Below are 284,222 nucleotides of genomic sequence, written 5' to 3' on the forward strand. Positions count from 1 at the left end.
GGCCTTTCACAACTGATAAGTACTTATAGGGCAAATTCAAGAGACCAAATTAACCCAAGACAATAATATGAGTGATATGACTGATCAATGACTGATAAAACAAGTAGAATAAATAAAAAAGATGAGGTGAAAATAAATGCACACAAATACTAAATTAGCTACTGTTTTTAATTTCAGATTACCCAATTTACTGTAATTTGCTGTTACACATGGAATCCAAACATATTTACTAATAGGAATCCAACACAGGCCTAAAGGAGCCAATTTTCCCATTTACAGCTCCCCAGTCATTGTATTTCCTGTATTCTCCAGGTTTCAGGAGGTACTGTCTTCCTTTGTAGTTGGACTCCTCATAGAAGATCCAGTTTCCTTGGACAACGTTGCAAGAGTGGATATCATTATACGTGAAATGCTCGTGGATGTTGGAACAATCCTGTGAGAATTCCATCATCTGACCTTTGAAGTCCTCCTTTTCATATATCTTAATCTGCTGGGAACCCTTGTGCTGTAAAAATATAGTCAGACATATTTTTTGCAAATCTGAAAATGCTTTGATTCGGCAAAATCCCTATATTGTGTAAAACCCAGAATTAATCTAATGTAACTCTAAATATCCTGAGAAGAAACAACATGTACTTTGCAGGTTGGAGTACTACCCCTTTGAAGTAGTGGACATAAAGTAAACACTCCATGGGTATAAAATTGCTTCTAATTATATAAAAAAACATATTTTTTCACTTGAAGTGCAGCCATAATTTCTCAGGGTATGCTACACACTGGGGCAAAACTAGTTGTGCATGGGTGGCGGCTAACTGCATGTGGGGTGGGGCTAGCTGCATGTGGGGTGGGGCTAGCTGTGTGTGGCAGGTCTAGCCTTAATCAGCCCTAAGTATGGGGGAAGTGGGCATGACTAAACACAACTCCCCTTCCCAGAGAGTTCCCTGGTATGGTGCTTTAGATTTGTTTAAATATATTATTGTAACTAATAAAAAATGGTAGCCTTAATGCCCAGATATATGTTAAAACCGAGTCAAGATGACTGTTAGGACGTTTTTATACATCCAGCCTTTTGGCTCTCTGCTACTACGCCAAGTAAAAAAATTATTTTAAAAAAATTGCTATTTTCAAACCCATTAAGCCAGAAGTATTTAAAAAAAATACAATATAGAATAATATGTAAGGGATGTGTCCTGTAGACCATACAAAAGACTATGTATGTGGCATAATACTGTAAGCAGGGGATGTTACAAGACATAAATTGGGTTATTGCTCAGCAGTGGTACCTACTCTGTAGAGGAAATCCTGAGAGAAAAAGTTAGTATTTTCTATTTTAGTATGGGCTTTTTTTACATGTAACACGTTTTGCATTGTATATTTTTACAGGTACTGAAAACAAGCCCTTGCATGGGGTGTACGCCGTGTACTTACTGGCTGGATCATGCGGCAAGATCTGACACAGTTGTTGAAACCCATCCATCTCTGATACTCAGGATATTCACCCTTTTTCAAAAAATACTGATATCCCATGTAATTTGGACACTCATAAATCATCCAGCAGCCATTTTCAACACGAATGGAGTTGCACTGGCCGACATGGGCGTGCAGATCAGAAGTGTCTGAGCTGCACTCGTAAGAGCGGCCCTGGAAGTTCTTGTCTTCGTAGAAGATGATCTACAAAAAAGGGCAAATCTCTACATTTAGTACATAACAAAAACATAAAATGCTCTAATGATGACTACTGCTTTTTGCTTTTTAGTGCGTGAAGGTGAACGAGGATTAACATATTTAGAGTTATGAATTATTGCAATTTTATTCTTGCAATAAAATCCCAGGGGAGGATCATGGTCCAAAATCCGGCTGAGGTTTAGGGCAAATAATAATTATTACTATTATGATCAAAAAAAATTATAATGTAATGATAAACTATTTATATGGAGAAGTTGTCTGTAGAACTAGAAGTACAGGGAGTCGAATACTGATTTGCTAGAGGTCTATAGCCTTGATGATAAACTATGTGGCAAATTCAATTATATGATCTGGAAGTATAACAAATGTGTAAGTTTTGGTGAAAATATGGGAAAGTAATAGAGACTCAGTTCATGTAATATCTAAACAGACTGTGAAGGAGGCTGGGGGGGGTTTCATACTGACTTTTAGATGTAAGTTTGTAAAGTTTTGGACCAGGCAATTATCAACACTTCAAGCAGAAAAGTGGGGTGCCACTGCTGTAAAGTGGGATGGTGCCAGAGGCATTTTGGTCCTGAGGAGGGATGCTTACGAAGTATGCTCTACATTGACTCTCAGAGGTTAGAAATGGTAAAATAGCCAACATAGACTGTTGGGCTGATCAAGGTGGTATAGTGAGTGGAAGGCAATGACACATAGTAAATGTCATTTTGTTAAAACTTTGTATTTATTTTACACAATTAAGGCACTCCTCTTGGACTGTTCAATGTGTTGTATCATAGAAAAACAAATGGAAATGGTAGGACATGATGATTTCATCTGATGTCCACAGCATACAACAAGTGGACTCAAAAAAGGTTCACATATGGTGGCTTCAAAGAGCAACAAGATTTCCATGAGAACACAAAGGCATGCCCTTGTTGGAAGTTTGAATGTTATTTATATTGATAGACAATTTAGTATGTTAGATAGTATTGATGATATGATACAAGATTACTCTTGGCTTTTCCAAGGAGGAAGGGTAATAAAAAGCACTTTCTAGGGCTGCTTCTGGATGCTGAGTGTGTGTGTGGGGGGGGGGCAACAAATTAAATAAACCTTTTGTGTTAACTGAACTCCCTTTTTAAAATAGAAAAATAAAATCAGTAATCATGACTTGTGCAAATATATAAAACATGCAACTCACCACGGATCCAACCCACGGTGAGTCCTGCACTAAGCTACGAGTGCCACCTAAACTAGCTGCACCTCAGCTAAGTTCTGCACTGATGGGACCCTCAGGGACCCCTGCACCGATCCTGACCTAAAGATTAATTTGGGAGGGAAACAAATCCACCTATTGTAAATGCATTAAAAATACCTTTGGGGATTTCTGTGAGCTAGCTCCTTATTTAGGTTACTAAATTGATACTTGAGTGCTTATTGAAGATATACATAATTTCTTTCTATAAATATGACAATACATGAAGCTTATTTCAAATTATATATTAATGCATAAATCTAGTTTAAATGATTAAGACTGCTAACATAAACTGTACATATTTTGTACTGTTAATTAAAATACAATGCTTTCTTGGACTGATGGATTTATTTATTTCCTGCCCACTGCAAATCTAATAATTAAACAGTTATGGGAAGGAACCTTGTATGAAAGCAGATCTATCTTTTTTACTAAACATTCAGTATATACCTTCGTAATATTGGAAGAGAAAGAGAGAGAACATCAGAGAGAAAAACTAGATCCATTGGTGTTCCTTTTCTGCCATACCCCATGCCTTGGATAGGGCTAACATTTTGTACTCTCTAGAAAAACTGGGGACAGCCATGGTTGAATCTGCAAACCTTTGTCACAAAATGCAGCTTCATTAAAATATACTATAAATACCCCCTTACTTTAATGTACAAGTTAACCAGTGAGAAACACTTTTTAAATCTTCCTTTTTGCATTTATTTAAATTAAATTGCATAAATTGCAGATTCAGAAGTTTTTATTTATCTGTCCATTTTCTATTTTTTAATTAATCCACTGGAATAGCAATAATAGCACATATTGTAAAGGGAAATAAATAATGTTACCTTTCCCATCCTGAAACGAGTCGTACAAATTAAAACTCCAGAAGCCACTGGAAAAATAGCTTCATTCAGTTTAAATACTCACATTAGAAACCCCACAGCTTGCATATCGCATTGTATTTTTTAATCTGGGATATTTTTTTTTTTTAGTTTGGTTAATGCAGATAGACATGCTGTATTACATTTTTTTCTCCCAATCTTTATGTAATCTGCTGAATTTGTGGTTCTGTTTTTAAAGCTGATTAATCTGGCTGATGGAAAGGAACGTCCAGTCAGCAAATTCTCTGGTCATTTGAAAAGTGTTGACATGTGATAGACCAGTGTCTATGCGATGAGAGTGATAGAGAGAAAAAGCATGATAAAATACTTACAGTTCTGCAAGATTTATTATGTCTTTTTTTCTTTTCCTAAAGAGGAAATGTCACAGCTTCTACTAAATTTATGTATTAAAACATCTATAGTTTGTGCATTGACAAAAAAAAAATCATCAAAATCTAGGGCAAAAGAGACACCAAAAGCATTTGAAAAATTGCCAACAAACCTAGGGAAGGAACTCTAGCAAAAACATTACCATGTGTGCAAGGAAGAGAGGAAAGAGTCAAATGTGTAGCATTCATCCTGATAACGATACGGGCAAAAACGTGAAAAGGTAGAAGGAAAATTATCATGTGTTCCCGTTACATTCATGGTTGTGATGATCCATCTAGAAAGGTAGGAAGAGCGTCTTTGAATTCTTTGGGCGGTGGACTTTCGGGGAATAAATAGTGTATGGGGGTTATTTTGATGTTTTGGGGTAGTTTCACCCCCAAATTCTTGAGTTGTAAACTATAAAAAGGTGAAACCACTTTGCACATGAGTTGGGGCCTCCTGTGACCATGTAACACTGACATACCCACATACGGTGTTTATGTGCTCGACAGAAGCGACAAAAAGAGATGTTTTTGTGTTTTCTTTCTTGTTACAGGGAGCCAAGCATGCAGCAACCACCCCAAAAGGTGCCTGCTTTGAAAAGGTTAGAGTTGTGTTTGTTATGGGCCACATAGAACGGTGAGTGCTTACAGGAAATAAATAGTATGTATGGGTTATGCTGAGGGGCATTTTACCCCAAGAGCATGAGGTGTGGCTTCCTGGTTTAACTGCAGAGAGAAGAGGGAGATTCATTTTTGTGTTCCAGGTAACCTAACGTGAAAACATCCATCCTAACGTGAAACATTAGAACAAAACAACCCAAACTCCTGTGTTCCCATTAGATTTGTGGTTGTAGTAGTCCATTTAGAAAGGTAAGAGGGGTGTCTTTGAAATCTTCAAGGTGTGTGATTTCAGGGAATATACAGTATAGTTTTGAAATATGGGACCTTTGTTTAAAATGAGACATGGGCCCAGTGAAGTGATGTGTCAAATTTCCAATGGAATGCACAAGTTCCAATTTTGACCCCAAAGTGTCTTACAAATACACTGTGCTTGAGAGGGATTGCTAAATACAAATCAAGATCTTTGGGTTGAAAAATACATTGCATTGTAAGCTTTCAAAAAATATATACTTTTAGTCTGCACTTTTGTTTTTTTCTAGTTGCTATTGAGGCCCAACTAGACTTGTGCATTCATATTCGCGAGAACATGAAAATGAACACGAATGTTGCGTTTTCTTGGTCAAACTGAATAACGAACAAACAAATATGGCAGTGGATAAATGTACACGAAGACGCACAACACGAAGAATCTTCATGTTCGTGTTTGTATAAATACTAGGCTAGCCTATTAGTTAAGACAAAATCCCTAAATATATCCTAGCTAATCTCCCTGGTCCCCCCCATACAAGTCACTGCACTGGCTATGTATAGATTTGATAGGTGAAACTGTGAAAAATGTGGTGTTTTTTAAATAATTTTTCATAACTGATGATTTATTTATTTAGGTATGGTTTTAAAAGAGTCCCTAAAAATATATAAGGGGGGGTTATGATAGAAAAAAACTTTCAGTCCTTAAGGAGGGAGATAAATGAATGGGATAGCTCCTGAATAGATGAAGTTATACATATGATAGCTGCAAGGCCATTTTACATTTCTGTTGTGTCTCTTTTAAAAATAAAATACTCGTATGGATTTCCTCACCCCTAAACTATTTTTCATGCAGGAGATGTGTTTGGTCGAAGGTAGGCCGCTGCAGCTTGTACCCCAGGTAAGAACTTTATTTATTGTTATAGATTGATCGAGACAGTAACCCATCCCACATGACAATTTGTTCCTAATCAGATTCCCTATGCGGTAAGGACTGTTTTTAATTTTAAAAAAAATTACTTATCTTAATCTGCAGACACCATTCTATAGATGTAACATATAGGCCCATAAAATAAAGAGTTTGGGAAAAGTAAAAGAGTTGTTTGAAAAGAAATGATATCCTCTCAATAAGGTTACTTAATTATCTTAGCAAAACATATTGGTTTCTTCCAATAACCTTTTGCTGTGTGAGTATGATATTTTCCCATAAATGCATACCTGGTAGCATCCAGGCTCCAGCTACCCGTTTGGCTCCATTCATACCTCTCAAGTGTCCCAGGTTTTGTAGGAAAGTCTGAATTTTTCACCACCCAAAGATCTGGGCAGCTGACTTATTGTCTTACTTTTGGGGGCAGTAGGGATCATTGGCTGGTTGGGAAAATTCTCTGATCACCATAGACCAGCCCAGTGAGCTGGAAAGTGACACTATTTGGGTAAAGCAGGTGAATGGCCATGCCTTTGGTTGCATGACACTATTGGGGCCAGTCCCACTCCTCTCTACCTGTCTACATCCCCCAACATAGGTTTCCCAAGTTGCACACCTGAAACTTGGGGCGTTTGCCCAATCCCCATCAACAAGAGGCTGTCTAGGACTGGCCCTGCTTCTGCATGCAACTAGCACCATCCCTTCATAAAGCCACTGCCTCAGAATTGGTCTCCCTAGCATTCTCTCAATTGGCAATTGATGTCTCAGGTACTGTCAAGAGAAGCCATAAGGAAGAGGAAGGATCCATTTGAAAGGGTAGGACTGGGATCTCATGATGTGCTGCATGAGAAAGAGGAGTCCCTGCTTAAGCCATGTTCTGGAATGGGTAGGCATCATCCCACAGTAAACCCAGTTAGTAGCTTCAGCCATAGAAACTCTCTGGAGTTCTCCATGTCAACACACGAATCCTCCGTGTCGCAGGAATGGGGTGCTGACATGCCACACTCCCTGCCCACTTCCCCTTTAAATGGGGGTGTTTCCCGCAAAGTCAGCAGCAACGCCCACTGACATCAGCAGGAACGCCACTGTTGTCAGCGGGACCGTCCATCAATTTCATGGTGGACATGAAAAGGGCTGGACATAGCAGGGCTGGTGGGGACGATACAGCTGTTGGTGGGGACATGGCAGGGGCTGATGGGGACAGTATAGAGGCTGGTGGTGACATAGCAGGGGTTGTAAAAATATGGTGGTCAAAAAGAGATAACAAAGAGCCTAACAATAAAGATTCTTACCCAAGGTCAGATTAAGAAGCTTTGGGCCCTGGAGAATTAAACAGGATGGGCCCCTTCTCTGGATTTCCTGCCTTTAGCAACCTGTCCCTCACCTTTTCTGACTTTTTTTTTACTTTTTTCCACCTCACTTCTGAAATTTTTTTGCTGACTTTTCAATATCTTCTTTACTGTTTTCTTTTATTTTGATTGCCTGTCTTTTACAATTTTCTAACTTCATTTCTCCCCAACGCCACACATACATATACACATACACATATATATGTTAAACCTGAAGGAAAATGACTTTATTAGGTAGACAGTAATCAGTTTAAGCAATTGGAAAAAAATCATAATTTTAGTACAGGTCAGTGATGCGTCTAAAGGATCCAACTCTGGAATTCATGGCACCCCAGTCAGTGAATCTTCTGTATTCCCCAGGTTTCAGGTAATACTGACGTCCTCTGTAGTTGGGTAGTTCATAGAAGATCCAGTGACCTTCAAGCACATTGCAGGAGTGGATGTCATGATAGTTGAATTCCTCATTCACTTGTGGACAGTCTTCAGTAAACTCCATCATTTGTCCTCTGAAGTCCTCCCTTTCATAGATCCTGATTCTAAATGAACCATGATGCTATCGGAGTGAACATAGGACATATTAGGTATTTAGCATATTTCAGTGTTCCATGTTTCACATCGCCATGTATTCAAACATATTGCCAGCAAAATGTAAACGTCGTAATAATTGCAGGCAACTTTTATGCCACTGTATAGTTTTTATTAAAAGCTGATTAACACACATTTTTATGTGAAAGTACTAATTTAAAGACATGGCGTTTAGCTGAAATGGGGTGGGGCTTCTAGTGGTCAGTGCAAAATGTGGGAGTAAAATTGTGTATGGGCTCCAAAGCTAAACTCTAAAAGCTAAAATGATATATATGCTAGAAATGTTATCAATACATATGAAAGCCTATGAGGATAGTTTTACCTGGGGGATCAAACGGCAGGACCTGATTGAATCAGTAAGACCAGACCAGCGTTGGCAGTCAGGATATTCTCCTCTTTTCACAAAGTACTGGTGTCCAGTGTAGTTTGGACGCTCATAAAGCATCCAATTTCCATTCTCCACTCGGATGGAGTTGCAGCGACTGAAGAATACATTCAGTTCAGAACAGTCAGAGCTGCACTCATAGGAACGGCCCTGAAAGTTCCTGTCTTCGTAGAAGATAATCTGAAATTAAAACAATGCTCAAAACATTATCTTTGTTATTCTTTTTAATAATGCCTTCATGTATGTACAGATTATGACGATGTAACGTCAATGTGGCGCTTATACTGACTGTAACCGTAGACTAAGGAAGACAACAATTCAATAACAACTCAAACATCCTTAACAGAGATTCCAATAAACTATTGCTGGTTCGGTCCCAGTTATACTTGATCTTGACAGAAAACACAATACGCAGGTGGAGACCTACGGGACAATAATACGTAGAACATCTGACACTAAATTTTGTTAGTGGGTAGAAAACTGTCCAAGAGAACTCCTTATTTTACTCTGCATCAAGTCTTCAGAACTGACCAGCAGTGGTGTTAGATACCTACAACACTGCATTCCTCACATTTATATACATTATAAATTCAGGAATTGCTTAGAAGACGCAAGATGACGAACCAGCTCATAGTCAATGTATAATGATATCAATTTACATCTGTCATAATTTGTAATCTAGACCAAGATTTACAAATTAGAGACCAAATGAATGTCAATCAATCACTTTACTATTATATCATCCATACATGGTAATTAGAATAAATGTATTAACAAAACACATAATTTAAACATTCTGCAAAAAGAACTCGCTTTTAAATAGTCAACTTTGAAATAACCAAACACTTCTTATGAGTTTTTTTTTAAAGTAAGCATTTCTTTTTATCAGGAAATATTGCTAATCCGCCCATTTAATCCCATTATGAAAAGAGCACTATATTTACTAATTCTATTTATCATTTCACTTGAACTGGTAAACTAGTAGAAATTTTCAGATCTGGATTTACATATCTGCTAACCAAGTGAGAATTACCGAAATATTATAATATAAAATATTATTATTATCATTATTATTATTACTATATAATTATTACCTTTGCCATCTTCAGTGTGTACTGCGGGTGCTGAAAGACTGATACCAGAGTAAATACATTTCACAGAATATATATACTAACTGGTATAAGCTTAATTTGCAGAATAATTATGGGCATCAGACTGATAATGTCAGCACTGTCTTTATCATGAGACTGAAACACAACAAAATCCCAAACTCGTGCAACTTGTTCTATTTACCTCTGAGTTAATGAATAGAATCATCCATACAATAGCTTTTGTTAAACTCGCTGGTAGTTAAGAGGCTACCTGAGAAATCAGCATTTTACATGGACAGCTTACTACAAAATTGAACGGCTATGCCAGAGCAGAAACTCTATTACAATTTTCTGACATTTACCTATTAGTATAAGCAGGACTGGAAAAATCCTATCTTCTGTCATGAGTAACGGAATTAGTGGATGAGCAAGACATTTACCCGCCATGTTAAGTTACTTCCTTTAATTGGGTTTCTTTGCTACTGTTGCTTCCCTTAAACTTTGGCAGTCTGATAGATTTCAACATAATTATTTTAGCACCGCGTTAACGGATACTTTCTAACTAAACTGTTACTTTTTAGCAACTGTTGTGTTTTAGAGCTCTTAGTAAATGTTACCATTGACATAAACAAATTCCTATCTATGGATACATACATTTAGGAAATATGTTACTAATACAGGACCTTTTTCTTTTAATTATATATTAATAATTTGTAAAGTGATTAAAAGGGTAGCAATATATAATTTTGAGTGTTTCTGGTGGTGATAATGGAGCGTTATGGTTCATACTTACGTAGTGTGCTTCAGACATAAAACAATGTTTTGCTTGCATGACGGGTAATCCTGATATTTTATATTGGACCACATGCAACTCAAACAAATGGCACTACTTGAATGTTGTCCACAGCCCTCATCTCAACTTGTCCACACCTCAGATAGAATGTTAAGCAGTTCATGTATAGTTATTGTATTTCTTGGTGGCTTATGGATTTGCACTTCTTCCCTTGGACTGGAAAACATCTAATACTAATACCCAGCCACTGACTTCTCATTTCGCATGTATACAAAGTATACAACTCCAACCATAAACTTTTTACTCATATATTCTAAAAATATAGTGCTTTTCTGTTGAAAAGATGAGTTTTCACAAAATACAATGTGTGTAAGGTCTACTTGGTATATGTTTATGTTGGCTGTCTTAGCCCAGTCTATTAGGCACTGATTGCAGGATGAGATCTAATAAGATCTATAGGTGGAATGCTCAGGCTCATGCATTCTAATCATATGCTGAGCTCTGAAGCTGTATTTAAAACAGAAGGCATATTTAGAATAAGAAAGCCCTTGCAACCATGAGAAGAAAGAACTAATACACCTTGTTCTGTTGTGTGGCCTAGTCTTAAATCTGTTCATGTTGGCATAAGTGTATTTTATTTTGCTTGACATATTAATTCTATGTTATAAAAAGTGACTTTCGGCAACTAATTGCAGTTTGCCAAAGTCTCTCACTGTTAAGCTTTCCACAAGGCATCAGTGATCTGTTTATGGGGGTCTGCCATGCGACCGGCCCAGAGCAGTGCCCCTATTTGCACAACCAAGGCCTACTTTATGAGGATTGTCTTATACTGTTGCTGTGCGTTTGAAGGATGTGTAGGAAAAGAGATACTATGGATTCTGTGCTGGCAAGAAAAATATCTGATTTCCCCCAACCACCCATTGAGCAGTGGCGCCAAATGTCCCCTCAATCTGTATCTGGTGCCTTAAATCTAGTCTAGGCCGCAATATTCTGCTCTATGACCTACAAAGCAATATGTTTTTACGGTTATATTACACCATGATGATTTAGGTTGAAAACGGATGCAAGTTTATTAAGTTTCTTCTTATCTGATTTGTTATTAGATTAACAAACTATACGTCATTTTAAAAGACAAATATAATAAAAAGGATTCTACCCTGATACAAACATACTAGGTGTAAGCAGAAGAAACAATTTACAGTGTCATAGGCTATAGGAAACTAGAGGACCTATTGAGTGCACCATTGAGGAAATTGAGTAAGTCATTGATAAAAGTATCAAATTTACCAAATTTGCTTTAAGGAAAGGTGTATTCACTTGTTTCTGAAGGAAACGGGAATCCCATTATATTAGGGACCAACGCATCTCAGGAATATATGGTAAAATTAATATATATATAAAAGACATTAGAGAATTTTTAGATTTATAGTATATATGCTTAAACCTTTTAGCAATACCTAACAGGCAAAGTTTAGATAAGTTATCAGACTCAAACATTTTGTGAAATAGTTATTAATCTCAATAACAAGGGGATTGTGTTAAGGGCACTGTAAGAACAATATTTTAAAATTGTATGACTTTTGGGAACTGAAAAATAAACCACAAGCCATATAAGTTATTTCTATACAATCACACTCTACTGGAGATGCAGGGTGTCTGAAAAAAACACGTTTAGCCATTTGACCCCTGGAAATTATGCGTCACCATCCAACTTCTGCATTATGCTACATAGGGCCCATCCCGGAGACAACTTGTCTGCATACAGTTATGATGGTCTCTGGCAACGTGACCTGTTTAAATATTATCCAATAAACACTGATATTGTTTTGAGATTACCCAAGACTTCTGAATGATCTTCAGGTTTACCTTAACACGTTCTCTTATAGCGTTTCCTCCTTTAACACAGTTGTTGAATACTACATTCAGGGACAAATTTCAGATGAATTATATGTCATGTTTAAACGTATAACATGTATATGTGAGAAACCTCAGGAATAAGTTTAAAAATATGAAACTTCAATTGATGATCAAAACCACCCAATTTCATATTTTATTTTATATGGCAGCTAGTAATGACGCCTTTGTCATCCCATTGTTTCACTGTCATGTGTAACATTTACTGTATATCCAATATTCTTCTGAAAGAGCCCACTCTGGCATCTGAAGCACCCCAATCATTGAATCTCCTGTACTCTCCGGGTTTCAGGTAGTACTGTTTGCCCTTGTAGGAAGGCTGTTCATAGAATATCCAGTATCCTAACAATATGTTGCAGGAATAGATATTTTGATAAAGAAAACGATCATAAACAGAGGGACAATCTTCGGTGAACTCCATCATCTGGCCTCGAAATTCATCTCTTTCATAGACTTTTAGCCGATGGGGTCCACTGAACTATAAAAGTACAAAAAGAAACATTAGACCAATGTGAATAATTATTATTGCCTGGTGGAACTAGCCCATACTGAATTATGGTGCTTTTATAAAGGGTTTAAAAAATATAAAACTGATGTTGACATTAATGTGTAGCTATATATGTGTATGGTGTTAAAAGTGCTATCCAACATTTTCTATAGAGTTGATGGGACAGAATCTGTGAATTGTGTAGATTGATGCTGAGCACATCTCCACTTATAGGTCCATTTATACCTACTTGTTGAAAACCTTTCTGCCCAAAATGTTTAAAAATCAATCATATCAAGGACAGCCCCCTCCTCCCTCAAAGCCATCCTCAATAGCCATGCCATTTAATTCTCAGTTCTCATAGGCACCTACAGCTGTAATAGACAATAATTATATCCATAGATACTGTAAGTACTAGTTCTAGTATACATAAGTACTAGTTTTCAATGGCTAAAAAGGTGCCTTCGAATGTATACTATTGTATTGATATATATTTAAACAATAAAAATCATACAATAATAAGAGAGAACTCACGTGAGGTACCATATGACATGATCTAATGAAGTCCATGTGACCAGTTGAACATTGGAAGTCAGGATATTCACCATTCTCCAGGAAGTACTGCTCTCCCCTGTAACCAGGGAGTTCATAGACAATCCAACATCCATTGTCTACTTTAATGGATTTACAGTGACTGAAGTGAGAAGGGAGATCAGGTTGGTCTGAAGTGCACTCAAAGGATTGACCTTTGAAGTGCTTATCTTCATAGAAGATGATCTGTGATACACCAAGTAAATGAAATAAAATTATATTTTTAACACAATAGAGGGTCTTGGTAAAACTGAAAGATCTACTATATAATAAATTATTTTCCTGGCAAGTGACTTCAGTTTGAAATAACTGTTTATTAGAATTTGCAGGATTTTTTATGAATTCTACAAATAGATAGTAGACATATTTAAAAAGCATTAGTCTATAAAAACTACATTGGTCTGTGGTTTCAGCCTCCTGTTAGTGGGTATCAATGAACCATTGATAGCACAACTAGGGCATGCAGCATGGAGCCACCATCTTTTTTGTTTAATATTTGTTCATTTAGTGAAATATGCCTTAAGTGGGCCAGTTTAATATACCTGAAAGCCCTTTTAAGGAAGAATGTATGTAAAAGTATATAAAAAGTGATTCTGGTCCAACATCTGAAAAGTGGCCATACCACCATAGCAACTAATGCAATGTTTCTACTGATAAACCCCCAATATTCAACTTTTCTTTAGAAGGTACCTTGGTCATATAAAAGGGAATGCAATGCATCAATAGATTAGAAAGGAGTAACACGGAAAAGTAGGATTAGCATTTCCTGTGAAGAGCACCCATTAAGATGCACATTGTTTTGTTTTCCAAATTGCAATCTATACAAGTGTTTTTGCACAAGATGCATATCTGGGAATCCTAAATGATATAGAGTTATTTCTTATACTGCCCATGAGTTTTTGATCTTACTATTGTTTTTAATTTAATTTTATGACTTAAAATCATCCTTACCTTTCCCATTTTGGTTGCAATATAAGATCCCATTGGTGTATCTAGGCTCTGCAGCCTTTATATATGTTGAAGAGTGCTGTGTCTGTAGAAACAGAACAAATGGATTTTATTAGGGAGAATACATGGCTTTCCTTTAATCATTGTGCCTTATTTGTAGTGCAATCCCTGGCTTTTGCTACGAAGTGGAGAGATTTAAAAGCTGTGACTAATGCATAGCCTTAGTTACTGAACATGTCAGCACGACCCATATGAACACTGGACATGAATTTGTATAAGAGCTTGTTTTTGTGGTTTGAATGTTTATTTTGTATCACACCATTATGCAGTTGAGTTTGCAAAGTTATTCCCATCCATTAATGTAGGGTTAACTCATTAATAAGCATCAGAAATGTAAACATTATAATGTAGACATTTTAAAAATTCCAGTTTGACAAAAAACAACAAAAATGTTGTTGCACAGTCTTTGCCCTTTTGCCCATTATTTTCTCCATCAAATAGGTGGCAATTCAACCCCAACCCCCCCCCCCCAAAGTTTATATTCATCAACACTTGTGCTTAAAACTTTGCATACCCTGGAAGAAATTGTGAAATGTTGGCATTGATTTAGAAAACATGACTAATTGTGGAAAAAACAGCCTTTTATTTAAGGCTAGTGATCATTTGAAGCCATTTATTAGCACATATGACCCAAATGGCCCTGGTCAAAAGTTTAACTACCCTTGAAGGTTAAAATGGCAATTAAAGGTTAATTTCCCACACCTGTGGCTTTTTCAATTAAAATTAGTGTCTGTATATAAATGGTCAATGAGTTTGTTGGCTCTCATGTGGATGCACTGAGCAGGCTAGAAACTGAGCCATGAGGAGCAGGAAAAAAGACATGCTTAACAAGGTGATGGAACTTTATAGAGATGGAAAAATGGAAATGCCAGAGAGTACTGTTCAATCACTTATTAAGAAGTGGAAAATTCAGAGATCTCTTGATACCGAGCCAAGGTCAGGTAGACCAAGAAAGATTTCAGCCTCAACTGCCAGAAGATTTTTTTGGGATACAAAGAAAAACCCACAGTTAACCTCAGGAGAAATACAGGCTGCTCTGGAAAAGACAGTGTGGTTGTTTCAAGGAGCACAGTACTACAAAACTTGAACAAAAATGAGTTGATTTGCCAGAAAGAAGCCTTTACTGCGCCGATGCCACGAGAAAAGCCTGATTACAATATGCCCGACAACACCTTCACACACCTCACAGCTTCTGGCACACTATAATTTTAAGTGATACCAAAATACAGCTTTATGGTCACAACCATAAGTGCTATGTTTGGAGAGGGGCCAACAAGGCTTATAGCGAAAAGAATACAATCCCCACTGTGAAGCAGTGGTGGCTCACTGATGTTTTGGGGGTGTATGAGATCTAAAGGCACAGGGAATCTTGTGCAAATCATGTTATCAGAAAATGCTGGCAGATAATTTGCATTCTTCCGCACGGAAGTTGTGCATGGGACGCTCTTGGACTTTCCACCATGACAATTACCCTAAGCACAAGGCCAAGTTGATCCTTCAGTGGTTACAGCAGAAAATGGTGAAGGTTCTGGATTGGTCATCACAGTCTCCTGACCTTAATATCATCAAGCCACTCAGGGGAGATCTAGATGATGAATGGGCAGTTTTACCACCTGCAAGAATTTGGGGCCCTTATAGACAACTATTACAAAAGACAACACACTGTCATTGATGCTTAAGGGGGCAATACACAGTATTAATACCAGGGGTATGCATACTTTTAAACAGGGTTCATTACTTTTTATTTGTTGCCATGCCATTTTTGTTTAAAGATGATGTCATTCTGTTATAACCTACAGTTAAATATAAATCTCATAAGAAATCAAAGAAATGTTTTGCCGGCTTACTCATCTAAAAATGGTACATCCGTATATTACCAATTCTCCAAGGGTATGCAAACTTTTGATCACAACTGTAGTATAAATCCATATACATAGATTTTTTAAATGTTTTTTCTTATAGGAAGTAAAGGGCCAAAATACTCCCTTATATGCTACATCATAATATTTTTTTTATATGATGTATTATGTTTATTAAACATTTGGGTTGCTTGGCAATAACAGTTATATAAAAGTGTATTTATATATTTCTACTAGGAGGGGGAGTAGGTGTTTTAAGAGTTTTTAACATGTTTTCTATTGTGGTTTGCACTACTTTCCCCAGAGAGCAGCACAACATGACTAGAGATCATCTTGTCTTTTAATTTAAGGGTACTACCGATGACTTTTAACACACACCCAGACACTCAACACTAACACACATGCACACATACTAACACACACATCAATAAACACTCACACAAACATACCCTGGCATATTTACCTTGTTTCATGGGGAGTTATTTGGTAATACTTAATAAGCAGCGCCTGTTTAATTTATTGTACTCAAGTGTACCCACTTTGAACCTTAAGCACAATTTCTGTGAACATTGCCAAAATGACAGCTTGTTGAAGTTGGTCTGACCCCAACAAACATAACATCTTCTAATTCCCTGGCAACCATCCCCGAAAATGTTTGAGAGGGGCACTGATGCTGATGGTATATTATTTTGTTTTTACAGATTGGTAGCCAATCTGAGCATAACATTTAATTCAACTAATTGCATATAAATATCGGAGAATTAAAACGTTATTGTCCAAAAAAAACACTATATACCACATGATACGTACCAAATGATATTTGGAAATTTGTTTTATAAAACTGATAAAAAAAATGGACTGGATGCAATATATATTTGTATATTTTTTATTGTCTGCTATGAGAGGGTCACAATGTGATCATTCAATAGCTGTCCAGGACACGTCTCAGGGACCCAACTTTGCCATTTTGAGCCCCCCAGTCAGTGAATCTCCTGTACTCTCCTTGTTTCAAGAAATATTGCCTTCCTCTGTAGTTTGGAAGCTCATAGAAGATCCAAGAACCCTCCTGGATATTACAGGAGTTGACGTCATGATAATTGAATTGCTCAAACAGAGTTGGGCAGTCTTCAGTTAACTCCAACATCTCGCCTCTGAAATCTTCTCTCTCATACAAACGGATCTTGTGGGTACCTCTGTACTACGATATCAAAAAAGAAGAGAATATGACATTAATATTTTTCTAAACTATGTGTGCTTTATTATAATATGTATCTATGAAGTTAACTTTATTTATTGTCTATTTCTCAGCATATTTTGAGATTTTCTGGTACCATCATCCTAAGAAATAACTCTAAGGAAATTTCTAAGGCATAATCGTTGAAGTCTTAGACATTTTGCTACAAATAAATATTAGAGATTATTAAGCTTAACGGAAAGGGAACACAAATACAACTTGGTAAAGCTGACAAACATGTAATGCATAAACTGATTGCATAATTTGAGAAAAACATTTAATGTTCTAATACAAGGCAGTATTTCCAGGGGTTACCTGCTCTCACATGTGTTCAACATATTTTCAATGAAGAAAGGACTTCTGAGATGTCAGAAGCTTATTTTACTCTATGTCTTACTCTAGAAATATCGGTTGACAACAAAAAAGTATTACAAACTTAAGTAGACCATTGAGACCTGCCAACTGCCAGTGTGTTTGGGGGCGCTTATGATATGAAAGTAGCTTTGTGTATGAGATAACATCACCTAATATTTTTCCTGTTCTACTCTTATTTCATGATTTATAAGCAACCCGTCAAATAATGTAAGGACACAAAATAAGTTAATAAAATGCTGCCGCTGCAACAACAGACTTCTAATATTCATATGGATAGTATTTAATTAAAATCTTAGATTTTTTAGTCACTTACTGATGAGATCAGTCTGCATGATCTGATAGAATCATTGAATCCCAACCATTGCTGAAAATCAGGGTATTCTCCTTTTCTGAGGAAATACTGGTGTCCAGTGTAGTTCGGGCGTTCATAGAGCATCCAGTTACCATTTTCAACACGGATGGAGTTGCAGCGGCTGAAGAACGAGTGCAGGTCAGAACAGTCAGAGCTGCACTCGTAGGAGCGGCCCTGGAAGTTCTTGTCTTCGTAAAAAATGATCTACAGTGCAAAACAAGATAAAGCAATTATCTGCAAACGAACACCGGTCTCCACCAAACTGTGACTTACTGTGCTGATTTTAGAGAGCTGATTTTATGGACTTTTAGCTTCAAGAAATCTTTTTAAACATATTTCTCTTTTTACAGAAGAGAATCTCAAACGTTATCATGAATTTTAACCCCTTAAGGACAATGGGCGGTCCCTTAACCCATTGAAAACATGTACGGGCTTTGTCATTAAGGGGTTAAAAAAGTAACATTAGTTAGGAATAATTAAGGAGACTTAGCAATATTGAAAAACCTAATTTTAATGGTATGGATCAATTCAATTTAAAATATTATTTGTGAACTATACATGTTTCTCTGGAATAAAAGTTGCCTAAAAAATTACCTCCTTTTAAGACATTCATGACAACTCTAGTTACTAGAACGAAATATATAAACTGCAGTTAACCATATAATTTTTGTTGCGTAAAATGACTTGTTAAAATATATGCATTGTGAGCATTTGCTATTATACTGTTTTTATGTCTAACATTTTAAAGTATATGAATTCTTTTTTTACGAAATTAGTTTGTGGAAATCCCACCAAGAAGTGTTTGTCAAACCTGCGTAAAATGAATGAATTTAATTTGGTTGTTGGTGTGCAGTCCTCTTACCTTTCCCATTTTGTCTGCCCTGGATGGAATACCTCAGCTTTGACACGAACACCAATGCTATTTATACATCTCCATCATGCTGTATCTGTACTACTGAAACAAAAGACGCATTTCTGTTTGTCTGTTGAAATTAATCCAGTATTGTTTGTTATATGGTGGTTGCCAATAGCATTGTACTTTATCACTGTACATGCCTTTTGTAGGGATGGGGATTTTAATTGAAGCGACCAATGAAATCTCCAGTGCACGGATTGTCAGCATATGCTTTATTTCAATTAAAACAATGTATTCAGAGTGAAATAAAGAATGTTCTAGGGTTAGATATAACAGAAGTTATATCAATTACTTTATCTATTAACAACACACTATTGATTCATAGATATGTTCAATGTACAAGAATTATGTGAGGCTTGTAGTATAATCTTTACAATGATAAGTAGGACCAATAGTTGTGATATGCAACAATGTACCAGTTAAAGAAGCTCTAGTTTCTATTAAAATCATCGCATTAGCCTACATTTAGCCGTAGTTTCCACAGGGAATGTCTACTGAAAATGGAAGATCTGATGGTCCAACCTGTCAGTAGCAAGATTCTAACTATAAGGTATCAGGTCTCTTTAATCTGGGTTGTTGCGTGTTGTTGACCCTTTGACCTGTCTTTTGAAACAAGGTGTTTATAGTTCCACAGACATTTCATTAATGGTGATGGCCATGCTAATGATCTGTGCACAAGACAGTATGTACACAAAAAGGCAATGATGCCATCTAACCGCTACCACCGCCCAGCTGTTTCTACAAGAAACTAAGGGGGCAGCAGAACTAGACTCGCTGTTTCCACAGAAATCGAAATCTTCTGGTGTTGTGACCACTGCAAGGGATTCTGGATAGGACGGCATTTAAACACAGCCAGAGGTGCAAAAGCAAGATCACTGCTCATGGACAGCTACTTAGTCCTTGGTGGGACTCATCAACGTGAAGTTGGATACTGGCTTATTGCCTAAGGCTTAGAGCAATACCTGGAGGGTACACAAAATAAGTTGTGGTGGGGTAAAGGTGATGGAAAATTAGGTCATAGATGCCACATGGAGGTGATAAAAACCTCAAATACAACATGCCCATTGTGTTGGGTATGGAAGAGACATGATTCGGACAGAGAACAAAATACTTTTTAATTATTTGCTGACCAGTTCACATGCAAGGGGTAGGAATTTGCCTCTGTGAAAGCTGAAGATCCATTGTAGACATTTTCTTGTTATGCTTCCTTCCTGCCTCTCTTCTACTCAGTACAAGCAAACATATTCTTCTAGTATGATGTATTAGATGAAGGAAGAACACTCACAGATGTCTTGAGTTAACCCCTACACGACCATGGACCCGAAGAACTGGTTGTTCAGGACCAAGGATCTATCCCCTTTGTCATGGCCGTTACATTCAGCTCGGTTTTAAATGCTCAAATGGAACTTTCCTTAAAGAAGTTTAATAGCTGACATCGCCTGTGAATATCCTTGATGCAGCAGGGACAAGCAGGGTCTGTAGAAACCCCAATCATGTCTCCTGCCTAAGTATATTACTGATTTAATCTCGTAGGATTCCCCTGATTCTCCACCGGGGAAACCTCTGCTGTATAGGAGAACCCTATAGGGGAACCCCCTGCTAGTAGAAATCCCTGGGGTGATAAAAGACCCCAAAGTGGACCTCTGTACATTGTGTACTGCTACCCCTATAATACATTTTAAAAGTCTGTTTACTGCCCCGCCACAACAGCCCTCCCCATAATAAAAGAAATGCAAAAAGATATGCTGGGTTGACCACTATTTATATATTGTATGTATGAAGTAATTTAATTAGGAGGTAATAAACTAACTTCCCGAACATAAGTTTTTTTTGCAGTTGCCCATTTTCTGAGCAACAAGAATACAAATGTGTGAAAACTGAAACAAAAAAATAAAGTTACCACCAGTTTTGGAAGACATTGCTCATAATATAGCTGTATAAAAAGTGTCAAAGTGATTAGTGTTTTGCAAACTGCAATATTCAACCTACAACTGCATATAGATGAATATATATTCATAGATGAATATACCAAACAATGATTTTATTATGGGTATTTTTCCCATTGGCTCTAGCTGTGTACAATTTATATATACATATATGTAAAATGGTAGAATATATTTCTTTTCATTTTTTGACATTTATTTTAATTTCATTCTTACAAAATAATGTCTTTCAATAGTGAAATCATGAACATTGCATCAGTCTCGTAGAGTAGAAAAACCCCTGGTACTGGGGTTAATCTTATTGTCAAATTTCATATTATCGATTTTTAAGTTATTGTTAATTTTCAGTTCTCCTATTGTAATAGCACTGTGGAATCTGCAGGTATTATATTATTAAGCAAAATTTAATGTGAATTTAATGTAATTCACTTGAAATCACCAAAAGTATTATAGGAATACAATTCTATTCTAGGGGCGCGGCCAGCCTGAGACCATGCGGACAGATATATACCGGTTCGTCCTACATTAAAATGTTGCGGCATTCTTCAGTACAATGCTATTTGCCAGGGCTCAGTGGCAGAGGTTGCCTTGGACCAGCCCCAAGACTCCCCTGCTGCTCCGTTGCTCTGTGAGAGCGATTGTGCAGCGTTAATCCCTTCAATGGTTAATGTTCTGCATTTTAAGGTTCCATGCTCTGCTCTCATGTACTAGCATTGAAAGAGAAAAACAATGTCTTCAGCAGCAATGATCTGGAAGCAGGAGTGTAACTAGAAACCACTGGGTCCTGATATGTAAATTCACCCTGGGCCCACCAACTTCAACAACTAGTCTGTGCCTTCTTTTCCCCTTGCCCATCTCCTTCCAACATAAAACATATGTAAACACACAAATTACACACACTTACTCATACTCACTAACACACACTCCATCTCATCCCATTTACACATCCATGCTCACACACAAAAATACATATCCATGGCCTCACACACACACAAGTACACACCCATGCTTAACTCTCTCTCCGTCTCCTTCTCTCTTTCTGCTCTTTACTCTGTGTTGTAACCCAGGGAACATCCATACTTAGGCCATTACCTTTTTTTCATAAATCTCAGTTTATTAAACACAAATAAAAGGCATACAGTGTGTTGCACTTGCATAAACAGGACAAGATGTACAGAGTACAAAATGCGCAATGAATACAAAACATCACATCGTAACATAGTTGGAGAACAACATACACATTCCGGCAAGATATACAAGATACAGCGTCAAAGAGTATCATGGGTATATGGCCAGCAGCATATAGGTGACATTGGGGTAGATACATGGAGAAAACATGCGAAATCTCCGTAGCAATCACCGTCGCCATGTAGTAAAACTGAGAGGCACAACAGGTACGTTAAACCTATATGGCACAAGAGGAACAAAACAAAGAAAAGAAAACAGAAAGCGAGGATTTTGAAACTAGTCCGGTGGAGTAGCAGCACAATCCGGGGGGTAGGAGATGCACTGTTGTTAAGTATCGGGAAAGGAGTGATACAACGCTCAGGGGGATCGATAAGCTGTCTAAATCGTCCCGGTATCCCCTGACAAAAGGACAGGAAATGTCGGGGAGGTTATGAAGGACTGCCATGGGAGCCACTTCAGGTCGTGTTTATAATCCAAACCCTTGGAGGACATGACTAGTTCCTCCATCTGGTGAATGAAATTGACCCGAGCCAGCCAAGCAGAAATGGGCGGGGTTTCTGCTTGCCTCCAGAACCTGGGTATAACCGCCTTGGCAGCATTAAGTAGTTGCATGGTAAGAGAGCATTTATAGGTGCCAATAGGGGCTTCATGAACATGGAGTAGAACACTGGCCGAATTGAAGGAAATATCGGGGTCATCTACATGGCGTATTATACGAAGAATGACGGACCAGTATGGTTTAATCAGCGGACAGTCCCACCAAATATGCCGAAAAGTACCCCTATCCAATCCACATCTCCAGCACAAGGGGGAGACGTGAGCTGCAAAGTGATGGATTGTGATGGGGACTCTATACCAGCGTGTAAGAAGTTTATAGGCAGACTCCTGGAGTCTGCTGGAGATTGAACAGCTGTGCGTGAGGGCAATGGCGCAATCCCAGGCCTCTGGATCCACAGTGATGCCCAACTCCCCCTCCCACATAGCCAAAAAGTAGGGCCTCGTAGAGGTGCGGCTGTCAATGTATAGCTTGTAAATGATGGAGAGCAGGTGAGAAATCGCGGTCAGGTTGGTGCAGAGCGACTCAAAGGGAGTTAGGGGTCTGTCTAACAAAGGAAGCGGGGAGCGGGACATAATAAAATGCTTAATTTGATGATGGAGGAATTTCTGGCTGAAGGTGGGAGCAGTGCCTGTCAGCACACCTTAGGCCATTATCTAACATTTCTGCAGGAGCTTGTATAGGTGATTTGGAAAGGTTGTTGCAATAAGCATTTGCAGTGGCAGTAAAGCTCTATATAAGTCATTGCATTAAAATGTATTGATCCAGGATAAGGAGAGTCTTTAATTAAAGTTGATATATATATATATATAAACATACACTCTTCAGGATTCATATGAGTATTGGCCATAATGATGTTGATGTGCAAAACCTCAAAACTCTCAAAACATTGAGAGAGGACTTCAAATAGTTAATAAATAACAATTCATTGTTAATAAACAAAATTATCGATTTATGATATATATATATATATATATATATATATATATATATATATATATATATATATAGTGAATACTAATGTTCATTTATGTTTTTTTAATAATAATGAGTATGTTTTACTATTTTTGGTGACTTGCTCCTTAATATTCTTGAAGGATGGTAATGCTGGGATGTTTTTAAATAAAAATTGATGTCAATAAATTAAGCAATAAACTAGTAGATCCTATACAAAAATGTGTGCCAGTGTTCCTCTCATTACGATAAAAAACCTTCACTTTGATCTCTCCTTTCTCCCTCCTTTTCAGCATCCATTATGTGTGCCCGCAAGTAAGTCGCAAGTAAATCCAATTATTAGCAAGAATTTTGTAATGTGTTTTAGTCTTGAATTTCATGTCTATTTTATTATATAAATGTTTTGTTTATTTGAATGCAAATTGCAAGATTCACCACAGTAATGTTTATCAATAATTTTATTAACATGGGAAATCTTTAACTTGGAAACTTTAATAAGGTTCCAAAACACGGCGGAAGGAGCCAACTTTAGCGCTCTGAGTACCCCAGTCAGTGAATCTCCTATATTCACCAGGTTTCAAAAGGTATTGCTTCCCCCTGTAGTTGGGAAGCTCATAGAAGATCCAGTGACCCTCAATCACATTGCAAGAATGGATATCATGGGAGCAGAAACGATCGTAGACATTTGGGCAATCTTCCATAAACTCCATCATTTCTCCTTTGTAGTCATCTCTTTCGTAAACTCTTATTTTATGAACACCAGATCCAAGATGCTGTAAAGGCAAGAAAGGAATTATAATCACATCCCATTCCACCAAGGCTTTTACAATTTGAAATCGGTCAATAAACTATGATGTAATATAAATAGTCTCACTGTCTTTTAATAACCATAACACGTTTTTCTCTAAATCTAAGGTGAATTACTAGCCCTTTATACCAACACAATAAGGTTTACTTACGGAAAATTATTCTGGTACAAAATTTAAAAAGTGGTCTTATTACTGTGATAAGATCTCTTTCCAAAATTTGCACCCGAATATAACACCAATGAGTTATGTTCACACACTTTATTCCTATTGGGTCCACTTGTAATACAATTGTATTAGCAGGCAATACCTGCTGAGTTCATCTAAATACATTATTTTTTGAATTGCATCTTTAGATTATCTATGTAAAGATATTTATGTTCTTTGTATATTTATGCTAGAACAGATAGAACATCTTCTTTATTAAAATTTGTATGCCTAAAATGAAGGATTAATGCACATTTATATCTAAGTGCAACATAAAAATAAGCCAGATGAAATTATACCTCGACCGCCAGCACATGTGTAAAAAATGTGTAAAAAAGCACAAATGCACACAATCTATATATTTTTTGCATAAATTAATTTGTGCATCGTGATTTTTATGTCATGAAGTTTAATCTGGTTAATGCGATTTTGATTTGTCTGATTTTTTTTTTTTTAAAAATAGCACTTAACACTAATTATATTAAACATAGTGTACTGAGTAAAAATGCATTATAAAATGCCACTGGTTTGTTTGAAAATAGAACTAATATTCTTATTACCCATTGTTAAATAAAAATTGATTTTACTTACGTCCAAGATCAGCCTGCATGATCTGATGGAATCATTGAGCCCCTGCCATTGCTGATAATCTGGGTATTCCCCCCTTTTTAGGAAGTACTGGTTCCCCATGTAATTGGGGCGCTCATAGAGCATCCAGCATCCATTCTCTACCCGGACAGAGTTACAAGCATTGAAGTGAGGCTGAAGGTCTGGGTTGTCATTACTGCACTCATAGGATCGACCCTGGAAGTTTCTGTCCTCGTAGAAAATGATCTAAAATTGGAAGAAATTATAGGATAAAGATAAGAAGTATTTATGTTGTGTCTTCTTCTAGGTGCACCCACACAAAAACTTTGGTAGAGAACTGTGTATTGAAAAGTTTTTAAGTGCCCTTTTAGAATTTTTTTTATTTATCAGTTTTTACAAATATTTTTGTTAATCAAATAGGAATTGGAATTTGACATCGATATAGCACACTGATACATTAGTGCTATCAGGTACAGACAATTTTAATATTTTGCATTATGTAACACATACAACTATATAATGCCGAACACAAAACCATATCTACCAAATAACTGCATAGCGCTGCCTAAAGATAGTAATGCTACAGCAAATAAATTATAACAGGTGTGTTGTTCATTACAACTATGTGGTCTCATAGAAAACACAACACATATGTCATGGTCCCACAGAGTATAAAAATCAGCACAAGGTTAAGGCAGCGCCTACTATATAAATGATATAAATGTGCGTTACGTGAATGTGCATTAATGTCTATGGTTCTAGTCATCTTTTACCCTTATAGGTGCTCACCTTCCCCATTCTTGCAGATGAAGCTGAAAGTAGCTCCTCAGATCGGCGGCTAGAAAGGAAGCCTTTTTATGGGTAACTCCTATGCTGTATCTGCAGAAAAAAATAACAAAAGAAGGATTACTTTGTTCTTTTCTCTTTTAACGAGACTGTCAGTTTCAGTAAATGTTTAGTCAACTTGACATTGCATCCGCATTAGTACGATTTTCGACTGTCACATTAGTTGTTGGCTGAATCAAAAACATTTCCTGTTTTGGAAGTTTGACAAGGATTCTCATCAGTTTGTATTTTAACCAAATGGTAACTGGTTGCTAGCTGCCATCTCGGTCATTTAAAATACTCTTAGCAGAAGTAATAATAAGTCAAACAGCACAGGCTAATACAGCCTTGTTGGTTGGTTACTTGAAACAATAGCCACTCTCCAAACCTTTGCCAAAGGAAAGTAATTGTTTTCTGCAAAAGAAGCTGAATGTGGTATAAATATGCACATGGTATTGAGAAGTGGTATTGGGAAATACAACAGCATGTACTGGATAACCTGTGTGATTAGCACTTGAGCTGTATGTGGCCCTGTGTAGTTCTGATTAGTGTTTGTATATGCCTGAGAAGTTGTGGGCACACACAGCCTGCTTGAGCCCTTGATGCTCTTGTGAAGTTTACATACAAAGCTATGTTCCTTCTCAAACCCTAGTGGCTGTTTCATGTAGACATCCTCCTTAATGCTTCCGTATAGGAAATCGTTTTTTTTTTTTGTTTTTTTTTATTTTTTTTATTTTAATATACAAAATACAAAAGATAAGACTTAACAATGGTTGTTAATTTAACATGTATATCATAAGTTATAACAATCATTTAGAGTGCAGATCTGGCTAGTGAAAGTTTCTAAAAGAGAGATCAGGAATTGTATTTCAATTATATGTTCAGGGATGTCTCAAGAGATTTTGATACAGCATTAGATATATCCTTCCACATTTTTTTTATTTTCATGGATGAATTTAAAATCCAGCTAATTTTTTCTTCCATTAATATTTGGTATTTTACCTGTGAAACCAATATGGTTCTAGACAAGTCTACATCTTGTTTCCAGTGTTTAGCAATTATCTTTTTGGCTGCTAAAAAACAATGTATCGTAAATGTTTTTTGGATCAAAGTAAGAGAAGGCCAACTTTGGTGTATCAATGCTGTTGTTGGATCTCTTTTAATTATGATATTCATTGTGTGTTTTAAGAAATCAAAGGCTATATCCCAAAAATGTCTAATTTTTTTACAATACCACCACATGTGTAAATAGTTTCCTTCTTCTGCTCCACATCTCCAACATATAGTAGGATGTTGAGGATATATATAGGATAATCTTTTAGGGGTTAGATACCAATTGTTACAAAGCTTAAACTGTAATTCAAATAACGATAGATCTCTTACTGCCTTAGAGACGTTTCTGAAAGCCTTATACCAATCGTCTGGATTGATCTGGATTTTTAGTAGGTTTTCCCATTTTTTTATAGTTTTATATTTTTCTATCGGATGCTTTTCTGCTTGGAGGACCTCCAAAAATCTAGATGCGCCTCTTTTAATTTTCCTTTGGTCTAATATCTGAACCATTTTTGTGTTTACTAATTCATTATCTAGGATACAATGATTTTTTAAGAAGTTTTTAACCCTTAAGTATTTAAATATGTCATCGTTTGGTAAGTTGAATTCAGTCTTTAATTGCTCAAAGGATTTCACATTATTGTTAGGTACTAAATCTCTAATGCAATTAATTCCTCTTTCTTTCCACTCCGTAATAGTTAAGTCGGCCATACAGTGTTCTACAATTTTAATATCTACATGTCTAGTGATCTTGTTCCAGAGGCCTAATTTAGTTTTTAATTTTATCCAGCTGGGTATTAATTGGTTCAAAATCATATTGTCAGTGGGTGTAGGTATTTTTTTGTGTCTACTTCCTTTTTGTATCCCCCAGACAATATAGTTTAAATCCCCTTTGGTACAAGAGTTTTCTTCGATTTTATACCAAATTTCTTGGTTAGCTTCCTCAAGCTGCATCCTAAAAATATGAAGGAGAACATACGTTTGCTGATACATTTTTAGAATTGGGGCTCCTGTACCTGCCTGCGAGGTCTTTTTTGCCAATATCTCCATACTAATTCTAGGAATTTTCCCTTTCCAGATAAAATTATTAAAACTAGATTGAACCATATCTAACCAACTACTTGGGATTACCAGAGGAATTAATCTAAATAGGTATGTCCATTTAGGTAGGAGATAGGACTTTAAGGCATTGATCCTTCCCCACCAAGATAGACCCACTTGACTCCACTCTTTTAGTGTTTTGTTGGTGAATTTAATTAGTTTTAGTACATTAACTTCCATAATCTTATCTATATTCTTAGGGATCTTTATTCCTAGATAGGTTATTTCTTTTTCAGAGTCATTAAATTGATGTTCTTTTTTTATTAAGTTTTTTATTACTTTATCTATATTTCTGTATTGTATCATAGATTTATGGGAATTTAACTTGTAATTAGAGACTTTACTATATTTTGTTAATTCAAACATTAAACTATTTAAAGATGTTAAGGGATCTGTTACAGTTAGTATAACATCATCAGCATATAAAGAAATTTTTGCTTCTTGATCTTTAATGGGATAACCTTTAATCTCTATATTATTTCTTATATTAATTGCCAGAGGTTCTATCGATAAGATGTATAATAATGGTGACAAGGGACATCCTTGTCTTGTACCGTTTTTTAGATAGAAATATTCAGAGCAAATGTCTGAGCCTACTATCCTCGCAGAAGGATTTACATATAGCATTTTTATGGCGTTCGATATCCACCCTGTAATCCCAAAGAATTTTATTGTTTGTTCCATATACTTCCAATTTACCCTGTCAAACGCCTTTTCGGCATCCAGAGACAGGGTAATAAGAGGTAAGTTTTTTTTATTGGATCCGTCTATTATATCTATAAGACGTCTTGTGTTATTTTCAATATCCCTATGTGGAACAAAACCAACCTGATCGCGATGAATTATAGTTGGTAATATTTTCTGGAGTCTATTGGCCAAAATTGAGGAATAGAGTTTAATGTCTACATTAATCAATGAGATGGGTCAGTAATTAGCAATATCTGTAGATGGTTTATCTTGCTTTAAGATAGGCAGTATGTTAGCCGATAGCATCTCATCAGGGCACTTCCCTTCAAAAACCATTTGGTTAAATGTTTTTGTTAAGTGAATGGCTAATTCTGATTTAAATGTTTTATAGAAAAAATTTCCGAAGCCATCAGGCCATCAGGCCCTGGAGGCCCTGGAGGCCCTGGAGTTTTGTATTTTTGTATTTTGAAATCGGTTTTGACGTCCAGGTGCTTCACTTGCATTCCCTCTCCGGCTGCAATGCTAAGGGGTGCTCTGATGGTAGAGTGCTTTACAACTGGGGCAAATGTTTCATCATAATCTCCAAATTTCTGGGAGTATCCCTTGGCAACTAGACTTGCCTTTTATCTGTGGATATTTCTTTCTGCATCATATTTTAGTTACCCCTTAAGGACAATGGGCGGTCCCTAAACTCATTGAAAATAATGCATTTTGAGCCTGTACATGTACAAGCGTTGTCATTAAGGGGTTGAAAGTTCATTTGCTTCCTATAGCTTTGCGACGGGCGGGGGGGGATATCTCAGTGAGGAACTAGTTTTTTTTTTCTTAAGTGATTTTATTTCTTCTTAGGCTGGTCATCTCCATTGATTGGCTTCCCTTTTTGGCATTTTTTCTATGTCTTCCCAGGATGTTGATTCCTGTGCCCCGTGCGTCTTGGCAATGTATGCCAGCCTGCAGGGTGGTATCCTTTTCATCACCCGAGTGTATCTTCTGATTTCTGGTTGTTCAGCGGGTTCTACTGGAAGCCCCGGCAGAAGTGGCAGCAGCGGAGGTTGTCTAAGTGCATCGTGCAGACATCCACCGGCCGGCCTTGCTAGACACCGGGGAGTCTGGGGGTGCATTGGTAAGTCTGAGGGGGGTGGCATATCTACGGAGCAGAGTGGCATACCCGGGGGCAGAGTGGCATACCTGGGGGGCAGAGTGGCATTTCTAGGGGCAGAAAACATATCTGGGAGGGCAGAGTGACATATTAGGGGAGCATGTCAGGGGAGCAGAGGGAAATATCTATAAGTAAGGTGCATTATGAATTAAGGGGGGACCTTAAAATGGCTATTGGTTTTCCAAATTTCTGTTTGTATATAATGTATGCTGACTAACTGCATCATTCATTAGATAAAATACTGCTTTACCATTAATGTGTATTTTTTCTTTAAAAATAAATTTTTCTTTAAAATAGCACCAAACTTTTAGGGTGCGGCCTATAATTGGGTGCGGCCTATATTCGAGCCAGTATGCTATTTCATTTGGCCCCAATGAGCCTCTTTTATCTACACACCTGGAGGCTGCAATTGTAGCCAGTCAGGATTCTTTGGCCGACTTTCCCTGCCCAGACACCACACTGAGGTAACTGTTTGTGCAATGCTGAAGAAGTCCTTTTTATCCAATGAAACCCTTTCCTGTTTAGGACTTCATTAGTATCCAGCTGATTAATTAAGAGTCATTCTATTGTCAGATAACACAACTATAATACTAGTATTAAGCTATTTGAAAATATAATATTAGATACAAACTAAAGGTTCCTCAGAAAATATCTATTTTTGAAAGAAAAAAACTATTTGAATGAGATACCAGCAATAAAAGTGGTGGAGTTCCCCTTAAAGTGTTGTTATTCGCCTGTTTACTTAATTTAGACTTATAATTAGTAGTTGTAGTAGTAGTAGCAGTTACAGTTGTCACTATAAATATTAACAAACTGCCTTTCCCCCCCACATTTGGTTTGTAATGGTTTAGAGCAACAGAAAATCCATTATTGACTCTTCCAGAATTTAATTCAGGACAAAAGCTGCATCTGAAAGGATTTAACAAAATAAAAACACAGACTGGACAAATGATTTCAGCAGGCACATGATGGTGAACCAGAAGCCAGCATTAGAGGAAACAATAGATGTTAATGTCAGAGATTTATAGTGAGTGCAACAGACTGATTTGACACAAACAGTAACTTTGCAATCCCAATATTGGTATAAGATATTTTAACAAATAATAAATAATGTTAGCATGAGTAACATAAATTAATTCCGCATTTATCTGTATCATTAAAGAATCCTTAAAGGGACTCAGTTTCATAACTCATTGGCTGGTTTCATAACTCAGTTTCATAGAGTTTCATAACTCATTGGCTGGTTGCTGGTAGGGAAGCGATCCAATTAAACTCAAAATTCCCATTGAAATACCGTATTTGCTCGATTATAAGACGAGGTTTTTTTCAGAGCAAATGCTCTGAAAAATACCCCTCGTCTTCTAATCGGGGTCGTCTTGTAATCAGACCTCAAATAGAGGTCTGATTAGGAGACTAAGATCCAGATCCCCCGCACCGCTGCAGGGGGCCTGGATCCTCCTGTCTCACCCCCCCATCATACACACACTTACCGGTGCTTCCTGCTGTGTTGCCGGGGCAGCGGGTTGACGTCTACGCGATCCGCGTAGACAACGTCCGCTGCAGCCGGAAGGAGGTGTGGCTAGCAGCGGGAGTTGTCTGCGTCCGTCGCGTAGACCTTCCCCCGACTGTCAGAGATCTCTGACAGCCGGGGAAAGTATACGCGACGGACGCATACAAACCCCCGCTGCCAACTCCACCTCCTTCCGGCTGCAGCAGAAGGCGACGTCAACCCGCTGCCCCGGCTGGAAGCACCGGTAAGAGAGGGCTGAGGGGGGTGAGAGGGGTGAGAGGGGTGAGAGGGGAGAGAGGGGTGAGAGAGGGGTGGGAGAGAGAGAGTGTGTGTGTGTGTGTTAGTTAAATGGGGGTATAGGGTGTGTGTGTGTGTTAAATGGGGGCATAGGGCATTTCTGAAGTGGCGTTAAGGGGGCATTTAATAGAGCACTCAGCCTCCTGAAATGCCTTATACCTCCCTATATGGCACTCTGCCCCTTAATATGCCTTTTAACCAGGGGGCGGGCTGGGCCGGGGGGCAGGGGGGCAATTGCCCCCCAGGCCGCCCTAAATCCAGGCCGGTGGGCCAGACGGACGACCGGCAGACGAGAATTCAATGCGGCTGCGGCCGCAAAGTTAAAAACTAAGCGGCCGCGAGCTGGATTGAATGCGGCCGTCAAACGTATCTGGGGGGGGGCGGCCCGCTCCAGCTGCCGCTCATCTGAGGGCTGCCACCATGCCGGCACGCCTTCAGAAACGGTGCGCGCGGCAACTGTGTCTGTGCGCCGGGACTTGATGTCAAATCCCGGCGCACAACACTGGAGCCACGCCCACCGTCTTCAGCGTTCAGTACACCGGAAGGACAGGAAGAAGAAGAAGAAGAAGAGGACGAAGAGGAAAAGTGAGAGTGAAAGAAGAAAAGGTAGGAGAGAGTGGATTAGTAAGTGTGTGAGAGTGATGGGTGTTATGCTGAATGTAAGTGTGTGAGAGTGATGGGTGTTATGCTAAATGTAAGTGTGTGAGAGTGATGGTGTTATGCTGAATGTAAGTGTGTGAGAGTGATGGGTGTTATGCTGAATGTAAGTGTGTGAGAGTGATGGGTGTTATGCTGAATTTAAGTGTGTGAAAGTGATGGGTGTTATGCTGAATGTAAGTGTGTGAGAGTGATGGGTGTTATGCTAAATGTAAGTGGGTGAGAGTGATGGGTGTTATGCTGAATTTAAGTGTGTGAGAGTGGTGGGTGTTATGCTGAATGTAAGTGTGTGAGAGTGATGGGTGTTATGCTGAATGTAAGTGTGTGAGAGTGATGGGTGTTATGCTGAATGTAAGTGTGTGAGAGTGATGGGTGTTATGCTGAATGTAAGTGTGTGAGAGTGATGGGTGTTATGCTGAATGTAAGTGTGTGAGAGTGATGGGTGTTATGCTGAATGTTTGTGAATGAGGGTTTCAGATAGCATGGATGTGTAAGTGTTGGGGGATAGCTTGGCATAGGGAGTCCGTAATCACATTCCTTTCATGCCCAGATTCCATCATGTAGTGGCTGCCTAGGCATGATAGGAGTTGCTGTTATAAATTATTTTTTGGTCCAACTTCGGTGTGTTAACACTTTTATTGGACAGAATAATTCAGTATTCACACTCCTATCATGCTAAGTCAGCCAGCACATGCTAGAACCTGGGCATGATAGGATTGTGATTGTTGTTATATATATATGTATATATATATATATATATATATATATATATGTTAATATTGTTGTTGATTTTTTTGTTTTATTTTTTGTGTTACTTTTAATAAAGTATTTAAAAGTTTTTTTTTTTTTTTTTTTCAGTTTTGGCCAAGTGAATGCTGAATTTTCAGTTTCAGTACAGAATGTTCATTTCGGTGCATCCCTACTATATACTATGCCAGTCACTAAAGTGGTAAGCCTACACCACATCAATGTTTGGCTTAGTATATAGTGATAGGGGTTGTCGGTGTCTGGCTCAATGTATAGGCACACATTGACGGTGGTACAGCGTAATCCCTAAGCATATAATGATAACAGTTATGCTGTACCCCTGTCAATGTTTGCCTAACCATAGAAACTATGCAGTTTTAAAGTGTGTGTGTGTGGGGGGGGGATGCCACATACAGGGTCTGCCACAGGTGCCAAATACTCTAGGTACGCCCCTGCATCATGCGGCTGTCAGACCCAATGGCCATGCCTCAGCTCCTCTTCCCACGTCTTAAAAGGGGTGTGATGAAGAGCTGAGGCATGCGGTGTGTGCACGCCGGCCACTTTAATTTCATTAGGCGCTGGTGGAGTGACTGCCGCACGAAGGCCGCTTTCAATGTCGCTCGCAGCCGCTTTAATGGTGCAATGGGCCAGTTGACTAGACTTGCCCCCCAGGCCTTAGGCTGCCAGCCCTCCCCTGCTTTTAACCCCCTAAATGCCAGAGTGGCATATAGGGGTATAAGGCATTTCTGGAGGCAGAGTGCTCTATACAATGCCTTTTAACTCCCTTAATGCCACTCTGCCTCCTGAAATGCCTTATACCTCCCTATATGCCACTCTGCCCCATAATATGCATTTTAACCCCCTAAATGCCAGAATGGGAGATAGGGGTATAAGGCATTTCTGGAGGCAGAGTGGCACATAGGGGGTCAAAAGGCATACCATGGGGCACAGTGGCATATAGAGGGTTAAAGGCATATCATGGGCCACAGTGCCATATTGGAGTGGCAAGCCTGGGGGCAGATGTGCGTAACTGGGGGACAGGTTGGAAAATACAAGAAATAAAAACAAAAAAAATATTTTTCTCAATCATAGCTTTTATTAAAAAAATAGTTTACATGAATTAACATTTACTGGTAAAACTCTTTTCCTTTGGGGTCGTCTTATATTCAGGCTTTTTCTTTTTTTCCTAAGTTAATATTCAGATTTTGGGGGGTCATCTTATAATCAGGGTCGTCTTATAATCGAGCAAATACGGTATAACGTTTACAGAGCTAGCCATATCTTTATTGTATGCCAGGAGATGTATTTGGCAGACCAGCTGGGGGGTTTGGGCATTTGGGAACGTAGCGAGTGCACATGGGGGATTCTGCTGAATCTCACAGTGCATTTGCAGTGGAAACTCTAATAGATGTCCTCATCTTATGTATATGCTTTTTTAAACAGTTGTTGTGAATCAACAAAGGTATGCGACCTGCGCCAGTTGGTACCGGCCCACTGAGCATTTGCTTGGTTTGCCAGATGGGCCTGTAACTTTTTATATAATTAAATATAATTTAACTAGCTTAAATATGTTGAAAATCCTTAATCAATTATATGGTGCTGTGTCCATTAAAATAATTTTCTTTGGGTAATATAAAAACCTTCTATAAGATGACCCTACCATTTTCCTTTACTAAATCTAATGGTAAAATGTATATTTGTAATTCCAGTTTTGCTTAATGTAAGAAAGAAATAAAACATTGGGGATTAGTTTCACCTTCAACCAATACCAGAAATGGAGCACCCTACCCCGTTCCACTGTTTCCCCTCTTTTGGTATGTTGTGTATATGCTACACTGGGGAATAAAAGTTAAATGTGTTCCATTATCTGATTGGACATCCTGGGGCAAACCATAATATTTGGTAAGCAATTGTAGCAGTTTGAAAGTTGTGGTTTGATTGGAATGCTTTGTTGGACACATCACTAACACCCATAAATTTGAGTCTTGATCCTTCCCTAAGCCTTTATAATTTATTGTATACACATTTAAATACATTCAAATACAATATACATTTCATTTCATCACCAATTGGTTGATGCCAGAGGAGGCCCCTGCAGGCGACCAATAGAGTTGCTCACATGACCCTTTAACTCCTGGGATTTCCGCTCCCGTTTCCCCGTAGATTAGTAAACAAAGACGAACACAAAGATTCTTTGTGTTGTGTGTCTTCGTATAAGTTTTGCCGCCGCCATGTTAGTCTCTTCGGTATTCAGGCTGAACAACAAAAATGCACCCTTCGTGTTCGTTTTCATGTTCGCCCGAATACGAATGCACAAGTCTAATAATTATTACATCCATGGGCTATGGGTGTCCAGGGTCCAGAACTATACACCCACCTTGGGAGTGGTCGGGACTTCCCGGTACTCATTCCCCCCTTCCAACACTTCTGAAACTTCATAAACATACTTGGGTATTAAACTATTTTGGGATCCCACTGCTCACACCAAATGTAAGCTGATAGAAAACACCTTGCATGAGCAAACTTGTTTATGAGGTTGTAAGGGACATAAACCAATAAATGAAAGCCATTATTAAATAAAAACATACACACTGATATGGATGAATCAGGCCCTGGCTTTTATTTAGTTTAACAAATATAACAACAACCATAAACTGTAACTTCTCAAACTCTGTCACCAATGTAATCTGAATAAACACAAGTCCTTGGCACAAGCCCAGAGCACCATATAAAACACTTCAACCTTGCCAACCGCCCTGAAAGCCAGCCAGCATATCAATATTCACAGTTCACCCCATAATAAATAGGGCAACTTTACCCCGATAAAAGCCACGACAAATATCAATATATAAATTAACATAAGGGTGGGTGGGAGGTTGCATCTTCATCAATTCTTCCATGTTGATTCTTTGGCTCACCACTTCGCTACCGCTCACCAGACTCTACGGTCAGTGCAGTAATCGCTTAGCGGATCGCCAGGTAAGTGACAAAACCCTTCAGAACGCACCTATTTATAGGTGCAATTCCCGCCCTTTAGCGCAGCGCGAGGCACCCGCGCGGGCACCCAAAAGGCAACACGAGCCACTCTAAAAGCCACGCTAGCGCAAGCGCAGAAGTTTTTTTTTTTTTTTATATAACAGCTAACCTGACCTTTATATGACCTGTCTAGCCTAACCTGCAATACATTATATTAACCCTAACTCGTCCCCACAACCTCATGTCAGCCTGCCCTATTCGTTCAGGCTTTATCATTTCCCGAAATAACATAATACCAATGAATTTTATTATATCAATAACCCGAGGTTCGAAAGCACTATATGTGTGTGTTAGCTTGTGTTGTCTGCATGTGGCTATGAACGATATTCCAATCTTAGCACATGTGTGACTATTGTACAGTACAAAGCCAAATAGTAAGGAGGAAGAGAAATAACAGCCAAAAGGATAAGATGGAACAAGACCGCACAGATAAAGAATAGCTACATGAGCACTTAGGATCCATAGAAAAACAACTTCCATCACAAAAGGTACTACTCATCAATCATAGGCATTGAAGTGACTGAGGACTCGACTGTACCTTTCACTGTTTCACATCCAGGCCACATGTCCCTACCCTACCTGACACTTTTTATCTGATTATGTCTACATACATGCTCTCTGTGAACATTGTGAATTTGATATAATTTCAAATTTTGATATTGGGACAAGAGCATGTAATTTGAATGCTAGTTATATGGAAATAATTTACCACTTTCTAATGAGAATATGAGTTCTTTTTTTTTACAAAAGGTAGTCTTCATAAAAAGTTTGAAGATCACAGTTTCATTCTGTATGATTGCTTGGCTTTACAATTTACAGTATACATTAAATTACTTTTAAATAATTACTTGCCTGCACATTTTGTACTGTACATCACCACAAAGAGCAGTAAAGTGACTAGCAATACAATTCAGAACAAACGAACATTCTCCAACATGCACTATATAGAATGAAAAGAGCTATTAAGCTTGCAGCCCTTTGTTAAACTGTTGCAGAACAAGCTATGGGCAATGTATATAAATACCGGAGCTTGTGCGATACCGATGGACTGAAGGACAGGATCTAAAGAAGAGCCGAAATGGGAAAGGTACTTAGAAACCAGAAAAACTAAACACTTCCCAAATACTGTATTTTGTGAAGGATGAGATATGGTATACTGTTTAATTAGTAATACATTTGCAAACTTCTAAAGAGAGAATATGTAAAACTATTTGGATATGTTTGCAATAATTTCGATGCTGATGCAAATAGATGTAGAGTGAACCAATCCATGAACCATCTATAGCTGAGACATGCAGTTATACTGGTTATACATTGACAAATTGTTTTATTTTTTATAACAAAAGTCTGCTAAACACAATGTGCTATCTAGAATATGCTTGTGATTGAGGAAATGTAATTGTCTTACTATTACTAGAGTTGTATAAACTACTTCTTTGCATGGCTCCGTGTCTTAGATCATTTTCTACGAGGACAAGAATTTCCAGGGACGCTCCTTTGAATGCAGTTCTGATAACTCAGACTTACATTCACACTTTACCCGCTGCAACTCAATCAAGGTAGAGAATGGAAACTGGATGGTATATGAACGTGCAAACAACCAGGGGCACCAATACTTCCTGAAGAGAGGAGAATACCCTGATTTACAACACTGGATGGGTTTCAATGGTTCCATTAATTCCTGCCGCATTATTCCACAGGTGTGTAAAGGCTTTCGTATTCTTCAAGACAAACAACCTGCTGGGTAGGGTTGAAGAAAGACAATAATGTCCAGATTTTTTATGGATTAGTTGAGGAATATAAAAAACACTCTGTTTTGCTTTATTGTTTTTGAGTTCTCAATGAGTTGAAGACCACACAGAAAGATGCTTGTTTAGGCACTGGGAGTGTGGATTCACATTTTCTCACTGCATTCTACTCCAGTGGCACAATTACGATTGAAAACTTCTGGCATCTGTATGACATGATAGCACCCTAGCGTGCTAGGTTTAGATAAATGGAACAACCTCCCAGAAGAAGTGGTAGAGGCTACTACAGTGGTAATTTAAACATGCACGGGATAGGCATAAAGCAATCCTGAATCAAAACAAGACCAAGAACTGATTAATGTATGAGTCTTTACAGCAGGAAAAATGGGCAGATTTCCATGGGCCAAATTATTCTATCTATGCTGAAAGCTCAGGTGCCTTCCAGAGCAGCTTACTGTGAAATACCCCTATACACCCTTATGCGTATGTGAGCAGGTGATGAATAATCTCCTCGCTACTTCAGTAAGCCATAAGAAAGTGAATTTCCCAAGGCATTCACCCTTACAAGAGGGGTAAACTTAAGAGGCTCAAGAGTGATAAGGAGAACCCCATAGAAGAAGGCTTCCACCACCCCATTTATGCTCCTGGTGCCTTTGTTGGATTGCAAATCTAGGCCTGTGAATTTTTAAGGTACTTGAGAGTATTTAGTCAAAGATGATACATTTTATTTGGACAACACAGAAAAAAATAAAGTCTTTTTTAAAGCCAAATAAACTTTTGGTACCTCATGTGTGTCTTTAAACAGATCATTAACAGGACAAATAATTTAATCTTAAATTAAATAATTTATATTTAGCAAATGCTTGTTTATATAGCTTTATATTAAATGTATGTTATATTTATTATATTTATTTATATTATTTTCTATTTTTTTTGCAGTATCTTGGAACATTCCGTACTAAAATCTATGAAAGGGAAGAATTCAGGGGCCATACAAAGGAGTATACTGATGATTGCACCAACGTCCTGGAGGAATTCAGTTATCATGATATCTACTCATGCAATGTGCTTGAAGGACACTGGATCTTCTATGAGCTGCCCAAATACAGGGGACGGCAGTATTACCTGAGGCCTGGAGAGTACAAGAGATACAATGACTGGGGTGCCTCAACTCCAAGGGTTGGCTCTTTCCGAAGAGTTCAAGATCTGTTTTAAATTAATTGTTTTTCACTTGAAATAACTTCCTTTTTTGACTCAATAAAACCTCTTTATTATAACAGTTTATTAGTTCATTATTAACCGTTTAAAGCTGTTTGGTTGATTTATTCACAGTTAATATACAAGCCGTATAAAGATATATAATGCCTTTCAACATTTAAAATGGTCATAGAGAGACATGTGTTTACAATGTATGCATACAAACATACTCTCTCTTCCAGGGGCCAGCCTCTTTCACTTCTTCTCCATCTATTATTTTTTTCCTCCTCTAAATCTCCCTTTTATATATTTTATACACGGGAAGTGATGTCACGTGACTCTGCTGTGTTCCTGGGCGGAGCAAGAGAAGAGACCTCTACTGTATGGTCACTATTGTATTGGTACACACTGGGGACATCGCTTATCGGTATAGCTTTATCCCTTTATATATTATGCATGACTCAAGCCACTCTCAGAACACCTGTAACAAGTAACAAGTGCTGTCTGCTCAACCTAACATACACGTTTCATGTCCCCCAACTGTCCCGATATGGACGGGGCTGTCCCGACTAGTCCTACCTCTGTCCCACTTTGCAGGGACAGAGGAACTGTGAGAGCGGTACTCACCTCGGGTGCAGCTATGAGGGGGCGCACAGCTGCTCAGCAGCCTGCAGAACTATTTGGGAGATAACAATCTCACTCTAGTCAGCTCAACATTAGGGAGACAATGTACCTGTGGGTCCAGTAATGCCGCAGACTCTCGCAAGGCTGCCTTCGCATTGCTCGCACACAGCGTCTCTTCTCTTTTTGCGGGACAAGAGAAGAGACGCTGTGTGTGAGCAACGTGAAGGCAGCCTTGTGGGAGTGCGCAGGAAATCTGCAGTTCAGTTAAGGGGTTGGGGGAGTTTTATGAACGTGCATGCGTGATTGAGGGAATGAATAAATATCTGTGAATGAAATTCTTCACTATCTCTAAAATCTGTGACAGAATGTTTACAGGAGCAGGCAGGATTGGGATATGTTGTGGGAGCGGAACACACACATTGTTAATTTTCTTTGTGTTAATCACCTTTTAGCATGTTGTTGTTTAGCTATTTTGTTATGTGTGCTGATTCCACAATGGTCCCTGCCACTATGAATCAATCACGTTAATCTAGCCCTAACAAATGTGCCCAGATATCCTATATATGATGGAAAAAGAAATAGATAAACATTATCATGGCTTTTAACATCTTCCAGCATTGGAAGGGTTAGTTGTTATACCATTTTTACTGTGTTAGTACTCTTTTAATTTTAGCTCAGATGAGTCTATTCATTAAAAAGCAGTGTGGTAAATTAAGTAAAGGGTTAGCTCAACAGACCACAATAAACGGGTTGAGATAAAACTAAACTGAATATTGCTTACAACTTTGCCTTTTTCAGGAATAAAAAGGCATGGAGGAGGACTTCTCCTAAAACCTCCAAAAGGAGGTTTTGTATTCAGCAACATCCAAAAATTATGCATTTTTCACAAGCATTTGCATTTTCACAATTTTTTTCTGACTGGATATGTTCATGTACAAATCTGACAATTTGTTTTGAGCAAAATCCCCTGAATATGGCAATGCCTAACATTCATGGGTTCTGCATCAACACTGCCGGGGTCTAAATTGTAAAATGTTAATTTCTAAATCTAGAGATTCATCTACCTTTTTTGGGAGGGATGGGGATTTAAGCAAATTTGGGTTGAAAATAATTGGCAAAGGAGGTTACATTTATTTATCATAAACTATGGTCTTCTTTGGGCAAACATGCCACCCACCTAATCACCCACCAAATAATCTTACTGAATAAAATCACTTTATGAAAAAGCCTGCAGAAGTTAACTCCTGGACAAAACACACAAACCAGAATTATCTTATAAAGCAGATCATTCTAATATAATAATCACACACTGCCCAACATCTCTCTGGGCATAAAAGACCTGCTGATTTTAATCCTAAAGACCATTGCTCTATGTGTCATTTATTCCTGTCCATTGTTGAAAAATATTAATTCTGATATACTATATGTTGTCAATGTTTCTCTACTACTGACTACCATAACACAATTAGCATTTGCTATATTTTTAAGGAGGGCATATTAAAAAGACAGACACGTGGAATATAATTGCACTTTAATATGCTTTATTAAGTTTACTGATAGGGTTCACGGTTCACATTCATTTCAAAACAATTCTTGAACTCTTCTGAAAGAGCCAACTCTGGGAGTGACAGCACCCCACTCAGTGTATCTCCTGTACTCTCCAGGTCTCAGGTAGTACTGACGACCTCGGTAATTGGGTAGTTCATAGAAGATCCAGTGGCCTTCAAGCACGTTGCAAGAATGAATGTCATGGTAATTGAATTCCTCATAGACTTGAGGACAATCTTCAGTAAATTCCATCATCTGGCCTCTAAAATCTTCCCTCTCATAGATCCTGACTCTAAAGGAGCCACGATGCTGTGGAAAACAAAATCATGTGAGCTGAAGGAAACCTAGTATTAGTTGACGAAATTATTTGTCCACTGACAAAAGGGTCATCTTGGTCAAACATATTATTGCATTTCTCACTGCAAACTATTATATAATGCCATATCCACACCCTTGAGGATCATTTATATGCGATGAATTCCAATTAGTGTATCTATTTAATATACCAGAATTTTAACTTTGTATGAAAATGTATAAAAAATTATTTCATCAGTTAAATCAAGTTGAAAGTCAATATTACTATCAAATCATTTTAAAAACATATCACAAGAAATCTACTATTCTCATTAAATGAAAATTCCAGTGTAAATTGTGTCACCTGAGGGATTATCCGACAGGACCTAATGGAATCGTTAAATCCCATCCATTGCTGAAAGTCAGGGTATTCTCCCCTTCTCAGGAAGTACTGGTGCCCTGTGTAGTTGGGCCGTTCATACAGCATCCAGTTTCCATTCTCGACACGGATGGAGTTGCAACGGTTGAAATAGGAGTGAAGGTCAGAACAGTCAGAGCTGCACTCGTAGGAGCGGCCCTGGAAGTTCCTGTCCTCGTAGAAGATGATCTGCAGTTGGAAGTATAAAGATGGACATAATGAATTAACAGGGCACATTATATTATTTTAGTGGATCATGTATCAAAGATTTGTTGTTTTTTTTTTTACTGAACAGAAAATTGATGGGAGAGAAAAGACTTTATTTAATCATACAAAGATAACTCAGCCTTTCCTGCAGCATAGATGAACATTAATCATTAAGGTGCTGAGTTGGTGCTACAACACAAATAACCTTCAGCTCATAGTTTACTGAATACCTGAAGCTTGGACTCTTGTGGTTGCTAAAGCGAGATATAATACCTACGGCAAAATGTGTTAAATGCTTGATGTGGAAGCTTGTGGAATATATATTCAATATATATTCCATAATACATGTTTTTCATTTTATCTTACAATCACAATTTTTTATTGAACACCTCCATTTTGTTAGACATAGTGTTTTCGGATATTTTATGTGAGGATTGTACATATTTTTTTTTTATGCAGAATGCTATTTGGCATTTGCACTGACTAGTTATTGCATGTATTGTACATAATTAAAAAATAATCCAATAGTATTGTGTATCAATGGCGTATATTATTCCCCTGTGTAAAATATTTATGATTGTATGGAAACTGATAATAATGCATACTAATATATTATATAATTCAAAGGCTTCACTGTTTTTATATCTATAAGGTTAGCAATGCAATAATACCTAAAATGGCATTGCTGCTATATTGACATATTATTTTTTTTTCTGTATATCAGGATCTAAAGGCACTATAAAAAATAGTTACAAACACCAAAAAATTATTCTGTTCAACTCCAAAAATAAAATATTGCTCTTACCTTTCCCATTTTGTGTCACTGGTGAGGCCTCTGTACTGGGAAATGACAAACACAGTTGTCCTTATATATGAGGACCACTGCTGGATCTGCATTACTTACACAATAGAACTCCTCTGCTTAGTACAAAGAATGTATAGTATGTCTCTTTTCATTCTATATTGAAGCCGAGAATGTTCAGTCTTTGTACACCTCTCTAGTCAGCTTTTGATTATCACAGGCCCATGTTTAACTGCTGGTGTCAGTAACTAAATGTTCAGCACAGTTAATAGCTTGCGTCCATCTACCTCTGCCTTTCAAAATATGATGGAAGTTGGATTTTACTGGAAATTAAAGTCAGATGTTCTAATTCAGGGTTGGTGATTTTAAGAAAGTATCAGTTTAATTTTTTTTTTAATTTTTTTTTACAATTTATTTAAAAGTAGGATTATGAATATAGTTGTAATAACCTAAATATCAGACATTTAAATGAGATTTCACAGACCTAGTATAACAATAATAATCAGAATATTAAATGTGTTACTTATTTATTCTATAAGGTAACACAATTGTATTAAAAGGTGCAGTTCATTGTAGTAGTGACAGGTTTAGTAAGTTACAACCTATCAAATGTATTCTTTGTTATTCAAGACTTACTGATGTAAGGAAATACTAAAGGGTAAAATTAAGTTATATGGTAACTAAATCACATTTAATTTGCATTTTATAGAGTATTTTTACATCAAACTGAAAAATATGGTAAGCATTGTTGAATACACTAAAATGTGGGTTGTTCTGTGTGGATCAAGTGTAATTAATACATTATAAAATTGTTGCTTGATCCCCTTTGAAATGAAATACATTATTAGATTATTGTTTGGGATCTAGTTATCTAATCTATCTATCTCAAGCACAGTGAATGCTATTATCGAGGTCATCTACAAACCATTTCTCATAATCCCTGGCTAATGTTGGTTTTATTACAAACTGAAAACAAAAGTTTTATTTGAAAGATATACTAATGCTTTCACAGTTTAATTCGATTTTACACATTTATAGCAGCTTTAAATAAGAAGGGATGGCAATATAGAAATGCATTGCGGTATAAAGGGAAAACATATGTCTTCATACCGCAGACATAGTTTTACCTATTGGAACATCAATTATTGGACAAGTGGATTATTATTGGTTCAGTTTTACATTGAATATCCATACAAATTGTCATGCAAGAATAAAAAAAGCTTTCCTGAAACACCCCAAGCCCTTTGCAGACCATCTGAAACCAAGCACTAAGAGAGTCCCTTGCAAGAATCAAAAATATATTTATTTATTTTGACATTTGGACTTTGCCAGATCTGCAATCAAGTTTACTTAGTCATAGTTTTGTATTATATGCATGTTTTCCTGTATATGTACCAAATATATATTTTGGAGACATTGTTTCTTTTTTTTGGCCAAATGTTATTTACCTTGGGAAGGTACATTCTTTTGTCTTGATTACGTTTCCTCTCTGGCCTCCTACAGCCATAACCTCACCCCTTTTTCTAACTTAAAAGCGATCTTCTGTTATTCATCTCTTTCCCCTCTTGCAACTTTCCTGAAACATCCCAACCCCTCTGCAAACCATCATATGAAACAAAGCACTCTTTTTCCACAGCTCCTCTTCTTCTCCTTCTTCGTCTTTTCTGTGTCTCTCTTTCTTCTCTGGTGATTTCCTGGAGCATGTCCGCATTAGGATGGAGCCCATGACACGCTACACAGGGACAACCTCTAATCAACAAAGGGATTGTCCCCGTGGTGTGCAGTGAGGCCCCAACCTGGCGAAAAAGTGTTTCAGGAGGCCAAGGTAACACAGTGGATCACTTGGAGAAGCAAATTACTGAATAAAAAGACAACAAAGGAGCTGAGAACTGGAAGAAAAAGAAAGAGATGAAAAGGTAAAACAAAAAGCGGAGCTGTGATGGCACAGAGAAGGTAGGGAGACATTGACAGAGTGTGAGATAGAGTGAGCAGAAGTGCTTTTCAGGAAAAAATATATTCAGTTTCCTATATTGGGAAGTATACCATTGTATCATGTAATGTAATACACTGTTTGCATTAAAGTAGGTATGAAAAAACACTCATGTGAAGTGCAAGCTGCTTATAAGTCTGTCACCTAAATATAACTATAGAAAACTGGTTTGGCATCCGAGGAGAATACATGTGTCCAAACCCCTGGCATTCATGGGATTAAATGACAAAGCAATTGTGTTTACTTTTGATTGATATGGAATCTAGACCTTTGACATTTGAATGTCAGTTGTGTGACACAGTTACTTGCTGAATGGGCACCCTTTGAGAAACAATAGCAGGTTCTATTGTCAACAGCCCAGTGCTTACCTAAATTGAGGTTGTTATTCATAGTGTGGCAACACTGGACATGCTTTCCAAGACACACATACTTTTCACATAATGCTGGTGGATGTGGCCACCTTAGTTATGCAGGAATAGCATGAAGAAAAGTAATCAAGAGCTTTGTTTTTTGACACTGTCCTGTTTTATTTGAGTGTGGGTCAATTTATAATAAAATATTTAAGACTGAATGTTGTGTTGTGGTTAGTATTTTTAAGAAATAGAATCTTAGAATAATCTTAGTAAACCATGTACATAAAGTCAATTGGCAGTGGACATAATTCATAAACCGTACCCAAATGTACTGCCTTGGTGCTATATGAATACAAGGAGTGGTTTGTGCAACATTTCTGGTTAAACTCCATACCATTAAAACAGTTTGCTTATAGAAAAAGTCCTCATCGACATATAAATATGTTAATATAAATTAAGTTGTTTAAATAAACAACACAAGTAAATGGTGATTTTTCATGTTTCTATGATTTTAGGATGCCATGGTAGTGTTAATGTTGTATGTTGAATCTATTAGCCTTTAAGGTATAATCTCAAAGAACTAAAATTGAGTTTGCCCCATCGCATATGTGAATGGAGTTTGGCTTCTGGTATGTTATCGAAGATTTGTATGCTGCCATGGGTCTTATTCCTCTTATGTGTGCTGGCATTCACTTCTGATGCTTTGACATTGTTGCTAGTGACCACTGTGCTATTACTTCCTGTTTCCTGTGTGCTCTGCCAGTCCTGTATTTTCCAACATGGCTGCTGTACACAGCTTGTAGCGTCATCATTTATACCACATAAACATGGTTCTTTTTTCCAGAAACCAATTACCTTTACAAACCACCTGTTAGCCATCCATATTAACCTCTGATGGCATCAACACTATGTAGAAAGCCACTTTACCATAACCAAACTACCCAAAACCCTGTAGCTCTCTCTCACATACACATTTATAACTATTTTCCCCTACCCACTACTTTACTGCATATGTAATTTAGTTAATAAAAGTAATGTGGAATAAAGCTTTATTTGTGTTTATGTTTCCCCTTTAACCTTCTCTTACCTTTTCTCTATATGTATTTCTCTCCATAATAATACAAATGATATATATATATATATATATATATATATCTACTGAAACTTTAATGTCCTATCTACATTTTCTGTTTGTTTTAGAGTCTGACCTTTTATTCTTTGTCTTAATGTTTAGAATACATATTCTTTCTATCTCTGAATTACTGTATATTTGTTAACCACATAGATCACGGGGAAAAAAAACCCAGAAAAACAATTAAAAACCATCATATTATTAATTGGGTTATTATAAGCAATTGAGTCATTGGAATATGGAATATGAGATTGATCTTTTAAAATTAACATTATAATTCTATTTTTGGAACATTGGATACTTTTCTTTTTTAATAAAGAGACATTTAGTTTCACTAGGAGCTTTATTATTTAGAGATAAAACATTAAAAGTAAGTTTAATCATCTTGATTTAATTCTTGCACTCTTCTGAGAGAACCAACTCTTGGTGTTAGAGCTCCCCAGTCTGTGCATCTTTTATATTCTTTAGGTTTTAAGTAATATTGGCGTCCTCTAAAATCTTGTTGTTCATAGAAAATCCAATGCCCTTCAAGAACATTGCAGGAATGGATATCACGGAAGTGGAATAATATGAAGACATTGGGACAGTCATCAGTAAATTCCATCGTTTTACCTCGGAAATTTTCTCTTTCATAGATCCTGATCCTGAATTTGTCCTGGTACTGTGTTGTACAAACAATTAAAAAGAGAAAAAACAATCGATTAGCACATAACAACTAGGCTAAATTCTTTTTTTTTTATAGAACTAAAATAGTTTCTCAAAGTGAAAGGAAAACATGTTTTTAGTGCTGGAATCAACATTTGAAAAATAACAACTTTACCTGCACTTTAGATTACATTGGTAATTGGGGTCAATCTTTAGTTGAAAAGTGCTGCTAAATTATTAAAAGTAAGCTTAATTTTAATGAATGCATTTGTGATTTGCCACATTTATACATGGCCAAAAATGGTTAGACTTAGTCATACTAGGGATTTCTTACAAACTACAGTTCGGCTACCTGATTGATCACTCGACAAGAGCGGATTTGATCGTTGTATCCAAACCATCTCTGGAAATCAGGGTATTCCCCTTTTCGTAGAAAGTATTGATGTCCTGTGTAGTTAGGGTGCTCATAAAGAATCCAGTCGCCATTCTCAACACGAACAGAGTTGCAGTAATTGAAGTAACAGTGAAGATCTGAGCAGTCGGAGTTACACTCATATGAACGTCCCTGGAAGTCCCTGTCCTCATAAAAAATTATCTAGCAAAAAACGCATTAAAACAAAAATTACATTAATTAATATTTGTATAGGAGATTTGGTAAATTGTGTGCTATCACAAAACACCAATCACCCATCTTACATTCAGATGATTCAATTATTTCCTTAAATTTTATTTTAGTAGTCTAGCAAAGCATCTGTTTTAATCTCACCTTTCCCATTTTAGCTAGGTTGTTCATGAACTGATTACAGCGATTTACAGAATAACAGACCTAGTAGGCTTTTATACCCCTGCCAATGCTGGCTTTGCATGTACTCAACAAAGGTTGAGTGCTCTTTGTTCCCCATAACTACGGATATGTAATTTATATGTCTTTTTATTCTAGATTGTGTAGATGGAATGTTCTTTGCCTATTAATCAGCCCATATGACCATGTTTTGTTACAGCTGACATTGATAAGTTAAATAACTGCTGCAAAACAATGGGGCTAATCAGGAAACAGCTTCACCTTTGCCTTAAATAATTATTTGAAAGGAGTGGAACAGAATTTAGCGTTATATATATGATTTGTCTTTACAATCCATTTTGTTCTAGTAAGTTTCCATTTTTTTAATACATTTTGCAAGTTAAAAGCTAACCAAAAACACCAGCCTTAAGCTAGGGTAGTCTTATATTCAGGCTTCCACCATTTCTATATGAGGGAAATGTTACTTCTGTCCAATGCTAGATCACAGCATGTTCTGATGCCCCCTTATCAAGACACAACACAGCTGTGATGGATGGCTGAACTTGAAAAGATTGTGATAGCCCAGGCTCATGGTTTGATATTTGGGATTGTATCCTTTCACGGGTAGATGCAGTGCTAATACTCAGCAGGGAATGCGAGGGCATGGTGCTGCCCTCACATGGTGGTATGAGTGGCAAAAACATTAGTTGGAGAACATCAGTGCGTAATAGTGTTAATAGCATCTAATTATTTTTTTAGAGTATCATGAATAAATGCTATAGCCATTAGTAGCCACATTTTCTGTCCGAGTAGTTAAGTGCATAAATGAATGGAGGGAGTTTTGTGGGGAGTTTGGCCTTAAGGCAGAAAGGAACTTGAAGGTTCCTCTAGTCAAAAACTAAAGGCAAAAGCTAACTGGGAAGAACCTTAAAGGAACTGTCACTGTCACTGCAATTGAATTCAGCACTGAAAACCACCACTTGTGTTGTTTTTATTGTAATTCCAAATTCCTTTTTAAAATTATTCATAAATATGTTTTTCACATTTGATACCACTTTTATTTCTACTAAGACAGAAAACAGGATATTAAGATGAAACTTTCCTTTATTCTCCATGATCCCTTAACAAAGACAATTGCTTAAGACTCCTACTTTCAGTTCAAATAGGAAGTTGTAAAACATTGCTTAAACAGAGATGAGACAACCATATGGCTCTTCTCACACTAACAAAAAACAGGTAGTTTTTTTTAATAGTACTTATTGTACCTCATATTGTGCATTCTAAGCACAAGATGAAGCCATGGACCAATCAAGCATTGATGTGTTGCAGCAGGTAGAATTCCGAGATGGGATAAAAAGAACAATTTGGTGAGTTTCTCTTTCTCAATGCTAAATAATGAAACATTCTCGGCTTTTTAGTTGTAATAATAAATTTATACCAGCTGATGGCAGAAGAGGACACGTTATGAACATATACACAGAGAGAAATGAGTGCTTGCTTGATTATTCTGAATTTAGTTGGGATAGATACATCAGTTTAAATAGGTCTATCTGTCTGTATAGAGCTATCTATCTATCTATCTATCTATCTATCTATCTATCTATCTATCTATCTATCTATCTATCTATCAATCTATATATACACTGATCAGCATACTTGGGAACATCTGTGCTCCGGCTACCCGGAGCCTTCCCTTGCGGGACACGGCCAGGACTGCACACTGACTTCAGTGGGCGTTCCCGCTGACGCCAGGGGCGTTCCTGCTAACGGCAGCAGGAAACACCCCTATTTAATGGAAAAAATGGGCGGGGAGTGGGGCGTGTCAAGACCCCGCGACCCGGAGGATTCGGGTCTTGACCTGGAGAACCGGAGGATCAGCACTCACCTGGCAATTTCTGGGTCAAACCCAGAGAGTTCCCAGGTATGCTGATCAGCCATAACATTATGACCTCTGACAGGTGAAGTGAATAACATGGATAATCTAGTTATCATAGCACCTGTCAGTGGGTGGGATATATTAAGCAGCAAGTTAACATTTCATCCTCAAAGTTAATGTGTTAAAAGCAGGAAAAGAGCGTACGTCTGAGGTCAAATTGTGATGGGTAGGCGGTTGGGTCAGAGCATCTCAAAAACTGCAGCTTTTTTGTGGAGTTTTTCAGGTCTGCAGTGGTCAGTACCTATCAAAAGTAGCCTAATGAAGGAAAAGCAGTGAATCGGTGACAGGGTCATGGGCAGCCAACACTCATTGAAACACTTGGGATGTGAAGGCTGGCCTGTGTGGTCAACTCGAACAGACAAGCTTCTGTAGCTCAAATTGCTGAAAAAGTTAATGTTGGTTCTGATAGAAAGATGTCAGAACACACAGTGCTCCCAGCTTGTTGCGCATGGGGCTGCCTAGTCGCAGTCCAGTCAGGGTGCCAATGCTGACCCCTGTCCACTGCCAAAAGCTCCTACAATGGGCACGTGAGCATAAGAACTGGACCACGGAGCAATGGGAGAAGATGGCTTGGCCTGATGAATCATGTTTTCTTTTACATCACGTGGATAGCTGGGTGTGTGTGGAGAACACATGGCACCAGGATGCATCCATGGAGGCCCTACCTTGTAACTTACAGGGCTTAAAGAATCTGCTGCTAACGTATTGATGCCAAGTACAACAATATACCTTCAGAGGTCTAGTGAAGTCCATGCGTCGATGGGTCAAGGCTGTTTTGGCGGCAACAGGGGGACCTACACAATATTAGGCAGGTGGTCATAGCGTTATGGCTGGGTCAAATCTCGGCAGACATTCATAATGGACGATCTATGTCCCCAAATGTCATCCCTTAGGGTTATATGTGGGAGAAACTAATTTGACCCTAAGGAATCACAACTCAGAGAGCCTTCAGTACATGTCCTTGAGCTATCCCTCACAGACATCAATCCAGACACACCTTCCTCCAGCAACTCAACTCAGAGAGACTGTACCACATGTATCACATTCAAAGTTTTTAGATTTGTAATCATCTGTCTGTGTATTACCTCTGTTAATTACCTACTTTTAATTATGTATGTCTCCTTCCTTTTCTTAAAACCCCACTTTCACAAATGGATATTATGTATTTCTTTCTTACAGCTATCCCTCATAGACATCAATCCAGACACACCCGATTGTGGTTAAATTCCACAAAAAATAATAAATTTTTAAAAAAAAATTTTTAAAGACAATATTAGAAAAATAGCCAACCTCAATCCACTTTTATTGGCCTTTGCTGACATGTTAGGTTGAAATGGGACCAGTGTGTCTATCTGTATCACTTATAAAAACATCCCATTATAAATATATCCGAACAGGAAATTCACATTGTTATGTGATGGACAATGGTAGGAGAGTAGAAGAGACGCTGAAAGTCTGCAACTGACTTTTGGACTGGTGGAATCTCTGCACAAAGGGCTGGACCTTGTTGCTAATATTGTTATTTTACCAGTGTCATAAAGTAGACACTGCGAGTATATTATTTACTGATGCCACAACATTTGGTTTTTGATTCTATTCCGATATCTACTTTGTCTTGTGCTGAATGTGCTTAGCTTTTTGCATTTTTAGATTTTTTAGGCACTTGCAGTTGGGGAATATTTGTGCCTGGAGGGCCCAGCATGCAAATCGTTTACATTTTTGTGGTGTGAGCTGATGTTCTTGTGAGTAGACTTTTCATGGAAAATTAGGTGTTGTACCTCAAGGTCTTATTTAGGAACTCATAATTGTGTTAAATGGATCTATCATTTTCAGTATGGTAGCTAAACCATAAACTCTTTTTCATAAGGACAATAAAAATTATTTTTATGATGCCACATGAATGTCAATCTGCAACAATTCATGGCAAGGGCATATATTTGGGGCATTTGCTACAGAAACTAATGGAATGTTTCTTCGGATTGCCCTTATTTACTCCAGTTTTGCCTTAAAAAATATGGTTGTGTTCCAGTGAATCAAGACATCATGACATCTGTATGTTTCTGATTTTCCTCTACTAAAAACCATTATGGTGGAAAAAAAACAATATTAATAATAGAATGCAGTTACGATCAATAATGAATCAAAATAGGAAGATATTATTATATTTTAATTTTCATGAGTTATACAGATCTGTGCATTTTATATTTCTAGTAAAAATCTTGAACTCTTTTCATGGATCCAACTCTAGCATTAGAGGCTCCCCAATCGCTGAATTTCTTGTACTCTCCAGGTCTCAGGTAGAACTGACGTCCTCTGTAGTTGGGTTCCTCATAAAATATCCAGTGGCCTTCAAGAACGTTGCAGGAGTGAATATCATGGTAATTGAAATCCTTGTAGACATGTGGACAGTCTTCATTGAATTCGACCATCTCACCTCTGAAGTCTTCTTTTTCGTACAGTCTGATCACAAATGATCCAGTATGCTATTGAAAAATAACCATAAATTAAAAATTTCCATGCTTTCCACAACCTCATAACAAATTATATAAACAGCAATAGTGTGAAAAACATTAAGGAATTAGAAAAATAGTTAATACACACTAAATGTGTATGGCTCCCCTCATCCTCACAGAAACCTTAATAGGTCCCATGTTTAGAATACTACTCATACTCCTTGCCCCCCTTCACATATCCTTTCAGAAATGCATTTTTTGTATTTCTGGACCTAGATTGTATGACATCTACCACTTAATGAACTATGGAATTAGACAATCTTTTTCTATTTTTTTACTGACCAGAGGGATCATGTGGCAAGAACTGATGGTGTCATTAAATCCCATCCAGTGTTGGTAGTCAGGGTATTCTCCTTTCTTAAGAAAATACTGGTGGCCCTTGTTGTTTGCCTGCTCATAAATCATCCAAGAGCCATTGTCCACTTTGATGGAGTTGCAACGACTGAAGTGGGAGTGTAGGTCATTGTTGTCACTGCTGCACTCGTAAGAGCGGCCTTTGAAGTTCTTGTCTTCATAAAATGTGATCTGTTGAGAAGTAAACATCAAATTCATTACTGTTTTTTCTTTTGATTTCTTTTGATTTACGTTGTCCTTTTACAATTTGTGGCTAACCAAGTCTACTTAGTGCAACTAGCTATCCCCTGTTTCTGAGGAACACTGTGCAAACACTGTGTGTCTGTAGTCAATGGCATTACAAAATTTCCAACGAGGCAATTAATATAGTAAATATCACCCTTTATAATAGCAACAATGATACTTAATGTATGAAAAAATATATATATTTATAGCTCTTACAACATAAGCTTATTTAATGATTACATATCCTTTATTATTGATACATTTCAACTTAATTTGACTAAATACAAAATATACTGTGCTTCCTGCTCCTTTACATGCACCTTGCGGGAATCACATAAATAAAATAGTTAAAGTGTTCCCCAACCTAATTTTAAAGATCTGGTCACCTTAGCAATGAGGAAAACACATATATAATTAAACCATAGCAGAATATGAAGGTCAAGCTCAAGGCTGTATAAAACAGGAAACTTTGCTTTTCATCTTCAGACCCTGAAACGTATGGTCAGATGTAGAGAGTTCCCTGGTATGATTTTAATGTGCTATTTAACCCATAAAAAAACTTTACCTTCCACTCTTTATAATTATATCATACATTGTCTAATTAAGATTTACACAAAGCAATACCCAAACAGTAAAAGAAACACATGAACTAAGAGTTCTTACCTTTCCCATTTTGACTTTATGAGAGGCAACAGTGAGCAGTGAATATCCGGCACATCATCTGCTATATAGAGTCTACCATTGCTTCATCAGCAGATATAAAACAAAAGTATTCAAATAGTATTCTGTTTATTTAAGCCTCTTTTATCCAGATCATTCTCTTTTTTGTGTAGAGCTTAGAGAAAGCTAATGTTTCCCAGATTCCTGGCATTGCCCCTGATTTTAACAGCTTCTTTCCTCTAAATAGTATGAGTGGTGGCTAAACATTATTTGAACTACAAAGCTACTGATGAAATGCAGGACAGTTATATATTACTAAGAAAAGTATATCATTTACTCAGTATGAACTATTTGTTAATAGATCAGCAAATAGATACAAAAAATGTACATATTAGCAACTATATTTGATTTTCCTGATGGAAAATAACATTAATGTTTTTTTTAATTAATGTAAGCTGAAAGCAGTTGTCCAAAGAAGGTTTGGAAGAAAGTTAGCTCTACATGTTTTTTCCCAGTAAATTAAGGTCTGTGGTTATTAAATAGGTAAAGCCACTGCATCAATTACACCTGAAGAAAAACATTTCAACGTAAGACTCTATTAGCCCATAATTCAGATCTTTATATGATCATCTCTAGTACTTTCTGTGCGCTTTCCAGTACAGCATTGTTTGGTGTTTTCCAATGTTTTTTTTTGCAAAATTAGTGAAATAGATTTATGTTTTTGGTAGTTTGTTTGGTACAGATTATTTTTGGGCTGTATGTTAACTTGTCCATTAGAAAACAGTGCCACTCTGATCCTGCCTGTACAACTGTTTTTATCCAGTGGCTTCAGATATTTTGCTGTTTGCTTTGCTAATCATTTTTTAACATAAAGCACAAATATCTGTGAAGATATGGATTGATGAGTATTGATGATTTGTTATAATAACAATGCACATTTAGATGTGAATGGTTTGAATGATCATCTAATGCAGTTCTAAAAGTTTTGATCTCCTTTTCAGACTGCATGTTTGGTCAAAATATGATGGTATGAATTGATTTATTGGCCCATTCATTCATTTGGACTAGACAACACACTAAATAGAACTGCTATACAATGACACTTAAGAGCACCGTGCTCTTCATTCTGTATACCTTATAGGTAAATGAAAATACTGCTGAACTTTTAATGTATATTTTATCTGTTAAGACAATTAAAGGTGGCCATATTGCCCAAGTTCAAGTGAGGAAAAAGTGAAGGTACTTGCTGTGATGTCCTCTCCCCTGATTGGAGTAACGTGAAGAGGAAGTCACCCCAAGCTTTGTCATATTGCCCAGAGGGAAAAATGATGGTGCTTTAGGTGACGTCCTCTCTCCCGATTGGAGACCAATATATCTTCCCAAATTCAAGTTATGTCCGCGGACGAGTATAGAAGATAGCAGATTGAAGATAGAAGATAAAGAAGATGCGGACGCAGAAGTATTCACCAGAAATTCATGTCGTCGGCAGAGAAGGTAGGGAAACATTTAGAGAGTGTGAGAGTGAACCAGAAATAGAGTGTGAGAGAGTGAGAGTGTGAGTGAATGTGGGCTCACGAACTTCAGATGACAATTCAGAGCTTTTTGCTTCAATTGTAAGTGGACTGGTCTTGGTTTTGGGGCTTTGTACAAAGCACAGAGTTTACCAAAATTTGGTACATTTGCAATTCGTACAAATTCGAAAGCACAAGTCTAATAAAGAATCACATCCTGCACAGCCTCTATATTATGCTGTTCCCCAGGTGTTGCTTGTCTTTATTCAGAGGAAAGTTGGGATATGAAATAGCATATGTCAGCACTCAGCAGTAAGGATGGCAATTTTGGAAGGGGCCACTAGGGGAGTTTTCCTGGGTCAAGCCTAGGGCAGTGCCGAAGATAAATATGTCACTGAATAGCACACTGCTGCATAGATTCTAAAATTAAGGAAAGCTCCACAGAAACCATTGGGATGGTTTGATAATTGTCTACTTATTTAGAAGTGGTTTTGGTAAATGTGTCCTGGTTATGACTAATGCAGTATGGTATGCCATTTTGGAATGCTTTACTGAAATGCTAAAATCAATTAAACCAGTAAGAATAACATGAACAATTATTTATTTTGTTCAGCAGAATTTTAATGAGGGACTGCTACACATTGCATCTAGATTATTCAGTATAGATGCTGAACACGTCTGAAGGATCCAACTCTGGCATTCATGGCACCCCAGTTGGTGTATCTCCTGTACTCTCCAGGTTTCAGGTAATACTGACGGCCTTTGTAATTTGGCTCCTCATAGAACATCCAATGGCCATCAAGCACATGGCAGGACTGGATGTCATGGAAACGGAACTTCTCAAAGACACATGGGCAATCTTCAGTAAACTCCATCATTTGGCCTTTGAAGTCTTCTTTCTCATAAACCTTGATTATAAAAGGTCCACGGTGCTGTGACAAAAAAAAGAACAACTATCACATACCTCTACTCATTGGACCTAGAGTAACACAGTAGCTGTTTCCTATAAAAGACCATTCTCCCTTGCAATTAAAAGTACCCAAAAGTACTTACAGGGGTTACAAGCCCCTTAGTAATCTAGTTAAGCACCTTCTATAATTATCAACTATATTAGCTGCCCTTCAGCTGATTTAAATGTATACCCATGTATTGTGTTATAAATTAACTCATGTAATTGTGGGTGACTCTGAATATCCACTATATTAGAAACAACCCTGTAGTTCAGAACAGTCCATGATTACATTATTTAAAATGGAAAAATTAATGTTGTCCAATGTTCCTTTACTTAACATGCAAATATGAATTTTAAAGATGTGATAAAAAGTAGCACAGTATAAGTCATTATTGGGTAACTGAAACACCGTCCTAGATCTTCCTCCACGAGACAATAGTCTGTATGTTTATGTTGCTATATAGACAAGATATACATCAGCTGACCTAATTCACACATTGTGTGTACCCTTAAAAGCTGTTGGCAGTAGCTGATATTCAACTAGAAAAAATATAAACCTAATCTAAACCTTTTGTGGTGTATTTCATGCTCATATATTTAGTTTAAATTTGCACGAGTATATATTTTATTTCATTAAGGTACATGGAAACCTACTTGAGTGGTTAAATGACAGGATCTGATAGAGTCATTAAAGCCAAGCCATTGTTGAAAATCAGGATATTCTCCTCTCCTAAGGTAATACTGGTAACCTTTGTAGTTGGGTTGCTCATAGAGTATCCAGTTTCCATTTTCCACTCGGATGGAATTGCAACGGCTGAAGTAGGAGGACAGATCAGAACAGTCAGAGCTGCACTCATAAGAGCGGCCCTGGAAGTTTTTGTCCTCGTAGAAGATGATCTGCAGGACACCAAACACAGTTAAAGGAGTAGATCAATGAAACTGGATTGAACCAAGAAGCACTGTTAAGTGAAATTAGGGTAAATGCACCTAAAAATCAAAGGGATAAATAACGATTTTTAGCTGACCATTAAATATGGTATTATATACATTAATGGAGTTCAATATTGAAAAAAACCTTGATTTTATATAGTTTTGTTTTAATAATGCCCTGGCAGTCATGTGGCATTTTGGATGACTTCCCTGCGCAAATAACACGCTGGCATGATAATTTATGGTAATGCTAATGAAGTTATGCTTGTGTAATGAAACCCTTTCCTTCATAGACGTTCATTAGTCTTGATGCTTAAGACTGAGCCATTATATTTTCTACCACAAGGCAGTATAATAAGAAGTCAGAGTGTTTGTCTAGTTGATTCGATTAGACAGCAGAGCTAAATACATACAAATAATAATTTCTAGAACATTGAAGAATTCTTAAATATATTCATTATTAACTAGCAACATTAAAATATCCAAATGCCTATGTGGTCAATTTATTGGATATGTCATTGCTTAAACAAGATGTCTCGTATTTAGAATCATACCTTTCCCATGGTGTATGGAGAAGTGTCGGAAGAGCTTGTGCTGGTAACCGAGAGAGGTCACAGTTTTTATATATGTGTCCTACTGCTGGTTTCAGCAATTGTTGAATGAACTCCAGTCATTGCCTGTTTTCTCTTTGTGAGCAACCATTGTTAATGTATGCTTACTGGAAGCAGCCACGTGAGCATTGAATGCTACTTTTTTAAATGCTTGCATTAAACAACCCGTTATAACAATGTACTAACAATTACAAAAGAGAATGTTCTACCAATGCACTTGAATTTTGTTTCAGCTTTTAATAGACTATACAATGGTGTACAAAAAATGTTTAGAGTAATACTTCCTAGTATACATACGTCAATGCCATAGTAACGCCAAGCAATCAGTTCTCAGAAGTATGCCTAATATACATAAGATTAGCATTAGCAGTCAAGATTAACACCAAGAACAGATGTTGAATTATTAGACGAGTAATAGGATAATCAGTGGATTTGATATTAATAATGCCAAGTAAAATGAAAATATGTAGTCTTTACAAAGATTTGAGTATAGGAGTCACATACAAAGTATTAACAAGGACATTTGGGTAGTCATATTAAAAGGTTAACCTGAGTATTGGCAAGTCAAACTTAACATTAGAAACTTACATTTATAGAGTAGTCATTAATTAGGTAATGGTTGGGTTCTGGAGTTTGCAGTGCAAAGACCAAAATAATACGTTGTAAAACAAATATCTAGGCATAATATGGTATATGTATAGTGATTTGGAGTTGGTTGTTTTAGTTCTTTACAAATCAACATTTTTGTTGTCACAAACCAACATTTTGACATAATTTTGAAAATATGTAAAGCAAAATGTGTTGAAAAGCAGAGTCTATTTGAGGGAAGAGTGCTGATCATTGATGGTCTCCTGGCAGCATTTAGCAAAAGGAAGAAATGTGGTCACAAGCCTGGATACTTGCAAGAACGCAACGAGAGAGGCGATGGACATGCAGTAAAATCCCCGCACGCTGTATACACTGAAACCATGGGAACATGGGATATAGGCAACTGGATTTGCCATGGTTTCATACAAGCGCATATAGTGATTTATTCCACTAATTCAATATGTATCCTTTTTAAATTATTTTACTTCCCATTGAATTGACCAGAAGCAATAATGCTAAAGAGTTTGTTTCTGTAAGCATAGCCAGGGGTGGAAATGACTATTTATTTATGCCATTTATGTTGTGTAGATGGGCAGAACCACCTCTTTGTTTTACATCCAACATGCATAAGTTTAGATTTATCAACATTTAACTGCAGAAGCCACACTCTTAACCATTCTTCTAATTCACTTAAACCACTTGCCATTTGCTAGTTCCACCAGGAATGTCTACCCTTTCCAGACCTTTGTATAGTCTGTAAAAAGACATTCCTTGCCTTTAAGAACTTTTGTAATATCACTCATAAAAACATTAAAAAGAATGGGTTCCAATACAAATCCTTGATGATTACAAAATATGTGTCAAGCAAAGGGTGTTTGTGAAGATCAAATGTGTTCATGTTACATGTGTTTAATCACAAGTGATCTGTCACTTTTCTCAAACATCACTTTTTGATGATAAAAACCAAAGATATTTGCAGTTATTAAAATTCCACCTTATGTGTATACAACAGCACGCAGCTATCTTAGGTTACTGTGTTTTAGGATTTGTATTATTATTTTCCCCATAAAGTAATGGCTCATTATTTTATAAGAGACAACCGATTGGTTTGGACAGCCTTTGGCATGGAGGACAGTGCTCCACTCCCTGGCCACTTACCAATTGAAAATAGGGTGTGTCTTGTGACATCAGCGGTACTGCCCACTGACATCAGAAGGACCACTCACCAATGTCAGACATCCTACCCGCATTCCACGCGAGGGGGGAGTTTGGCCTGAGTCAGAAAGTTCCCAGGTAATCTTTGAGACCCTAAAATCATTGGGAAGTGGGTTTAGTGTCTTGAGATTAAATGAGTAGTCAATATAACTAGTAGCTAGCAGACCAGCCGTTTATGAAATCCAATATTACAAAACTATCTGCAAGGGTAACTAAAGGCCAACATCTACATACATGCTGAGTGAATGTAATGGTCTCCCCTCCACTCCTCTCCTTTGGGGAAAGGAATGCCAGGTTTTCAGAGGGTAGGCCAATGGAAGAACTCACTTTATACCCCTTTAGTGCAGGAGGAGCTTACTTTATAGTTTAACAGCAACAGCGGTCAGAGGTCTAATTAAGAAGGCTCCCCTGGTAGGTGTGGTCTGCTATGGTACAGAGTTGAATTTGGACACTCAGTTCAGTCTTCACCAGACAACAAGGAGTGCTAGTGCTGGGGGAGTAATCCCCATGGGCTGTGTCCCTTGTGGTGCCCTGGTTGAACATTACTGTGCAAGGACAAATAATACAGGTGCAAGAGCAAAGGTGTGGCCAGAACAGACCTCCCAGGTGTTAAGCTTACATTTTAGCTTGAGTTGACAGTGGTATTTGATGTATGATATTATTATTATTATTATTACTATAATTATGTGTTGATTTACAGTATCTGACAAAAGTGAGTACACCCCTCACGGTGGGCAAGACCATACAGCGGTTTCACGGGACAGGTTCCACTCAGAACAGGCCTCGCCATGGTCGATCCAAAGAAGTTGAGTGCACATGCTGGGAAATAGACATATGAGTGCTGCCAGCGTTGCTGCAGAAGCTGAAGGGGTGGGGGGTCAGCCTGTCAGTGCTCAGACCATACGCCGCACACTGCATCAAATTGGTCTGCATGGCTGTCATCCCAGAAGGAAGCCTCTTCTAAAGATGATGCACGAGAAAGCCCATAAACAGTTTGCTGAAGACAAGCAAACTAAGGACATAGATTACTGGAACCATGTCCTTTGGTCCGATGAGACCAAGATAAACTTATTTGGTTTAGATCGTGTCAAGTGTGTGTGGTGGCAACCAGGTGAGGAGTACAAAGACAAGTGTGTCTTGCCTACAGCCAAGCATGGTGGTGGGAGTGTCATGGCCTGGGCCTGCATGAGTGCTACAGAGCTACAGTTCATTGAGGGAACCATGAATGCCAACGGGTACTGTAACATACTGAAGCAGCGCATAATCCCCTCCCTTCGGAGACTGGGCCGCAGGGCATAACGACACCAAACACACCTCCAAGACGACCACTGCCTTGCTAAAGAAGCTGAGGGTAATAGTGATAGACTGGTCGTCTCCAGACCTATTGAGCATCTGTGGGGCATCCTCAAACAGAAGGTGAGGAAGCTCAAGGTATCTAACATCCACCAGCTCGGTGATGTCGTCATGGAGTAGTGGAAGAGGACTCCTGTGGCAACCTGTGAAGCTCTGGTGAACTCCATGCACGAGATGGTTAAGGCAGTGCTGGAAAATAATGGTGGCCACACAAAATATTGACACTTTGGGCCCAATTGGACATTTCCACTTAGGGGTGTAGGTTTAGACATTAATGGGAAAATCAAATTTACACTGTTATACAGGCTGTACACTCACTACTTTACATTGTAGCAGAGTGTCATTTCTTCAGTGTTGTCACATGAAAAGATATAATAAAATATTTACAACAAAAATGTGAGGGGTGTACTCACTTTTGTGAGATACTGTATATAGCACCATCACATGTATATCAGTAAGTTATAATGTTCATTCAAACACTATGACCCTTAAACTCCCTCTTTCTCTTTGTGTGGTTCATTGGGATTTGTTTGTGGAGGATTATCGAATTTGGCAGTCCCTTGTCATGAGGAGTATTATAACATATTGAATTTGATATATTTCTGAGTGTGCACTTCAGATATTTCAATATATGCCTTGCCAAGAAGGAAGCAAAGTGAAAGTTAATAAAACACAGATCTATTCCATAACGTTACAATATACTATAGTCAATATAGACATGGACCCAATGATTTGGACAAGATTAAAATAGTAGGGGAGGTTATTAATTATATCCAATTTGTCAAACTAGCATGTTAATGATTCTCGTTGACCCAAAGGCAAAGCAGTGCTGCTTGAGGTAATTCGATGGACACAAACATATATATATATATAAATATAACGTTAAGCAGAATGTAAGTCAGCATCTTCTTTTTATTGTGATGATGGAAAATAAAACATAGATGCAGCATATTTGTAAGTTGCTTAATAGACGTGCTGAACTCGTCTAAATGAGCCAACTCTAGAGTTAGCAGCTCCCCATTCGTTGTATCTCCTGTACTCTCCAGGTCTCAGGTAGTATTGGCGTCCTCTGTAGTTGGGTTCCTCATAAAACACCCACTGGCCATCAAGCACATTGCAAGAGTGGATGTCATGGTAATGGAACTGCTCAAACACATGGGGACAGTCTTCAGTAAACTCCATCATCTGACCTTTGAAATCTTCCTTCTCATAAACTCTAATGATGAATGGGCCACGGTGCTTTGAACGAAATAGAGAACACTTAATATTTAAGATATCACATATAAAGAAAATATCTTACACAACAATAACTCATTCCTCAGACAAGCATTGCAACATTTTTAAATGTAACCTTGCTAAATTAATACACATATACATGTATATGTATGTGTTTCTGTGGTGGAATTGTCTATATAACATTTGAAGAACAAATAAAAAATTACCATTTTTTGTGTTAGAAACGCTTCTCAGAAATACCCGTACAGCTAAATTTATAGGACTACCCTTTTGTTTTTTGCAAACTAGTTTGAGTTAAACTGCTTTTGGGCTAAATCATGTGAAAGCGTGGACAGGGTAAAGGTGCAGAAATTCCATGTTTTTGCTCACTAATGTCACATCACATTTCACAGGAGGTCACATGATGTGTACATTTTCAGAAATGGAGATGCGGAAATTAGGTTTTCGTACAAGAATTCTCTCAGGATGGAAAGTGCTACTTTCTGCACTTTTTCCTAAGACGTATTGGCTGGCTTTACAAATCACTATATTTTGTATACAAACAAGATGTATTTTGTTTTTTTGCCTAATCTGGAAAGAAAATATTGCATGCTTGCACCAACACACGGAATATTGTCTAATTGCATTAAATTATTGCTTAAACATCACAGGGCTGCTAACAAATAGTGAAAAAATAACATAATATTCAGTACTGCAACTCATTACTTACTTGAGGTGTTAAGTGACAAGACCTGATAGAGTCATTGAAACCCATCCATTGCTGGAAGTCAGGGTATTCTCCTCTCCTAAGATAGTATTGGTGGCCCTTGTAGTTGGGGTGCTCATAGAGTACCCAGTTTCCATTTTCTACACGGATGGAGTTGCAACGGTTGAAGTATGAAGACAGGTCAGTGCAGTCAGCACTGCACTCATAAGAGCGACCCTGGAAACCTTTGTCTTCATAAAAGATGATCTGCAATGAGTTTGTTAAAAAAAACGCATTATGTAAAATTCCCTTATAACCCTTGCCTTACTATTTAAGCCGTCTAAAAAGCATCACAGCTCTAAATATATATATATACAAGGGTGCCAGCATCAGCAAAGGAGGAGAGTTTACTTACTAAACACTACTTAGTTACGTTACCTCTTTCTTAGGGAAAGAATTAAACTCACAGACAAGAATTCCTTGCCACAGACATCGATGATGCCTACAAGGTCCAAACTTGATCATGTCTGTTGTTATACATTATGTATAAGAAGTATAATAAGTATTTCAAACATCTGCAGAAGTTTACTATTCCTAAATACATTGTAGTAAGGTATAGAGACTTTTAGACATTTAGGTATTTCATTGCCATAACTAATATGCTGTAGTTTGCCATGACCTGTGCTTTCGCTGATAAATACCTATGCCACAGTGGTTTTACTCACCTTCCCCATTTTGGATTGAGTTTAGGACTGAGACCTGGAAGCTATATGAACTCTGCGCAAATGGCTTTTTATATACATGATACCGTTCTGGAATGTGCATACATTGAAGGTGGCTTTGACCCTATTTCTGTCCAGTAATGCAAATGTATAGCCTATTCATCCCTATTATGGGTAGAAATGTTATTTCAGTGTACACTCTATTGTTAAGCCCTGTTTGCTGAATGCTGCATTCCAGTGCTGTTATCCAGAGAACACGGCAGTGAATTGGGCTATTGAATTTGTCAGTGCCCAGACGCCAAAGAGCACAAGAATTTCCCATTGTTTCTAACATGAAATACACTGATGATGTGTCTGTCTACAGTGTTCAACAGAATGCTTACCTGGTTAATTTTCTGCATCAGTAAATTTACTGTCTGGTCAGATGAAAATCCTAGTTTAGGTAAAGGCATGCCCTAATTATGTTCTATCTTGTTTAGAAATGTAGGACAAGAAAAGGGGAAAAAAATCAAAATGTTTCTAATAATTTAAATAGAAATGTAATAGATTAGTATGAAATTATTTATTAGCTTAGGATGGAGGAGTTGAGGTAGAAATGAAGGTAACTAGTATACAATATTTAATTTTGGAATATACATCTTTAATCTGGGGGCATAACTAGAAACCACAGGTCCCTGGTGTAAAAATTGCCCCAGGGCCCCTCAACTTCACCAAGCAACACAAGCAACATGTACCACAGTGCCACCTTTGCCCTAAACAGCTTGAGTGACTTTGCCCCAAGCAGCTTATCACTGCCATCCTAACCCCCAAACAGCCTGGCTGTGCCATATTTGCACCCAGCTTTTTGTTCCCCCCCAAACAGCTTATCTGTGCCATCTTTGCCCCAAACAACTAGTATGTGCCATCATTGCCCCTAATCAACTTGTCTGTTCATTATTTGCCCCGTGCCCCCCCATTCTAACATACACTCACACGCATATCTACACACACTTACACAAATTGCACACACTTACTCATACTTAAACTCACTCAACACACATACATATTCCTTCTAACACACACTCCATCGCACCCCAGTTAAACATCCATGCTCACCCACAATTATACATCCACGCTCACACACACAATTACACATCCATGCTCACACACACACACACACACACACACTTACACATCCATGCTCTCACACACACCATTACACATCCATGCTCACACACACACCATTACACATCCATGCTTACAAATGCACAATTACACATCCATGCTTGCACACACGTACACAATTTAACATCCATGCTCACGCTCTCTCTCACACACACAATTACACATCCATGCTCAAACACACACAATTAGACGTCCATGCTCACACGCATAATTACACATACATGCTCGCACACACAATTACACATACATGCTCACACACATACACTTACAGGTTGATGGGTCCCTTTCTAAACTATTTTGAACCGGTATGTATTTTGAACCTATGTATTTAATCTATGTATTATCAAGATTTTTACGTCTTACTCAGGACTTTGTTTATCTTGGGACTTTTTAATTATTTATTAGATAGCATATCTATATTTATATTATTTATTATCTTGCCAAGTCAGATACAGTGATACCACCCATGCATGCGTTAGTCAGGTTGTTTGGGAGATAAAACGCCACATTTAGGAAGTGTGCATTTTTTTACTTGGAATTTACCTCATCAAACCATATATTTTTGAAAACTAGACAGCCCAAAGTATTTCAAATGCTAGTATTTTAACCCTTTCCATGCATGAGATTCTACCACCAGCCTTTGCCAAAGTTTATGGTAGTCATTTTTTTTTGTTTCACACAAATTGTACTTGGGGGTATAAATTTATAGCTCCAGTTATACGTCACTATCAAACAACACCCCAATATGTGTTCAGCAGCATCTCCTGAGTACAGTGATACCACCCATGGTTGTTTGGGGGCTAAAAGGCCACATTGAGGAAGTGTGCTTTTTTCCCTCATTTTGGTCAGTCCGTGCCTGGCCACTGCAATTTACCCCATCAAACTATTTATTTTGTAAAAATTAGACACCCCTTCGGTATTTGAAATGCTTTTACTTTAACTATTTCCATGTCAACATTTTTGGGAAGATACAGTGCTTGCTCATAATTATAGACTTAATTTTTTTTATTTATTTTATTCTTTTTGGACTTTTTTTTACATTTTGCTGGAACTGGATGCATAATTATTTTTACATTTTACCACTATTATTTTTTTTGGTGTTTTTTTTTTTTTTAAAGGACACGCCGCCATCTTGCGAGTGGCAAAATCACTAGCAGTGGCGGTTGTGACCGCTCTCCGGAGCGATCACAGTGCGTCCTGGGGTGAGTGTTCAGTGTCGCTGAAATGCCTAGTTCACAACGCATTCAGCGTTGATCACCTCCAAAACTCTTTTAAAACAGATGTCTGGTGCCATACAGTGTATGGCAGATGTTGACACCCCGGGAAGGGGCCAGACATGGCCCCTGATGCCGATCTCGACATCGAGGCATTACAGCAACATGTTTAAGGTATGAAAGTGATTGTAGATCACTTTCTAAGCTTGTTTAATGAAATGACGTGCCAGGCAGGACGTTAAGGGGTTAAGCTTGTCTGGCAAAATTCATTATAGAGACATAATATTTGTTTATATACTTATTTATGATTTTGATTTTAGTATGAATTATTTATTTTTATACACCCTTGATGACATTTACTATATTTACCTCACCTTAAATACATTTATGTGACAGCATAGGTAACTTAACATTCATCAATTTAACCCCTTAACGACAATTGCCGGTCCTGGCACGACATGGAAAAGCATGTGCTTTACGACAATTGACGTGCCAGGACCGGCACGTCTTTAAACGGGTGCAGAAAGCGATCTACTTTCGCTTTCTGCACCCAAAAAGCGTTGCTGAATGCCTCGACCTCGAGGCATTCAGCAACGCCGCGATCGGCACGAAGGGGCCATCTCTGGCCCCTCCACGGGGCGTCAACATCCACTATACTTTGTATGGCGGCGGACGCCCGTTTTAAAAGCGTTTAGGAGGCAATCAACGATCGCCTCCTAAACTTAAATGGTGTCGCTGGAATGCCTCGATCAGGAGGCATCCAGCGACACCAAACACTTACCTTTCGATGGGCTGTGACCGCTCCGGAGAGCGGTCACAGCCGCAGCTGCCGGTGATCTTCGCCATCAAGCATGATGGCTGCCGCCCTGTAACAGAAACAAACAAGTTTTAAAAGTCCGCTAGATGGTCTCCAGACCATCTAGAGAACTCTGGCTCCACTTGCAGGTTGAATACAGGTACTGCATTCACCATGCAAGTCAATGGAGCCCAGCTTTCTAATCACAGTGTGATTAGTAAAAATAAATTAAAAAATAAAATAAAATTAATAATAATTAGAAAAAAAAAGTAAAAAAACAGTAAAATGTAAAAATCATTTCCCACGGATGTCACTATCAGGGGAACCTTTAAGTTGAAAAAAAATGTTAAAAAAAATTTAAAAAAAGGCAAAAAAAAATAAAATATATATATAAAAAATATATTTTTGTGAGCAAGTCCTAAAATTAGCATATTAGCTTAAAACAATTCTCGCATGGAAAGAGTTAGAATACTGGCATACTAAATGCCCGTGGGGTGTCTACTTTTAAAAAATGAATGATTTGATGGGGTAAATTGAATTGGCCGGGTTCAACAACGTCCCAATTAACACCGGGGGAAGGATGGCCACATATCTTATTTCCAATTAGAAAAATGCACACGTACCAAATGTGGCCTTTTAGTTCCCCCAAAAAATGACAAACCCATGCATGTGGGGTATCACTGCACTCAGAAGATGTTGCTGAACACATTATGGGGTGTCGTGTGACAGCGGCATATACCAGGAGCTGTAAATTCATACATAAAGTAGGTGTGTGTGGGAAAAATACACACACAAAAATACTACTGCAAACTTTGAAAAAATGCTGGTGGTAAAATGTGTGCATGCAAAGAGTTAAAATACCAGCATTTAAAATACCCTGTGGTGTCTAGTTTTCAAAAATATATGGTTTTGTTGGGCACACTGAAATGGCCCGGCTCAAAGATGTACCAAATAGGGCATGGGCAGTGGATCCCCAAATGCCAAAGTTCAACATTGAAAAATGTGCATGCCCCAAATGTGGCCCTTTTGCCCCCAAACAGCCAGGCAAAATCATTCATGTGGGGTATCACTGCGCTCAGGAGATGTTGCTGAACACATATTGTGGTGTTTTGTGATAGTGACATAAACGAGAACATTTTAATTCATACCTGAAGTAAAATGTGTGTGGCAAAACAAATGCAAAAAAATTACTACCACAAAGTTTGACAAAGACTGGTGGTAGATATGGTGCATGGAAAGAGTTAAAATACTAGCATTTGAAATACCCTGGGGTGTCTAGTTTTCAAAAATATATGACTTGATGGGGTAAATTGCATTGGCGGGTTCAAAGATACCCGAAATGGCACATGGGGGGAAGAATTACCAGATTTGGAAAAAAAAGGCTTTGAAATAGCAAAACGCTACCTGTACTTATTGCCCCATAATGGGTAGAAAAAAGCAAAAAAACATAAAAACATTGGGTATTTCTAAACTCAGGACAAATAGTAGAATCTATTTAGCAGGTTTTTTCATTACCTTTTATAGATGAGTAAAAGATTTTTCAACTAAAAGTTAGAAACAGTCATTTTTTTCTAAATTTTTCACAATATTTTATACTTTTTTTAATAGTATATAATATGATACAATCAAAACAATGTCATCTAAAGAAAGCCCTTCTTGTCCTGAAAAAAACAATATCTAATGTGTGTGGATTCAGTAAATGGGAAAGAAGAAAATTACAGCTAAACACGAGCAGCGCAGAAATGTTAAAAAGGCCATTGTCACAAAGGGTACAAAAAGTAAAATCAGCCTTTGTCACGAAGGGGTTAAACAGTGATTTATCACTTTGATAAAATCTTACTTCCTCTTTGTTATATGTATTTTTAATGGTTATAGCTGTCTTCATATTTCACTCCACTATACAGTATACGTATCATATACTTACATTTCAGACGCATATTTTCTTTTATACACATGATCATAGTCACTGGTACTTAGTGCTCTTAACTGTGTTGTTAAATTGTCTTTAATTAATGATTTATTAAGCCACAAAAGCAAGTTATTGGAAAATAGTAGTATTAAATTTAGGTAGATGAGACATGGATAAAGATTAACTGATCAGCAGATGGATCATTTAGTGAATTTATTAGCAGATAAGACATGAAAAGTGGTTTGATTTGTAAAGAGATTTGTATATAAAGATGTGAAAGGACTGACAGGAAGAGGGATTAGAGTAACGGATAGTTTTAAGGTTTGTTGTAGTAGTTGAAAATAGGAATGATAAGCTTGTATGCTAGAGATTTAGTGATATATTGGTTAAGGAAACTTAGACAGACAGGTAAATTCACCAAATTGGCTAAAAATACAATGCTTGGATGGACCACATCCTTGCATACCAGGGGATAAAATACAAAACATGATCAGGGTAAAATTAAAAAGAAAAAACCTTGGGGAGCATATTTTACCCTACCCTATCTCCACACTCATTGTCCATTGGAGTTAAAGGGATTCAAAATAAAATACCATGTGCTCCAGTTGGAATGGGGTAGGACAAAGATGCCCCCAAAGGTATTTCCTTTTTTTTTACTTTTTACAACTAACCAACCGGGAATAGGATGGATGATAAGAGGGGGGGCACATCTTAGATCCATGTCTCCTATAGGTTTTTTAATAATGTTATTTGAACCCTATTTCCATAGAGGGAGATAATATACCCCCTGCATGGTCCCTTAAATACTGCCCTGGCTGGAGGAGGAAAGCTCAGTCTCCCTTCCATAATAGTGAGTCCTAGGGCTAGCCATTACTTTTTTAAAAATGTATTTTATTTTTCCATGTAGCTGGGGCATATTTTGAGGGTTTCAGGTGAGGACATGCAAGTTCAGCCCCTTGCCTATAAGTTCCGCAGTTTAAAGTATCGTGTTCTTGCAGCCATCATGCAGTTTAGGGAATTGGCAAGTTGATTTGAAGATGTTAACGTGCAAGAGTATGCGACTGGAATCAAGTCTAGTAAGCCGAGTTAATTATTTACATAACTGACTTAGTGAATTTTCCTGCAGCTAGTAGTTTTGCCATCATGTGCTACATGAAACACTGGTTTTATGAAGCGGTACAGTAAATCCTCATGGAAAATACTCCCATATTTCCTTTATATTAGGAAACTTAGGAAGAGGAAATATGTTAAGCACATTTACAAAGGAACATTACTTGTATGTACGCTTTTCCAGTATTCAATTGCTGGGTCTATTATACATAAGTGCATAGTGTAGTGTAATCTTCCTCAACTATAGAACCTAACTTAAAACAATCAGTCACGAGAGTAAAAAAAACTAAACAAAAACCAAACTGTTTTACTAACAATAAGAAACAAAAGAGCTTTATATTTTCTGTAGTTGACGGGAAAAAAAGTGAGCGTCGCGTTCAATGTATGTAAACCTCAGCAACAGACAGAGTATAAATAGGGTACTCTAGCTACCATAAAACATTACTGAGCTGAGCTGTCCCAGAACATTTCCAACCAACATGGTCAAGGTAAGGCACTATGATGGCACCAGTTAAATGATAATAATAATAATAAATAATATTCCAATAGTCAGAAAAATATAGGTCATAATCACAATTTTTGATGGTCAATGGGATTACCAATACATATGTACTCAACCAACTGACTTAAATAATAAACTCTATCTTGCAGATCACCTTCTACGAGGATCGGAACTTCCAGGGTCGTTCCTATGAGTGCAACTCTGACAATCCAGACATCTCTACCTATCTGAGTCGCTGCAATTCCATTAGAGTAGAAAATGGGAATTGGATTCTCTATGAACATCCCAATTACAGAGGAAACCAGTACTTCCTTAGGAAAGGAGAATATCCCAACTTTCAACAATGGATGGGATTTAACGACTCCATAAGATCTTGTCGTCTTACTCCACAGGTGAGAAAAGTGATTTTTAATCGTAAATTATTTTTATTTTGCCTTGCTTCATTGGAACCTCCCCCTTTGCGTGTTTCAAATCTTGTCTATAATTTAAGATGCTTTTTATTTGCTGAATTCCTCCAAATTAGTTGTAGGAATAATGTCTCACCAATACCCTAACACCCTTGAGAATGTAAACTCTTGCAAACTGCATTGTTTTTAGGTCCAATTATGTTGTACAGTAATCAGAAACTTGTTAAAAGTAGTAACAAATATGACTGTGTTATCTATTGTTATCTATTGCTGTTTCAAATTTGAAATTCAACTCACAATAAAAACACATTTGACAAATATTATTTTTTTTCTTGTGGAAGCATCGTGGTCCATTCCAGTTGAGGATCTATGAAAGACAAGATTTCCGAGGTCAGATGATGGAGTTCACTGAAGACTGTCCTAATGTCTATGAGCAATTCCGTTACCATGACATCCATTCATGCCATGTGCTTGATGGCCATTGGGTTTTCTATGAAGAGCCCAACTACAGAGGACGTCAGTATTACCTGAGACCAGGAGAGTACAGGAAATACACTGACTGGGGAGCTATGAACCCCAGAATTGGATCCTTCAAAAGAGTTCAGTATTATTAGAGAAAGTACAAACTACAGATTTGTTTCCTTCATGAAATAAAATGAAAAATCTTATCCAGTCTCTGTTTTATTACTTTATATAAAAAGATACGTGTATGTGTATATGCGCCTGCCTCTCAAACCTCCATGAACATGGCCATGTGATTTTCCAGAGGGTTCTAATATCTTAAAATGTATAAAATACTTATAATATAAGCAAGTAAATGGGGGAATATTTGCAAAATTAAAGCTGGAAAAGCTCCAAATAATGCAGATATGGCTGTCGGAAATGGGACAATGGCCAGGGGGCTTTTTACTTGGCTCCCTCTACTGCTTTTTTGTACTATGCAGCCACTAAAGCAAAGGAGATTTTGTCTAGTTGAGGCTCTTTAATTGCATCAACTGGCACGCTAGGTTGCTTAGTCTCCACTGATTTGATTGCTCCTTAGTAGTTCTAATTGGCTTATTGGAAAAGGAAGCTAAAGAACGAAGAGAGGTACATATGTCATTTCATACAAATAAATGTTATAGTTTATATCGATTCTAGAGGTTTTTCTTAATTGACAGAGACCCAAGATATATAAATATGTAAAATACAAAAGTATTGGTATCACTGAAACATGGTGGGATGATACGCACCACTGGTCAGTTAATTTTCAAGGTTACTTGCTTTTTAGAAGGGACAGAGTAAATAGAAAAAGGGGAGGGATTTGTTTATATGTAAACACTAAACTTAAGCCCAGTGTTAAGGCAGCTGTGTATGATGACCATACCTGGGAACTTCTGGGCTCCGGCTACCCACAGCCTTCCCTTGCAGGACGTGGCCAGGACTGCCCACTGACGTCAGCGGGCGGTCCCGTTACGTTGGTCCGAGTTCCCTCTGACGTCAGCGGGAGGTCCGGCTGTCGTTGGGGGGGGCAGTGGGAAACACCCCCATTTAAAGGGAAAATGGGCGGGGAGCAAGGCTTGTCAAGACCCCGCTCCTGCGACTTGGGTCTTGAACCGGAGAAGCCGTGGTCAGACCCAGAGAGTTCCTAGGTATGATGATGACACTAGTAGTAATGTGGAGGCACTGTGGTGGAGATTCACCTAGATAGTAAAAAGAGTCGCACACTAATTACCCAGATTGGAATAGCAAAACTAGTTCCACTTAAGGCTGCAAGTTTCCGAACCTGCTTAATGACCAATTTATGTCACAATTAGTACATACCCCAAACAGAATGGATGCCTGTCTGGATCTGGTAATAACTAACAATGATGAACTTATCTCAAACATCAAAGTAAGAGAACACTTTGGGAATAATGACCAGAGCATGGCTTAATTTGAGATTAATTCTAAAAAGCAAATGGGTAATTACTCTACAAAAATACTCAATTTCAGAAGGGCAAACTTTGACAGGCTAAGGTCAACGATGGAATGTATAGACTGGGATGGATTGTTCTCTGGACGAAACACAGAGGACAAATAGAATACCTTTAAGCACAAATTGCAAAAATACACATCACAGAATATACCTATGGGAAACAAATACAAAAGAAGCAAATCAAAAGAAATTTGGCTTACCAGGAAAGTGAAACAAGAAATGCGAAAAAAACAAATGTCATTTAAGCATTATAAAAGCAAGGGATCAGCCGTATCATTTATGGCAAATAAAGATGCTAGCAAAGCCTGCAAAAAGGCGATTAAAATGGCTAAATTGGAAAATGAGAAATGTGTTGCCAAGGAGAGTAAAACTAATTCCCAATATATCTAAATTGAAAAAAGTTAAAGGTAGAGAATGTTGCCTTTAGTACAGTTTGGGCTATCATGATCTTATATTTCTGTTTTCTGACTCGTGATGCCTGCCTACATCATCTGTCCAGAGCAGCACCTTTGTTCAGCCTTTAGGTGAACAATCTTTGGTGACCATTGGTGGAAATTGTATTCCACAGGTTCAGTCTGGGATTAAAGTGTTAATGTGTTTTTTCTACCATCGGGAATAGAAAAGCAAACCTAAGAGTGCTAGACAAACTATCCTGCTTTTCTTCTTTATTTTATTCAGTTAATTTCCAACATGTCTAGTTAGTTTTTTGTTTAATAACTGTTTTTGTTTAGAAGCAACCTGCACTTTTAGTCTCCACTTGTCTATAGGCCTTTATTATCTGAAACAGGAAACTTGGTAAGGGAAGACAGAGAGAAAACTGACATCTTAAATATTTTTTTCTTCTGTATATACCAAGGATTGCATAGACAACAAAGGAAGGTATTCTTTACAGTAAGGTATGGAATTCACTGCCAAGGGAGGTGGTGTTATCAAATACATTGGATGCCTTCAAAAGGGGTCTGGATATTTTTTTTAGAAAGGCATGGCATACATGGCTATAAATAGAATTAATATTTCTGAGCTTCTTGATCCATGGAAAACTGATTGCCCTTTGGAGTCAAGAAGGATTTTTTCCTCCTAAATGCAGAATTCGAAGTAGCTTAATCAGGGCTTTGTTTGCCTTCTTTTGGATTAAGAGTAGGAAGGTTAGGCCGAAGGGTTCAACTTCATGGACTTTAGTCTTTTTTTTCAACATTATTTACTATGTAACTATATAACCATGTATCAAACAAAGCTCTCCATACATTTGATAACCCTAAGAATAAATATAAAATAAAATATTGCTAAAATAGTTAAATCCAAAAAAACCCGGAATGTTTTGAAACAGGAAAAGTACGAAAACAAATGCTCAAGTTATCCACTTACATCTTAAACCTCAATAATACTAAAGCTTTCTAAATGAGCCAATTGTTGGGCTCATAGCACCCCAGTTGGTGTATCTCCATATATTCTTTAGGTCTCAGGTAATAGTGACCAGTGACCATCAAGCACATGGCAGGAGTGGATAGGATGCTGCTCTAGCGCAACATGAGATTTTGATTAAGGCACCACACATTTTAAATTTACGTACATAGACACGCAGGCACATTTGCACATACAAATGTATCTTTTTATATAAAGTAATACAACAGAGACTGGATAAGATTTTTCATTTTATTTAGTGAATTAAACAAATCTGTAATTTGTGATTTCTCTAATAATACTGAACTCTCCTGAAGGATCCAATTCTGGGGTTCATAGCTCCCCAGTCAGTGTATTTCCTGTAATCTCCTGGTCTCAGGTAATACTGACGTCCCCTGTAGTTGGGTTCTTCATAGAAAACCCAATGGCCATCAAGCACGCGGCATGAATGGATGTCATGGTAACGGAATTGCTCATGGACACTAGGACAATCTTCAGTGAACTCCATCATCTGACCTTGGAAATCTTCTCTCTCATAGATCCTCAACTGGAATGGCCCCCGATGCTTTAATAAAGTAAATTAACATACTAGGTTAACAAAATACAAATCATTAAATCATGTCACAAGATACAGTTAATAGTAAAGTTAAATGTGATGTGATTATATGATATATAATGTCATATTAAATCATATATCAGTCGCTTCCAGACAGAACATTATAAGCATATTTTAGCTTTACCAGTGGTGGATCTCTATATTGGAACTGTACTATGTGAGCTGGTTGGAGAACTTAGAGACTCAAACATTGCATTTGGACCAAAGAGATTTGTGATTAGTCAATGTCTCTTTCTACACCTTTGCAGCTGGGGCACAGGAAGAAAGTGTCATATCAAGGCACTAAAAAGGTTCACTGGACCAGAAAAGGGAACTCCCTTGCCAAGGTAGGGTCAAGAGTACAGTTATTCCCCTCACAAATACATCACTCCAAGGCATAACCGTTCTGCTACCATTAGAAGCTACAGCTATGTGATGTCTAAAACTCAATAATCATTTAGTTAACGAAGAGGAATTAATAGGTAAAGTAGTTTTACGGTTCACACCTGTGGAGTCAGGCGACAGGATCTGATAGAGTCATTAAATCCCATCCATTGTTGAAAGTTGGGATATTCTCCTTTTCTAAGGAAGTATTGGTGTCCTCTGTAATTGGGTTGTTCATAAAGAATCCAATTCCCATTTTCCACTCTGATGGAATTGCAGCGACTCAGATATGATGAGATGTCTGGATTGTCAGAGTTGCACTCATAGGAGCGGCCCTGGAAACCTCTGTCCTCGAAGAAGGTGATCTAAAGGAAAATGAAAATAATAAAGAATAGTACATCATAGGCACATCATACACACAATTTAATGATTAATATATTAACATAGAGAGCAATTTCCTAAAATAACTTTTCATGGATCTAGGTTTTCTTGTTACCTTAACCATGTTGAAGGCAGTAGTCCTATTGGATCTCAGTCCTGTTCAACATTAACTAGAGAGGCCTTTTTATACCCTGTAAACTGCTGATGCCTGCATACATTGAAAGGGATGCTTACACTTCCCTGTCAACTATAGAAAATGTATAGTTTCTTTGTTCTTCATTGTTTTTGATTGTTCTCTTTAGTTTAGAAATGCTTGCTTAAAGCATTATTGTCTATTATGTGAGTCACGCTAGTCTAAATATACATTTTTCAAGAGTAGATGGAACCATGAATTGAGGCTTGTCACAATGTAACTTCCAGTCGATTTGTAATCTGCTATGTAATGAAAATTATTTTAATGGAAATTATAAAAAAAAAAACTTTACTTTTGGCAGGGAACAATGGAAGCATTAACAGTTAAAACTGCATTACACCTATATTTCAAAACCATGGGCAGAAGTGTGTCTCTGGAAGTTTGCACCCATTAAGCCTATCTTTGTTTCTCTATTTGTATGCTGACGCATTAACAATTCCCTTCAGTTTGAACTAAGGGGCCTTGTCCAAGCCCTGTAAAACAGCCCCAGACCACTGCCACTTCTCCATCAAACTGTACAGTAGGTACTATGTATTTAGGTAAATAGTGTTCTCCTGGCATTCGCCAAATTCAGATTTCTCCATCAGACATCCAAATAGTGAAGAGTTATTCATCACTCCAGAGAAAAGGTTTCCACTGCTCCAGCTTCACCACTCCAGTCGACTCTTTGCATTGTGATTAATGATCTTGATGATCAGCTTGTACTGATGCTTTGGGAATTTTAGAATTATGTAGTGGTGTCACCATCAAGGAAACCATCCAGTTCCCTAAATACTTGCATTTCAAATGCCCAAGAGATGTCTAGTTTAAAGATTTATGGTTTGATTGGCCAAATTAAATTGGCCAGGTTCAAATATGTCACTTATAGGTCATAGGCGCAGACTGACCAGATGTCAAAAACAAAAGAAAAAAGCGTACCTCCCAAATGTGGCCTTTTAGCCCCCAAACAACCTGACAAATCCATGCATGGGTAGTATCACTCTACTCAGGGGATGTTGCTAAACACATATTGGGGTGTTGTTTGACAGTGACATATACCAGGAACTATAATTTCATACCTAAAGTAGAATGTGTGTGAAAAAAACAAACTTTATCAAAGGCTGTTGGAAGAATTGCACGTAAAGAATTAAAAAGCTGGGATTTTAAATACCCTGGGGTGTTTAGTTTTCAAAAATATAAGGTTTGATGCGGTAAATCTAGCGTTTTACCTCCAAAACAACCAGGCAAACCCATGAATGAGTGGTATCACTATACTCTGGATATGTTGCTGAACACACATTGAGCTGTTGTTTGACAGTGACATCTACCAGGTACTATAATTTCATACCTGAAACTGAGCGTGGAAGGCGGTGGACGTGGTTTCAGTGTTCTGCACCGGGATATGACATCAAATCCTGATGCACAGCATCCGTTGCCACGTGTATCACAAGGGAGCAGGATCGGAGGTCTGCATTAACAGATCTCCCTTGACTGATTTTAAGCCAGTTAGAGCAATAGCTTTGATCTCCCCAATGAGCTTGCTACTCTAGAGGCGGACATTATAGTCTGTCTTTGGAGGGGTGTGTACACAACGCTAGCTTGGTGGCACCCCTCTGATGAGTGGCACCCAGGGCAGACCACCCCCCAGGCCCCACCTAGATAAGCTACTGTTGCCTCCCTTACTGCTATAACAGCCTCTGGTCTTCTAGGGTGGCTTCCTACAAGATTTGGGAGTGTGTCTGTGGGAATTTGTGCCCATTCAGCTAAAAGAGCATTTATGAGGTCAGGCACTGGTGGTGTACTAGAAGTCATAGCTTGCAATTGGTGTTCCAATTCAATCCAAGGCATTCAATGGGGTTAAGGTCAGGGCTGTGTGCAGACCACTTGCGTTCTTCAACACCAAACTGTATGAATGAACTGGATAACTAGCCTACAAGATATAAACTATATAAAGAACATAACAAAAAAATATTTCAATGATAACATCAACTGCGGAGTATAAGCTTGACTAGTTTGTCGTGCCTATAAATCTTTTTTAAGAGGAACACTTTTATTAGGAACACTATTGAAACATCCTGTGGACATTCCTACAGTGCCTGAGACAGTGCCTGGTGCATTTTGGCTATAGTGAAGTGTATGTATCTGATATTCTGTTGCTGTCCCCACCTTGTCCTGACTTGTCTGTATATCATATTGCTGACTTCGGCTTGTCCTAACTATGATTTGTCTGTGGATTCCGTTGCTGAGCCTGGCTAGTCCTGACTTGAATTACTCCTGCAACCTACCTTCCCGGGCGTCCAGGTACCTGGTTTGCGGATCCACCCAGAGTGTCAGATCCTCCCAGGGTGACACTGACTAGAGAACAGATAGTCCCATCACAGAGGAAAAAGTTAAAAATGTTATACAGTAAATACATTGGAAAAACATTACACCCCAGATGGTTACTCAATTTTTTTTGATACAGAGGAATTTATAAAATTCAATGAGATTATGAAGCCAAAATTACTGCAACATAAGTAGATGATATTCTAATATTATCCCAATATTAAAAAATGCAAGTCTCTGCGCTTTGCAAAAAATTATTGTCCCATCTCCCTACTGAACACAGATATTAAAATCTATGTAGGACTGGATGTATGATACAATAATGGAACTGTGTATCTCCTTTAGGGCAAGGGATCATTCCCTGTCTGGTTTAATGACACCCGACAGGGATGTCCTTTATCTTCTTTGCTATACATACTTGAGACAGGATCTCTGGCTTTTGACATTAGTAAAAAAATTAAAAAAAATAAAAGAAAGGTGTGAGAGTAAAGCAATGGAAGCACAAGATTAGTTATCTGCAGATGACTTAGTAATTACATTGGAGGATCCAAATACGTTCTTGAAGGAATTCATTAGAGTTATGAACATTTATTAAATTATAAATTAAATGTAGATAAGACAATAATATCTGGGAAAAACTTAAAGGCAGAAGAGAAAAGTTTAATTCAATTTTACTTGGACCATGCACAGTTTAGACAGTTTATATTTTTAGGAATAAAGTAGATTTGGGTGCCAACAGAAAGTTCATGTTTCTTTTCGTATTTGTTATCGGGAAAAACATTTTCTTCTGATTCGATGAAATGTGTCGTCTCCGTCTTCGGTTTGGACAAAATTCTTCCAATATTTTTGTTTTCGGAAATCCCATTTGTCCATCCGGTTGCCATTAAAACAAGAAATAATAAAATAAACGTTAAAAGAGTTGAATTAAAGGACAACTGTAGTGGGGGGGAAAGTTTCTTTAAACTCTAATGACATCCGAGCTGCTGTAAAACTCATCCGCTCAGCTATTCACATGTAACAAAGAAACCTTAACATAATTAGCATGAAGCAGCAGCAGCCAGGAAATGTTTGTATAACGTATTCAACAGAGAAATTATTCCTGCACATATTTATAATATTAAATAAATAAAACAAGCCCTTTAGGTGCAACATGGGCGCAGTCTATCATTGTGCAATACGGGTGCAATAGAAAATTCAGTGGGTGCAAAGTGGGTGCAATGGCAAGTCATTTTTGTTTTCCATTTTTTGTTTCCTTCTTTTCTTCTGTTTTTGCCCTGTGTCGTGGACATACCTGGGAACTTCTTCACTCCGGGTACCCCGAGGCTTCCCTGGACTGATGTCAGCGGGCTGTCCCACGACATCTGTGGGCGGTCCCGCTGATGTCGGGGGCGTTCATGCTGATGTCAGGGACGTTCCCACTGACACCCCCATTTAAAGGGAAAATGGGCGTGTCAAGAACCTTGAACCGTGACCAGGAGGATTCGGTTCTTCACCCAGAGAGTTCCCAGATATGGTCATGGAAGAATTTACTACTTTTATATGTAGAATTAGAAATAAAAGGTTAAATAGTTTTTAATGTTATAAGTGACCTCTCTCACTATTCTTAAGAGTTACAATATATCCTAAGCCTGGTATTTTTGTTTCCTTTTTTTGTTTGAATTAAATGACAGCTTGAGGCATCATACTCAGAAGGCAGCAATAACTATTTTAGTGGAGTTGCTATACTTTATGGTACATATTTAGAAATCTCTCCAAGGAAGCTAAAACCGTAATAAAAATAATGCACATGTGAATTAATAAATAGATGTTTACATCTTATCCGCGCACAGATATAGATTTTTAGTGCTTAAAATTTGGAAAGAAGATCTTCATTTAACGACAGAACAAAGCACATGTAATACATTTATAAATCTTGTTCATAAAGCTATTCACTGTTTAAATTTTATAGAACACACATTATAAAGCAATAAGCTATTGGTATTATGTTCTCATGAGCCTCTCAAATATGTACAGCTCAATAATTCCATCTTGCTGCAGATGTGAAGGCAATAGAGCAGACTCCCTCTATATGTGGTGGACTTGCAGGCCAATTAATAATAATTCTTCATGTCAATATAATTCTTCATATTGAGAGATACAACTCCTTCCTCCATTCCTAAAACAATACAAACCAAACATTGGAATAAAGATTTCGGCTGCACAAAAAACGTCTTTACATAAGCGAGTAATTTTCTAAATAGTATTTATCATTGAACTTATGAATTTATAAAGAAATGACTGTACTTGTTTGTCTGTTTATGTTTAACTCTAATAATGAACCTTGATTTGTGCACTGGGGCACAATCATGCTGAAACAGGAAAAGGTGTTCCCCAAACTTCTTCCACAAAGGTGGAAGTATTTAATTGTCTAAAATGCCATTGCATGCCGTAGCATTAACATCACTCTTCACTTGAGCTAAGTGGCTGTCACGCTTGGAGGTAGTACCTTGTGGTTTTGGGATATGGAACCCAATAGCAAGGACCAACTACAGGTACAGAAAGACTGGAACGTCTAAAACAGGAGTAGGCAATCTGTAGTCAGGAACAGTTCCAGTCACAGTTCCAAGGTCGAGGCAGGCAGCAGGTAACAAGGTCCGAAGGAGAGCCAAGAGTCTGATTACTGGGAAGTCTGGTAGAAGATCAAGGGAACAGGAGCAGGAACCGGCACAAAAACAGGAATAAGAACGCTGGGATATCTTCTGCATAAAGGCTCAAAATAACCTAGCACTGAAGGCATGGTGTCATGGATTTTTATGTTTCCTGATATTTCCCATCTTGCCTCCGTTGCCAGGGAAGCGGAGGATGGAGCAGCAGCATACGGAATATTATTGGAGAAATAGATTTCTGGACAATGTGATGTCAGAGGAAGCATGCCATCCTCAGGTGTCTCATTTTGTGCGGTAGAATGCATCATGGAACACGCGGTGAAACGCATGGTGGAATGCTCATGTCTGCCATCTTGGAAGACTGATCGCACACCATCTGGCCAGGCGGCATGGGAGAGTGGACGTGCCAGGTAAGATCTGACCTCGGGTGTTGTGGGCCCAAGGTCAGCGAAAGGGGCCCAGCCCAAACCCTGAAAACAGCCCAGACCATTTTCCCTCTTCCACCAAGCTTTGAAGTAGGCACTATGCATTTTGGTAGGTGGCATTTTTCATCTGGCTTAAGATAGTGAAGCTTGATTCATCACTCTAGATAGCATGTTTCCACTGCTCCGGAGTCCGGCATGCTTTGCACCACTCAAGCAGACGATTGCCATTAATCATAGTGATATTCCACATCTGCTTGTAGCTGCTTGGCCATGGAAATTCATTACACACAGCTCCAGAAGCACGGTGCTTGTGACTGTTCACGATTATTCACGATAATAACATGTCTGGTATATCCTCTTTACTTCTAGTCACACACCTAACACCGGGTGTCTTGATGTGGACCAAGTTTTCCAGAACACATATAATTTTTACATATTGCTGACTAGTCCAGATAAAGTTCTGCCCTCCAGTATGGAAGATGTATAACTAACTGGTTCCCTTCCATGAGTCTATACGGGATGTATATCTTTGCTGTGCATTAATATGCAAAACTCATACGTGTCATAAAAAACATGGCTGATGTGGTCACCCTTATGGACACCCGAAATGTAAAGGTAATAAATGTAATTTGCACTATTAATGCAAATTTCTTATCAGAAATCTGAATAAATCAACTCTGGGTTTTGTCGGTGGTTGGGGATACAGTAAACCGTTTATTTTAAAGCATGACAGAAAATAAAATGCATGGCAATAAAATTAATACAAAATTAAAATTCTGTTTTTAATTATATTGTGCACAATAAGCAACAACTGTAATACATGATAATTAATTAATAGTATAATTAATAGTATTGCACTCTCCTAAAAGAGCCAACTCTGGGTGTTGTGGCAACCCAGTCTGTATATCTCCTGTACTTTCCAGGTCTTAGGTAATACTGATGTCCTCTGTAGTTGGGCTCCTCATAAAAAATCCAGTCACCATTAAGCACATGGCAGGAGTGGATGTCATGAAAACAGAATTGGTCGTAGACATAAGGGCAATCTTCAGTGAATTCCATTGTATGACCTCGGAAATCTTCATTCTCATAGATCCTTAGAAGAAAAGGACCCCGGTGCTTGGAAAAAAGAACACATTACATGAAAATAGGTAACTTCATAGGTAACCTCCACAGCAAAAGCCTGGTTCTTGTGAATTATTTTCCACAAGCATTTTTATGACACAAGCATTGTGATGTACAGTATACGTAACTACTCATGACATCAGTATAAGACAATTCAGGAAAAAGGAGAGGTTTCAGCCCACGTCAATGCATATGGATTTGTTTATGCTTTCAACTTGAATATTATGGTTATGCTTGAGATAAGTATAAAAAATGGTTCCATGGAAGTTACTACCATGTTGGCTTGATTATAAGATGACACCCCCCAAAGAAATTTCAATATTAATTTAGGAAAAAAGAAAAATCCTGAATATAAGACTACTCTATAGGAAAAATGTTTTACTAGTAAATGTTAATTCACATGTAAACTATTTTTCACATTTAATAAAAAAATAGATTTTTTTTGTTTGTATTACCTTTTATTTGCCAACCTGCCCCTCCAGTTATGCACATCTGCCCACAGGCTTGCCACTCTGCCCACCAGATATGCCTTATACCCCCTTATATGCCATTCTGCCTCCCTGATATGTCACTCTGCCCCAGACATGCCTTATACCCCCTATATGCCATTCTGCCTCCCTGATATATCACTCTGCCCCAGAAATGCCTTATACCCCTATATGCCACTCTGCCTCCCTGATATGCCACTGTGCCTCCAGAAATGCCTTATACCCGCTATATGCCACTCTGCCTCCAGAAATGCCATATACCCCCTATATGACACTCTGCCCCCCAGATATGCTTTATACCCTCTAAATGCCACTCTGCCTCTCTGATATGACACTCTGCCTCCCTGAAATGCCTTATACCTCCATGAGGAGGTCATATCATGCCGGTGCTCCGTCATAGAAGCGCCGGCGGAATTGCCGGCAGCAGCGGAGGTTGTCTGCATGCCTCGCGCAGACGTTCACCGGCTGCCAGGGAGAAGGAAGCAGATGCACATAGACAATGGCACTTCCGCTGGGGCTTGTATGATGGAGCACCGCAAGGTCATGTCACGGCGGCACACTGTCATAGAAGACCCCAGAGGAAGTGCCGGCAGCAGCAGAGGCTGCCAGAGAGGAAGATCCAGGCCCCCTCTATTTGAGCAAATAAGGTATTTTTGTATAATTGGCACAACTTTTAACCATCAAGTTCTGGTCTTAATTCAGGTAGCATGTAACAATCAATTTAATATGAACCATCTAATTTCTATTTAAAGTAAATGTCATTATATAACTGGATTTTTTCTGCCACCAAAAGCTGTAAATGTGTGTCTCACCTGTGGAGTCAGGTGACAGGATCTGACAGAGTCGTTAAATCCCATCCATTGTTGAAAGTTGGGATATTCCCCTTTTCTAAGGAAGTACTGGTGTCCTCTGTAATTGGGATGTTCATAGAGTATCCAGTTCCCATTCTCAACCTTGATAGAATTACAACGGCTCAGATATGAAGAGATGTCAGGATTGTCAGAGTTGCACTCATAGGAGCGGCCCTGGAAGTTTCGGTCTTCGTAGAAGGTGATCTACAACAATAATTATATTAGCAAATTATCTATGCCCAAATATAATTCTGATGAAATTGCCACTGATGTCATTGCCATCAAATCTAGTGCAAAAACCATACGGCATACTATTATGTCCTTGGTCATCTAGATCATGTTGTATAAGACGAAGGGGTTAAGTGTATGGATGTCGTCACTGTCCTACCTTGAGGAAAACTTACAATACAATGGCTCTTAATCATCGAGCCAGATGAACTACAAATATATATGTAGGAAGGGACTTCATTAGCATGCAACAAAGAATCAGATCAGCGTGGTATTTGAGGAAAGAAAGTCACTGAAATACCACCAAAAGGAGACCAGGGCCCATTGAGCTGTGAAATCGGTTGAGGTTTGTGACTTTGCAGCATTGAACTGAAGCTCCCATGTGGCAACATTGCAGTTTATTGATCCAGGATGCAGCAATATGACATCATATCCAGGCATGCTGTTTTAATATATTGTAAAGAAGATGGGTAGTAAAATGTGTGATGAGCCTGACAATGGCCTCTTTCCAAACCCTCCCCTGGCTCTAACCATGCCATCAATTAAAGTGTCCTCCTTTGGAAACCTGTGAATTGTTGGGGAATATGCTGCCTGGTACTCTGCTCCTATTACCTATCTCTGCTTACCGCAAAAATAGTTGTCCTAAGTAGAACTTTTGGTAATATTATATGTTTCCTTGCATGGGAACATAATAAATCACTGATTTACTAAACTAGACAGTATATAAAATAAAAAAATGGTGCTCATTTAATCATTTAAAATATATATACAGTATTTGATATAAAACACACAGGAAATTAAATAATTAAATAATTTACCTTAACCATGGTGAGTGGAGCTATTCTGTAGGAAGTGAGAGTTGTTGTCCAAAGCTAAAGGTAGAACCTTTTTTATACTCTGCTCACTGCTGATGTCTGCATACATTCCCAATGAGTTTTTCTGTTTACTAAAGGAAATGTATAGCTCATTTGTTTTTTTATTGTTGTGTAGATTATTCTTTCCTTGTTGCTTTTGTTTAAAACCCAACTTTTTGAAAGTCTTATTGTATGCTGTGGGAGACTAGAAAAGTAATTTAATCAAAACTGTCACAGTCACGAACTGTTGGCAGTCACGTGATACAGATGTTTGGTGTATAAAAGCCACTTTAAACAACTGAGAGTTCCATGGCTTATATGTATGTAAATCTTTCTATATGATTATTTAATATTTACTGTAATGGCTATTATGGTATTTTGTTTTTTTTATATATAAATGTATACAAAAAGAAACATACATACAAGTAAAAAAGACAAACAAGTTCTATACCACATTCATACAAAAAAACCATAAGAGATCAAATGCATGTGTGTGTGTACAGGCTGGATTCCCTGGGGACCTAGAATATAACGTTGTTTTTAATCTATACATAATCCGTTTGCTCAAAGGCTCTACAGAGTCAGAGTAAAAATAAAAGCTAATGGTTTAGTGTTTCCAGATCTGTCGAGAAAGCGTCCCAAATCGACCAAATTTCAATATATTGTGAATGTTTTTTATTTAATCTATATAATCCTTCTTCCATATCTCTTTGATTGTTTATTTGGATTTTAATATCTGTCCAATTGATGTTGCTAGGGGATTTCCATTGTCTAGCAATGGTTAATTTTGAAGCCATAAATACATGTACTAGAAAACATTTTTGTTCCCATGAACAGCAAGGTAGATCCAAATGAAATAAAAAGGATTGGGGTGTCAGTACCACATCTGGTGGGAAGATTTTTCGATAGATTTGTGAGATTGAGTTTTTTATTTGCAGCAATCCGAAACATTCCCACCAGATGTGGTACATAGTGCCTTCTGCCTTAGCACATCTCCAGCAACAACTGGGCATATGTCGGTTAAACTTTGAGATTCTGGAGGGGGTAAGGTAAATTAAGATTATGTGTGATTTTTTTAAATTCGCTGTTAACTCTTCCCCACTCCTCTAGTGAGAAAGATTTCCCAACATCACTTTCCCATTTTATCAGGGCGTTTGGTTTTTCATAATCTTCAAGGCTAGATATAACCTTAGACCATCTAGACGCTAAACTCTATGGTATTTGGATAAAAATTACACCACATCCCTACAAGATCCTATTTTTGATTTTTCTAAAAATCCTGTAAATCCAAAAATGAGCAGACTCTATCCATTCGTATTATCTGGGAGATTTCGTTGATGTTGTTCTCTTTCCATTTTTTTAGATTGATGTTATGTATATTTAATTGGAGAACTTCAATAGGAGTAGATGGGAGGAGAATATTGTTTATTCTTAACTTTTTCTTTAATTGTTTAAGGGAGAGTAAAACATCTCTTACAATAGCGTTAGATATTTTATAGATGTTTTCTTGACCCAGGATTGCCCAAAACAGACTAAATAAATCTAGCGATGGAATAGATTTCTGTTCCACTGCTCTCCAGAACGTATTTTCTTTTGCTCTTTTGTCCCATCTCAAAAAGTTGGTAAGCATTATTGTATCATAATTAGAGATCACATCCGGTACAGATAGACCACATCTGCTTGGATTCCTAACCAGGTTTTTGAATGAGATTCTGTATTTTTTCTCACCCCAAATATATTTCATAAACAGATTTTCGAATTTTGATGGCAGCCTTATCGGTACCTTCAGTGGAATAGATCTAAATAAATATGTCAGTTTTGGCATCAAGTATGCATTTACGCAGTTTACTCTACCTAACCAAGAGATTTCCAATCCCTTCCAGCTTTGAGTATTCTCCCTTAAAAGTGATAAAGCATTGTTATAATTCTCCTCGATTAATACCTTCAAATTCATCTTAATCCTAACTCCTAAATAGTCTATGAATTTCATTGACCAGTCCCAATTATATGATTTTTTAAATCTGTCTATTTGTTCCGCAGTGAGATTTGCAGTTAAAGTTTGAGTCTTCTGTATATTTAATTTATAACCTGAGAAACTGCCAAACTCTGTTATTACTTCTAGCACTCTATTAATTGAATCTTCCGGTTTAGTTAATATTAATAAAATCGTCTGCGTAAAGCGATATCTTGCTTTCTCCACCCCCGAACTTGATGCCATGGATCTTATTGTCCCACCGTATCAGAGAAGCTAAGGGTTCAATAGTTAGAATATATAATAGGGGAGCTAATGGGCATCCCTGTCTTGTTCCGTTTCGGATTTCAAACCAGTCACTCTGGCCTGCGGGAGTGTGTATAAAGTCATTGTGTTATTTTTGAAATGGCCAATTGTACCAAATGCTCCCAAAAAGGTCCAGCTCACTCTGTCGAATGCTTTCCCTGCATCTAATGGTCTTTACCAATTATGTCTATCAAGTTAATTACATTTTCGAGTGTTATCCCCTATATTCCTGTTCTTCACAAAGCCCGTTTGATTTTTATTTATGAGCTAGGGGATAATTATTTTTAACCTATTCGCCAACATCTTTGAATATATCTTAATATCTAAATTAATTAATGATATAGGGCGATAGTTCAACAGAGTCGCTGGGTTCTTGTCTGGCTTTGGGATTGGAATCAGATCCGCTTGTAAAAATTCTGTCGGAATTATGTTATTTGTTGTAAATTCATCAAAAACCTTCAGGAGCTTTGGAGAAATAATTCTTTCAAATAATTTATAAAATGCTACGAAAAGCTATCTGGGCCCGGTGCTTTCCCATTTTGCATTCATAGGAAATGCATTTCCTATTTGTCTAGGAGATAACTATGTATGACACAGAACATATTATTACTCTTTCAGAGTCTTCACCTCATGCATTTTAAGAAGGGGTTACCATATAGTCATTCCCTTTGGAAAATAACTATAATCAGAGCTTGAGTCAATTTTGGAATGCTTAGATGACATGACTTTGAAGTGATCAAACAACCAGTACACCTATAGCCTGGGTGGAGTATTTCTTCAGCTCCTTACCCCTGTAACTAAAACATCTGCACAAAGTGACACTAGAAACAAGACACGCACAATATCTCCCTCCTCTTCCTCACACTACTAACCCTAGGCTCACTCTTCACACTCTAAACCCTATGCTGACACACATAGATGCTAACACCATATACTAGCACGCCCGCACACACATGCTGATGCTAAATACTAACACACACTAATGAAAACACCATACGAACATCATATGCTGACACACAATCATGCTAACACCCACCTGGTCAGGGTTGTGGCCTACCTGCAATGCTTGCCTCATGGTTTCTGTTTGTTAGGGCACACCCATTTTCATTTATAGCCTCTGAATACAGCTAACCCCGCCTCCTCCTCCAGGCTGTAGCTATAATTACTGAGCTGATTCAGTTGCTAATTGCCCTTTTGTGGTACACCATCTGATTTGCACATCTAATTCCTGTGTATGACCCAGTCTGGCTGATATTCCTGATTCCTGTATACGGACTCCTGCCTGTTCCTGACTAAGAGTACCTCTCCATTCCTGATCTTGACGTGTATGACTACCAGTGACAGGGTCACGGGATATAACCTGACCCCAATAAGCCTCTTGTCTCCCTGTGCCAGTTCAAAATAGTTTAGAAAGGGCCCTCGGTGCGGTCCAGGTCGGAAGGGCCCTTTCTAAACTATTTTGAACCTGTACAAGGAGACAGGAAGAAGGGGTTGCAGGGGTCGCACTGGGCCCCGGGCGATTGCTGTAGTTACACAAGTGACTTTAGGACACCAAAATACATAAAACATAATAATTATTGATGCCAATATGTAAAAAAAATATTCTAAAAATCTCAGATTTTTGCAGTTTCACTCAGGATTTCTTCTTTTTTATGCTTTAGTCATCCATCCCTCACATATCTCATGTGCCTTTTGTAGTACTTCTGGATTCAGGGGTTTGGGGATAGTGAAAGTTTTGCTTTATAATGTTTTACTTAATGTTTGGACTAAAGAGCAATCAGAGTTCTCAGCAGGATCTGGACAGACCCTTCTGGTTCTGTTCTCTTCCCCTGAGATGTTTTGTTGAGTGTCCACATTCACACCTATTATAAGGAAATGCCTGTTCATGTGATCAAGCGTTCATGTAGTTGTAATGTGCCAGTACTTGCTCTGAGTGCTGCTACACCCGATTTATCAGTGAACGGTCAGAGTAACTGGCTTCTGCTAACAGTCCAGGCTGTCTATTAACCACTGCAAAAGTATTGGATGTAAATAATTGTCCTAAGGGTCATCTTTACCTTGTATTTGGGGATGTATATACAGCATGTTTGTGCACTATTTCGTCTTTAGTGTTTACAGATCACTAAAACAATGCATTGCAAACTTAGAATGTATCCACTAAAGGGAGAGTTGACAGGAGACTTTTGGTTTTGGCTGATAATTTTGCTGATTTAACTATAGATTTGACAAGGCCACCCACGCTGTGAAGCTAACTGGGGTTGGACCTTCAAAACACAAAGATAAGTCATGGAGTTAAAAATAGAACTTTTAATGTCTTTATGAATAACATGGTTCTTTTATAATAGACCCAATATTTCCAAACACCTTAAACAGATCAAAAAGAACTCTATATTGGCAGTTTATTAATCTCTTAATGACAAGACTGTTTCTTACTTGTAGTACATTTTGGGACAAAGGCTCTTAACATTTTTCAGTGTTGCTGTTTAGCTGTAATTTTCTTCTTTCACAAACAAACATGGCTTTCTTTAGATTCCATTATTTTTATCATATCATCTAATTTACTATAAAAAAAGATAAAATATTTTAACTCTTTCCATGAATTGTAGGACTTGCTCATTATTTTTTTCTTTACGGATTAGTAAAACTAATCACTGATTAGTGAGCTGGCCTCCAGTACCTGCATTCAACCTGCAGGAGGAACTCGAGAGTTCTCAAGAGACCCTGTGAACACATTCATTTTTCAGTTGGCGGCAACGTAATTTACTTGATGGCACTTGTGGTTGCTCTACGGAGCAATCACAAGGCGATCAGGGCAGGGGGGTTGTGTTGATACATGCCTCGATATACGAACACAGAAAGTGAGTGCTGAACCATTTTTTCTTTTTTATCAATATCGAGGAATGTCATCAACACCTATCACTTCCAAGGAAAGATATATTCCAAGGAAAGATATATGAGTCCAGGTAGAGGGGCATTAAATATGTTTAATGTTAGTGGGTAACAAAAAGGAAGAATCAGAAAATAAATGAAAGTGGCCTTCTCCTTATTTTCATAAAATGTGCCATTCCTTTATAACACATGCCATTAAGATTGAGACACATTTAAAATTTAACTGATGTTTATTGTGTGCAATACAAATTCAATTTAATTCATATTATTGATAGTACTGTACTCTTTTGAATGATCCAACCCTGGGAGTCATGGCACCCCAGTCGGTGTATCTCCTATATTCTTCAGGTCTCAGATAATACTGACGTCCTCTGTAGTTGGGCTCCTCATAGAACACCCAGTGGCCATCAAGCACATGGCAGGAGTGGATGTCATGGTAGCGGAATTGCTCATAGACTTGAGGACAATCTTCAGTAAACTCCATCATCTGACCTCGGAAATCTTCTTTTTCATAGATCCTCAACTGGAATGGACCTCTGTGCTACAATGAAAAGAAAAAAAATAGTCACAACCACAAAATATAAAATCTTAATGCAGGTAAAATGTTTCTGATTTCACACGTTAAAAAACATTTAATAATTAAATACTAATATGAATTACTTCCAAAAAGTAACAACACTAGTAAGTAACAAGTAAAATTACAAAGGAATTGTACAAAAATTAACTGCTGTACTTTTTACAGAAGGAAGAAGAGTATTAGAAGAGATTAGTGGCTGCATAAAAAGTGGTAGAAGGGATGCAGGTGGTGAACACCGTTTATTCTTGAAATACCAAAGAATACCAAAGAGTCAACAAGCATAGTAAAGATGCTTTAAATGTTTTAGTGCTAGTGCTTAAGCCTTTAAAATAGATACAAAGGCGGCAACAACATATCAGGTTTCTCACCTGTGGAGTCAGGCGGCAGGATCGGATAGAGTCATTAAATCCCATCCATTGTTGAAAGTTGGGATATTCTCCTTTCCTAAGGAAGTACTGGTTTCCTCTGTAATTGGGTTGTTCATAGAGAATCCAGTTCCCATTTTCCACTCTGATGGAATTGCAGCGACTCAGATTTGAGGAGATATCTGGATTGTCCGAGCTGCACTCATAAGAGCGGCCCTGAAAGTTTCGGTCCTCGTAGAAGGTAATCTACGATTAGAGATAAAAAGATAATAGCACCAATAACGTCCGTTTATATAGTAATACAAATTACCATTAACAAACATCCGGCTTTATGTCTATGTCTGCAGATACCCTTCTTTAATCTGCAGACCTGGAGGCTGTCATTGTTCATGTGTCATGTGATAATTTTGTTTACTTTCCCTACACAATCACCACACCAAGCTGATCCTTTATGGTAATGACATGTAGCCCCATCCTACATAGACTTTCATTAGACAGAATGTCTGTCTGGGTTATTAATAATAAGCCATGCTATTTCTTACCACAAAGCAATATGATCGGTCACGTCACGGTGAATTGGGCTAGGAAAACTGAAATAAACCACATGGCTAATATGGCTGCCTGAAATATATTATGCAAAACCTAGAGCTGTTCTAAAAGAAAACAGCACCATATTTTTTTAGATGTTATATTAATCGGATACTAATAATAACAAACATGGTGGAAGTTCTTCTTCAAAACATCTATTTATACCTACTTAACTGCATGCCTCAGAAGTACAATCCATAAAAAAGTAGTTCAGTTGTCTATGTCTACTTCATTTTTAATATATGTTAAACATTTTACTAAAAACTCATATTGCCATGTTAATACTTATAGAATTGACATGTCTATTAAAGCAGCACATTACCTTAACCATGGTGAATGAAGTGGTCCTGTTGGAGTTTAGAGCTGTCCAAAACCAGTTAGGGAGGTGTTTTATACCCTGTTCGCTGCTGAGGTCTGCATACGCATCAAAAGATGCTGACCTGTTTTCTGCTTAATGCTTTGTACGGAAGCTTTGTGCTTTATTGCTCTGTTTTGTTAGATTGTTCTTTTTTGTTACTGTTGCCTATAGCTTTTAGATCCCTTATTCTATGGTGTGTGAAAACACAAACCAATACTTTTTAGAAAAACTCAAAAACATATGATGTCAAATGGTTAGCTGCATGATATACATTGTGTGTGTTGTATGTACATTTTCTGCAGATTACATATTTTTTCTGTTTGCTCTATTTACAAAAAACAACAAAAGGCTTTTTACAATACAAGCTTGTTGTATTGCAAGTTTTTATTTTATTTTGTTTGGTTTCTCATTTGCATCCGGTCACCAAGAAGTCAAGCTGTAAGTTTAGTGTTCACTCAAACTGTAAAGAGCTATGGGAAAATTACAGTTTAGGGTTCATCTACTGATGATTTGTGAAACCATGAACCATAATTTTGGAGAGGTCATCCAAATAATAATATTATTTGGAACAAAATGGTAGAAAATTAAAGAAATTTCTCTGATGCAGCAGATGACATGAGTGGGCCCCATAGACTTCAGTAGAGGATTACATTTATTTTAAAATCACAATCACACCTGGAACAAAGTAGGATGTGTGGGCTATTACGGTATTTAATTACCCCGGCCCATTATGCATAGGGTGGGAGTAGGATGCACAGTCGTTCATCTTCTCCCCTCTTTTGTTATTGGAGGGTCCTAGGGAAGTCAATTTTGTTGTTAAAAAAAACCTTTATTTGATTATTTTCCCCCAAAAATGTGTTTAATCATATGTTAATAAAATAAGTGTTAACGTCTAATAGCATATCATATATTTATTTAGCTAAAATTGATAGATGACATTAAACAGACTTAATATAGAAACATGTACTGCATATAGACTACATTAAATTGTAGAAAACTCTACGTTCATAAAACAATACCATTTGACCTCTCATACCTTTCTTTCTCAGGCTTTAGGCTTAGCTGTTAGGGCTGTTGGCAAGTGGCAACTAGTACATTGCTATAAATACATGTGGGTAGGTGCAATTCCAGGAAAGGGGCAGCATGACTGGGGCTAGATAGGACCCACAAGGGTTAGGGGTCAGAAGCTGAAAGGGTCTGGCCAAGTAAAACTAGGTGAGCTAGGCTCACTAAATGCTGTAAAAACGCTGTATTTATAAAAGGGGTCAATTGGCGCCCTTCCTTGTCAGAAATTATGGGACAGAAATGTGTACTTACAGGATAGAAGCATCGATGGACACAGAGACTGTGTGTCCAACAACAAGGTCCGAAGCTTTTGGGAGGCTCCGGACCTTGAATAAAGATTTTAGGTGGAAGCAGAAGAATATTGCCTTGTGGCTCTAAAATATGACACCTGGGTGTCAGGGGGCAGTTCTTTCAGAGGTCTGTGTGAACTTGCAGTTCAAGTGGAGGATGGCAAAACTTGCAGAAGGGGTTTTGCTGGAAATGTCATGTGGGACTGTGTAGGTAGGGTCCAAATGTCTGTTTAAGCATGAGTGCATGAGATGTAGAAAAAAAAGAATCAGGATAAAGAAGGTACAACTCGGAGAAAAGGGAGTGATGCCAGTACAGGTGGAGAGGATGCATCCATAACTGACTAGACATCTGGATGCACGGGCTGCTGCTTTGCTGCTAAAGGAATTTATTTAAGGATTTAGGATACCTTTTTAAAAAGACACGTCTAGATTGGGGGTTAGGGGTCATGGCACACCCTAAAGTTATATCAAAAGAAATAAAGGCTGATCTGAGAGTTTGGGCCACATTTTTATAAGAGTATAATGGCAAGTCTTGATGGAGCCTTCTGTAGATAATGGGGAATTGAGTTGGTGGATGGATGTTTTTGGTACCTTTTACCAAGGTAGTTGGTGCACGGGTCTGTGGCCTTATGCTTGGACAGTGGCTGGTTTAACTAAAAATATGACTTTCCTTGAATGATTTCCCATGGTCATGGCAGTAAACATTTTGGCGAAGCTTTGCCAAGAAGAGTGTTAATTTTCAATGCGACAAGATGTGTGGTACAAGAGTACAAGCCTCTTCCCAGGTGCATGAACTGCTAAGGCACCTGGTGTTGAACTGTTTGCAATTAAATGTTTGTTTTATGTGTTCTCATGTGTCTGGTGTAGTTTATACAGTGGCTGATGCACTTGGCAGCAGTGGAGTCGCTTCTACAAGTCTGCTCCGATGGTGGACCGGGAGAGAGTTCTGTGTCTGGAAGCGCTGTGGCAGCTGGGAATATTGCAATTGGGCAGCTGTTGAGTAGCTCCCTGGTCCCAGAGTAGGCATCCTTCTATGAGAAGATTTGCAAGGAATGGGTCACACTTACGCACATGCCAGGGCAGATACGAGATCCTGACGTGTTGGCGGAGGTCATGCTTTGGCATGTTGGCTTCATGTACTCTTAAGAAGTGCCAGTAGCTGGGATATGTAGTCCCATGCTCTGTTCTTGTGGAGCAAGTTATATGGTCACTAAAGGACCTCCTTCCTTCAGTCCTGCCAGTGGGCTTCCTGCCGTCAGTCCTGCCAGTGGGCTTCCTGCCGTGCGCCCTGCCAGTGGGCTTCCTGCCGTGCGCCCTGCCATCGAGCTTCCAGCCGTGCGCTGCCATTCTCCCTAACCTCTACGCGCCGGGATATGATGTCACCCCGGCGCGCTGCATCAATAGCCGGCGCATAGTGATGAGGCAGCACTAAAGCAGAGGCCTGGCGTGACAGACCTCGCTCTCCCACTACATGATGGAAGATAGATGATGATGGAAGACAGAAGATGATGGAAGATAGAAGATGATGGAAGATGATAAAAGTAAGAGATGGGGAGAAAGGGGTGTAAGGGCTGTGTTGTGTTTGTAAGCTGGTGTGTGTGTAAGGGCTGTGTATATCTCTGTGTTTGTAAGCGGGTGTGTGTGTAAGGGCTGTGTATATGTGTGTTTGTAAGCTGGTGTGTGTGTAAGGGCTGTGTATATGTGTGTTTGTAAGCTGGTGTGTGTGTATGGGCAGTTTGTGTGTGTATGGGCAATATGTGTGTATGGGCAATGTGTGTGTATGGGCAGCGTGTGTGTATGGGCAGTCTGTGTGTGTATGGACAGTCTGTGTGTGTGTGTGGGCAGTGTAGGTATTTGTGTGTTTGTAAGCTGGTGTGTGTGTGTAAAGGCAGGGGAGTGTGAGGGCAGTGTATGTATATGTACATGTTAATGGGCAGGTGTGTATAAGGGCAGTGTATGTGTATATATGTGTGTGTTTGTAAGCTGGTGTATGTATGGGCAGTTTGTGTGTGTGTAAGGGCAGTGTTGGTATTTGTATGTTCGTAAGCTGGTGTGTGTATATGTGCATAAAGGCAGTCATGTGTAAGAGTAGTGTATGTGTATATGCATATTAAAAGGCAGGTGTGTGTAGGGGCAGTTATGTGTGAGGGCAGTGTATGTGTATATGTGTGTTTATGGGAAGTTGTGTGAAAGGGCAGTCTATGCGTATATGCGTGTTAATGGGCAGGCGTGTGTAAAGGCAGCATGTTTGTGTGTTTATGGACAGGTGTGTGTAAAGGCAGTGTGTGTATATATGTGAGTGTTTGTAAGCTGATATGTGTATGGACTGTGTGTGTGTAAGGGCAGTGCAGGTATTTGTATGTTTGTAAGCTGGTGTGTGTGTGTGTATGTGTGTAAACGCAGTCGTGTGTAAGGGCAGCGTATGTGTATATGCGTATTAATGGGCAGGTGTGTGTAATGGCAGTCATGTGTAAGGGATGTGTATGCATATATGCGTGTTAATAGACAGGTATGTGTAAAGACAATGTGTATGTGTATATGTGTGTTTATGGACAGGTGTATATAAGTGCAGTGTAAGTAAAACAACCTCTGTAAAAAAAAAATAGCTGGGGGGCACAATTTTCCATTCTTACCTCGGGTGTAAAAGGAGCTAGCTACGGCTTGGATCTGGAGACTGAAATTGCTGTCAGTCATGATATTTTGATTTAGGATTGGTTTAACAAAGACACTGATTCTAGTTAGTTTTTTTAAATCCTATGCCATTTAGGAAAAATATATTGTATGCACCAGAAATAAGTGAACAGATGTTTCTAGGTCTTTCCATGAAATATTTTTCCCCAGAGATCTGTTAAGCAAAAATTTGCTTTGTTAGCCCAATTTTAATGAAATCAAAAAAACACTATACTGAGTCATTCACACGCAAATATTTTGTAAGTAGTATTCCCCTTGGAATTTACTTAAACCAATTGCGGAAATGTTTATTATACACTCTTTGTTACTACTTCCTAAAGCTAGGTTCAACTCCTTTAAAAACAGCTGGTTTTTCTCTAATCTTAAAATGCTATTATATTATAGTGTGTTCTATACTTGGAGGAAAAACAAGGATGACAAGGAACTAATCTAAGTAGTGCAATCTTATACGAAAAAAAAGAAACAACCACATCATATGAAATATTGATATTTTACTGTATATCATAAAGTTCAAACATATTTGAAGGTTTGTTGAATTATTAGTTTAATAAAGATATTGAACTCGTCTGAAGGACCCAATCCTGGAGTTCACGGCACCCCAGTCAGTGTATCTTCGATACTCTCCAGGTCTCAGATAATATTGACGCCCTCTGTAGTTGGGTTCCTCATAGAATATCCAGTGGCCATCAAGTACATTGCAGGAACAGATGTCATTGTAACGGAATTGATCAAACACTTGGGGACAGTCTTCAGTAAACTCCATCATTTGACCTTTAAAGCCCTCTCGCTCATAGATCCTTATACGGAATGGGCCACGATGCTTTGAACAAACAAACAATACAATGTTTAATATTATAAGTTTACACATTTAAAAATGCATAATAACCTATAAAGTCTAAAAGATATTATCGACAGAAGACAAGTCGTCATATGGACATAGGTCCATCAATGTACTACAACATTATTGGACTGTACATCTTAAATGGGGACGCAGTCACTTAAAAGGCCTATTTTACACAGTATAATACTTAAGAACAGAATGAAAATGGCATACATGATGAATACATTTGAAGGTGTGTAACTATATCAGCAGCTGCCAACAGTTCCCTTTTGCATGTTTCTTTACCAATAGTACAAGTCATAAAAATGTAAGACAGGAATAGAAGAGGTAGAATAAGGCAAAATGTGATGAAGGGTGTACAGTAGGGGCATAACTAGAAGCCTCAGGGCCCTGGTGCGAGAATCTGTTACGGGCCCTGGTGCAAGAATCTGTTACGGGCCACCCCCAACCCAAAAAAACATGATTTTGTTTCTCACACTACCCCTCTCCCCCTTTTCACACTATCTACCCCCTTCTCAGGCTATCTACCCTCTCCCTAACCCCCTCCCTTCTCACTATCTACCCTCTCCCTACCCCCCTTTGTAGGTCACTTACCGTTCAGTCCTGTGGTAGGAGCGCAAGGCTTCTATCTCGCTGCTCTGCTGCGGTGCATGTGACTTCACTGCTGAGTGCCGGCATATGATGTCATATGCCAGCGCTCAGCGTGAAGTGCCGGCACCGAGATAGACGCCTCACGCTCCCACCACTGCAGCCGGGGCAGCGCTAAGGCAGGTGGCGGCAGGGAGCAGAGGAGACAGAAGGAGGCCGAGCGGTTGCTGAAAACGACCGATCGGCACCCCTTGGGCCCCCCTGACTGGCAGAACTCCAGGGCCCGTTGCAGTCGCTACCCCTGTGACCCTGGATGTTCCACCACTGGTGTACAGGTTAGAGAATTAGTAGATGGTGGTCAGTATGGCTATGGAGATATCAATGAGGAAATTAATAAATCTGACTTGTATGTAGTGCTAGATTATTTTATCTTACTTGTGGGGTTAGACGACAAGACCTGATGGAATCGTTAAAACCCATCCATTGCTGGAAATCAGGGTAATCGCCTTTTCTTAGGTAGTATTGATATCCTCTATAGTTGGGCTGTTCATAGAGTATCCAGTTTCCATTCTCAACTCGGATGGAGTTACAACGGTTGAAATATGAAGACAGGTCTGAACATTCTGAGCTGCACTCGTAGGAGCGGCCCTGGAAGTTCTTGTCTTCGTAGAAGATAATCTGTAAAATGGCAAAATGTTTTTAATATTCAGCATGATTACAACACGCATATATACTTAATCATATTAAGCCCATGTAACTGACAATGATTGATTAACATGTACATAGTTTTTAAAATAGAAAGAGGAAAACCCCATGAACCAATCTTGCAACTTTGCGGCATTTCAAATATTTCATTACCTTCACCATTTTGCTTAGGTTCTGTATGGTACCCTCAGTGGTATTTAAAGCAGAATAGAGTTGCCCTTTTATACTTGTCCTCCTGCTGATGTTTGCATACATTGAAATGACGGCAACATTTTTCTGTCTACTGTGAAAAATGTATAGCTCCTTTGTTCTTAATTGTCGCTGAGAATGTTCTGTATGTTTTTTGAATCCAGCATTCACGTGTGCTGTCTGGGGCTCTCATAGTTTGCTTAACAATCCAGTTAGAAAAATGGAATGAACAGTTTTAAAGTGTTTTCCTCATATAAAAAGCACATATATATATATATAAGAATCATTTTCTATTGAATTACAATTGTAATTAAATCATGTAAGTTAGTTAAAAAGTTCAACAAGTAGCTTTCAGTATGCTATGACGACACCATCACCATTTAAGTCCTTTTCTGGAGACCTTTATCAAGAGTAAATAAAAATCCACACTTTGATGGCATGTTAAAGATTCCAGAAGCATCTTTTGGATATATACAACTACTGAGCAAACATAAATGTAGGTAACAGCTCCAATTGTGGTAGGGGAAAATGAGTAGGAATGGAGAGGACAAGGACATATCAATATAGGAAGAAAGTTGGTCTGAGGTGTGCCAAAACCAACATGTAAGGTAGGCCTAGAAGAGGGCCCTGTGAGTGAAGAAAGAAAAGGTAAGAGACAGATAAAAAATGGGAGAACCAAGGGAGGTAAACATGAAGACACTGCAGCGCTGTTGTGGAAGAAAGAGGTGTTGGTTATAAAGCCAATGCCCTTCCTGCAACTACAGGCCAAGTTATCATCTATTCATTGTAAAATCTCTTAAACGAACAGTTTAGTGCCCCTTACAGTCTTACTAAACAACATTGTGTTAAACTAATCATTATTCAGAAACAAAAACTTCACACTCTTGGTAGAAACAATCCCTGCCTTATTTGATGGTCTGATGATTCTTTCTGCTCGAAGCAGCCAACGAGTGGCAGGAAAGATACTTAGCTGGCCATCTGAACTCACTATCTCTATACATAGCTTATACTCTAGTGGTTATGAAGGTGATGAAGGCCCTGCTCAAACAAGCTTACAATCTAAAGAAATGTATAGTTTCAATAATGTGACAGCAATACTGTGTCCATATTTAATCCATTATTTTTGGAGTTGAACTGGTTAATACCCCTCGAGCCACAGAAGGACAAATATCTGTGAGGACATCCTGTAAAAGGGAGTACTTTACCGTCCTGATGCAACGTGTGAAAGGAAACAACAATGTTGACAGCAATGACTATGGCAGGCCTTCTCTTAAATGTATTTGCTATGCAGTTAGTTTAAGGTGCTTGGGCACCTACATCGACAGTTTCTTATGCTGAGACCAGATGATTATTACTATGGGTGTCCAGAGGGGGACAAGACGGGGCACTTGCCATCTCCATGATGGAGTTGTGGACTTTGTATTTGAGTTGGGCAATATAAAAACTTTGATTTCCTCCTGAAGATGCTGGGCAGGACCCAGTGAAACTCGTAGAGTTTCCTGAACTTTGATGATTCTTGTTGGTCCTTGTATGAAATCATTTAAGTGATTGGTTGCTATGTTGCTAGGCCTATGCTTTGCACTGGAGTTTTGAAATCTTCTTAACAAGACCTAAAGCTTAGATATTTTTCACGTCTTAATCTTAGTAACTTCTTCTTGCAGTATTTCCAGGCAGTATTTATCATAACCCCAAAAGTACTTAACTGGTTTTATGGTTACCTCTACTTCTATTGATTTTCAAGGAACTATCTGTTTTTCTTTGTTTGGTTTCCAAACAAACATGGTTTATTTTTGTCATAAAGCACAAAAAAATGACATAGGATCCTATTTTAACCATTTACCCATTGAACAAGTATTCTTTAGTTTTTTCCATGCGCTTGCTAGGTGATATAGAAATGATATTGTTGATAATAGTGTTTTCATAATGTCACTAACTTCCTGATATTCAGGATTATTTGGGTGAAACGACACAGTTAAATTAAGGATGCAAAATGTGTTTAATAAGTAGCACAAACATTTACTGACCTAGTACGTTCTTAATGACTTAGAATTCCTAGTTATTTATTGCAAAACAGCTAGTGTGGAAATATATAATTTTAGGTGTTATGTGAAAATAAAGAGATATTATTGTGCTCTGCAGCTTTTTTATGGAAACTAGAGAAATAGAAACATGGATTTTAATGACAAATATGAACTATTCGGCCCATCTGGTCTGCCCATATTTCCTGATGTAAAAGCTCAGACATTAAAGATCTTAAAAAGTACTCGGTCTCGTCTTCAAGATAGGTTTGCGTGTTTAAATTCTCTATATTAGCCCTTACCATTTTTTTCTGGGGGGCTGTTTCACTTATCTACCACCCCCTACTAGTAAAGTAAAACTTCCTCATAGTCCATCTATGACTATGATTCTCCAGTTTTAGATTGTAAACTCTTGTTCTATATTTTTTCTACTTTATAATAAATTTTGTACGTTTGCCCACTGACAAAGACATGATCGGTCTATTTTAATGGAAGGTTTATTGAAAATGAGAGATAGAATAACAACAAAACAATCCAGAATAACACAGAATAACACATTTCAAATCAGTTATAAATTAATTTGCATTTTACTGTAAAATAAGTATTTGATCCCCCTATCAATAAGCAAGATGTCTGGCTCCCAGGTGTCTTTTATACAGGTAACGAGTTTAGATTAAGAGCACTCTCTTAAAGGGAGTGCTTCTAATCTCATTTTATTACCTGTATAAAAGACCAAAGAGCTGTCCAAGGATGTGAGGGACAAGATTGTAGACCTACACAAGGCTAGAATGGGCTACAAGACCATCGCCAAGCAGCTTGGTGAGAAGGTGACAACAGTCGGTGCGATTATTCGCAAATGGAAGAAACACAAAATAACTGTCAATCTCCCTTGGTCTGGGGCTCCATGCAAGATCTCACCTCTTTCAATGATCATGAGAACGGTGTGGAATCAGCCCAAAACTACACGGGAGGATCTGGTCAATGCAGCTGGGACCATAGTCACCAAGAAAACAATTGGTAACACACTACGCCATGAAGGACTGAAATCCTGCAGCGCCCGCAAGGTCCCCCTGCTCAAGAAAGCACATGTACAGCCCGTCTGAAGTTTGCCAATGTACATCTGAATGATTCAGAGGAGAACTGGGTGAAAGTGTTGTGGTCAGATGAGACTAATATCGAGCTATTTGGCATCAACTCAACTAGCTGTGTTTGGAGGAGGAGAAATGCTGCCTATGATGCCAAGAACACTATCCCCACCGTCAAATATGGAGGTGAAAACATAATGCTTTGGGGTGTTTTCCTGCTAAAGGGACAGGAGAACTTCACTGCATCAAAGGGACGATGGATGGGGCCATGTACCTTCAAATCTTGGGGGAGAACCTCCTTCCCTTAGCCAGGGCATTGAAAATGGGTCATGGACAGGCAATTGAGAATGACAATGACCCAAAACACACTTATTTGAAATGCATTATTCTGTCTCTTACTGTTCAAATAAACCTACCATTAAAATTATAGACTGATCATGTCTTTGTTAGTGGGCAAACATACAAAATCAGCAGGGGATCAAATAATTATTTCTTTCACTGTATTTTTTTAATGTTAGTGTTAGGACTTTTGTGATCTGAAGTACTATGACGTGGTGGCAGGTCACATGGTAACTAAACCTTTACTTGTTTGCATTAGTGTTAGGTCCTAGGCCTAGCCTGTATATTTCTTTGTCATATTTGTTTTGTATCTCTGCTCCTGTGTACCACTCCTGCTTTGTCATCCCTTAGTCTTTGGTGATCATTTTTTTCATCCTGTGAACCATTCACCATTTGAATGCATTTAAATTTTGAGTTGTTGCATAATATAGGAAAATGGAAACATGTTGGAAGTTATCGAATTATTTTATTGAAAATGAAAGATTGTATTATCGGTTAGATTAGTAAGGAAGCTGGAGTCGTCTGAAGGAGCCAATTCTGGAGTTCATGGCACCCCAGTCAGTGTATCTCCTGTACTCTCCAGGTCTCAGGTAATACTGACGTCCTCTGTAGTTGGGTTCCTCATAGAACATCCAATATCCATCAAGAACATTGCAGGAGTGGATGTCATGGTAACGGAACCTTTCATAGACTTGTGGACAATCTTCAGTAAATTCCATCATCTGACCTTTAAAGTCCTCTCTTTCATAGATCTTCATTCTGAATGATCCATTATACTGTTAATAAAAAACAAACATTTAGTATTAAATGATACATAATTTCAAATGCATAATAAAAATAAATGTTGGTTAAGTCTCATGAGTTTACCTAATTAGCATAATTATAATATTTCAAACATGTTTTAGTTTTTCTTTTAATCATCTGTAAAACTAAATATGTATTTTTGTCTTTATCATACATCATACCATCAATAAACATTATCTAGTGGCTGAATATTTTTCCACCTCTATATTACAATGAGTTTCTGATATTCCTTATAAAAGTTAATACGTAAAAAATAATAATGAATAAATACAACAAGGAAAAATACAGGATTTTTTGTTTATGTTTAAACCATATTTACCTGAGGGGTCAAACGGCATGATTTGATGGAGTCATTGAATCCCAGCCAGTGCTGAAAATCAGGATACTCTCCCCTTTTAAGATAGTATTGATATCCCTTGTAGTTGGGGAACTCATAGAGAATCCAGTTTCCATTTTCTACTCGGATTGAGTTACAACGACTAAAATAAGAGGACAGGTCCGAACATTCTGCGATGCATTCGTAGCAGCGACCTTGGAAGTTCCTGTCCTCGTAGAAGATGATCTGTAGAAGATAGGAATGTTAACTCACTGGTTAACATTTCTCTTATATTTACTGAAAAATGTCTAGCATCATGCAATTAATATTTTTTTTATAACATTAGATTGGAATCTTGCCAACATACATTTCTCACAGGCAAAGTTAAAAGGACAGAGGTGTTTTTTGATACACAGCTGCTCCACATGAGATAAAAATGTAAAGTTTAGACATTGTTGCTTCTGCCTTGGATGCTTTATCATTGGAGCAACAGTTAGGGATTCAGGGTTCTAAACATCTGATATGTTGGCTATAGATATTTCACCTGTGGTCTAATGGAATTGGAGCTATGTAGAACCAATACCAATATTAAAAATTGTCTCAACAGCCACAACAGATTGCAACTATATTTTTTAATAAACATTGTTATCTCGTGGTGCTATTATATATTTTTAAATTTAAAGGGGTCGTATTACACTTAACAAATAAACCATCTAAAATACTCACTATTAGATTATATAAGTGTTCTTAGAACTTGTAATGTTATATCGAACCCTGTGAAAGGTTGCAGTGCACAAAATCCCTAATGTGCATGTCATATTATTTTATTTAGGTGTATATTATGTGCCACATCCAAGTTTCCAAACAAGTTAAAAATTGTGAGTACCGGTATTATGTATCAGGTTAGATAGCTTGTGTTGCACCTCTATAAAAGTTTTGCATATTGGACATCACAAAAGCAGGTTGCTAAGATCATAAGATTAATTTTCAAAATTTTCATGAGACAAGTTTTATGCGTATTTATCCAAAGTAAATATGGTAGATCTACGGTAGAAGTAATGAGCCCAATACACATTTCTGATATTCATCTTTGTGTTATTTTCTAAAACAGTTATTTTTTATAATAGTTTGAGAATTTAGTTTACTAAATTTGTGTCAAAAACACACCACCTGCTTAATGTATTCTCTTACCTTAACCATTCTTGATGTAGAGGCGATCTGACAAACCGGGAATGCCAAAGTACAAGAGAGAAGCGCTTATATACAAAGCTCATTGTGCTGAGATCGGCATACATTGAAGGTAAAGTTAATCTTTCTTTTCTGTTTAATCCGGGCAACATATAGTTCTTTTGTTTTGTTATTGCTGTTGAGTCATTTTCAATTTCTATAGTACTATTGTTCAAGCATGCTTAAAAAGGGGAAAAGCCAGTCAATGGTGTAGATACAAATTGCCTAGGAAAGTATTGCTGCATATATATATATATATATATATATATATATATATATATAGTCCTGGGAAAAATAAAGTACAACTTCTTTGAATTTTTTGTTTTCACAAATCAGGGCATTATAACAATTGTCTGTTTCTTAGCAGGTCTAAACATTAGGTAAATATAACCTCAGATGAACAACAATACATGACATATTACACTGTGTCATGATTTATTCAACAAAAATAAAGCCAAAATGGAGAAGCCATGTCTGAAAAGCTAAGTACACCTTATGATTCACCTTAGCTTGTAAAACCACCTTTAGCAGCAACAACTTGAAGTAATCATTTTCTGTATGGCTATATCAGTCTCTTACATCGTCGTGGAGGAATTTTGGCACGCTCATTAAGGTTTAAAGACATTTGTTTATGCACAGCTCTCCCAAGGCCCCATAACAGCATTTCAATCAAGTTGAGGGCAATTTTAACACCTCAATTTTTTTTTCTTTTTTCAGCCATTTTGTTGTAGATCTGCTTGGGATCATTGTTTTGTTCCGATTTTGGCCCAGTTTTAGCGGTCGGGCAGATGGCCTCACATTTGACTCTAGAACACTTTGGTATACAGAGGAGTTCATGATTGAGTCAATGACTGTAATGTTCCTAGGTTATGTGGCTGCAGAACAAGTCCGAATCATCACCCTCATCTACCGTGCTTGACAGTTGGTATGAGGTATTTGTCCAAACACTGAACTGTGCATTATGGCCAAACACCTCCACTTTGATCTTGTCTGCCCAAAGGACATTGTTCCAGTAGTCATGTAGTTTGTTCAGATGCAACTTTGCAAACCTAAGCCATGCTGCCATGTTCTGTTTGGAGAGAAGAGGCTTTCTTCTGGCAACCTTTCTAAACCAACCACACTTCTTCAGTGTTTTTCTAATTGTACTTTGAAGAGCTTCAACATTTAACATGCTAACCGAGTCTGAGATGCATGCCTTGGATTTTTTGCAATTTCACTGAGCATTGCACGGTCTGACTTTGAGGCGAACTTCCACTCCTGGGAAGATTGGCAACTGTCTTGAATGTTTTCCACTTTTAAATAATCTTTCTTACTGTAAAATGATGGACTTTAAAATATTTGGAAATGGCCTTATAACCCTTCCCAGATTCATGGGCAGCAACATTTGCTTCTCTAAGATCAGTGATGATGTCTTTCCTCCTTGGCATTGTGTTAACACCCACCTGAATGCTCCAGACCAGCAAACAGCTAAAACTTTGATTTTTATAGAGGTAGTCCTACTTGCTGATGATCAATGAACCAATGGCATTTGATTAGCAGCACATCTCTGCTACTTAGCATCTTAATTCCTATGGCGGTAGTAAGGATGTGCTTAGATTTTCACACACCGCTCCTCCACTTAGGCTTTATTTTGTTGAATAAATCATGACATGGTGTAATATGTCATGTTCATCTGAGGTTGTATTTACCTAATTTTTAGAAATGCTAAGAAACAGATGAGTGTTATTATGTCCTGATGATGTAAAACCATGGAATTCAAAGAGGGTGTGCGTTCTTTTTCACATGACTGTATGTGACTATAGTGGGCATTCCACTAAGTTAAGAGATATTCCTCTTCTTAATATGTTTTTTGCTACTACAGTCCCTATCTATATGGGATATGCTGTGATACCATAGATGCTTACGACAATCTTTCATTTTGTCAAGGTATAGGGTGAGAAGTCAGCATATCATTGAATGGTAGCAAATTTTTCAGACAGCATATGTTTCAGCCAAGGACCAGTTTTAGGCAATGACATCCTTCACATTGCAAAGCTGAAATGGCTTTCACCAGTACATCTCTCAGAGCTGATCTTTGGCTTGGGCACTCCACGAGTGGATCTCTTTCTGTGACTGTGAATGAAAGTGTGGAACAGGCTTTTGAGATACCCTGTGAGGTTGCAGGCACCTCTAAGTCTTAATTTCTTTCTGCTGGCCCAGTCCTCAAGGTCTGCCATTTTGTCCATCAAGGAATCTACATTATTGTCTAGATGCTCATAACTGTCAAGGTGTGTGAGCCTGTGAGCTCCTCCTTCGTGTGTGAGCCTGTGAGCTCCTCCATCTTGGTCTATAGGTATGCTTTTTTTATTCCTCGGTCAAATGGATAAAGTCTTTGTGTAGAAATTTCTTTACGTTTTGAAGCATGTTTTGAATTCATTTTCATTCTCCAGAATCTTCATTGTGTCATATGCATCATCCTCCAGCTCTTGCTCGGACTGGGTTTAGAATTCACATTGTCATTTGGTAGGTCATCCTTCCTTGTCTGTTTGGAATGAAAAAACTGTGACGCATTTTTGGAATTCTTTTACGGGCTGACTTTGCTTAAATCGTCTTGCAAGTTGTAATTGTTATGGTCCAAAACGTCCGCTTATGGGCTTCACACATCCATTTGCATCGGATACCAAGCCATGTCCCTGGGTAGAGAAATTATTTCAAGAGTAATTGACAGTAAAACGTTGTGGAGTTAAGGTGATTGATTATAAGGGAAAGACAGAGTTGGATTTGTTGGTAGGAGCTGAGATGATTGGTTGGGAGAGAAACTGGTCAGAAGGAAAGCTGAGAGGGATAAGGTTGTGAAAGGAGATAGAGTAAAGGGGACCTGGCATGGAGAAGATTAGAAGTTGGAGAGGGGATGATTGAGGGAGGGGGATATGAAGATAAGGGAAATGTACATAGTGCTTAAACTATGGTTGGAAAATTTAGCAGCTAATATTGAAGAGGTATGGCCACAAGAGTGCGCATGCTATTTTGGCACAATCTCCAACCCAGGTATTTCCTGATTCATGAAATGCAATCAATTTAATGTACATGCCAGTTAGTGGAAGGTGTGTGATCCCGTGCTGCAATGCGAAAGTGCAAATCATCTCTAAAATGAAGTAGACTTGAATCTCTGTTGATGTAAAATGAGAACTGTTTTTACTCTTTTCCTACTGAAGACCCATATACATGTTCACATACACATATAGACTTGGAAGGTCTGCAACAAAACTCCTTGGTTCAATTACTTCCTGTTTAGATGTAGAAACATATGCTACATATACAACCTTTCTGCAGGAGAAGGAATTCTACAAATGCATTTTAATGCCACCTATCCATCATCTTTTCAATGTTTCAGTAAAGATATTTTATTCAACACACCATAAATATTCAGATTGGCTTGAGGTATTGTTTTTAAAGTTTGATAGGAATAAAATCTAAACTTTCTTAAATATACACTATTATCTATCTGTCTATTTATGGATACGCTGTATATAGTTCACTTTTGTAAAAATATATTATTTTAATAATTTTATTGGTGGGATGGTAGCCATCAATTTCTCTTTTTTAAAGAATTTTATTACATACTTTTTTATAGTCTGTTAAATAACTGTGTTATGAACATTATTAAAATCATGCTAGTGTGAAAAGTGCAAAAGACACAAATTAGTTTCCAAAATATTTTAATGAATGCATATAGAATACACATTCAAAATGCATCATTTATTGGAAATGATGGACTCGTCTGAATGAGCCAATTTTGGGGCTCATGGCACCCCAGTCGGTGTATCTTCTATACTCTCCAGGTTTCAGATAATACTGACGTCCTCTGTAGTTGGGCTCCTCATAGAACATCCAGTAACCATCAAGAACGTTGCAGGAATGGATGTCATGGTAACGGAATCTTTCATAAACATGTTGACAATCTTCAGTAAATTCCATCATCTGGCCTTGGAAATCTTCCCTCTCGTAGATTCTCATTCTAAACGAACCATGGTGCTTTAAAATAAAAATATTACTATTAATCAGAAGCACCCCCGAAGATCAGTATTAGGTGCAACATATTATCTTTTTAAAAGGAACACTTCATGTATTTTACTTAAATCGTTTTTTGGTTTTATTGGCAACAGATTTGCATTAAATCTGTCAACTACAGTAAAATGTTGGAAAAAACACAATCCTTTGCTCACCGTGTGCTACTTTATGATGGTTTAGCAGTAAGGCTTTTTGAAGAGTATCACGTATGTACTGGTACTGTATTGGACTGCGTAGACTTGTGCACAAAGATAGTTATTTAACGGGTCAACCTTATAATTCATTGACTTTGCTATGCATTATGAGCTCAGGTGAGCTTTATCTAAAGAAATGGCTACACTGGCTATGCAGAATTATCCCATTATACAGCGCACATACAACAACAAATAATAATAATAATATATGAGTAAGGTGATTGCCAAAATCACCAATATTATCTATGCCTTATGCAGTTCCAACTTCATGCAGAATTAGTTTACTAGATTTTGCCTTTTATAATGCATCAAGCTAAAATGGTTAACTAAATTGCAAACTGACAATTTAGTGACTATACCCCTATATCAATATTATTCTAGGAAACCCTGACAGAACATGTCTAATTACCTGGGGGCTCAGGCGACAGGATCTGATGGAATCATTGAAGCCCATCCACTGTTGAAAATCAGGGTATTCTCCTCTGCTAAGAAAATACTGGTGTCCCCGAAAGTGAGGATGCTCATAAAGTATCCAGTTTCCACTTTCTACACGAACTGAATTACAGCGGCGAAAGTTAGAGGATAAGTCAGAACACTCCGAAGTGCACTCATAGGAGCGGCCCTGGAAGTTCTTGTCCTCATAAAAGATGATCTGTAGAAAAGGAAAGAAATTTCAAAAGTGATATACAGCTTACTTTAAATGTATTACAGTCTCTAGGCTGCCATTTTGAAACTACACATGAAAACCAACCAAGGCTGTTTCTTGATCAAATGGTGCCCCAGGCAAGAATACACTTTGTCCTCCTCCCTCATTGGATCCCCATTTTAAATAGAATTATATTTTTTTTTTACACAATTATTAATTTATAAACACATTTCTCACTTAGACCTGCTGGGAGCACCTTTTAAATTTGAATTCAAGAAACATCAATAATGACTAAAAAAAACATATATAAAAAAGAAAAAAACATAGATAAAAGATGTAAACGTTCCAGAATAACCATGCTATGTATAGTCTCTAATTAATACATGTTTAAAAATATAATTAGATCATATCAATGACCTTACCTTTCCCATTTTGTGTGATGCTCTCTTGTGCTCAACACAGACTGCTAAATGACAGAAAGAAAGAGCTTTTATATACATCCCGCTCTGCATACATTGCGTGCAGTGCTGATTTTTACTTTTTCTTGTCCACTAAGCATGTTAGGACGTTTAGCGATTTCAACCATTATTATGCTGAAGAATATTCTGTATGACAAATAACTATTGTTTTAGTAACTTTGCTTGGCCTTTTTTAAATTAGTTAAAACCGAATTGCTCTTTAAACTATCTATCTGTCTTTTGGAATACAATTAATGAACAATTATAGAATTAACTTCAACTGGAGAAAGCAAAACAGAAAAATATTCTATGTTATTTTCTTCCCAGCCAAATATATACTATATTGACAAAACAATTGGGACACCTGACCATTACATCAACAGGGGCTTTTACGACGTTGCATTCTAAACACATAGAGATTAATATGTAGTTAGTCCTCCATTGCAGCTATAACAGCTTCCACTGTCGTTCTACAAGAATTTGGAGCTTTTCTGTAGGAATTTTACAGATTCATCCAGTAACGCATTTGTGAGGTCAGACACTGATGTTGGATGAGAAGGCCAGGCTCGCAATCTGAATCCCAGTTCATCTCAAATGTATTCGATGGGGTTGAGGTCAGGACTTTGTGCGGGCCACACCAACCTTATATAATCATGTGTTTATGGACCTTGCTTTGTATACTGGGACAGGATCATGCTGGAATATGAAAGGGCTTCCCCAAACTGTCCCTACAAAGTTGGAAACATACAGTACAATTGTCTAAAAATGTCCTTGTATGATGTAGCCTATAAAGCCCTGAAAAACATCCCTAGACCATTATCCGTCCTCCACCAAAGTTTGCAGTAGGCACTATGCATTCCATTTGGTAGCATTCTCCTGGCATCAGCCAAACCCAGACTTCCAGATGGTGAAGCTTTATTGATCACTACAGAGAACATACTGCTCCAGAGTCCACTGGTGGTGGGCTTTATACAACTCCATGCGACTCTTGGTATTGGGCATAGTGATCTTCGGCAGCACTGTTCTGCATGAGTGTGGTCTGTGACTTTGTGGCTCAGCTGCTGCTACTTCCAGGCATCTCCACATCACAATAATAGCACTTACAGTGCCCTGGGGCCGATCTAGGAGGCCAGAAATTTCACAAACTGACTTGTGGCAAAGGTAGCATCCTATGACACTGTCATGTTTAAAGTCACTGAGGTCTTCAGTATGACCCATTCTACTGAGAATTTTTCCTAATTTCAATAATTAGAAGGGGTGTCCCAATACTTTTGACAATATAGTGTATGTATTAGACTTGTACATCCGAATTTGTACGAATTGCAAATTTAATGAAATTTAATCTCAGAAAAGAGGCAAACCCACCAAACCTTTTTCTTTCAAATTTCACCCTCACTCTCACATTCTCTCACACTCTCATTCACTCTCCCTCTCTCATGCTTCCATATCTTGCAGCTCTGCTTCTTTGCGACATCTTCTTCAACTTTTTGTTCTTCTCTCTTCTGTCTTCCTTGTTCTTCATTGTCTGCATCTCCATGAACTTCCACAAAAATGGCAAAGCTTCCAGTGACATCCTCTTCCCCGACTGGAGCATCAGTGGAAAGGGTGTGTCTGGAAGCTCCGCCACTTCCAGTGAATGTCTGTAAAAATTGGCTCCAATTAGGGAGGGATGTCAGAGGAAGATCTAAAAATTTTGCATAAGTTCATGGGGGGTTATCATTGGGCAAAATGGTGGAGCTTCTTGGCGGAGGATGTCACTGGAAGGTCTGCTGTTTTTCCGGGAAGTTCATGGAGATGTCATGTCTGTGGAGAAGTTCACAAAGAGGTCATTTGTGAGGAGATGAGGATGAAGAAAGAATAGAGTAGAACAAGATGCTAGGATATACTAGAGAAGAAGCGGAGCTGCAAGACACAGAATAGGAAGGATTCAGCAGAGAAGGTAGGGAGACACTGACAGAGTGTGAGAGAGATCTGAAACAAACGACCAGGATAGTAGTAAATTAGGGATAACAACAAATGAGAAGGTTTTGGGATTTGTTATAGACAACAAACTAGGAAACAATGTGCAATGTCAGTCAGCAATTGCTAGGGCCAGTAAGGTATTTTCATGCATAAAAAGGGGCATCAATTCGCGGGATGAAAATATAATCTTCCCTCTTTATAAACCAATGGTAACACCACACCTTGAATATGCTGTGCAATTTTGGGCACCTATTCTAAAGAAGGATATTATAGCACTGGAAAAGGTGCAGAGGCAGGCTACAAAATTACTAAAAGGTATTGAACACTTTAGTTATGAAGAAAGGTTAACTAATTTAAATCTATTTAGTTTAGAAAAACAGCACTTCAGGGGATATGATAGCATTATATAAATATATTCAGGGTCAATACAAACCATTGTGTGGAAACCTATTCCTAAACAGGACATAGGACACGTGGTCATGCATTTACACTGGGGGAAGGCAAAGGAAAGGGGTTTTTTTACAGTAAGGACAATAAGGATGTGGAATTCTCTGCCTGCAGAGGTAGTTTTATCAGTCTGTACAGACGTTTATACAGCAAACTGGATGAATACTTGCAAAAACAAAATATTCAGGAATATAATTTTTTAATTATGGGGAAATCGCTTCTTGAGCCAAGCAGAGATCTGAATTGTATTTCCCTAGTTTGTTGCAAAATTGGAAGAGCCACAAACTTTTTTTGCCTTCTTTTGGATCAACAGCAATTACCAGATATCGGAAAAGCTGAACTTGTCTTTTTTCAGCCTATATAACTATGTAACTAAAAGATTAGTCACTGACCTACCTATGAGTGAATATAATTTGAAAATGTTGGCAGGTGTCTGATCTTCAGTTAAATCAATGTTCTACTATAAATTTGTTATAAATTGATTATATATTAAATAATTGATGAAGCAGGTTCAACAAGTTATGTAGGAGGGCTTGGGTGCTGTTTCTTTGATTCCTGGAAGAAGCCTTGCATTTTAAGAAAGGAGTGGCAGCAGGGCCGGACTGGGAACCAAAAGCAGCCCTGGAAACATTTGGAGATCAGCCCCATATACCGTATTTGCTCGATTATAAGACGAGGTTTTTTTCAGAGCAAATGCTCTGAAAAATACCCCTCGTCTTCTAATCGGGGTCGTCTTCTAATCAGACCTCAAATAGAGGTCTGATTAGGAGAATAAGATCCAGATCCACCGCACCGCTGCAGGGGACCTGGATCCTCCTGTCTCCCCCCCATACACACACTTACCGGTGCTTCCTGCTGTATTGCCGGGGCAGCGATCCGCGTAGACAACGTCCGCTGCAGCCGGAAGGAGGTGTGGCTAGCAGCGGGGGTTGTCTGCGTCCGTCGCGTATACCTTCCCCGGCTGTCAGAGATCAGAGTTCTGACAGCCGGGGAAGGTATACGCGACGGACGCAGACAAACCCCCGCTGCCAACTCCACCTCCTTCCGGCTGCAGCGGAAGGAGACGTCAACCCGCTGCCCCGGCAAAACAGCAGGAAATTGGAAGCACCGGTAAGTGTGTGTGTGTTAGTGTGTTAAATGGGGGCATAGGGCATTTCTGGAATGCCTTATACCCCTATATGCCACTCTGGCACTTAGGGGGTTAAAAAGCATATTATGGGGCAGAGTGGCATATAGGGAGGTATAAGGCATTTCACCTCCCTATATGCCACTCTGCCCCATACTATGCCTTTTAACCCCCTAAATGCCAGAGTGGCATATAGGGGTATAAGGCATTTCTGGAGGCAGAGTGCTCTATACAATGCCTTTTAACTCCCTTAATGCCACTCTGCCTCTTGGAATGCCTTATACCTCCCTATATGCCACTCTGCCCCATAGTATGCATTTTAACCCCCTAAATGCCAGAATGGGATATAGGGGTATAAGGCATTTCTGGAGGCAGAGTGGCACATAGGGGGTCAAAAGGCATACCATGGGGCACAGTGGCATATAGAGGGTTAAAAGGCATATCATGGGCCACAGTGCCATATTGGAGTGGCAAGCCTGGGGGCAGTTGTGCGTAACTGGGGGACAGGTTGGAAAATACAAGAGATAAAAACAAAAAAAATATTTTTCTCAATCATAGCTTTTATTAAAAAAAATAGTTTACATGAATTAACATTTTCTGGTAAAACTTTTTTCCTTTAGGGTTGTCTTATATTCAGGCTTTTTCTTTTTTTCCTAAGTTAATATTCAGATTTTGGGGGGTCGTCTTATAATCAGGGTCGTCTTATAATCGAGCAAATACGGTAGCTTATCTCACGGTCGAGCTCTAGTACCCACACGCACCCCTTATACATACCCGAGTCACACTGTTTGCCATACAAATAACTATAAAACATTCTTTTTGTCACATTATTTGTATTTAAATGCCAGAAAGCAAAAGTGTTAAAGGCCCTACTAAATTAAATACATTAGACATAATTGAATCAAAACATTTGCTACTGAAATTTTTTTTACATTAAAAAGTTCAATTTTATTCAGTGGAACAAAACAGTGATCACATTATTCTTCATGATATTCTTGTAAGAAACGTTTATTTCTTTATTAATTCATGTAAATTATTTAAGAAAAGCTGTGATTGAGAAAAATATTTTTTTTGTTTTTATTTCCTTTTATTTGCCCCCCCAGTTATGCACATCTACCCCCAGGCTTGCCAATCTGCCCCCAGAAATGCCTTATACCCCTCCTATATGCCACTCTGCCTCGTGATATGCCTTTTAACCCCCTATATGCCACTCTGCCGTATGACATGCCTTTTAACCCCCTTTATGCCACTCCAGAAATGCCTTTTGACCCCCTATATACCACTCTGCCTCCAAAAATGCCTTATACCCCTAAATGCCTCTTAAAATGTAACAGCTTTCCGGCTTTCATGCCGGAAGCTGTTATATCAGATCAGACAGCAGAAAGCCGGTTTCTACCCGGTTTCTACCCGTGCAGTGGCAGGGATGTGTCCCTGCCGCTGCTAGAAGGGTGACGTACCGGTACGTCCATAGGGGATTCTTGGGATGCCTTTTTTGGACGTACCGGTACGTCCATTGGGGACTGAAGGGGTTAATTGTATTCCCAAAGACAGATAGATAGTTTAAAGAGCAATTCAGTTTTAACTAACTTAAGACCAAGCAAAGTTACTAAAACAACAGTTATTTGTTGTACAGAATATTCTTCAGTATAATAATGATTGAAATCGCTACACGTCCTAACATGCTTAGTGGAGAAGAAGAAGTAAAAATCAGCACTGCACGCAATGTATGCAGAGCAGGATGTATATAAAAGCTCTTCCTTTCTGTCATTTAGCAGTCTGTGTTGAGCACAAGAGAGCATCACACAAAATGGGAAAGGTAAGGTCATTGATATGATCTAATTATATTTTTAAACGTATTAATTAGGGACTATTCATAGCATAGTTATTCTGGAACTTTTACATCTTTTATCTATGTTTTTTTTCTTTTTTTTATATGTTTTTTTAGTCATTATTGATGTTTCTTGAATTCAAATTTAAAAGGTGCTTCTAGCAGGTCTAAGTGAGAAATGGGTTTATAAATTAATAACTGTGTAAAAATATAATTCTATTTAAAATGGAGATCCAATGAGGGAGGAGGACAAAGTGTATTCTTGCCTGAGCACCATTTGATCAAGAAACAGCCTTGATTGGTTTTCATGTGTAGGCCTAAGCAAGAAATGTGTTTATAAATTAAGTTGTGTTAACACATAATAATTGTGTAAACATACAATTCTATTTAAAATGGGGATCCATGAGGGCAAATTACATATATTATATGGGCTAAACTAGAAAATGAGAGGGTGATTGCCAAAGAGAGCAAAACTAACCCCAAAAAATTCTTTAAGTACATAAATTATAAAAAAACAAAAAATGAAAACGTAGGTTCATTAAAAACAGAGAGGGGAGTGCTGGTTAAGGAGGACCAGGAAAAAGCAGAAACTTTAAATTACTATTTTTCCACAGTATATATTAAGGAGGAACCTATGGCAATGGGTATACATAGGACTATCCTGGGCCTGACGGTATTCACCCACGAGTATTTTCTTTCAGGAATTATACCAGAGGATTGGAGGAAGGCAGATGTGGTTCCTATTTTCAAAAAGGGTTCAAACTCTGTGCCTGGAAATTATAGACCTGTGAGCTTAACTTCTGTGGTTGGGAAAGTATTTGAAGGGCTGTTTAGGGATAATATTCAAGAATTCATTGGGAAGAACAGTATTATTAGCAAAAATCAGCATGGTTTTATGAAACATAGGTCCTTTCAAACTAATTTAATTGCATTCTACGAAGAAGTAAGTAGAAGTGTAGATCAGGGTGTTGCAGTGGATGTAATCTACTTGGATTTTGCCAAGGCGTTTGACACAGTTCCACACAATAGGTTATTATTCAAACTAAAGGAAATTGGTCTAGATGCAAATTCTTGTGCTTGGGTAGAACACTGGCTTAGAGATAGAGAACAGAGAGTTGTTATAAATGGTACATTTTCAAGCTGGTCAAAAGTGGTAAGTGGTGTCCCTCAGGGTTCTGTTCTGGGACCAATTTTATTCAACATATTTATAAATGACCTGGCAGTAGGCGATAAAAGTTATGTTTCTGTGTTTGCAGATGACACTAAACTTTGTAAAGCAATACAGTGCGAGCAGGATATTACTGTGCTGCAGAGGGATCTAGGGGGAGTGGGCACACAAATGGCAGATGAAATTCAATGTAGATAAATGTAAAGTTATGCACTTCGGGGTACGGAACGCACAAGCAACCTACACCCTAAACAGTAGTGAATTAGGGGTAATGACAAATGAGGGAATTGTTATAGACAACAAACTAGGCAACAATGTGCAATGTCAGTCAGCAGTTGCTAAGGCCAGTAAGGTATTGTCGTGTATAAAAAGGGGCATCAATTCGCGGGATAAAGATATAATTTTGCCTCTGTATAAACCAATGGTAACACCACACCTTGAATATGCTGTGCAATTTTGGGCACCTATTCTAAAGAAGGATATCACAGAACTAGAAAGGGTGCAGAGGCGCGCTACAAAATTAAGAAAAGGAATGGAGCACCATAGTTATGAAGAAAGGTTAACAAATGTAAATCTGTTTAGTTTAGAAAAACGTCGCCTCAGAGGGGATATGACAACATTATATAAATATATTCTGGGCCAATACAAACCATTGTGTGGAAATCTGTTTATAAACAGGACTATGCATAGGACACGTGGTCATGTGTTCAGACTGGAAGAAAGGAGATTTAGTCTAAGGCAGTCTAAGGCAGAGGAAAGGGTTTCTTACAGTAAGGACAATAAGGATGTGGGATTCTCTGCCTGCAGAGGTAGTTTTATCAGAGTCTGTACAGAAGTTTAAACTGCAACTGGATGGATACTTGGAAAAACATAATATTCAGGGATATAATCTGTAATTATGGGGAAACGGCTTATTGATCCAAGGAGAAATCTGACTGCCATTTTGGGGTCTAGAAAGAATTTTTTCCCTGGTTAGTGCAAGATTGGAAAGAGCCAAACTGGCTTCTTTTGAATCAACAGCAACAAATTAACAGATATAGGAAAGGCTGAACTTGATGGACGCATGTCCTTTTTCAGCCTATATAACTATGTAGTATTCTTGCCTGGGGCACCATTTGATCAAGAAACAGCCTTGGTTGGTTTTCATGTGTAGTTTCAAAATGGCAGCCTAGAGACTGTAATACATTTAAAGTAAGCTGTATATCACTTTTGAAATTTCTTTTCTTTTCTACAGATCATCTTTTATGAGGACAAGAACTTCCAGGGCTCCTATGAGTGCACTTCGGAGTCTTCTGACTTATCCTCTAACTTTCGCCGCTGTAATTCAGTTCGTGTAGAAAGCGGAAACTGGATACTTTATGAGCATCCTCACTTTCGGGGACACCAGTATTTTCTTAGCAAAGGAGAATACCCTGATTTTCAACAGTGGATGGGCTTCAATGATTCCATCAGATCCTGTCGCCTGAGCCCCCAGGTAATTAGACATGTTTGTTCTGTCAGGGTTTCCTAGAATAATATTGATATAGGGGTATATTCACTAAATTGTCAGTTTGCAATTTAGTTAACCATTTTAGCTTGATGCATTATAAAAGGCAAAATCTAGTAAACTAATTCTGCATGAAGTTGGAACTGCATAAGGCATAGATAATATTGGTGATTTTTTTGGCAATCACCTTACTGATATATTATGATTATTATTTATTGTTTTATATGGCGCCATCAAATTCCGTAGCGCTGTACAAAGGGATAATTCTGCATAGCCAATGTAGCCATTTCTTTAGATAAAGCTCACCTGAGTTCATAATGCATAGCAAAGTCAATGAATTATAAGGTTGACCCGTTAAATAAATATCTTTGTGCACAAGTCTAAGCAGTCCAATACAGTACCGGTACATACGTGTTACTCTTCAAAAAGCTTGTCAGATAAACCATCATAAAGTAGCACACGGTGAGCAAAGGATTGTGTTTTTTCCAAAAACAGGTAATACATTTTACTGTAGTTGACAGATTTAATGCAAAGTGGTCTGCTGCCAATACAACAAAAAACGATTTTAGTAAAATACATGAAGTGTTCCTTTCAAAAAGACAATATGTTGCAACTAATACAGATCTTCGGGGGTGTGTCTGATTAATAGTAATATTTTTATTTTAAAGCACCATGGTTCATTTAGAATGAGAATCTACGAGACGGAAGATTTCCAAGGCCAGATGATGGAATTCACTGAAGATTGTCAAAATGTTCATAAAAAATTACGTTTCCATGACATCCATTCCTGCAACGTTCTTGATGGTTACTGGATGTTCTATGAGAAGCCGAACTACAGAGGACGTCAGTATTATCTGAAACCTGGAGAGTATAAAACATGCACTGACTGGGGTGCCATGAGCCCCAAAACTGGCTCATTCAGACGAGTCCAATAAATGATGCATTTTGAATGTGTATTCTATATACATTCATTAAAATATTTTGAAAACTAATTTGTGTCTTTTGCACTTTTCACACTAGCATTATGTAAGGACCCGGGTCTGTGGTCAGACGGCAACCATGACCCAGAGCGCCCAAAGAAGGTGTTCAGGAGTTACTGTGCAGTAGCGGAGTTGGACAGGGCCAGGTGCAGGGCGACAGCACTCTCCAGAGTGTGGAGCACCTCGGGTTGTGCAGCCACATACCAGCACCCTGACATATCAGCAGAAGTTGTCCAGTTCAAAACAAAGTAATAACAGCAGGTATGAGACATAGCTCTACAGAGGAATGTGCAGGATGCTGCAGGCTGGGAGTAGGGAAGCTAAGCAGAGTACAGGAGAAACAGCAAGCAAGGGGGACAGAGCAAGCAAGGGACAGGGGGACAGAGCAAGAAACATAACCAGACAAGACATACATGGTACAGGACATAACAAAGGACAGGGAACAAGGCAAGGAACACAGGGGATGGAGTAAGGAGCCGAAATCCCCAGACGCTTTTCCTTTAAGCAAGGATAGGATATCTTACACTGGGACATGGGGAGAGGAGAGAGGAACCGAAATCCTCAGATGATACAGGGTAAGAGAGGGCAAAGGCACATAAAAGACTGACACACATAAACACAGGACTAGCTTGATAATCTGATAATAATTGGAGATTCCGTCACATCATATGGCCATAGTATGCTTAGCCCACCACTACGCCAAAGTACTACAATATTCAGTGGGTCCTAGCACTGAACCCTGCCTACTGAATAACTAAAGCTGAAACTGAACATTGAATCTATACACAAAACCAAGAAGGACATACCTTTAGACTGCTGACTGAGACAAACATAACAAACGGGTGGGACACACCTTATAAAGGAAACAGAGCTGAAGCAAAGAGCAAGACTGGAATCAAGGAATCAGAGGTACAGGACAGAGCATAGGGAAATCCAGGAATGGATTACTGCAAAGGGAGAACTGTAGCAAGGACTAGTGAAACTGTAGCAAGGACTAGGGAAACTGTAGCAAGGACTAGGGAAACTGTAGCAAGGACTAGGGAAACTGTAGCAAGGACTAGGGAAACTGTAGCAAGGACTAGGGAAACTGTAGCAAGGCAAGGGAAACTAAAGACATGCAGCTCTGCAGTCCGGATGAGGCCTGACAGATAGGAATACAGTTTAAACTTTCTTAAACACTATTATCTATCAAACTTTAATAACAATACCTCAAGCCAATCTGAATATTTATAAGAAGTAAATATTATGGTGTCTTGAATAAAATAACTTTACTAAAACATTGAAAAGATAATGGATAGGTGGCATTAAAATGCATTTGTAGAATTACTTCTCCAGCAGAAAGGTTGTATATGTATCATATGTTTCTACATCTAAACAGAACCAAGGAGTTTTGTTGCAGACCTTCCAAGTCTATATTTGTGTGTGAACATGTATATGGGTCTTCAGTAGGAACAGAGTAGAAACAGTTCTCATTTTACATCAACGCATTTTACATCAACAGAGATTCACATTGCAGCACGGGATCACACACCTGTCACTAACTGGCATGTACATTAAATTGATTGCATTTCATGAATCATGGAAATACCTGGGTTGGAGATTGTGTCAAAATTAGCATGCGCACACTTGTGGCCATACCTCTTCGATATTAGCTGCTAAACTTTCCAACCATAGTTTATGCACTATGTACATTTCCCTTATCTTCATATCCCCCTCCCTCCATCACCCCCTCTCCAACTCCACACCAATTACAACTTGCAAGACGATTTAAGCAAAGCGAGCCCGTAACAGAATTCCAAAAATACGTCACGGTTTTTTCATTCCAAACAGACACGGAAGGATGACCTACAAAATGACACTGTGAATTCTAAACCCAGTCCAAGCAAGAGCTGGAGGATGACACATATGACACAATGAAGATTCTGGAGTATGAAAAATGAATTCAAAACATGCTTCAAAACTTAAAGTAATTTTTACACAAAGACTTTATCCATTTGACCGAGGAATAAATAAAAACACGTATGGAGACCAAGATGGAGGAGCTCACACAATGACCTTGACAGTTATGAGCATCTAGACAATAATGTAGATTCCTTAATGGACAAAATGGCAGAACTTGAGGACTGGGCCACCAGAAAGAAATTAAGACTTAGAGGTGCCTGCAACCTCACAGGGTATCTCAAAAGCCTGTTCCACACACTTTCATTCACAGTCACAGAAAGAGATCCACTCATGGACCTGCCTAAGAGCCCACTCATGGAGTGCCCAAGCCAAAGATCAGCTCTGAGAGATGTACTGGTGAAAGCCATTTCAGCTTTCATTGCCTAAAACTGGTCCTTGGCTGAAACATATGCTGTCTGAAAAATTTGTTACCATTCAATTATATGCTGATTTCTCACCCTACACCTTGACGAAATGAAAGATTGCCGTAAGCGTCTATGGAATCATAGCATATCCCATATAGATAGGGATTACTGTAGTAGCAAAAAACACATTAAGAAGCGGAATATCTCTTAATTAAGTGGAATGCCCATTATAGTCAGACAGCACATACAGTCATGTGAAAAAGACTTTTGTGTTCAAAGTAAACAACTATTAAAAAAGTATGAAGAAAAAAAAATTAGCCTAAAGAGCTTTTAGCAAACAGTTTTAAATCTATTGGGCAAAAGAAGAGGGAAGATTTTCTAGGTAACAGGGAACACAAAGTGAATACAGAATATGACTTTCCATTCTTAACCGTATATATCACGATAAAGCTTTTAATAAATGCTGGCCCATTTCACAACAAGATAACGTACTGAAATATCATCTTCCAGAGAAACCAAAGATTATCTAGAAAAAAATAGAAAATTTAAAATCTACTTTAGCCCCAAGTGCTTTAGCTAGTTTAGAAAAACGAACAGATGATCATTTCTTGTGCACAAAAGACCCCAGGTTTCCATAGGTGTGGGAAATGTAAAATACGCCAATTTTGCAACCTCCAGAAAAAGAGGAAACAGGAAAAGAATATAAAATTAGACACTTTAGACACTTTATTCATTGTAAGTCGAAAAACGTAATTTATCTGCTGGAATGTAAATGCGTGACTCAATATATAGGTCGTACCTCTAGGGTGTATAAAATAAGAGGTTTGGAACCCTTAGGAGGGAGTCGCAACAAAAGTGTTCCGGAACACTGTAACAACTGCAAACTTTTTTCATTCCCAGAGTTCCAAGTAATAGGAATAGACCTAGTATTACCCCACTGGCGAGGTGGGAAATCAAAACAGGAACTCTCTAAGAGGGAAACGGAATGGATCTATAGGTTCCAAACACACAAGAAGGAAGGTTTAAATACCGAACTAGACATTTTGGCATTTATAAGTTGAACATGATAATATTAAATACGTAATCAAATAAACTTATACTAGATCCATACGTTCTATAATATTTTTTTATTTCCATCTATCTGGAGGAAGCTTTTTGCACGTTATACTCATCTTTTTCATTTTCTTATTTACCTTCCTTAGCAAAAGATATTTAAAAAGATACACAGCACCATATATATGAAAGATACACACTGCTCTCTTTTAATACAGAATATGTTCCTTTTTGGTAAAAATAATAGACACCACAAGTTTCACTATGTTGTATGTGCAAGGTTTGAATTATTTTTATTAGTACATATATACAGGAATTTTTACCTAGTTTACTAATTCCTATATAAAAAAAATGTTGGCATTTATAATACCATTCATACACATGCATAAATGTACACATTTCTTAATATTTACACCCGTGTGATCTCTTTCCATGTGATATCCTTTCGGTCCACACACATGTCCGGTGTATGGGCTATTTATATTGCTGATGAGGCACAGACGCTGCGATCTCTATGCACGTTTGTGAGGACCATGTCTCTCACCCTCCTCCCATGCTGCAAAATGAAAACGAGAAAAAAAATGGTTAGTCATTTAAAAAATAAAAAAAATCATTAAAATAATAATATAAATAATATTTTTAAAAAAGTGAGCTAAGTGATGTCATTGTGACATCACTGGCATTAAAACATGTTTAAGAGGTCCCTAAGAGGACATCTAACCATTAAAAAAATGGTGGAGCTTCTTGGCAGAGGCTGTCACTGGATGCTTTGCTGTTTTTCCAGGAAGCTCATGGAGATGTCATGTCTGCAGAGAAGTTCACAGAGAGGTTATTTGTGAGGAGATGAGGATGAAGAAAGAATAGAGTAGAACAAGATGCTAGGCTATACTAGAGAAGAAGTGGAGCTGCAAGACACAGAATAGGAAGGATTCAGCAGAGAAGGTAGGGAGACACTGACAGAATGTGAGAGAGATCTGAAACAAATGAGCAGGATAGTAGTGAATTAGGGATAACAACAAATGAGAAGGATTTGGGAATTGTTATAGACAACAAACTAGGCAACAATGTGCAGTGTCAGTCAGCAGTTGCTAGGGCCAGTAAGGTATTGTCATGCATAAAAAGGGGCATCAATTTGTGTGATAAAAATATAATTTTGCCTCTTTATAAACCAATGGTAAGGCCACACCTTGAATATGCTGTGCAATTTTGAGCACCTATTCTAAAGAAGGATATCATAGCACTGGAAAAGGTGCAGAGGCAGGCTACAAAATTACTATAATTGAACACTTTAGTTATGAAGAAAGGTTAACTAATTTTAATCTATTTAGTTTAGAAAAACAGCACTTCAGGGGATATGATAGCATTATATAAATATATTCAGGGCCAATACAAACCATTGTGTGGAAACCTATTCCTAAACAGGACATAGGACACGTGGTCACACATTTACACTGGAAGAAGGCAAAGGAAAGGGTTTTTTTACAGTAAGGACAATAAGGATGTGGAATTCTCTGCCTGCAGAGGTAGTTTTATCAGTCTGTACAGACATTTATATAGCAAACTGGATGAATACTTGCAAAAACATAATATTCAGGGATATAATTTTGGGGCAATAGCTTCTTGATCCAAGGAGAGATCTGACTGCCATTCTGGGGTCAAGAAGGAATTGTTTTTCCCTAGTTTGTTGCAAAATTGGAAGAGCCACAAACTTTTTTGCCAAACTTTTTTGGATCAACAGCAATTAACAGATATGGGAAACGATGACTTTGTCTTTTTTCAGCCTATATAATTATGTAGCCAAGAGATTAGTCACTGACCTACCTATGAATGAATATAATTTGAAAATGTTGGCAGATGTCTTACCTTCAGTTAAATCAATATTTTACTATACATTTGTTATACATTGATTATGCATATAAAATAATTAATGAAGCGGGTTCAGCAAGTTATGTAGGAGGGCTTGGCTGCTGTTTCTTTGATTTCTGGAAGAAGCCTTGCATTTTAAGAAAGGAGTAGCAGCAGGGCTGGACTGGGAACCAAAAGCAGCCCTGTCTCCAAATGTTTCCAGGGCTGCTTTTCATTCCCAGTCCGGCCCTGCTGGCTTCTGCTGACAGTGGAGAGTCCAGCCTGATCTCGATCTCTTGTGCAGAGGCGGGGAGATCTCCCTGCTGCTACAAAAAATGCTCATCATACATATAAGTCCTAATTGTCCTCTTTTTTGAGGATGCATCTGAACATACAATGGACATATAAAGGTTAAACAAGTGGATTAAAAATAGGAAAAAACAACATTCCCGTAAGCATGCACAGTAAGCATTCCTACTGAATTTAATCAGCCAAACATGAATAGCCAGACCAGAGAGTTATGGAACACACTCCAGGGTTATGGAACACAATTTTGCTCACATCCATATCTTGCTCCACACAGTCATGCTGTTGTATTGTGTTTTTCAACACTGTTGATAATTTCAGCAATATTTCCTGTACTAGCTTTTGTTAAGGTGCGTGCTGGCAGAACAGTTGTGATTTTAACTCTCTCACTTAACTACTCTTTATGAAGGGTCAACATTGACAGGTATCTCCAGAAAGAAGTTCTAAGATGGCTTTTTTTGTGTGACCTATACGTCAATCTGCTGGAAGGCTTTGAAGAAATTCTACCTATTTAAGCATGCATTTTATAGGGTCAGCCAAGTTTTCCCTAGACCAGAAGCTCAGTTAGATTGACTCTTCATAACAGTAAAGTGAATGAGCCGAAACACAGGTCCCCCACAAACATTCCAGACAACTATTTTTCGTCAATAAAACCATAGCGTTTACAGGAAAATTGCATTTTCAACTCACCAAGGACCAACCCAAGTGAACTTCCACTGACAAAAAGCTAGACTGGCCTAGTATGCTGTTTAAATAAATCTGTGGGATTTGTTGAGTATATACATATACACATTAGAAATGCATTTGTAACTACATAATATAAACTTATCTCTTTTGAAGTAAATACTGCAATTGAACAGCTGATCTGGCAGTTAGTTTTCATTATTTAATATTAGATCCTGCTGCTGATGTATATTAATGCTGACAATATATACTAATATTAGCCGATGCTGACAATATATACTAATATGAGACCCTGCTGTCAATTTTATATTGAAATAATTGGACCCTATGCAAGCATTTCTTTGGACCCCACTCCACACGCCCTAGAATAATTCCTTCCACTACTACACCATAAAAAAACATTTGCCACACTCACTACAGATCAGGGGAAGACTGTGAGAGTCAGTGCAGTCTTCCCTCCTTCCGACCCTACCATGACATTAAGAGGTCCTCTCCCCCATAATCATCCCCAGAATCCATGTGTCCTCTCATTCACTAAGCCATGCCTCTCTTTTACATACTCCTTGTAGTTCAGGTATAGATCAAATATACACATAAAACAGCACTTGCATGTATAGTTCAATGAATAAGACATGCAAAGCCTATAATTGCAGTCATACGTAAATAATGTATGGAAACATAGCTGGTGATCAACACATTAACACACAAACCCAGCTTTGTATATATAGATCAATTGAAATTCTCATGTGAACTCAGCATTTAAGGTGTAGATCAAATGAACAGAATCAGACATACAAATCCTATATTTGCAGGTATGCAATAATAATATATGAAAACATAGCATTGCAAGTATTTATCAATAGAACACACAAACTCAGCATTGCAGGTGTAGATCAACTGGAAATCACATGTAAACTCAGCATTGCGGGTATAGATCAAATAAAAAACACACTGAAACAACTTTGCAGGTATTGATCAACTTAATAAGACATACAAAGCCTGTATTTGCAGGTATACATAAACAATGTATGGAAACATTGCATAGCAGATATAGGTCAACAGAATAACACAGAGACCCATCTTTGCAGGTATAGATCAATTGGAATTCACATAAATAAACCCCCTAAATTACAGGTATAGCTCACAGATTGCACACCCCAAAAGCCAGCCCTGGGGTCCACACTGCCCACACAGAACCTGACCAGCACTCAAATTTCACACATAGGCATTGCCATTGTTGCCCCCCAAACACCTCATCATGAGTTAACTTTATCCCCAAAAAGCCTGCCCTATGCCATCTTGGTCCCCAAGGCTCAAACACCCTGCTTGTGTGATCTTCGCCTTTCTACAAATCTATTATACATCTATGATACATGCAAACACTTTTACAGTCATTCACATAATTCATTCACACAATAATGTATTCTTTCACTCATTCACACTATTCATCCACACATTATTTCCTTCTCTCACTCATTTATTTCAGTATTCTTACTACCCCCTTTCTCTCTAGCTACCTCTCCTCCCTTTTCTCACTATCTGCTTCCCCCTTTTTCTTACTATCTACATACTATCTATATACACATATACACAGTCCTTACAACCCTTTCTTCCCATCTCTTACCTTTCTCATCTTCCATCATCTTCAATCATCCTGCATCATACATCATCTTCTTTCTTCCATGCTGTCATGGGAGCGCGAGGTCTGTCACTCCAGGCCTCTGCTTTAGTGCTCCCTCATCACTATGCCCCGGCTATTGATGCAGAGCGCCGGGGTGGCATCATATTTAGAGCCCTTCCTGCCACACTGGTGCCTAATTAATGGTGTCTATAGAAGGCTTTCATTTGCTTGAGAGTCTCATTTGGGTTAAAATGCAGTGCAGTCCCATTGATCCAGCTCTTTGGTAAACAATATAGCCATGACAAATTGTATAGGACTTCCAGGTGCTGTGTGGTTATATAGGAAGCAAACACATATATGTAAGTATTGGAGTGACTGGTTAAGAATGGATTGTGTAGGAGATATAAGTGAAGAAGGAAGATCAACGAGGGAGCATTTACAGTAGTAGTAGTAGTGAAAATTATTAACGTACTGTGTTTTGGTTGTAGTGTGAGAAATGGGTGGATTTTAGCAATATTTCAAAGAGATACATAACACTTTTTGGATTGGTTACTTTACTTCTGTAATGTGGGTCATAGGCAAAGTGCTGATCCAACAAGGTAAATTGTGGAGCCGTCCACAACGAGATTACAGTAAAATGCTGGTAAGGAAATAGGTGACCAGTGTTTTTTATACCATTATGTCATGAGTTCCCCTTTTTTATGTTTAATGTACCCACAGAATTGATATATTGCTTTTTTAAGGACACATAGGGCTTTCTTTTTTATATACATACTTTAGTATGAGCAATACACATTTTTTAGAATTTTACTTATGATATCCTTTATATGTTAAGTGCTACTTCCACAGCAATATCCCTAGCACACAGATTTTGTTCTATTTTGTAATAAATGGATTTTTAGATACCACTCCTGTTTTTGTTACTGTTAAGACTTTCAAGAGTCCAGTTTTTTAAAAACTTTTTTACAACCTTTAAAAACATTTTTATGTAGATATTGCCAATGAAGTATGAGTTGAACATGAACATTGAGTTCCAAACTGGTCCTTAAAAACCATAAGCTACTCTTTTTCTGGTGATTGACCATCACATGGCAGCTAAGTGTACCATTCCATACAGTAAGCTAGTGAACGTTAATGGACTGAACTTCCTTTCCTCATTTTTCATCCAAACATCTGATTGTTGTATACAAAAACATTTGAATAATTATCTAGTTGTTGCAGCATGCACAATCATTTTTTTTTAATATTGATAACTAACATCTGCTTAGATTACGCAAATAACTGTATTTCAAAATGAATTATATTGAATTCTCCTTACTCTCATGTTAGGATATTATTGTTCTAACATATTATTCAACTGTTTATTAATGGTATGTAGATAAAAGTAAGAACACAACATTTTATAAACAAAAGTAAGACTTTTATTGAATTTACTTTTATTGAATTCAGTATTGAATTCTTATGAAAAATAGTGGACTCTTCTGAAGGATCCGACTCTGGGAGTCATGGCTCCCCAGTCGGTATATCTTCTATACTCCCCAGGTCTCAAGTAATACTGATGTCCTCTGTAGTAGGGCTCTTCATAGAACATCCAATATCCGTCAAGAACAAAGCAGGAGTAGATGTCATGAAACTTGAACCTTTCAAAAACCTGGGGACAATCTTCAGTAAATTCCATCATCCGACCTCGGAAATCCTCTCTCTCATAGACCTTTACTCTGAATGAGCCATGGTGCTTAAAATAAAACCATTAATAAAATATCAATTTAATTTTTTTTAAAAAAATGCTATTATTTTAAGAATTTGGTTAAATTGTCATAGAGAAGTTCACTAGCTGAATCACTGTAAAATTGTAGATTTATTATTACTGAAGTTCTTGCTTAGATAGGGGCATGATTTTGTCACTTATATGAACTTAGCACAAATGAATTGATGCTTTCAAATAAAATTAAGTGTGTTAATTGTGGAGTGCAAATATTTCTCAGGTTCTATTTATTTAATGCCATAAATATAAAAAATTCATATGGCAATATCCAATAAATTCATATGATAGAAATAATTACATATAAATCATATATAAATACAATTAACTGCTTGGAAAAAAATTCTTGAGCAGCTTGCTGTGAAGGTTTACCTGAGGGCTCAGACGACAGGATCTAATCGAGTCATTTAAGCCCATCCATTGCTGAAATTCAGGGTATTCTCCTCTGCTAAGATAATACTGGTGTCCTCTATAGTGAGGATGCTCATATAATATCCAGTTTCCACTTGCCACTCGGATGGAATTGCAGTGGCGAAAGTATGAGGTCATATCAGGGCATTCTGTGGTGCACTCATAAGAGCGACCCTGGAAGTTGTGATCCTCATAGAAAGTGATCTGTGGAAGGAAATAAAAAGGTATTTTCATTATATATTATATATTCATGACATATGACAGTGCTGAAGCATGGTTTAGGGATAATGCTTGTAATTGCTAACTTTTTCCCAAATGAAGAAGCACAACAAGGTGGAGCAATCCTATGTATACCCTTGTTGAAATAGCTTTTTGGCTGGTTAAAAAAACCCACAGCTAATAAAAATAATAATAAAAAAATATTTTTGTTACTGCTGAAAATATTCTGTGTAACAGCAGTATTGTATGAAATAACCATTTTTGGTCTTAAATCTTTTAAAATCTCTTTGCCCTTTTTGCCATACTGACCACTCAGTACCCAAATACCCCTGTCTCCCTTGATTCCCCTCTTTTGTAGGAGCTCAGAATGTCTCTAGAAGTCCTGATCTGTTTACAAAAACAGTATGAAATGTGCTTATGCATTAAATTACGCAACTTAAAATACCTTATTTTAAATGCCACACAAAACTTCAGTGCGGAAAAAAAGTATTTGCCCCTTCCCTATTTCTATTCTATTTTTTATATTATTTTTTATCATTACTTTTCACATAGGGACAGGTAGGATTGGATAGGGTTTTTTTCTTCTAAACATGAAATCATCATTTAAAAACTATATTTTGGATTTATATTTTGGTTATCTTGTCTAATATTGAACTTAGTCTGATGACCTGAAACAAATATGTTACAATTATGCAAAAATAGATACTTTTTCACTGCACTGTATATAAATAACTTTAGCCCGAATATCATATAACAATAACAAAAGCCCTTCCCCTTAACCATGCCTCCCCCCCTACTCCTAGAACAAAACTGCCCCCTTTTGGCTTTTGCAATGTTGAGAAGCATGGAAGGTGATATTTATAAAGCCTTTTCATAATAGTAAAGTAAAAATAAAAAATATTGTGCAGCAAATCTACATGGTTCCACCATCACTGTCTAGAAATGTTCTCATTTTATTTTAAAGAGCTTCCATACCAAAACTGGGAAAATGGGACCTATATTTGTTTAATATGGCTGTGTAATTGTTTGACACATATGTGAAAACCTATACCATACCTGACAAGGGGATATTACAATTAGTAAAAATGTTAACGTAAGTTTAAAACTTTTTATATATTGAGTATTGTTTTGGCAACTAAATGAGCCATTGAGCAGCACTGGTGAGATTCTCTATTATTGCCAGTAGAGCTCAGTTTCCACATAGGCTTTAGCAATACATGGATGGGTTTTTTTCAATGATTAGACATTTCTAACAATATATGTACATTTCTGTTCTGTATATCTTTTTTTTAAAAAATGAAAGCATTTAAAAAACTATTGTGCTGTAATTAATGAAAGCTTAAATATGATCTTACCTTTCCCATGTTGAATTAGTTCCTATGCTCAAGCAAGTTTTTCTGTTGAAGAACTAGAGGAAAGGTCTTTATATAGATGTCTATCCCTGCTGATTCCTGCACATAAGTAATGCTGACTGGTTTTCTGTGCAGTAGGTAAAATGTATAGCTTTTGTATTCTTTACTGTGTTAAAGAAGGTTCTTTGTTTCTGTTTTACCCGCATTTTGTGACTCTTCCTAGACAGCATTAGGGTTAGCCAGAACAAGCTTGATGAGTGTATGAATGAGTGCGTCATAAAAAGTTTGCATTAAAGCCACATTGTGTATGTTTTCTTTCAATTATATTTTCATTATGTAAAGATAGATCATCATAACATTTTATATATGATATGAGAATTCCGTATCAGGGGGGCCTGGAATATTTATTTATCATGTTCCAATTACATGTAAGTCAAGTTGCAAGTAAAAATCTTTCAAATGTTCATCTCCCTAAAGTAATAGTAATAGTAGATATATTAAAAAGAATGCATTAAGATACCCCATCTTTACACATCCCATGAGAGCAGATGCATTAAATAACTGTCCAGGCACCTGGGCATTCTGCCATCCACTCATTTGGGGTAGGGAAGGTTAAATATTCATGACAATTGCAAGGGTTTCCCAGACCTTTAGCCCTATACCACTATATTCTCGTATGTTTGGATTATGGATTAATATTAACCAGTAGGTAAGGGTCGTTCATTCCCCAGTGTCATTAGCACCACTTCAGTAGGAATTCCAATAATTACCAATATCTAGCCCTGGGAATGGCAACAAAGTTCATCTTGTGCAACAAAAGTTCACCTTTAATCTTGTGCCCTTCAATAATGATGGTCAGTCATTTTTTTACAGTCTCATTTTTTACAATGTGACTACAACTGAGGCTTTAGTAATTAACTAAGATGCCTTTGGGTTGTCAAGAACGTTATGTCATAAGGATTTCTGTTGAGTATGCTGACGAGCTGCCATTAGTTAGTACTTAGATCCAGTATTTTACCCATCTCACTTGAATTTACCCTGCAAACTTCATAGTCTTTAGGGAATAGACCTACCTGACATAGGAGCTCTTTTGACAAAAATCATCCTGGTGATGTCTCAATTCAGGTTTTAAATCCCTAGCTGCCAGCCAATACATGGAAATAATACAGTTATTATAACCTGTTTGAGCCTAATAAAAATCACTTAATGAATGCTTGCAATAGACTCATTATACTACAAGTAGGAAGCCAGGACCTAAGTGCCAAGTGTTGTATGAGCAAGAAAAAACAATGATTAAAATTAGTGTCAGGTTGTTCTTTTATTGTGTAAGAATACTAACATACTGCATAGGGCCTGTGAGTCTTGCTTCAGGACTGCTCCTTGGGTTTCTATTGTCGTGGGAAAATGATGTCACTGATGCCTCCTTCCAACATGTACTTCTGAGGTAGAACATGTTAGTGACAATTCATGTACACATATTTTTTTAAATGGAGGTTACAGGATGTCTTCCTTTGTATGTCTGCTAATTCAAAATGTCCAATTAGTCACATCCTAATTGTCACATCCACTACTCTAGTTTTTTGTTGCATTACCTTCTATAATCTTTGGGTAGCTAAGGGCTGGGAGGGGTGTGCGACTACCAAAAGCCAAGTCCAGCCAAGTAGGTATTTGATAAAGCAGTCCAAAACACTTTTTGACAGCCGTCATAATGTCAGAAAGGGAAAGCAAAAACACCCCACAAAAGGTACACAGAAAAATCCAGTCATCATGTAGATTTGTCTAAGCCTTTATTATTGTATACTTCAAAGAACAAATGATGGAGTTCTCTGAGGATTGTCCCCAGATTTATGGGCAATCTCTTTATCGTGATATCTACTCCTGCAATGTTTTTGACAGTCACTGGAGGTTCTATAAGATTACATCAGTATTACTTGAAGACTGGAGAGTACAGAAGATACAGTGACTAGGGTTCTATGAATTCCAGAATTTGGTCTTTCAGATCCTATACGCAGTGAAGGAAAAATTGATTTGATCCCCTTGCCCACTAACAAAGACACAATCAGTCTATAATTTTAATGGTAGGTTTACTTGAACAGTGAAAGACAGAATAACAACAAAAAATCCAGAATAACTAATTTCAAATAAGCTATAAATTGATTTGCATTTGTTCAAATCCCACCATACCTAATGTAAAAATTCTACGAATAATTTACACCTTATAGTATGTTCCCTATTAGTGCTGGAAAAGTATGGAAATTCTATATAAATTAGGTATTTTTGAAATCAGGACACCTGTACACTGTTCGCAGGAAAGGAAAATAATCGCTGAACCGACAAGCAAAAATGGCAAAACTGCTCCGGGCTTTGAGGTACCAAAAACCCCTGGGACTGAAGGGGTTAAAAAAATATATATCATGTGTTACACTTACTTATTTTATCCATTTGAACTTGATAATGTTGTTATCCCTGTCAAGGTGACACAGTGGGAAGGTGATTTGTAGGCCTGAAGCAATGGTTTCCAGACATACCTTAATAAGAGGATGATTCTTTCCTTGCAGTGTCTTGAATTTTCATATACAGTATATCAAGGCCAAACATGATTCATCAAAGCAAATGGGCTGTTAACGTATGTAATGGCTTCAGTATTATTTTGTTACCTATATGCGGGGGGTAAACCTGTAACATTTCAGACTTAGGAGCAGACTAAGCAGACTAACAGGATCCCAAGCCAAACAAATGCAAATGCCCAGACTGAAGGACAGAGCAGGTATAAAAGGACAGGGCAAAACTCAGGTAACAAGACTAAGCTGGATAGGGCTGCTCCTGAGAGGGAAGGATGGCCACTAGTGGCTGCAGGTAGACAAGAGTTCAAATAATTATTGAATAGATGGATCCTGACAACTCTAGAGTGTAGAGTATCAGTATCTACATGTTCTAGAGGTGACTGAAGACACATTGGTGGAGTGTATGAAAGTGTGAGAAGACTTCACTAGAGTATTCTATTGATATTATTTTTTTCCCTATGATATCATGTCACTTTGCTAATAGACATTTATTGAGTGATCATTTCTCACTTAATAATGTGTGATTCCTTAATATCATAGAAACTAGAGGCATTCTTTCGTTAGAAGATATGTGTGCTTGTTTTCCGGAGGCTACAGTCACATTAGTGTTTTAACTGGTAACTTATCTAAAACTCTGTCAAAATTACTGCGCTAAGGAACACGTTTTAAATATATGCACTAGGCATTAATGAAACCACTCTTTTGTATCTGTTTACTAGTTGTGATGTATTATTCAAACAACACTATCTTCCAACTTCGGACATATTTTAACCTACTTATATATTAGGTTCTGTTAGGATAAAATTACTTGGCTTTTTACTAGCAGTGTTATATTACAATTAATGTAAGAATAAATAATTAATGTTATAAGAAAACAATACAAAAACGCACTTTACTAGTAGATTTTTATTATTTTGAATTTTTTATCAAGTGGCTGGCATGTTATACATTTTAATGGAGATACTGGACTCTTCTGAAGGAACCAACCCTAGAGTTTGATGCACCCCAGTCGGTGTATCTCTTGTACTCTCCGGGTTTCAGGTAATACTGACGTCCTCTGTAGTTAGGTTCTTCATAGAAAACCCAATGACCATCAAACACATTGCAAGAATGGATGTCGTTGTAGCGGAACTGCTCATAAACCAGGGGACAATCTTCAGTGAATTCCATCATCTGACCTCGGAAATCTTCCTTTTCATAGATCCTAAGTCTGAATGGGCCTCGATGCTTCAAGAGGATAAATAAGAATTGTGTATTCCATCAAATCACTTCTAGTACTTTGTGTGATATTACTATACTTCTTTGCTAACTTACAGGCATGTGAAATTTGATATTATTTAGTAAATGTATTTTTGAATCATAGCCTACATTTACATTTAAGGTATGGGATACTCACTTGTGGAGTTAGATGACATGACTTAATAGAATCATTGAAACCCATCCATTTTTGGAAGTCAGGGTACTCGCCTCTTCTAAGGTAATACTGGTTTCCTCTATAGTTGGGTTGCTCATAGAGTATCCAGTTTCCACTTTCTACTCGAATGGAATTGCAACGACCGAAGTACGAAGACAGGTCAGGACAATCAGAGCTGCATTCATAAGAGCGGCCTTGGAAGTTCCTGTCCTCGTAGAAAATAATCTGTCAACATAAAGATAAGAAAATCAACTCTGTAGAAATCCTTTGATGAAGTGCTATACGTGATAAGAATAGATTACAAATTAAAATCCTTTGATTACAGAACATATAATTCTAATTGCCACCACAGCATCAAAAAATTGTTTTACCTTCCCCATGCTGGTTGATGCTTTGATACAAGTGCTTGATGCTGTTGGGTGAAACCAGGGATGTTCTTATATACACCTTACATTGCTGACATTTGCATACGTTACGCATTATGTCATTATGTTTTTGTGTGCAGTAAGGTAAATGTATGGCTCTATTGTTCAGTTTGTAATAGACTGTTCTGTGCTTACATGGGGCTATTGTTTATAATTGCTTACTAAGAACTACACATTAAAAAAGGTATACAAAAGAATACAAAAAACTGTATTAGTTCCCAGCACAAACTAATTATTGCGTATAAGTAAACAATACTGTCTAATTTCACTCTGCCTTTCTCACACTTTAATTCTCTTTAAGAATCCATTTCTCAAAATACTATCTTTCATTTCTACCTTGCCATTTATAGAAGTAATGTTTAACACGCATATATAAATTTATGTATATATTTCATGAAACCGTGAGAATAACTAGATGCGATTAACTTCAATGCATAAATGCACCAGCTTATTGGTATAATGGTGGAAAATATGTATTATCGAGCAATATATTAATTGCCTGCTGAAGTACTATTTAGAGAAATATCCATACCGCAGGAGCACGCTAAGGTGCTGTATGGCAGTGGTCATGAAATCTCTCCTGCTCACCAGAGCTCAAAGCTCCTAGAAAGAAGTAGGCTTCAGAAGGAATAGGGTCCTTGCAGTGATTATACTCTGGATAATGTCCTTCCCCGATCAGCATCATGCTCAGCATATAGCAGGACAGGGTGAGAAGGTAAGAGCAGTGAGTGGGGACAATCTGAATAAGCTACTGTCATACTGGTTGTGGGTCTCAAAGGAAAGAAGATATAACGGCAGTCTCCATGGCAGGGGATGGAGACAAATGTTTTTATGTCAGCTATTTTCACCTTCCTAGTATTCTCTGTTTTGAATTACTTTGCTCTGTTATGATCTATCTTTTGTGACGTTCTTCATTAAAATAAATAATCTTCCAGGTGCACGTTGCACCATGCCACATGCTTTCTATGTTTAAGTTCCCTCACTGTATTAACCTCCACCACTTCTGCTAGAAGCATATTCCAGTTACCTACGACTCTTTCATTGCATCTAATCATCTGACCTAGTTTTGGACCAGTGGTCTGGAGTGGTGCAGCACTGTTGTAGACAATGATCTCATGTCCTAGTATCTGTCCTCCCGTGAAATATACATTATTCATGTACTTTCTGCCTTTCCTTTATGTATTAAAATGTTTCTGACTCCTCCTTATCATCATCATCTCTCGCTCTCTTTTCTACCTCCTAAGCTATGCATGTTGAGATGAGTTAATTGTATGTCCCTGATGATTTTTATAATGCAGGCCTTTCATAATTTTAGTAGTTCCTCTCTGAACTCTCTCTAGAATATCTACATTTTTCAGGAAATGGGGTCTTCAGAACACAATACTCTATGTGAGGTCTGACCAGAGATCTGTAACGTGACTTAACCCCTTAAAGACAATGGGCGGTCCCTAAACCCATTGAAAACAATGCATTTTGAGCCCGTACATGTACGGGCTTTGTCATTAAGGGGGGTTAATAACCTTCTACCTATTAAGTGCTCTAGCTATACAACCTACTACTGGTGGCACTGACCACTGTTTTGTTGCATTGCTCCAACAGTAAATCTATCCTAAGAATAATCAGGGTACATTAACAATTTCTTACGGTTTATATATTCAGGTTGACTATAGAGTTAAAAATCTGAACTATTCAGGGGATCTATCCTTAACAAACCCAAAGAAGAGAATGAGTGAGTTGAGTGAGTCTATTCTAGATGAGACATGAGATTAGGTCTGTATCTCTGCACTCTTCTTTGAACTCTTCATCATTATGAGCACAGAATAGTTGGGCCCAGGGGATCCAAGTTAAACCATAAAAATTAGAAATCAGTCCAAAAAGCTTTTTTTCAACCTGCATAAATTCAACTCCCCTGCCATCAAGCATAATGGAAGTTAAGAGAGATTTTTGCAAGTACAAATGTGAATTGAGAACAGTGACGTTTGTCAAACGCCAGTGAAGGTAGTAAATCTGACCAATCTTAGGACTTCTGCAATAAGTATGTTCAAACAATAGTCTTTCGGGTAGCACTTAAATAACACATTTTCATGTCATTGTCAGGATGTTTTGCAAAGCAAAGACTTGCAGTTCATCGTAAGCATGCATTAACAATAGAACATAAACCACAACAGGTTCAAACACAAAAAAAGAATGAAAGAGCAACACTTTCGCCTTAGTGGACAAGAAAAAAAGGTCCTATTATGAAGTATGCAGTCATCAGCACTAAGAGACATATATAATGGATTCTTCTCTGTGTTCAACCAACTAGATATTCAATATGGCAAAGGTAAGGACAATCATTTTAAGTTATTTAATATGTATCATGAGCAGACTACTGTGAAGGTAAGTGTCTACTAACCTTACTTTAAACATTAATCTGCATAACTGAATCCACTTAAAAGGACTTTAAGCAGGCTGCTGAAAATACTACACACAATGATTAAAAAAATATTTGGTATTGTTACACTTTTTATTTATTGTGCATTTTATATTCCTGTGAAAAAGACAAATGATTGTGACAAACTCGGTAAGTTCAAGTTAGGATAAGTTTCACAAAAGGCCTATTATTAGATAACTTTGAAAACAGGCATGTATTTCAGCCTGGTATAAAAGCCCAGCCAAAAGTTCCAGTAAAATGGTCATCCAAAAATTACGGCCCGTAGACCTGATCAGAAGCAGAACACACATACAAAAAATAAAAATATATAATTTGGTCTCATCCGCACATGCTTTACGATCTCAAACCTTACTTGGTTCTTGGTCTTGAATTATCTTCTTTATAACCTTTTGCTTTTAAAAGTCATCATTGTATAAACCCCTATAACATCTTCTGAAAGGAAACTCTGCTTATTAAAAAATAATTCAGGGAGAAAATACTTTCTAACATCTAAGACTATCATTTTTGGAAGATTTCTGTCTAAGGTCCCTTGACATATACCTTGGGTAAGCTGGCTTGTGGAAGTAGTCCAAATACTCAAAGCAGGGCTGATTTAAGTTCAGAAAGGAAGCCAGGTGCCAAAAAAAACATGTGTGTGAGTGCGTGTGTAAATTGCATGGGAGCAGTAATAATCAGTTTCATTGACATATAATGTATATGAGTTGCAAGATCAATATTTAAAAAGAAGGCCATAGATAAAATTTTCGGAACTAAAATCACATAATAACCGGTTATTTAAATCGATAATAGATTTACTGTTGTTTTGCAGATCATCTTTTATGAGGACAAGAACTTCCAGGGCCGCTCATATGAATGCTGCTCTGACAATCCAGACCTTCATTCCTATTTCAGCCGCTGCAACTCAGTTAGAGTTGAAAATGGAAATTGGATACTTTATGAACGAACCAACTACACCGGTCACCAATATTTCTTGAGGAGAGGAGAGTATCCTGATTTACAGAAATGGAAGGGTTTTAATGGCTTCATCCGATCATGCAGGTTGACTCCCCAAGTAAGTCGCATTATAAAACCATAAGAATAAACCACCTATGCATGAACGTTATAAGCACATTGTGATTGGTTACAAAAAGGTTCATCTGTAATAGGATCTCAGATGTCTCCTATGTAGCGGTAGCCATACATGATAAAAACATGGATAAAAGTATCACATTATCCAGTATATATTCACTGATAATAATAATAAAAAAAGTTTTTTTCACATGAATCAATTTTATCCCTGAAGAAACATTTATAGCTGTGCTCCATTCAGGCATAACAATTAATCCAATTGTTACCCTAGAAAAAAATTGGTGTTTTGCATACGAACATAGCTAAGAATCCCACAGAAGCAAATGTTACTATACATTTAAGAAATATTGAAACAGTACCCTCCATTTCCTTTCCTCCTTTTAGATGCTAGAATCATTATATTGATATGAATGTCTATATACCAGAAATATGTCCAAAAGCACCTCAATATCTTAAACTTTTGACAGAAATTCGGTCCAGTAAGATCCTCATGAGTAGAGAGAAAAGACACAGCTTTTTTTTCATCAATGAAGTGGGTTGAATAGCTAAAATAGAAGAAAATGTCAGAGTTTTACAGTAGTAAGTTCAGCTTTAAACTAAAACATGCATTACTAATATATTAAAGCACCAGGGTCCATTCAGGATGAAGATCTATGAAAGAGAAGATTTCAGAGGTCAAATGATGGAGTTTACAGAAGATTGTTCTAATGTTTATGAGCAATTCCGTTACCATGACATCCACTCCTGCCACATCCTTGATGGTTATTGGATGTTCTATGAAGAGCCCGACTACAAAGGACATCAGTATTATTTGAAACATGGAGAATACCGAAGATACAGTGACTGGGGTGCCAAAGATGCCAGAGTTGGCTCTTTTAAACAGATTCAGTATTTACAATAACCTATGCAAAATACATGTAACTTAATAAAACTATGGTAATCTGGTTTTGTATTAATGGTCGTTTAGTAAAAATAAAAAATATCTTGTTACCAGTTACATTGATTATGAGTTAATGTTACATCAATTATTATGTTAGACTTAATAAATTGATGATTGAAACAACATTTGAAATGCGTGTACTAAAGTAATACAATATTCTAACTAACATAGACTATATGGATAATCTGTAACTTGTCAGAACTAAAAGAGAAGATGTTATATTAAAGATAAAACTTTAATTAACATTGACAACTGTCTGTCATGAGGGCCATTATTGTTCTGCAGAATCACCTCCACATGAGTTTGCCCACGATCAGTTGTTTGCTGTGCAGGAGATGTGTTTGGATCAAACAAAAGATACTTGATATTCTTGCAGGAAAAACAATAAAGGAAGCAGCATCAAGTGTATATCTCCCGATTTGAGACTCCCACATCCCTGCCGCTACACGGGAGATCAGGCTGTCGTTTGACAGCCTGGACTCCCCCCTGTCAGCAGAATCCAGAAGCCTGATCTCCTGTAGCTTCCGGTGCGAATGCCAGAAAACTGTTACAGTTGTAAATGCCTGATCGCGCGATCGGACATTCCCTTCCAGGTTGCGTCACTGCTGGATGTAAATTGTGATATTAGCTGAAGGCTGGGTACAACATCTACACAATAACTACAACTAGGGTGTGTACCATTTATTGCTCCATACAAACATACAATAGGTCATACCATGTGGTCTGGTCATGCTCCAGTTTGAAATCCCAAAGCATTTTTCTGCAAAAGGAGAGAACATGAGAAATGCATCATTAACCCTTAAATGATCCAATTATATTTTTTAGCATGGAGACCAATTTAAGACTAATATTAAATAAATTACACCCCAGAAATACCCATTCTAACAGTTTATACTACAGGAAAGGAAAAAATAAACAGATTTAAGCTCATATATTCTGTGAAGCAAGGGTGTATGTATATCATTTGTTGAATGACTGCCTCCTCTGTCCATGAGATTTTCTATAACAGGTCCACACAAAAAAAGTCTCTATAAAAACATGAACAATTGTTTCAACCTTTAACTAAACTTGAACTATCATGAATACCATTAAAGTTGTACAATTATTAATTATTTTATATTCACCACAAGCTCTCTGCAAGCCACCATCTTGAGCCATACTCCTTGCGAGATAAAAATGATTTCCTAAAAAACATTGGCCCTCTGCACAGCACCATCTTGAGCCAGGTTTCTTGCAAGAAATTATTCAACCTCATTTGGACTGCTTTGGAAGATCTGCAAGCAAGTTTGCTAATTCATATTTTGTCTTATTATGCATGTTTTTCTCTAAATGTACCAAATATGTATTTTTCTTTTTTTCAAATGCATATTCCCTTCCTTCCGATCCCCTCTTCATCTAGCCTATAACTCTCTTAGTCATCTCTCTCTTTCCTCTCTTCTAGCTTTCCTGAAACATTGCAAGCTCTCTGCAAGTAACCCACCCTCCTACCCATCTATCCATCTTATTTATACATACTATTTTGCATCCTGACACCACGTAACCCTAATGACTGCTACAAGAGAGCTAATGTTCCCTCTTTTCACCCCTCATTTTGTTTCAGTTACCTGTATATAGAAAGTCTTTTACCAGCTAAGTTGGTCATTCATGCCACATTTAATTTACTTGATATCTTTGTGAAAGCAGTTTTAGGACTTTATACCAACCTGACTGCCAAACTACTTTATTTAAGATTTTAATTGAATTGCTTATCGTTTCAAGGCTACACCTATCACCTTTGATTATTATTCTGAACCTAGAACCTTTGTTTATCCCTGAAAGGGGTACTAGCTGGTGTATGAAAATATAAGCCTAATTTAACAATTATATTATTTTAGCCCTGACAAACCCCTTTATTGGTTTACCAACATTATACCCCATATTGAAAAATTATGCGAGACTATCCTAATATAGTACATTCAAAATGCAAGTACTCCCTTTTAGTATTCCAGTTTCCGAGGTAAGGAAAATACAGATATCACGCCTTAGTTTTATAGGTTACCAAATGTGTGAATTATAAAAATCATTTTATGTGTATGTGACAGTGTGTGCATATATATATATATATATATATATATATATATATAAAAATATATATATAAATTACTTGTATAAAAATATTTTTTTTTCTTTTTGAAAATGCCTGTCTTGCTCTGGTATATAATTAGCCATCAATAGGTAAAACAAAAAAGGTTAAAACAGTTTACAAATCTCTCTCCCTACCCACACCTTTAACCACCATTAAGTGTTCTTTGCCTGTATGATAGGCTAAGTAAAGAAATAAACAAAATGTGCATTGTATTTATATTCTTTTTATTTGAGTAACTTAACCGTAATGCAATAATAACATATTTGAAAATATGCCATAAACAAAAATGAAGTTTTGTGGCATGAACTTTTTTAGTATAAATCTATGGCTCTTCTGAAAGAGCCAACACGACTGTTTATCGCACCCCAGTCTGTGTATCTTCTGTACTCTCCAGGTTTCAGGTAATACTGACGTCCTCTGTAGTTGGGTTCTTCATAGAAGATCCAGTATCCCTCAAGCACATTGCAGGAGTGGACATCATGATAATTGAATTGCTCATACACATATGGACAGTCTTCAGTAAACTCCATCGTTTGACCTCTGAAGTCCTCTCTCTCATAGATTCGCAACCTGTAAGAGCCTCTGTGCTGTAATTGTTTTAAAATAAAGTATTATACTGGTTTGAATGTTTTTTTCAGTAGTTTGACAATAGTTCTAATTTTAAGTACTCAATACAAAAAAATGTATGTACCACATTACAAAATATTTATTAAAAATATAGTTAAACAAATATAGTTTATATATCTTATATATATATATATATATACACTATATGGACAAAAGTATTGGGACACCAACAGGGGCTTTGATGACATCACATTCTAAATACATAGACATTAATATGTAGTTGGTCCCTTTTTGCAGCTATAACAGCTTCCACTCTTCTTAGAAGGCATTCCACAAGATTTTGGAGTGTTTCTATGGGAATTGTTGGGAATGAGGTTAGGCACTGACGGACGAGAAGGCCTGGCTCGCAATCTTCCTTTAATTTCATCCAAAAGGTGTTCGATGGGGTTGAGGTGTTGTGTGGGCCAGTGAAGTTCTTCCACACTAAATTCATCCAACCATGTCTTTATGGACCTTGTTTTGTGCACCACTATATTGGGCTACGTCCAGTGAAGGCAAATCTTAATGCTTCAGTATACCAAGAAAATTTGGAGAATGCCATGCTTCCAACTTCCAACTGAAAAAACAATATGGGAAAGGCCTTTTCTATTCCAGCATGACTGTGCCCTGGTGCACAAAGCAAGGCCCAGAAAGACATGGTTGGATGAGTTTGGTGTGGTAGAACTTGGCTGGCCAGCACAGAGCCCTGACCTCAACCCCAGGGTGGTTGGAGATTGTGAGCCAGACCTTCTCGTCCAACATCAGTGCCTGACTTCACAAATGCTCTACTGGATGACTGGGCAAAAATTAATGTCTATGTTTTTAGAATACAGTGTCACCAAAGTCCCTGTTGGTGTAATAGTCAGGTGCCCCAGTACTTTTGCACATGCACATTAGGTTTTCGTGACTTTAAGAGACTGACTTACTTGGGGGGTTAAGCGGCAGGATCTAATTGAGTCATTGAATCCCATCCATTGCTGAAAGTCTGGGTATTCTCCTCTTTTTAAAAAGTACTGGTGTCCTTTGTAATTGGGAAATTCATACAGCATCCAGTTTCCATTCTCCACTCGAATTGAATTGCAGCGACTAAAGTATGAGTGCAGATCAGAACAATCAGAACTGCACTCATAAGAGCGGCCCTGGAAGTTCTTGTCCTCGTAGAAGATGATCTGCAACAACAACAAAGCCATAGTTAAAAGCACAAAGGTTTAAAGAACAGACAATGTAAGTATATAAAAATAAGTCTGGCGCATACTTTGGAACATGGTGTTAGGAACCAGTGGCATGTCTATATTGATTGTTATTGTGAAAGACTACTTTTCAAATTTTGTACTGGAATATACTTTATACATAATCCTAAACATTTTTCATTCTTCAATGTCATCTATAGAGATCACATTATAATATAGAGTCCATTACCATTTAAACTCATGAGCTACAAATTACAAAAGTGTACTTCTGAACAATCAGTAAAGGAAATATCAAATTATTTCAATATCGTGGAAGCTCTCTCCACCAACTCAGCAATCTAGGCAGCTGCCTATGGCTGGTCAGGTCTGAAATAACTGCGCAGTACATTGAGCAATTGCTTTAGGGCCCCTGGCGTTCTGAGGTGGTCCTGCTGCTATTACGCAGGGCCTGGCGCTCTCACGGGTCCATACGTCTCCCATGAAGCAGTGATCAAATTGGGCCCTATAACAAGTGGCAATCATCGTCACTGATACTGTGTGCTGAAAAGTGATGTCATTTCTGGGTGCGCAGCACAGTGAGGGAGCTACAGGCCACCAGAAACAAATAGGAGGGTGGAACATGCAGTACTGTGTGTATGTAGATATGAGTATCTATATATACATATATTTGTGTATGTGTGTGTATATGTGTGTGTGTTCTGTATATTGAGTGTGTGTGTATGGAGGATCAGAATAAAAATTAGAAATAACCTGCAAACTGTTGAAGGCAGACAAGCAACATAAAAAAGGGAGAGAAGATTGAGGGATATCAGCAAGCGAAGTGAAAAAATGAATAGGGCAAAATAAATTGTGAACGAGAGAGGGAAGAATAGAGCAGAAGGAAGACTACATGAGGTAGAAAGCAGAGGAAAAGGAGAAAAAATGACTTCAGCTGGGGCTGAACTATGTTTTGGGTAAATATCATTTTTATCATACACCATTACCTTTCCCATTTTGTCTTGGTTATGCTGAAGAGTCTATCTCTCAGTGGTGTCCCTGTGATTTATAACTAGCCTTTTATAGTTTGTACCTGTTGTGCCCTGTATGCATTAGGTATAGTGTTCTTTTTTCTGTCCAGTAAGGAGAATGAATAGGTATTTTCACTTTATGGTGGAGGTCATTGCAACTTTGTACAGAACTATTGTCTGCTTTTTTGTTGTTTTTTTTGTGTGCGTGTGTGCTTAGTCTAGAAGTTTTGTTGATGAATGAAAGCATCTGCTGAATATTGTGAATTTATTATCCTATGTAGTAAGAGAGAGCGCAGACATTTAGTTTAAAGACATGTTCAAGTTTAAAAAAATAATATTTTAATAAATCATGAATAAATGGATATTATTGTTTTACATGATCAATATTTTATAATTAACTTGAGGTGTGTAGTGAACCAAAAACAGAGTTTAGTGGTAAGCAGAGCTTTTTTAAGCCATATTTATATATGTAAGACATTATTTTTTTCTGTCTCTCTCCAGCTCCCGATCACAATGAGAAAGAGAGAGGTAGAGGACAAAGACTGAGTCAGTGCCTACAAACTGGACTTTTTTTTTTTTTTACCAGTGACGTACCATTGGTTGTGAAGCGGGTTAATGTGAATGCTTGCCAGGGCCCCATACATGGATACTGGTGATAACCTCTGAAGAAAAAAAATATTCAGTTGCATAAACTGCCCTGTTCCCTAACCATACCTCTAAGTACATCAGCGAGAGGAGAAGAAAAAGGGATGCCGAGTGGTCGCATATGAAAAAGTTTTAAGCAACAGCTCGGCCCCCTTTGTCTCCTCTGCTTCCTACTGATGCCCTGACTGCAGTGGTGGGAGCTCGAAGCCTTGGTCGCGGTGCGGCGCTTCATGGTAAGCGCTGGAATATGACATCATATCTCCACGCTCAGCTGTGAAGCTGCACGCGCCGTGGCAAGACAGCAAGACAGCAAGACTGAGGCCTTGCGCTCCCACCACAGGGTAAGTGAACTGCAAGGGGGGGGGTAGATGGTAAGAAGGGGTGAGAGGGGATAGATTTTAAGAAGGGGAGGGGGTGGATAGTGAGAAGGGTAGATATTGAGTAGGGGAGGAGAGGGGGTAGATAGTGAGTAGGGGGAGGAGAGGGGATAGATAGTGAGTAGGGGGAGAGGAAGTAGATAGTGAGAAGGGTAGTAGAGGGGGTAGACAGTGAGTAGGGGGGTAGATAGTGAGAAGGGGGAAGAGATTGTGAGAAAGGGGGTTAGTAAGAATCTTGAAAGAAAGAGTGAGAATGAGTAAGCTAATGAATTAAGTAATGTGTGGATGAATTGTGTGAATGGGTGAGGGAATTAATGAGTTAATGTGTGAATGAATTGGATGAATGAGTGAGAGAATGACCCGCCCAAAAACTTGCGGGTGGTCTTGCTGGTGTTGCAGACCGGAGCGGGCGGTCAGAAACTGTACCTATGAGTCCCAGTAATCCTGCGTGCTGCTCCCTCACACCGTCTCTTCTCTTGTTCTGTCCAGGAACCCAACTGAGTCACGTGATGTGACGTCACTTCCCGTGACTCCGCTGTGTTCCTGGGCAGAACAAGAGAAGAGACTCTGTGAGGGAGCAATACGAAGGCCGCCTTGCGGGACTGCGCGGGAAATCTGCAGATCAGGTAAGGGGGTGGGCGTGATTGACCACATATGTGGCGGGAGCGAGATTAATCACATATGTGGTGGGAGCAGGCGGGATTGGACACACATGTTGCGGGAGAGGGCGGGAGTGGAACACACACATTGTGGGAGCGGGCGGTATTGGACACAAAATCAGCGGGAGCGGGCGGGATTAAAAAAACAGTCACGCGCACTCTACTATATAGTCATAAAATAATTATGACGTATTGCATTGCACCCACCCATCCAAGGGTGATCAACATTTTTAGTATTCGCTGTGATGACTTACTCTATTTGAGTGATTTTTGGTTCATGACTTATTTAATGCAAGCATAGTGTTCAAGGCCTTTAAGTTATGCAACCATGTTATAGTAACAATTCAGCCTTTATGTATTGTCAGAATACAGTCCTCCAAAAACTAACCTGAACTTGTTTAGTCACATTACACACTGAGCATAAATACACTTGAACATGCTTAGCTTCTTATAGGTACATAATACTTATTATACACCCTCCTTTTTTTTACTCTATGTGCAATGGGGTAATTAAGGAAATTGCCCTTGGAGGTGGTGAAGCCCACCTTTTCCAGCCTCCAATTTTTACAGGTTTTTTCTTTTACTCCATCTGTTTTGTTTTAATTTTATTTATGGCCCCTTTCCAGATGAGCATTCAAGGACATTGCTTAACAGTGCTGGGTGGCCCCTAAAATGTAAGTTTCAAACAAGTGTTCTTATAGGCATACCTGGGAACTCTCCGGGTTTGACTCAGAGATTGCCGGGTGAAGTACCGCTTCTCCGGGTCAAGACCTGAATCCTCTGAGTCGCGGGAGCGGGGTCTTAACACGCCCCACTTCCTGCCCATTTTTCCTTTAAATGGGGGTGTTTCCTGCTGCCCTCAGCGGGAACTCCCATTAACGTTAGCGGGACCACCCACCGACGTCAGCAAGACTTCCCACCGACGTGTGCAGTCCTGGCCGAGTCCCGCAAGGGAAGGCTCCGAGTAGCTGGAGCCCAGAAGTTCCCAGGTATGCTTATAAGTTGCATGCTTTGAATGCCAACGGGGTGTTTATTGATTTTATGTGGGTGCACTGAATGGATTACACCCATCAACCTAGGGGACTCAGTATGTAATTTTTATTGTGTTACATCCACTCCATACTTTAGAGCAGTGGAAGCAATTAGAGGGAGAGGCATGGGTGAGCTCTGTACCTACCTAGGTTGACTATATTTGAACCCCCTCATCCTATCCCATCCGATCCCAGGGGGCTTAGGATTTCTTCCCATATGATATTTTCTTATATATTAACCCAGACTGAGCATGGAATATAGGGTGAATGCAAATAAGATGGGTTCTGTACCTATGCAAGAGTTATTTCTTTAAATAACCATAGAGTGGATGATAGAGTCTAGTAGACATAGTTTTTATTATTATTAATATATTTTTTTTCATTTGCATTTTGTATTGATGTATTTATTTGCTAGGGGGGAAAAGGTTGATAACTCACATGTCACCCTTAAGGAAGCAAGGTAAAAATTACCTGTTGGAACTTACAACTACCTCTGAGGTCCTGAAAGCCTATGTGAATCTACATCTCTTTGTGTTGCCCTTGTTACATCCACATTCTTTACTATGATGATATAAAATACTGTGTTAAATTTGGTGTTTTCGCTCTCACACTCTCTCATACTGGACACTGGAAGTTCAACATGGCACCTCATGGCAAAGAACTCTCTGAAAATCTGAAATTGTTGCTCTACATAAAGATGGCCTAGGCTATAAGAAGACCCTGAAACTGAGCTGCAGCACGGTGGGCAAGACAATACAGTGGTTTTACAGGACCAGTTCCACTCAGAACAGGCCTCACCATGGTGGACCAAAGAAGTTGAGTGCACGTGCTCAGAGTCATATCCAGAGGTTGTCTTTGGGAAATAGATGTATGAGTGCTGCCAGCATTGCTGCAGAGGTTGAAGGGGTGGGGGGGTCAGCCTGTCAGTGCTCAGACCATATGCCGCACGCTGCATCAAATTGGTCTGCATGGCTGTCGTCCCAGAAGGAACCCTCTTCTACAGATGATGCACCAGAAAGCCCACAAATGGTTTGCTGAAGACAAGCAGACTAAGGACATGGATTACTGGAACCATGTCCTGTGGTCCGATGAGACCAAGATATACATAATTGCCAACATGTACTGTGACATACTGAAGCAGAGCATGATCCCCTCCCTTCTGAGACTGGGCCACAGGGCAGTATTCCTACATGATAACGACCCCAAACACACCTCCAAGACGACAACTGCCTTGCTAAAGAAGCTGAGGGTAAAGGTGATGGACTGGCCAAGCATGTCTCCAGACCTAAACCCTATTGAGCATCTGTGGGGCATCCTCAAACGGAAGGTGGGGGAGCGCAAGGTCTCTAACATCCACCAGCTCCGTAATGTCATCATGGAGGAGTGGAAGAGGACTCCAGTGGCAGCCTGTGAACTCCATGCCCAAGAGGGTTAAGGCAGTGCTGGAAAATAATGGTGGCCACACAAACTATTGACACTTTGGGCCCAATTTGGACATTTCCACTTAGGGGTGTACTCACTTTTGTTGCCAAGGTTTAGACATTAATGGCTGTTTGTTGAGGTATTTTTAAGGGAACAGCACATTTACACTGTTATACAGGCTGTACACTCACTACTTTACATTGTAGCAGAGTGTCATTTCTTCAGTGTTGTCACATGAAACAAAAATGTGAGGGGTGTACTCACTTTTGTGAGACACTGTATGTTCATGCAAGGTTAATACAAACATCTTAATGGTGATGCCTTCAAAGTACAGCTTTTCTGATGGAATATGAACATCATTTAAGTTTAAGGAAAATATTTCATGTTAAGCATGAGATGTTTTAGTGCATCTAAGTCAAAATTTTAATACAAAGATGAGGGTTTTGAGTTCCATTTTAAAAAGGTTAAACCTTATCGATTTGTGTGTTTTGTTTTCTACCAAAATAACTATTACTCTATATGCTTTGAAATTGTTACCATATTTAGTAAATAAAACCCACATTAATTAAAGTAAACAAAAAGATCAATACAATATGTACTACATTTAATATTTAGACCGTTTGTAATCTGCAATTAATATTTTTTAACCTGGACAAGAGAACCAAGAGTTAACAACACCATTTACAGGATCATCATTAAGTTTTTTATTTTGAAATGTTTACACATGGACCTCAATATAAATCCAGGACTCTTCTAAATGAACCGACCCTAGGACTGCTCGCACCCCATTCAGTGTATTTCCTATACTCTCCAGGTGTCAAATAATATTGACGGCCTTTATAGTTACGTTCTTCATAGAAAATCCATTGGCCTTCAGGAATGCTGCAAGAATTTATATCATTATGCTGGAACCGTTCATGGACATATGGGCAGTCTTCAGTGAATTCCATCATATGTCCACCAAAATTTTCCTTCTCGTATACTTTGATCCTGAAAGTGCCACGATGCTGTAAAATAAAACGTATAATAAATAAATAAAAATAATAAAACACTGAATATAATTTCCTTATGTGTTTTAAACTATTAAAACATAGTAAGACAATATACTTTTATTTTTATGCTGCTAGATATTTATGTAGAGTTGAAACTTTATTTTTACTCATTTGTATTTGTAATTTCACTCTTTCATTTTCATGTGATACATCTATAGCATATTACAATCCTACACATTTGTTTTTCTACAAATGGCAGAAAAGGATCCTACTTGAGGGGTCAAGCGGCAGGACCTGACTGAGTCGTTGAAACCCAACCACTGCTGGAATTCAGGGTAGTCCCCCTTTTTCAGAAAGTACTGGTGGCCCTTGTAGTTTGGGTGTTCATAGATCATCCAGTTTCCGTTTTGAACTCGAATAGAGTTGCATCGGCTGAAGTATGAGTGCAAATCAGTTGAGTCACAGTTGCACTCATAGGAGCGGCCCTGAAAGTTTTTGTCCTCGTAGAAGATGATCTGTTTTGACAAATAAAAATATTATATTTTAGTTTAGGTGACCATCAACTAACTAAAAGGTTGCAACATATATATTTTTTATCAAATCATTCACATAAAAAAGAATGTAACCTTGCTTTCTGTACCCCTCGCTCACATTATGCTCTACTACAGCTGATCAATTTTGTTATGATAAAAATCGTTTTAGAATTATGTGTTTGCTGTGTTAAAAACACACTATTTGCCAGCATGCACATAGCCCCCTTTTCCTAAAATGGCTGATTTTGTGTCTATAGACGTATTTAGTAACAGCATTGAGGATAAGAGAAAAAAGGGAATTATAATATGCTATACAGCAATTGTGTAAAAATATTTTGAAATGTTTTCAGGATATAACAATTCATATTTCTTACAGTTGTTTTCACTCTAACTAGCATAAAATCTACCAAGATAAGTTGGGAACTTTGACACTTAAGTATCATCGTGAAGTTAAATACTTTTTAGGACTACTTCTGAATACTTTTTAAATTTAAACTGCTTATAGATTGCAAAATATTTTACCTGTGCAAAATGTCACTTTCCAGCAATTGCATTATCTATACATTTTGTAGCTATTTAATATTTAACGTTTAACGAGCCTCAATACTGTTTACTTTCACCTACCTTCCCCATGATGGATGGTTTTCGCAAATTGGCCTCAGTGCCGCAGTAGAGACTATGTGTTCCTATTTAAATACACTGCTTCAAAGGCAGGATTTGCATGCATTACTGACTTTCAACATACTCTGTCCCTTACATTTGTATTGTTCTTTTCAGTTCGTATTGTTTTGTACCATTGTTATATTAGCTTCTGGCAGCATCTCTGAAAAATACTTTTTACTACCTTTTGTGTAAATCCTTTCATTCCAAAAGTTCAAACGTGTGCACTGTAAACTTGATTGCTGTTGTTTTTTAGCATTACAATAAGTATGAATTTTGCTGGTTGCTATTAAAACCTTTCTGTTGTACTAAAATGTGAATAAGCATGCATTGTAAAAACAGCTGTGGGTCACATGAGGCTGTAAACCATAAAAGGGCTTATTTAATTACATTGTCTTAGTCTGGACAAATTCAAAGCATTACTTAAAATGATGCACATATATTATATTTTGCAGTTCAGTACATTAAATAAACTATTATAATGGAATAAGTCCCAAGCTTCCAAGTTTTCATATTACAGTCCTAAAATTTAGGCACTCTTCTTGGCTAATGTGCAGTTGCTCCACTGTCTCCGATGACTTTCCAACTACCTGTTTATAGAAATCAAAATGTACAATCTAGAAGTAATTTTAAGAAAATGATTTGATTTAACAAGACTGAACACAAAGAGGGAAAAGAACACATGACTTGGGCACGTTATATTCCATGCAACTTGACCAATCATCCTTTTAATAAAGACACCGGAGACATGAGGTCGTTGGAAAGTGCTCTATTACTGTGACGAACTATAATAGAGCAAAATAAATGATTACACATGCAAATAAACATGTTCATGCAAAACAAGAATTTCCCAAAACTGGAAAGCGACAGTCAGGGTGTAATATTATCATTCCCCCTTGTAGAGCAACAAAGCGAGAAATAGCCTTGTTAACATTAATGCAAGCTCTATTAATCCCAGCCAACGATCTCGCTCCCCTCCAAAACAACATAGGAGTGATCTAAGATAATAACTCCAGGCATCAAAGCCTGAAAATGGATGAGATCACATTAGATATCCTTTTTTAGGTACCTTAAAGGTACAGAACATAAATATTTTCCATCCTTATGTTATTTTATTTACCTTTTTTAGTCTCTTAATTATTTTGTTATATTATTATTTTTTTACATTTTTATTCTTTTATCTCTTTTTTTTTTATATTGGATGAGCGTGAATAAAATACTTAAAATGTGCAGATTCCCAGTGCCCAATCCTCCTAATAACCGACTCCTCTATGCCCCATCTAGCTGCCTGCGTAGCTGCTTGAATTCGAAAAGAATGGGAGCAATATTCAGTGGTTTAAGTCACACGTATCTCTCAAAACAAAGCAGCGGGCAAAGGTCGCTGCCCACAAAATGCGCCAGACGGCTTGGAATTACTCTTAAGAGCAGGAAATCCTGACTTATGGACATGTCACTGCAATACAAGCCTGTCGTGCAAGAACTACTCAGACAAACCAACTCAGAAATCCTGAATGCTCAACGCTGAAACAATTTAATGTCCTTTTTAAGAATAGGTGCCCAAACTTGCACTGCTTATTTAAGGTGGGTTTCTAACATTGACTACACAAGGGCAAGATTATATTCACCTTTTGTGAATCTATACCTCCTTTTATATATGCCAATAAATGCCTTTGCAGCAGCTACCTGATATTGAACACTGTTCCTAAGTTTATTGTTTCCAATTATAATTAAGTCCTTTTTATTTAATGATTTCCCTAGCATAACTCAATTTAAGGTATAATTTACACATTTATTTCATTTTACAAAATGCGTAACTAACCTGTCCCTTGGCAGCCAAGTGCTCCAAATCTCCTCGCAGCGAAGTAACATCTACTTTAGACTGTTTTGCCTTACCTAATTGTGTGTCATCTGCAAGCACAGCCACATAGATGTCAATACCCACGGCAAGATCTTTAATAAACAGTGGACCTAGGACAAAAACCACATTGGTCTAAACTTCTTTTTTTTGTATATGTTACCCAAGGGTATTTCTTATAAGTATACTTCAATAATGGCGATAATTACAAGATACAGCACTAGTGTGACTCTCTATAGCCTAGTTAACCCAGTGTTTAATTATAGAAACAATTAGTCCAATAAAGAAAAGGGAACAATATGTGTCTAAAAAAACAAATTTAATGGTAAGATGGTAGTTTTTTTTGTATTCTTGTGTTTTATCCATACTATTTTTTTATATATTTATAATAAAATAATGATTTAAATATCTATATGTTTTAGCGCTATCTTTCTTTAGTCTAACTTTTGTCTATACTTCAATAATGTTAGTTTGAAAATAACATTGATCTCTAAGGATGCATTTTTTTTTAAGAATGCATTTTTGACGTTATTGAAGTTGAATCTACTGAAGCTGGCCATCCTAAAATAAAGTGTTTTGATGAAGCCTCTACTTTCCATTAATTAATCTTCTTTTCACCATATTATGGTAGCTGTTCCCGAAATACTTCTTCAAAAAAAGGTATTTGTTTTTAGTTATAACCAGAAACAGGTTGCCATTCTAGTTGGTGTAGGCACTGATTGTGGCATCAAGCAGTCATTTAACAGATTCAACATTTTGCTCACTTTTGCTGAACTGCTTGTTCCAGTATTCCAATGTCAATGTTTGGGTAATTGTAAGAAATCATTGTCATGTTTTTTATTATTTTCTATACATGTACACACTTTAGACCTGAATGTAACCTGAGTGCTAGGAACATGTGTTCTCAATCAGGTGACATGGATCTTAGAGGGTCTTCTGTAGAATGCCATGGTATTATACGACTGATCCAATAGGATTCCTAAAATTCACATATTGCCCATATATAGTAAGAACTTATACCCTAACTGTGAATGTAAAGGGGTATAAAAACTAATGCTAAGAAGGGGGACATCTCTTTCTTTCTTTCTTTCTTTCTTTCTTTCTTTCTTTCTTTCTTTCTTTCTTTCTTTCTTTCTCCTTCATCTTGTTAAGAATACAGAGCCTATAGTACCTATGACCAGCATCTGTCTTGAATTAGTTCTGTATGCATACTACTTTGTTCTAGCAAAGAAACATATTTAAGGAGACTTAAAAGCTAGCGTCTAACAGTCCCTCACATTAATACAGAGCTCTCAGGTTATAGCAGCAGTGGAGCAGCTCCTACTAAACAAGTAAGTCCACTACAGGATGGGGGCCTCAGGGTCCCCTACCACTCTGGGACACTGGAGCAGTTGCCCCATGTGCCCTTTGGTTAATCCAGCCCTTGCAATAACAATTCTCACACCTTCACATGGGGTGACTGTTATCTATATGGTTTATACTTATAATTCTATACTTAAAATGTATCGCCCCATTAATAATGTGTAGGTAGACCATCAGGAAACAATGCACATCAAAACAAATATGAAGCTTTAAATGATTTATTGATTTACATTTATTGATCGTTTATTGATTGTCAAATAGCTAAATATAGTGTAGCACAGAATTTAGTAGAATTCCTGGACACGTCTAAAGGAGCCTACTCTGGAATTAGGAGCCCCCCAGTCGTTGAATCTCCTGTACTCTCCAGGTCTCAGGTAATACTGACGTCCTCTGTAGTTTGGCTCTTCATAGAAGATCCAGTGGCCTTCCAGGACATTACAAGAGCAAACATCATGGTATCTAAATTCTTCATGAACATGGGGGCAATCTTCGGTGAACTCCAACATGGCTCCATTGAAGTCTTCCTTCTCATAGATTCTGATTCTAAATGTTCCACGGTGCTGAAAAACAAAGAATGCAAATTAACAGGTATGTAGTATGTAAAGTAAAAAAATTATTGAATTCAGTCTGTTTCTGCTATTTTGTTTTTAATTTTTGTTCTTGTACCTCAAATAGCATTACTACTGCAGTTGTTCAACCTTAGAAGAAAACCTTGTTCTGCCTGCTTTCTGTCTAGATTATATGGATAAATGGAGGAGCAGTATTGGAGCAAAGCATACAGGCATAAGAATGGGAGACAACATCAATAGACAAGTGGTATAAAGAAAAATATGAAACAGATGAGTAGTGAGTGTGAGTGACAAGTAGAGGAGGTGGTTGACAATCTGTTTCTAAAAACATTATACAGAAAGAACAGCAGCATCAACACGTGCAGCCTATTTAATTACAGAAGAAGGGCTTTCTTTTCAGATAGTCGGTGTTATAGAAATTAACTTTTAATAACTCAGTATCGAAAAAAAAACAGGAAAGAATGGATGTGTAGCAAGAGAGTATTCATAGTATAAGAGTAGGGATAAAACAAACGAGGGGACACAGATAGGAGGACATTGTTAAAAAGAATATGTATTAAAGGTAAACTCTGTGTTGGGTAAAACATTGGTGCAAAAAAAAAAAGTAAAAGAAAGAAAAACTAACTTGTGGAATTATACGACAAGATCTGATAGAGTCATTATGACTTGTCCAGTGGGAAAAATCAGGGTATTCTCCCCTCTTTAGGAAGTACTGGTTGCCCCTGTAATTGGGATGTTCATAAAGCATCCAATTTCCATTTTCTACTCGGATGGAGTTGCAGCGACTGAAGTATGAATTCAGTTCAGAACAGTCAGAGCTGCATTCATAGGAGCGACCTTGGAAGTTCCTATCCTCGTAGAAGATGATCTAAAAGAGAATAAAGTTTATGTAAACAACTAACACATAAAATCTATTAAAATAAAATGGGGAGTTATCACAATGTGGGACTGCAGCTTCCCTTCGAATATACAGTGATTTCTTGATCCAAGAAAATGCTTTAAAAAAGTCATCAAGTACAAAACAGTTTTGCGCCCCTTTGCAGGTGCCATGGGTTTATGAACTCCTCACCCATCTGGAACACAAAAAGTGTTTTGTATAAAAAAATTCTGGTACAAAGTTTGAAATGTGGTCTTATCACTTTAAAATGTGAGATGGAGGCATAATAAACATTGTTTAGGGGGAAAAAAGCACTGTCAATCATTATCGTATACAGATAAATATAAGACTACTTAGTACAAAAGCAAGTTGATGCTACCATGTAAAACTATTAGGTGTACACTGCCTTCAACTTACCTTTCCCATGGCGGTCTATTGATGAGATTTGAAACTAAAGTGCAACTAATGGGAAACCCATCTTCCTTATATAGTGATTTTCAAACTAAAGCTAAACCTACAGAATTTCCATGATAATGCATTGTGTATGGTTCATTGAAGAAACTGTGTGGTCTGCTATTTGAATGTAGGGTTTAGTCTTCTGCTGACAAGGTTTATTTCCTGAATTCAATGTATTGAACCTGTCAGCCAAGCCAATTTTACATGAGAGGGAGCATACAGCACGCCAAAAGAAAATGCATTTGTAACACTGGATGACTTTTTATAAAATCCTTTTTTTTATTCTGCTTAGTTCAAATCATATTTATCTTGAGTAAGCTGATTTATGACACACAAGGTACATGACTGTATGGTGACTCAAAATGTATAATTTCAATTATATATGATTTTAAGGAATCAATTTGAAGGAAAAACCAATGCGTTAAAAAATCTTTATTCACCCGTGATTCCTTTTCCATGTTTAGTGTCCCCACACAAGTTATATATTTTGGTTTTTTTCAAGGACAAATGGTCTTTCTCTTTTTTTGGTATAAATGAAAATTAAAAAACAGCAAAAAAAAAAGAAATAAAAACAATTGTGCAATTTTACTTAGATTTTTTTTCCATATGTTAGGTCTCATTAATAAAAAATAACCCTGATTTATGTTCAGTAACATCCCCTGAGTAGAATAATACCACACATGAATAGGTGTTCTTATACTATAAAAGAGCAAAAAGCTCCATTACTTGCTACACTATTTTAAATTATTTTTTAAAGGGATTTTTTTCTTTATTTTTGTCATATACAGTATGTTCATCACAATCAGCCAACACCAAATGTACACAAGATAATATATGCTGAAATGACATCTTACAGAAATGTACATATTATGAACATAAAAAGATGGCAAACACATCCCTTCCAACATAGGGATGAACTATTAGGAAACAAATGTGCTAAACGTTTTGGGGTTAAATACCACCTACAGGATATTTTCTTTTGTAATTCTAGGTGATTGGTACAATGTATAACCCCCTTCATGGCTTCTTCAGCATCTTTTCCAAACTGTTAAGGGAAATGATTAATTCAGTTCCCTCTCCCAAGCTAGCATACGTGGTATGGTCTACATAGGGTAATGATAGGGTTAGAGAGCGTCACTTCGATCAAAGGAGGATTGGATTGAGATTTCAATAAATGTCTAACTTGAAGGTATTTATAAAAATCACTTGATGGAATATTGTGGGCTTCCTGTAAAGCCTGAGAAGATTGCGAAATGTTACCCTTCTCATACAGGCCACCCAGACACAGTGTTGCAAGTGAACCCCAGTTTGTCAGCTGTAAGTCGGGGACTAGTAGTTCCAATGTAGATACAGGGGTAGATTTTGTGAGAGTGTAAAGGTTAAATATAGGAAGAGACGCAGAGAAGAAGGTTCCAAGAACACTGTGTATATGAACGTGCCCTAAACTGAACAAGGCAGGGTCAGGGTTTCCAGAAATATATCAAAGTCTGTTAAACAAGCTGGGGTCGATAACAATAAGCTGAACTCAAACAACAGGAACACACAGAGGAAATATACCAAGTGAGCTGCTGGGTTTTAAATGTTCCCGGTCCGGAAGAGGTCACCGGGAGAGCACATAGCCGAGCGCCTCCCGGCAGCAGAGAAAAATGGCGCGCGCCGGCTTCAGTGAGGACGTGGCAGAGGACCGAGCCGCGGGTATTCCAGTGAGTGGCTGCGGGTCAGTTGCTGACAGAGAGTAGTAAGGAATTTTAGCCATTTTGAAACTTTTGCCAATACATAGAATGTACAGGTCTTTGTAGATGGAAGTTCGTTCAGTTTTGGGTGTAGGGTGGTTTAAGCCACTATAATTGGTCTCCTGTGTAATGGTAAAGATAAGCATTTTCTTCATTTACCCAGAGTGAAGGTTCCAATGTTGTATGAAAGAGGGTAGCTTGTGCTAATATTGTGCTAACAGAAAGTGATCTCAGGAACACCCATATAATGTCTGTTTGGCTACCCTGATTTACCTTTGATGTTTATAAATGTGAATATTGTCTTTTGAAATACATAGAGTAGTTTTGGTAGAGCTGTCATTTTCACAGCTGCAATCCTACCCAACCATGAGAGTTCATACGACTTCCTTCTCGAAATGTCGGTTTGTACTTGTTTCCATATAGGGTTAATATTAAGTTAATTTAGATCTTTCAGGAAGCGTGGAAGTTTAATGCCAAGATATTGGAGATATTTTTTTCTTCAGTCAAATTGGCAGGTAGTTTTTAAGGCAGTTACTTGAATTTGATGAAGGTGGAGGGGCAAAGCTTGTGTTTTCTTGATATTAATTTTGTGATAAAAAATGTGTGTGTATTGGTACAATTGTTGGGCCGGTCGTGATGTGGAAGGGTCTTTTAAGGCAGTTAAGACATCATCCACAAATAAACCTAAAGCTATGTTTGGTGTAACATCAAAACCTTTAATCATAGGATCTGAACATATTTTGGCAGCTAAGGATTCAGTATATAAAGAGTATATAAAAGGGGTGAGAGGGGGCAGCCCTGTCTAGACCCGTCTAGTCCCGTAAGTTATGGTGAAAGGTATAGACAAGAATCCCATAGTATAGACGCAGGCTATAGGAGAGGAATATAATGCTAGGTACTTCCAATGTAATCTGTGAAACGCTTTTTCGGCATAGAAAGACATATATAAGCTGGGGATTTTCTTTTTAGATGCTTTCCATATCATGTTGATACATTTTCGGGTGTTGTCGTTTGCTTGCCTACTACGAACAAAACCAACTTGGTCTCGATGTAGGAGTGTAAATGCTTAACCCCTTAACGTCCATTGACGGGTCAGGCACGTCACGGAAAAACGGTCACTTAACGACCAATGACGCGCCTGGCACCTCATTTCCTTAAACAAGCTTAGAAAGTGATCTCTGATGGAAAAAATATCTTTAGATAATATATAAGTATACAAGCATTGCATGATGGATATTTAGAAGCGTAATGAGGAATTTCGTAGTATAGTCCTGGTGGATAATCTGAGCAAAGCAGTCAGTTCTCTGTCTACTTCTAAATCCTATTTACTTGTTCTTTTTTTGACTGATGATGTAATCGCTGCAGTCTATTTAATCATCTGTAGTTATTTTTTTCTATGGCTCTTTAGCGCCAGTGAATTCTTTTGATATCTTTTGATATAATAAATCAAACTAAATTGCATGAACATGTGTCAAGTGTCACGTTATTTCAGGATCTGAACTAGTTTGCTGATGTATTTTTCCTGTTGGCTTACAACATCTAATTGTTACCTCCAAATGCATTTTAGCTTAACTTTAATCTCATAACCAGGTGTGTTCGGCTGTTATTCCTCATCACAACCTTATTCCCTCAAAGGCTTCTTTAAAAGTATGGTTTCATAGCTGCAAATTAGCATTTGTAAGATTTCCTTGTTACACATATTATAGTCAGACTTGTCATGTTAAAACAAAACATGAAAATGATTTAGTTTTAGGTTTTCATAAAGAATATACACCAGTTATGTTATGCAATATCAATCACGTTTTATTTAATCATTTATTTATAAATTATAATCCACAACTCTCCTGAAAGAGCTCACTCTGCTGTTTATCCCACCCCAGTCACTGGACCTTCTGTATTCTCCTGGTCTCATGTAGTACTGACGACCTCTGTAATTGGGCTGTTCATAAAATATCCAGTATCCATCAAGAACTCTGCAGGAACCGATATCATGGTAACGGAATTTCTCAAAAACATGAGGGCAATCTTTGGTAAACTCCATCATTTGACCTTTAAAGTCTTCTCTTTCATGAAGCTGTAGTCTGTGCAAACCGTGATGCTATAATATAAAATATAACAATATTGTAAGTTTATAAAATATATTAGTCTGATATACTAATGTAGGTTCCTTTTCTGCAAACTGCACATGTGAGCTAAAAGAGTATCCTTATAGTAAGCCGAGGTATTTAAGCATTGTCTGTGCTTGGATGAGCTAGTCTCACACTTTGTTAAGAACTGTACTTTTTAAAATGCCAGAAAGTTTTAAACAGAAAGTTTTAAGTTAAAAGAATCTGTACCTGTGGAATCATGCGACAGGATTTAATGGAGTCATTGTAGCCCATCCAGTTTTGGTAGTCTGGATAGTCACCTCGTTTAAGATAGTACTGAAATCCCATGTATCCTGGACGTTCATAAATAACCCAGCAGCCATTTAATACCCGAGCAGAATTACATCTACTAAAAAAAGATTGCAAATCGCTATGGTCACTGCTGCATTCATAGGAACGTCCCTGGAAGTTCCTGTCTTCGTAGAAGATAATCTGTAACAGGAGAAATAGGAATTCTTATAAGATCATCGGAGCTAAAGCTTAATGAGAAACTGAACTTTCCATCAACAATGAACATATAATTGAAATATAGAAACACAGAATTTGACGGAACCCATTATGTTCATCAAGAATAAATAATCAATATATCCTTACCTCTCCCATTGTATCAAGAGGTGTAAAAGTATATCCCAGTGTGTATTGGTAAATGGCAATGTCTATATATACCTTACAGACTGCTAAAGCAGCATTAATTACACAAAGGGCTCATTGGTTTTTTGCACACCAAGGATGATGTATAGTTCTGTTTATTCTATACTTTACCAGTGAAGCTTTTGTTCCCTTTTTTCTGCTTTTTTCCAGGTGTCCATGTACTCAGTTAAGTAACAATATACATTATACAGAACCTTCTGCATTATGAAACGGAACATTCTACAGGGCAGAGCTTTTGCTGTCATAAATGATTCAATGCTTGAGACCAAACAAGCGCCATGAGAACTTTAACAGCTATAACTATACACGTTAGGGACATGCTGAGGCAGATGCGGTGGATGCACGGCGCCCTGAAGCTCCTGTAAATGGAGCTTGTTATGGCTCTCAAGATTGCTGATGGCTTTTTGTCCGTTTTAACTATAAAATTATGTTGGAAGCCAAAGACACACTCACCTCTATAGCTTTAATGCCAGATCTGTAGATGTAGTCGCACTGTGTCACGTAATGTGGCATGACCCCAGGAACTTAGTTCCAACTCACATTTGCAAGGTTAATGAATCAGTGAGTTTCTTACTTTGCAAATGTGAGTTGGCTTGAGTGAATTTGTTTAACTATTCAGGGCAGCTTCCTATTAGAAATAAAAAGAGATGATATATTAGACACAGATGGGTCTACTCACTAACAAGCCGAGTTCTTGGCTGAGTTAAGGGTTAACTTGACTGACAGCCTCAACCTCATTTGCATGTCCTTCCATTCTAGCACTTGCTAAAATAACTTACAAATTCACAAATCTCTGGGATGGAGTGTGTGAAGGTGAGACATGACTGGTGGTCTGTGTCTCCCATAGGAAGTTGTAGATAATTTAATGTCCCCATCCACTTTAGCAGCGCATAGAGGACAGGGGTAACCATGGGTATGTTACCCCCAAGGATTATTTAATGAACCCTCACTCCACCACATGTGAAGGAAGAACTCATACTTGGTTAATAAAGACTAATGGAGACCCCAGTTTATGTTTTTTTTTTAATTGTTTATTTTCATTTTTTAGATATATTTTAATATATTTCAGGGTTTTTAAATTGTCATAGTGAGACAATAGGGAACAACAATTCTATACACAGACTAAAAGCAAATGAAGGACTGTCCTCTGTCAAAGTCCAAATAAGCAGGAAGACATCATATCACTTAATCACACCACAGGGCGTGCGATGAGAATAGCCAATTGAGATGGAAATCAAAAAATGTGCCAGCATCTATAGGGTCCTTGTTTGTTTTTACTTAGGCTAGTTTCTACCTAACTGTGCAGACAGGCTATTATTAAAGGTTAGATTTTCTTTAATTTTCATTAGAAATATTTTTCGTTTTCTCCATCATCATAAATGTGGACATACTGGCTTTGATTAGCTTAACTGAGACGGGAAACTTTGATAAACCTCCTCCCTACAGCCTATAGGCCCTGGCCCTGGAAGGGGTTCTGTTTTTGGGGAGGTAGGTACATGAAGTCTATTGGAACTACTTCTTCGCCCTGGTATAGTGTACCACGTTTCCCCAATTACTATAGACTCTAAAGATTGTGGAGCTTGGACGCAGATTTGAGGTACCTGTATTTTGGGAAGGGATTTTATGTGTGGTGTTTTACTCTTCATCGGATAAGGACAGGACAGAAACCTCTATGGCTAGTATTTGCACCAAGAACCCATATTCAGCCGTTTTTTAACTGGTTTCAGCCAAAAGTCAGGAAACTGCCCATGTTTACCATCTTCCCCACAGGCTTCAATAGCGATAGCTGTGACTATTGTATGACAATTACCCGCTTGTACAGTTTAAATCCCGTTGTGCTTCCCATTAGACTGAGTTCCTGATTTTACCCTTAAGCATCTAGTCTCGGCTGATGTTTCTTGAGGGGAAGGTATTCTGAAGATATTCTGACGTCGGCCAATAACAAGCAAGGGCTTCAGCAGTCAAAGTACCAGAGGAAGCCGACTTTAGCGGATATACCCATTTGGGGTACCGAGATCCGTTACATATTTAAAAAAATCATGGGTGGATCTCTTTTCATTTATTTTTCAGCTGCAACATCTGTATTGTATTTCAGAACATAATGTTAGTAACTGCTGTAGGTAGGTGTCTGTAGGTAGATACTATATTTAGCATTCAACCCAGTATACGCTTATTGTATGGACTGTGTACCTCAGTTACTTTTAATTTATTTTGAATCAAGGTTACGTTTTATATCATTCTCTTTAACCATATAAACATAGAAATGTATCATAGAGTGCATGTCCATATGCGAAACAGGACAAGCCCCATTGAAATGATGTATACTGATTTTGAACATAACCCCTGATATGAGCACTGGTGCCTCTTTTTACTGGCACAGATGAAGTAGAGTTCTTACTTTCAGAAAACGTGTTCTGGGCCATTCTCCATTCCTTCTTAATACTGTTTCCCTATGATGTCATACCATATAATATCATGTCATACCATTTGGCAAATCCTGAGAAATGAAGTAAAGTCTTTTAAGAGAGTCCATTATTAATACCGTATATGGATGTATGCACAGGTGCACGGTGTATGTGTTTGCTATGCTGAATAGCTGTTGAAGTATTTTATCTTTCAGTCCTATTAGACAACCGTGTATTAAGAAAATGTAACTTATATTATTTGGCATTGACAAAGACTATATTTAAGGAAGTGGGGGCTACTTTCTATGTCAGGCCACTCGGGGGAATTTAATTAAATTAGGCTGCTGAGCAGCACTTTTGAAACAGAGGGAGAGGGATGGCAGTGGAACATAACTGTTGATTGCTGCCGCTCCTTGCCAGCTTCATGTAATGCACCCCCTAACACCACTGTTCCCCTGTGTTTATTTGTGTTCTTCTCATTTTTAGTCAAAGTAGGATGATCCTAGCCAACAAGAAGTATGTGAGGAAGATGTTGGGGGGCCACACTCTAGTTGAGGCTGACAAGTATCAGAATGAGAACTAACGGTTTATTGGAGAAGCCGCCTACCAAAAGCAATTATGGAAACTGGCAGTAGTATGTTTGGAATTCCTAGTTGAGTTCATTGGTTAATAAAGTTATAGCCAATGCTTTTACACCACAATGTTGTGTCCATGTGTGTTTTTGAGTATAAGGTGCTTGAGTAATGGTTTAGTATTTGCATGACTATTGGCCTGAGCAGTCTTGTGCTTTTACATTATTTGACTTTATTGTGTGATTAAGTCATATTTTACTATACGTATGATTTAAATATATTCCAAGAAACCATATTAATGTTATGAACATGGGAAATTACTACTTTTCCCTTTTGAGTTTTTTCCCCTTTTGGCTTTTAGGAAATAAATTGCTCTTGTTTTGGAAGAAAATAAATTCAACAACAATACACGTATTTGCTTTACTTGTTTATTATTTCATGAAGAAGAGAAAATAATCTGCATGCGGCTGTTGAATTAGCAGACATCAAGGACTCTTCTGAAAGAGCTCACCCTGGCGTTGAGGGAGCCCCAGTCGGTGAAGCGCCTGTATTCACCAGGCTTCAGAAAGTATTGCCTTCCCCTGTAGTTGGGCTGTTCATAGAAGATCCAGTGGCCTTCAAGCACATTGCAGGAGCTGATGTCATGGTATTTGAAGAGATCAAAGACAGAAGGACAATCTTCAAGAACCTCCAGCATCTGTCCCCTAAAATCCTCTTTCTCATAGATCCTTATTTTATGGGGTCCTCTTTGCTGTAATGGAAGTATAAGAAATATAGAGATATGATGTATGTATATTTTAGATGGATAGATTTGTACAGATACACATGTATTGGTAGAACTTTTTTTATCAGTTACTTCTTTCTACTCACTTTCTTCTCTATAAGATGGTTTTCTTACAAAAATGTGAATTTGCAATAAATGTATTATAGTTGTAAAATAAAATAACTGTTACACAAAAATATAAATTGCTTTCCTAAAATAAGACCTACTTTTTCTTTCAAAGTTTATAAAACAAATTATGTAATGAATACTTGCCATATAGACTATAGTTCAAATGTCTCATAAATGTTTTTGACGAAGAACAATGTTTGTCCATTAAAATAACATCAAATGAATCAGAAATACAGCGTAAACATTATTGTTGTAAATGACTAATGTAGCTGGAAACAGCTCATTTTAATGGGTTTAATGGGTATTTTCAAAGGTATACAGAGGCCCTTTATGAGCAACCATCACTCCTTTGTTAAAATGCTAACTGATCTTTAGAAAACCATTTTGCAATTATCTTGACCTAGCTAGAAATGTCCATGTTTTCCATGAAAAGATCTAATTGACTCCAAACTTTTGAACAGTAGTGTATATTTAAACACAATGCAAGCATTCTAATGAAGAAATAATTGGGAAAAAAAGAAACTAAATAACAAGAGACGATATGGTTATTTATAGCATGAAGCATATGCGTATTTGTAAATACAAAATGATTAGGGGCCTTCAAATTATTTTCTTTAGCTCACTATTTCAAGTTCTATATTATTTTGTACTTTCCTTCAGATGGAATGGGCTCAGCTTTTGCAGCTTATGGCAAACTCCACCACCTCAACATTTTATACACATATTGTATAATATCATTTTTGACATGTAGAACACATCCTAACTCACCTGTGGAATAACACGGCAAGATCTGATGGAGTCACTGAATCCCATCCACTGCTGGTAATCAGGATATTCTCCCTTCTTCAGGAAGTACTGGTGTCCTAAATAGTTAGGGCGTTCATACAGCATCCAACAACCACTGTCAACACGGATAGAATTGCATCGACTGAAGTACGAGTGAAGGTCGGCACAATCACCGCTGCACTCATAGCAGCGACCTTGGAAGTTCCTGTCCTCATAAAAGATGATCTAGGATGCAAAGATAATAAGAATTAGTAATGCAAGACTATCTTTTTATCTGATTAGCTTCAAATCATTACAATGGTATATGCACTAAAACACAAGGAAAAAATGCCATAATCATAGTGATCAGATGAAGCTGTAATTATTATGATTGGTTAACTATGAAAGTTATTTTATAATTTAAATATATTTGGAAGTTATGGAGATGCTTCGATTTAAAAAAAATAAATAGACAATAATAATGATAAAAAGTTTGATTTTTGCTGTTTACCTTTCCCATGTTTGCAGGACTGCGGATGCAAATTACCAGTAGCTACTGCCCTGCACTGAAGCCCTTATATATATATCACAATCACTGCTTGATCTGCAGAATTCTAACAAAGGGACCGTTTTCTGTTTACTAAGGGGAATATTCTCAGTGTCTCTTTTATTAGCATATAATGTAGTAATTGTGTACCAGGTCCTAAGTTACAGTTATAAAATAAAGTAACCAGAATAAATAATCAATACTGGACAAATAACATTTTTAGCTATCATGATAATGTAACTTAGGGAATCATACTGAACGCTCATATTTATATTTAAAATATTTTCATTGCACTGTAAGCATAACCACAAAAAATGAAAATGAAATAGCATACAACTAATAATATGCATTGATACGCAAGCCCAGTGAAGAACATGCGTAATACTCTTGTAGTATCAGACCGGTTATAAGATACTACAGGGCATGACCCTTAACATTACAGAAATATCTGATCCTTGGATTAAAGTAACAATTTTAAAAAGTAAAATGTAATTTTTAATAATTTTACTATGCAAAGTTTTACTTTCAAAAGTTGCTACTTTAGTTCAAGGGTCGAATATAGATTGTAGGTTGGTTTGAGCAGGGCCCTCCTCGCCTGTTGTTTTTGTAAGTCAAATTGTGATGTTATATACTACTAGTTTTGTCCTGTCTACCCACTGTACAGTCCTATGGAATATGATGGGATTATATAAAACAATAAAAAACAATAAGTAATAATAATATATGTGTAATACTCTTGCCTGATACTACATACTACATAAACATTTTACATACACAGTATTTTTTAATGAAACCTATCTAGGTTACCAGTAAAGTAATCACACTTATTATATATATATATATATATATAATAAGTGTGATTGGGCTTTTAAGTGAGGTTTCAGCATACTTAGTAATGTGTAAATCACGCATGGCTAGTAGTGTTGGTGGTTGATATCTTATAGTACAAAAAATGTTTCAGCATGTGTTAAACGTCCTTTCAGGGAAGTGTTTTCTATGGTTTTAATGTAGCATTTTCTGTGCATTCATACCATAGAATGTATAGGCTTTCTATGAGGTGTACTGAGACCATTGAATTGCTTATTGTGTTTTTTACACCGTTGTGGAGTTTAGTCAGGTCATTGAATCAACCCCACTATATCAGTCTATTTATTTCCACCATATTTCCCACCGATATTCCTTTCAATTTTTACAGAATTAAGTTCATTAAGTCTCTCCTGATATGTTTGTCCTTCCAGTCATACTTCACAGAAGCAACCAACTATCTAGAACTATCTAGAAGCCATTATTTTACATTATTGCTGCAATATTTAGTAATAGTGGACCATTATTCATATCACAGATGTTGTGAGCAATTATTATGGTTTCCTATAATATAAATTGATTCTGAAAGGTACTACAGACATGGGGACAGTTATTCAACCTCAGTAGACCTTTGCTGGCACTGACAGCCTTTCTGGAACAAGAGAGAAAGATCTGGCAGCGTAATCTCTCTTGATAAAATGTGCCCATTATCATTTCACTATACATAAAGTAACAATAGACTGAACTGTTGCACTTAAAAGGCCGGCACTGCTGTTATCAGCTTAATAAAAAGTGTTGATTGCACACAAAGATAATGCACATAAAACAATTTATACTTGCTAGATACCTGTCCTCCACAAGACAGCTGTTCCACATTCTACTTTTGAATTTAAAGTTAAGCAAAATGTGCCTTGAATTTCCAGATGTTCATTTTGAATACAGGGCCTCTCTTTTGCCATGATCTTGTATTGAAAGGGTATCTATCCGACATGGACAGGGGGCCACAGGCAAAAAGGCGCAAATAAAACACCAGGAACTATCTAGATTTCCTGGCGTACCTTCTGTACTCCATTCCTTTTCTTCAAGTGGGTCCTGTCATCTTAGACATCAGTAACTGAACAGCTCATTCAACTCTTCCTGCCTGCCCTTGGACGGTTTTATCTGAGAAACCTTTCCATGTTGACCCAGACTTTTTTTTATAGCCTGATTCTGATTGCTGAGCTTTGTGCAACTGCCTGTTGATAATTTGCCTTGATTTCTTTCTGGTATCAGCTAGGTTCTGACATTGTTACTAATTATTGTTCCATTTAAAAGTTAGCAGTATTTCTATATGCAGTTGACAAAACATAAATATGTGTAAAGCACCTGTGAAGTTCTAAAGATTCTGTGATGAAGTTGAAGTTTGAACATGCATGCAATAATGTTCCTAAAAGAGATTCCCTTCTTATTGTCTTATTAATTATCCTGGTATTGCGTACTCTGAGTTTTAAAGTTCCATGGGCACCTGACAGCGCTTCCTGGGTGACTAACAAAACCATTCTTGTTGTTTTATTATTACTCTGCCCTCCCCACTCCGCACAGCTTCTTCACTGCTCATTCCTCTGCTCCCTATATCTCACAATGCACACCATCTTCATGGCTAACACACACGCTAACACCAGGCACACACCTGCTTCCTCTAACACCATACAGTAACGCTCACACACTCATACACTGACAGACACACAGTCAGTTGTTTATTAAGTGATAGATATGCACCAGATAATGTCAATTACTGACTTAACCAAGACTTCAAAAGGGTGCTCAAGAGTTACCAAGTAGTGCAGCTTGTCAGATTCTACTTGGTTAAGGAAATATAAGAGCAGATGCTAAATTGTAGACCGTATTCCTACTGGACACTGATGTTACAGTTACAGTTCAGGTTTTAAGTATTTCCTTGAATGATGAAAATGACTACAAAAGATGTCAGTAATTCACCTGTAATCCTATCAAAATATTAGTGAATCATGTGTTAATGAATGAATGCTGATGGGTCTAGTGCTCTATCTCCCTGTGGACCAAGCACAGATAATAAAATATTAGGAATGGAAGTAGATATTGTCACCAGAAAATAACTTTACTCCTTAACCCTTCAATTGATACATTTAAGGAGAAAGAATAGAAAGCAACCTAGGAAAACTATGTAGTCCACATATCCCAAACTGGTAATGTACGATTCTGCTGCCAGAGAGTCAGAGTGCATATGCCCCCCCCCCGAATACATCATCATGATTATCAGAGGAAGATGGTGTGTTGTTTGTTGAGACAAGACATATAATAGGGAGCTAACACAATTATGAGGAGCAGAATGCTTTTGCCGGGAACCCCCACATTTCACATGTCCAGAGCTTACTTACTAACCTTATACCTAAACCTTCATTCAGTATCCATATAAGTTGTTTAATTGTGATCTCAAATTACCTGAAGTTAATCTTATTTGAAGTCAAAGTTCAACATTTATTAACATAAGCTACTTTCCCCTTACTTATTGTGCTATCCCCAACGTTTCTTCACTGCTCAATCATTTGCTCCCTCTGATTCATTCTGCAAAGTCTGCAATACCCATCCAGGTTAATATGTCTTAGGGATGTTTAAAATTGCATAAAGGCATTAGTCAAGTTTCCTCGAATTTGAGGAAAGTCAATTGGATATTGAGGAATTGAAGTGGTCAGAGTTAAGGGTTACCACTGATTGGCAATTGTTACCACCCAATTTACTTCCATGTCAACACTTGCAAATACTTGCAAATATTAACAAATGTGATTATATATATATATATATATATATATATATATATATATATTGTCACGCCCCATCCAGGCTGCGGAACTGCATATCTCTGAATTTCCCAGTCTCTAGCTAGAGTTCCCCTGTTGTAATCCATTCCTGGATTTCCATATGCTCTATCCTGTACTTCTAATTCCTGGATTCCAGTTCTGCACTTTGCTTCAGCTCTGTTTCCTTTATAAGTTGTGTCCCACCCATTTTTTATGTTTGTCTCAGTCAGCAGTCTAAAGATATGTCCTTCTTGGTTTTGTGTTTAGATTCAATGTTTGGTTTCAGCTTATTAGTGATTGAGTAGGCAGGGTTTAGCGTTAGGACCCGCTGAATATTGGAGTACTTTGGCATAGTGGTGGGCTAAGCATACTATAGGCATACGATATGACTAAATATCCAATTGTTATCATATAGTCCTAGGCTAGTCCTGTATTTATGGGTGTAGGCTGTCCCTGTACCCTGTATTCCTCATTCTGCAACCTGCTTCTACTCCTCTAGCTCCCTCCTGCCTTTCCTGTTCTTAGCTCCAGATATCTCTATATCCTGTTATCTTACTGCATACCTCCCGCCGCTATTTCACAGTGCTGGTATGCGGCCACACAATCCTGATGGCCCAACACACAGGGAAGTGTGCTCTTGCACGGTGACTCCTGCAATTCCATCTTTGGGCGCTCTGGGTCGTTACAGTCGTGACATATATACACAGTATATGAGGCTATAAAGGCATGGGTAATTGTGTTAAATATCTGTGCATTTGGGGATCTTTTGACTGCAATAAGAGGCATGTTTGTGATATAGTTATATATAGGCTACATTAGCATGAATTACACTAAAGAAGATATGTTTCAAGATGGTCGCTAAAAAACTCTCTAGTTTGAGTAATTGGGATAATACTTAGATCAACATCACTTAAATAGCTTATTGTCATGCTTTAAGAATAAAACTGATGAATACAGCTTAGAAAAAACAACAGAGGTTCGTATATATATAGGTACCATAGAACTTTATTATTCATTGTCAATTTAATGTTGTCTAAAAGATTTTCTTGAAGGACCCAACTCTGGCATTCATGGCACCCCAATCTCTGAATCTTCTGTATTCTCCTGGCCTCAGGTAATACTGCCGTCCTCTATAATTGGGTTCTTCATAAAAAATCCAATAACCATCAAACACATTGCAAGACTGAATGTCATGGTGATTAAAACTGTCAAATACTGAAGGGCAGTCATCCGCAGCCTCCAACATTTTGCCTCCAAAGTTATTTCGTTCATACAATCTCAGTCGATAACATCCCCCATGCTGTAATGATAGAAAATAATAATTATTAGAATAAAAGTAAATGATGAAATGGCAATGGCATCTATCACATTAGAACAGTTTATTTGTTGTTTTATGGTTCCGGTGTTTCCAACAGCTTTTAGTATTCAGTTATAAATGATAAATAAACACCAGAGTACACCATTCTCAATGTTATTTAGAGAAATCCAAGTAGCTGAGAGTGACTCCTGGTAGCTGGAAAACATGTTTCCAGTGGGTTTAAGAAGAAGCAGATACTGTTTTGCCAGAACCAGAATCATCTTATTTTAAGAGAGGAGAAACCCTGTTATCTTTGTGGCCTATAAACAAAATGGCTTCATGATGTAATGTAATTGATGTAGGTAATTCAGCTTTAATCCTATCAAAATATTAGTGAACCATGTGTTAATGAGTGAATGCTAATGGATCTAGTGCTCTATCTCCCTGTGGACCAAGCACAGATAATAAAATATTAGGAATGGAAGTAGATATTGTCACCAGAAAATAACTTTACTCCTTAACCCTTCAATTGATACATTTAAGGAGAAAGAATAGAAAGCAACCTAGGAAAACTACGTAGTCCACATATCCCAAACTGGTAATGTACGATTCTGCTGCCAGAGAATCAGAGTGCATATGCCCCCCCCGAATACATCATCATGATTATCAGGGGAAGATGGTGTGTTGTTTGTTGAGACAAGACATATAATGGGGAGCTAACACAATTATGAGGAGCAGAATGCTTTTGCCGGGAACCCCCACATTTCACATCTCCAGAGCTTACTTACTAACCTTATACCTGAGTACACACTTTGTATAAATATGAGTGGTTTTTCCAAGTACACTGAACTGAAAGATACGTAGGTCAAGTACACTTTACCATTATGAAGCAAAACATCCATGCTTACTTGTGGAACTGCTAGACAAGATCTGATAGTATCATTAAAACCCATCCATTCTTGAAAGTTTGGATATTCTCCCCTCTTTATGAAATACTGGTATCCCATGTAGTTTAGACGCTCATATATCATCCAGCATCCATTCAAGACACGGATGGAGCCGCATTGATTTAGGTAAATGGTTAAATTAGGACAATCACTGCGGCACTCAAAGCTGCGACCCTGATAGTTCTTTTCTTCATAAAATATTAACATCTGTAAGAAAAAAACAACAACAAAATATTACAAAATATGCACCAAAGTGTATAATATGTCATATAAAACAGTACTTGAATGTTGAATACATAATTAGGGATGGAACACATATACCGAAGAGGTGCAGGGTGTGAAATACTTGATGCATGAATAAAAGAAGGTGAAATATATAAAATAATCAATAGGTATTTCACATTTTTTCAAGTCTATTACTTACAAAAAGGACGTTTATTTCAAGGAGGAGAAATGAGAACAAGAGGTCATGTTCTAAAACTAGAGGGTCAGAGGTTTAGACGTACTGCAAGGAAGTTGTAGTTGACCAAAAGGGTCATAGATAAACGGTAGAGGCTAATACACAGATTTAACCCCTTAATGACAAAGCCTGTACAAATATTGACAATGACAAATATTTTAGCAGCTGGTGAATTATTTCAAAATATTACCACAACTTATAGAGATTTGTTAGTCAGTCAATGTAAATTTGCCTTAATATCCACAGTACACATGCTTTTTCTAACCTATAACATCATAATACTAATTCTAGCTTCCCAAATTCTCAATAATCACAATAATGTTCAAGTGAAAAAAAAAAAAAATTCTCAAGAAAAAAAACATCATGCAATAGAGAAGAAAGCAATTACTAAAAAAACAACTATATAAGTAAAAAAAAAACCAAACAAACAAAACTATATAATGCTTTCTTACCTTTCTTATTTTAGGATGATATGCGTATTCTGTAGAAGTAGTAATAGTTTAGTGAAAGACAATGAACAACAACTGCTCTTTATATACATCACATGAATCAGACAAAAGACAACGTTTTGCCCAGTTCTGTGAAGATACTGTTGACATCAACATTATTCTTTGTATTTATTATCTATGGTGAAACCAACTACTTTTTAAAAGTTTTCAAATATTGTTTAAAGGTCGGCTTTTTGTATTTCTGGATTTTTGACAGCAGTCGAAGTGTCTAATCTTTCGGAATCGCAATCCTTTCAAACCCTACAAATCCCATGCATATGTTTTATGTGGTTTCTGAGAACCAAACTGCAGAAAAAAATGCATTTTCTTCCATATGATGCGGATCCAGAGATCTTCACATTTAAATCTGAAAACACAAGCACCCCCCATACACAATTAATTAACCTGTTGGTTGCACATGCGTGCTGGAGGCTGCTCAGACCTGTCAATCAATCACTACTCCTATCAGGCTGTGTGCGGTACCAGAGAGCTGCAATCACCGCTCCGCTGTTGTACTGGATATGTTTTTAATCCAAAGTAGTTATAGAAAAATATAACACACAGCCAGCTGTAGATATAACACACACAAACTGGCCTCTTTACATCAACACAAAGCTTAAACTCTGTATAACAACACAAAGTATGACCTCTGTATTACAAAGCACAGCCTCATCTCTGTATAATAGTGTGACCAGTCTATACCACTACACAGCTCTGTATAACACCAAACATCCTGAACTTTGTATAATACACACAACCTGACTTCTGTATAAAACAGACTGACCTCCATATGACAACACACAACCTGGCATTAGTGCGTTTTTTTCTTGATGAAAAATGCCAGGAAAAACGCCAAGAAAACTGCCGCTGCATTTACCTGCGTTTTGGCGTTTTTTCTGGAGTTTTTTCTGGCGTTTTAGCCTTTCTGTGGAAATTGCTTTTTTTAACCTTAGGCAGTTTTTCCAGCCTTTACAAGTTAGAAGTTTCACCCAGCTAAAAGGGATTAGGATAAATGGCAAGTATCTGCCCCCTCCTGATGTCATTTACTTGGTAGACCCTTTTGTCTCTTTTCTGTGGTTTGTAAGGCATGCTTTATTTCGAATGTCTGCTCCTCTGGGAAGATTGGCCCCAAATGATGGTGCAAATTGTTTGCTGTTGCTTTTGGCACACAGGATCCAGTCGCGTATGCTTGTTTGTAATGGCATGTTAGTTCCAAATGGTGTAAAATTCAATATGAACCACTCCAGGACTTTGTTTTGTGTGAAACTGTTTGTTTCCAGCCTATTTCTCGTAGGACACACAGATACTGGGTCCATCCTCTGCATTGTAACTGTGGAAAAAACGCCATAAAAAACGCCAAGGCAATAAACCCACATGGCTTTTTCATGGCGTTTTTTCTCTCCCATAGACTTCTATTGGAGAAAAACGCCAAGATTTCTTGCAAAAAACGCCAGAGTGTCAACATGCTGCGATTTTGAAAAACTGCCACAGAGCCCAAAAATTTTCGCTTTTGCCTTTTCTTATAGGAGAAAAACACCGGCCGCTAGCAACTATGCATTATACTGGTGCTAGGTATGTATCCAGTTTCTGCAAATGTATCTTAGAGGGCGAAAACAGCATTGGTACACTAACTCACAAATTCACTAGCAACTTGCATTACTTACATACTCCCCCAAATAACATGCAAAATAGTGGATAAGCATAAGAAAGCATGCAACGGAATTTGGATTAGGTTGGGAAAAGGGGGCATTTACCATGCAAATTGTACCGTCGTCCTTGGAACCCCTAGTGATTTCAATGTGATTGCTAATGTGAGTTGGCTTTAGTGAATTTTCAAGTTTGACTTTTGTACAAAATTTGGGAGATGACTGCTCATTTCTAGGCAACTGACAAGCACTCCATCTAGTCAACAGAGGCACTTGTATTGGTTTTAACCTGATTTGACAATCCAGTTCCTTTAAAGCAAACCTGGTATGGGTTGTATATGCATTGAAGCTCCAGTGGCGCAATTTGTTAGCTTGCGGTACTTATAAGGGTTGTATATGCACATGAATATCCAGGCAACGAAGGCATGAGCTTCACGGCATGCATTAGACATTAGTACACAGGTTTAAGATTTCACCCTACATTTAGGAACTCTGTAATAAACATGTATTCGGTTAGCTTCTTATCAGTATTAAGGTGCACTATAATAACAATATAATATAAATTATTATCAAGAGCTGACGTTTATCTGCCTTGATCTAGAAATTGGCTAGCCTGCACTTCATACTAGTGTAATAGTTGCTGTCAATTGGTAGTTACTTTGGCTTTACATTGTGTTTCTTTTTTCCATAGCATCGAAGATGTTCCTCCATAGGAGCAGAATGAACGGGACATGGAAATTGTGAGTTGCTTAAAGTAGTAATAATTTTGAGTTAATGCTAGATTTAATGTTAAATGCTATTGTGTTGTAATGGCATAGCCTGAGTAAGCTTATGACTTTCTAACACATCAGTTGACTGCTGACCTGGTTATAGACACCTCACGCATTCTGAACTGTACTATGAATGTTTAGTTGACTGAGTATAATTGTCATAGATGGTGCCATAGATGAGAATGGAGTGAGATTGTTAAATGTTGGTGATGTCATTGGGCTACATCTTTGTCTCTCAAATGGAGCTTCTAAGTTGAACTCAAATCTGCAGTCAAGACAAATTGGTCCCATCTATCGTTCCAACACTGTTAGAGTTTATTTAGGAAAAAGTCACCAGCATTGCAATAGCCCCATAGTCATAGCACTCTGAAATACCAAATCTTTCTCTACGGAGAGGTGATCAAAGTAGCAAATAGCTCCCTCTGCTATATTTCAAATGCAAGTATAAATCTGAACTTATTCTTCATTACTTTTACTAAAAAACTTTTGAGTTTTTTGCTATGAATTTATGTTGAACCTATGTTTAAGAACTATATATATTTTAAATACTTATTTGTTCAAATGTAAAGTGAGTAAAACAAGCAACATTGTTTTATGTTTTACAGAAGCAGCAGCAGAAAAAAGAAGGTAATTTTCCTTTTGTATTTTAACATAGAAACCAGTACTAATCTATAATAATCAATACCCATCAACAGCCCATCATGTTCAATAATTGCTCAAAATATTCCTAACCATATATATCTTCATTAATACCTATGTCCATTAAAAACATAGAAATCAATACTAACCAATAATAATAATACCCACCCATAATCCAATAAATAAATGTCTAAAATTATTTAAATGTTAATATCTAAACACAGAAATAAGTACTAATCAATATCGACCATCAACTCTCCATTACAATAAATATCTAAAATTATCCTAATCTTTGCTCATTAATACCTTATGGCATCTAAATACATAGAAATCAATACTAAGCACAACCAATCAAAAATCGTACTCCTATATCTCTTTTGAATGAGGGAATGAATCTGTGAATGAATGAGTATATGAATGAGTGTGTGTGTGTGTGTGTGTGTGTGATAGCATGGATGTGTAAGTGGGGGGGCATGGTACAGGGTGGCTGTACAGGGTGGCTGTAAGTGATGTGCAGACCCCATACTGCTGGCAGCATCAATACACAAGGGGCAGCTTTAGGTTTTAGCATGTACTGGCTGACTTGGCATGATGATAGGAGTGTGATTGCTAACAGCAATCACAGGCCCATTATGCCTAGGTTCCAGCATTTACTGGTTGCCTAGGTATGATAGGAGTGTGATTGCTGTTAGCAATCACACTCCTATCATGCCAAATCATATTGTTGATTTTTTTGTCCAATTTTGGTGTGTTACCTACTTTTAATAAAAATTAGACAAAAAAATACAGTACAATACAATCTTATAGTAACTGTATCATAGATAAGATATACCTGTCTTCAGATAACTAAAATATTATTAATGAAATGTTACTGATCATTTAGAGAACCCCCATTTATACTACATGGTTCTTTATTCCATAGCAATTTAATTATATAGACCATTAATAGTATACCACCATCTGCTGGTAGACTATACTTGTGAAATAGTTTTTTTCATAGCTAGGGGATAAAAGTAATGACGTTTGCTAAACGTCGCCGTCATCCTACTAATGTCTGGCACAATACTCATTTTTAGACTTGTGCAAATGAACCAAAACAATATTCATACACATTATTCGTTTCGTTTTTGGAATATTCATTTTCAGATATCGAATTTAATTTCCTGCGATTTTGGTTGAGATGTCTGCATTATTTTAGGCTGGTGGAGCAGATCCTCTCCCCTAATCCTCCAATCAGGGGAGAGGATGTGCGCAGACCACTTGAAAACATAGAAGAAAGAACAAGAAGCAAAACGAAGGAGAAGAAGAAGCAGATACACGAAGACTGTAAGAAGCATTGACAGATAGGGTATGACAGAGCGAGCTATCGAGAGTAAGTGTGACAAAAATAATGAAATCAGGAATTTAACAAACTTTACTAAAATTAAAATTTGTAGGAATCCATAAGTCTATTAATTTTGGTTATGTAAAACTGCACTAAGAAGAATGATTCAGAATCAAAGGCAATATGTTGCATTACTGTCCAAGCAAGTGGCGAGTTAAATGATAAAGTAAGTTTTATTCTTTATTTAAATGTGGCTAGTGCATGCTTATTGCTATAAATCATGAAAAAATTGAGTTACAAACTTTGCTTTACAGGAAACTTTTATTTTGGTCTTTTTAATAAAAGTCCATTATTCTCCTTAAAGACCCCACTTTAGAATTTATGGATCCCCAGTTGTTGTATCTCCTGTATTCACCGGGTCTCAGGAAGTACTGGCTTCCTTTAAAGCCAGGTTCTTCATAAAAGATCCAATATCCATCCAGGACATTGCAGGATAGGACATCATGTACACGGAAGCTTTCAAAGATGTTCGAACAGTCGTTTATATATTCTTTCATCTGACCTCGGAAGTCCTCTTTGTCATAGAGCCTAAGTCTGTAAGATCCATGGTGCTGTTTGAGAAACAAACAGAAAAACATTAATAATAGGCCCTCTAAAAGTTGGTCCTTTCACACACCGGTCTGAATACTGTTAAGAAACATAAAAATATGGAATTTGGTATTTAATCTTTTTTTTTCTCCTGACACAAAGGCGTAAATCAGTAAATGGTCTCGTATTTGATTGAGGATAGTCATATGCCATTCAATGCATGTTTAACTTCCCTCACAGTTTTAGCATTTACCACTACTAGGAGCCTGTTCCACTTACCTACAACCTTCTTAGTTAATTATATTGTAAGCGGGAGTGAGTAATTTGAGCGCCTGTATACTGTATTATTTATTTTTATGTATGTATTTTATGAACGAAGGTATGACTTCAGACAAAAAAAAAAACATTGGTTACTGAAGGGCCATAATGAATTCAATTGAGATTTAATATGCTGAAGGAGTAACATAATTCATCATTTATTTATAATTTTAGGGGGAAAACATTCATCTTAGATAAATATTCAGCTACCTTACAGTCTTACAAAACAAATGTTAAAAAGTAAGATTTAAGTTTTACTTACCTGAGGGATTGAATGGCAAGACCTAATGGAGTCATTTAACCCCAACCAGCTCTGATAATCAGGGTATTCCCCCTTCTTCAGGTAATATTGATGTCCCATGTAGTTGGAGCGTTCATAGATCACCCAGCAACCATTCTCTACTCGGATGGAGTTGCATCGAGCAAAGTAAGAATGTAGGTCAGCACTGTCTCCAGAGGACTCGTGGAACTTCCCTTGAAAGTTCCTGTCCTCGTAGAATATTATCTGTAGTAATAATAGTAAGGGAAGTATATTGAGACAGTAATGTATAATCCCAAATAAATAATGTGATTAACCTCAAATTATATTTTGTAATTGATTTAAAATGTTGCATTTTTTGTTTATATTACTTATGTTGTAGTAATGAGAGTTCTTCAACCATAGGCACCTCTCATTACTACAACATAAGTAATATAAACAAAAAATGCAACATTTTAAATCAATTATACAACCCAAAACCCAGTTTAGTTCCTCATTTTAAAGGTGTTTGATGGACAACAGTGTTAAAAGCCAACAGGTAAATGCAGTCCAAAGCATCAAAATAATATTAATTCTCTAGATCGGAAAATGCCCCAGTGTTGACTTCTTAACAGAATCTTGGAAAATATATTGTTCTACCAGTAACTATCACTATACAAATTATAAGTTATTGATATTTTATCTAAACATCAGTCATTTTCAGACTTAATAAGAACCCTGGTTTAATTGTGAATGTAGAGTTTCATACTGTCATTCGATATATTGAATATCACAGCATACATGCACAAAGTAAGAGTCATTTACCTTCCCCATGTTTGTGTCACAGCACTGATGTCAGCTAAACAATCTTGCAAAATGACATTAAAGCCGTTATATACTGCGTATCATGTGTTTAATCTGCATTTACCATACAAATTGTATCAACCAATAGCAGCAAAGGTACGTTTTCTTTATTCCTTACAGTGTGTGCTCGTCTATTGTGTCATACTGTATAACTGTTCTTTTAACTGTTGGTTCTTTTCATGTAGGATTTAGAGAACTGGGTAAATCAGCAAAACCTTTTTGATTTGAAATGTAACAGATTGAACAACAAAAGAACAAATCATCTTGCACGGTGACAAATCAAGTGTATTTATTTCTATTGATTCTAAGAGCTTGTTACATTGTATGTATTGTAGATAAACATATAGAAGTTATACTTTCTCATTATATTTCATAAAACATTATTATAGTAGGCAAAAATAAAAAAGTAATCAATTAGTAAATTACTTACAGTTAAACATTAATAAGCGAAATAAAAGGAAAAGAAACCCCTTCACCTTACCATTACTCAGAATACCCCTCTGTGATCCTATATTTCGCACTACTGATCTCAGTAGGCCCCATAGAAGACTCAATGAGCCAGGACTAGAGCTTGCTGGCAGTAAGTTTACCACATGTCGGGCAAATAGCAGGCTGCATATGATGGAAATTCTACAGAATACGTGACATAAATAAGCGCTCTCCCCATTTTGTGGTTGAGGGATTGCTGCCCCCTTGGACCTGCTGCCCTAAACCAGAAACTGTCACTGACTAGGAGTCAGAAGTAGCCCTTCCCTTTAGCAGTCATTTTGTGTTCTCTTCTCTACAACTTCACAGGGCTTCTCCCTGAATAAAGAAACACTAAAAAATAAATATATATACGGTGATATTTACCACCAATCATGACTTATAATCATGTTGAACGAACAGCATTATACCAACAGCTCATACATGTTTACTGCCACATTAATTATATATAACCTAATGAGACTGCATATATGAAAATAAGGGTTAATTTCTGCTATTTATGTGCAAGAGGTTCATTACCCCGCCACATTAGTTAGTTTACTCTACTATTATTCAAATGCTATAAATGTTTATAAAATATTATGTATATTGTACCTACATAAAACTGTCCTATCTTTGTGTTTTTCTAAAATTGATAGACGTATTTTTGTTGATTACTGCTCTGTTATTTTAACAATGTATTGTAACAGATCTTCCCAGTGCCAACATGTCCGCATATACATCGATCAGCCAAAACATTATGACCGCCTGCCTAATATTGTGTAGGTCCCACTTTTTACGCCAAAACAGCCCTGACCCATCACGGTATGGACTCCACTAGACCTCTGAAGGTGTGCTGTGGCATCTTAGCAGAAGAACCTTTAAGTCCTGTAAATTGCGAGGTGGGGCCTCATATGTATCAGACTTGTTTGTCCAGCGCATCCCAGAGATGCTCAATTGAATTGAGATTTGGAATTTGGAGTCTTGAACTCGTTGTTGTGTTCCCCAAACCATTGATGAACCATTTTTACTCCTGCTGAGAGAGGCCAATACCATCAGGGAATATGTGTCCATGTACATGCTTAGGTACATGCTTAGGCATATGGTAGGTGTCCAAGTAACATGAATGACAGGACCCAAGGTTTCCCAGCAGAACGTTGCCCAAAGGATTACACGTTGCCTTAGTCGGCTTACCTTGTTTCCGTAGTGCATTCTCATGCCATGTGTTCTCCAGGTACCCCTCTAAGGAAGTTTTACTTAATGTCAATATGATTTCTTTAAATAAGAAGGTGGTGGATAAGTGTAACAGCCTCCCAGCATAAGTGATAGATGCTAAGAAGGTAAAAAAAAAAGAAACAAAAAGTAAAAATTCCAGTGACACGTTGCCACAAAGTAGACACATCTTTCCTTAATACTGGTCATCTTTTCTTAAAACTTGAGCAAAACATAGCATTTATGAGCAGGGGGACAAGTGTTATCAAGATGAATCTTATAAAAACGAATTCTTCTAATTTAGGGCAGCTTCTATTGAAGGCACAGTATACACTGCACATGCTCTTTCCCCTCCTGTTTTTTCCCTGCAGCTTCACACTCTCACACACACTCCTGTCACCTTCTCTCACCCCCCCCTCCTGTCAGTGTGTTCTCTGCAGCTTCATAGAGAGATTAGAGGAGACCAGACAGCGGGTGGAGAAGGTAAGTGGACAATGCAGGTCAACAAATTTTTACACTACTCCTGGTGGGAGCGCTAAAAAAAGGCAACCCCCAAATGTATTGAGAGAGTTGCCTGTGAGTTGAAAATTCAAGATGGAACACCTCTATCACTGATCATGGCTAACTGCAGCCCCAGCAAGGCTACTGTTGGTAGTGATCACTGCCTCTTTTTGTTTCACGCTGATTATGAGGCAGAGAGAGACAAAGAATAAATCTGGGGGTAGTATCAAAATGTTTTTATATAATTTATAATAAATAAACTAAAATTAAAAACATGGATGTTCATGATTTATTTTTCTCTAGACAACAACATATATTGCCTTCTCATCATGACACAATACAGCCAGGATGGACAGTCTAGGTTTATTGTTTGGTGTCCTCTCATGGCAGTCCTAATACCTAATGGTGGATGTCAGGGCATGGTGCTCCCATCACATGGTAGTACAAGCGATGAAAACATTAAGTGGAGAATGTCAGTGAATAGTAATATTTCTTTCTTGGAATTAATTTTGATAAATGTAATGTGCTATCAAGGTCCTCTTTTTAACAATTATTAATAAATGCTGTGACTATCATTATTTGCATTATGTGCATGAATATATCAAGTGAGTTTTGTGGGGAGTATGGCCGTAAGAGAAAAGGAAGTTGAGGATTCTGCCATGTGCTTTTAGTATTAGATCATTCATTGGACAACTCTCCAGTTTTTGTCTGATTGGATTGTAGTTCTCCGTATTAAATGTAATAATAACATTGCTTTACGGTTTTTATGCTTTGTGTTAGTTGATGCAAGAATATATATTTATACTTCAGAATTTAAATATTTTATTTAGTGAAAGTTTCACAATTTTTAATTTTACATCAATAAAAGTCCATAGCACGTCTCAGAGAGCCAACTCTGCTATTGACAGCACCCCAGTCAGTGTATCTCCTGTACTCTCCAGGCCTAAGGTAATACTGGCGTCCTCTGTAGTTGGGTTCTTCATAAAAGATCCAATATCCTTCAAACACATTGCAGGACTGGATGTCGTGATAACGGAACTGCTCGTGAACATTGGCGCAGTCATCTGTGAATTCCATTGGCTGTCCCTTGAAGTCTTCTCTCTCAAATACCTTTATCCTGTATGGACCTCTATGCTGTTCAAGGGGACAAAATGATATTTCTGTCAGATAACATAAACTTAATAATATAACATTTTTATAGTTTCTCTTATATGATACCATATTCTTAATTTCTACGTTTAATGCCAATTTCCTAGTTCACACGAATAAAGTAAATATATAAAAATAGTAAGTTTGGCAGGAACATATTTTACCTGTGGAATCATGCGGCATGAACGAATGGAGTCATTAAATCCCATCCAGTGCTGGCAGTCGGGATAGTCACCTCTTTTGAGGAAGTACTGGTATCCTCTGTAGTTGGGGTGCTCATAGATCATCCATGGTCCACTTTCTACTCTTATGGAGTTGCAGCGGCTGAAGTATGAGTGCAGATCAGAGCAGTCAGAGCTGCACTCATAAGAGCGGCCCTGGAAGTTCTTGTCCTCATAGAAGATAATCTATAGGAATATTGAAACCAATTAGTTTTTATTTTTGCAGATTTTATATAAATATGTAAATCATATGTTTTGTCAAAAAAAACAAAAACACACTGAATACTTAAAATTACTAATGTATAGGAACTTTTTCAGTTTATTAATCACCATGGTATATAATGTATATCATATTATAACTATGATTTACCTTTCCCATTTTAACTGGACTTGATGCAAATGCTGAGTGTTTTCAAAGGGTACAGATCTCTGCTTATATAGAGCTCATCTCATGCTTATTCTGCATACATTGAACAAAAGCAGTATTATTTGTCTATTAAAATGAATTTAAAGTTTTCTTTATGTACAGCTTTATTTTCTATAGTGTTGGACTTTGTGAATGTACGGTACTGCTTGCTTTTGGGTTATAGGGAATTAATGCTTTTGTTATTTCAGTGCACAAAGGCCCCACTTTAGGGTATATGTCAGCAAAAGCAATTGTTCTGAGGGACAGTAACTTCTAGCTATGATGATGAAACAACATGGCTAAACATTAATCAGATTTTCTTTCTATGAGCTGCACGTACAGATACTCCTATCTTATGCTTGCTGTATACACAATAGGCTATTGTAACAATTTAAGCCAATATTTTATAGATGTTTACCTGTTATGATATATGGGTAAATACATATTTTCCAAAAGTTATTTTACCTGCCTTCAGCAACAAGGAGTGTCACGGTTCTAGACCAGAGGAACTGCCTATAAGTGTCAAGTTGATTGATTAATTTTTCTCAGGCTGGCACATGTAGAAGGATGGCAGAGCCACCACCCAACTGCCATCCATTTTAATGAAGGAGAACATATATCTATTCATATTGTATTTTGGCATTCTGTTGTATAAGCTGAATTTGAACTGCAAAGGATCATATGCCAGAGGGCTGTTGATTACTTTTGGCTCAGGGCAGCTTAATAATGTAATACATGCTTAATAGGGAGAGAGGGCAGTGTAATCTATGCCACACCAATCAACAACCATAATATTATAACCACTGACAGGTAAAGTGAATAACACTAATAATCTTTTTACCATGGACCCTGTCAGTGGATGGGATATATTAGGCAGCAAGTGAAAATTTCATCCTCAAAGTTGATTAGAGCAGGAAAAATGGGCAAGCATAAGGATCTGAGCGACTTTGGGCCATATTGTGATGGCTAGACGACTGGGTCAGAGCATCTCCAGCACTGCAGCTTTTGTAGCACTGCAGTGCTCCAAGGAAGGAAAATCGGTGAACCGTCGACAGGGTCATAGGCAGCCAAGGCTCATTGATGCACGTGAGGGGCTGTAGCTCAAATTGCTGAAAAAAGTTCATGGTGGTTGTGATAGAAAGGTGTCAGAACACACAGTGCATCTCAGTTTGTTGCTTATGGGGCTGTGTAGCCGCATAATACGCAGTCAGGGTGCCCATGCTGACCCCAGCCCGCTGCCCAAAAGCGCCTACAATGGGCACGTGAGCATAAGGACTGGACCACAGAGCAATGGAAGAAGGTGACCTGGTCTGATGAATCACATTTTCTTTTACATCATGTGGATGGCCTGGTGAGTGTGCTTCATTTGTATCCATGGAGTCCCCACCTTGCAACTTACAGGACTTAAAGGATCTGCTGCTAGCGTCTTGGTGCCAGATACCACAGCACACCTTCAGAGGTCTAGTGGAGTCCATGCCCCCACGGGTCACAGCTGTTTTGGCGAAAAAAAACCTACATAACCTACATAATATTAGGCAGGTGGTCATAATGTTATGGCTGATGAAGCATAGGAAATGAAGCACATCACAGAAAACATTTAAATGACTTATATTTCAGTTATAGCCTTACCTGCTGTATTTGATAAATGTATTTTTATGTATTTTGCCACTTTAATTGGGCTGATATGTCCAGGTATTTTAATTGCTAGTACAATCTTTGAGCTCTGACCCATACCATCTATTTTTTTTTCTTAACCAAAAAAAAAGTGGCGTTTAAAGGTATTTAAGCTCAAAGCCATGTTGTAAATTATATTGTTGTTGGTAAATTATATTGCACTGTGCTAACTTCAGACAGGTTCAAATTCCTTTAGTTTTACGACATCAGATAATTCTTTCTTTGTAATACTAAATTTCAGAGTTTTATTTTAACTTAAAGAGAAGAATAATTTGTGTTTGTTGCCTTAACTTTTTTAATTTCTGTTCAGGTACAATCCTAAATGAAGATGTAACTTTTTTTCCACCATAAGAAATGTTCTCTCTTTGCATATGGGGAGAAAGGCTAGGATATTGTGCTTGGATTGGAAGAAGATGCTGCCTGCTGAGATCTAAAGATTATACGTAATATTAAATCCGTGAAGTTTCAATATGACTTGGTCTACATTACAGCTCTGGAGTTGAGCGTATTCTGTTTCACACAACAAGCACTCTAGAGACTGACGGCTCACAGCTGAATTTTATACTAAAGCTGGCTGTCAGATTGTTTTCTCTATTAAAAGCGTGATCATACCTGTCTCAGCTTGCCTTTTCCCATGATGTTGAGTTTACTTTTCAGATTGTTTGCCACACATGACAAAATCCTATGTTTTCTAATGCAAGTTGTGTGTTAGACGTTTATGGATTGATTAGAGTTCACTTAAAATCTGGTAGAGTTGTGAATCAAGATTACCAATGATGTTGGTCCACATAAGCCAATGCAGTCAAGTTGGTTTTAGGAACAATACTCCGCTCCCTAATCGATTTAACATAGCCTTTAATGAATATACCCCGTAATGTTCTTTGTAGTCACTAGACTAAAGTTAAATAAATATTTTAGGATGCGGAGTCTTCCAATTCAGCAGCCTTATCAAATAGCAATTTGGAAAAGTGAGAACCACATTTTACTCCATCTATAGTCTAAAAGCAGAGAATAATTAAGCAGCTACATTTCTGTATGTTGATGTATGGGAGCTGCATGGATTGTCAGAGAGTGAATATGTGTATGTACACATGTGTAAGTGTTTATTGTTACAGTGGATGTGTGAGTATATAAGTGTATGGTTTTAGATTGTGTATTCATGTAAGTAAGTGAATTGTGTGTGTGTGTGTGTATGCATGTATGTTTATTTGTGTAATTGCATGGTGTTTAAGTGGCTATGTGCATGTATGTGCTGTATAAATGGTGTTGGAGGGCCTGTGTGTGTACATAGATGTTAGAATGGTATGTGTATCTATATGTGATTTGTAAGAATGTGTATATACATGTGTGTAAAGTGTTTGTGTGTATGTATGTATGTTTATGGTGTTAGTGTGTCTGTATGCATCTGTCAGTGTAATGTTGCCCCTGACCTTCATCATACCGCTAACATCCTATTTTGTTGCAATACCCAACCACAATCATTATCAGCTGTGAGTGCCGACTTTGCCCACAGCTTGCCTGTGCCATCTTAGCCCACAGCTTGCCTGTGCCATCTTTGCCCCCAAACAGCTTATCTGTGTCATCTTTGCCTCCAAACAGCTTGCCTGTGCCATTTTTGTCCCAAACTGCTTATCTGTGCCATCTTCTCCAACAGCAAGCCTGTTCAATCCTTGCTCCCAACCAGCTTATCAGTGCCCCCAAACAGTTTGCCTGTGCCATCTTTGCCCCAAACAGATTGTCTGTCATTTTTGTAAGTAATTTGTCAGTGACCCAAAACAACATGCGTGTTCCATTTTTGCTAAACAGCTTGTCAGTCCCCGTAGCCTGCCTCTCCAATCTACCCAAACACTTACACATCCATGCTCACACACATAAATGCCTACACAAATACACATTCATATGACATACACCTACACATTCATGCTAGAACACACACAATTGAATCCATTCTCTTTCTAACATACATACATACATACAAAGTCTCAATCCCTTACTTCACAACAGGTTTCTCTCTGTCTGCCCTTTAAAGCTTCTCTCCCTGCACAGCATTGGCCCAGAGCGTTTATATTGCACAGTTTTACCACAGGGACACTTTATGGGACCTTGCTGCATTCCTGCTTTCATTGGGCTGTTATATAATTCAGGTCAGATCACCCATTTGTGAACAATTTTGGACTGGCCCAATGGAAGCAGGAAAGCAGAGATTTGCGGAGAGCTCTGTCGCCGACTGGCATAGGCACGGTGGAACCAATTATACGTGTGGACGCAACCATGGCCACCAATGCAGCTACAGAGGCAAAGTAGATTTTCATTGGCAGCCACAGCCACACATATTAGTTGGCCAGCCGTAAGACTATTTTACTGATATCTGGTTATTATTTTAGGTTTCCGCAAAATTAATGAAAAGTGTACAATGGCCAGTCTTTTCAGGAAGAACAAACCCCACTTTAATACTCCATTAAATTGCTTTTTCCATCTGCTGCTAATGATTTAATACATGGATAATGTGTTTCAGCTTCCTTACAAATGGACATTAAAAAGTATATAATAACTTTTAACCTAAATATATATTTAAATTGTTTGTTATGGTAATAATATGCTCTGATAACACTGTATTGTTTACTTGGTCAAGGCATTAGCTCAATGTCATTAGAACGTACACAAGAACAATTTGTTTGTAAAATTACACTGCGCTGGTCTATTGGGATTCATAGAAATCCAATCCAAACTCCTGGCAATGGAAGCTGTAGCAATGCAGGATTGTTTATTATACAGATGAAATTCAAATGGGAAGGGCATAGATAGTGTTATCTTAATAACTTCTGTGTTTTTTGGCCTGAACACATTTTTTTTTTTTTTTTTGTATATACTGCCTGAGCCGACTTCAGTCTTCACATAAAAAACATCTTTTTCTGCAAGAATGAAGTTTCTACATGTCAGCCTTGGAATTCTAACTGTTCTGGTTTTGGAGGGGACATCATTAAAAGTCCAGTATAACGGGTGAGTTAGAACCGTGGAATAATTGTACAGGACAGATATTCTATTATAGAAGTTACAAAAGTTACCCAGTGATTATTTTTTAAATACATTTTGATTTGCAGATGCAGTAAGATGATTAGTTTTATGGATGTAATCCGGTTAACAGCAGATATGTATACGTTTATATTGTGTACAAGATTTGTACTTCAGCTGACTAACTTTGTAACTTAAACACCAGGGGCATTAAAATAAATCTGTCACTTTCCACCAAAACCACAAAACTTTGTAAACTGTATATATAGGTGGGCTTAAAAGAAGAAAAAAGCTACTATTGCATACAATATGAGATAAGCTGATTTTGATAGACACGTTCGCACTATATATGATAGACCCATCATATAACCAAGCTACATGTTCACTATATTGGTAACGATTAAGTCACGCTTAAATCAAGCTGTGTGGGTTTTAAGATAGGAGGGGTCATTTTTTTAAAATACTCCATAAGCTACAAGGACTTCCACAAGCCTTTGTCACAAGCACTACTCCACATTAGGTGGAGAGAGCCCTGCTCGCAAGCTTACAATCTTGATATAAAGTTATATAAAGTAAGCAAAGGAGAGATGGCAAAGAGGCAGGGACATTGTCCATGTTGTTTATGATTAAAGAGCCTTTTACAATCTTTATGTTCCTACTGACCACTACGTGAACACTTTGGATGGCCCCATTCTGCACCAGATCAAAAGTTTCTTTCAATATATAGCTTTGTAGAGTAGCCAGCTTTTATCTGGAGTAGAACTGTTGGGAAGGGGGGACTTCACAAGTTGATTAACATGATGTGAAAGTTAGGAAAGCATCCGACTGTATTGGGGGAATATTAAATATGGGGAACCGATAATGCGCATTGTGACAGAACTACATTGCTGGACCAGACACTTCCCCTTCCTGAGAGTTGCAGTCTTGTGGACACTTGCCCACATTCAGCCTTGGCATTTGGGCCATGGTTCCCCTGTGGGGGAAGTATGGGGGTCACTTGTAAAATTGCAGGTTGTAATGTACAAAGACTATCTGCTCACACCATAGGAGGCCACTTCCATAGTCATTGTTTCCCTACACCTTAGTTTTGTTATATTGTGTGATGTAATTCAATTATGTACTGATGTGATCGAGCCCTGGCTGTTGTCTGTGGATAAATATGCTATATTCTGTCAATAAACTGTTCATTCCTGCTGTACTTTATTCAAGGTAGTTGTGTCTACTTATTGGGTACACATAGCAGGGTTCCGAGGTGCGCATGCTGACTGGTGCTGGAAGTGATTTCAGGGGCAACAGGGGGATACATCTGGGTGATCTCTGGGAGTGACTACAGCTCTCTTGGTGAACCCGTTACACGTATCATAAAGGATGTCCCAGGGTAGCTATTGGTTTTCGGTTTAAGGGGTTAAGTGGATGCTATAGTATAGTGTTATATTTAACACTCTCCAGTGGCAATGTATTCATAGACTGCTATGACTCATGCCAATAATAAGGATCAGCTGTTTGGATTTGACAAATGTTTATTACTCATATCTATTCCTCTTAACTATTATCACTTTAAACGAAAATAATGTCAGCATCTTTTGTTACTGTTACTTAATGGTTAACTAGTTTACATCATTGCTGCGTATGCATTTTGATACTGTCTTCTTCGTGTCTGCTTTTTAAACCTGGAAAATAACTTTTAAAATAATAAATAAATAGAATGAAAGAATAATTAGAACATATATTTTTTCTTTTAGGAATCAAGTTCTAAAAGTAATCCCAGAGACTACAAATCATGTTAAATATATACAAAACACCTGCACTGAGCTACAGGTGAGTAAAACATCACATTGAATGAATAAACTCTGCCTTATCATGTATTTGGCATTTAGAGAAGGAACATTGCATCCTCCATTATCTTTGATGGAAGGCTGTTACTTTCTGCCCTAAGTACACACTGGGTGCATCACTGAACCAAGGCTATTTAAGGCACTATCCTTCCAGAAATGATAATATGACTTCCAACATCCTGTAGACTTTTCTATTCCATTGGTGAAACATCACATTGCTAACACACTATTCTATTTATTTCATTTTAATGCAGCTTGATCTTTGGAAGCCAAAAATGGTTGAAGAAATTACTCCCGGAGTTGATGTGCATATCCACGTGCCTTTCTCAATTCTACAGGTGTTAAAAGAGAACTTCCGTCATAGGGGTATCTCATTCGAGTATGTTAAAAAATTCACATTTCTTAAATAAACTTGATTTACGTTACATACCTACAAACAAATACTAGAAACAAACATTATTTATCACCTCAGAAGCACAATAAACGTTTTATTAAAAGGCACGATTACAAAAACTAATTTATTGCACAACAGATATTGCTCCAACTGTAGAAATGATTGGTGCTTCATAAATTATAGGATAATGTCTTGAGCGGTGGTACTCTTCTTTGGGAGACCCTTTTTCCCCGGAGCAGCACTTTTACTCTGAGAATTGAAGCGGCTACCCATCTTGTAGCTGGCTTTTGCTATGAGCAAGGTGACAATGACATCTAGGAATGTCTCGCTAGATCCCTGGATTCTGTTAGAAATTACCGTATTTGCTCGATTATAAGACAAGGTTTTTTTCAGAGCAAATGCTCTGAAAAATACCCCTCGTCTTCTAATCGGGGTCGTCTTCTAATCAGACCTCAAATAGAGAGAGGGGGGGAGAGAGAGAGAGAGTGTGTGTGTGTTTGTGTGTGTTAGTTAAATGGGGGTATAGGGCGTGTGTGTTAAATGGGGGCATAGGGCATTTCTGGAGTGGCGTTAAGGGGGCATTTAATAGAGCACTCTGCCTCCTGAAATGCCTTATACCTCCCTATATGCCACTCTGCCCCATAATATGCCTTTTAACCCCCTAAATGGCAGAGTGGCATATAGGGGTATAAGGCATTTCTGGAGGCAGAGTGTTCTATACAATGCCTTTTAACTCCCTTAATGCCACTCTGCCTCCTGAAATGCCTTATACCTCCCTATATGCCACTCTGCCCCATAATATGCATTTAACCCCCTAAATGCCAGAATGGGATATAGGGGTATAAGGCATTTCTGGAGGCAGAGTGGCACATAGGGGGTCAAAAGGCATACCATGGGGCACAGTGGCATATAGAGGGTTAAAAGGCATATCATGGGCCACAGTGCCATATTGGAGTGGCAAGCCTGGGGGCAGATGTGCGTAACTGGGGGACAGGTTGGACAATACAAGAAATAAAAACAAAAAAAATATTTTCTCAATCATAGCTTTTATTAAAAAAAATAGTTTACATGAATTAACATTTACTGGTAAAACTTTTTTCCTTTGGGGTCGTCTTATATTCAGGCTTTTTCTTTTTTTCCTAAGTTAATATTCAGATTTTGGGGGGTCGTCTTATAATCGAGCAAATACGGTATATTTCAGTAATTTCTGTTGTGGCCATTGTGACATTTATGAATCATGTTACATAACTCAGTACATAAAACAGATGAATACAGAATTCAAAGATGAGGCAGATATGTATGGTTGAACCTTCAAAGAACTCAAATGTCCCTTAAAAGTCTTTATTTTCATTATTTCACAGAATCTTAATTACCGATGTACAAGAACTTATAGACACCCAGGCAGTAAATGAACAAAGAAAAGAAAAGAAATCTTTGGTTCAGTTTGATTACACAAAATATCACCCTATGGATGAGGTAAGAAAGTGTTAACATTTACAAACATAAAATTGCTGCACTGCAGTTCACATACGAGACACATTGTCTGCATCATATGGATCTGGGTTAAACTGGTGACTGCTTTTTATTCATATTTTATTATTACAAATACTAGCGTATGTGTCTGTCATTGACATGACATAACCAAAACTCTTTCTCTTCCCCATTTTATCTCTCACCCCCTTCTGTCTTTCCCCCAATTCTCTACCTAGACTGTCCCCAGATCTTTCTCTTTCCACCTTTTCTGTTGCCCATTTTCTCTCTCTACCCTGCTTGCTCTACCCCTTTCTCTTTCTCCCATTTGCTTTCTCTCTCTCATGTACTTTCCCTTCCTCCCCGTCTTTTCTCTCTCTATTTTTTTTAATTATTTACTTTCCTCACCCTTCTTCTCCTTAACTTAATTACATGGAAATTGCCCCAGATTACATTTTATTAGACTTTTCACTGTCAGAAGCCCACTCTCTACAGAGTCAGAGACATAGCATTTTGAACAATCTTTTTCCACCTCTTTCTTATTTCACTTGCTTCCTTTTTTTTCTACTCTCCTCTTTTTTTCTAATCACTCTCCACAACTCTCAACTGCTCTTTCATCCTCTCCATTTCAATTTTAACCCCCTCTTTCAGAGAGCAGTCAGTCTATAGATCCTCCATGAGGTCTCTTTTGAGCCCAGGGATCTCAGTTGCCAACCCTTTTCTCACACATAAATATTATAACAACCCCATTCCCACTACACTTCTCTAAGACATGCTGTATTTAGACACTGTTTCCACCATGCTTGGTTCTACCCATTGAGCCTATTCAGAAGGCCAGCATATCATTCAAACAGATGCCATAGTCAGCTAGGGGCTTGTTTAGCAGTTCTTGCACAATTCTGGTTAAAGATCAAAACCAGAGCTTGAAACGTGTTGAGGAAATACACATGGAATGACAACAAGCCACTTGCATTTGGAATCCATTATTGTACCAACTAATTTAGTTTGAATATAAAACCATGTCCACATGTAAATTTACTTTAAGTATAACATGTTTTGTTTTAGGTAAAAAAATCCAAACACAGCATAAAAAATGGATGGATTCAACTTTATGTGTGTTTCCAGAACTAATGAAATAAAACTAATTTCTCTACATTTTCTAATTTGTTGTAGATTTATGACTGGATGGTGCAGATCAAAGAGGCATATAGTGATATTGTAGCAATGCATTATTTGGGATCTACGTATGAGTTAAGACCTATTTATTATTTCAAAGTAAGTATTATTTTTCAATATATTGCTCATTTCTAACATTTAAAAAATAGACATAGAAGCAACAAAGAAAATGTGTTTCACACCATTCATGCTTATTCCATTCATGCTTATCCTTCATTTCAAAATTCAAGCTGATGTTTTTTGTGGGTTTTCAATGTCTGTAGTGATGAATCATGTTTCATTATCTGATAGTCCGACAGATTAATCTGGGTTTGCCGGATGGCAGGAGAATGCCTACTACCTATAGGTCCTACTGTAAAGTTTGGTGGAGGAGGGAAATGGTCGGGGCTGTTTTTCAGGATTTGGGCTAAGCCTCTCGGTACCGGTGAAGGGCAATATTAATGCTACATCATACTAAGACATTTTAGACCATTGTATGCTTCCAACTGTGTGGCACCAGTTTGGGGAAGGCCCTTTCCTGATCCATTATGACTTTGCCCCAGTGCACAAAGCGGGGTCCATAAAGACATGGTATGGCAAGTCTTGTGTGGAGGAATTCAAGTGGCCTGCACATAGCCGTGACCTTAACCCCATTGAACACCTTTGAGATGTATTGGAACATTGATTGAGACCTAAGTATTGTTTCCCAACATCAGTTTTTCACCCCACTGTTTTTGCCTAAATTGTAACAAATTACAGGCACAATCCAAGGCCTTGTGGAAAGCTTTCCAGAAGAGCAAAAGCTCTTATAGCTGTAGAACTGGGGCCAACTCCATATTAATGTCCCTGACTTTGGAATGTGATTCCAATATAGGTCTGATGGCCAGGTGCCCTCATACTTTTGATCATATATTATATTTACAAGGCTTTTTTTGAAAGTATTTTACTTTGTACATTATATCATACCTGATAGCATTAGGGATATCATTATATCATAAGGCATAGCAAATGGAAATTATTGTTTAAGATTATATACAGCTACTCATTTTTCAAATTTTCCGAGATATTTCTTTGGAATATGCACTGTATATTATGACCAAGTTGTGATTATATATCACTTGGCCGTAATAATTCACAATTTGTTTTGACTCATGACTGAACGCCCCTGTGTGAACAGGCAAGGGTTAACAAGTTCAAGGATACAGAGATGACAGTCTATGAAATCATACATATAGTTTACTTAAAAAATCAACATACATGCATAATAACCAGCAATGAAAGAAGAATAAAATGGATTATGCTTATGCCCCTTAAGCCTATGCTGTTTTATTTCATTTAATGTATTATCTTAATTAATTCATGAAAATCTATCTACAACCTTGTGATTATTTCCGTGAGGGTGTGCTATTCACAGGGTTGTAATTTTTACTGTTTACTCAATATACTTGATAGGATGTTTTTTTTTCACTTTTAATAAAAATGCCACTACATTGCAATGCAAGTGACATGTAAACATTTGTTTTTTCACAGATTGGATGGCCCTCTGACAAAACAAAAAAAATTATCTGGATAGACTGTGGGATTCACGCTCGAGAATGGATTTCAGTAGCTTTTTGCCAATGGTTTATAAAAGAAGTATGAACATTTGTATTGGGGTCTGAAATCTAAAGAGTTGTATAGTTGTATAGTATATATATATATACAACCCACATCTGCTGGATAGGGGCAATTTTCCAGCTCAAATATGTCTAGCAATGTGTAGTTTGGTTTTCCCAAATTGTATAAATTCTTCCCTAAGATGATGTAAAAATGCCCAAAAAGCCTTTGATGTAATTGAACTTGTAACTTTAGGGAACACAATTGCATTGGCTTATCTTTTGAAATGTACTCTCCTTTAAAATAAGTTCAGTTTGGTGAGGATACTCTCCTTTAAAAAAAGCTCAGTTTGTGGAATTCCTATTCTCAAAATTGAGGAAGTATTTCATAGACTGCTTAAAGTGCTATACTAAAAAAATGTATAACATTTACACTAATACTTATTATTTTGGTTTATGTTTTTAGATTCTTGAAAATCACAAGACTGACCCTCTTTTAAACAAAGCACTTCATAATATAGATTTCTATATTGTACCAGTCCTCAATATTGATGGATTTATTTACTCCTGGACAACGGTATGTATAGAAGGAGAGAATATCAATACAATTACGGTAATAAAACTTTGGTGCATTGTTAAGTTCATACCTCAGAACGTTCCTGTTAGCCAAACAGTGGACAAGGACAGGGCTGGCAGAGTTGGAGAAAAATTGGCCAGGGAGTAGGCATGGTTAAACAACCTTCAACTGTTGTGCGATGGCTGGGACTTGCTGTGGCCAAGGGCAAGGATAGCCTCATATAACTTTCAATTAGGAGTAGAAGAGGACATGGGCAGAGAGTTGGCAATGCTTAACCCCCCCCTGCTGCCCTGGAGACCATGTATAAATTTGGCCTTGCGACTCCATTACAAATTTCCCTTGTTGTCCTATATAATTATATTGCTATTGCCATATTACTTAAATAAAATTAATTATTTCAAAATGACTAATAGTCTAAAATACTTTCAGTAATCATTATTGTAGCAAGATACATGGGGGCATTTCAAATAAATGTGATTTTAGCAGTCAATAATCCTGAGTTTACTAGAAAGCTATTCTGACTATTAGTAATGCTGCTTGCTTACAGCCTTAAAATAGACAGAGTCCTCTGGTGTCTCGATTTGCAGTCACCCAAAATATGGCCAAGGAGGGACACAATAATGGATAGCATGCAGGGTTAATTATATTGAAGCTACTATTTGTTTCCAAATGTACAGGATCGTCTTTGGAGAAAAACTCGATCGCCACACAACAATGGTACCTGCTTTGGGGTTGACCTTAATCGCAACTTTGATGCAAGATGGTGCAGTAAGTTAAAAAGCAAATAATGTAATCAACCCATTACACAAGCACAAGTGCACAAGTCTTACAAAAAAAGCTATTTTATTTCATTTGATTATTACCAATAATATTAATTAGCAAAGACCCAGGGAGACCCCTACGTGGGCCCCACGCTACACTATGGAGCAGTGACACTGGTGAAGAAATATAATAAAAAGACTAGTCACAGTATAGCAGTGTTACTTATTTAGTTCAATTATTTTGGGAGTTTTCTCTGGCTATAAACTATAAAAATGCCAGCGTTTTCTCTCACATCCTAGTTTGATGGAAATATTGACAATTGCTTTTAACACTGATCCTATTGGAGATGGGTGAAGCAGGGAGGTAATTTTTTCCATGGCCTACCTCCTCTGTTGCATTACTCTGCAACTTTGTCTATGTATCATGATCTGTCTGTCTCTTTGTCTCTGTGCCTGTAATAATACTGTACATAGGGAAGTATTCTCACAAAGACAGATTAAGCCGAGGGCAAGGTATACCTCTGTCACAAGATCAGGTAGCATGTTGTCCTCTTATGCTATGAGGCTCATTGTGCCTCTGCTCAATGGGTGGGTTATAATGGAGAACTCTGATCTCTCCAACTGGGCCAGATTATTTTAAAGGAGCTGTGCGCTTTTATCTCACAGATCCTGGTGCTGTGCAGTGAAGATGGCGGCAGTGGAGGAGGTGCCTGGATCAGGCCTCTGCCTTTCTACCTACCTATCTTTATTGAGCAATGTTTAACACAGGGCAAAAGGGACAGATGTCCCAGGCCCAGGCTTACCTTAGGAACCCATGATAGCTGTCCCTTATGCCATCTCAACAGCCACCAGAGTCTGAGGTCTTCTAGAAATCTTATCCCTGGGCCTTGTATCTTGTATCACTTCATCACCATAAGATGAAGGTGAATGGGAAGAAGTGATAATGGTTGAGGAGAGACGCAAGTCATGTTCAGAGTAGTTAGGGGAGTGGGATAAGAGCAAAAATATAGGGAGTTGTTAAGGGGTCCATACGTAATAGACAGGAGGTTAATTTTTAAATAGCCAGAACATATGAGGTTCTGGCATATGAGGTGACAGATGACTGATTGGCATGCTGGGGCAGCATATAAAGAGCAATAGGATGAAAACATAAGTCTGGCAGAGGTTTTCAGAATGAACTGGAGCAGAGAAAGTACTCAGTAATTTACTATTAAAAGCTACATGAGTACATTAGCAGAAATACCACTTGTGGTTTCATACTGCAACAATGTTTTCCAAATGTGCCTCTTTGATCATGCTGAATTAAATTGTGTAACATGTCATCTATTTAATGTTTCCATAATAACATAAGATAATTATTCATATAAACGGAGGCATCTAAGGTTGGGGAAAAATAGTATTTTTTTTCCTCTTTTTTTTGTCAGGGCAGTTAAGATATGGAACTCATTATCAAGTTATTTTTGTTTGGTTACTGTGGTTTTGATGGATTTAGTTAAATTTAGTTAAAAATGTTCTATGTCTTTTTTGTGAGCAAAGACATTCAGAGTTATAGTGATACGGCATTCTTTGTGCATTCTTCATGATCAGCAGATATGGCTGCCTGAGATGGCTGAACTTCATGGACTTTCTGTCTTTCAGTATTTAGCTATATATATATAACATAACATAACATCATTCTTTGTTATCTAGGTATTGGAGCATCACATAACTGTAGCAGCATTACATACTGTGGAACTGGGCCAGCTTCGGAACCCGAAACCCGTGCTGTGTCAGAACTGGTGAAAAGCATTAAATCTGAGATCCTTTGTTTCTTGACCATTCACTCATACAGCCAACTAATTCTTCTTCCGTATGGTTACACAAAAAATGCTCCCACTAACCATGAAGAGATGGTAAGAATACAAAAATAAATATGCTGCTACAACAAATAGTGTTAGGAAATATTAGTCAAATTATGAAAATAGCATAGATCACTTCCACTGTATGAGCCGTGACAACTATATAAACCAACCACACACTATGTGGTGGCAGTCTACTTAATCTACTGATATGGTGGCACTGCCATTGGTTTTGTTTTGTAAACTAAAGTTATTTTACATGTATCTATTAATTTCAATTCATCTAAGATGAGCAATGAAGTTAAAATATTATGACCCAACACAGAATATTATCTAAATGATATATACTTTTATATTTAATGCGTTCACAGATGACAGTTGCTCAGAAAGCTGCTACTAAACTGCAAGAGAAACATGGCACTCAATACCGAGTTGGATCGGCATCCCACATACTGTGTAAGCTGTTCTGGAACTCCTTCCGGGTGGTAGAAAGAAACACAGAGTTAATTAATGTAGCATAGCAATAAAAATGTATAACTTGTTAACTATTAAGTTAACTTGTAGTTAACTTGAGCTATAAGTTCATTGATAGTGTGACTGATCATAAATATTTTTATAACTAATTAATGACATGTTATGGTTCAGAGGTTGTTCAGCACTGCAGTTTGAACATAGCAAGTTTGCCTTTAGGAATGACATTTTGAAATAATGGTCACTGTATTGAAATCATTTTACTTAACTTTGTAAATTCTGTAGGATTATCTAGTACCCATGTAATGCAATATCTTTCTTTTTTTCAACCATTGTTCCAACCCTGTGGGCATTTTCACCAACAAATTTGTAGGTTACTGAGTATCCATTTAGGTCAAACCATTACTAATATTCTCCCATGTACCAAACATTTAATTGGAGTCTACCTAATGATCTGCTTCCATGTATTAATAAATAAGCATGGGGGTTTGGTGCTCTTGGACTAGTGTAAGCTACCTGGTCCCAAGTCAATAAGTACTCACTAGCCATTAAAACATTGATGTTTACATATGTTCCCTATACTTATTTGTGTGTAATATGTTTCAATTGACAGATAGCAATTCAGGATCATCAAGAGACTGGGCTACGGATTTGGGAATTCAATTTTCATACACGTTTGAGCTTAGAGACAATGGTACTTTTGGATTTGAACTCCCTGAAGACCAGATCAAACCAACTTGCGAAGAAACTACAGATGCCGTTTTGACTATTGTAGAGTATCTGAATGAAAAACATTTTAATGGTGCAGAAAGTATTTTTTCAGTTACACTGTGGGTCAATCTGAGTTTCTCTTTCATTGTAGGGACATATTATTCTCTATTTTAATAAAGATCTCAACTGAAATAGTAAAGGGTCTCATTCTTTGTGATTTCTTTAGGCATATATAGACATTGTTCGATGAAGCAGTTTAGCTGAAGCAAGTAGAGCTGATTAGTGGAATGTGCATTAAAGTTGGACACTGATCTACTTACTGAGAAGTTATTTGGTCAGTCAAGTTAAGAGTTAACTGAATTTACTGGAATCAATTAAGGTAGCATGTCCTTAAATATGAATAAACATAAATCACATGTCCGCTAGTGGGAGATTTGAAGTTGTGTTTCAGCTCCTTGTATTTATTATACATTTTAAAGGACCATCACAGTGAGCCTCTGCTACAGGAAAAGCTTAACTGATCCTGTACAGTTAAAACAGAGGCGTAGCGTGCTGCTTGTGCGCCGAGGCAAGAATGGAAAATTGTGCCCCCCCTGCCCTTTTTTTTACAGAGTTTATTTTATTTACACTGCCATTGCACATAAACACTGCCCTTGCATGCTGCTTTTACACATACCTGCCCATAAACATACATATCCACATGCACTGCCCTTACACACAACTGCCCATACATGCTGCCTTTATACACACCTGCCCATAAACACACATATACACATACACTGCCCTTAGTCACCGCTACCTTTACACACACATGCACATATAGATACACACATCAGCTTACAAACACACAAATACCTACACTGCTCTTACACACACCTACCTATAGACACTGCTCTTACACACACCTGCCCATTAACACGCATATACACATACACTGCCCTTACACACACCTGACCATACGCATGCAAGGTCAAGGTGTATGTCTTTAGACATACCTGCCCATTTAAAAGTGTATACACATACATTGTCATTACACACATACATGTACATACATAAATACACCAGCTTACAAACACACAAATACACTTATTCTTGATGCAGAGCACAAGGATGACAGACCTCGCGCTCCCACAAAATGATATAGGATGGAGGATGGAAGATGAGAAAGCTAAGAGATGGGGGCACTCGCCTCAGGCACAGCTCACCTACATTGAGTATGATAAAGCCTTTGCTATACTTAGTAAAGCAATCTTATCAGTGCTTACTGTCAGGGCTGTTATTGAATATGTAATTACCCCCTCATGATAATGAAGATTCTTATCTAGTCTTAAATGACCTAAACCCTGTGCTCTGTATGCCATTACTGTTCCATAAAGTTGCTATTTTATGACTGTATACTAGCAGGGCTCTTCAATAATGTGGAATATATAACTACCAGTTATAACACTGCGGAGTCTTACCAAGTCTTGGAGTATATTTTCTGTAGCTTCTAGCTATGGTTTAATGCCCTTCCTATGCTTGGTCATGTAGCCCTTTCATCAATTCTTAATTCCAGGACTTTTCTTTATTCTCCTCTGTATTATCGGAACCAGAACGTTACAGTTTGAAGAAACCTGGCACCTTAGTCTGTCTAGCAATTATCCATGCCAGTGACATGGTGTGCGCCAGTGGGTTCAGCGCTGAGCCCAAGAGGTAACATGCTTGCAGCAATTGCGGTAATGTAGAGATACCTGGTGCTCCTGCCAGATTGACATCAAAAGCTGCTATATGGGGGAATCGCTTGCAGTGTTTCACAACAAAATTTCTAGATTAAAGTTAGACAGGCACAATGCAGCAAGCATTTTTGATTCACTGTAGCAGAAGCACCTAAGTGCATTTATTGCATACCTAAAGAAATTTAACACCCAAACCAACAAGGACACTCTGGGTTCAAATTTGGTCATAGAAATATTGTATTTATACATCTTTAGTGAGTGTAAAATCACTCATGTAATGTGTTTTTAGGGTGTTTTCTTTTATTTATTATACACTAGTGCAACATCATAAAATCCTTATAACATAAGTTAAAGAAGAGTTTGTAAAGTCCATAGTTCCTGTTGGGTAAGCATTATGCGTCACTAAAAAGATAATGGGTACCAAAGAACACAGTTATTTTAATGACAGTTTTAACCCCTTAAATTGGTTGCCATACAGCTGTAACAAAAACTTAAAGGGGCAGTGATACTTATCTTTTTTGGGGGGCATTATTGGATCAAATTACATCACTGACCTCTGTTTTAGAAATTCCCCATAGCTGTCACTACAATTGTAGCCTCTTGATTAGGCTAAGATGTTGGAGAGCACACACTTTTTTCTACAGCCTTTTTGGATGGACTCTTACAATGGGCCAAAAAAAGAGGGCTTTGTAGATCCATAATGAATGTGTGCTTCAAAAAGTAAGTGATCTTTTTTCTTTGGCTGCCAACCATAATGGCATTAACCTGCCAGGTGGGCTTAGTGGTGGAAAGATAGGTAAGGGTTTTATATATATATATATATATATATATATATATATATATATATATAATATTTTTTTACTTTGCTCCCTCCATCCCAGAGGGCATGAATGGAAGGAGGAGAGGCACAGATGGGGTTCATGCCAAACCCAAAGGGGATTTTATTAATTTTAAACCACCCTCACTTCAATGGGCAAACATGCAACGTAAGATGTATTTTTACATGGTAACCTCCCATCCCCCTGGGAATAGGAATCTAAGGATCTGTGTCTCTCATAGGAATTTTTAGATTATTAACCACCACATGCCCTTCAAGAGGATATGGGGAGAGGAGTATGTAAGAGGTATATATCCCCAAAGGTTTTTTTAATGACCTCTCAAGAAGGAGGTGAAATTGTTGGCCACTTGGTAGATGGTCATAGAAACCTTCTTAATTTATATATACATATATACATATATATATATATATATATATATATATATATATATATATGTAGGTGCAGTATGTGTATATTTTTACGACGCTTGTGTAAATTTCATAGGCATGATGATAATGCAGACACTATCTATATAGCAAAGTCCATCCTCCTTGACCTGGATATCATTAATAAATACAGACCCTGCGAGCCCTGCCATCATATTTCCCCAACACCCAATAACACATAATGACATTGTTTCGTTGGAGTATCTGTCTTCTTGCAATCCTTGTATATGAGGTGACATGCTTAAAAGTGCAATATGAAGGGTGAGTATGTTTTTATTTTCATCTTTTCACATATATACATATATAAACATATTTTCCCACAATGGCTAAGAGAGATAACAGAGAGATTTAGATATGTGCACTGAGCATGTCGGCACTGCATACTCATGCTATTGGTTTTCCCGTCATAGTGACGAAAGCTTTTTTGTTATTTTTACTTTGTTTGTTCAGTCATGATTCCTTTTTTATATTTAATGTACCCACAAAATGTATATATTGTTTTCTCACAGATAGATAGGTCATTGTTTTGAAACCATTTTCTCCCATCATTTAATATGATTAATATGTTCAAAAATAGTAAAAAATAAAAACACTATTTATTTGCAACTATACTTAGGATTACCACTAATGAAAAAAACAAAACCTGATTTATATTTGGCAATATCCCCCAATAATACACCATATGGATTTTTTTGCTACCTTACATATTACAATATTTTTATACTTTTGTACCTTTAGGTTGGATGTCAGGGACAGTTTTTTAAATGTGCATTTGTAATGGAAGGGTACAAGATGTTTGGGCGTAATGTTTTTAACCCTTTTTCCATGTTTTATTATTGGTATTTTTTTACTTTCTGTTTTACTTTCAATTTTTGCATTCCTTTTTTCAGACTGGAGATTACTTTGGTGTCTTTAAAAATCTCAGAAATCTCCCTTGCAACCAAACAGTACTCATTATCATGTCATGATAATAAAGTGACTTTAGCATGGTTTATTTCATTGTTTACTAATTTAATTTAACTTTTTAATATGTTTATCATTCACCATATGAAACATGAAATGAACATTAGATGCCTCTCCACTATTACTATATCATTATTATAACTCAGCATTATTCCAGATCTCTCACTTTTGCAATTGTGTACATTTTAGAGTTCCTACCTTATGTATATACAGTGCCTTGCAAAAGTATTCACCCTCTTGGCATTTTTCCTATTTAGTTGCATTACTCCCTGGCATATGAAAATTGTGGAAATTAGTGAAGTAAAATAAAGAAAAAAAAAAAAAAAGACAAATGGTGGGTGCATATATATATATTCACCCCTTTTGCTATGAAGCCCCTACATAAGATCCGGTGCAACATATTACTTCTAGAAGTCACATAAATAGTTAAATATAGTCCACCTGTGTGCAATCTAAGGGTCACATGATCTGTCACATGATCTCAGTATACATACACCTGTTCTGAAAGGCCCCAGAGTCTGCAAAACCACTGATCAAGGGGCATCACCAAGCAAGTGGCACCATGAGACAAAGGAGCTCTCCAAACAGGTCTGGAACAACGACGTGGATCAGGTCAGGGTTGGGTTAAAAAAAATATCAGAAACTTTGAATATTCCACGGAGCACCATTAAATCCATTATTAAGAAATAGAAAGAATACCAAGGAAGGGCTGCCCACCAAATCTCATGGAATCACGGGCACTAATCAGAGAGGCAACAAAGAGATCAAAGATAACTCTGAAGGAGTTACAAAGCTCCACAACGGAGATTGGAGTATCTGTTCATAAAACGTTCAATCGACAGAGCTTGGCTTTACAGAATAGTGACCAGAAAAAGCCATTGCTTGAAGAAAAAAATAAGCAAATATCTTTGCTGTTTGCCAAAAGGCCTGTGGAAGACTCCCCAAACATATGAAAGAAGGTACTCTGGTCAGATGAGACTAAAACTGAGCTTTTGGCCATCAAGGAAAACACTATGTCTGGCACCAACCCAACACCTCATCACCCCAAGAACACCATCCACCACAGTGAAGCAAGGTGGTGTCAGCATCATAATGTGGGGATGTTTTTCATCACCAGGGACTGGGAAACTGGTCAGGATTGAAGGACTGATGGATGGTGCTAACTACAGGGACATTTTTGAAGGAAACTTTTTTCGGTCTTCCATAGATTTGAGACTGGGGCAGAGGTTCACCTTCTAGCAGGACGATGACCCTATGCGTACTGCTAAAGCAACACTCGAGTGGTTTAAGAGGAAACATTGAAATGGCTTGGAATGGCCTAGTCAAAGCCCAGACCTCAATCAAATTGAGAATCTGTGATATGACTTAAAGATTGGTGTACAATAGCGAAACCCATCCAACTTGAAGGAACTGGAGCAGTTTTGCCTTGAAGAATGGGCAAAAATCCCAGTGGTTAGATGTGTCAAGCTTATGGAGACGTACCCCAATAGACTTGCAGCTGTAATTGTAAATTTACAAAATATTGACTATGGGGATGAATAGTTGTGCATGCTCAAGTTTTCTTTTTTTTGTAATTTCTTGTTTGTTTCACAATAATAAATATTTTGCTTCTTCAACGTGGTAGGCATGTTATGTAAATCAAATGATAAAAACACCCAACAAATTCACTTTAATTCCAGGTTGCAATGCAACAAAGTAGGGAAAATGCCAAGGGGGTGAATACTTTTTCAAGGCACTGTGGCATGGGAAAGGTAGCCTACCTTTTTTTCTTAGTATCTGCATGATTATCAAAGACAAGAACTCTCAGGGTTTAACCCTGAGTCTGCTATTTTTTATACACAGATCTTTGGAATATTTACAATACAATTTCCTTACCACCACCTACTATTTCATTTTGTTACCTTATAAACATGTCTTTTATTGAAGACGTCTTACATCAAAGACATATTGTTACTCTAGATTGATGAACTTTGATGGTACAAGCAGGAAAATGTATAACATACATTATCTCATTCTCAAGATAAATAAATCTATCCATATCCTAAATACACTGCTCAGTGTTCCATTAACCATTACTACTTGCCCTTGTGACACCACAATTCTGTACAATGCCAAGGGGGGAAAATACTCTGTCTCTGCAAATGCGCTTACACAGAAGACAGCGGTGATAATCACTTGTGTAAAGTCTTTGTTATTTTTTTGTCATGATGTGTAAAAACAAGCAAAAATGCCCAGAGTTTTCAGAAATCCAGGTGGCTCGTGAAGTAAAAAAAGCTTGTTGTGGACTAAACAACTGCGTACGAGCATACATGTAACTAAGGATTGAGAATGTGCAAATTTCCACTGCATGCTTTCCTCGCATCAGGGCTCAAGAATGAACCCCGCAAGGATCTTTCAGTGACAATGGGCCTTTACGTGTAAAAGGACAAAGCCCAAAAACTTTGCTAGGGTTGTTACAATCCAGATGTCACTCAGACAGTCCTGGAATGTACCTTTTTATGTCCCAGGAAACACTGGTTTGGTGGTCATGTTTTTCTCTTTTCTCTCATTTATCTTTTTTCTCTCTCATATTTCTTCTCTCTTTTTTTATTTTCTCTCCCCTATCCCTTTTCTTGTTTCTTTATTCTCTCTCTCTCCTCTTTTCTATTTTCTATCCTTCTCTATTTCTTCTCCTTTCAAATGTTCCTCTTTATCCCTTCCCCTGCTTTATTCTCTCTTGCTTGCTTTTTTATCTCATTTCTGTATTTTATTTTCTCTCTCACTTTTGTTTATTGTCTCTTTCTCTCTTACTTTTTCTCTCTCTGTGTTTTTATTTTCTCTCTCATTTCTTTCTCTACTCTCATCTCTTTCGGTTCTCTATCCTTTTGTACATTTTCTCTCCACTACAACTCCATTTTCTTTAGCGTCTCTCATTTCTCTCTCCTCTGCCTTTTCTCTACTTAGCTGAATATTTTATCTGTCACTAGTAAACCACATCCATGGCCACACCCTAGACACAAAATCAAAGAAGGTTCAGGAATTGGCTCCAAAAAAGTGCAACACTAGGCTTGTCCATGAAAATATTCTACAAAACTTGAGGAGACTGAGGAGATGTGGGACTGTAGAGGGACTGTTATGTCAAAATATCTTTAATTTGGGGAAATAAATAATCTGATGCCTAATATATTCACTTGTTTGTATTCAATATAGTGATCAAGTCCTAAAAATTACACCAAAGACATCTAACCAAGCTCAGTATATGAAGGAATTAACACATGAATGGCTGGTAAGTGCAGGAAATCCAGTTTGTTTTTAAAAAAAATGTACTGAAGTTTCAAAATGCTATACATTAAACAACCCAATCACATAAACCAACAGCTAAAATGTCTCACCAGAAATGCAGCATTGTAAAAGGTACATATTGTAAAAGGTACATATAATTCAGTAGATCGAAGAAACGTGTTATGCCTGTAGAGTAATGTTGGAGATTCCCATTGATTCCCCTCCTTAACACCCCAACAAAACAAACAAAAGTAAACAAATACAAATAAAATTAGTCAATGGTCAATCCTTTGAGGGTCATCATGGGGAAAATAGGTTTTAAAATTCTAAGGGAATATCAGTAATAAAATATGCTAAGATCAGTATCCTGAGATAACTTTACTTTCTTTATAACTGCCATTTTGATTAGTATAGAAAATGTGGATGACACAGTTTTATTAAAGATGGAAAACAGGGCATTATTATTCATATGTATATATTATATGGTTTAATATAATTTAATGTAATTTGGACTGTTGTGTGTGTTCCGCATGTGTATCTGATTGACCTGCAATATTTGTAATAATTTTCTGATTTTCTGAAGATTTTCAGCATTTTAATGGGGATACGGAATCGAAAAATCAGGGAATTGTGATACTTAGATAGCAAAAGGTTGAAAAGTGTTAACATAACTATAGTGAAGGAAAACATTATTTGATCCACTGCTGATTTTGTACATTTGCCCACTGACAAAGACATGATCAGTCTTCCATTTTAATGGTAGGTGTATTTAAAACAGTGAGAGACTCCGAATAACGCATTTCAAATAAATTTGAAATTAATCTGCATTTTACTCAGTGAAATAAGTATTCGATCCCCCATCAATCAACAAGATGTCTGGCTCCCAGGTGTCTTTTATACAGGTAACAAACTGAGATTAGGAGTACTCTCTTAAAGGTAGTGCTCCTAATCTCAGTTTGTTACCTGTATAAAAGACACCTGTCCACAGAAGCAATCAATCAATCGGATCCCAAACTCTCCACCATGGCCAAGACCAGAGAGCTGTCCAAGGATGTCAGGGACAAGATTGTAGACCTACACAAGGCTGGAATGGGCCACAAGACCATTGCCAAGCAGCTTGGTGAAGTACTGAAATCCTGCAGTGCCTGCAAGGTCCCCGTGCTTGGAGGAGGAGGAATGCTGCTTATGATCCCAAGAACACTATGCCAACCGTCAATCATGGAGGTGGAAACATTATGCTTTGGGGGTGTTTCTGCTAAGGGGACAGGACAACTTCACCACATCAAAGATCAAAGGGACGGTGGATGGGACCATGTACTGTCAAAACTTGGGTGAGAACCTCCTTCCCTTAGCCAGGGCATTGAAATGGGTCGTGGATGGGTATTTCAGCATGACAATGACCCAAAACACACAGTCAAGGCAACAAAGGAGTGGCTCAAGAAAAAGCACATTAAGGTCCTGGAGTGGCCTGGCCAGTCTCCAGACCTTAATCCCATAGAAAATCTGTGGAGGGAGCTGAAGGGTGGAGTTGCCAAACGTCAGCATCGAAACCTTAATGACTTGGAAAGGGTGGCAAAGAGGAGACAAAATCCATCCTGAGATGTGTGGAAATCTGGTGGTGAATTACGTCTGACCTCTGTGATTGCCAACATGGGTTTTGCCACCAAGTACTAAGTCATGTTTGCAAATGGGTCAAATACTTATTTCACTGAGTAAAATGCAAATCAATTTATTTGAAATGTATTATTCTGAATATCATTGTTCAAAAAAACCTGCCATTACAATTATAGACTGATCATGTCCTTGTCAGTGGGCAAACATACAAAATCAGCAGGGGATCAAATCATTTTTTCCTTCACTGTATGTACTTGGATAAAAATGCTTTTAATGCATTGTTACTTTTCAGCTTGACCTTTGGAAGCCAGAATCGTCTGAGGGAATTAATCCAGGAAGAGAGGTCCATGTCCGGGTCCCGCTTTCTCACGTTCAGCTGATGAAAGAAAAGCTTCAGGAGCAACAAATTCCATTTAAGTATGGACAGTCACAACAGTATATATAAGTACTTTACTAAGGCTTTACATTTTTCATATTTTGCTAAATGCACTTATGTTTGCTGAAGCTCATTAACCAACACAATACATGATGGGGGTAATGAAATGCAGTATAGATTGCAATCCAGGTAATAGTGTGAGCTGAAACATGAAATGTATGTGTGGCAGAGGCATGAATGGACATTACTGGCACTATAAGAAACAACTATAATGTTAGTCAGATGAAGACAGCTATCATAGAATAAGATTATATAGCAATTCATAAGGTACTTGTAAATGTGGATTCAAGTAGACAGGGAGGTCCACTCACAAAGCTCTGGAAAATGGAATATCTTCATATTATTTTAATCATAGTGTGAACAGTAGCGTACCTAGGGGGCGGTCCGCTCTGGGTGTCGCTCATCAGGGGGGTGCCAGCAGGCCGGTATCGGGTGTACACCCCTTCAGAGACAGACTATAATGTCCGACGCCAGACGAGCAGGGTTGGTTGGGGAGATCTTGCCAACATTATTTTTTTGTGGGTGTCTTTTCATTTTAAAGTGGTGCTGGCGGGGCACATACGGGATCCGCTCCAGGTGCCAAATACGCTAGGTCCGCCCCTGGGTATGAAACACAGATGTACAATTGGGTGCAGAAGCGACAGCTGGGCTGGCTAAAATGGCTCATGGCCTTCTATGTTTAGTATGCAAGCATACATACATATCCAACATATTGCTAACAAAGCATTGGGCCACAAAAAGTAAAAATGTTGGTAGTGTGTAATAAACTGATAGATAAAGACTGAATTAATGTTGTATTTTGATAGAAAGAAATGAGATGTGTGTATTACATAAATCATTATTTAATGTGAGAAAAGCAAAGACATGATTTTTGTACAGATTCAAATCCAAAAACATTATATCTGTTGTGTTCATCTCTGTAGCTATGTATTACAACAAACATAACTTGTGGGCACTTTACTTTATAGGATCATGATTAATGATGTCCAAAAGCTTATTAGTTATGCAACAACTAAGCATCTGCAGAGGATATCATTGGAAACCTATGATTATACCATTTATCATCCTATGAACGAGGTAAGAAAGAAATCTACGGAAAGAGAGAACATATGAAAAAAGCAAGCAGAAATAACAAAATGCAGAGGCGCTATCAAATTAGTATGCTCGTATTTTCTTTTATTTTATGGTTTATAAATCACAGAAAACTGAAGGCTTTCATCTATGTTGACCTTTTGTGCCTTCACTTACAGATTTATCACTGGATGGAAGAAATTAACGAGAAACACAGCGATCTTGTAACAAAACGTTATTTAGGGCATACATATGAACACAGGCCAATCTACTACTTCAAAGTAAGCCAAATTCTGCTATTCAATATTTAACCCCTTAAGGACAATGGGCGGTTCCTAAACCCACTGAAAAAATGTACGGGCTTTGTCATTAAGGGGTTAAAGAAGGAGATGGTCTTCTTTTATGGTCCCTTTTCTCTAAAATGAACAAAATGTATTATTATTGTGTTTTATTTATATTGTATACTTTTACAAGACATTATCAATACAATTTCTGCCATACTTTGGGTGCTGCCATTCTATGTCTATCCTCCGTTGTGTATTTCCCACCTCACATGATGTAGGCATTATCATTGGATGAGAAGCAATAGCTGTTGTCTTCAAGGGTGCTAAATATAAGGGCCAACAGTACCCCAAACTTTGTACAGTGTACACTAAGCACAGTGATATGAACCCCCAAAGTATAAAGAAGAGCCCAGAGGGGACACTGTTTCTGTAATTGATTCTTAGACTAATCTTTGTAATCGAGTGTGTGTATATAGGCATGTTTAACAAACAAATGTATAAGGTGTCCTAACCTAGTTTAATAACATATTACTCCTGTCTTAAAGGGATTGTAGAACCAAGCATTATTTTTCGATGATTGTAGCTTATACTCGACCCTGTAAATTGTTTGAACTGTGAAAGACTGACTACTTTAAAGCTATAATAGAACTAAAAGTGGCCCTGGAAATAAATCAGCAAAGACACAATTTTATATAATCTTAAAATCTTTCTATATGAATGTAGAGCCCATGCCTAAATGTTATTAAAATATTGATATCATTTATAGGTTGGATGGCCATCAGACAAGAAAAAGAAAGTTATTTTAATGGATTGTGGATTTCATGCCCGGGAGTGGGTTTCTGTAGCTTTTTGTCAATGGTTTGTCAAAGAGGTAAGGCATATGTTCAAAATATGTTATTGTTACATGTATGTTTTTATCTTTGTAAATAGGGTCTAGGATCTTATTTAACTAACTGTGCAACAGCAGATTACATTCCAAATCTCTCCAGCGACAGAAAACTCTGTGTTAATTTATAGTCCCTTTGGACAATATTATATTGAATAAGGCAAATAGGACATGTGACTCGGGGATGCCATGTTCTAAATATCACTGATGCAGAAAGCTTTTCAGTAGTTGTCATACTCTCCCCAACATTTCAGGTGTCCAAACTGGGACAACAGTGTTTTATACATAGCTAGAAGTGGTGTTAAGGGGTGGATTGGCAGGACCACAGGTATGAGAACCTGCCCACTTTACCCAAAGAGCCAAAGAGTCGTGTGGCTCTCCATTGCAGAATGTTGTGGGCCACATTGTATCTTCAAGAGAGTCTAGAGGATTTCTCCAACCAGCCCGTGATCCTGACTGCCCACAAAAACAGGATAAGGGGCAGCTACCTGAGACAGCGGGACAGCGCTAGAAAATTACGGCTGTTCTGTAAAAATCAGAAATTGAGAGAAATGATTTAGAGTGCATTAGGTTTAAGGTAATTATGTATTGAATGTGGACTAACGTATTCATGTTCCAAGATCAGAGTTCAAGTGTATAACTGTAGGTTATAAGTGCAATTTGAATTATCGGTCTTATCTACTGGTAATGATTATTTACTCCCTTTATCAATAAAAAAAGCTATTATGAACATTCGTTTATGATCCCACTTATTGTGAGCAGATTTGAGATATGTTCTGTGATTTTCTGTTTATGTTTTTTTCCAGATCAGAGCACTAATGTAATCAGTGTACTGTATCCAGTTTTGAGCCCTCCTCTAAATACTAAATTCAATTGCAGTGTACTTTAAAGACCTGATTAGATAAAGAAATGTCAATGATTAGTCACTGGGAAAGGAACGGAGTGCATGACCCCAGTCTCATCAAAGTGCTAAAAACTGCAGTTAAAGCCCAGGAAGCTAAAATAATCACTTTTCTTACACTTATAGTTTGCAGAAACCTAACTTCATAATTAAAAAAAGAAAGTTGCCCTTCCTATATTTTTTATATGATGCTGGCAGGGAGGCCGAGGTAGGGGAACTGTCCCCTGGACTACTCTGATTTAAAAACTTTGGGCCACCACGTAACGATATTTGGGTCTTTTTACAAATTTCTCCACATAAAGCCACCACGCTGTTTTGAACATTAAGCACTCTGGACAAGTGCATATTTTTTGTGGTCTTTTTTATGTGTTGCACAGGACTGGAGATGTCAGAACAGAGTCAACTCCATCACATAGAAGAACAAAACAATTGGCTATGGAAACTTAATTCATTAATAATGATCTTTAATCTTTTTATCTAGTGTTCTTGCCTCTACTGTGGAGCATTCAAATAAAATGTACCGATAATATGTAGGGAATACTGTTTTCGTGACTCTAAAATTGTAATTTATTCTTCAGATACTTGCGACTCACAAGGATGACCCTGTGCTTACTAATGTCCTCAAGCAAGTTGACTTGTACATTATACCTATTCTAAATATTGATGGCTATATCTATACTTGGACAAAGGTAAAACAAACATATATGATTTTGCTTTAAATACAAATATATTTTCAGAAAGGAGAAAGTGGTCCATTGGTTTAAATGACATCTTTATACTGCTTTAACCCATTTTAGTCCATTGGGTAATAATCTATCTCAGGAGAGGGATTTCAGAGTAATTATTTATGAGGTTTTAACGGAACCTGCAGATAGGCAGGAAATGTAATAAAGTAGTGGAATATGGAATTGTGAACATGGTGCTTGGTTTTATAATATAGCAGCAGAAAGGAGTAGGAGGTTGTATGTCTTCTACAGTATCCACAGTGCCGTCTCAACGCATGATCACACATGGGACCTGTGGCGAATCACATTGCTGGATAAAGGGATACCAGGAAATTTTCCAGTAGGCAGCCTCACCTGGGGCCAGTCTTGAGGCTGGCCATCCAATAATATGGTTTGAGGGACAGATCTCCCATGATCCATTGCGCATCTGCCAATCAGCATCCCACCGGATATGACATATCCGAGAGGGCTGACAGGCAGACATGCAGAGCAAGACCGCAGCACAGACCAGTACACAGTAATTTACAGACTCAAAGGTCAGGAAAGGTGACAGGGGAAGGTAGAAAGGGGAAATAATGCTGGGTATACAGGAGGAGGAGGAGGAGGATTTTGATGCAATACAGGGTGATAATGATCGGAGGTGAAAATGGTGGCGGGAAAGAATATGATGATGATGGTGGTCAGAGGTATGAATATGTTGGTTGCATACATACATAATACATATATACGCACACAGCCACTCCAACACCATACACTTACACTCTCATTTGGTTCTCATTTAGCTAGCAGCTGAGGGCTAGCAGCTGGGTGTAACTGCCTTGGCACTCCCCTTCCAATAATGCCTCCACAATGCCCTCCACTAAGCCCAATGGGCCCATGGTAGGGTCCAATGAACCAATGAAGGGCAACTGTTCTTCATTGATTCCTGCCTAACAAGCCCCCTTGCCGGCGACCAATGGAGTCCTTTAACTCCTGTTGCGATCCTACGAATTCCCGTTAACCCCTGCTATACTACAAAGACTTAAGGTAGGCTAGAGACAGTGACCTGTATGAGGGGAAGGGACCAGGGAGATTAGCTAGGAGATGCCATTATGTTTATCCGCTGCCATATTAGTTTATTCAGTATATGGTTTGAATGACAAAAACGCAACACGTGTTCGTTTTCATGTCCTCCTGAATACAAATGCACACGGCTACTATAGGTGAAGCAGCCTTGCAAAAGAATGTTTTTAACCTATATATTATTCTTTCATTGATAGCCTCTGTTGTGCAGTTTCTATCATAAAATGCAAAACATATTATTTATCTTCAAAAAACAGGAGCGGTTGTGGAGGAAAAACCGAGCAATATACAATGAGACATGCACCGGTGTGGATCTGAACAGGAACTTTGATGCTCATTGGTGCAGTAAGTGACATTTATCAGGGTATATATTAAATTTGTACAATGAAAAGTGAAATACAATATACTTGTAAAAACACCAAAATAGCTGAACCAGCTGTCTGTTTACACATTTATATCCATAAAAAGACCCTACCAGCGAAAAGAATATGATCATAATTAAACATCCTAAACAGGTAAACTATAGCCTCTCAGTATCAGTACTCACAAATTACGGTGCCTTGAAGCATATGAAGAGCTCAAGAAAGTAATTTATATGCATTTTAATATGTATTACGAACCTGTAAGGAAAAAACATTTCTTATCTTTAGGAGAAGCTGTGGTTCTGTTTTCATGCCATGTCTGGCTGCTTGAAGCAGCCAATCAGTGGCAGAAAATAACCTTCTTTTAGAAGGATTAGAGTGCTTTCCATGCACTAAAATTCCTAGATATCAGCATTCAAAGGATTCTCGTGTCTTATTATTGGAAATTACATTTAATAAAATTTATTTTTTTTTATTGTGTAAAATGCTGCCAAACACAAAGTTTATCATTATTCCCTCTACAGAAACGCTAATGAAAAAGCTAAAACAAAATACAATTTGAATTAAAAAAGAATAAAGTTTTTTTTCTTTTGGTTGTTTCCAATTTCTTTTTTAGCTATTGGTGCATCCCGTGACTGCTCAAGTAATACATTTTGTGGTTCAGAGCCAGCTTCAGAACCAGAGACCAAAGCAATGGTCAGTCTTGTTGAAAAAATTAAATCTGATATTTTGGGCTATCTCACATTTCACTCCTATGGGCAGATGATCCTCCTTCCATATGGTTACACAACAACCCCTTCTAAAGACCATGATGCAATGGTAGGTATTGACTTCTTCTCTGTTTGTTCTAAAATATTGAAATATTCACAAAAACACAAAAGTACCAATTTGTATCACTATGGCACCTATCAATATGCCAGTGTAGGCCGGATTATTCCCACATACTGTACACACTGCGTGCAAGTGATTGTTAAAGACTACAACAATCCTTTTAATAAGGTACTTCAATGAATAACAGAAATGTCTTCAGATTGGTCTACTGATAAAATAGTAGAAGTTAGGAGGACTAGGAGTTAATGATTTACTTAAAGGGCACTATATAGTAAGTATTCAGCAGTAGTTGTACCCCTAGAGGTAGGAGAACATTTTATAAACGGATCTAAGTAATTCACGTATAACAATTAAAAGCTTGACATTGCAAACTTGACATTCTTGGGATGCTCCATTCCAACTCTTAGAAAGTTGTCTGGTTGGCTCTAAACTAAAGCTTTTTTTCCCAGATGGAGGCTGCATCAAGGGCAGTTTCTAAAATGAAGGAAAAACATAACAACGAATATGCAGTAGGATCTTCATGTCTTGTAATCAGTGAGTATGAATTCATAAAATCGATGTAATTAATAGACTTATGAGACATTTCTATACAGTTATAAATAAACATTTATTTGACTCTGTTGTATGAGATGACAAATCCACATCAGCATGGCAAATAATCCATAATCATTATATGCTTCAATGAAATGTGTTGCATGTGTCGCCAACATACTGGCAAAAACTTGGTAATCTAGGGGAAATACATTTGATTAGGCAGCTCCAATAAATGAAAAAGGGAAGTCTGCACAACAAATAGAACAAGGTGATATGACTTGGACATTCATATATTTCATGAATATGCACAACAATAGTATATACCACCATCGTAGTTCATATGGACTGCATTACTGCATACACTAGGAGAAAGAATTCACATTCCCCTTACCAGAGAAGTGGTTCTCGTAGATGCCGTGTAGATGGGTCTTTCTCTTCCTGGGTTGGCTCTAGCTTCACATGGCATTGGGGCTAGTCCGAGAAAGTCTAAAGCTGAAGCGAAGATGTGTGGGAAGTAGGCACACTAAAACACTGATCCTTTTTTCCAAGAGACTCTGGGTCAGAATGAGACAAAAAGCACAGAAATTTTGAACGCTTTCTAACTTATATAACATAAATGAATGATGGATTTCAAAACAATGTAACCTTATTTCATTTGCCTTATGTTCTGTTCTTACAGATTATTTCGATTCTGGATCCTCTGGAGACTGGGCCACAGAGATTGGAATAAAGTATTCATACACATTTGAATTAAGAGACAATGGCACCTATGGCTTTCAGCTGCCAGAGGAACAGATAAAGCCTACGTGTGAAGAGACAACAACTGCCGTGATGACAATGTTTGAGTATTTCAATGAAAAATATTTGGAAAACAGTGCTGTATCCGTCACAAGCATGAAGCTTAATGTGCTTCTCTCATGTATTCTTTGCATGTATTATGTACTAACTCATTAATGGTGAAGTGTCTTTGTTCTTTCTATGTATAACATGCTGTCATTATTTAATTTCATTCTTATCACTAAAACAAAACAATTAAAGCATTATCTTAAATACTACGAATGCAAATTTATATCCCCTATCTTTTATTAAAATACATGCAGTATGCCATTGTAAATAAGACAGTAAGGGTATGATTGTTAGTATTGTTGTATCAGGCAACCTGAGGTTTACCTCCCAAATATCCTAATTTTCATGTGACTGTCCCATTTTTCGGAACTGCCCTGTTGTCTGATGTAGTTTCCCCACTGTTCAGTTTTTGCTGGCAGTGGGGATCATGGGTCAAATAGAGAGATATTCTGACGATGGTAAATTGGCATGCCTAGGGCCTCAGTCACTAATGTTTCTGATTCCTCCCCCTCCCTACCTCTTCCCACATATACCTTCACAGGCAAGGCCAGATTAAGGATCTTTGGGTCCTAGAGCGATTACACAGGAATGGCTTCGTCTCTAGATTTCCTAAATTTACCAAACTTTTTTTCTTTTTTTTCTCCTCCATTTTTTGCCCCTCACTCGCTGACATGTTTTCTTCACTTTGTTCTACCTACTTTCCCTTTAATGGTGCTTATCTGCCTTATACATTTTTTAATTCATATACATACACACACATGTGCACATATAGACATACTTATACACACACATATATATATTTATATATATATATATATTTACAGATATGTATGTGTAAATATACATATATGCATACCTATACACATGCATACCCAAACTGTACATATACACATACATTTACACACACATGAATACGTATAAATACACACACACATTTGGACTAATATTCATGTACACACACATACATAAAATACACATAGATGCATACAGATACACATGCATACACATGTATACACACATACACAACTTTACATATACGCTCATTCACACAGGACTTACCTCATCCAGTCCTTTCTGTTCCTTGTGGTCTGCACTTCCTCACTGACCTCACTTCCTCTGGGCGAACAGTGTCAGTGGGGGGCAATGACTGTGGTCAACGTATGTGGTCAATCAACACAGCGTCTCTTCTCTGGAACCCAGCGGAGTCATGTGACACAATGTAAATTCACATGACTCTGCTGGGTTCCTGGGCGGAACAAGAGAAGAGACGCTGTGCGGCAGCAACGTGGGAAATCTGCAGATCACAAATCCGCATTGACCACATATGTTGCGGGAGCGGGTGATAATGGTCAGAAATTCAGCTGGAGCGGGCGGGAGCGGAATTAAAAAAACAGTCCCGCGCAGGGCTCTAGTATAGACCAATCAGAACGCCAGGCTCCCCAGAACATGTGCTCCGCCATTTATCCAGCCCTGACCACAGGTGCTTGATTTTGGACATCTGAAATGTAAGAGTGGTTTGTCCAGTTGAACAATGTTAAAAATAAATTAGCTTTCATTAATAATTACATTCAATTCATTAATTAAAACTATTTATAGCTTGTGCTTTTTTATGGCAATCAGAATTGTTTGGAAGATATGTAGTTGAAACACAAGCTGCAATTTGTGTCAGACTGGCAGCGTCAGTTTTATCTAATCAATTTACTGACTTGTAGTTCACAACCATAACGGGCATAGATAAGATAAAGACAGGAATAATCATACAGGTTTTGAGGAACGTTACATAACACATAAATATATTCAAAAATTTTATATTGAGATACCAAGTCAGCCTATTTATTTAATATAAAATGTATTTAGAGAGCAACTCAATTTTTGTGCAAGACCATATAGACACATCATAAAAGAAGTAGAGAAATTAAGCCGTCATGGTATAACTGTTGCCTAAATATCCTGTAATGCTAGATAATTCCTCAATTGGATCCGCTGCTACCCGAGACTTCGGCCGGGGCTTCTATGATGGAGCACCGGCATGATGTGACCTTCCGGTCATAGAAGCCTCTGCTCTGGGTAGCAGCGGAGGTTGTGTGCACATCACGCAGATGTCTACCGGCTGCCCCCACTTGACAACAGGGAATCTGGAGCATGGGGGAGAAGTCTAGGAATGCATTGGTTAGTCGGGGGGGGGCATATAGGGGGGTATAAGGCATATCAGGGGGGCAGATTGGCAAATAGGAGGGAATAGGGCATATCTGGGGGTCAGAGTGGTAAATAGGGAAGGTAAAAGGCATTTCAGGGAGGCAGAGTGGCAAATAGGGGATATAAGCATATCAGGGGGGCAAAGTGGCATATGGGGGCAGAATAGCATATCAGGGGGGAGAAGAGTGGCATATAGGGGGTATAAGGCATATCAGGCATATCTGGGAGTGGCATATAGGGGGATACAGGGCATATCTGGGGGGGGGCAGAGTAGCAAGCCGTGGGTCAGATGTGCATAATTGGGGGGCAGGTTGGCAAATACAAGGAAATAAAAACAAAAAATGCATTTTTCTCAATTATAGTTTTTATTAAATATTAAAAATTAATTAATTAATGTGAATTAATATTTACTAATAAAAGTTTTTTCTTATAGGGTAGTCCTATACTAAGGCTTTCTTCTAAATTAATATTCAAATTTTGGGGGGTCATCTTATAACCAAGGTTGTCTTGTAATCGAGCAAATACGGTATATATGCGTTAGACATGCATTTGTAACTACATAAGATCTCTTTGTTTTCATTCTTTAATATTAGACCCTGCTGCCAATATATATAAATATTAGACCCTGCTGTCGATAGATATAATACCGTATATTACCCCCTAAATGCCCGATTATAAGACGAGGGGTATTTTTCGGAGCATTTGCTCTGAAAAAAACCTCGTCTTATAATCGGGGTCGTCTTCTAATCAGACCTCAAATAGAGGTCTGATTAGGAGACTAAGATCCAGATCCCCCGCACCGCTGCAGGGGACCTGGATCCTCCTGTCGTCGCCCCCCCCCCCCACACACACACACTTACTGGTGCTTCCGGAGGTGAAGTTGGCAGCAGGGGGTTTGTATGCGTCCGTCGCAAATACCTTCCCCGACTGTCAGAGATCAGAGTTCCAGAGTTCCTGATCTCTGACAGCCGGGGAAGGTATTTGCGACGGACGCATACAAACCCCCGCTGCCAACTCCACCTCCTTCCGGCTGCCGCGGAATGAGACGTCAACCCGCTGCCCCGGCAATACAGCAGGAAATTGGAAGCACCGGTAAGTAAGTAAGTAAGTGTGTGTGTGTGTGTGTGTGTGTGTGTAGGGCATTTCTGGAATGCCTTACACCCCTATATGCCACTCTGGCACTTAGGGGGTTAAAAGGCATATTATGGGGCAGAGTGGCATATAGGGAGGTATAAGGCATTTCAGGAGGCAGAGTGGCGTTAAGGGGGCATTTAATAGTGCACTCTGCCTCCTGAAATGCCTTATACCTCCCTATATGCCACTCTGCCCCATAATATGCCTTTTAACCCCCTAAATGCCAGAGTGGCATATAGGGGTATAAGGCATTTCTGGAGGCAGAGTGCTCTATATAATGCCTTTTAACTCCCTTAATGCCACTCTGCCTCCTGGAATGCCTTATACCTCCCTATATGCCACTCTGCCCCATAATATGCATTTTAACCCCCTAAATGCCAGAATGGGATATAGGGGTATAAGGCATTTCTGGAGGCAGAGTGGCACATAGGGGGTCAAAAGGCATACCATGGTGCACAGTGGCATATAGAGGGTTAAAAGGCATATCATGGGCCACAGTGCCATATTGGTGTGGCAAGCCTGGGGGCAGATGTGCGTAACTGGGGGACAGGTTGGAAAATACAAGAAATAAAAACAAAAAAAAAAATATTTTTCTCAATCATAGCTTTTATTAAAAAAAATAGTTTACATGAATTAACATTTACTGGTAAAACTTTTTTCCTTTAGGGTCGTCTTATATTCAGGCTTTTTCTTTTTTTCCTAAGTTAATATTCAGATTTTGGGGGGTCGTCTTATAATCAGGGTCGTCTTATAATCGAGCAAATACGGTAATATCAGCCCCTGCTGCCAATATATATTCATATTAGAACCTGCTGCCAATATATATATAAATGTAAGCCCCTGCTGATATATATAAATATTAGACCCTGCTGCTGATATATATTAATATTAGACCATGCTGCTGATATATAGTAATATTACCCCCTGCTGCCTATATATATATTAATATTAGTCCCAGCTGACAATATATATATATATATATATATATATATATATATATATATATAAATATTAGATACTTTTGCCAATATATTTTTGTGTGCTCACAAAAAGCACACAAAAAAAATATTTGTCACACTGACCGTAGATTAGGGGAAGACTGAGAGTTAGTGCAGTTTACCCTCTTTCTGACACTACCGGGACATTGAGAGGTCCTCTCCTCCGTAATCAACCCCAGAGTCCCTTGGTTCCCTCATTCACTAAACCACACCTCTATCTTTTACTTACTCCCTGTAGTTCAGGTATAGATCAAATAAATAACACATGTAAATAGTACTTGCATTTACTTGCATTTGCAGGTACACATAAATAATACATGGAAACATAGCATTGCAGGTATAGAGCAACAGAACACACAAACCCAACATTGCAGGTATAGATCAACTGGAAATCCCATGTAAACCAGGCGTTGAAGGTATAGATCAAATACACATGGAAACCATACTGCAGGTATTGATCAGCTGAATAAGACATACAAACCCTGTATTTGCAGGTAAACATAAATAATGTTCAATTGGAATTCTCATAAAAACTCAGCATTAAAGGTATAGATAAAACCCCCTAAATTACAGGTATAGATCACAGGTTGCACACCATCAAAGGCTAAGCCTGCTGTCCACATTGCCAACACAGAACCTGACCAGCACCCACATTACACACGTAGGACTTGCCATCTTTTTCACCAAAAAGCTCAGCATGTGTCAACTTTGTTTCTAAACAGCCCGCCCTGTGCCATCTTTGTCCCAGAAACACGCTGCCTGTGCCATCTTGGTCCCCAATGCTTAAACACCCTGCTTGTGCCATCTTTGACTTTCCAGAAATCAATTATACATCTATGATACACACAAACACTTTTACAATCAGTCACTTTCACTAATTCACACTATCACTCATTTACACAATTCATACACACATTGATGCATTCATACTCTGACTCATTCACAAAATTCATCCACTCATTAATTCATTTATTCTCTCTTTCATTCACACAATTCATCCACACATTAATTCATTTATTCTCTCACTCATTTTCACTCTTTATTTATTTCAATATAGTTTAATGTAATATATATTAGTACCCTCCTTTCTCACTATCTACCCTATCCCACCCTTCTCATCATCTACCCCCTTTTTCTCCTTCTCACTATCTGCCCTTCACCCCCTTCTTACTATCTTCCCCCTCTCCCCCTTCTCACTACCCGTCTCACTATCTACTCTCTCCCTCTCCCCCTCTTTGTAGTTCACTTACCTTGTAGAAGTTCTGCGGTGGGAGCGCGCTCTGCCGTGGTGTGCACTGCTCCATGTCAACCCCCTTCCGACACCACTGATTAATTGTAAAAGAGTAAGGACATCCTCCAAGCCTACATTTTTGTGTGACAGTAGCAAATGCATTCTATCCTTGGGGTGGCAGAAGTGGAAGACACTGAGTAACAAGATAAGATTGGATAATAAAAGATAAGATAATTCTTGACATATGCTTCTGGTAATATGTAAAGGATTTATCGGGCCTTTGACAGACAGCATGATCAGTGACCGTACTTCCTGCTTGAGATTAATGGACAGTGGGGTGTGACTTAATCCCAAATTCTCACTTTTTATGTTTCTTGAAGAAAATACTGTTTGTAGCAGCAACGTGTTAAAATCCTCAGATGGTGCATGTTAATAATTTTGTATTTATATAATTAAAGTAATATCCACTGTTGCACACACATGCACGGATTAACATACCCGCATACTTGCACACTTGCAATAACATACTGGCCATGCCAACTCCAAGTAGCAAATGTGAAAATACAACTTTATGTATATTCTTTATGTGTTTTCAGGAAATGTTTACCTATTTTTGTGTTCTGGTTGTAGCTGGAAGACTTGTCTTCGAACTGTTTTCAGATATTTGTCCAAAAACGTGCGAGAATTTCCGTAGTCTCTGCACAGGTTGGTAATACCATTTGTATGTGTTACAGTATCATATTTACTGTTTACCATTTACACGAAATAAGAATATATATATATTTTTTAAGTACTATAAATTTTTAAGCACTCTTAAAAATAAAGCTCACATATAAATATTTATTCTGAACAAAACAAAAGCGTATTCTGTTATCATGGGAGAAATCGTTCTGATTTTCATGTCCCTGAATAAACTTTGCTTTATAAAGAGCCTTTTCTGGCTAATTTCAATGCAAAAATGACTCAGACGGCCCTGCATAATGCATAGTTTAGTCGGTGAGATGAATTTTCAAAATGAAAATTTTCTGATTTTCTCCTGGATTGTACAGGGCCAGCCAAGCTATCCTTGGGTAGAAGCTTACTGGGGTTGGCCGTTGTTAACTTCAGGTGAATAAGGGGAGAACCTCCCAATGGTTTCTGAATTTGTGTTTTTTCCTCCTAGGTGAAAAGGGCATTGGAAAAAAAACGAAAAAGCCATTGCATTACAAAAATTGCATTTTCCATAGAGTCGTGAAGGACTTCATGATACAAGGAGGGGACTTCAGTGAGGGTAACATTCAATTTAAATGTGATAACAGTATTGTATGGCTGAAGACATTCTTAGTTTTTCTAAAACACCTAATTTGTGTTTGTTCAGGAAATGGAAGAGGTGGAGAATCTATATATGGAAGATTCTTTGAAGGAAATAGTTGTATTTTTATATATTTGTTATTTATATAAAAGCACTCCGTGCACCACCTGATATTGGAGAGCATCTGGATATGACATCTTATCCTGAAAGGGAGCATCAGTCGGTGAAAAGACCAAGAAGACGGTATCAGTAGTGGAGAAATCTCAATCTTCTTATCAAATGTGGCATATTTAAAATTTACCTGTTTTTATGGTGGTTTTTATCCAAAACTGAGGGTTTGTTTTTTTCTTTTAGATGAAAACTACTTTATCAGTCATGATAAGGAATTTATGCTTTCAATGGCCAACAGAGGAAGGGGCAGAAATGGGTCACAGTTTTTTATGTAAGTCAAATTATATGATTAGAAAATATGTTTATGTTCATTTAAGTTGAGCCATTCTTTGTTCGTTAATTTATCAAAGTGAAATATAGATATGGATGCCTATTTTTGGGAAAATTAATATTCTCTCTCTCTTTTTATCATCATAGAACAACTAAACCTGCACCCCAGTTGGACCGGTAAATATCCATAAATGAATTCTTGTTATTATAAACATATCAACAATTCTAATCCCTGTGAACAATTATTTTTTTTTTGTTTGTTTGCATTCCTTGTTAGCCTTTATGTTGTTTTTGGACAACTTATTTCTGGCCATGAAGTGGTGAGGGAAATTGAAAATCAGAAAACTGACATTTTTGACAAGCCATACATTGGGGTCAAAATAGAGGACTGCGGAGAAGTGACTCAAAAATCAGAAGGTACTATTTTTTTATTTTATTTTTTTTATTCCTATATGTACCAATCTTTGGTTAACAGAGGTCTACAGGACACTCGTTTTCTATGTAGTTTTTGTTTTTGACATAAATGTCACCCCACATTCCAATTCACATTCTCAACTTTGCAAGCATATCATGGGTCAGTGTGTTCACAAATTGCTCACTATATTCATCCCTTATCAACTCAACTGTTCTGGAGTCAAATATATGTGTCATGTGTTATTCTTTGCAACTGTCATTGCAGGTGAACAACAGCGAATGCGTGCGTTGGCTGCTGCAAACACACAATTTCTTTTCACTCACATACACTCATTGTTCAATGAAAATACCTGAATATATGTGGATTTTACCAAACTATACGTACCTTTTCATTTTAATTGCCAGACATCTCTTTTAGATTTCCAAACAATCATTAATATCTATGGATTTGTACTTTTAGGTTTAAATTCTGCACTTTTCTGTGGATGTAAAGCTTTGGATAACATATTTTCTAATTTTGCTTTTCTAGAAATACTTGAAAGCAAGAAGAAAGATTCAGTAACAACAAACTGACAACAGGCTAATAACAACCTTGGAAGCCGCAAAAGAAAGCATTTTGGGTGTGACAGTCCTCAGAACAAGCTGCCACGATTGTCGCAGGAGTAAAATATATGGAATGGTACAAAGGACAAAAAAAGATCTTCAACTCACTGGAGCCAAGATAACAATAGAACCTAAAGGAAACCAACTGAAGATGTGTGTTTGGATAGTGAATTTTATTAAACATTTTTAGTGATATTTGTGAAATGTACACTCATTTACTTTATATTAATGATATGTAAGTATCTGGTGTCTAGGCTAGTGATCATCTAAAAATGCCATTTATTACCAGGTACAATCAGAAACAAGAAAAGAATATGTTTGCCTTGTTTACAAAAAAGTGTAGCTTTACAAGTGAGGTAATTGGTGAGAATTGAAGTCATCTACAAGAATGTGAAAGAGAGTGGAGCGATTTGCATTGATAAACTATTTTAATAATGATTTATACAACTTAACAGGCATTGTGCAATCTAAATATGAGCCCACTATTCTGTGCCCAGAATAACGCTAAAGTATCACTGTACAGCTTTATGGCCCAACAATTACATTCGTTCTCACGGTCCGATCAGCAATGTAATGCAACATGTAATGTGGCAGCTTTCCCATACATCATTATAGAACTGAACCGGAGGTGTTTTCAGGATGCAACTGCACTACCTTATACTACCTACACACTGCACTGTGAATAACACAAAAAATTGAATAAAAAATAATTCATAAAAATGTTTTCAGCAACCACTTAGCACACTGTCTCTCCTCCACTCCCTGTCACCAACCGTCTTGGTGCGCTGCTCACTGCGGTGGTGGGAACACAAGGCCTCGTTGCTGGCACTTAATGCTATATGATGTAATATCACAGTGGTGAGCAATGAAGCCGGTAAAACGGGATGAAGCAGTAAGTCAGAGGCTTCGCGTTCCCACCACAGGATTTAAGCAAGGTAAGTGAATAAGAAAAAGAGGGGTAAGTAGTGAGAAAGGGGGAGAGGTAGAGAGTGCGAAAGGAAAGAGGTAGTAATAATATTGAAATAAAAAAGAGAAACATATAGGGGATATAGCAAGGAGGAGAAAGAAAGGTGGTAGTTCCCAAGTGTGCAAACTCTCTTATGTGTGCAATCTGGGTGGTGTAGCATGTTCGTGTATGCAACCTGGATACTGGGGCAAGTCCCATGTCTGTAATCTGAGTACTGAGAAAACCCTGTGGATGCAATGTAGGTGCTGTGCAAGCTCAGTTTGTGCAATCTAGATGCTGGGCAAGTTCTGTGGCTGTAAGCTGCGTGCCAGGGCTGGCCATTGGGGTGTGTGACCTGTGATATATGCCTGCTATATGGGTCAATGAATAAATCTTCGTATTCCACGAATATTTGCCCGTTCCTGTGTTCAGTTCGGCCGAATATTCGTGTACATTCTTCGTGTTTGTTTTTTTATATTTTTTTTTTGCCGTTTTTTGAAGAAGGGGTTAATATGGGGTTAATGCAGTACGCACTACGCATCAGCTTTGGCGCCAGGATTTTCAATGCCTGTACGAGTAATTCTATTGGTCGCCTGCAGGGGCCTTCTCTGCCATTAACCATGGCACTGTATTTCATTGGTTGATGGCAGACGAGCCCCCTGCTGGCGATTAATAGAGTTGCTCGTACAGACTTTTAAAATCCTGGTGCCGCAACTTGGCCGGGATAGACTACTAGTCTCCCCGCTCCAAGAGTTAAAAGTCTGTACGTACGAGTCGCTTGTACGGACCTTTAACTCTAGGAGCGGGGAGACCATGGTCCATTAGCCCTAGGCTAAGTTGTGGCACCAGGATTCTAAAAGTCTGTACGAGCGACTCTATTGGTCGCCAGCAGGGGGCATCAACCAGAGGAGGCCCCTGCAAGGGAACAATAGAGTCACTTGCACGGTCAACTCCTGACGGGGAACTTGGCCTGTCTCCCCTCTACAAGAGTTAACGGTCTTTAAATCCTGACGGCGAACCGCTCCCGTTATCTACGCCGCATCGGAGGGGTTAACAGGAATCCGCCAAGGGCTCCCATAAGACTGTGTGAGCCAGCACTGGAGCTGTCTGTAATGTGAGTAGGAGAGATGTGTGAGCTCTTGTTATAACATTTCTCCTTCTTTGAAACAAACTTCCCTTTCCCCTTTCACATCTCTTAATGTTTCTATCAAATTCTCCTTAAATTGCAAAAAGCTAAATTATTTAAATTCTAAGATATCACCATTTAAACATTCCCATGTCTTTTTAATGGACAGTACATTTAAAAAAATACAATCATTATTCATTCTACAGAATCTACAATAGACATGTGCAAATGAGCCAAAATCATTTTTTTCGCTTTGTTTTTGGTCCATCCGTTCTCGGGCAACAAATTGCATTCCCTGCCCAATCAGTTAGAACAAAAATTGGGGGATTTTTTTTATTCGGCAATAAAATGTGTTGCCCAGTGCCAACGTTCACTCTTTCTCATCTCTTTCACATCTTCTTGTGCTTCATCTTCTATCTTCTATTGTCCATCTTCTCTCTTATATCCTCTCTCTGCATCTCTGAGGATATAACCTGGTGTCCCCTTTGAGGAAGAGGACATCACTGAAAGCACCATGATTTTGGCAGAAGTTCACCTTAGGGCAGAAATGCAGTACTTTCGGTGACATCATGTGTGTGCATATACACACATACACATACGCACACACACACATATATACATATAAAAACGTGCATACATACACACACATATGCACATATATAGCATATTACACATATAAACATTTGCACACTGTACGTTCCACAACCTCCACTTTACTCCTTTATGTTTCTTGTGACTTGTAGCTTCCTCAGAGAGTGGCAATCCAATCAGGTCCCGCATTGCGCGGCAATCATCTTTAGTGAATTTAATTAATTAATTCAAACTATCTATAGTTTGTGCTTTGTTTTTGACACTGAGAGTTGTTTTGAAGATATGTAGTTGAAACACAAGCTGCAATTTGTCTCACACTGGCAGGGTGAGTTTTATCTCATCAACTTACTGACTTACAGTTCACAACCATAACTGGGCATAGATAAGATAAAGACAGGAATAATCATACAGATCTTTAGGAAAGAAACATATAAATATATAAAGAACAAGAAAGAACAGGGGATACTGGGGTCCTATAGTCAATCATTAAAAGAGGGAGTAAAAAGAGGCTGAGGCTGGAGAAGTGGAGAAAAATCAATAGTTTGTTTTGATGAAAGATGGAGGTTATTTAATTAAGATGAGAGAGCGTGTTTTTTTTGTTAAAAGGGCAACATATTTTGGGTATATTTCAATGTATAGAATAAGCTATCATTAAAACACTATTTGGTAAGTGTGGGATTTGAGCATATCCCAAATGTTCAGGGCAGTTTTCAAATGGCTTACGGAATTATATTATGTTGAAAAAACACACATTTCATAAAACGTAATATAAAGTTAGAAACTGGGTAATGTATTAACATAAGTTAAATCCCCCTCTTATTAATCATAAATATATATAACTATATATTAAATTGGTAACTGGACCCTCATGAGCTTCATTCTGGAATTTAACCCCTTAAGGACAATGGGCGGTCCCTAAACCCATTGAAAACAATGCGTTTTGAGTCCATACATATACGGGCTTTGGCATTAAGGGGTTAAACTGCTGGTTGTAGTGAGAACACAAAACACAACAATATATATCCCAGCACAACTGGTGGGGTTCTTAAGATTTTTTTCTCTAAGTAACAGGTCCAAAAAACGCATCCCAAGAATCCCTTATGGATGTACCGGGACGTACCGGACTCCCCCCTAACAGCAGAAGCCAGCAACGCCGGCTTTCTGCTGCCCGATCTGATGTAACAGCTTCTGGCACGAAAGCCGGAAAGCTGTTACATTTTTAAACGCCGATCGGGCATTCCCTTCCAGGTCGCGTCACTGCTCAACATGTTTAAGAGGTCCCTAAGAGGATCTGTGACCATTTTTTTTTTGTAAATATATAAAAAAATACAAAAAAATTTAAAAGAATACAAAAAATAAAATAAAAAAACTAAAAATATATATATATAAATATATAATAAATTAAAAAACCCTTACATCCCATTGCCCTAGCACAACATCTGGGAAAGTATGGAAAATATATATAAATTAGGTATTTCTGAAACCTGAATTGATAAACTTGGAGGAGATTTTCTGAGAATTCAGAGGGGAAAAAAAAATTAGGTGTTTTTTTCAAATTTTTGCTAGTTTTTACTAAATTTCTCATTCTAAATTTTCAGCTAATCATCCAACTATGGTATCAGAAAGAAAGTTCTATCTCTCCTTGAAAAAAAACAATGTATAGTTTACATGGGTACACTCTTCACAGGAAAAGAGAAGAATCGCTGAACCGGCAAAATTGCTCCGGGACTTGAGGTACCGAAAACCCCTGGGATTGAAGGGGTTAACAAGTGGATTCCCACGCAACACAAAAACACTCTTCCAGCCTGGCAGTTTTACATTTTGTTTAAAAAAAAAACACTATGCAGAATAAAGCGACACTTGGGGTTTAACAGGCTTTAGGAACAGTCCTGTTCTTTTATTTAATGACTTTTTATTTTATGATATTTTAATAGTAGGAGCAGGGCCCCATACATCCTAAAAGATTCTCCACTTTATATCTCATTAGTCTTAACAAGCCTACATTTTTGTGTTACAGTAGCAAATACAATTTCACTTTGGGGTGGCAGAAGTGGAAGACACTGGGTAATAAGATTTCATAATAAAAGATAAGATAATTCATGACATATGTTTTGACAGACAGCATGGTCCGTGACCGTACTTGAGATTCATGGACGGTGGGGTGTGACTTGATCTCTCATTCTCATTTTTTATGTTTCTTGAAGAAAATGCTGTTTGTAGCAGCAACATGTTAAAATCTTCAAATGATGCATGCCAATAATTTTGGATTTATTTTATTAAAAGAAATACCCACTGTTGCACACACATGCACAAATGAACATACCCACATACTTACACACTTGCAATAACATACAAAAACACACATACAATAACATAGATGTCATAACATAGACACATGCCCACACAAATATACCCAGATATATGCCCACAATCACGTATCCACACAAACATACACATAAAAACACATAACCACAATAACATACGCAATCATACCCAAACGTATACATAGATACACACTGCACTCACACTCACACATATTTTACTGCAATTCCTTTCTGTGTAAACATATGTAAGCTACTTAAAACTGTAATATCAAACTACTGTATGTCCATAACATTTAAATAACATCCAGTACTCAAAGGGTTAAATATGTATCTAGCTACATCTGGTCGCATCACAGATTGTGTGACTACATAGAATGCAGCTGGTGATTTGGCAGGCAATCTCTTGGGATTGAACGCAGGTAACATATCTATCTAGTTTTGCTCTTTCTACTCAGTGACAATAAAAACTTTAAAAAAAAAATATATATATATATATATTTCTTAGAAACTTTACATTTCTTTTCTACTTTTTGCATTCATATGAAGGTTCATACTTTATATTGGACCAAAAATAAGAGGTCACCATACATAAATATTTGAAACATCAGAGGTGTCAAATTGCTATCAAATGTCGGCCCAATTTAGGATATCCACTTATCTACATAATGAGTGCATTTTCTCTAGGACTAATACTGTAATATGCTTTTTATAGAAAAAATGGTAGAGATGAATGTGCATCGTCCATTGTGTTATTTTGATATAACCATCGACAATGAACCAGGTAAGATTCACATCTTAGCTTACTCATGACATCCCTTAGGAGAGAAAAACAATGGGTTTTTTTTTAATATCTAATTATCGCTATTATGTAAGGACTGGAAACCCAGCAAAGCCCCATCCAACTGACCAGTAAGGGGATAAAGTCACATTTGACAGACATTCAACAGACAACATCTGTGGGAGGACTAACACCTCCAATGTCATAGCAAATAGTCAGCCAGTTTATTTTATTGAATATTACCATTTATTTTCCGGTTCAACCAAATGCAGTATAGATCTCTCTTTGTTAGGTTTAATTTTGAAAATCTAGTCAGCTTACCAAGGCATTTAAACCAATCCAGATATTTAACATTTATTTCTGAAAAATGCAGTCATGGGTCATCTTATTTTTAGTGCTGTAAATGATAATTAGGGTAAAGGCTGTATACACCAGGGCTTAGATGGTCTGTCCCAGCTCTCTTCTTGCGGATCGTGTTTCAGTTTTTTCCGTTGAAGTTATGGATGCTATGGAGGGCATAATATCCAGTATCAGGGACGTCACTCTTCAGAGAAGGGGTTTTTGGCTGCAAGAGAAATTTAACGGCTAATTAGGTTCTCCACAATCTCATTTCCAGCCCCCAACAACAGATATCTCCCCACCACCCAGGATGGTTAAGAAACATATGTGATGGTCGCCCTAATAGCTGGGTGTTTCAACAGTTAGTTTCAACTGATACTGGCCATGCCAATTCCAAGTAGCAAATGTGAAAATACAACTTTATGTATATTATTCATGAAATGTTTACCTGTTTCTGTGTTCCGGTTGTAGCTGGAAGACTTGTCTTCGAACTGTTTTCAGATATTTGTCCAAAGACGTGCGAGAATTTCCGTAGTCTCTGCACAGGTTGGTAATACCATTTCTATGTGTTACAGTATCATATTTACTGTTTACCATTTTAACATCCTCCCAATGGTTCATGATTTTGTGTTTTTACCCCCTAGGTGAAAAGGGCATTGGAAAAAAAACCAAAATGCCATTGCATTACAAGAATTGCACTTTTCATAGAGTCGTGAAGGACTTCATGATACAAGGAGGGGACTTCAGTGAGGGTAACATTCAATTTAAATGTGATAACAGTATTGTATGGCTGAAGACATTCTTAGTTTTTCTAAAACACCTAATCTGTGTTTGTTCAGGAAATGGAAGAGGTGGAGAATCTATATATGGAAGATTCTTTGAAGGTAATAGTTGTATTTTTATATATTTGTTATTAAATACAAATTTATACAAAAGCACTCCGTGTACCACCTGATATTGCAGAGCATCTGGATATGACATTTTATCCTAAAATGTAGCAGCAGTCGGTGAAAAGACCAAGAAGACGGTATCAGTAGTGGAGAAATCTCAATCTTCTTATGAAATGTGGCATATATAATTTTTTTTACGGTGGTTTTATTTGTATTTAAATCTGAGGGTTTGTTTTTTTCTTTTAGATGAAAACTACTTTATCAGTCATGATAAGGAATTTATGCTTTCAATGGCCAACAGAGGACGGGGCAGAAATGGGTCACAGTTTTTTATGTAAGTCACTAATCAGCATCATCAACTAAAATTGCAGATTTTTTCATCTTCTGTAGTTAAAGATTTGTGTATGTTTTCAAATCATATGATTAGAAAATATGTTTATGTTCATTTAAGTTGAGCCATTCTTTGTTCATTAAGTTATCAAAGTGAAATGTAGATATGGATGCTTCTTTTTGGGAAAATTAATAGTCTCTCTCTTTTTTTTTTTGCATATTCTTTTTGATCTCTTCATCATAGAACAACTAAACCTGCACCGCAGTTGGACCGGTAAATATCCATAAATGAATTCTTGTTATTATAAACATTTCAACAATTCTAATCCCTGTGAACAATTATTTTTTTTTGTTTGTTTGGATTTCTTGTTAGCCTTCATGTTGTTTTTGGACAACTTATTTCTGGCCATGAAGTGGTGAGGGAAATTGAAAATCAGAAAACTGACATTTTTGAGAAGCCATACATTGAGGTCAAAATAAAGGACTGTGGAGAATTGACTCAAAAATCAGAAGGTACTAATTTTTTTCTCTCCAATATTTCCTATATGTACCAATCTTTGGTTAACAGGGGTCTACAGGACGTTCATTTTCTATGTAGTTTTTGTTTTGAGCAGGGTTTGACATAAATGTCACCCCACATCCCATTCCAATTCACATTCTCAACTTTGCAAGCAAATCATGGGTTAGTGGGTTCACAAATTGCTCACTACCTTCATGGAGTCAAATATATGCGAGTCATGTGTTGATTTTTGCTAATGTCATTTCAGGTGAACAACAGTGAATGCGTGCGTTGGGTGCTGCAAACTCTTTTCACTCACATACACTCATTGCGCAATGAAAAAACCTGAATATATGTGGATTTTACCAAAATATACCTATCTTTTCATTTTACTTGCCAGACATCTCTTTTAGATTCCCATACAATCATTAATATCTATGGATTTGTACTTTTATATTTAAACTCTGCACTTTTCTGTGGATGTAAAGCTTTGGATAACATGTTTTCTAATTTTGCTTTTCGACACAAAATGTAGCTAAGACAGCAGAGGACATAAGCTCCTATAACTCAGACTGCACCCCAACATTCGTCTTACCTCATAGCTCCAAACGTCACGTAGAACAGGATGAATACAACAGCTATGAGCAAAACAACAAAAAGCTCAGAAAGTCAGGGAGTAAGAATCGGAAATATCCTAAAACAAAACAGCCTTTAAGAAACAAGAACAGAAAAAACAAGGAAAGGTTGAGGTCAAGAATGAGAGGCAGTAACAAAATTAAAAGTGTGATGCATGACGCACGAGAAATACTTGATAGCAAGAAGAAAGATTCAGTAACAACAAACTTACAACAGGCTAATAACAACCATGGAAGCCGCAAAAGAAAGCATTTTGGGTGTGACGGTCCTCAGAACAAGCTGCCACGATTGTCGCAGGAGTGAAATATATGGAATGGTACAAAGGACAAAAAAGATCTGCAACTCACTGGAGCCAAGATAACAATAGAACGTAAAGGAAACCAACTGAAGATGTGTATTTGGATAGTGAATTTTATTAAACATTTTTAGTGATATTTGTGAAATGTACGCTCATTCACTTTATATTAATGATATGTAAGTATCTGGTACCTAGGCTAGTGATCATCTAAAAATGCCATTACCAGTTGTCACAGGTTTTTACAAATCTATGTACAATCAGAAACAATAAAAGAATACTTGCTTGGCTCGTATACCGAAAGGCCATGTACTAAACTTTATTAGTACATACAAGGCATTACAAAAAAAAACCTAACATAAAAAGTAGCTTTAAAAGTAAGGTGATAGCTTTGATGGGCACACCTTTATAGTGTAAGGAGATTAGTCCTTCTATACTGCTAAAAAATAAAAAATCTGCTACGTTAGTGAATCTATAACTAACAAGAATACAACATGAAAAGGGTAAATCTCGTTCTGTTCTATTCCTCATATTAATCATTTGTTACTAAGGAATTTCTCTCCTGATTTTGCCCGAACAATCATATACAAAAGCAGATGAGTTCAAGAAGGTCCCCCGAAATGGAGAGCAATGTCTATTCTTAAACCTTAGTAATGACTACAACACGCATCTTGTTCAGTAGCCTCTTTATGTTAGATAAAAACATATCATTTCCATGTAAGCGCAATTTGGCTCATCAATGCTTCCTCGTTTACTATCCAGTATAAGACCTCAGTCCTCGCTTTTTCTTTGACATTATTTTCTGTTAAGAATAGCCTTGTGAAAGATGAGATGTCAGAACTAAAAAATATAAATCAGATACCCTATAGGGGTAAACTATATTTGGATCTTGCTATGGTCTAGCTAAATTGATGAAGTCATCTGCAACTTGGAGGGAGAATGTCAAAGATAATGGAGCAAGTTTCATTCATAAACTAATTTAATAATGATCTACACAACTTAAAAGAGACCCGGAAGCAAATTGTAACAAGCTTCCTATGCTCTGTGTCCAGAATAACACTAAATAAATAACACTTTGTAGAGCTTTGTGTCCCCAAGAATAAAATTCATTCTCAGGGGGAAGATCGCCAATATAATGCAACATGTAATGTGGCAGTTTCTTGCACATCATTATAGAACTGAAACAGATCAGTTTTCAGATACTATGACCAATGTCATAGAATATAGTTCCCAAATTTATACAAGATAATCATCCTGACGAATAATAGTCCACAATAGAAAATATAGCCTGCCCGGTCATACTCCATCATAAGCTCAGTGTGCTAAAGCTTTAGAAGTTACTGAAACACCCTATAAAAGGCACAAATCTTATTACATGTCTCTCCCTAATATTGTCTGATACCGGTCAAGATGTGGGGGTCAAACAAATATTTTATGTTATAACCGTTCTATGCCACGGCCCAAAGTTAATAAAAATGGCCCTACTTATACCCCACCACCTCTAATTTCCAAGGGTAGTGGGATTGTATTGTATGGGCACCAACCCAGGTATTTATACAACATTGAAAATATTCAGTAACACTCTTGCTTTAAAAAGCACATTATTACTAAAAGCTACATCCAGAATGGACAATAACAGGTCACCAGCTCAAGACATCAAGTGCATCTCAGCAACGGGAAAGGAAGAACTGTATTTCAATTATGAGCAAAAACATTTGCCCGTTTCTAGTCGTCTTTATCTCTCTCCCCATAACTGCAAACACAAGCTGTTTTTCGCCCATATGTTTAGAATATAGTGTGCCAGACGAAGGGAGATCTTGTTCCAGAAAGGGTGTGGTGAAGCCCAAGAGCGTTAGTCAGTCTAGGCTGTTAATAGTCTACTTATGGGAAAAAGCAAATCTCCCCTTGTTTACGTAAAGTATACAAATGTTAATCAACCAATACCAGATTTACTGAGCAGAAAAGGCCATTGGCTGTTTTATGATGCTAGTGTAAGTGTAATAACGTGATGAAATCAAAGTTCATCTAGGACACAAATTTATGCCCTGAATGTACCATTAAGTCACTTGCCACTATCTATCAAGATCAGTCATTGACAAAGGATGAAATTTTGGGGCATATGCCTGCTTGGAATATTAATATATGATGGGTCCTGTAAAAAGGTTCGATATGATGGGTGAGTAATACAAGTAACTTCAATTTTAGATGAAAAAAGCTTGTCCTATAGGAACAGTGACAGACCTGCAATGTCATGGGTTAAGATCGGTAACTCAGTGATCAACACACAGGGAATTGCAGAGAGAAAGCTGTCTGATAATGACATATCTACCCCTATGTTAGCAAGAACTAGCATCGCTGGCTCTAAGCTGACTTCACAGTGTAATGTTTCTCATTATAAGCATTTAAATGCCCAAAGAGAAGTTCAGACATTCCCTTCTAGCAGTATCATCGATGGAACGGGAGGAAGCATCTGTCAGTGTATACCCTGCTGAGGTCTCTGATATCTCCGATATCACATTCTGTTATCAGGAATGCAGGGCTTTATTTTTTCATTGACAAGGTAGTGGATAAGTAGAATAGCCTTCAAGCCTGGGTAGCAAATGTAATGTGATCAGTGAATTTAATCATGTGTGCCGAACCAGCAAACCAATTGTGTCCCAATTACCAGCTTCTCTTCTAGGTTAGAGTAAACAATAAATGTATGCTGAAAGGGGGTGCTTGAGATATAATTTGCTATCCTGGCATGCATTTCATGTATATAAGGTAGAACGCTATTCAGATCATTAGATAGGACCAAGGATTGTGTGAAAATTTAGATAATACCGGTAAAACAGATAGCAAAATTTGACTCTAGTTCAGCCAAACGTTTTTAATCAAAATGGATGCTTTTAAATTATAGATTTATATTTTTCCTTTTTTTGCACAAAATGCTAGTTTTTTATACAACTACAGTTATTTTAAGTTGTTTTTGGGGGGTTCTAAAACATAATTTAGATGCTGTTCTGACAATGCTTTCGTTAAAAATATGTAAATGTAATCATATGTACATATGACTGTTTTTGTGGCCATTCTTTTCCCTTTGATCCAAACACCTAAGCCAGTAGTTTTACTGTAGCTAACAGATATGTTCCATTAAGGAAATTAGTTATCTACTTTTAACGTACTTCCCCTACTGCTTCCTATCAAATGCTAATAACTTATTAAATTAAACACTGAAGAAACTTGTCTTTTCCATGGGGTACACAGACTAGAGGCTAAGAAACTTTGGTCTGCACATACTAGATACAAGATACAAAAGGTCTAATCCAGTAATACCAAAGAAAATAAAATGCAATTTCCTGATACTGGCCTTTGTAGTATAAGTACACATGTGAAAAAGGTCAGTTTTTATTGCGTAAGCATAAGTATAATGTATAATGTATAATGTATAATGCGTAAGTATAATGTAAAATACCTGATGGACAGCCAATAAAATGGGACGTTTGATGTCAGCCATTTCAATATTTTATTGTCTGGCATCAACCTGTTTAATGGTTAATATACAATCTTGACCTACTCCTAAATCTCATTAAGGATTGAAAGTTATTCAAAATAAAATAAAACTGAACCAACCCTTCCTTGGTCAAAACCTGGTCTCGGCCCCCCACCAGCATTACATCATATAACCCTATACCCCAAAAATGCAATTCAGATTGAAAGGCACTACAAACTGAGACGCCTGACCTTGATGAATACCTTTAGAGAGATAATGCCAAGGTCATTAGCTACAAATTATCACATTACTTCAATTTCAGAAAACTCAAAAGTGGGCCAGCTGGGCCATTAATAGACATTCTTACTAGTAAGCAAGAAGATGAGAAAAAAAAAACATCTGCATATTTATTCCGCATTAACACCCTATCTACAAGTATTAATTATAATTAAATGATCTTTCCTATGACTGATTTGAGCTTGTTTATATATTATTTGGTAACCTTATTGAAAAATGATGTATTAACCTGTAATGGAAACTGGACTACATTTTGAATTTTCTTTCTTTTCTTATATGATCTTTTATTTGAATTCCCAATTTGCCTCGGTCTTGTCATTACATTACACGCACAGCTTGGATTTGAGGCAATTTGATATAAAGCATAATCTGCAACTATATAGTAAATAAATACTATTGCTTTGCTTGTCCATCCTTGGTTGTAAATTTGTACATTCACAATTTTAGAGCCCAGTAAAAACCGTTTGTAGTCACACCCATCAGTTGAAAGTCCCTCTCAGTCCTCATGAACAAGTGGATTTATGTCTTATATATTACTCTGCACTTAATGCCCACATTCTATGTCCCATTTAAAATGTTTAAACAGCAGTTTACCGGCTCCTTCAAATTCTATGCCTACTAAGATTTAGCTGTCGATGCAAAGAAGAAATGTAATGACGGCAGTACATATGTAATCCCTAACTCTCCTTATTGCAGGCTTATAAATATCTGCAAATGTTTTAGTTAGGCAATTTACTAGCTGGTTTTAGGTTTTTATTGGGACTTTTCATTTATAATTTACAGGTAATAGTTTGTGCTAGACACATATTATCCAAAACAATAATTTATGTTGCAATAACGAAATCTACAAAGAGTATAAACTAAGACTGAAATTAAAAAAGACAGAATCTGTCACACAGAAGGTTTTTCTTATGTAGTTATCCACCCGTATAAAATCCTGGTTAGCTGGGTGTTATTATGTTCGATTTTATATTCTGATATGTTTGTAATTTTTATATTCACCAAAAAAACATGTTTTCATTTGTACCATTATGTGCAATTCCGAATTCAAGAATGTAATTCTTCCGATTGCAAAAGTCATCTTGAAATACATTTTAATTAGATCACAAAGATGTTAAATTGTGGCCCTACCTTATTATAGGGAGCCACATCAGACCATTTAATTATTTTTTCTCTTTAATATCCTGCCAATGACATATCAGAATTCCAGAGTGGAAATCTATTAAAGATGTTTGTGGGATAGTCACAGCAAATGGGGTACTTATGGCTTCTATGGTTTAGCTTAAAAATTTCTGACCATTGTTTAATCTTTTAAATAATAAATGTACTTATTTTGCGCCTTTAAATTAATTTTAAAAATATGCTATTTATAGAACTTCCTTGCATACAATCCGTGTTCATGTGTGTTACAGGCTAATCAGACTTACGTGAATATTCCCCAAATGTATCAAAAGAAAGGAGAAAAACATTACTATAGTATATTAAACACAGATTTTCTTAGAGGGTGTTGGTTTATGTTATCCTTTTATAACAAACTGCAAGGAGTCTTTGTTTCAATGTAAAAATTTATTAACTGGCTTGTTTTTTTAAAAAAAACACATTCTATATTTTTTTTCTTGAAAATAATTAACAATAAAGCAATTTCAAAGACATGTATAATAAATGTAAAAGAGTAAAATAATATGTAAAATTACCTTCACAATACAAGGTTGCAGAACATTTTCATTCATTCTATACAGTTCTTGACTTCATTCTTTACCACACATAGATATGTATGTGGTTTCTAAAAAGAAAATCCATCATTATCATTTTTACAGAGATCAAGTCCTAAAAATCATACCGGAGGTAACAGAACATGTACAGTATCTTCAAAAAATAACAAAGGAGTGGCAAGTAAGTAATACAAATAACTTCATTATTCTTAAAATTGTGAAACTATTACTATAAGGTAAACTGTAAGAATTCATTATTATGATTTAGGAATGACAATGCACCTATACAGGTGTTATCTGTATCAACTGCAGAAAGTATTAATCGATTAAAAAAAAAAAAATTCTTTGGAAAGGGTCTGAAAAGCGTAGCTACCCATAGGCTACTCACATGACCTTTCTATTAAAAAGCACACAATTCCTTAATGGTGTGAAATTCTTTTAATTTCTTTAAATTTCTTTCCAAATGTGATATGGTATTTGCTTATAAACTTAAATTCAATGAATTTAATAACTTGTCTGCTAAATGACCTGAGTTTTTTCTGTTTAATGTGTCTCTTTCTGTGTAGACTATACTGTGCCATACCTCAGGTGTATAGATTTTGGAGGGAACATCCTTAGTTTCAGGCAGTGTACCAAAGTCTCTCATGGCGCAAACCAATGCCTGCTTTTGCAGGGAATGGGGATCATGGGTTGGTTAGGGTTGTAAATGCAGCACAGACCTCCATTGCAGCTCTTGCACGGCCACCGTGCAAAGTTCTGACCCCCCCACTACCATCATGCACCTCCATCGTCTGACTATGTCCATTTTGTAGTTAACTATGACACTTCCGGCCTATGTTGATTTGGACACCGGAAATGTTGGGATATGCTATGCCCTATATGATAGAATACTCTGTGAGGGTACACAGGGGGTAAATATTGTGCCGTGACTGCAGCTTTAATCAAACTTAAGAGACCCAGGGACTCTTAACCAGAAACATGATGTATTTTCAGGATCAATGAGCACTTTTTATTGAGATCTTTATGTAACCAGTATCATGAAGACTGCCACATACCTCCCAGCATTTCAGAGGGCCAAAGAGAAATTACTTTCAGTAAAGAGACAAACGAATGATTGGTTGATTCCTTTTGATATAATTGAGGAAAGTATTTAAAAGAATAGTATTGTATTTAATTAATGGGAAAATTCCCATGAAAAGCAGTGCTGTATTTAGTAATGTTGGTAAGCTTTATCATCGGTTATATGCTGTGTATAGATGCTAAGATGTATAGTGACAAGACCAAGCTATATACTTATATGTACATGCATACATTTACATGTTCATGTGCGATCATTTTCAGCTTGATCTATGGAAGCCAGATTTAATTGAGGAAATTGAGGCTGGAAACGAAATGCATGTCCGGGTTCCATTTTCCTATCTTCACCAGATGAAAGAAAATCTTCACCAGCAAGCAATGCCTTTTACGTATGTTTATTAATCTATATAGCTTTTGTAACTAACTATATAAAGCCCTATATTATGCCATGCAGTCCCACATTTTTGGTCACAAGTCCTTCGGCCTCAGGTCATGTGTCACTCTAATTTCACCAAAAACATGGCTTTCTTTTAAATAAGTGTTATTAGTGATCCAGTAGCACTGACATAATTCAGATTTATTATTATTATTATTATTATTATTATTATTAGATTTAAAATTGTCCAAGGTTTGATCTGTTTTCCTTGATAAAAGTCAAGGGTAGATCACACAGGGAGCAGTTTTCTTGAATCATCTGAAAAATTATTTTATATATATACACACACCGGTATATATATATATATCTGTTACAATCACCATTTTAAAATCTTTTCTTCAGGATGTGATTAAAGTTCTCGGTTTCGGAACAGCTTTCGGTATTGCATTTGGGAATTGTGTTATCCTTCAAAATTCAACTCATACATATTTGATGACACTATAACTTTACAGTTGAGTTACATTATTTCCAGTGCATTTTCCTTTTTATTCTTACATTAAGATGCGCAACACCTTCAGGATGAACACATTCTTAATGATCACTCATGACAATGGGACAGATTGTTATTTTAGCTTAATTTGTATTGTCTTTATTATGTTATCTCTTCTGTTTGCTACAAACATTGATGGTATTGGGTAACTTTGGAAAGCAATGCTTTCACACGCTTCTTTTCCTTTCTAGAATCATGATTACTGATGTACAGAAACTGATAGATCACAATGCACAGACTCAGCACAAAATGCAGAGAATGTCGATGAAAAGCTATAATTATACCATTTATCATCCAATGGAAGAGGTTAGTATACACGTTTCACTATGTAACCTTTACAATGTGAAGCAATGGGCTCTATTCACTGAAGGCTGCAGGAGAGTTGTGTTTCCTCCTTGACTTCACTTTTAATTATGAAGCTCCAACTCCAGTGAGCTCCTGGTGGAGGAACTGCTTGGCTGGCCCTATATAATCTATAGTCAAATTAGTGAGATTTTCTGACCCTTTATAGATTTATAGAGTTTACAGGGCCAGCTCAGACTTTTGGGTGAGAAACTGACCATTGCTAGTATGAAATGTTTCAATGTATTTAGCCTTCTGTAGCAGGGGAACAGATTGCGCTCCATAGCCTGTGGAGCTACAAGTCTTATGATGCTTATCTAGCACCCTTATAAATGTCCACTATGACAACTAGTACCATGTTCAGGGTGTTTTGTTTTTGTCTTACTGTGGATATTAGTTTAATCAAAACACAGACCTGTGTTCATAACGTTGTATAACTCCCGCCAAGCAATGTGACAGTGTTTGCTGGCCTTCAAAAGCCTTTCCAGCTTTGGAGACCTTTGCCGGAAACTACAAAAGGCAATCAGCGCATGTTGTAACAGCATAGAAACTGGTAATAGAAACAACTAAAGTGTGACTTCTGTGGTTGATCAGCTATTGTGCACCGATTTCTAAGTGCAATACTGCATTTATTTCCTAATGAAAGTAGTTCACTAACCATATACATATTTATTTACAGATTTATCAGTGGATGGATGATATAAAAGATAAACACAGTGATCTGGTTACACAACACTATTTGGGACACACATATGAAAACCGGCCAATCTACTATTTAAAAGTAAGCTACTTTGTGAATAGTTTAATATGTATTTATATAAATAAGTAATTTTTAAAAAATACCATAAAATCTCAAGCATAATACGCACTAGTATATAATATGCAGGTACAAATGCACAGCTTCACAGATAGCTTTGCACACACATATTTACATATACTCACGCTCATATATACTGACACCTATACACGTACACACTTGCATATACAAACTCACTCAATGCATCACACATGCTCTTACCGTGTGGTCCAGCAACAGGTAACAGGTCCGGTCTCCTGCTCCCTCACTCCTGACGCCTACATCTGAGCGAGGGGAAAAGAGCTCTCTGTTTTCTGTGGTTTTGTGTGAGCGCAGGGATAGCCTCTAGCCGGGTGCAGCTAGCCACAGTTAACGTTACATTTCAAATCAAATCTCTAGATATCCCAGGTATCTTTATAAAGGCGTTACATTATGCTATGATTTTTCATAAGTGTTGGAGCACTTTTTAGGACTAGATCCTAAGTATCAGTGTACAGTATATTTGTAAGCCAGCAGTTATTTAGTTATAATTTTTAGGATCGCATGTGCATTGCGTATAGAGGTAGGCAACTTATCATGGCGTGGTATGAGCTCTATATGCTTGGCACCACACACCGAGTATTAGATTGTGATAAATCATAATGTATAGGGAACATGACAAGTATTCTACATAATAATTGTCAGGGCTCGGGTAAGCAGGTCAGGTAGGAGCCCAGTTGCAGGGGATATCAGAGGCTCAGTTTGTACTCCACGATGCCTCGTTACCAGGAAGAAGGTACAGACAGGCAAAATGAAACACATAGCAGGCTGGATCTTAATAAGAGATGGTCTGTATTGAATAAGCTGGCAAGACAGACAAGTACAGGCTGTAGACACGGCTGGAAGCCCTCAGACAGGGCACACGGCTGGAAGCCCTCAGACAGGGCACACGGCAAAAATATACAAAAATACAGAGTCTGGGCTAACAGGGTGGAATCCTGACAATAATAGTGGTTTCAACATCTTTACAGATTGGATGGCCATCACACAAGAAAAAGAAAATATTTTTTATGGACTGTGGTATTCATGCTCGAGAGTGGATTTCTGTAGCTTATTGCCAGTGGTTTGTCCAAGAGGTAAATTTGTTGCATAGAATTACTGTAAAGGAAGGTTTAGATGGAAACTTAATTTTACTAAGTTTAACCAAAGGACAATTAAATAAAGGGATGCTTGTTTTTTTTAAATTAATCTGTCACTTTTCCTATTCCAAAAGTTTATAGTTCTGTACACTAGATATTTATGTTATTATTTTTAAGTTTTCAAATGAGAAAAATGTTACTAAGCAGGCAACCTCCCTATTAACCAAAGAGGGACTGGTGATTGCCCCCTGTCTTGCCCCACTGTGTGGTGGGGTAAAGGGTTGTTTAGTTTATGTACCTAGGGGTGTATATGGTCCTATATAACCTTCTATCCCATTCTCATTGAATTTGCATGCCTTTCCCTAAAACTTGCAAAATGTTACATCATTGGTACTTGCATGCAACAGGTGCCAAAGGTCACTTGGGTTAACCCTTAACTTAAATGGCCATTCAACTTCTTACACTAAAGACCCAATAAACAGAAAAATTATTAGCACGGGCTAATCAAGAGGTATAAAATAGTTACAAAAATGATTACACATTTATGTTATGGTAAGAGCTGTGAAGGAAATAACGGTATACTGATATTATTTTAGATATTGGAATTAACTCTCTCTCTATCTATATATATATATATATATATATATATGTATTTTAGTAATTGTAACTAATCATCTTATGCTCTGTTTTTTTTGTGGCCTCTCATTATGTAATATAATTGTGCAGGTACTTTCGAATCACAGGAATGACATGCTCCTTACCAATGTGCTCAAGCAACTTGATTTCTACATTGTACCAGTATTTAACGTTGATGGATATGTTTATACATGGACAACAGTAAGGCAAACGAAATCCAACATTGCATATATTGAAATATGTTTCAAATCAATGCTTCCTAGAGGCATATATAATATTATATATATAATCCAAATCCAAAAGGATATTAACGTTCCTGAGTAAGTTCAGAGGAGGGCTAATGGTTTGCTGAATAACAATTATCTGGAAAGACTAAGGGATCTCAATATGCATAGCTTGGAGGAGGGAAAAGACAGTGGAGATGGGATATAAACATTTAAATTCATAAATAGCTTTAACAAAACACAGGAGATACGTTTATTTCAAAAGCGAAGAAATGTTAGAACAAGATTAGTGGAACAGCCTCCTAGCAGAAGTGGTAGATGCTAATACAGTGATGGGATTTAAACATGCATTGGATAGGAATATGGCTATTCTTAATCTAAATCAAGATTAGGGACAGATTAAGGTTTTAGTCTTTACATCAAGGAAAAATGTGTAGTTTAGATGGACCACATGATTCTTATCTGCAGTTAAATTCTATGTTTACTATAATTGTAGGCAACACCAAAGGAATTAAGGGTTCGCTTTTGTTGCACCCACTTTAATAAGTGGGACTTGGCCAATTCAGTGCTCTCTATCAAAGGCTGGGGACATTTTTCAAATACCATACTTGAACCTCTTTGTGAACAACCTGAGATCACCTTAAAAGTATCACCTTGCGAACAGACCCTTCAACTATCTTCATTACATAGCATATCAAAATATCTAGAAGATATTTACCATAAAGTTTAAATTAATTATAAAGGTTATTTTTATAACAGGAACGTCTTTGGAGAAAGAATAGATCACCACATGATAATGGCACCTGCTATGGAGTGGATCTCAACCGTAACTTTAATTCACGGTGGGGTAGTAAGTACTAAAATCAATTATTTACTGCACTGTCGGATATTGATGAAAAGCCAATGCCAGAATCTCTATTATAATTATCATTTGACGTTACATGTTTGTGTTTATCAAGCGCAAGTTGCCACTGTACATTATACCAAGGTCTTTCAGGTATTTTGTGTCAGTCCTGAATTATATACCCTTTTTGTTATACTTAATTCCATGTAAAGTCACAATGGTGCCTAGAATAATGTGCAACCAAGAATTTTGTCAGTATTTCTATGCGGATGGGTTCTTTTTTTGCTTCTTGTGTGAGTCTTCTATACTTCTTTTTGTATATGTTTAACTTGGCAGTATGGATCAAGTTCCTTCTATTGTACCCAACTTCTTGGTGTGGTACAATCACCATTCATACTTCCCTACTAGAAAAACATATTTTGGGTCACAATATAAGTGGACGATTCAGATGAGCTTGAACCACAGCTTACAAATTGCCAGCCTTCTTTGAAAGACAACATGGCATTGTGTTGTCAAGTGTAAAACAAATTAGAGTTTACTAATTACACTATATTTTTTCTGTATTTAGCAGTTGGGATCGCATCAGAGTGTGACAGCCCTGTCTTCTGTGGTCCATCGCCAGCTTCAGAACCCGAGACACAAGCATTGGTCAGCCTTATTGAAACACATAAATCTGACATCCTGTGTTACATTAATGTTCACTCCTATGGGCAGCTGCTCCTGTATCCGTACGGTTATTCAGCAAACTTATCGGAGAACCACAATGAGCTGGCAAGTATTGGCTAGTGAACCACATGACTGATTACACAAAAGGTTTATTTAAGTTAAGGGGTATTTTTGTTCTATGTAAACCATTTGTTGTTTGTATATTGATAAACATTGTTTCACTCTTGTAAAATGGCAGTTTTGGTCTACTTTGTAAATATTCTTGAATTAACCAGCATAAACCATTTTTTCCAGGAGAAAGTTGCCAAAAGAGCTGTTGACTTAATTATGGAAAAACATAACATTGAGTACACAGAAGGACGTACATCTTACTTATTGTGTGAGTAGAAACTTATAAATCTGAACACATTTAGCAAAATATATCACTATGCATTGTAATTTATGACTTAGTTGCAGGGCCAACTGTTGGGTTTGTAGTAGCCTAGGCTAACTATGTCTCCTGAAAGAACCTCTTGACCAGCTTGCCACATGGTTTTCTAAATGATTCTAGTTAACACACCACTAGTGTTATCTGGATTATTAGAAGTAGTAATTTGCTATATTTTGGTTTGTTTTTCAGAAAAAAACATACTATAACTACAGCTAGTTCAGGAAGTACTCAGAAGTAGTAAGGGGATGTCCAAGCTACCCACCTACATTTTTTGTATAGCACATTACAGAAGAAGTATTAATAACCCCTGCTGTGGAAGCTAGCCCTAGGTTAGTTATCCTATTCAACATAATAACAGAATCCAAAAACAAATATATAGCATGTTCTACTTTATGATGACTGCACATTGGTTATAGTTAATTAAGAGACTATATTTTTATGTCTTACGTATTATCTTGAATGTTTTACAGATTCCATTTCCGGAGCTTCTGCAGACTGGGCTGCTGACCTCAAAATAAAACTGTCTTATATCTTTGAACTAAGAGATGATGGCACCTATGGGTTTGAGCTCCCACCTGATCAGATTGAGCCAACATGCCAAGAGACAATGACAGCAGTCATGTCCATAATTGAATACATTAATAGCACCTACCTTGAAAATAGTGCAGTGACATTCACTTCTGTGCGGCTAAATGTTATTCTCTCATGTGTTGTATGTATGTTGTATTCACTAATCAATTAAATGTCTTTAAATGGGAATTTTCACTATATCCTTGTAATCTCCGAAGTCAGGCCCCTAAGATGCAGATACCTGATTGATACACAAGTACAGCATAGTCTCCCCTTTCACATGAGTATTTGTTGATAAATTTAAGAAATGATGTGTTTATGCATTACACTTTAATAAATGTATGTACTTTAATAAATTAACAATTAAACACATTGTGTGTATTTTTACAAAATAAATCCATCAATTTTACTATTAGTGTGCTTAGCAGTATATCTCACTGCAATAGAAGTAATGAAAAAGTGCAACTGTCTTCCTGGAAGAAGAGCTAAACTTACACTGCATAGTGTAAAGTCAATGTGGGGGGGTCTCGTAAAAGTCATGTCACTGATATAACAAAATAGAAAAAGGCTCCAGGCACTCAAGGGTTCCACTCAGACAGGTTTATTGAAGGAGAAGGACAACAACGAGGTCTTTATCATAATAAAATCATTATAATGATAAAGACCTCATCGTGAGGTCGAAACGTTGTTGTCCTTCTCCTTCAATAAACCTGCCTGAGTGAAACCCTTGAGTGCCTGGAGCCTTTTTCTATTTTGATTTACTGGGGAGCTGGTCCTTCCTGGCACAGCTAAGCACCTGAGTTCCTGTGGGGTGTGTGCAGAGTCCTGATTCTGGTGACTGATATAACAAAGTCAGGCCATCCTTCTTACAATTCTTCCCATGCATGGGATAGACATATGAGTTTTCTCAATTTAAGACAACACCAAGGCCTAACCAAAGAAATATGGCAGACAGAATGGGCCAAATGGTTCTTACCTGCTGTCAACTTTTCGTGTTTGTGTCGTATAAGTTCCTAAATACCAAATTCATTCTGGCTACACTGCTCAGTAAGGATCATATGCCATGCTCGACATTGAATACTTGTAGGACCTGGGTTGGTCAAATTGAGTCTCGTGATTCTATTGCTGTTGAGTATGCCGTTGATTTGGTATTTACAATTCAAATAAAAAAAACTTTGTCTGCAAGGAAAAACAGGTATGCTTCTGTGTTATTTCTCCAGATAATTATTTTGTATTTTGTATTTTTGTAGCCATTTTCTGAAAGCCAGTGGTTGCTTAGTTTCTCCGGTCCGAGAAATTCCCTAATGTAGCCAATCCTTGACTATTCTGATTGACACTGTCCATGTTCTCTTATAAGAGAGTCTAAAACACATAACCCACTACAGTTGGATATTCCATAAAACTATATGGGGGGGAAACTGTATACTACAAGGGCTGTTAGACCAATAGATACAAAAAATTATCCCAAAGTTGCTTAGCCGTCATCGGTTCAAAGATCGATTTTGTTTGTCACTGCGGCACAATTCCATATAATATGTTATGACACTATATAATATGTTATGACATGAAATCAATATATATATATATATATATATATATATAGATAGATATATAGATATATAGATAGCGATAGATAGATAGATTTATTCCAACCACTAAAAGAGTCAAAGGATGTTTTTTTTCCTTGATCATATGTTTTAGCAGATAAAATATACATAACAGTGTTATATAACCATGAACTATAGAACATACTTCATTTTTAAACTCTTTGACTTTTGCTTTGTAGTACTGTCGCAGCACTGGCAATTAGAATTTATAACATGATAACAGGCAATATGAATTAGCTTTTACAGAAGGGTCATTTAGTTATATTGTGTTTGGTAAACATTTCAACTCCATTTCGATGGGTTGTCCTGCACATACATTTATTTAATGACAGGGAGGTGGGGGTTTCCTAAGTTTTACATGGGGGAGGGATAGAGCCTGCCCTCTGTACCTGAGGTACAGCCAACACCTGAGATTTCCCTTTTAACATTTTAGTTAATTTTCCCCACTCCCATTACGTAACATATACATTTGAGACAATAGATGAAAAACGCTGTATAGAAGAATGGGAATAATGTTGAGCCACTTACCTGATGTAGAAGCTGTAGCCTTGAAGCAGCCCTCCTCCTATGTGGTGCAACGATTCTTGTCACTGATTGGCTGCTTGAACAGCCAATCAGTTTTAAAACAGAACATGTCTCAATTATGAAAGTTGGTGCTCCGACGCCATTGTGTTGGGGGTTTTAAAATCATTGATTTTCATTTCATGTACGGAGAGAGTGCAAGGTAAAGGTTTTTTTCATTATTCCGATGGGATACATCCAACGTTATTAAAAGAGCTTCATCGTGTCCTGACAAAAGGTCACTATTGACAGGACTAGTTCAAGACCATTGGAAGTATGCAATTGTAGTACTACTTCAAAAAAAGGTAGCGGGAAAGACTCGACCAACCGCAGACCAGTATGTCTTACGTCTGGAGTCGGAAAATTAATGGAAACCATGCTAAAGGATTGTTAAAAAAAATCTGTATGTAAACGGTTTGCAATATCAGGGAGATCTTGTCAAACTAACCTAATTTATTTCTTGACATGATAACTAAAATAACTCACCAGGGAGGAGCAGTAGATATAGCCTATCTAGATTTCATTTAGGCAATTCACAGTGACCCTTATAAAAGACTCATAAATAAATTGCAGCATTTGGGTTTGGATATTAAACTAGTTGAATGGATAAGACAATTGTTGAGTGACAGGAGATAGTATATTGTAGTTAGTATTGTATATTCAGAAGAAGGTCTTGTTACTAGTGGGTTTAGTATTTGGACCCATACTTTCTGATGTTTTTATTTGCGATATTACAAAAGGTCTAATATGGTTTGTGGATGAAGCAAATGTTTGTAACATGGTATCCTGGTCTAAGGCAAGATCAAGGACTGATTAAGACCTGAGTCTTAAAAATGGGAAAGACTAGATGGGCCAAATAGTTCTTATCTGCCATCAATTTCTATGTTTCTGTGGTCGGCATTCCTGGTGGAACAAGCCAAATGGCAAATGACATAAGTAAATTATAGAATGGTCAAGAGTGTGGCAGCTGCAGTTTAATCTTGATATATGTAAAATAAAGGGATATAAAAAAATAGCATTGGGGCACCCATGTGAAAATAGAAGAAAGGGACTTAATAGTAATTATAATTTCAATACAATAAATACAATAAAGCATCAGAATAATCAAGCAGGGTGCTGAGTTGTATAGCTAGAGACATTAGTGCTAGGTGGGGGGGGGGTTCTGTCACTTTACAGATCTGTATAGACCTCACCTACATGTATAGTTCTAAAGACCCCCAGAAGGATAATTACATTTTGGAGGGCTACTAAAATAGTTTGCAGGATTAAAAATATCAGGGAAGACTAAGATATCTTAATATGTATAGATTGGATGTATAGGGAAGAAGAGAGAAGGTAGATATAATAGAAACATTTAAATACTTAAAAGGTTTTAACAAAGTATAGGAGAAAGTTTGTTTCAAGAGAAGGGAAATGTTAGAACGCAAGTTAAACTAGAGGGTCCGAGGCTTAGATGTAATGTAAAGAAGTTTTACTTTACTGAGATGGTAGTAGGTAAAGAGCCTCCCAGCAGAGGTGTTAGAGGCTAATGCAGTGAGGGAAATTAAACATGTGTGAGATAGGCATAAAGCTATCCAGAATCTTGAAGGCAAGACCAAGGACTGATTAAGGTCGAAGTCTTTACATCAGGGAAAATGGGCAGACTAGATGGGCATCCACAGACTATAGCAATGCATTTAGTGTCAAGGAGCAAACACAGTCTACCAACGATGCACAGAAGTGAAGGAATGGAGGGTGGATGTGCGGTAAATTACGTACCACTCAATTTTAGATAACACATATGGCAGAATAGATAACCCAGAGTAAAAGGTAGAATTCCTCAACAATTCAAGACTTACTAGGCAGAGAACATTGGTAGGGTGGAGTTTTGTATAATTTTATTGAACATAGTCAAATTTCATTGGTTTTTACACAAATGCTGATAACATTATCTATATGGCAAAGGTCATAGGAGACACAAATGTATAATGAAAACCTTTAACTCACACTGATCTAGGGAAATCTATTTTCAGATTCCAGGAGAAAAGCTCATTTCGGGATAAAGGATGAAGCTTTTCCTGTGGAGCATTTGCCTGCTGGGAGTGTTGGTATACAAAGGGTCTTGTCTTCAAGTTCGATATGATGGGTAAGTGTAGTAAGCGTAACCTATGTATTTATATATTCCATAACAGGGTTTCTGCTTCTCACTCTGTAAGAGAAAAAAGTACTTTATTTGATGCAGAGAAGATGAATAAGTGGCTGATGTATAATTAACAGTGTGTGTGTTGTCAATGCGACAGCAGCATACAAAAGAGCTATAAAATACACTATTGCGATAGGTACAATTCGAATGACTTCAGATGGTTTCATGAATCCAAGTATTAAAAGGACAGATGTCTATATGCAGCCTTCGTATTTTTTAGGCAGAAATCCAACTGACTTTGTTGTCCTTTAACCTCAGTACTTTTTATACTCAGTATCTTTTTTTAATGTATGTCTAAATGGCAGGGTTTATCTTTGTTTTAAATCTGACATCTATGATATATAAATTGATGGTATCCTTGAAAACCTCCAGGTGCCTCCTGAAACTTGTGACCAAAGGTACAAAGTCCCCTGGACTTGGGCCATCTGGGCAAGCATTATTATATAAGCAGCATAGGGAGGCAGGGGGTGGTGCAATGAGGTTCTTAACCTATATTAACAATATTTAATTTCTAAAAAAATTCAGGGTGCCCTGAAAGATTCATGGATTTTATTTCTAAAATGACTCAGGTTGCCCTGAAAGAGAACCGAGCTGTCCATAACTGGAACCAGGACATCTGTGACCTGCAGCTAATACACTTCATAAGTACCACTAAAACTTAAAAAAAAAAAAACAACACTTAATTATTTACTTGCTTTGTAATTTTTAATTTAGGTTAGCTCATTTCTCCAGATTAGAATTGACCAATAAGAAGTTCTTACTTGGACTACAGTTTCCAACTGAAGCTTTGTTAAGACAGCTTTGTTGCTTTACAGAAATAGACATACTGTAAAACAGTGTTCGATAGCCTATGATACCTATGACATTGGAATAATCCCAAGTGTTCAAGGTTCTTTATGCAGACCATGGCGTGGATGTTATGTTTGGAGGTTAGAAAGAGGTTTCCATCATCAAAAAAATAAATATTTGACAGCAGATTCAGACCATGTTACCATAACGTCTTACAATTTTGTAGCTGTTGTAACATTATTTTGGTCCTAAAGCTCACCTTATGCTCTGCATATTCTTATGCCTATCCCATACATACTTTAATCCTTATTAACGTTACAGACCGCTGGTCATATCTCACCTAGACAATTGCATTTCTGACCAATTTTAGATATATGCTTGCCCATTTACTTAAATCCTTACCATTTTGCAGAAATATATATCAATTAGTCCTTCAAGCTCCTGGAGCCTGTCAATCAGCCATATTATTTTAGCATGTAAATCCAAACACTGGAACTTGTTTATGGGTCTTCTAAGCCTTAATTAAATATAGTCAATATCTACTGTAAATATATTCAACTTTAAAGCACTCCCTTTAAAATGAAAGGGGCCACTTTCCATGCATGCATACAGGATTCTAGTTAAACCCCACCTGGACCACTCAAAGAGTTTCCCTTTAAAGACATGATTTTAGGTTAAATAGATACTGTAAAGGAGCAGTAATGCCCATAAATGATAAAAGAACGGCATGTCTAACTTTTGTCATCATATCTGGATCAATACAGTTTTATTTTGTATTCCTGGCTTTACAATGAGCTGTCATCCAAATAGAAAAACTTCCTTTATGGTGCATATTAACCCTTAGTTTTATTTTGCTATTGTTTCTATTTTGATTCCAACAGTATAAAAATATTGTTTTTGATGTGGCATGCAGATTTTTCCTCAAGGAATATTAATTGGGGAACTCTCTCCATACTTGTATTTCCTATAGTTATTATCCTACGCTTGTAAGAAAGTCTCATAAATAGAAACCTTATGTAATATATCTATTTTTATGTTTCATGTGAAGACTTACCTACTGATGTTTGATACCTGGACGACTCGAGAATTCTTATGACATTCTGTAGTTACGTTAAATAAGTGTGTCGGTTTGATCGAATGCCAGAAACTCTGTATTGGTCTGGAAAAGGACCATTGATAAAGATGTATTGCTTTTATGTTTGTCACAGGGATCAGGTCCTCAAAATCACCCCTCAAACATCTGCACAAGCACAACTCCTGCAAGAATTAACAAGCAATTGGCTGGTAAGAGTCACAACACAAGAATGTGAAGTAAATCTGGATAGCAAAATCATGTTACTTATTTATTCTTCCTTGAGCAACGTTCTTCTTTGAACATCAACCAACTATGAGACATATGTGCTTATACAACAGGGAAAGCTAAGAGAGCGTCTCAGTAGGTGCACCTTTAAATCTTGAGTGTAACACTCAACTATGTTTTGCTACCTAAGAACATGTTACTCAACATCAGATGATGGTATCAAAAGGCCCTGTTGAAGACATTTCACTAAATGCCTAGTAGAGTCTCAAACCTTGCCAAGGTCACTGGTCTCTATTGAAGGTCACTGTGCTACTGCTTACCAATGCTCATCGTGCACATGAACAAGAGATATGACATTTATTTAAATGGTTTCCAGATCAAAAAATCTTTTCACATTATACTAGGTGTTATACACTAGTATTTTATAACAACAAAATAAAAAAACTTCTCCCAAGTCCCAATGCCTGCAACCATGTGCTCTCAACTTCTAAATGAAATGTTTTAGTACATTCATTGTTGGTAATTTCAGTAATATGTGACTAGATACATAAAAGTCATTAGTACATAAGACATCTGATCAACCCAATGTTTTACAGCTTGATCTTTGGAATCCAGACATGGTTGAAGATATCTCCACATTGAGAGAGGTCCACGTCCGGGTCCCATTTTCTTATGTCGATCAAATGAAAGAGAAGCTTCTACAACAAGCAATTCCTTTTACGTACGTTTTATTGATCAACAGGGTAGCTTAACCCTCTTTCCAAAATGTATCATACATACCGGTACTCGGGATTGGACTGGTCATCTCGCACATGGGGCAAATACCCGTCCGGCCATTTGCTATCTGTGCCACATACTCACCTTATCCGGCCACACGCTATGTGAGCCTAAAAACGTAGTGTGCAGCTGCACATATACAGACATGAGGCACCCCTACAATATCAGGTGGCCACTGGGGCTTAAAGTGACAGGGCCGGCTCGTCAATCCAGCCCTGTTGATAAAGATAATATGGTAATTAAATTTAAGAACTTAGTAGGTTTCCCATAGAAGTCATTCTTACCAACGCTACCCTTATCCACTTATTGGAGGCCCTATCTTAGCACCTCTTCTCTGACCCAGTTCCACTCCTTGAAGACCCTATAGGAGCTCTGGTTTAGCAGTTCTCAGGTGTAATAATATTGTTTGCTAGTTTGTAACAGTTTGCTAGTGAATACATGTATAGAGTTGTACCTATTTCTGCATTGCGTTATTATTAAAAAAAAAAAAGAAAATGAAAAGTAGATACAATTCAAACCATACTTGACTTTTTTGGGGGGATTGGGTTATTGCAGATTTAATTAAATGTTATTATTGTTGAAATTTTATATTTCTTATTTTATTATAAAACACATTATATATAAAACACATTATATATAGCATTATATTTTTGAACATGTTTCCATGTGAAATAAACAATATATCCATGATATAAGTATATAAGTATCATATCCTCACAATAATATTATTTTCAATTCCAGTGTCATGATTAATGATGTCCAGAAATTGATAGACAAGAGTACCAGGAGCAAAAGCAATACATTGCCAATGTCTTTGGAAAACTATGACTACAAACAGTATCACCCGATGGAAGAGGTGGGCAAGACACTGTTTAAGGAGACTTGTAACATAAAATTATCAATTATATTTTAGTTATAATTTAGCCTGTTAGAACCCACATTAGTATCTGCAAATGTTAACAACAACTGACAATGTCCATCTAACAAATCTCACATGCATAGGTTTTTCATGTTTTTGAATGCTCATTATTAATTTTTCTATTATTTTTGTACTATTTTTTTTTAAATCTGGACAACAAGGCTTATTTTTTAGTTCTGGGAAAGGTACAAGAAAATTGGAAAATGTATCAGTACTAGTACTACTGCTTCATTTAGTGCTAAAGTCTGCAGAGTAGGTGGAACAGCACCTTTAAATTCTCAATGCAAAACACGAGCATTTTAAGTCATTAGTAACCTACTAAATATTTGTAGGCTCACTGTTGACCGACAACCCAATAGATAAGATAACTATGGCTCATTAATGCAATGAGTGGTTGTATAGGACAGATGAAGGAATTGGCCTATATAATCTATATGATGGCAATGCAATAACCACAATCTCCTAAGTGGTTTCACCTTTTTATGGTCCCTCCACTATCGGTACTGATAATTGTCAATCAGATCAAATTATTAAACTTTAGAAATGAAACCAGGGGACTCAAAGCAAAGAATGCCTGGTTGTAGTAATTACAATACATAATGAGCTGCCACCATAGAAACCAACGCAATTGGTTCAATTACCAGTAATATTATATTGGTCGTTAGGTTGAAAAGACCCCTGTGGTCCCATAATATATATAAACGCTCAATGAAATGTTATTCTGAAGTTGCTATTGTATTATATGGATTTTTAGTGGTATGTAACAAATAATAGAATTTCTCATATAGTCCTTACCTTATTTATACCGCTAGTTCTAGCGGCAGGGATAGTAGAAAGGCACTGCTGATCAGACTGAAGTCACAAGTGCAGCGTGCATGGGTGGGTTTCAACAGCAGGAACCTTGATCGATGATCGTTACCATAAAATAAAACAAATGAATAATTTATGACACTCTGATAATGCCCGTCTTTGTCACAGATTTATGAATGGATGGAACACATTAAGGAGAAACACAGCGATCTGGTATCACAGCATTATTTAGGAAATACATATGAAAAGAGACCAATCTACTATTTCAAAGTAAGTGAATTAAAACTATAACATGGTCCCAATCAATACCCCACTTGCTGCCATGATGACCACTGTTAGCTGTATGTATTTATTGATTTCTAATGTATATATTTATAGATTGGATGGCCATCAGACAAGCAAAAAAAACTTGTTGTAATGGACTGCGGAATTCATGCCCGAGAATGGATCGCTGTTGCCTTTTGCCAATGGTTTGTAAAAGTGGTAAGATATCCCCATGTCTTGACTATTGACCCAATAGCAAAATCGCATTGTAAATCCAAGTTTACCAATGAAATTAAGCAGAAATTAAGCAGTTTCATTTAATAATGAATGAAACCACACTTGGAATATCTTGAAAATGCTTTGCTGATCTTCTTGATTAAAAGACTGGCAAAAATACAATGCAAATATACTGTATATGATATATATGTAAATGTATTTCTGAATTCTGCAGATCATTGAAAAACACCAGAATGATCCTATTCTTACCAATGCCCTCAAACAAGTTGACTTCTACATCATACCTGTGCTAAATGTTGATGGATATATTTACTCCTGGACGCACGTAAGATAATTAAATGTGAACATAATGGATCTCTAAGGTGTACTTGGCATGGAAGTGGGCTTGAGGCCTACCAGTAAACCTGAGGGCTAGCAGCTGGTACAAAGGACCATTTGAAGTGCAATGATTCTTCAAATAAATTGTACACATTTAGGAGATTATCAACAGTAAAGGAAAATAAAACCTATTTAACAGGGAAAGCAAGGCAGATTAGGGAAAAATAAAGTAAAAATGGTGGGTTATGTTAAAAAGTGTGTTTTAATGCATATGCTCTACAGTTGGATAGTAAAGAGGTTTTGTTCCATGCATACAGGAACGTCTTTGGAGAAAAAATCGCTCACCGCAAGGCAATGGAACATGCTACGGCGTGGACTTGAACAGGAACTTTAATTCACAGTGGTGTTGTAAGTACCGTGAAAAAAAAAATAATGTAAATGAATGTAATTTGTCCAGAAATACGTTATAATACTCTAATTGTTTTTCAGCTGTTGGTGCCTCTAGAAATTGCTCAAGCTTTACCTTCTGTGGTCCAGAACCAGCTTCAGAACTTGAAACAAAAGCACTGGTTGCACTAATGGAACCAGTTAAATCTAATATTTTAAGCTACCTCACCATTCATTCATATGGACAATATATTCTGCTCCCGTTTGGCTATACATACCAACCCTCTGAAAACCATGCTGAACTGGTACGTACAATGACGTAAGAGAATCTTTTAGGTCAATTGAAGATTTCAAGATCTATTTCTCTTCTGGGGGCACATTTTCTTCTTGTGGCACATTTAAACTGGACTCTCTAGGTCTCCTCTTCAGGCAAATTATAACTGGAATATCTCTTCTTCTTATACCTGGTACAATATGTCCGAAGAAGAGACCTTAATAGTATTGAAAGCTTGCATTCTTTAGTTAGCTAATGAAGGCATGATATTTACCAGATGTGCTCAATTTCGAACATGGTAAAACGCAATAAATTATGAACAGAAGAATGCAGCCCCCAATCTTATCCTGAACCCTGGCTTCCAGCCTTGAGGTTCTTTATTGTTGTCTAGAAGAGATCTGTGCACAAAAGAGATTCGTGGCTACCTTGTAAAGCTGCATGCTGTTGAGCGCTGGAAGAAGAGGTCATATTCTCTTCTAAATACGCCAATCAATCAAAAGTCAGCAGCATGTAACATAGTGCATGGTATTAAATGCCGCAATCAGTAAACTTCTTTCAATAAACGTAGCAAACTGGATTATTACAATGCATTCTGGTTAAAAAGTAAATAGTTGGAACTCCATATATAATCAAATCCAGGCTTTACCCAGCGCTCTTGGGCAGTGCATGCATAGAGAGGCTGGAAGCCACAGAGTCAAACATAACTGTATCTACATGATTTTTATTTTTCTAAATAAAAATACTTTTAAAAACAAATAAGAACACCATAAAATGAGCTTGTATGCATAAGTAATAGCCATAATAACATATATAATGTTTAAACCAATTTATTTTATGTTCATACACAATAACGTTTTTTGTTTAGACAAAGGTTGCAGAGACGGCGGCTGCCAAAATAAAAGGAGTGCATAACAAAATTTACACAGTGGGATCCTCATCTGTTGTATTGTGTAAGTAATGTATGATTTTATGTATTGCATACCAAACTGATCTACTTGAAAGGTAGTTGTGGTGAAAAAACAGAAAGCAGGTAAGGTTGGACCCAAAAACTAGATTTTCTATTTTTTTTTGGGGGGGGGCTATGAATCCTGACACGGAAAACAGGCAGACTAGATGACCAAAATGGTTCTTATTTGCTTTTAGGTTTTGTTTCTATATAAGATGTTACACTACTAAAATTCTGTTAGAAAATATTTAATTAGATAACAAAATTACAAGTTGAATAATAACTAATTAACTATAATATATATATATATATATATATATATATATGTGTGTGTGTGTGTGTGTGTGTGTGTGTGTGTGTGTCTTGGTCACAATAAATTGTTGCAATAATTCAATTTCCAAGATGCCATATGCATGATGTAAGTGATAATAGGTTCTTATTTAATAATCTAATATTTCTGGGAGGCAAATTCTAATAAGAATACTGATATTATATTATTTAACATTGAATGTGTAGTTTATTAAACACATAAAAAAAACTCACTTAAACTAATGGTACAGTAAAAGTAATAAAGATAAACATAATATTCAGGGATATAATCTTTAATTATGGGAACACAGCTTATTGATCCAAGGAGAAATCTGACTGCCATTTTGGGGTCAAAAAGAAATTTTTTTCCCTGGTTAGTGCAAAATTGGAAAGAGCCAAACTGAGGGTTTTTGCCTTATTTTGGATCAACAGCAAAAAATTAACAGATATAGGAAAGGCTGAACTTGATGGACGCATGTCTATATAACTATGTAACTATGTAATATGGTTATGGACCTACATGTGCACTGGGGGACTCCTTCAAGAAGTCAGTATCATCAGGACCCACCTGCCAGTACGGGAGAGGACATTGATAGGCACCATATACTGTATCCATGGCTCATAAAATGTAAAAAGTAAGAAGGATATACTTTTGCTAATAAACTGAAACCAGTTGCTAATACATTGAAGTAATCGCCCTCAAGCCCTAAGAGTTCCCAGGTATGAATGTTTGAGAGAATTCCTTTGGTTCCTGGTCCCTATGTATGAATGTTTAAGGGCATTCTTTTGGTTTCTTTGGTTCTCTTCACACAACTTATCTAAGGGACTACATATTTTTGAGCAACATTAATTCTCGAAAAAAACAGCTGCAAGGAGATGCTAATAATCTAGGCATGCCTTCAAAACATTAGCTATCAACCTATTCATGTCACAATTATCTTACAAGTCCAACCGGAAGTAGATGGACCATTCTTTTATGAATGATCTTATTCTATTAGGTTGATACTATGGTTTTGCCGTGTATGCTTTAAAATATTGTTACTCAATTTCTTTACCCTCTTATTTTTAGATAATAATTCTGGGTCCTCTGCAGACTGGGCTGGTGACCTTAAAATAAAGCTGTCATACACCTTTGAATTAAGAGACAATGGCACCTATGGCTTTCAGCTGCCTCCAGACCAGATTGCACCTACTTGCGAAGAGAACACTGTCGCTGTGATGTCCATAATTGAATATCTCAATGAAAACTACCTTGAAAATAATGCTGTGGTTGTCTCTTCCGTCTGGCTAAATGTAATCCTTTCTTGTGCCATCTGCATGTATTTTACTTTAACCCATTAACTTTTAAGTTATTTATTTCACGTTACAGAGCTCAGGTTCTGAACACATTAGCTAAGATTTTTGAAATTATTATTTTTTAAGGAACTATTTTCACAATTCATTTACATTTTTTATTTTCCCATGGTTATGCAGCTTCTCTCTGTGTCACCCTCTATGACAATCTGACATTTTAGCTTTTCACCTGGGTGACTTTTTTAATTTTTTCACCTGGGTGACCTTTTTTTATTTTTTTGCTTCGATAAAGAATTTGTTTTTCCCGTGAAGGGAAAACATGTCCCCACATCTATGTTTCTACCAAAGTCATGTGCCACAAAACATTGTCACCTTTGTGATCTTATTGCGCACACAAAGGATCACTTATTTTCCTCCCATCTCATACTTATGCTTTTTCAATATGTCGCCCCATCTATAGAAATAATGTCAGCTGTCTGTCTTTAGAGTCTACTCTGTCAGTCTGTCAATTTTCCTTCATGTCTCTACTTTTCATCTTGCCTCTGATTCTCATTGATTTGTCTTCTCCATGCTTTAGCGCTTCATTGATTTCTTAATTTAACTGCGATATACAGTCTATAAACTTGATGTTTGCAAAGGAAGCAAAGTTGATCGGAAGTTAACACCCGAAACATGCTTAATCCTTCGCACATTGATATTAAATTTAAAAACTTCAATAAACCATATTAATACAGTACTGTAAGTAATGTCCATTGGTATATCTGTCATGATATAAGAATCTATGTGCTATGAGTTCACTGGAACTGGAGTGGTTTGTGAAATAATATATTTCCTTTAACTAAATCTGTAACAAAATGAAAGAATTGTCTTTAATTGTAAAGTCAAGAATGGTTTATTATGAATGGAATTCAATATTTAATCACTGTGTCAGGAAATTAATAAATGTCTGTGGCCCTTCTGATGGAGCCAACCCTGCTGTTAACTGCTCCCCAGTCGCTGTATTTCCTATACTCTCCAGGCCTCAGGTAATACTGACGTCCTTTATAGTTGGGCTCATCATAGAAGATCCAATGCCCTTCAAGAACGTTGCAGGAGTGGATGTCATGGGATCGGAATTTCTCATAAATTTGAGGACAGTCTTCAGTAAACTCCATCATCTGTCCCTTGAAATCTTCCCTTTCATAGATTCTAATCTTGCATGCTCCTTGCTACGGACAAAAACATTGAAGAATGGTTTAAACAGGCACAAAGAAAAGAAAGAAAACACAAACATATAAATGAAACCAATTATTAAACAGAAATGTGTTTTCAAGATGTGTATATTTACTTACAAATGTATATTTTTTTTAATGATATAACTCCTGACGTATTATATTTACTATACAAATCGATGCATTCAATTTAGTATTTAATAAAAAAATAGGTAATCAGAGATCCATATGTTGGTGATGCAGATCACTTAGTCTACCCAAGACATACCTAGTCTACACAGAAGACCTACATTAATGTGTTGTTTTATTTAACCCATATTATTGTATATGCACCATTAGTGATACCTCTGGTGCATATCGTTAGAAATGGTCTTTGGATACCTGGGGAATTATCCTGCAAGATCTAATGGAATCTCCAAAGCCCATGCATTGGTTGAAGTCAGGGTATTCCCCTCTCTTTAAAAAAAACTGGCATCCCCTGTAGTTGGGAAATTCATAGATCATCCAATTTCCATGTTCAACGCGGATGGAGCCACAGCGGTTAAAGAAGGACAGCAAGTCGGAGCTATCAGAGCTGCACTCATAAGAGCGGCCCTGGAAGTTCCTGTCTTCATAAAAGATGATCTATGGAGCAAAATGAATAAAACAGGCAAAGACTTAGACTGGCTTATCATAACGTGTATCTTTCGGTTTCATTGGGGAAAAAATTTATAAAACATAGATTTTAGCTCAAACCTACCCAAATATGCATCAACTGAAAATCTAATACTTAATGTAATGTTCTAAAAACATTAAAGAAGCACTCCAGTCATCAAATACACTTTAATGTTTGTTATAGCCCTTGACTGCCCTTTTAAATGAACAGCTTTCTGTCCTATGCAGTTGATGGCACTTCAAATGTTTTTTACAAATCATGTTTAAATATACATTTTTAAGTTTAAATACGTTACAGAATAATACAAGGGAAACTTATCTTTTTCAAAGTATATGTATATATTTTTTAAAAATTATTCTAACCTCTTCCCATATGGGGCAAAACTGTAAGAGTATTCAACAAGTATTTAACCAATAGATACTTAATTAACTAAAATATTGCCTTTGAGGATAATGGAATCCAGTAATATCTACAAAATTTGCCTAGTTGCGAGAAATTATTTGTTAGCAAGGTAATTGTAGTGAATGTCATACAAGTCAATTTACAAGGCAATGTGCCAGTTAAACTTTGAAACACAGCAATTTAGTTCAATACCGTCACCTATGAAATGGGGAAAAAGTACAATGATTTTCCAGAAAATCGTTATAATGCTATTACTAGTATTTTTTATTCATGTAGCGCCATCAATTCACAATAGCACTTCTTACAATACATATATTCAAATGGTATGACAAAACCAAAACTGACAAAGGCAAATCCTTAGTTTAGGTCCTGCTCACAATGTATATTCTAGTGTATGTGAACTCTATAATAGGTGCATATTTGAAACGCTCATGTCTAAAATAATTAAATGTACTTTCCATGATTAAAATATTTGTTAATGTACACGTTTAAAACAAAAGATGTATATGATTATAAACCAGGTTCACATATGTCTTTGCATCGTTTCTTTCTGCACTTATATTAATAACCGTGTTGCCAATCTTAGCCTTACCTTTCCCATTTTTGTTGGCTTGCCGGGCTGTAAATCCTGTCAGTTCACTATAAGCCCCCTCTTATATACCCTGCATATCTACAGGCTCAAAAAGTGCACAAAAAGCAACCGGGGTCCCTATCTGTCGGGAGAGGTGAATCCGTTCTCTTTGTATTCTGTAGGGTGATATGTATTCTTTGTGCAGTCATATAATGGAGGCTGATCCATTGTGTGAGGGATTGTCATCCTATTGTTATTAAAGAATGACAATGGTATAGTGAATGTCAGCAAAGATCACAAAATGTAATAGTGCAGAGTATGAAGTTGGAATCTTCTGGCTCAGGGACAGAAAAGGTATCGACATGGATAGATAGATCCAAACTTATGTTGGTTTTGGATATTGTTTTATTTTGTTTTTCAAATATACAATGCAAGGACAACTGTACATCACAAACAAATCAACAACATTGAAGTACTTTTTGTAATATTCGAAAGAAGGCCCAACAGACTGTAACAGGTTTATGTTAGAATACTGATAATAGATTCTTCATGACGAAAACCATATTCCTGCTAGGTTTGTATACAGAAAGGCATGTATTTAAGGACAATGTATGGGCATAGGAAACCATGTCTTCTTAACAACCCCTGTTCTATTACAGAATAGGGTTTCATGTATTGCACCACATAATATTTCCTCGTGCGAACAGGGTACCTGTTCGATCCATGTGTGCACCTAAAGAGGTCGTGAAAAACATGGACTGTTGGGGACATCTTGAAAACCAAGGTTGTGAACCTTAATAGGAAATATAGGGACTGACTAAAATTCCATAACAGTTCAAAATCAGTAGGGACATTTTCAGGAAATTATGGAGTCTGGAAGATATATCATGAAGAGCATGCAACAAAACATGAGTGAAGAGCGACCTCTGGAGGAGACCACTGAAATATAACTTGCACCTATCTTTATTGTTGTTTTCTGCATAAATAACATGAGGTAACTAAGTCCAATCACAAATGCAGTTGTGTCCATATTGTGCAAAATGTATAAACGGTATAAATAAGAAACAAAAAAAAAAACGAACATCCAAGGGCTTGTTATATGTCTTCACTGCCTTCTGCTTTAAAATGGTCCTGGTTGCCTTCTGTCACAGATCCAGTGTCTTCTCTTCCAGATATCTACAGATATTAGAATAAACAGTTGTGACACGTGTGTTGTTGAAACAATATCTGTCAAACCTGTAATAATTGTAGAGCCACAAGTGACTGAATGCCCAAACATTCCATCATTGGAGAGTAGTGGGAAGCTGAATTACACCTATGGACTGAGATGTATGTCATAGCAGGGCCGTAACTTCCACAAGGCAACAGGGCATCTGTCCCTTACGCTACAAAGTGAGGGGCACACTTGAGCTGCCCAGATGTGGTTCCCCTACACCTCGTGTGCGTCTCTATCTGCTTTTGGACATGTGTGTGACATCAGCCAGGTGTGCAATCTCTGATCTTACCCCAGGCACCAAAATCACTAGTTACAGCTCTGTATAGCCATGTATAGAAAAAAATAGTCTCTCCTTCATCTGCATATCAATGGAGATCGCTAGCCAAGAAATTTATGGAGCTTAATAGGAACTTAATAGACTTTTCTCACGTATCTCTAGAATGTGATAATTTAAGAATTCAAGTCAGTGTTTTAATGTGCTAGCATTTTTATATTAAAATGTCACTATTAGTTACAGGACAAAGGTATGCATCATATCACATCAAAGGTTTGATTCATTAAAATAGGAGTTTGTGGGCTAGGTAAATATTTTAACTTCCTACCTTTGCAATGTAACTTAAAGGGCCAACCCTGTAAGCCCCTTCTGCATGATGGATTAGGCATTTTATATATATTTAATTTTACTAAAATAATTTTACATATAAAATATATACGATAGAATAAATATTTAACACTTTGTTGCACAGTTTGTTGCACACTACCAGAGAATTGTTGGACATCCCATTCCAAAACCACGGGCTTTAACATGCTCCCCCCTTTGCGGCTATAACAGCCGCACTCTTTTTGGGAGGCTTTCCAGAAGATTTTGGACTGTGTCTGTGGGAATAAATGACTGGAAGGACTGACTCGCAATTTGCTTTCCAATTCATCCCAAAGGTGTTTAGTGCGGTAAAGGTGAGGGTTCTGTGCAGCCCACTCGAGTTCCTCCACACCAACTTGTCTTTATGGACCTTGCCGTGTGGACAGGGGCACAGTCATACTTGAACAGGAAAGGGCTCTGACCAAACTTTTGTCACAAAGTTGGAAGCATACAATTGTCTAAAATGTCTTGTATGTATGATGTAGCATGAACATTACCCCTCAGTGGAACTAAGGAGACTATTATCCTTCCTCCACCAAAGTTCATCCAGATTCATCTATCAGATTTCCAGATAGTGAAGTATGATTAATCACACCGGAGAACACATTTCCACTGCTCCAAAGTCCAGTAGCCCAAAGTGGTGGGCTTTACCAGCTGACTCTTGGCATTGAGCATAGTGATCTTTTGGTCATATAGTGTATCGCATACCACACAACTAGATCTAGGGCTGGCAACACAAAGGGGCCAGTTCCAACCCACATAAATGTTTAACCTTGCCAATGTCAGTATGAAGAAAGATTGCATAAACTGCAAATCTTTCATTACAAAAAAATGTGCAGTCTCCAAAGCTGACCTTTTTGGACCCGTATATCATTTTTCCCCACCCCTGGTCATTGTGCCATCATATCCATACAGACTTACTGTTTCCTGATGCTCTTGCTGTATAGTTTTTGGATTATGATGTTTTGCCGAAGTATGTTCATTTCTGCCGGTGGACAATCGGGTACCTGGAAGTTAAAAAGTAATTTGCACATTTATTCTTCTGAATATGTGAACATCAGCACTGCTTTGCCATTCATTTGCATGTTTTTACACAGTAATCTCAGTGAGTAATTCTTCTCTACATGCGCATGGAAATTTCATTGCTTATTCTTTTCTTTCTATCTACACTAGCTAACAGTCTTAATTTATTTGTTGATTATATCCAGTACTCACAATGCTTCCAGGCATGTTCGGCAGCCTGTGGGGCTGTCAGCATGGCGAATGGATGTAATGAAAGATTAAAGGCCTGTGTCAAATGACCCTAGAAGCAAATCAATAATTAATGAGGATAAAAGCGGTGGTCAGCATTCCAAAAGACTATTCATAACCCATTTAAGACCTAGTCTAAGATATCTTTTTAGTATATGGGAGCATAAGGTAAGCCCTTCATTACAGGGAGACCCAAGATCTTAAAAGTACCCAATGTTTCCTGATGCACATGTGGGCATATAATATATATTTATTTATTACTAGAAACAAAGTATTTATTACCTTATCAAACTTATATTTGTTAATATATCACAACTTTTCCCATAATAAAAATGTCCAGTTTATACCTTATAATCAATTTCATAAAAGACAATATGAGACCCTTGAAATGAAGATGGTTATGTCACTACTGACCTTAAGTGTAAAGTAATATGGTTTCACTTGTATGATATGTTTATATAGTGTCATGCCTCTTAAACCTGTATATTTTTAAACATAGTGTTAGTCCAATAAATAGGGTATTAGCAAATTAAATTATGCTCGGCTTGTGTATGTATTTTGCTTATGTGCAAACTTGAAAGCCCAAAAGTAACCTTTTTTAAAATTATTTTTTTAAACTACATCAATGAAGCTTTCTTTTTTTGGATACAATATAGGTAGATGCTATGGCAGATAATATATATGTAAAAGCATGCATTGTTTCCAATAACAAGGCATTTTTATACAAGTTAAATAGATTAAAAATCAACAGGAATGTTAAAACTAATATTAAAAATAATAATTGAATTAATTTTAGAATTGTCAATTTTTAATTATGATAAATAGAAATTAAGTGGTACACATAATAAGGATTGTAAATATGCTTGGAGTATTCTCAAAAGCCTGCAAACTAAAATGAAGAAAAAATAAATATAAAAGCTATTCAGAAATAGCCATTTGCTAAGGAGCCCATTTTTTTATTAAGAGCTTATTAAGAGTTAATATACAGTTTATGCAGGGTGTTTGTTTAAGAGCTCTGCAATTGGTTAAATATTTTATATATGTCAAAACATTTCTAGACGCATCTTTTCATGGTCTAGAATGGATGTGTAAAGCCCATCCATTTAAGTTGCCCAAATACTCTACACTAGTTCATTAAATGTCCAAGAAGCCAAGAAGAATGGATATTTGAGTTTAAACAACTAGTTGAATTCTAAAACATATATTGTCCGCCACTGTTAACACCAATTAAGGCTTAGAAAAGTCAATTAAGCCCATGGTATCTGATTCCAGATTCAAAGCTACAGGCATATATGCCCTAGCTGGGCATTTTGATATAAGTACTTGTAATATTCCAATGTCAATACAATCCACCAAACATGTTTATAGTAACAAGCCACCTTGTATAGTCAGCTTTACCATAGAAGCAGATGGAAGAGCGGCCTGTGGGATTTCCTTGACCTGTGGGTTCCCATTAGGAAAGAGACGCCTTTTAATCAAAATGTTACACTTTGTATGAAAAAAGGCACGTTCGTATACATTAAGTTCCTTAGGTGATAAATAAGCGAATGGACCTGAATGGATCACATCATCAAAAAAGAGCCCCTATACATCCTCTTGTCCCTAAAAGCATATGGCTGGTAACCGTTGGTCATTACAATTACAAATAATCATTATTTTTGTGAAAACTTTTCAATATTAAAATTAATAATGTTTTGCTGAGATAAGTTTTCAAACCCTTTTTTACAAGCATGTAAAAAATACTGGTTTTGACCAAGCCATCCAGAAAAGTAACATGGCTCCGCTCGATAGCATTAATTTGGTGTTATTGTTAAAAATGTGTACAACTATCGTATAGGACATCGATTATATATCTTAATTGAGACCCATTATTTATAATAAATGGAATACCCCAAACACAATTACACTGCAATAATGATAAAATAATATGCCACAAACAAGGTCACAGTTTCCTTTAAACCCCTTAAGGACAATGGGCGGTCCCTAAACCCATTGAAAACAATGCATTTTGTACGGGCTTTGTCATTAAAGGGTTAAAGTGAATTAAATGATGCTAAATATATGTAAAAGTACTATATACATAGAAACACCTAATGGTGAAATAACCTTGGTTTAACTACCATGAGTTAAATCATGTTGACTAATATAGCAAATTGTTAATTTTAAACATGGGCCTTTTCTATAATGATACACGTACTGTATAATTCCTAAAGAACAAATTCCATTAATATTCCTATGTCTTAAATTTGAATGTATTTGGATGCAAGATGTTAGTAGTTTTACTTGTATATGCCAAAACAGATATTGGAGGAAAAATAATAGCAAGTAAATATACAATTGAACCGTTTCATTACTACTGTGCTGCTATGTAATTCTACTCATTTTATTGTGTAGGCCTTTTAATTTGCAACGCGTCTACGTGTGATAATAGTGTTTTAGATTTGAAAGTAAACCATTGTTGTATCGTGCTGGAAACATGCATGCACTCTTACCAATGGCTGCTCCAAAAATACCGTATTAAATCTGCTGACCTTATATATGACGCTTGACACGTCTCCTTTGTTTTCGGGAATTCTACACAGCGGATTTTGCCTAAGCGTTAACTACAAAAAGAAAATTCTCCAATAAAGCGTGACAGCTCGTGTCACTCAATTGTGTAGGTCTCTTCTGCTGAGTAAACTACTCATTGATTTATGCAATCAGCTTTGTGACTCTCCCCTAGTCCTAAACAACAGTATATAAGGGGTGCCCCAGGTAACTGACAAACACATCTGTTCCGAGCTCAAAAGCCAAGATGGGAAAGGTAATGCTAATATAGGGGTTAGGCATAAAAGGTTGTCATGCAGATATGATATTGTATTATTATGTATGACGTTATCAAGGTTAAACTATGCCCATATTAACGTTGTACTACATTTATTGATAGCATTGACAAAGCTGTGTAGGTGTAGATAGAGTATAACTTAAAGTATAACTAGGCTCCTTATATTTACTAAGTCTTTGATTTTAAGACTTCAAAGAAGCTACATTGCAGAAAATATAGCGTTTCCCCAGCAGAAATGGTAGATGTTTCCACAAAGTGGTTCATAAATGATTGTGACATGCATAGGGTTAATTCAATTTTAAATCAGAACCTTGTTTTAAGAACCTTAGCCTTAAGTTAAGGAAAATTGTGAGACAGTAGTATATACCTCCTGTCTGTGAAAACAGCCCAAGCCAATTGTCCCCAAAAGGTAGCCAGGGGTCTACTGGTGGCTCTTTGGATGCCACCAGGTAGTGGCTGGTATGCTACATGTTTAGAAGAAATAAGATAGTATAAATGTTATTTCACAACTAAGCCTCAGAAACACTCATTAAATTGAAGTTTTAATTCTTTTTCAGTTTCTTTGCCAGTGTTTAAAATATATGGCAGAAGATTCTGCTCATTCCGCTCATAGATTATTCATTTTCTATATTAAATTCAATGTTAAAATACTCCACGTTTGGAGATGATGTTTCTGGTTTGTAGTTTTCCATCAAGAAAAAATATACGTTAATAGATTGCCTCATTAACAACATAATAATGGTTACATTGCCAAATATGAGGTTACTTAGTGATAATAATATAGAAAATTGTAGAAAAAACATTATTTTTGTGTTGGTGGAACATGTGATCCAGTTTTTATCATTAGTGCTTTGATATTTATTATAATGTTTCATCTTTATCAGATCATCTTCTACGAGGACAGGAACTTCCAGGGCCGCTCCTACGAGTGCAGCTCTGACTGTTCTGACCTTCACTCCTATTTCAACCGGTGCAACTCCATCCGTGTCGAGAATGGAAACTGGATGCTGTATGAACATCCCAACTACACCGGGCACCAGTACTTCTTAAGGAGGGGGGAATATCCTGACTTCCAACAATGGTTGGGATTCAATGACTCCATCAGATCCTGTCGTATCATCCCTCAGGTATTAAAGTTTACAGGACCATTTTCTTATATATATTCTGCCATGGTAAATGCAAACTGAATAGCTAAAGCTACGTCCACCAGGTTTTACTTTGGTAATAATGGTCCCTATAACTTTCCATAAAAACACTAATTTCATTATATGCATACAGAACGAATAACAAACATCCTTCCTAAATGACTGCTACTAATAAAGGGACTTTGCCTGTTACAAAACATTATATGACTAATAATGTATTTGACAATAGTACAATAACTTGATGTACTCATAAAGTTATCTAAAGTGTGTCGTTTGAAGAATAGATTGTTTCAAATAAGTTTAAAAGCAGTGTTTGTTTTTATTAACAATTACCTCATCCTTATTTTATAGCAAAGGGGATCCTATAGAATAAGGGTCTACGAAAGAGAAGATTTCAGAGGGGAGAGCATGGAGTTCTTAGATGATTGCCCATCTGTCTATGATCGTTTTAATTATCATGATATCTACTCTTGTAATGTGTTTGATGGCCACTGGATCTTCTACGAGCTGCCCAATTATAGAGGACGTCAGTATTACCTGAGACCTGGAGAGTACAGGAGATTCACCGACTGGGGTGCCATGAATGCTAGAGTTGGCTCTTTCAGACGTGTCAGAGAATCATATTAAACAAGTTGTTGATAAAGCTGATGCCCTAGCATTAAAATAAAAAATAACAAAAAACCTAATTTTGTTAATGACTCTGATTTGAAAGTACCTTGATATTTTGATACTTTCTCCACAAATGTCAACAAATGGTGGCATCCAAGAAACCTAATTACAAAAAAGGTAACATTTTATACTTGGATTATCAGTATTTGTCAATGTCTTCGTTGGGTTAGAATTTAATGCAACACTCGGTTTAAAGCGGAATCAATCAGGATCATAGTGGTTCAACAAGCTATAGGTCATGAGGAATATTAATATTTTTTTTAAAGAAGTACATATGAACTAGGGAAAGGATTTCTGAAAAATAAAATAATAAACCAGAGCTTCCATATTAAAAAGTGGCTACCTATCCCAAATCTAGTCTACTGACTGAAGACTGTAGGGTAGCTTAAAAAAAGGTAATGGAGGTTGAGCATTTAATATATATATATATATATATATATGCCCGCTCAAGTCCCACCCAGTTTCCATCCATCCCCTGCCTTAAATACGTTATAAGAAACAAATTTAAGATCATGGGGAACACCACAGGTCTTTTTGACCTTGAATGTAAATGTAGGCATCCTGTAATATACATTGATAAATAACACCTTGCCTTTATTTACCATATGGCATTGAATAATAAGTCATACATATGGCTTACCCTTGTCGAACTCCTAAGCTGTGTTTGTGAATGTTTGCTCCCATATATTTCAAACACATTTTCAACTGGCAGTCTGTTCTGTTATAAAAGCATTACAGAAAACTTTTGTAAGAGTCTACTACTTCACCAAAATATAGGGTAGTATACAAAAATAAAATAAATAACAGCAAACAAAAAGTTTACCTAGAAGCATATACGTTATGAGCACCTTCACAACATTGCGGAATAGTTTGCCATGGTGCATGCTTTATTTTAAGATAAAGATATAATATTACTTGTTAAAATAAATAGCATCTAGGAGGGAAATATTGTCAAGAGAAATTGTGCCTGTTCTTACCATTATTATTCCTGCAAAGCTGGATAAAATCATAGCTTCTCTCTCCATCCGGCCTGGGTATTTTTGTTGGTTTAGAGGCATCTTTCTGTAAATCAAACACACATTATATATATATATATATATATATATATATATATATATATATATATATATATATATATATATATATATATATACCTTCCAAATTATTGTTTAAAAAGAAATTTTACCAAGATCAATTTCTTGTAATTTCCACCCATTATTAGTTCAGATAGTTTTAATTTAGCATTCTTGGGAATTAAAAGAATAAAGGTTTGCAAATTTGCATCAGATTAGGGGAATATAATCTGACCCATCCCCACCAGATAATAAATAATACTTCTCACTACAAAAAAAATTAAATAAAATATGATGCACTTGACTTTTCTTCAAGTAACCTATCCATATAACAAGGGTAAATATACCGGGGATGGAACCTATGACCACATAGGAGTCCACCACCACTTCAATAATCTCCATCACAAAATCAAAACCCAACATATTAAATTCTATTTATTTATATACTGCCAGCAGATTCTGTAGCATATCAAGCTACAGTAGCTTGCCACTACTTTCAACACTGTTTCACTGATGTCCATGAAGAAAACAGTCATGACTCTTTAAAAAAGAATACTTACATGCTCCCTTTTTTCAGCTCTTCAGAACTATTAAGCCATTGTAAGGCAACACCAATAGCCAGGTCATAATGAGCCTTTAAAAAATGTAATTTTTAATTAATTATCTTATGGCATTAAGTCATGCGTAATACACACTTCCTACTAGAACACAGAAAGCACTGGCCCAAAAGTGTATACCCAGCCAATGGTCGAGAATAGAATGGTTTTGAGTGGTGCTTAAAAGGTTAAACAAAAGCAAAATGAGTTCCAATAACTGAGTAGAACTACATGCAGCTATACACGGGACAAAACTGAATCATAGATTGGAGAACTACCGTACTTAGGGATTCTTTCAGTACTGCTAAAGAGCAGGACTATGTGACTGGCCTTAAGGAGCCATTGAAAAAGTAAGCATCACTCAAACTGTTCACATGGGGATGGCATTATTATTAAAATATCACTGGATTAACAATAAGACTATTTTATATAAAGTACATTGCCCTGTGCGTGCTGAAAGCTTTAGGTCTTCATTAGTAACCTCGCCACAGCTACCCTCCTATAAAAAACTTAAGATAATAAAAAATATATCCCTTATCCAAAAATATGCATTCTTATTAGCTATTTGTATAGTTTAATTTTTGTAAATCATACTTAGTTCTCTTTAAACAAACAGTTGAAATAAACAATTGAAATCTACTGTTTAAGCCATTTGATATTGTAGGAGATACAAGCATATTGCATGCAAGATATAACAAAAATTCACATTGAAATATTACCCTACATTTATATCCTAAGCTGCTTTTTCTGATAAACATAATTAGTAAATATTTTGGTATATCTGACATAACCTTTCCAAATTTATTATATGACATTTTTGATTTAGTTACCACATCATCTAGCGATTTGGATTCCTTTCGTCCTTTTGGATCAAATTCCTTTTCTCGAAGGGTAGTACCAACATAGTCACTCCTTCAAACAGAAAGTGCATTTGTAACAATACTAGATACATGAACTGTCTATATTAACTCAATATGTTGCTATCTATTCATAACACAAACAAAATGTTGCCACACAAAGCTAATACGTTTTTGAAGAAAGCCTTTTAAAGGTTGCAGTTGGAGGACCTCAGTGTCTGCCCTCTAACTATGCTGAAGAATTGCATATGCTACTCAGCTCAGGACATCAATGAGCAAGAAATGAACCTAAATCTAATCGTAATGGATGATAGCCTGAAATCGGGGGACTAGGCACCTTTTATTTTAGAAAATCAGCCCTGCCAACCTAAAAAATAAAAATAATTAGCAAAGACTAAGGAATCTCAATATGTGTAGCTTGGAGGAAAGAGGAGAGAGAAAAGATGTTACAAAAAAAATGCAAATACATAAATGGCTTTAGCAAAGTACAAGCGGGATGTTTATTTCATGTGTGGAGAAGCATTAGAACAATAGGTCATAGTCTACAACTAGAGGGTCAGAATGTAAGGAAATTTTCACTGAGGGGCTGGTAGATAAGTGGAACAGATGTGGTCGAGGCTAAAACAGTATGGGAATTTAAACATGCATTGGATAGGGATAACACTACTTTGAACCTAAGATGAGACCTAGGAATGATTAAGGTCTATGTCCTTACATTAGGAAAAATATGCAGACTATGTTATAATTTAGCACCTAAAATATCTATCAATTCATTATGAGGTCAAGCGAAAGTCTATCCCATTCATCATAAATATCCACTCAAAGGAAAAGCTTTTGGATGTTTGGAACATTGTGTAGTATACTGTCCACATAGCTTTACTCACAGGAGTTTTTCTACTTCCTTTTTCAGTCTCTTCCTTTCCATAAGAACTACTGTAACTGTCACGTAAACACAAACAGAAATAAGAGGTCCACACCTATATCCAAAGGAAAGGAAAGGTTTAGAAATCCATAACATGTCCTAGTTTTGCAATAAATGAGCCTTCTGCATAGGTAGAACATATGTAAGCTGGAGGTAGATGTTTGACACCAGGATCTTATGAGCTTTAGAGCCGGTGGTGTAATTCTGCAATAGAATGTAATGGCGCTCCAACTGAGCACCATTACACTGAAACAGGTTTGAAATGCCCGAGCAGAAGTTTTGATATTTCCAGTGACTTCATCACTGACATTGCCAGGGGAACCCATTCAAAATACCTCTCCCACCTCCTACAGCACTGCCCAGATACCTAAAAAAAAGTAAATACAGTATACAATTGGAAAATGTTTTATGTGGATAATTTGAATTGAGGGCAACTAAAATAATTTGGGGGATACTGTGGAACATAAAATAATGTTTGTTTCTGCAGTCACTTATTTTCTGGGCGAGAAATAAAGATAAACAATGCAATGTATGCATTTAAATGGAAAAACACAATGTAACCACAAACTTTGGGGAATATTAGAGAAATTGCTGCAGAAAAAGTACCAAATTACCCTTCTTTGATTTCCTGGGTTGTCTACTACCAGTCTTGGCCCTGTAGCTTTCCCAAAAAATGACAAAACCTTTGCAAGTGGGCTATACTTGTCTTGGTATTTTTTTCTGCAGTTGCACACATGCTGTTCAAGAAATTTAAGGCCACATGGCAATGTATGTGTAAAGAACACACAAAAAACATAAACGTACCACAAATTTTGGAATGGACTGGTGATAAAATGGCTGCCTGAAAAGTGTCAAAATGGCGCTGATTAAGTACCTTAGGTTTTCTTCTTTTTTGGTAACATTTAGTTTTATGTGGTGGTTTCAAGATCTGTGACTAAAGTTACAGTCACACCATGGTACAGAAAAAAAGCTAATAGATATATTTTGGGTATGTTTTCCCATTGGCCCTAGCTGCATATAATTTATATACACGTGAAACTGTGAAAAACTGCGTTTTTTTTGTTTTCGAATTTTATTTTTACAAAATAATGTCTTACATATATGAATATGGTTTAAATAAAGCCTTACTTGCACTTAAAAAATAATATCTTATTTGTGTGGTTAAATTAATTGCCAAAGAGAGAGAAATTCCACAAACAGTACATAATAAAAACATGAAAATCGCTCTGGTCATGCAGTGTAAAATAAACCTGGTCCTGAAGAGGTTAATGAAGACAGAGAATCACAGAGGAAAAGATAAATGTATGTGAAGTGGACTTATACAGAATTATAGAGGGAAAAGAAAGAGAATGAGAAAAATAAAAAATATATGAAAAAAAGAGAGAAAAAAACCGAATAAGTTTTATTGAAAATAATATTAGTGAACAAAGAATCTCAAGTCTCCCAAAGCATAATAAACATACTTATCTCTGCGAAATAAATGCACCATTAGAGTTTCTGCCTACCTGCCGGTAATAATCCTTCCTTAGATTTCTATTCTTGTCTCTGCTGCTGAGGGAGGCAGAAACAGGTTTGTAATATTGCAAGGCTGATCCTTTTTTCTCCAGAGGTTGCTATGGAACCACATGACTCATTGAACAAAACACTTGAGCTATGTGAGAGCTGCAAGGCCCTGGATTAAATGACCTATTTTATTTCAAATTATATTGGATTTCTAAACACACAAGCAACATGAGACCTCCTTCCTTTTTTTGGTTTAATGGCGAATTAATGTTATAATCATTCCTGGGAACGCCAAATGAGATCTAATACCGATACTCACCAAAACCTTGACTTGTCCTTATTTAAAGATACAATTGAGTTAACATACTGGTGGCACCAATTGGGAGTCGTATATTTGACCTTGACCACAGCAGTGTAGAATAGGAAGGAGTCGGTTCCATACTATGTGACCCTGAGAATCTGCCCCTTCACCCTAAGGTTGGGGCAAAACCCTGAGACTTAGGGTCAAGCCATGAAACTTCCCAGGTATGGTTATGATTACAGTTTGCAAACACTTTCATTAAATTAACAGGTTACCAATGCTTGGGTTCTGAGGCTATTGTTTTCCAAATATAGTGGACAATCCCTCCATGATATCCAGAACCATCAGTCCTGCTATAACTTTTTTTTTTAATATAAAATTTTGGTGTGTATTAGAATGGTTAACCTAATACCAGGGTAGGTCCTACACCAAATAGTATCCAAGCAAACTGTGTCTTTGCCCTCACTCCTATACTTAGAGTACCTATGTAAGAATAGATGTCTTGGGCAGGGGTAGGCACCATTATTGCTCATGTTGGACATTTACTGGGGTCTGTGGTGGACAGTTTAATGATGTTCTATGGACCTTCACAAACCTTTTCACGGGAACTGGTGTCCTTGTACAGATACCTTGCTTACCCCTGCTCTTGGGACCACCCTCATGCAATGCAGAGCCTTCCATTGCAGATCTCACCCTCTTCCTGGTTCAGGTGGCCCATACAGTTTCCCTAATCACTTGGTGCAGACCGTCCCTGCCCAATAACATTGAAAGTTCAGAAAATGCTTATTTATTAATACAGAGGGAAATATGTTTTGTTTTAAATTATTCAAATTGTTGGGGTTCCACCAGCTTAGCAGTCCTTTGTTCCTGCCTCTTGAGATTTTCTACTTTCCTCATTGACCTTAAAATGGCTGTAAGAATTGTGTGTATTTTTTTCACTGAATATCACCACACCTGGGAACTCGTGGGCTCCGGCTACCAGGAGCCTACCCTTGTGGGATGTGGCCAGGATTGCTCACTGATGTCAGCGGGTGTTCTGGCTGGTGTTGGGGGCATTCCCGATGCCATCAGTGGGTGTTCCTGCCAAAATCAGTGGGCGTTCCAGCTGACATTGCACGAAACATTCCCATTTATAGGAGAAATGGGTGGGAAATGGGGCGTGTCAGGACCCCACTCCCACGAAGCGGAAGATTTAGGTGTTGACCAGAAGAACTGGAGCTCCTCCCGGAGTTCTCCAGCCCAAACACAGAGCGTTCCTGGGTATTCTCAATATATTATTTAATGGTGATAAAATATTGTGCATTTTATAATCACGTTGACCATAGTCATGACATACACACAGTTAGCAGAACACATCTCCTGCACTGAAAATAGCTGTGGGCAGGGGAAGGGGCAAATACCCCTCTATGTATGGCTGGAGAGTCCTTGTAAATACTGTTTAAGAATGTAAATCTGCTATACACAAGCCAGGTCAAAAATATTATAATGTTTACCTATTGTGAAAAAAATATACAATGGAGGATTTTAGTTGCACATTTGTTTCATCTATGTTTTCGAAATGCCAGAGAATGTAAAACTCTAGAAGTGAAGCGAAATGGGAACCGCTGACGGTGCACAATTTTGTCCCCTCTTTATTCCCGTAGCAGTATTATAGCTGCGATCAGTGGAAGCTATGCCGCATACTTCCAGTAAGGGATAGGATGAAGGTGCAAATCCTCTTCTGATTTTGACTGTTGTCACACACGTTACCATGGCTGTTAAAATAATAGAGAATAATCAGATTTATCATAATAATTTATCATAAACTGATCACTCTTTAAATATATGCACGCGAAGCAAATATGGGACTAAATGTGCAGCAGTCACCATATAAACTAATGGAACGCTTCTGCCACTATCAGCACTTTCAAACAGAATGCTGCTTTTTAAATGCATCGCAATGAATAAACACCAGCAGCTTCTGTAACAGTTGACAGTCTGCTTTAGGCTCTCGCTTGTTAAAAGATTTCACTAAACGCCATCAGAAGAGCGTTGGACTTATTTTGCCCTAAACAAACATGGCGGCTACGTATACTATGAAAAGCACGCCTATCGCTTGGCTCGATTGGTTAATATCCCTAGTGTAGCCTTTGCGCTTGCGCGCAGGGCAGGCTCGAAAATTTGAATTTTGTGAGCAGGGACGTAACGGCTGTTGCCCATCTATTGAAGAGGTAGGTGTAAATGGGCTTGGATTTATTACTGTATCTCCTGCACATCCGAGTATTTTTTTTTTTTATGTATTATTAATGATTCTGTGAGTATTAACTTCATTCTGTTGCATTCTGTATGACGAATGCATCGTGCTCACTTACCTGGCAGTTAAATGGTTAATGTGTTCAGCATTTCCTGAGTATCTGCAAGGCTGGGCTTTATATATGTAGTTCTGATCGTATGGGGTGATAAGTAACTAACTTGGGGCAGGGGTTATGGGGGTGGCGGATCTGTGGCTATGGCAGTACCTAAGCATGTAAATGGCTACAAATGTGTTGGTTTTTAGGCAATTTTAAAAAAAAAGTCATTTCTACTGCCTGGGCGGATGAGCATGGTGCTTCTGTGTGTCGTTTTAACGTGATGTGTAGACTGTAAGCTCTATGCAATAGAGATCTTGTTTCCTAATGTATACCTGTATATCCTAATCAATAGACCCATACATCACGGTCGCTATTATGTAACTTCACCTTCCTGTCACCCTCGGGACAAATGGTTAAAGATGAGGCTACGAGATAAAATGCTAGTTGTACAGAGACTGACAGATTGTGTACATGGTGTGTTTAGTGTGACAACCTGTTATAATGTGTGGGTCGTCAGGTTTTTCTTCTTGCTGTGTCTCCGTACACCAGCATTTAAAAACTAGATGAATAGCCGGCCAGTAATTAAATACGTTTGCAGCCGAAGCAAACCTAGATTTATATTGAAATATTCTATCATTTTAATTCGTATTTATTTGGCTTTTTTTTTGCTCTCTTTGCAGACTGCATGTTCGGGCTGTCGTTCGGAAATGGATTTGCAGTCGAGCGCGTCGCTTCCCGCTCTGCAAACTATGAAGGATCGAATGCGAGAAAAGATAAATGGTTCCTTAAAAGCGGCCAAGCTGAGCACTTCACTTGCTGCCAAAATCAAAAACAAAACATTGAGTACGTGTCTGTCATTGGGGTTTTTTCCCTCGCAAAGCTGAGACATGCTTTTAAAGGGAGACTCCAGCCATCATTTCACTTCTAATACATTTGATAGCTATGGGATCCCTTGTAGAATCCCCATATACATTTGCCCCTTCCCTTGCTATTTTTCGGGCAGGCGATGGATTCGTCCAAATACTTCTCCATTGGTGTCTTGGTGAACGCTGCGATTGGGGGGCACTCTGCTCTGAGTCCTGTATTCATGTATGGAAAGTACTTCCATGGATTTAAATAGGAGCATTTTCCTGCTGCTATTTGGCTGCTTCAAGTACTCAATCGCAAGAATGGTCTGGCCATAGAGGATTAGGGCAACTGTAGAGCCACCACTTTTTGCATCGGATGTCTTCTTCAGTAGAATGCGTATTAAAGAGTACTGAGAGAGTATATGTTCTGTGTACTGGGAAAAATGGGGACAAGCAGCTCTGGCCACTGTTTCTCTTGGAAACACACATTAACATGAATGCTTTTTGAAGTCATTGAGATGAAATGTGCCACCTCAGCTTATAGTTGGGTGAATAAACCATATTAGAAACCACAGCTATGTTTATTTGCTTTTCTGTTAGTGCTCAATTGCGTGACCTCTAGTGACATATCAGAAATGAATTTGTCTTACTTTCTTCCCCGTGTATCCTTTTACAGATAACTCCTCCATCCTAAAGATTTCCCTAAAGCACAATAACAAAGCTTTGGCTTACGCACTGACGCTTGAGAGACAGAAGTCAAGGAGTTTGGAGAATGATAAAATGTTCCTCCAGAAAGAGGTGAAGATGCTGCATTTTCAAAATGCCCTTCTACGCCAAAACCTGAACATTGTGGTGAGTCTGAACATGAAGTTGGGGTTGATAGCATTGCTGGTGCCCACCGGAGAACATGACATTTACAATGGTAGCAGCCACGGGAAGATACACATGCATTTATATTTATTAATTTGTATTCATGTCTAGTCAGTGTTCTAGTTATGATCTGCTACAAACATTTTTATGTATTTATTTTATACAGAACAAGATACTAAAGGATATTGACCTGTTTATGGATATTCAGTTGCCAACCGCTATCGAAATCAGCAACAATGCTGAGGTAGGTCTGTAAACCCCGGCACTACAGGTGCAACTCTGTGGGGCAATTACCATGACTATCTTTTTCTAGAAATTGGGAAAGCAGATTATATTACATACATTTTTCTTAAATATGTTATTTACATTAACATTGCATGAAACATCTGTGTTAGAAGAATAGCCAAAATATACATTGTATGACCAAACAATATGTTGACACCTGACCATCACTCCTAGATGAGCTTGTTGGATAACCCATTCCAAAACCATGGGCATTAATATGGAGTTTGGCCCCCTGTTTGCGGCTATAACAACCGTGTGTTTGGATTTTGCCCATTCCGCCAAAAGATCATTTGTGAAGTCAGGCGCTGATGTTGAGAAGACCTGGCTCTCTATTCATCCCAAAGGTGTTCACATAGCGTGCAGGCCACACGAGTTCCTGCACACCAAACCATGGAGCTTGCTTTCTGCACAGGGACATAGTCCTACTGGAGCACGAAAGAGTTTCATCAAGTTGATGCCACAAAGTTGGACGCATACAACTGTATGCTGTAGCATTAGCATCACCCTTCACTGGAATCAAGGTGCCTAGACCATCACTCCAGCTGATACTTGGCATTATGCATAGTGATCTTTGGCTTGTGTCCAGCTGATCAGCCATGTCAATCAATTACATGGAGCTCTTGATGTGTAGTGCCTGTGCTGTTGTTGCCTCCAGAGGAAGTTTGGAACTCTGCTATGGAGTTCATGTGATCCACTACTTTGTAGCTAGACTGTTACACCTACATCTTCCACTTCACAAAGATAGTACTTACAATGGGCCGTGGACAGGTTTAGCAGGGCATAAATATCACACACTGACTTGTGGCATTCTATGACAGTGCCATGTTTACTGACCCACTGAGATCTTTTGTACGACCCGTTCCACTGCCAATGTTGGTCTATAGAGATGGCGTGCCTACAGGCTTGATTTAAAATGCCTGTTAGCAATGCGTTTGGTTAAAACTCCTAAACTGTGCGCTATTTAGAACTGAGTCTGTATTAACATAAATAGGAACACTACAGAGTATGTGAAGAAGGCATACTTGAGTATGCTTCCTACTCCTAGTAGAGACTGCCAAGGGAAGGAGGAAGATGACACAGAAGTCTCGTTATCTGACGACAGTAACCGAATAATGTAGGCTCCAATTTGCATGCAGTAAAATGCATTGGAGTACATGCAAAATTATTTCTAAAATCATCTAAAACCTTGTCTGCTCTTGTTAAATGTTAACTTTTAGTAACAGACACCACTCGTATTTTGTAGTCCGTATTGATCATGATTTAAGATGCATCTCCCGTTGCAGTAAATTGTGAAGTGAATGGTTACATAGCATTGGAAATATGTCGGCGTATAATGAATTATCTCTGCATAAAACAGGTACTTCAACCTGCAACCCAAGAACTAAGTGACAAAGGAATATTTAACACAAGTGTTCTAAATAACATGAATACAGTAAGAGTTATGCTCAATGCCGATCCAATGGAAGTAATAACTAGCCTAATATTTTCTGAAATGAAGACACTACACAAATGTATATGAAGTCTTTGGTAAACTGTGAGATGCTTTTTAATTTCTTCCAAGGAATTTGCTCTATACTCTGTGTAGCTTTTTATAGCAGTGATTTTCACATGTTTTTTGATTCTTACACCAGTCTCTTGATCTGGAATCGGATGAGCGAAGAAGCAAACGTTTAAGTCACCAAAGCAGATTTTCTTCGGATGGTGGTCAAGGATTTCGGCAAGTGTAAATCCTTTGTGTATTATCTCCGTTGATGCTCCATTGGCAGAGTTCATGAGGTCTTTGTTGCTTAATGACATTTAAGTATACATTACTCATGTCAAAAGTAATGTTTGCACAAGTGTTATCTTAAGATATTTGTTAAAAGTACTTGCCTTCAGTCCTGATGGGCAGAACCAGTTACCGGCCATACTCATAATACACCGACGGATCCTCTTTATGGTTTTAAAGTTTTCATATATCATGGGTACTCGTTTATAGACCTCGAGTTACAATTTGGTTTTGTTTCCAAACTGGCAATTATTTGTAGTCTGGTCGTTGGGAGTTTTAGTCATATAACCGCAAGCTGTTCATGCATCTGCCCTCTATTTCTTTATAAAATTGTATGCATTATTGGTGTTTGTACTTTGTATTTTAGGTTGACGGGAGTTGCTCTGAGAGTTCCTTCAACATCTGTAGGAGATTGGAAGCAAGAGAACAGAGTTTCATTAAGCTTGGGCACTGAAAATGCGACAAACAATGTCTGTTCTCTACAGCCCTCCGCTAAGAGAGGCACATCACAAGGAGCGGAGATTAATAACACTTCTGCTGTAACTTCCACAGGTAACCAGAGCAGCACTTTAACCCCTTAAGGACAATGGGCGGTCCGTAAACCCATTAAAAACAATGCATTTTGATGTACGGGCTTTGTCATTAAGGGGTTAAGTGAGAAGTACAACTGCTTTGCCAATATTATTTCTGAGCCATTATATACGTTCTACTATATGGCAAGAGAGCGGCTCACAGCAGTGAAGAGCAATATTACGTGCTGGAAAGATGTACAACGTCCTATTTATATTTCTATCTCCTACTAAAAGATCTAAGTATCCTTATTGATATCCGTTCACACCTTACCCTTTCTAATGTGTTTCTTCTCTTTCAGAATGTCTTGCATCAAATGAAGCCGCTAACAGCGATGGTGCATCTTCTTTAAACAATTGGGAGCTTTCTAATGCGTTTGCTGAATCATGTAGCAGTAAGGACATGTCGGCTTTTGTGACAAAGAGAAGAAAGCGGTCCACCGTGTCTCGTTCAAGTACCCAATCTGTAAAATCCGACTGTAGCCAACGAAGGTGCACAAACGGTTCCGGTAGAGAAAGCAGTGCCAGCTCACAGTGGGAGCAGGCGGCAGATATTGCCGTTCGGCCGGATCTAACTTATTCAGAAGCCGGTGCTGTAACCGGTGCTCCTCAGGATGATTATACACAAAGCTGTGACATTGACAGAAAAAGAAACAGCCGATCCACAGTACGCTATTCTGGTTCACAGTCTTTAACAATGGATTATGAGGAAAGCCGAGACCCAAACAGTGAAAATAGACTCCATACACAGCATGAGCGAGTTCCAGACAAAGTACCATCAACAGATCGTGTAGAACGCCACCCGGGACTAGTAAATGCTGAACCAGAAAAAACAGTATATGCAGCAGATATGGAAATGACCACTAGTGACGCTGCTGCAATAGTTGCTGTCTCTTCTAAAAACAAAGCTCAAATTAGTAAAGACAAATCAACTGTGCCTTCAAAATGTGATGGTACTTTAAGAAAGGTGAAGCATTCAGCAAGGGAGAAGGCTAAAAGCAAAAGTAGTCTAAAAACCGTTCCATGTGTTACTGAAGAAGCCACAAAAGCTACAATGAAAGAGGAAAGTGGGTTTGACTCCAATATAAAGGTTACACGAGTTCAAGATGGTCAGATGACCTTACAACCAACCACTAAAACTTATTTGGATACACAGTTGAGTAAGAAATTTGAAGGTCACAAAACACGCGTTTTAACACAGCCCATTAAACAAGAACAGCACAGTTTCTTTGTAAATGAAGTAGATGCGGATATTATAATGGAAAATACAAACTTTTCAGACACTATTGTTGCAAGCTTGACATCTGCCAATGAGATGTTTGCGTTAGGACCTGATCAAATGGAGACCTATCCTGCTCCAGAAGAAAGACCGTTAAAAAGAGTAAGGTATGATTCTTCAAAACAAAGAAAACTAAACACCGCTACTAAAGTATGTGATGTTGAAAGTTCTAAAAAGAAAAAGTGTAAAAAGCAGAAACCAAAGATAGACCCAAGGGAACATGAGAAAAATATAATACAGGGAAAACTAGACATGGTGCCCAAGGAGACTGTTGATGAAGTGAAAGATCTCAAAAAAATGGAGAACCTATCTGGTATTGCCCTTTGTAATTTGGCAAGTAGAGAAACCCAAATCCGAAGAGAAACTTATGTGGTGGACGCTACTGGAATAAATCGTTCTCCTGCACCTCAGCCTGCTTCTAAGGGAAATGGTTTTCATAGTAGGAGGGAAACCTATGTGGTTAACCCTTCTGATGCGCATCATCTCTCTGCAGCTCAACCTGTGTTTAGAGAGAATAAGTTTAGTTGTAGGAGAGAAACCTATGTGGTTGACCCTTTTGAAGCATACCATCCTTCTGCAGCGCAACCTTTATCTAGAGAGGATAGGTTTAGTTGCAGGAGGGAAACCTATGTGATTCCTGAATCCGCTCCAGCGGCACTCAGTATTCAGAAGGATGCTCAGGGCTCTGAAAAAAAGAATGTGAACAATCCGGTGCTGAGCTGTGGACCTGCACTGAGCACTTCTGATCTTCTTGTTGGCCCAGATCCTTCTCAAGAAAATAAGAAAAGTGTGCATGCAAGAAAGTATAAAAGGGACACTGAACCATTCTTCGCATTTGCTGAAGGATCTCAAACATTGACCAATGGCTCTTTACAAAATGAAATAAGTGGCTTTTCACATTCCACATTTATTATGCGGGAGGACAAACAAGAGTTGTCTGACTGCTTAGGTAATGAGAATGTCACACTTGTCCAGGAAACCATGACAGATTTGCTTTTTAACCAGCCTAAGAAGATAACTGATCCGTTGGCGTTTTATATGTCAAATGAACAGGAATCTTTCATGTTGGATATGGTTAGTGAGTCTGTTCTTGAAACAATGCTAGAAAGTCCAAGCTTTTTACAGGTCTCCTCCATCACAAACAATGAAAATACTTCACTTGCTACAGACAGGTCACTGTTGCTCAATATTCCATTAGTGGAGCTCCCGGCATCCGAGGAGCCATCACGTCTTCCTGAAAATTCCAGTAGCCTGGATGAAACCATTGAAAATCAGCCAAAAGATGCAAGTGAAGGAGAAATGAATCTACACTGTAAGGACCTTGACCAAACATCTGACCATCAAGAAACAGGCAAGTATCGAGCTTTGAACATTGATTATAATAATGTTCCCCGACTATTGAAGCTTACATAATAGTGAGAACTTACTCATTTGTGTTCACTTATTCTGTTGTGATGGAATGTTCCTAGGAAACCCTTTAATTTTTAAAATTATTTCCCATGATGTCACAGTTCAGTCCAAATACCTGATTAAAGTGCTGTCTTCCATATCTTTTCTTATGATTTTTTTTATTTTTTTTGCAGCTACGAAACCTTTTCAGGACTTGACAAACACAACATTTGATTCCACCAAGACTTGCTTTCAAGAAGAAGAAGAATCAAAAGGATTTAGTAAAAGAAGGCGAAATCCTGTCAACTATAAGGAGCCAAGCTTGGGAAAGTAAGTTGTAGCAAATGTCCTGAGGTTTCCAGTATAGCATTTTTTTTTTTTTTACAATATTTAAAGCAATAATAAAGTCAAGCTCATGGCCAGAAAGGGAAAGCGGAAAAAAATATGGCGTTTGAATGATGAGCACATATGCTAGTGTACAACATTTTATTTTTCATTTATCCTGGTATATTTTCCTATTTAACATTTATTTCTTTTTTTTTTTTTTTTTTTTTTTTTTTTTTTGTCTCTGCATAGAAAACTCAGACGTGGAGACGAGTTCACAAACACTGAATTTCTCAATTCACCTGCCCACAAACGAAAACGGACTGGAAAGAAAAAGACTTCAGGCAAATACTCCTTGACATGGGGCGACTAGAACGCGATATTTCTTTTTATTCTCATTTGTCATTTTATATTGTCGTTTTTTTGTATATATAACTTAAATACGAATCCTACGTGAGATACAAAGCAGGTTTAGGGTAGATGCATTATACCTGGTTTGGTGCCATATCTGGACCATGTATACCAGACCAAAGTTTAGCGAGCAGCCAGTAGGCTATACTTATTGATCTGCTTTGAGGTCGTTAAAAAGGATTTTATATTTTTTTCACACGTATATTAGGAAAATAGTCATACGTTAAATGTTTTAAAGTAAGTTGAAAAATAATAAAAAAATGGTTTTGTTGTAAATAAGCCTGAGAAACTCGTATCTTATAGTTTTGTGAAACCTGACGAGAGTTCTCCATAGGAAAAAAATCCGAATAAGCCTGCTTCGGTTTTTCTGACGTTGTTTCATATTAACCTTGAACTGAACAACATTGTTTAATATTGAGGCTCGTAAAGTGATGTTTAACCGTTATCCCAACAGCCATATTTCCAAGATCTGTAGGTCATCAATAGAAGCAGGTGTCTGCTGCATGTAGAGTTACCTCGTAAAAATAGTAGCTGAATTATTTTGGGTGAATATTCCGTCCTTGTTTTAGCGGTCCTAATTTCTCTGGACTCTCAACGTGAACTCAGATGGGGTGGTCCCCTTGTCTTGCTTGTGGTACTTCAGATACTTCTCCTTTTGTAGCTTCCAATCATATCTTGCAATCACTTTTTTTACATGCATACAGAGTAGATGTATACAACCCTTTTGGTACAGGAGAGCAATGGTTTTAACTATCTCACTTCACTTTTGATTACAAAGGGTCACCTAGCAAGTTTCTCCAACATGAAAGATTTGACTGGGCCCTGTATAATGCATTATTTAATATGGAAGGAGACTGGAGAAATTTTGATTGAACCATGCATTATACAGGGGCAGCAGGCGCTCTTCCTGCAGCAGGCGCTCTTCCTGCAGCAGGCGCTCTTCCTGCAGCAGGCGCTCTTCCTGCAGCAGGCGCTCTTCCTGCAGCAGGCGCTCTTCCTGCAGCAGGCTATTTACTAGGGGATAATACCGGGGTTTAATAGTTTGTTGCATAGTGGATGATTGTTGTACATACTGCAATACTTGTATGAAGATGTTTTTGACTCTTGTATAAAAGTAGATTTTATTAATCTCTCCATAGTTAAATAAAGTGCCTTCAACACACGATTTAGGAGCATTTCTGACATCTATGTATATAACATTACAGAGTAATAACGTAGTTTATCGCTAACCGCTTTCCCATCGTATTCATCCCTTTCTCTTGCTTTTCTATTTTGTTGTGTAAGTTAGGCAGTAAAGGTTCAGACAATGTAAAATAGAAACTGCTTAATTGCCATCGTATATGTATTATATCA

At 37.5% G+C, this 284,222-nt stretch overlaps 39 protein-coding genes and 1 pseudogene across 40 annotated transcripts; 12 read left to right on the forward strand and 28 right to left on the reverse strand.

The window, feature by feature from the left end:
* Positions 1 to 161: 161 nt before the first annotated feature.
* Positions 162 to 3,771, reverse strand: LOC128502203 (gamma-crystallin D-like). The gene is made up of 3 exons (XM_053471966.1): positions 3,763 to 3,771; positions 1,429 to 1,671; positions 162 to 505 (listed from the first exon to the last, which is right to left on the reverse strand). Exons 1-3 carry the CDS (start codon positions 3,769 to 3,771, stop codon positions 230 to 232), a joined length of 528 nt encoding a protein of 175 aa, XP_053327941.1. The 3' UTR covers positions 162 to 229.
* Positions 3,772 to 7,511: 3,740 nt separating this feature from the next.
* On the reverse strand, positions 7,512 to 9,414 carry LOC128502004 (gamma-crystallin 1-like). Its single transcript, XM_053471683.1, has 3 exons — positions 9,375 to 9,414; positions 8,218 to 8,460; positions 7,512 to 7,863 (listed from the first exon to the last, which is right to left on the reverse strand). Exons 1-3 carry the CDS (start codon positions 9,381 to 9,383, stop codon positions 7,588 to 7,590), a joined length of 528 nt encoding a protein of 175 aa, XP_053327658.1. The 5' UTR covers positions 9,384 to 9,414; the 3' UTR covers positions 7,512 to 7,587.
* Positions 9,415 to 12,184: 2,770 nt separating this feature from the next.
* LOC128502204 (gamma-crystallin 2-like) lies at positions 12,185 to 14,116 on the reverse strand. Its single transcript, XM_053471967.1, has 3 exons — positions 14,108 to 14,116; positions 13,100 to 13,396; positions 12,185 to 12,556 (listed from the first exon to the last, which is right to left on the reverse strand). The coding sequence occupies exons 1-3, from the start codon at positions 14,114 to 14,116 to the stop codon at positions 12,281 to 12,283; spliced, it is 582 nt and encodes a 193-aa protein (XP_053327942.1). The 3' UTR covers positions 12,185 to 12,280.
* A 2,779-nt stretch (positions 14,117 to 16,895) lies between these two features.
* On the reverse strand, positions 16,896 to 18,878 carry LOC128501456 (gamma-crystallin 2-like). The gene is made up of 3 exons (XM_053470916.1): positions 18,847 to 18,878; positions 17,946 to 18,188; positions 16,896 to 17,221 (listed from the first exon to the last, which is right to left on the reverse strand). The coding sequence occupies exons 1-3, from the start codon at positions 18,853 to 18,855 to the stop codon at positions 16,946 to 16,948; spliced, it is 528 nt and encodes a 175-aa protein (XP_053326891.1). The 5' UTR covers positions 18,856 to 18,878; the 3' UTR covers positions 16,896 to 16,945.
* Positions 18,879 to 23,902: 5,024 nt separating this feature from the next.
* On the reverse strand, positions 23,903 to 25,966 carry LOC128502022 (gamma-crystallin M1-1). The gene is made up of 3 exons (XM_053471711.1): positions 25,932 to 25,966; positions 25,146 to 25,388; positions 23,903 to 24,314 (listed from the first exon to the last, which is right to left on the reverse strand). Exons 1-3 carry the CDS (start codon positions 25,938 to 25,940, stop codon positions 24,033 to 24,035), a joined length of 534 nt encoding a protein of 177 aa, XP_053327686.1. The 5' UTR covers positions 25,941 to 25,966; the 3' UTR covers positions 23,903 to 24,032.
* A 5,673-nt stretch (positions 25,967 to 31,639) lies between these two features.
* LOC128501354 (carboxypeptidase O-like) lies at positions 31,640 to 197,259 on the forward strand. Of its 2 annotated transcripts, none has more exons than XM_053470795.1 (11): positions 31,640 to 31,721; positions 187,996 to 188,071; positions 188,343 to 188,467; positions 189,844 to 189,958; positions 191,126 to 191,227; positions 192,638 to 192,742; positions 193,169 to 193,279; positions 193,957 to 194,047; positions 195,730 to 195,932; positions 196,250 to 196,334; positions 196,963 to 197,259. In XM_053470795.1, exons 3-11 carry the CDS (start codon positions 188,364 to 188,366, stop codon positions 197,232 to 197,234), a joined length of 1,188 nt encoding a protein of 395 aa, XP_053326770.1. In that variant the 5' UTR covers positions 31,640 to 31,721; positions 187,996 to 188,071; positions 188,343 to 188,363; the 3' UTR covers positions 197,235 to 197,259. The 2 variants fall into 2 exon arrangements, with proteins under 2 accessions (XP_053326770.1, XP_053326769.1); XM_053470794.1 differs by lacking the exon at positions 31,640 to 31,721 and adding an exon at positions 186,101 to 186,241.
* On the forward strand, positions 37,260 to 39,239 carry LOC128501374 (gamma-crystallin 1-like). Its single transcript, XM_053470814.1, has 3 exons — positions 37,260 to 37,301; positions 37,672 to 37,914; positions 38,902 to 39,239. Exons 1-3 carry the CDS (start codon positions 37,293 to 37,295, stop codon positions 39,175 to 39,177), a joined length of 528 nt encoding a protein of 175 aa, XP_053326789.1. The 5' UTR covers positions 37,260 to 37,292; the 3' UTR covers positions 39,178 to 39,239.
* On the reverse strand, positions 41,303 to 43,093 carry LOC128501360 (gamma-crystallin 1). Its single transcript, XM_053470799.1, has 3 exons — positions 43,056 to 43,093; positions 41,990 to 42,232; positions 41,303 to 41,640 (listed from the first exon to the last, which is right to left on the reverse strand). The coding sequence occupies exons 1-3, from the start codon at positions 43,062 to 43,064 to the stop codon at positions 41,365 to 41,367; spliced, it is 528 nt and encodes a 175-aa protein (XP_053326774.1). The 5' UTR covers positions 43,065 to 43,093; the 3' UTR covers positions 41,303 to 41,364.
* On the reverse strand, positions 46,852 to 47,960 carry LOC128501355 (gamma-crystallin 1-like). Its single transcript, XM_053470796.1, has 3 exons — positions 47,939 to 47,960; positions 47,525 to 47,767; positions 46,852 to 47,188 (listed from the first exon to the last, which is right to left on the reverse strand). The coding sequence occupies exons 1-3, from the start codon at positions 47,945 to 47,947 to the stop codon at positions 46,904 to 46,906; spliced, it is 537 nt and encodes a 178-aa protein (XP_053326771.1). The 5' UTR covers positions 47,948 to 47,960; the 3' UTR covers positions 46,852 to 46,903.
* Positions 52,036 to 53,748, reverse strand: LOC128501370 (gamma-crystallin 1-like). Its single transcript, XM_053470809.1, has 3 exons — positions 53,645 to 53,748; positions 52,685 to 52,927; positions 52,036 to 52,372 (listed from the first exon to the last, which is right to left on the reverse strand). Exons 1-3 carry the CDS (start codon positions 53,651 to 53,653, stop codon positions 52,097 to 52,099), a joined length of 528 nt encoding a protein of 175 aa, XP_053326784.1. The 5' UTR covers positions 53,654 to 53,748; the 3' UTR covers positions 52,036 to 52,096.
* Positions 55,749 to 57,625, reverse strand: LOC128501365 (gamma-crystallin-3-like). Its single transcript, XM_053470805.1, has 3 exons — positions 57,589 to 57,625; positions 56,759 to 57,001; positions 55,749 to 56,084 (listed from the first exon to the last, which is right to left on the reverse strand). Exons 1-3 carry the CDS (start codon positions 57,595 to 57,597, stop codon positions 55,809 to 55,811), a joined length of 528 nt encoding a protein of 175 aa, XP_053326780.1. The 5' UTR covers positions 57,598 to 57,625; the 3' UTR covers positions 55,749 to 55,808.
* Positions 61,696 to 63,520, reverse strand: LOC128501359 (gamma-crystallin 1-like). The gene is made up of 3 exons (XM_053470798.1): positions 63,448 to 63,520; positions 62,747 to 62,989; positions 61,696 to 62,040 (listed from the first exon to the last, which is right to left on the reverse strand). Exons 1-3 carry the CDS (start codon positions 63,454 to 63,456, stop codon positions 61,765 to 61,767), a joined length of 528 nt encoding a protein of 175 aa, XP_053326773.1. The 5' UTR covers positions 63,457 to 63,520; the 3' UTR covers positions 61,696 to 61,764.
* On the forward strand, positions 70,083 to 71,214 carry LOC128501376 (gamma-crystallin 1-like). Its single transcript, XM_053470816.1, has 3 exons — positions 70,083 to 70,125; positions 70,289 to 70,531; positions 70,888 to 71,214. Exons 1-3 carry the CDS (start codon positions 70,117 to 70,119, stop codon positions 71,158 to 71,160), a joined length of 525 nt encoding a protein of 174 aa, XP_053326791.1. The 5' UTR covers positions 70,083 to 70,116; the 3' UTR covers positions 71,161 to 71,214.
* Positions 74,143 to 75,418, reverse strand: LOC128501375 (gamma-crystallin 1-like). Its single transcript, XM_053470815.1, has 3 exons — positions 75,380 to 75,418; positions 75,006 to 75,248; positions 74,143 to 74,469 (listed from the first exon to the last, which is right to left on the reverse strand). The coding sequence occupies exons 1-3, from the start codon at positions 75,386 to 75,388 to the stop codon at positions 74,197 to 74,199; spliced, it is 525 nt and encodes a 174-aa protein (XP_053326790.1). The 5' UTR covers positions 75,389 to 75,418; the 3' UTR covers positions 74,143 to 74,196.
* Positions 81,555 to 84,374, reverse strand: LOC128501377 (gamma-crystallin 1-like). The gene is made up of 3 exons (XM_053470817.1): positions 84,339 to 84,374; positions 83,254 to 83,496; positions 81,555 to 81,947 (listed from the first exon to the last, which is right to left on the reverse strand). The coding sequence occupies exons 1-3, from the start codon at positions 84,345 to 84,347 to the stop codon at positions 81,675 to 81,677; spliced, it is 525 nt and encodes a 174-aa protein (XP_053326792.1). The 5' UTR covers positions 84,348 to 84,374; the 3' UTR covers positions 81,555 to 81,674.
* LOC128501364 (gamma-crystallin 1-like) lies at positions 89,753 to 91,435 on the reverse strand. Its single transcript, XM_053470804.1, has 3 exons — positions 91,394 to 91,435; positions 90,487 to 90,729; positions 89,753 to 90,082 (listed from the first exon to the last, which is right to left on the reverse strand). The coding sequence occupies exons 1-3, from the start codon at positions 91,400 to 91,402 to the stop codon at positions 89,807 to 89,809; spliced, it is 528 nt and encodes a 175-aa protein (XP_053326779.1). The 5' UTR covers positions 91,403 to 91,435; the 3' UTR covers positions 89,753 to 89,806.
* Positions 95,952 to 97,801, reverse strand: LOC128501362 (gamma-crystallin 1-like). The gene is made up of 3 exons (XM_053470802.1): positions 97,763 to 97,801; positions 97,340 to 97,582; positions 95,952 to 96,295 (listed from the first exon to the last, which is right to left on the reverse strand). Exons 1-3 carry the CDS (start codon positions 97,769 to 97,771, stop codon positions 96,020 to 96,022), a joined length of 528 nt encoding a protein of 175 aa, XP_053326777.1. The 5' UTR covers positions 97,772 to 97,801; the 3' UTR covers positions 95,952 to 96,019.
* LOC128501367 (gamma-crystallin 1-like) lies at positions 101,687 to 103,649 on the reverse strand. Its single transcript, XM_053470807.1, has 3 exons — positions 103,552 to 103,649; positions 102,364 to 102,606; positions 101,687 to 102,016 (listed from the first exon to the last, which is right to left on the reverse strand). Exons 1-3 carry the CDS (start codon positions 103,558 to 103,560, stop codon positions 101,741 to 101,743), a joined length of 528 nt encoding a protein of 175 aa, XP_053326782.1. The 5' UTR covers positions 103,561 to 103,649; the 3' UTR covers positions 101,687 to 101,740.
* LOC128501363 (gamma-crystallin 1-like) lies at positions 107,269 to 108,936 on the reverse strand. The gene is made up of 3 exons (XM_053470803.1): positions 108,900 to 108,936; positions 108,241 to 108,483; positions 107,269 to 107,601 (listed from the first exon to the last, which is right to left on the reverse strand). The coding sequence occupies exons 1-3, from the start codon at positions 108,906 to 108,908 to the stop codon at positions 107,326 to 107,328; spliced, it is 528 nt and encodes a 175-aa protein (XP_053326778.1). The 5' UTR covers positions 108,909 to 108,936; the 3' UTR covers positions 107,269 to 107,325.
* LOC128501378 (gamma-crystallin 1-like) lies at positions 114,257 to 117,887 on the forward strand. Its single transcript, XM_053470818.1, has 3 exons — positions 114,257 to 114,286; positions 116,701 to 116,940; positions 117,621 to 117,887. The coding sequence occupies exons 1-3, from the start codon at positions 114,278 to 114,280 to the stop codon at positions 117,885 to 117,887; spliced, it is 516 nt and encodes a 171-aa protein (XP_053326793.1). The 5' UTR covers positions 114,257 to 114,277.
* Positions 127,146 to 128,154, reverse strand: LOC128502205 (gamma-crystallin 1-like). The gene is made up of 2 exons (XM_053471968.1): positions 127,882 to 128,154; positions 127,146 to 127,482 (listed from the first exon to the last, which is right to left on the reverse strand). The coding sequence occupies exons 1-2, from the start codon at positions 128,152 to 128,154 to the stop codon at positions 127,207 to 127,209; spliced, it is 549 nt and encodes a 182-aa protein (XP_053327943.1). The 3' UTR covers positions 127,146 to 127,206.
* On the reverse strand, positions 132,989 to 133,878 carry LOC128501361 (gamma-crystallin-3-like). Its single transcript, XM_053470800.1, has 3 exons — positions 133,841 to 133,878; positions 133,452 to 133,694; positions 132,989 to 133,282 (listed from the first exon to the last, which is right to left on the reverse strand). The coding sequence occupies exons 1-3, from the start codon at positions 133,847 to 133,849 to the stop codon at positions 133,007 to 133,009; spliced, it is 528 nt and encodes a 175-aa protein (XP_053326775.1). The 5' UTR covers positions 133,850 to 133,878; the 3' UTR covers positions 132,989 to 133,006.
* Positions 135,819 to 138,393, forward strand: LOC128502207 (gamma-crystallin 1-like). The gene is made up of 3 exons (XM_053471969.1): positions 135,819 to 135,871; positions 137,118 to 137,379; positions 138,022 to 138,393. The coding sequence occupies exons 1-3, from the start codon at positions 135,819 to 135,821 to the stop codon at positions 138,295 to 138,297; spliced, it is 591 nt and encodes a 196-aa protein (XP_053327944.1). The 3' UTR covers positions 138,298 to 138,393.
* LOC128501371 (gamma-crystallin 1-like) lies at positions 140,669 to 143,288 on the reverse strand. The gene is made up of 3 exons (XM_053470810.1): positions 143,241 to 143,288; positions 141,994 to 142,236; positions 140,669 to 141,048 (listed from the first exon to the last, which is right to left on the reverse strand). The coding sequence occupies exons 1-3, from the start codon at positions 143,247 to 143,249 to the stop codon at positions 140,773 to 140,775; spliced, it is 528 nt and encodes a 175-aa protein (XP_053326785.1). The 5' UTR covers positions 143,250 to 143,288; the 3' UTR covers positions 140,669 to 140,772.
* On the reverse strand, positions 148,088 to 149,630 carry LOC128501368 (gamma-crystallin 1-like). The gene is made up of 3 exons (XM_053470808.1): positions 149,548 to 149,630; positions 148,663 to 148,905; positions 148,088 to 148,405 (listed from the first exon to the last, which is right to left on the reverse strand). Exons 1-3 carry the CDS (start codon positions 149,554 to 149,556, stop codon positions 148,130 to 148,132), a joined length of 528 nt encoding a protein of 175 aa, XP_053326783.1. The 5' UTR covers positions 149,557 to 149,630; the 3' UTR covers positions 148,088 to 148,129.
* LOC128502208 (gamma-crystallin 1-like) lies at positions 153,003 to 154,672 on the reverse strand (annotated as a pseudogene).
* LOC128501356 (gamma-crystallin 2-like) lies at positions 158,224 to 159,212 on the reverse strand. Its single transcript, XM_053470797.1, has 3 exons — positions 159,177 to 159,212; positions 158,772 to 159,014; positions 158,224 to 158,533 (listed from the first exon to the last, which is right to left on the reverse strand). The coding sequence occupies exons 1-3, from the start codon at positions 159,183 to 159,185 to the stop codon at positions 158,255 to 158,257; spliced, it is 531 nt and encodes a 176-aa protein (XP_053326772.1). The 5' UTR covers positions 159,186 to 159,212; the 3' UTR covers positions 158,224 to 158,254.
* LOC128501366 (gamma-crystallin 2) lies at positions 162,625 to 164,415 on the reverse strand. Its single transcript, XM_053470806.1, has 3 exons — positions 164,379 to 164,415; positions 163,871 to 164,113; positions 162,625 to 162,961 (listed from the first exon to the last, which is right to left on the reverse strand). Exons 1-3 carry the CDS (start codon positions 164,385 to 164,387, stop codon positions 162,686 to 162,688), a joined length of 528 nt encoding a protein of 175 aa, XP_053326781.1. The 5' UTR covers positions 164,388 to 164,415; the 3' UTR covers positions 162,625 to 162,685.
* Positions 169,022 to 171,222, reverse strand: LOC128501379 (gamma-crystallin M2-like). Its single transcript, XM_053470819.1, has 3 exons — positions 171,191 to 171,222; positions 170,240 to 170,485; positions 169,022 to 169,334 (listed from the first exon to the last, which is right to left on the reverse strand). The coding sequence occupies exons 2-3, from the start codon at positions 170,483 to 170,485 to the stop codon at positions 169,068 to 169,070; spliced, it is 513 nt and encodes a 170-aa protein (XP_053326794.1). The 5' UTR covers positions 171,191 to 171,222; the 3' UTR covers positions 169,022 to 169,067.
* On the reverse strand, positions 175,908 to 177,661 carry LOC128501373 (gamma-crystallin 2-like). The gene is made up of 3 exons (XM_053470813.1): positions 177,575 to 177,661; positions 176,774 to 177,016; positions 175,908 to 176,216 (listed from the first exon to the last, which is right to left on the reverse strand). The coding sequence occupies exons 1-3, from the start codon at positions 177,581 to 177,583 to the stop codon at positions 175,941 to 175,943; spliced, it is 528 nt and encodes a 175-aa protein (XP_053326788.1). The 5' UTR covers positions 177,584 to 177,661; the 3' UTR covers positions 175,908 to 175,940.
* On the reverse strand, positions 180,590 to 181,545 carry LOC128501372 (gamma-crystallin 1-like). Its single transcript, XM_053470811.1, has 3 exons — positions 181,532 to 181,545; positions 181,105 to 181,347; positions 180,590 to 180,925 (listed from the first exon to the last, which is right to left on the reverse strand). The coding sequence occupies exons 1-3, from the start codon at positions 181,538 to 181,540 to the stop codon at positions 180,650 to 180,652; spliced, it is 528 nt and encodes a 175-aa protein (XP_053326786.1). The 5' UTR covers positions 181,541 to 181,545; the 3' UTR covers positions 180,590 to 180,649.
* Positions 197,260 to 200,200: 2,941 nt separating the features above from the next.
* Positions 200,201 to 214,034, forward strand: LOC128501943 (carboxypeptidase O-like). Its single transcript, XM_053471601.1, has 11 exons — positions 200,201 to 200,300; positions 204,192 to 204,267; positions 206,170 to 206,294; positions 207,282 to 207,390; positions 207,564 to 207,665; positions 208,435 to 208,539; positions 210,034 to 210,144; positions 211,500 to 211,587; positions 212,221 to 212,423; positions 212,885 to 212,969; positions 213,649 to 214,034. Exons 1-11 carry the CDS (start codon positions 200,221 to 200,223, stop codon positions 213,921 to 213,923), a joined length of 1,359 nt encoding a protein of 452 aa, XP_053327576.1. The 5' UTR covers positions 200,201 to 200,220; the 3' UTR covers positions 213,924 to 214,034.
* A 5,632-nt stretch (positions 214,035 to 219,666) lies between these two features.
* Positions 219,667 to 222,093, forward strand: LOC128502209 (peptidyl-prolyl cis-trans isomerase G-like). Its single transcript, XM_053471970.1, has 8 exons — positions 219,667 to 219,711; positions 219,971 to 220,079; positions 220,537 to 220,644; positions 220,732 to 220,782; positions 221,020 to 221,107; positions 221,254 to 221,283; positions 221,384 to 221,523; positions 222,050 to 222,093. Exons 1-8 carry the CDS (start codon positions 219,667 to 219,669, stop codon positions 222,091 to 222,093), a joined length of 615 nt encoding a protein of 204 aa, XP_053327945.1.
* An 895-nt stretch (positions 222,094 to 222,988) lies between these two features.
* Positions 222,989 to 230,885, forward strand: LOC128502211 (peptidyl-prolyl cis-trans isomerase G-like). Its single transcript, XM_053471971.1, has 9 exons — positions 222,989 to 223,058; positions 227,823 to 227,891; positions 228,699 to 228,773; positions 228,872 to 228,979; positions 229,067 to 229,111; positions 229,364 to 229,451; positions 229,692 to 229,721; positions 229,821 to 229,960; positions 230,482 to 230,885. Exons 1-9 carry the CDS (start codon positions 222,989 to 222,991, stop codon positions 230,883 to 230,885), a joined length of 1,029 nt encoding a protein of 342 aa, XP_053327946.1.
* Positions 230,886 to 232,893: 2,008 nt separating this feature from the next.
* LOC128502003 (carboxypeptidase O-like) lies at positions 232,894 to 244,325 on the forward strand. Its single transcript, XM_053471682.1, has 11 exons — positions 232,894 to 233,053; positions 236,464 to 236,539; positions 237,700 to 237,824; positions 238,553 to 238,667; positions 239,383 to 239,484; positions 240,510 to 240,614; positions 241,344 to 241,454; positions 242,237 to 242,327; positions 242,890 to 243,092; positions 243,282 to 243,366; positions 243,888 to 244,325. Exons 1-11 carry the CDS (start codon positions 232,980 to 232,982, stop codon positions 244,157 to 244,159), a joined length of 1,359 nt encoding a protein of 452 aa, XP_053327657.1. The 5' UTR covers positions 232,894 to 232,979; the 3' UTR covers positions 244,160 to 244,325.
* A 3,805-nt stretch (positions 244,326 to 248,130) lies between these two features.
* On the forward strand, positions 248,131 to 257,124 carry LOC128501997 (carboxypeptidase O-like). The gene is made up of 11 exons (XM_053471676.1): positions 248,131 to 248,280; positions 250,335 to 250,410; positions 251,023 to 251,147; positions 251,945 to 252,059; positions 253,101 to 253,202; positions 253,311 to 253,415; positions 253,648 to 253,758; positions 254,069 to 254,159; positions 254,241 to 254,443; positions 255,278 to 255,362; positions 256,737 to 257,124. Exons 1-11 carry the CDS (start codon positions 248,201 to 248,203, stop codon positions 257,006 to 257,008), a joined length of 1,365 nt encoding a protein of 454 aa, XP_053327651.1. The 5' UTR covers positions 248,131 to 248,200; the 3' UTR covers positions 257,009 to 257,124.
* Positions 257,125 to 257,823: 699 nt separating this feature from the next.
* LOC128502001 (gamma-crystallin 1-like) lies at positions 257,824 to 259,956 on the reverse strand. The gene is made up of 3 exons (XM_053471680.1): positions 259,821 to 259,956; positions 258,553 to 258,795; positions 257,824 to 258,168 (listed from the first exon to the last, which is right to left on the reverse strand). The coding sequence occupies exons 1-3, from the start codon at positions 259,827 to 259,829 to the stop codon at positions 257,896 to 257,898; spliced, it is 525 nt and encodes a 174-aa protein (XP_053327655.1). The 5' UTR covers positions 259,830 to 259,956; the 3' UTR covers positions 257,824 to 257,895.
* A 788-nt stretch (positions 259,957 to 260,744) lies between these two features.
* Positions 260,745 to 272,614, reverse strand: C7H2orf80 (chromosome 7 C2orf80 homolog). Its single transcript, XM_053471678.1, has 9 exons — positions 272,498 to 272,614; positions 270,955 to 271,047; positions 270,044 to 270,125; positions 269,178 to 269,251; positions 268,522 to 268,606; positions 268,185 to 268,262; positions 262,871 to 262,958; positions 262,577 to 262,662; positions 260,745 to 260,975 (listed from the first exon to the last, which is right to left on the reverse strand). Exons 2-9 carry the CDS (start codon positions 270,993 to 270,995, stop codon positions 260,895 to 260,897), a joined length of 615 nt encoding a protein of 204 aa, XP_053327653.1. The 5' UTR covers positions 270,996 to 271,047; positions 272,498 to 272,614; the 3' UTR covers positions 260,745 to 260,894.
* Positions 265,679 to 267,561, forward strand: LOC128502000 (gamma-crystallin 1-like). Its single transcript, XM_053471679.1, has 3 exons — positions 265,679 to 265,709; positions 266,615 to 266,857; positions 267,227 to 267,561. Exons 1-3 carry the CDS (start codon positions 265,701 to 265,703, stop codon positions 267,500 to 267,502), a joined length of 528 nt encoding a protein of 175 aa, XP_053327654.1. The 5' UTR covers positions 265,679 to 265,700; the 3' UTR covers positions 267,503 to 267,561.
* A 2,327-nt stretch (positions 272,615 to 274,941) lies between the features above and the next one.
* On the forward strand, positions 274,942 to 282,218 carry SGO2 (shugoshin 2). The gene is made up of 7 exons (XM_053471675.1): positions 274,942 to 275,006; positions 275,807 to 275,969; positions 276,651 to 276,826; positions 277,011 to 277,088; positions 278,761 to 278,846; positions 279,265 to 279,449; positions 279,769 to 282,218. Exons 2-7 carry the CDS (start codon positions 275,834 to 275,836, stop codon positions 282,156 to 282,158), a joined length of 3,051 nt encoding a protein of 1,016 aa, XP_053327650.1. The 5' UTR covers positions 274,942 to 275,006; positions 275,807 to 275,833; the 3' UTR covers positions 282,159 to 282,218.
* The last annotated feature ends 2,004 nt before the right edge of the window (positions 282,219 to 284,222 follow it).

This window comes from Spea bombifrons, chromosome 7 (assembly GCF_027358695.1).
Source record: "Spea bombifrons isolate aSpeBom1 chromosome 7, aSpeBom1.2.pri, whole genome shotgun sequence".
Taxonomy (NCBI): domain Eukaryota; kingdom Metazoa; phylum Chordata; class Amphibia; order Anura; family Pelobatidae; genus Spea; species Spea bombifrons.

Bases quoted from the DNA above. Each gene is read 5' to 3' on its own strand.
- LOC128502203 (XM_053471966.1), bottom strand. The intron at 506-1,428 runs GTAAGTACACGG...ATATTTTTACAG, and splicing joins CTTGCCGCATGATCCAGCCA to CACAAGGGTTCCCAGCAGAT.
- LOC128502004 (XM_053471683.1), bottom strand. The intron at 7,864-8,217 runs GTAAAACTATCC...TCACTCCGATAG, and splicing joins CCTGCCGTTTGATCCCCCAG to CATCATGGTTCATTTAGAAT.
- LOC128502204 (XM_053471967.1), bottom strand. The intron at 12,557-13,099 runs GTGAGTTCTCTC...GTACTTTTATAG, and splicing joins CATGTCATATGGTACCTCAC to TTCAGTGGACCCCATCGGCT.
- LOC128501456 (XM_053470916.1), bottom strand. The intron at 17,222-17,945 runs GTAAGTGACTAA...TTGATATCGTAG, and splicing joins CATGCAGACTGATCTCATCA to TACAGAGGTACCCACAAGAT.
- LOC128502022 (XM_053471711.1), bottom strand. The intron at 24,315-25,145 runs GTAAGTAAAATC...TTGCCTTTACAG, and splicing joins CATGCAGGCTGATCTTGGAC to CATCTTGGATCTGGTGTTCA.
- LOC128501374 (XM_053470814.1), top strand. The intron at 37,915-38,901 runs GTGTGTAAAGGC...TTTTTTTTGCAG, and splicing joins CCTGCCGCATTATTCCACAG to TATCTTGGAACATTCCGTAC.
- LOC128501360 (XM_053470799.1), bottom strand. The intron at 41,641-41,989 runs GTGACACAATTT...TGTTTTCCACAG, and splicing joins CCTGTCGGATAATCCCTCAG to CATCGTGGCTCCTTTAGAGT.
- LOC128501355 (XM_053470796.1), bottom strand. The intron at 47,189-47,524 runs GTAGCCGAACTG...TGTACAACACAG, and splicing joins CTTGTCGAGTGATCAATCAG to TACCAGGACAAATTCAGGAT.
- LOC128501370 (XM_053470809.1), bottom strand. The intron at 52,373-52,684 runs GTCAGTAAAAAA...ATTTTTCAATAG, and splicing joins CTTGCCACATGATCCCTCTG to CATACTGGATCATTTGTGAT.
- LOC128501365 (XM_053470805.1), bottom strand. The intron at 56,085-56,758 runs GTAGGTTTCCAT...TTTTTGTCACAG, and splicing joins CCTGTCATTTAACCACTCAA to CACCGTGGACCTTTTATAAT.
- LOC128501359 (XM_053470798.1), bottom strand. The intron at 62,041-62,746 runs GTAAGTAATGAG...TTTCGTTCAAAG, and splicing joins CTTGTCACTTAACACCTCAA to CACCGTGGCCCATTCATCAT.
- LOC128501376 (XM_053470816.1), top strand. The intron at 70,532-70,887 runs GTGAGAAAAGTG...TTCTTGTGGAAG, and splicing joins CTTGTCGTCTTACTCCACAG to CATCGTGGTCCATTCCAGTT.
- LOC128501375 (XM_053470815.1), bottom strand. The intron at 74,470-75,005 runs GTGTGAACCGTA...ACTTTATTAAAG, and splicing joins CCTGTCGCCTGACTCCACAG to CATCGGGGGCCATTCCAGTT.
- LOC128501377 (XM_053470817.1), bottom strand. The intron at 81,948-83,253 runs GTGAGACACACA...CTTTTTTCCAAG, and splicing joins CCTGTCACCTGACTCCACAG to CACCGGGGTCCTTTTCTTCT.
- LOC128501364 (XM_053470804.1), bottom strand. The intron at 90,083-90,486 runs GTGAGAAACCTG...TTTTCATTGTAG, and splicing joins CCTGCCGCCTGACTCCACAG to CACAGAGGTCCATTCCAGTT.
- LOC128501362 (XM_053470802.1), bottom strand. The intron at 96,296-97,339 runs GTAAGATAAAAT...GTTTGTTCAAAG, and splicing joins CTTGTCGTCTAACCCCACAA to CATCGTGGCCCATTCCGTAT.
- LOC128501367 (XM_053470807.1), bottom strand. The intron at 102,017-102,363 runs GTAAATATGGTT...TTTTATTAACAG, and splicing joins CATGCCGTTTGACCCCTCAG to TATAATGGATCATTCAGAAT.
- LOC128501363 (XM_053470803.1), bottom strand. The intron at 107,602-108,240 runs GTAATTAGACAT...TTTATTTTAAAG, and splicing joins CCTGTCGCCTGAGCCCCCAG to CACCATGGTTCGTTTAGAAT.
- LOC128501378 (XM_053470818.1), top strand. The intron at 116,941-117,620 runs GTAATTAGACAT...TTTATTTTAAAG, and splicing joins CCTGTCGCCTGAGCCCCCAG to CACCATGGTTCATTTAGAAT.
- LOC128502205 (XM_053471968.1), bottom strand. From the start codon at position 128,154: ATGAAAATACCTTTTTATTTCCTTCCACAGATCACTTTCTATGAGGAT. The intron at 127,483-127,881 runs GTAAACCTTCAC...TTTTATTTTAAG, and splicing joins CCTGTCGTCTGAGCCCTCAG to CACCATGGCTCATTCAGAGT.
- LOC128501361 (XM_053470800.1), bottom strand. The intron at 133,283-133,451 runs GTGAGTATCCCA...ATCCTCTTGAAG, and splicing joins CATGTCATCTAACTCCACAA to CATCGAGGCCCATTCAGACT.
- LOC128502207 (XM_053471969.1), top strand. From the start codon at position 135,819: ATGGAAGTTAAGAGAGATTTTTGCAAGTACAAATGTGAATTGAGAACA. The intron at 135,872-137,117 runs GTTTGTCAAACG...AATCGATAATAG, and splicing joins TGTGAATTGAGAACAGTGAC to ATTTACTGTTGTTTTGCAGA. The intron at 137,380-138,021 runs GTAAGTCGCATT...AATATATTAAAG, and splicing joins CATGCAGGTTGACTCCCCAA to CACCAGGGTCCATTCAGGAT.
- LOC128501371 (XM_053470810.1), bottom strand. The intron at 141,049-141,993 runs GTAAGTCAGTCT...AAACAATTACAG, and splicing joins CCTGCCGCTTAACCCCCCAA to CACAGAGGCTCTTACAGGTT.
- LOC128501368 (XM_053470808.1), bottom strand. The intron at 148,406-148,662 runs GTAGGATCCTTT...TTTATTTTACAG, and splicing joins CCTGCCGCTTGACCCCTCAA to CATCGTGGCACTTTCAGGAT.
- LOC128501356 (XM_053470797.1), bottom strand. The intron at 158,534-158,771 runs GTACAGATTCTT...TTTATATTATAG, and splicing joins CCTGTCGCATGATTCCACAG to CATCACGGTTTGCACAGACT.
- LOC128501366 (XM_053470806.1), bottom strand. The intron at 162,962-163,870 runs GTGAGTTAGGAT...CTTCCATTACAG, and splicing joins CTTGCCGTGTTATTCCACAG to CAAAGAGGACCCCATAAAAT.
- LOC128501379 (XM_053470819.1), bottom strand. From the start codon at position 170,485: ATGTTAATATTTTATGAAGAAAAGAACTATCAGGGTCGCAGCTTTGAG. The intron at 169,335-170,239 runs GTAAGCATGGAT...CTATCATTACAG, and splicing joins CTTGTCTAGCAGTTCCACAA to CATGGGGGATGTTATCGACT.
- LOC128501373 (XM_053470813.1), bottom strand. The intron at 176,217-176,773 runs GTAAGTAAAACT...TTTCTCAAACAG, and splicing joins CTTGCCATTCAATCCCTCAG to CACCATGGATCTTACAGACT.
- LOC128501372 (XM_053470811.1), bottom strand. The intron at 180,926-181,104 runs GTAAAATATGTT...CCCCTTGAACAG, and splicing joins CATGCCGCATGATTCCACAG to CATAGAGGTCCATACAGGAT.
- LOC128501354 (XM_053470794.1), top strand. From the start codon at position 186,162: ATGAAGTTTCTACATGTCAGCCTTGGAATTCTAACTGTTCTGGTTTTG. The intron at 191,228-192,637 runs GTAAGTATTATT...GTTTTTTCACAG, and splicing joins GACCTATTTATTATTTCAAA to ATTGGATGGCCCTCTGACAA. The intron at 196,335-196,962 runs GTAAGCTGTTCT...TTCAATTGACAG, and splicing joins ATCGGCATCCCACATACTGT to ATAGCAATTCAGGATCATCA.
- LOC128501943 (XM_053471601.1), top strand. From the start codon at position 200,221: ATGACATTGTTTCGTTGGAGTATCTGTCTTCTTGCAATCCTTGTATAT. The intron at 208,540-210,033 runs GTAAGGCATATG...TTTATTCTTCAG, and splicing joins GTCAATGGTTTGTCAAAGAG to ATACTTGCGACTCACAAGGA. The intron at 212,970-213,648 runs GTGAGTATGAAT...CTGTTCTTACAG, and splicing joins ATCTTCATGTCTTGTAATCA to ATTATTTCGATTCTGGATCC.
- LOC128502209 (XM_053471970.1), top strand. From the start codon at position 219,667: ATGATCAGTGACCGTACTTCCTGCTTGAGATTAATGGACAGTGGG. The intron at 220,645-220,731 runs GTAACATTCAAT...GTGTTTGTTCAG, and splicing joins AGGAGGGGACTTCAGTGAGG to GAAATGGAAGAGGTGGAGAA. The intron at 221,108-221,253 runs GTAAGTCAAATT...TTATCATCATAG, and splicing joins AATGGGTCACAGTTTTTTAT to AACAACTAAACCTGCACCCC.
- LOC128502211 (XM_053471971.1), top strand. From the start codon at position 222,989: ATGAAGCCGGTAAAACGGGATGAAGCAGTAAGTCAGAGGCTTCGCGTT. The intron at 229,452-229,691 runs GTAAGTCACTAA...TCTTCATCATAG, and splicing joins AATGGGTCACAGTTTTTTAT to AACAACTAAACCTGCACCGC. The intron at 229,722-229,820 runs GTAAATATCCAT...ATTTCTTGTTAG, and splicing joins CCTGCACCGCAGTTGGACCG to CCTTCATGTTGTTTTTGGAC.
- LOC128502003 (XM_053471682.1), top strand. From the start codon at position 232,980: ATGAAATTTTGGGGCATATGCCTGCTTGGAATATTAATATATGATGGG. The intron at 236,540-237,699 runs GTAAGTAATACA...GATCATTTTCAG, and splicing joins AAATAACAAAGGAGTGGCAA to CTTGATCTATGGAAGCCAGA. The intron at 243,367-243,887 runs GTGAGTAGAAAC...AATGTTTTACAG, and splicing joins ACGTACATCTTACTTATTGT to ATTCCATTTCCGGAGCTTCT.
- LOC128501997 (XM_053471676.1), top strand. From the start codon at position 248,201: ATGAAGCTTTTCCTGTGGAGCATTTGCCTGCTGGGAGTGTTGGTATAC. The intron at 253,759-254,068 runs GTAAGATAATTA...CCATGCATACAG, and splicing joins ATATTTACTCCTGGACGCAC to GAACGTCTTTGGAGAAAAAA. The intron at 254,160-254,240 runs GTAAGTACCGTG...ATTGTTTTTCAG, and splicing joins CTTTAATTCACAGTGGTGTT to CTGTTGGTGCCTCTAGAAAT.
- LOC128502001 (XM_053471680.1), bottom strand. The intron at 258,169-258,552 runs GTATCCAAAGAC...TTTTGTCCGTAG, and splicing joins CTTGCAGGATAATTCCCCAG to CAAGGAGCATGCAAGATTAG.
- LOC128502000 (XM_053471679.1), top strand. The intron at 266,858-267,226 runs GTATTAAAGTTT...CTTATTTTATAG, and splicing joins CCTGTCGTATCATCCCTCAG to CAAAGGGGATCCTATAGAAT.
- C7H2orf80 (XM_053471678.1), bottom strand. From the start codon at position 270,995: ATGGAAAGGAAGAGACTGAAAAAGGAAGTAGAAAAACTCCT. The intron at 268,263-268,521 runs GTAAGAACAGGC...CTTTTATAACAG, and splicing joins GCTTTGCAGGAATAATAATG to AACAGACTGCCAGTTGAAAA. The intron at 262,959-268,184 runs GTAAGCCATATG...ATTTGCTTCTAG, and splicing joins AGCTTAGGAGTTCGACAAGG to GGTCATTTGACACAGGCCTT.
- SGO2 (XM_053471675.1), top strand. From the start codon at position 275,834: ATGGATTTGCAGTCGAGCGCGTCGCTTCCCGCTCTGCAAACTATGAAG. The intron at 275,970-276,650 runs GTACGTGTCTGT...ATCCTTTTACAG, and splicing joins AATCAAAAACAAAACATTGA to ATAACTCCTCCATCCTAAAG. The intron at 278,847-279,264 runs GCAAGTGTAAAT...TTTGTATTTTAG, and splicing joins GATGGTGGTCAAGGATTTCG to GTTGACGGGAGTTGCTCTGA.